Source organism: Ochotona princeps, chromosome 13 (genome assembly GCF_030435755.1).
Source record: "Ochotona princeps isolate mOchPri1 chromosome 13, mOchPri1.hap1, whole genome shotgun sequence".
Lineage (NCBI taxonomy): Eukaryota > Metazoa > Chordata > Mammalia > Lagomorpha > Ochotonidae > Ochotona > Ochotona princeps.
In genome coordinates this window covers 7,122,699-7,408,251 of record NC_080844.1, presented here as the reverse complement: position 1 = coordinate 7,408,251, position 285,553 = coordinate 7,122,699, and the positions used below count along the sequence as shown (strand labels likewise).

Here is a 285,553-nt window from a genome sequence, read left to right as displayed (position 1 = left end):
AAATTGGGTTAGCAGCCGTTTTTTATCCATACCACGCAAGTCGTGTCTTTGCTCTCCAGCTGCCACACACACACACACAGACCTGGATCTGAAGCCGCTTTCAGCAGCACCTGCTGGAGCACCAGTGGGAACCCTAGAATCCCCTCTCCCTCTCTCTCTCTCTCTGCTGAGAAGCTCCTTTAAAACCAAACTGACATTTCTATGTCTGTCCCTCCACCCTTCCCCCTGACAAAGCCTCCATCCACTAATCTCCAGGGCAGGAAGGGACCAGGCAAGCTTCTAATCCATTTACATCACTGCCTCCAGCAGTGCTAATCCAAGCTCTCCTCTCCCCAGCCACCAGGCTCCCTGCAGACACTTCCAGCCCCGCCTCCTCCAGCCTTAGGGCAAGAGGCTGCCTCAGCAAAAAGAGGCTGGCTCCCCCATTTCCACCCTGGGCCCACCCAGTACCCCCTCCAGAACCTGGACCACTGAGCAGGGATGAGGGGGAGACTGTGTTCCTTTTCCAGACAAGAAAACAGCCCAAGTCAAGGCGGTAGGAAGTAGTGCCCAGCAAGCTTGAAGACATATTTGTTTTTGGGCCCAGCACAATGGCTCAGTGGCTAAATTCTCAGCTTGCACACGCCAGAATCCCATAGGGGCACTGGTTTGTGTCCCAGCTGCTCCACTTCCCATCCAGCTCCTTGTTTGTGGTCTGGAAAAACAGTAGAGGATGGCCCAAAGCCTTGGCACCCTGCACTCACATGGGAGACCTAGAGGGGGCTCCTGGCTTCAGATCAACTCAGCTCCAGCTATTGCAGCCATTTGGGGAGTGAACCAGCAGACAGAAGATCTTTCTGTCTCTCCTTTTCTCTTTAAATCTGCATTTCCAATAAAAATAAATAATTTGTTTAAAAATAAGAAGACTTGGTTGTATAAGGTTTTTGTTTTTGTTTTTGTTTTTTTTAAAGCAAGAATTACAGAGAGACAGAGCAATCTTTCATCTCTTGGTTTACTCCTCAAATGGCTGCAATGGCCAGAGCTAAGCCAATGTAAGGCTAAGAGCCCGGTCTCCCAAGTAGTTACAGGGCCCAAGGGCTTGAACCATCTTCCATTGCTTTTCCAGGCCATTAGCAGGAAGTTAGATCAGGAGTGGAGCTGCCAGGACTTGAATCAGCACCCATGTGAAATGTGATATTTGTCCCCTACCTTCCCCAAGAGCCTCTCTCCACTTTCCTTTCTTCCTCCTGGGTTTTTTAAATTTTGCTTGGACCTGTGGGCTGCTCACTGCCATTCTGCCACCACAAGGAAAGGCTATCTAATGCCAGGTTTCATAGGCACAGAGGGAAACGTGTGCTTCTCAGGTTTCTGAATCCCAAGACACAGTGTCAAGCCTACTGGGGTTTTTCTAAGCACTCTAAGACTAGAAAAACCCAAAAATAAAATACTAAATCTGTGGAAGTTTTCCAAACAAGTAAGACTAGAAAAAAATGCATTGAAAGAATGGCTAGATTAAAGCACCATTTCTGTACAGTAATTCAGTGATGGACAGACAATGAGCTCTGGATCCATTGTGGGATGGGAAGGTGAAAAGTGGGCAAAATCTCACACTTTCTACAGGAATTCATTCCAAATGGATCATGGGTTTACTCCATAAAAATACAAATTTTTAAGGACAAATGAGAGAAAACATTGAGGATTCAAGGAGAGGCAACCAAAAATGCTAGCTGTAAAGATCCAACTGATACGCTGCCCCTCATCAAGACTGAACATGTTGGGCCCGGTGGCGTGGCCTAGCGGCTAAAGTCCTCGCCTTGAATACGCCGAGATCCCATATGGGTGCCGGTTCTAATCCCGGCAGCTCCACTTCCCATCCAGTTCCCTGCTTGTAGTCTGGGAAAGCAGTCAAGGACGGCCCAAGGCTTTAGGACCCTGCACCCACGTGGGAGACCGGGAAGAGGTTCCTGGTTCCCGGCTTCAGAGCCACCTGCTCTGCTTTTGATCCAGCTTTCCCTGCTTGCAGCCTGGGAAAGCAGCAGAGGAAGGCCTACGTCCTTGAGTCCCTGCACCCATGTGGGAGAACTGGAGAAGCTCCTAGGGACCGGGCTTCGGATCAGCTCAGCTGTGTTCATTGCAGCCGTTTGGGAAATGAAGCAGCCAATGGAAGATCTTTCTGTCTCTGTCGCTCTGTGTGTGTGTGTCTCCCCTCTCTAACTCTTCCTTTTGAAAAAAAATAGTAAAACAAATCTTTTTAAAAATGTTTTTAATTAAGTCAGAAACATTTCTAATTAAATAAGTTCTACCAACGTTAAAATTAAAAAGTAGCCATTTCCCAATCATTTTTACTCCATTTCACTGTCACCTATGCTCCTGAGTTTATTGAGATGAATTATGCTTGTGTAGAGGAAATATTGTGGGAGGGAGTGAGAGCCCTCATCCCATGTTAGCTGGTGTTCCATGATTTAACCCTGGGAGACTGCAGTTGGGACCATGGGAATGTTTACATCCCTGGAAGGAGCCAAAGTCACAAACCAGAGCTCAGTGTATGATCCTGTAGCTTGTATAGACTTGAGGGAGCAATGGAGAAAACGTAGATGTTGTAGGCTTAATCCAGGAATGTGTCACATACACAGCTCCTACATTGTGAAGAGTGCAAACAAACAAGGGAGCAGGCTTCCAAGTTCAAAAACCAACCTCCAGTTCAGAGAAGTCAACCATGTCATTGACAAGTGAGTGACGCTAAGACGTTCACTTTCATTTTTCACTACTTCTTATTTGTCAGGGCAAGTAAAGGTATCAAGCAGAATGCCAGTTAGAATTTCATTTATTTGCTGTTGGCAAGCCTAAGCCAAGAGTATAGGAGTTCACTGAAAAATCATTGAATGTATTCTGTGAGAACCAGTTGGCTATATTGAACTTGCAATACAGAGTGTTTATATTTTATGCCTTGTAATGGGACAATATACATCCTTCCTGCCAATAAAATTGACAATGAATTCATATGTTTATAATGCTGCACATTCACTTGTTTCGCCCAGAGCTGGCAAACCTGCTTCAAGGCCCTCCTTTCCCCACTTCTCAATTGTTCTTCCCTGGGATCAGGCCAGCCATCTCATTCCAGGCTTCATCACCTCCAATTCTACATCCACCTTGTTCCACTTCTGATACTGAAATACAATCATGGTATGTGTCATGTCAAATTATGAAGGGCTCCGCGGGCACTTCTAAACACAATTCAAGCCATAGAAACCTTTCCTGCCTGGCTCACCCTTTTAACAAACATCTACGCTCACATTCAGATCAAACTCACATTCCCAGAACACGCCACTGGCTTTTGCATCTGCTGTCCTCTGTCTGGGATGTCTTACCTCAACCCCACCCTGCCAATCCCTTGCTTAGGCATCGCTTCTCCCAAGAGCCTTGGCCATCTCCATTTCAGCACTTGCTGCAGCAGCAAGTTATCATGGAGATCCCTCTTTCTGAGCTCAATTTGGAATATTGTTCAGGAAGAGAAGGGTTTCCCCAGCACCTACTGCCCAGATTGGCACCAAGGGATGTCTAGTAAGTGCTTGTTGAATTAAGAAATGAATCAGTTTGATTCAACCATGGCCTATAGCAAATTATAGGACACAGCAGGGAAAACAGACATATCTCAGGCCTGAATTTAGCTGTTGGTTTAAAAAAATCTGCAACAATATGGTGGCACAATGAGTCGATTTACCACCTGTGATGCCAGCATCCCATGTGTTTGAGTTCCTACTGCTCCACTTTCCACTCAGCTCTCTAAGTGCCTGGGAAAGCAGCAGAGGACAACCCAAGTCTTTGAACCCCTGCCACCCACATGGGAGGCCCAGATGGAATTTCAGGCTCCTGGCTTCAGCCCCAGCAGTGGCTATCATGGAGCAGAAGCGATGTAACAAAAAAAAGCTCTTGATATTTGCAGTTAAAAAAAAGGTAAAGTTTAAATTTTGACAAATCAACTGAACTTTTTTCTGTTCTTTAAGCATGTATATGAAACTATTCATACTTTCTAGTTTTCATTATTTCCTGGAAAGCAGCTAGACATGGCTTGAGACTCATTTCTGAAAAAGTAATGACTGCTATCATTTATTGGCCTACCCTGAGGCTCCAAGTAAATGCTGAGGGCTTGACATCTGTGCTCCCATATTCCCTCAACAATGCTATGTTGTGGTCTTGATTGAGCTAAGTCTCAGCAAAGATACACCATGCACTTGATTTTGTACAGATGCTCAATAACTAGCGATTCCAACAAGAAGTATTCCCACTCTATAGCTCCTGCTTCCTCTTCCAAGTACATGTTACTGTTAAAAGGACAAAAACAATATCCAGTAATATTCCAGATAATACTGCACAAAGTCACAAACACCAGGGCTGGCTTCCCTGCTGAATCCTCCTGCCTGAGACCCAGACCCAGCAGTGGATTTACCCTTGACTCAGTTGTAAGAGGAAAGTGAATGACCGCAAGGTGTACCTGTGTCCTTTGCCACAGGCGGCGTCTGAAAGTCCCCGGAGCCGTCTAGGCCTTCATCGGAGGAGAGGAACAGTTTTCCAGTAATAAGCTAGGATCTCTTGCACCTCCGATGTTGCTGCTGCCTTTGTTTACTGTTTGTCACCAAGCACTCCGCTGCCTGGGGACTGAGTCAACAAGGCCCCTGCCCTGCCCTGCCCTGCCCTGCCCTGCCCTGCCCGGCTCGGATCTGCTCCTCAGCCTGTGAGCAGACAGTGACACAGGAGCGGGGGCTGGTAAGAGCAGGATTAGAGCGGCTGGAGGGTGGCCGGGTGGGGAAGGTCGGTGCTGGCGCTCCTGTCTTTTAATCTGCGGATCCAATTAAACGTAAAGCCCTGCCAGGAATGGGGAAAGACAGCTGAACGCTCCTCCACGGCTGTTCCCAGTGGCACGCTTCGGATCTGCGCTGAAGAAGATAGAAAGTCGCCCACCATTGTCTTCAAGAATGCACTTGCCTAGAGGAAGGCTGGTGAAATAATGAAATAGGACTAGCGAGGAAGAGGGGTCCTCACGGTCTCTTGGCTGTCAGAAAGGACCCCGCAGAGACCGGGAACAGCAAGAAATAGATCAGAGCCCAGCCGAGGGAACCCGCAAAGGCACAGATCTTTTGAGGCCCTGGGATCAACAGCAAGGGTCAAAACTGAGAGGTTTTGATGCGTTTTTGCTTGGCCAAATGATAAATTCTGATGCAGCCCAGCGCTGGTAAGTGCTTGACAAGTGAGTGCCACCCTCCTATGCTGGCTGTGGGAGTGTGCAAACTTTCTATGGGGATGTAATTAAAGGTGTAAAGGCACATAGCCCTTTGCAAACCCACCTGCTAGGAAGCAACCCCAGGGACGTTTGCACAAAAGTCCACCCAAGCAGCTGGAAAAGGCTGCCCATTGCAATGGAGGTTTTTTTTACTTTGTTTTTTCAAAATGGGAAAAATGTTGAAAGCCACCAAAGCATCCATCAATAACGACTCGATTAAAAAAAAAATGGTGAGTTCTACACAGTGGGAAAGCAGCTAGGCAGCTGGCCAAAGAAGGCAGGGTGTGTGTGTGTGTGTGTGTGTGTGTGTGTGTGTGTGTGTGTTGGTATTCAGCAATTGACAGGAAAACATTTTGAAAAGCGAAGGTAAGGAAGAGTCTGGTGTGGTTCCTTTTGAGGCAGATCAGATACTTTTTTTCTGTAAGGAATCATTAAGACATATGACAGTGGTTGTTTGGGCAAAGAGAGTTTTGAGCCTTATCAGTTGTTAATGTCTGTTTTTAGTTCTTTTTTATTATCCCCTTCTACTTTTGTGTTACATTACTTAAAAAAAAAAAAAAGTAGGAGGGCCTTATGATACAGGGAATTAGGCTGCTGTTTGGAATGCCATAGTCCATATCATAGTGTTGGGACAAGATGCAACTATGCTCCACCTGGGATGCACTACTTGCTAACACACCTGTGAGGCAGCAGGTGATGTCCCAAGGAGTTCCTATCACCCATACAGAAGAGCAAGACAGAGTTCCAGAGAGAGCAAATGTGAAAAGAAAATTGATTTCCAAATCTCACCCTCAAAGCAAACCTTCCTGCATCCCAACCCAATTACCACATGAACGGTACTCATTATCCATCTACCCAACTGCCCCAGGGTAAGAAGTTACAGTCAGCCACCACCCTCTGAGATCTGCCCCTTAAGGCCTTTGATGTTACCCAAATCGTTTCCCAGGTTAGTTCTGCTCCAGTAGCTGGCCTAACCAAGCCTCCTGTGCACTTGACAATCACAGCTGTCCTCTGAAAACCTAAGGCAGGTGGCATCATTACCTTCCTCAGGATCTTCCTACGGGAGTCCATTGCACTGCACAAACCTGAGGGCCTGATCACAGTTCATGACTTCCTCTGGGATCCCGGCCTGCCCCTCTGCCTCCCCTGGATTGCCTGTACTCCAGGCACAGTGGTAGTTTGACCATTCTTCCAACAGGCCTGCCTCAGGGCCTGTGCACACACTGTAGTACCTTGAAAGCCCTCTCCACAAATCTCCATATACTTGACTTCTTCACTTCCTTCAGGTCTCTGTTCAAGTGTTTCCCTCTTAAAACAGCAGATCTTCACCATTCTGGGTCTCCTAATCTTCCTTCATTTGCATAAGAGCAATGACCGTGTCAGCTATGATAGTAGAGATGTATTTCCTGCTTGTGTTCTGTCTCACCACAGATGAATGGACACTCCTGGAGGGCAGGGATCTTATCCATCTTGCTGACTGCCACGGTCACATACGTGTCTGTTCAACTGACTGTGACAGAAGCAATGAGAAGTGATGGAGACGATCCAGAACGTCTGTGTTGACCCCCAGATGCAGCACAGAACCCTCTAACATCAGAAGTGGACACTTGGCACTTCTGTCCTCTCCAGCCTACAGAAAGGCCACTACAGCTCCAGCCTTCACATCTTTTAATTTTTAAATTTTGTTGTTGGGCCCAATGCAATAACCCAGTGGCTGAAGTCCTCACCTTGCACGCCCAGGATCCCCTATGAGTGCTGATTTGTGTCCCATCTGCCCCAGCTCCCTGCGTGTGACTTGGGAAAGCAGTCAAGGACAACCCAAAGCCTTGGGACCCTGCATCTGTGTGGGAAACTTGGAAGAAGCTCCTGGCTCCTGGCTTCCAATTGGCTCAACTCCAGCAATTGCGGCCACCTTGAGAGTGAACTAGTAGATGGAAGATCTTTTTCTCTGCCTCTCCTTCTCTCTGTATTTCCGACTTTCCAATAAAAATAAATATTTATTTTTAATACTGTTCACATAGTGAGCAGGATACATACTCATATGAGTCTTGTGATTAGGGTAGGAGGGGTCAGGTCTGGAGGAAGGTGCATGGGACACATCACATCAGTGATAGTGTTATGCTGGATTTTGAGATTCCCCAAAAAATCGTTGAGTCTGAAGTCGGTGCTAACGCATAAAGGCAGTGTATTCAGGTTAACCTAGGTCTCCCAGCCAACCCTCCAGTCCAGCAGAGCTGGGCGGGGGAGGAACAGCAAGGCAGAAAAAAAGAGCGAGATTCAACAGCACAGGGTTGTTATACATTTCAGGACAATTCCATATAATTACACAGTCATGATTGGTCAGTTTTAACTATTAACTTTCAAAAAGAGCAAGTTTGCAGGCTTCTATTGGGGGGGTTTGAAGCAAGCAACTTTCAAAAGCTACAAACTGATGAGCAGTGGGTCTTATGTAACACCAGGGACCTCCTTCCTGAGGACCTGCGTGACCTGCCAGGTGTCCTGCCGGGTGTCACATAGACTGTGAGGCCTGGAGTTCACACAGCCCCCAGCCAAGCAAGTAAGGCAGAATCACAAAAGCAGAAAACATCTAGGTACTTCAGTGGCTACAACCTAACAGAGGAGTACCAACAGTTCCTTTCCAAACATGTTCCCAGCCCTGCATCTTCTGGCTTCAAGGAGGTACTGTGACCCAGTCTGACAAGACCCATGTTCAGTCCTGGCACTTGCTAGCTGATACTATGGCCCAGTTTGGCTGGCTCATACCCATTTGGCTCTCATGCATGCCAGTGAGGGCAGCAGCCTAGCCCAGCCGGGCCTGCTCCTAGCCTGGCCCAGCCCCAGTCCCAGCTCTTATACTTATCAGTGGGAGCACCAGTCCAGCAATCTAGTATAGGTATCCTCAAAGTTCCTTTACCAGGCACACTCTCAGCCCCAGGTCTCACATGTGCCAGCAGGTGCTACATCCCAATCTGAGATAGTTTACCACCAGTCTTGGCTTTTGCCATTAGGTGCTATAGCCTGGCTTAGCCCAACCTGCTCCCCAGTCCCAGCTCTCGCCAACAGGTACAAAATCCTAGCCCAGCCTGGCCCACTCTTAGCCCCAGCCCTCATGTGAACAGGTGGGTGTTGGGGTCCAACCCAGCTTGACCCGCATCCTATCGTAGCTCTCACTCATGCCAGTGTGTGCTGTGGACTGACCCTGCCAGCGCACTCCAGACCCAGCTCACACATGTGCCAATCGGTGCTGCATTTCAACCTGGTCTGGCCTTCTCACAGCCCCAGCTCTCGTGCTTCCGAGAAAAAGCTCCGGACTGGCAAGGAACTTCCCCTATCAGGCCTGTTCCCAGACCTGGATCCCATGTATGTTGTCAGGTGCTGCTGCCCAGACTGACACGGCTGCCCCCTGTCCTGGCACCCACTGATGGAGAGGATGGCCTAACCCAACTGGCCTGTATCCATTCTGGCTCTCACGGATGGGTACTATAGCCCAGCCCAGCCTAGCCCAGCCTTGCCCACACCCAAATCTGGCTCTCGTGTGAACTGGTAGGTGCTGCAGCCTAGCCAGGCTTGTCCCACAATCATTCTGGCTTTCATGATTTACCAGTGGGTGCTGGAACCCAGCCCAGTTTGGCCCACCTCAGACCCACCCCATACACATGCTGGTGGGTACTGCTGTCACCTTGCCCTACCTGGTCTGTCCACAGCCCTAGATCTCACACTCACCACTGGGAGCTGCAGACCAGCAGGAGAATCCCTAGAGTTTCCCTACCAGTACTGTTTCTAGTCCCAGGTCTTGTATGTGCTGGCAGGTGCTTTGACCCAGCCTGGCATGGCCCACCAGCAATCTCAGCTCTCACTGGCAGTGTCGTAGCCTAGCTCAGCTGAGCATGGCTCACACCCTATCCTAGAAATCCTTCTTCCTTCTCTCTAACTTTACATTCAGAGTTTGGAAGAGAGAGAGAGAGAGAGAGAGAGAGAGAACAGGCAGTCAAGGAAATCAGTAAGAAGTGATGACTTTTTCAAATTATAATTGTTTCTCTTTTTCCCAAAATGCAGTTTAGTTGTTTCTTTCATTTTGAACACACATTCATGTTACATCAGAAGTACTTCAAAAGTTTGTGAATATGGGAGTAAAAGATAACCATTTTGATGCAAAAAGATGAATACCAAGGATAGTTTTCATATTAAACATTTACCATTAACTTTTTGAAAGGTCCTTGTATGCGGGCATTTCAGCATTTTTCTGTACCAAAATGAAGTTATTTTCAAACTAATTTGCTAGGCTCACTTAAAGATATATATATCCTTAAGTGATATATATATATGTGTGTGTGTGTGTGTGTGTATGTATGCATATAGGATATATATGTGTATATATATGCATATATATATGTTGCAGAGTGAGAGAGATCACACTGGGCCCAAGTGTAGGATATTAGGAGGAGTCTTTTATTATTATCATTTTATGATACAGTTGCATAGGCCTTGGGGTTTCCCCCACACCCACCTCAAGTCCCCACCCCTCCCCCACTGAGTTCCCTATATTATTACTATAGTATAGTACTTCATAAACAGGCATATGTCCATCATTGCAGGCACGGACAATGCAGAGTCCAGCATGCCACTGCCGAGCTATAGTTAACAGTGTCATTGGAAGTCCATCTTTGATCTGGAAGTAGAGATGCATACTACATTGAATCCTCACATCTGGATATGATAGTCTCTATTACACAGTTACTATACATCCCCTTAAATGAAAAGCCACAATACAAAATCAGCCACAGGAAGAAAAAAGAAATTTACAGTGCCATGAAGTTAAATCATATGCTACTGAATGACAAATGTGTCACTGAAGAAATGAAAAAGAAAATCAAGAATCTTCTTGAAGAAAATGATGCTATTGTAAGATCTATGAGTCATTAAAACAATTTAACGGAAAAGAAAATGTTTTGAAGAGGTGGAACTAAAAAAAATGTCAAAATCCTTGAGATACAGTTTCCACTGATCTTTATTTTGAGATGTATCTCTTGTAGGCAACAAATAGAAGGGTTTTGTTTTTTAATCCAGTCTACTAATCTATGATGTTTGACTGATGAGTTTAAGCCATTTACATTCACGGTTAATATGAATGGGTGGTAATTTGGTCCTGTCATTTTAGCAGTGGGTTGCTCATTGATTTAGTCTTCTGTTGTTATTTTCATTGATTTAGCCTTCTGTTGTTATTTTACTGGGATGTTCTTTGCATTTGCCTTTGATTTGGGTGGGTGCTATTCCTCTTCTCTGTCAAGAGAATATCTTTAAGCATCCTTTGCCTGGCAGGTTTGGAAGAAGCATATTCTTATAAATTTTTTTGACTGTGGAAGAATTTTATTTCATTTTCAAAGGCAAAGAAAAGCTTTGCTGGGTATGTTATCCTGGGCCGACAATTTTTGTTTTGTTTTAGATTATGGAATATGTTACTCCATTCTCTTCTGGGCTGTAGAGTTTCCTGTGAGAGGTCTCCTGTGAGTTTAATTGACATTCCTTTATTTGTCAATTGATTTTTTTTTATGTGTACATTTAAGTTTCTTTTCTTTATGTTTGATTGAAGAGAGCTTGACTATCATGTGTCGTGGTGAAGACTGCTTTTGGTCAAGCCTGTTGGGAGTTCTGTGCCCCTCCTGGATGTTGTTTTCCAATTCTTTTTGTAGGTTGGGGAAATTTTCCCGTATTGTTTCTTTAAATACACCTTTAATCCCAGCTTCTCTTTCTACACCTTCTGGGACTTCCATAACTCTTATATTTGGCTTTTTAATAGTGTCTTTCAATTCTTGAGACTTCACCCAGTTTTCACAACTTGGGCTGCCCAGAAACAGGCTCCTTCCTTATGCACCTGCGTCTGCCCATTGCTCATGTGCCGGGTGGATTGTGACCTGCATTCCCGTGTAGCTATTCCTTCCTTAAGAATGTTGCATCCTGGGGGCCTGGCGGTGTGGCCTAGCGGCTAAAGTCCTCGCCCTGAATGCGCCGGGATCCCATATGGGCGCCGGTTCTAATCCTGGCAGCTCCACTTCCCATCCCTGCTTGTGGCCTGGGAAAGCAGTTGAGGACGGCCCAAAGCCTTGGGTTCCTGCACCCTTGTGGGAGACCTGGAGGAGGTTCCGGGTTCCTGGCTTCAGATTGGCGCAGTACCGGCCATTGTGCTCACTTGGGGAGTGAATCATCAGACGGAAGATCTTCCTCTCTGTCTCTCCTCCTCTATGTATATCCGCCTTTCCAATAAAAATAAATAAATCTTTTTTAAAAAAAAAAGAATGTTGCATCTTGAAAGGTTATAGCTCTTCTTTCCATTATTTTCCAATTCTTATCCACCTGCTTCCCTTTCCTACAAAAAGCCCCCAGCTGGGCAGGCTGACCAACTGTGCCAATTTGGAGGTACAAATCACTTCTACAGGATTTTGACAAAGGAAGCAATAAACATACCCTCAGAAATGAAATTTTACCTTTTGGGGAATCTGCTTTTAGGAACAGGATTAAGGAACTGTTAAAAATTCTCTTCCCATTTTACCTTTTTTTTTTTTTAAGATTTATTTATTTTTATTGGAAAGGCAGATTTACAGAGAGAAAGAGAGATAGATCTTCCATCCACTGGTTCACTCTCCGAATGGCAGCAACGGCCAGAGCTGAGCTGATCCAAAGCAAGGGCTCAGGAGCTTCTTCTGGGTCTCCCACACAGGTACAAGGTCCCAAGGCTTTGGGCCATCCTCGACTGCTTTCCCAGGCCACAAGCAGGGAACTGGATGGGAAGTGGAGCCGCCGGGATTAGAACCGGCACCCATATGGGATCCTGGCACGTTCATGGTGAGGACTTTAACTGTTATTTATTGCGCTAGGCCTCTCATTTTATCTTTAAAAGCAATTTTTAAAAAGATTTTATTATTATTGGAAAGCCAGATATACAGAGAGGAGAGACAGAGAGGAAGATCTTCCATCCGATGTTTCACTCCCCAAGTGAGCCGCAACGGGCCGGTGCGCGCTGATCTGATGCCGGGAACCAGGAACCTCTTTCGGGTCTCCCACACGGGTGCAGGGTCCCAAAGCTTTGGGCCATCCTCAACTGCTTTCCCAGGCCACAAGCAGGGAGCTGGATGGGAAGTGGAGCTGCTGGGATTAGAACCGGCGCCCATATGGGATCCTGGGGCATTCAAGGCGAGGACTTTAGCCGCTAGGCTGTGCCACCGGGCCCTAAAAGCAATTTTTTAAAAAGATTCATTTATTTTTATTGGAAAGTCAGAGTAGCAGACACAGAGAGAAATATTTTCCATCCGCTGGTTCACTCCCCAAGTGGCCACAATGGCCAGATCTAAGCCAATACAAAGCCAGGAGTCAGGAGCTTCTTCCAGGTCTCCATTGCAGGGTCCAAGGCTTTAGGCCATCCTCAACTGCTTTCCCAGGCTTTAAGCAGGAAGCTGAATGTGAAGTGAAGCAGCCGGGACATAAGCTGGCACCCATATGGGATCCTGGCATGTGCAAGGCAAGGACTTGAGCCACTAGGCTACCTCACTAAGCCCCTTAAATATTTTTTAATCAACATAATATCACTGTGCATATTTATAGGACATAGTGTAGTATCTCATCTTTTAAAGATTTATTTATTTGTTTGAAAGGTAGAGTGTGTGTGTAAGAAAGTAAGAGAGAGAAAGAGACATCTTCCATCTGTTGATGTACTCCCAAACAGCCTCAACAGTCAGAACTGGCCTAGACTACAAGCTGAGTGTCTGAAATTCCATCCTGGTCTTTCATATTAGGGACTTGAGCCCAAGCACTTGGGTCATCTTTGCTGCTTTCCCAGGCATATTAGTGGAGAGCTGAATTGCAAGTGGAGGAACTGGGTCTCAGACCATTCTCATACGGGATGGGACAGCTTAACCCTTAGAGCTACAATTTTGGCCCTTTACAGTTGCTATTATTGATTACTCCTTTATCTTCCTGTTTTTCTTCTACATTCCTGGCATTCCCTGGAAGACTCATCTTCCTCATCATGACTGTTCAATGCTGATACTCCTCAAGCCTAGCTCTAGGTCCCCTTCTTTTCTCAATTACTACATTAACCTCTCTCCCCAGGGCCTAGGCTAACTCATCCATATCCAAGGCCTTAGGTCATCACTCTCGATGACTCATCTCTTATACAGCAATTTCCAGCTGTGTCTATCAACTTGGCATGGGGGCTGGCACGGTGGCATGGCAGGCTAATTTTCCACCTGCAGCATCAGCATCCCATTTGATTACTGGTTGATATCCCAACTGCTCCACTTCTGATTCAGCTCTCTGCTAATGGTCTGGAAAAGCAGCAGAAGATGGCCCAATGCCTTGGGCCCCTGTGCCCGTGCGGGAGACCTGGAGGAAGCTCTTGGCTTTCAGCTTTGGAAAGGTCCAGCTCTGGCCATTGTGGCCATTTGGGGAATGCATCAGCAGATGGGAGATCTTGCCCTCTGTTTCTCCATGTCTCTCTCTGTAATTCTGATTTCCAAATAAAATTTAAAAACCTTTAAAAGAAAAAAAAATAGTTGATGTTTCTTTCATGCATTCCAGTAACCTTCAGGCCCCTAGTAAACTTTCTCTCATTATCTTTCTATCCCAAGTGATCCAACTCCTCAAAGACTTCTCAGCTGATAGATCAACATTGAAATCTCTTCTTGGCCAGTGCCAGAAGCCTGTGAGATTCCCGTGGTCACCCTTCTTCACTGCTCTGCAAGACCCATAGGCTCGTTCTAAGTGCTCCTCAGGCCACATCACATACTGCATCTGCAACAATGGCCCTAGTCAGCATCTCCACTATTTGCTGTCCGGTTCACTCCTATACTGTACGTGGGCTTCTTCCAACAGGACTTTTTCTACATGTCATTCTGAACACGTCAAGGGCTTCTCACTGTGCTGCAAGAGTCTCAGCATGGCCAGAATGGGCATACGGGGCTTGGTCCCTGTCTCAGCTAGCTATCTGATATGTTATCTCATAGCTTCTTCCTTTCTCTCCCCTTAAAGCCAGCCTTTCTTCTGGTTCCACAACTTGCCCCATTGTAACTCATCACAGGACATTTGGCACACCAAGTCACCTTTGTCAGAAATACTCTGCCTGATCACTGCTCAGGTGGCAAGCAGCTGCTTGGGGACATTTTTCTTTACCTTATTGATTACCAAATCCAATTTAAAAGATTTAGGGGCCTGGAGCAGTAGCCTAGTGGCTAAATCGTTGCCTTGCATGCACCAAGATCCTATACGGGCACTGGTTTGTGTCCACTTCCCATCTAGCTTCCTGTTTGTGGCGCGGGAGAGCAGTAGAGGATGGCCCAAAGCCTTGGCACTCTGTACCTGTGTGGGAGACCCAGAAGACGGTCCTGACTCCTGGCTTTGGATCAGCTCAACTTTGGCTGTTGTGGCCATTTGGGGTGTGAACCAGCAAATGGAAGATCTTTCTTTCTTTCTCTAAGTCTGACTTTCCAATAAAAGTAAATAAATCTTTTTTAAAAAGGAGTTATTTGTTTTGAAAGAGTTATGGGACCATCCATCCACTGGCTCACTCTCCAAATGGCCACAGTAACCAGGTTGAACATCTGAATCAGGAACGTCTTCCTGTTTCCCTGTGTGGGTGTCAGGGGTCCGAGCACTGGACCATCTTCTGTTGCATGCCCAGGCCACTGGCGGGGAGCCTGATTGGAAGTGGATGAGCCAGGAACTGAATCTACACCCACACCCACACTCACGCTGTGGGGGTGTCTGCAAGTGGCTGCTGTTTCCTGAGATACCACAACAGGAGCTCTGTCAATTGGTTTTTAAGTAAGTGGCCTCATCACTTTGCATCATAATGCAGTGGTAAACTCCCCTTTGTTTTCTGCCATTATTTTCATATTACAGTGATTAAGTCTGAAGGCTACCTGGCCTGGCAGAGTAAGGGCATACAATTTAAAAAAAAATATTTACTAGAGAAATAAAGGCTGAGAGGGAAGGAATGAGTGGGCAGAAAATGAATAAATGCATGAAGTTCACACACTGTTCACATTCACTACAAATGGTGACATTAACAGGTCTGGGAAGATGGACTACCTGAATTCGCTTTTTAAAAAATTCATTTATGGGACCGGCGGTGTGGCCTAGCGGCTAAAGTCCTAGCCTTGAAAGCCCCGGGATCCCATATGGGCTCCGGTTCTAATCCCAGCAGCTCCACTTCCCATCCAGCTCCCTGCTTGTGGCCTGGGAAAGCAGTTGAGGACGGCCCAATGCATTGGGACACTGCACCCGTGTGGGAGACCCGGAAGAGGTTCCTGGTTCCCGGCATCGGATCAGTGCGCACCGCCGTTGCGGCTCACTGGGGAGTGAATCATCGGACGGAAGATCTTCCTCTCTGTCTCTCCTCCTCTCTGTATATCTGACTTTGTAATAAAGTGAATAAATCTTAAAAAAAAAATTCATTTCTTTGAATGGCAGAGCAACAGAGAGAGGCAGGCACGTGTATGCACGCACACACGCCCATACCCCCAAGAGAGAGGAGAGAAAGAGATCTTTCGCCCACTGATTGATTCCCCAAGCAGCAGCCAGAGCTGGGCCAGGTTGATGCCAGGAGCCAGGAACTCCATCCTGGTTGGTCCCAGACACCGGTGGTAGGGGCTGTAGTACTTGGGGCTTCTGCGGCTGCCTTTCCAGGCGCATTAGCAGGAAGCTGGGTTGGAAGCAGAGCAGCCACGGCTTGAACTGGCACTCCAACATAAGATGATGGAATCCCAACCAGTGGCTTAATCCACTTGAATTCACTTTTGCAAAACTTTTTCAAAAACGTTCTTATTATGAACATGCCTATTTCTTCTGAAAGCCATGGGGAAATATCCACAGTTATGAAGAACCAAACTGCCCCTCATTGCAGTCTAATGACCGACAATGTGGTGTATTTTTCCAGATTCTTTGCCCTGTAGGCACTGTATGTATATATGAGAAGGGATCATTCCATGTGTACACATTTGCTCCTTTGTCTTAGTGATATATTCTTCATATTTCTTCAAGTTGGTCATAATTGCTTGAACAAATTCTTAAAACGTGTTTTACTGCATACATAAGAGTAATTCACCTTGCACCTATGGTCAGAAAGTTAAGGAACTGTGTCAATTTATCACTTCTGGAGCTGCGCTGGTAAATCAGGAAAGGCAACGAATGTGAGGATGGGGTGTGGGTGCGAGAAAACAGGAGGTGGCTTTTTCCAGCCAGCTAAAAGGACATTGACTTGCCCTCCGGAAGCTGGGCCCCAAAGCAAATGTCCTCAGACTGCGGAGTACTGTAGGTCCAGATGACCAGCTTCCGTGGCTCAGGCGTGTGCCCAGGTGGCAGCACTCGCTCGCCGGCCTAGAAGAGCCGAGGCGCACCTGTCCGGACAGGCCCGAGGCAAGCAACCGCCCCGGTACTGGGTTCAGCTGACGGCCGCGGGGCAGAGGAGCAGAGCCCAGGCCACGCGCCGCCACGTGCCGGGCCTAGGCCCCGCCCAGAGCCCCGCCCATCCAGGAGCCCCGCCCCCGGGGGCCCCGCCTCCAAGCGTCCTCCCCGAGTCCTCCAGGCCCAAGCCCCGCCCCGAGCCCCGCCCCACTGGGAGCTCCACCCCCAGTGGCCCCGCCTCCAGGCGACCTCCCCGAGTCCTCCGGGCCCAGGCCCCGCCCCGAGCCCTGCCCCACCCTGGAACCCCGCCCCTCCGGCGGTCCCTCCTCCAGGCTACCCTCGAGTCCTCTGGGCCCAGGCCCCGCCCCTCCGGCGGCCCCGCCTCCAGGCGACCTCCCCGAGTCCTCCGGGCCCAGGCCCCGCCCCATCTGGGAGCCCCTCACCCCCGAGGAAGCCCCGCCTCCATGCGACCTCCCCGAGTCCTCCGGGCCCCGCCCCCGCAATCCGGGCCCCGGGGCGCCCCGCCCTTCCCAGGACCGCTCCAAGGCGCGGAGGCGGAGCCCTACGCGATGACGTGCGCGGCCGTGCGCGGTGACGGCCCGGCGCGTCCCTGTTCCTCGGCGGAGCGGCCGAGGCCGGACGACGCGGGCCCGGGGAGAGCGGATCCGCGCGAGCTGCGCTGAGGGGCGGACAGAACGGCGGCGGCGAGCGGCGGGCTTCGGCGTGGCGCTTGGCTGCGCTGCCGGGTGAGTGCGGCGACCCCGCCGCCGTGTTTATGTTCCTGTGTCCTGGGCGGGAACAATAGCGGCCCTGGCGGCCCGGGGTGGGGGACGTGAGGGGCCCCGGCGGGTGCCTGCGCGCCCCGCGTCCCCTTCGGGAGGAGAATGGAGCGGGGTGTGTGTGACTGGGTGGGCTGCAAGTTGGCAGGCACTCGGACGAGGACGCTGGGGGCCTGGGCGGCCGGCCCCGGGCTCGGGGGCCGCCTCCTCCCACGCCCGCCCGGCGCCCACGGGGCTGGGGGGGACCGTGTGTTGTCTCTCGGCGAGGTTCCTTTGTGCTCACTCACGTCTCGGGCGAACACGAAGCGGCAGCACCGGAAAACAAAAACCATATATGTATATATATATATATACATATTTATATAAAACCTGTGTATAAATACAGGCTTGGGGGCTGGGGTGGGGAGCCCGGGCCCGTGGCTTGGGCGGCAGGGATCGGCTCGGCTCCGGGCTCCCGTGGTCAGTGTCTCGGGGCGGGGTGTCCCTCGGTGGTGGTAACCCCCCCACCCAGCCACCCACCCTCCCGGTCTCTTTGTCTGGCCCTCGTATGTCCCCGATCCCCTCGGAGGGTTGGTGGAACCATGTCCGGCTTTTTGTTTTTTGACGGTGGCGCGATGAGCATTTTACGTTTTATTTTCCTTTCTCCAAGTTGCCCGTCCTCCGAGCTGGACTGCGAATGTTCTGTATATCGTGTTGACGGCCACTGAGCGCGCTAGACAGTGTCCAGGGGTTGCTATTTTTAACTCCTGAAATCCGGTGGTCTTTGCGGCAGAATTTGGGTCTGTCAGCCCTTTGTGTCTTCAGATAAGCGCCTCACGAGTACCTGCTTGGCAGGGAGGAGGAACTCTGTCCCTTTGCTTCATTCATTCAGCAACTGTTCATGAACAGTACCGGGAGAGGTCCTTTCGTGGAGCAGAGATGCCTTGGTTGGAATGCCATAGGTGCACCTTTAAATAAGAGGACTGTATAAGTGATGTGTGTGGTTTACAGGCTGGGATCATTTTACCCGTTTTCAGCAGTATACCTGAAAGTTTAAGCCTGATGTATGAGGAGGTAGAGTTAGATTTGGTTTAAATATGCAATAACTTTTAGTCTTTTAAAAAAATGTTTTGTCACATCATGGGGCCTCGCAGTCCTTTGTCATTCTACCTCAAGATCGCTGTGCCCAGGTCACCAGGTTACGGGGAGCTCGGGGGGTCGGTGACCTGAGTGAACAGTGCAGCGCGGGCCCGGTTGAAGCGATTGAAGGTAGTCAGCGGAACTTCCTTGAAGGCAGCCCTGTCGTATCTGTCTGTTTCTACTAGCCTGGAAAATAGTGTTCAATAAAAAGACGGAAGGAAAGCGCCTTACAACTTATGGTTGAAGAATCAGAACTTAACTCAGTGTTCTAAGTGTCCTGCAGATTTACTCCCACCAAGCCAAACGATGGGTCTCCTGTACTAGGTTAGCAGCTACCGTGGCTGTTGAGTCACTTGGGTGTCGCTTTTTCCCCTGGTGGCTTTAGGCCACCTTGCTGGAGTGGCTTGCGGTGCTTCCTAAGCAAGGGGGGTGTCTCTGTAGTTGGTATGTGTGTGTTTGCTCACACAGGCAGTGTATTTCAGTGTGGTTCTGAAACAGTTGCATTTATCCTTTTGTATTATCTGAGAAGTTTTTGACTAAGTGGAAGAATAGAAAAAAGGAAACATTTGTAAATGTTTGATGGAAAGCATGTAACATTGGTTCTGGTGTGATGACTCAATAGCTAAATGCTCTTCTTGCAAGCACTGGCATCCCATATGGGCGCTTGTTTCTGTCCTGGCTGCTCCTCTTCCCATCCAGCTCCCAGCTTATGACCTGGAAAAGCAACAGGGATTGACCCCAAGCCTTGGGATCCTGCATCACTATGGGAGATCTGGAAGAGGCTCCTGGGTTTGGATCAGCGCAGCTCCAGCCATTGTGGCTTCTTGGGAAGTGAACCAGTGGATGGGTGACTTTTCTTTCTCTGTCTTCTCTGTGTAAATCTGATCTGCCTTTCCAATAAAAATGAAAAAATCTTTAAAACAGTACATAGCTTCTAATAGCCCTTTGGAACCATTAATTATTAGGAATGTTTAACTCCTGGCTTACACTTCATGACCCATAGGGGTCTGAAGCTCAAAAAAATACGTGTTTATTCAAGTTACTGCTGTCTTCCATTCAATACATTTTACCGTTTGTTTTTTATATGGAATAATTTTTTTTTTTAAAGATTTACTTTTTATTTTTTTATTACAAAGTCAGATACACTGAGAGGAGGAGAGATAGAGAGGAAGTGGAGCTGCCGGGATTAGAACCAGCGGCCATATGGGATCAAGGCAAGGACCTTAGCCACTAGGCCACGCTGCCAGGCCCCTATATGGAATAATTTGAGGTGAACTTACTGTCTGATGTCAGATAGAAGTAAAGAAATAAGAAAATGATCTTTTATTAAGATAAGGAATGAAACTCTTGAAACACCAAGCTTGTGTGCCTTTGTCTAGTTGGCTGCATATCAGATTCTAGTAAGGCTTACTGATGAAGTCCCTTGGCGGAGCCTACAATCAGGCTATGCACAGTAAAAGAGTAGTTTTATTTTTGTCTTAAAGTATGGTGGTTTTTTTTTTTTTTTTTTGGCTTTTAAAAAGTATTTAATTTACATGTCATAAAATTCATCCTTTTTCAGTGCGCATCTCAGTATTTTCTCAGTGTGTTCACAAAGTTTTATAGTGATCACCACTGTTTAATTCTGGAATATTGTTGCCTGCCCAGGAAGAAACTCCATGCCTATTAGCAGCCACTTAGCATTTATATTTTTAAGGGGTAAGATGGTAATGATTCTGTTAAGTAAAAAGACTCCTTCAGTGAGTTTGGACAGAGCACCCTCAGAGTGCCCTGGCAGAATAGGAAGAGTAAATTGTATTAAAATTAATGCAGTTAGGATCTCAGGTATGCTCCTTACCTGCATTACGGAAATGACCTGGCAGTGATCTACAGTGTTTCATGACACAATTGGAATGATTTGTTATTCAGTGACTAGTCACAAGCTATGTGTGGTAATTAGAGTTCGTGTTGGTCTGCTTTGCTACAGGCCCGAGTTTTGACACATTTGAGTCATCTGCATGGTTGGGATGATTTCCTGCACGTGTAGGATAAAATAGTGTCTGGCATTAGGACTCCAGCTCCCTAGAGGTCTCGGGTCAGGTCAGTGGAATGGGTAGTAGTGTGATTCATGTGACGTAAGGAAGACATTCTAATCATGTAACCTTAGATATGAATCATTTTCCTATTTCAGTGAGCTGTGATACTGTTGCCTTAGTCACAGACGCTTTACCTGAATATAGAGAAGCTTTGCATTGTTATGTTAATGGCAGCTGACTGGCACTTGCTATCAGAAACTAGTTGTGATTCAACAGAATTTACTACCTGAAAGTTGACAGGAGTATTGACAGGGAGGGTCTAGCAGTCAGACCTAGGTTCATGGCTCAGTTCGACAGCAGCAACCTGGAGTGTTCAGAAGGCTGTGTGACCTTTTTGGTTCTACAACTGAAGCTGTCAGAATTCCACCCTCCCCCCCAAGATTGTTCCCTAGTTAAGCGATTCTTCAGAAAACATAGGAAGAAGCTGGGATCCAAACTGCAAACAACTTAGGCTTCTAGTAGTTGTCAGAAGCAGAAAGAAAAGCACCGCTGTGGGCCTGCACGATGGCCCAGTGGTTAAATAATCCTCACCTTTCAAGCCCAGGATCCCAGATGAGCACTGCTGGTTCTAATCCCGGCGGCCCCACTTCCCATCCAGCTCCCTGCCTGTGGCCTGGAAAAGCAGCCGAGGACGGCCCAAAGCCTTGGGACCCTGTATCTACATGGGAGACCTGGAAGAGGGAGCTGGATGGGAAGCAGGGCCGCCAGGGTATGAACTGGAGCCCATATAGGATCCTAGCACATGCAAGGGAATGACTCCAGCCACTAAGCTATCTTGTCGGGTCCTACTGTTAGCTTTTAATGGTACTTCGGACTGGACTAAAACTGGCTAATTCCCGAGGAGGTTAAGGCTCCCATACCTTAGAGTGATGGCTGAAATTAACTAGAACCATTGCTGGGTTCCAGTCCCCAATCCCAAAGGTATGGCTAGTTCAGGTCATGTAGCATATTTGGGCCTGTTTTGTTATCATAGGATAGTGAGGTTTTTTTTGTTTTTAATATTTATTTGAAAGGCAGAGATGGAAATTCCAAATGGCCGTAGTGGCCAGGGTTGGACCAGATCAAAGCTAGATGCTTTTTCCAGGTCTCCCACATGAGTGCGGTGGCCCAAGCACTTGGACAGTTTTCTGGTGCTTTCCCAGGTGCATCAGCAGGAAGCTGGATCATAAATGAAACAGCCAAGACTTGAACCAGTGCCCAAATGGGAGGCCTGCACTGCAGATGGTGGCTTAAGCCATTAGTGCCACAGCGCTGACCCCAGGGCTGCGAGTTTTAGATGAAGAACCTGGCACTAGTGTGGGGCCTGCATGGCAGATATAACTGTCATGATCACCTAATTTTATTTTTAACTTTGAAAAAGTGCGAAATGTCAAGTAAATTGAAAACCCATTTGCTGTATGGTGTGCATGCTACAGAGTATACCAATTGTGTTTGCAGCCTTGGGAGCTTTATTTACAGCTGGGTCATCTCATCGCATCCCCATTGACTGAGATGAGCTGTGTTAATACATGGGCCAGTAATCCTCCCTTCCTTAACATTTGGAAAGCAGATATTGAAGAGAAAGTATTTGCCTTGTTCTCTGATACACAGTTTTTATTTTTACAACAGAGAATTGCATACATAAATGTAGGTTTATTTTCCAGATATCCCAAGGAAATGGAGATTCAGCAGCTGAAAATAGCTGTATTCTGTAACACATTTGGCCCTGTGAAGATCACAGATTGGTCAGAGATGTAATGACCACAGCCATTCACTAAGCATTCTCTGGAGACCTCTGGAAAAGTGAGGGGGAACTATCCATTAGTAGCACCAGCAACATTATCTTGTTTTCCTGAGTTTTCTGTGTAGTGTTTCTGTGGTTGTAAGGGTGCTTTTTTCTTTTGGGTTCTTCCTTGAAGACAGTGACTATGAGAGAATAGTGATTTTCTTTAGGCAGTACTTACTGAGAAACCAGACGTTTAGTGATGTGGCAGCTGGTAGTGGTGGAAGGCCATTTTTCCTTCCAGTGACCTGAGTGTAATTTGATGGCAGATACAGATAAATATAAGTACACTACTTCCTTTTTTTTTTTTTTTTTTCAAGATTTGTTTGTTTCTATTGGAAAGTCAGATTTACAGAGAGGAGAGACAGAAAGATTTTTTGTCCGCTGGTTCATTCCCCAAGTGGCTGCAATGGCTGGAGCTGAGCTGATCCGAAGCTAAGATCCAGGAGCTTCTTCCAGGTCTCCCACGCTGATGCAGGGTTCTCAGGCTTTAGGCCGCCCTTGACTGCTTTCCCAGGGCACGAGCAGGGAGCTGGATGGGAAATGGGGCAGCCAGGGCACAAACTGGCACCCATATGGGATCCTGGGTGTGCAAGGTGAGAATTTAGCCACTAGGCTACCAATGCCAGGCCCACTAAGTACACTTGTGTTATAACCTGAGGGAGCAAATACTGTTGTTTCACTGGGAATTGCCATGGGGCATTTGAGGACTTGTTTTGCTCTGTATTTTAGATTGCGTTCACTCAGTACACTGCAGAAACCAAGGTGTTCTGCTTTTTGATTTCTGGTTAAAATTAAAAATATGGTGTAGATTAGTCAAAATCCAAGTCATAAGAAAAAAAAACTTATAGTTAACCTCAAAACCCTTTTAAAATACAGGAAAGGAGTGAAATAAGTATATGTAAAACAGATAGTAGAAAGATACCATTTACATTAATTGGACTGCTCAAACCTTTTGTCTTCAGGCTCTGAAGATGTAAGGCTGCGTCTATGTTGGGTATCTGTCTTTCCTAAAATGTTTGTTTTTGTCTTCTGAAACAGACACAAGCATATGCACATATGTGAACACCACACACACACACACACACACAGATACTGACTGATTAATTGGTTGAGTTTCCATCCTCTGGTTTATTCCCCAGATGCCTGCATCAGCCAGGGCTAGGCTCCACACTGAAGTGTGGAGCCCAGAACTGTATCCAGGTGTCTCACATGGGTGGTAAGGACCCAAGGGCTTGCACATTCATTTTCTGCCTCCCAGGATTTATTATTAACAGGAAGTTGGATTGAAAGTTCAATAGCTAGGGGCCAGCATGGTAGCATTTGAGGATAGTCCCGCACCTCTTAGCAGCAGCCTCCCATATGGGTGCTGAGTCTGTCCCTGCGCTCCACTTCAGATCTGCCTTATCTGCTAATGGCCTGGGAAAGTAGCGGAGGATGGCCCAAGGCCTTGGGACTCCACACCTGCTTGAGAAACCTGAAAGAGGCTCCTGGCTTCTGGCTTCAAATCAACTCAGCTTTGGGCATTGTGGCCATTTGGGGCGTGAGCCAGCAGATGGAAGATTTCTCCCTATGTGTCTCTTCTCACTCTCAAATCTGCCTTCCCAATGAAAATAAATAGATCTTGAAAAAAGAGAGAGAGAGAGGAGAGGGCAATAGTTGGCAGTCCAGTGTAGGATGTGGATGTCCAAGAGAAGGCGCTCATGCACCGAGCTGTGACACCTGCCCCTCGGAGTGCTTTGTGAGGTCTTTGTGTAGAGGAGGACTGTGCAGTTTCCTGGTGCTGAAAGGCCCAGCGCTCGGCACTCAGCCTAGTTCTGGGGCTACTAGGAAGGAAAAACAGCCACACACCTGTTTTGCTTGGCAGGAGACACGCAATATCAAAAACAATGGGAAATTGCTCTTTCTCAAACCCCGTGGCTGGAGTAGCAGCTCGGGGTTTCCTGACTTGCCCTGGAGAGGCTCCGTCTGACTCCCCAACAGTCTCCCAAAGGCAAGATGAAGGAAGGCTGCCGACATTGTGGGTTTCCTGGTGGCTAGACTGGTCTGGTGAGCTGATTTTTATTTTGACAAACTAGTGGGTCATTCATTTTAATTCAGAAATCCTAACCTTTTTTTTTTTTTTTTTTTTAAGTGAAAAGCCTGCTTGGCAAATAGGGTTAAACTTCCTGTGAATCGATCCAAAGATAGTTTGTGTATACAGACATAATATGGATATGTGATCCCTTGTCCAAAACCCTTGGTCCAGATGTATTTCAAAATTAAGGTTTCTTTTTTTAGAGTTGTTGAAACACAATACCCTGTGTTGCATCTGCCATGATCCGGAAGGTCTAGTTGGAGGGGTCAGCATCTCAGCATCACATGTGAATATTGCTCTGTGTATTGAAAGCACAGATGTTGCTATCAGTTGGATGAGTAAAGATAAGTACAAGGCTCGGCAGCATGGCCTAGTGGCTAAGGTGCTCGCCTTGATCCCATATGGCTGCTGGTTCTAATCCCGGCAGCTCCATTTCCTCTCTATCTCTCCTCCTCTCAGTATATCTGACTTTGTAATAAAAATAGAATAAATCTTTGAAAAAAAAAAAAGATAAGTACAGTGCAAATTCTTGTATGTTTTGTCTTAAGTAAGATGGCACTTAGTATAAAAATGTGATTTTTCGCAGCTTTGTGGATTTATGCCTTGCCGGTGAAGGGTCATGTGTTTAAACAGTACCAGGGTGCTTCGGACAATCTGTGGAAAAACAATTAAAAGATAAATATATTTTGATGTGACTTTTTAAAAAAAAAGATTTTATTTATTTTTGTTGGAAAGTCAAATATACAGAGAGGAGGAGAGATAGAGAGGAAGATCTTCAGTCCACTGTTTCACTTCCCAAGTGGCCACAGTGGCTGGAGCTGAGCTGATTCGAAGCTAGGTGCTTCTTCTGCGTCTCCCACATGGGTGCAGGATCCCGAGACCTTGTGCCATCCTCAACTGCTTTCCCAGGCCACAAGCAGAGAGCTGGATGGGAAGCGGAGCTGCCAGGATACGAGCTGGCACCCATATGGGATCCAGGCGCGTGCAAGGCAAAGACTTTAGCCACTGGATTACTGTGCCAAGCTTGGTGTAGCTTTTTTGTTTGTTTGTTTTTCAAGATTTTATGTATTTGAAAGACAGATTTAGAGAGAGGCAAAGAGCTGTGCTGGTTCACTCCCAGATGGCCACAACAGCCATTCAGAAGCTAGCAGCCAGCAGTTTCTTTCACATCTCCCACAGGGGTGGTGGGGACCCCAAGCGCTTGGGCCAGATGTATTAGCAGGAAGCCGATATAGAAGTGCAGCAGGCAGGCCCTGAACCAGCGTCCTTACTGCATCTTATCTTCGTAGTATACTTGCTTCCATTGTACAGTTCCTCTGGATGAATGTATGTATATACATGTTTACTTATTATTGATTGATGTTGTATTTTGTATGATGTATGCCTTATGTGAGAGAGAACTTATGGTATTTGTCCTTTTGGAATTGGCTTATTTCACTGAGCGTAATGCTCTCTAGTTGGGACCTTTTTGTTGCAAATGGTAGCATGTCATTCTTTTTTTTTAATGAGTAGTATTCCATAGTTAATCTATGCAGTTTCTTTTTTATAATTGTCATAAACCACAATTTATTTTATTGTCATAAAAGTATTGTGATACAATCATGTGGTAAACCATCATTGTGATATCAGACATACTATAGTGATCACATAAACCCAGTTGATTTCAGATACCAACCATTGTGCCATCATATTCAGTTTTGATGGCATGAATCGTTATATTGCCATAAAAATATCTTGATGACATAAGGAGCTGATCTGATACCATATGCCTACCATTGTGATGTCATAATGAAATGTAAAATCATACAATCCTTTGTGAGTTCACACATCTACAGTAATGAGGTGCTGATTGATTTTGTGTTTATAAGCAACAACTATACAGTTACAAAAGCATGGTGCTGATATAGTCAATTGGATTGTGATAAACTATGATACAGGAAGCACGATTGTAAAATTCTGATGTCATAGTCAACTGTAAAAGTGTAGAACCAGTTATGACTGATTATGATGATGTAAAATCCTCCATTGAGCTGTCACAATAACCTATTTTGTCATAACTCAGATTGTTCTGTCATAACCAGTTTGATGTTATAAGCCAACAACTGTCATGCCATGAGCTTTTCTAATTATTTTACTCTTTTTTATTAATTTCTTTCATGATACAGTTCCAAAGGCTCTGGGATTTCCCCTGCTCCCCTCCCCCAACTGATTTCCCCTGTCCTATTGCAATAATATAGTTTTTAAGAAGGCAGTCCTAAGTCCATTGTTCTGCTGCTTAAGTGTGTCCTCACACTTCAGGTGTGGAGAATGGCATATTTATCCATTTATCCATGCGTTTTTCCAGCAGGCATTGGGATTGCTTCCATATCTTCGCTATTATAGATTGTGCTGCTGCATATATAATAGGCTTACAGGCCATTTTCTCATATGCAGATTTCATTTCCTTTGGGTATATTTCCAAAAGTGGGATAGCTGGGTCATGTGGTAGATGAATTTTCAGTTCCCTTAGCACTCTGCATACGGCTTATATGTTAGTACACTAGCCCACACTCCCACCAGCAGTGAAGGAGGGTACCTTTCTCCCCCCATTCACGCCAGTAGGTGTTGTTTTTGGAGTTCTGAATGTAGGCCAGTCTCACTGGAGTTAGGTGGAACCTCAGTGTGATTTTTATTTTTATTTCCCCGATAGCTAGGGGGCCTGATAATTTTTGTCCCCATAGGTCTATTAGCCATTTGAATTTGTTCTTTTGAAAAATGTTCATTTCCTTTACCCATTTCTTCACAGGGTTGTTTGTTTTGCTGTCGTTTCGTGTTTTTCTTGCACTGAAATGAACTTGATTTTGCTTTCCATGGAAAATTTGAATTACCTTATGTAATATAGACCCTTTTTTGCTTTTTGAACTATATCTTAGATTATGTTTTAATGTGTCATTCTTCTCTACATGAATTGTATGCTGACTTTTTAAAATAGCTTTGTGGTATCCAGTCTGTTAAGACTGCTATGACAAAATATTCCTGTTTGGCTTAAACGGCATGAATTTGTCACCTTGCTAGACTGAGGAGTTGCAGAGGGTGCTGGGCAGATTGTTCACCTGCTGAGGACTCTCTGGGTTGGCTGCCTTGCTGTGTCCTCGTGCATCCACATCGCCTCCTGGGTTCTTCCGCTTTAAGGAGACTAAACCTGCTGTGAGGACCCTACCCTCTTGACCTCATTGAGAGTAGTTACCTCCTAAGTATCATCATGTTGGAGGCTTAAGCTTACACATTTGGAAGATACAAACATTTGTTCCAAAACCCCATATTACAGGTATTCCGTTTAGTCTGTTAGCTCCTCTTTACATGTACATTTCATGGGAGTTCTTTGTTTTGTCTTTTGCTGTCAAAAGCCAGGGTGTGGTGGATTATCATTTGCATTCAGCATTTCATACTAATACAGAAATGCGTAGAATCAATTTCCAGAGGTGGAATTCATAGGCATGCATTTGTAATTTTGGTGTATTTTGTTGACGTGCAGCTTGTGTAGGCTAGCCAATTCCCTGTTTTTTTCTCTTGTTTTCATCTTTTAAGGCCTGCTTGCATTTTCTTCTCAACTGTCCTTATCCTTGCCTGTGCTTCTGTCAGATTGTTGCTCATTTTTTACAGTATACATTCATTTTTTACATTGTAGGATTTTTTACAGTAGCTCCATATTGGGTTTTTTGGTTTTTTTTTGGGGGGGGGAATATTTATTTTCCTACTTTCTGTTTGCCTTTCTAGAACAGAAAATTACAACCTTTTTTTTTTTTTTGCTATATGTAGCCTGTCCAGTTGCCCAACATCATTTATTAGATAATCTTATTGATTTAAAAATGCCCCCATTAACATTTACTGAATTTCCATTTGTAGTTGGTACCATTTGTGTTCCATTGACCTATTTGCCCGTTTGGAAACCATTCATTCTGTTTTAATTGATGTAGTTTATACAGTTTTCTTACAGATATAATTGTCTTGTTTTTTGGAATGTTTTTTCTTATTTATATCTGATTGATTTTATATGAACTTTTAGAATTAATCTATCCCCCTTTCTGCCAATTCCCTTGCCATTTTCTTTTGGGATTGCCTTAATTTTGTTTTGTTGGAGTAAAGTTTATATACCGTAGGATCCAAAACCATTACATTTACATGTGCAACTCCATGTTAAGTATAGAACATGTCCACCACCAAAAGAATTTTCTCAAATCCTTTCAAATTGTACCCCCCACCCTAGCTTTGATTAATTTCTCTTAAGCATTTTCAGATTCCTATAGGATTTCCTCATATTGATAGGAGGGTTGACAGATTTGTAATGTTAGGTCTTTCTGTCCGAGACTATGAGAAACGTCATCTAGTCATTTGTCAAAGTCTTTATGTTCTTGGGTTTCTAACGGTATTAATTTTTTTTTGCTAGTTTTATGTTCCCTCATTTTTCTCTTATTTTCTTTGCTGCTGGAAATGACTTCTATATCTTCTCATAGCTTCTGTCTTTATTCTTTATGTTGTATTTAAGAAAACCTTGTCCTGTTAGTTTTATGGTTGGATTTTTTTTCAGATACAAATCATGCCAGGCTTTTGTTTCCTGTTTTAACTCCTCCTCCCAACTTTTATAAGTACCTCCTTTTTTTTCTTACATTGGTAGCAATGATTTTAAAAGATTATGTTTTTTCTTAATGATGTGTATTTATTTATTTATTTTGTTGTATTTAAGGATTTATTTTCATCTGCAAAGCAGATTTTGCAGAAAAGGAGAGATAGATGAGGTCTTCATCCGTTGTCATCCTCCATATGGCCGCAGTGGAGCTGAGCTGATCAGAAGCTGGAAGTCAGAAGCTTTTTGCAGATCTTCTATGTGGATGCAGGGTCCCAAGGACCTGGACTATCCTCCATTGCTTTCTCAGGCCATAAGCAGGGAGCTAGATCAGCAGTGGAACAGCTGGGACACAAGCCTGTGCCTATATGGGATGCTCGTGCTACAGGGTGGAGGATTAGCCTGAGTATCTAAAGGCTATATGAATATTGGAGGGACTGTAGGAGTAATAGAGTGATGAAGGAGTTTTTTTCTCTGAAGTAAATGTAGGGACCAGCGTGGTGGCTTAGAAGGCAGTTCCTTCACCTGCAGTGCCGGCATCCCCCAGGGATACCAACTGTAGTTCAAAGGGCTTCACTTTCTATCCAGTTCCCTGCTTATCATCTGAGAAGTGAGCAGAGGATGGCCCAAAGCCTTGGCCCCTACACCCACCTGGGGCACCTGGAGGAAGCTTCTGGCTCCCAGTGGACTGGCCCAACTTTGGCCATGGCTGCCATTTGGGGAATGAACCAGCTATGGAAGATCTGCTGTGTGCTGAGCACCCAGAGGCAATTCCCAGAGACATGTAATGGCCTCCTTTTGGAGAGCATTCAGTCACAGCAGAGATCAGATACATAGAAGTGGGAATGAAATGAATGTGACAGGATAGTGTCGGTCTTAGAAAAGTGACTTTGGCAAAAAAAAAAAAAGTAAGGACTGTTTGAAGAGAATGAAATGATGGAGAGAAAATTTGATTTGGTACAGTTGGGTATGAGTTGGCTCATTCTAGGAGATATCTGACTGAAGATCAGATAGACTTTGTTACTTGATGGAGATCACATAGTTGATTTTCTGACATTTCCCATTTCTCACTCTCCATCGCAAAAGCTGAAGTTGCTTACTTCTCAAGGACCGCTGTGCTGAGTAGGCTAGCAGCAAAATGCTCTGGCAGCTAACACTAGTAGTCGGAGCTTCCCATGAGCAGGCAGCAAGTGTTTCTTTGCCTTACAAGTGTTGAGTTGTTTAAACGTCACACAAGGACCCTGCAGGGTGTGCACCACTGTTTTGATTATCCCTGAAACAGAACAAAGAAATGGGTTGATGAACAAAGGAAAATATGGGGATCCAGCCAGCCAGTGAGTGAGTGAAGTATGTGGCAAGGGTGTGTGGGATACAGCTGGAGAGTGTGGCCTTTGGTGGAGACAGCTGTCAGGAGTGCAGGAGGGCTGTGCGGCCTTGCCAGGAAGTTGGGCTGAGTGTGAAGGCTTACTTTTCATCTTCCCCTGAGGTTGCTGTGTTTTCACTCAAGTAGGAGACTCACATGGCAAGAGGTAAAACGCATATGGGCAATTTGAAAGAGTTTGCCCACAAGTATTGGTCGTTTGAAATCTTGAATTTAAAGTGCTATCAGTTGGTGAGGTTTTGTGATTTTTTTTTTTACCCCACACTGGTATTTAACTTATTAGATGTAGGGATTGATAATGCAGATACTTGGGTTTATTCAGGGCTAGATTTTGCCATGTGAATCAGTCAGAGTTCCTCCAAGAAACCAAATAAAATAGAGAGAGAGGGGGGCAGACAGTGATTGAGGTTTCCAGGAACCTTGAAGCTTTGCAAGTATGACAGGGGTAGCGTTGGCAAGACTAGAGGTTCTGGGGCTAATGCTGCAGTCTTGAGATGGAATTTCATCCTTGGAGAAACCTGGTTTTGCTCTTTAAAGTTTTCTAGCTGATTGGTTAAGGCTCACCCTGTTTATCAAGGATATTTCTCTGTACTTGAAGTCAAGGACTTAAATTTGCCTTGATAATAACACCTTTATTGATGTTTGAGGGTAACTGGGTGCTATAGCCTAGCCAACTTGACACATAAAATTAATCAGCATACCAAGTCAGTGTTAAAAAGGAAAGGAGGTTGGAACTGGCATCATGAAGACCCGTTATCTTTAGTTCACCTCCTTGTCGCTGTGACTTTTTGGAGGCATGGAGAATCAAAAGTCCTGGAGGTCCACTGTACCCTTGCTTGGTTACAAGTCAACCTTAAAGCCCTGACCATTGGTGATTGGTATTTGCTCTCTGATGGGGTGTTTCTGAACTATGGAAGCCCTGTGACCAACGTATACCAAGATGTGTATATATTCTTGTATCCCTTCAGACTGTGACATTAAATCTCAGGTTTTCAGTAGGAAAATCATTTTTAGGACTCAACTGACATTTATTTCAAGAACAACATCAGTGAGGGGATTCACACCCATCTCATGTACTGTTCGGCGAGAGAAGTCCTTTTCCCTACCTGCAACTTCATTTATTCATCTCCAACTTACCAAGAATTTTATAACAGTATAAGATGTCCAAACATATGTTGCTTAATGTCTAGAAATTTTTCTGGTGCTGCATATACAATGTTAAATGAGGAAGTATCTAACATTATTAGATCATTGGCATGTCCCATTACATTGGAATGACTGCTGATATCTGAGGACTTAAGAACTAAGACGTCTAAGCTGTAGTAATCTGAAGATGTCAAAGTTCTTACCGATACCATCTTTGTTTAATAAGGCATAACTATGATACATTAAGATTTGGAAAAATGATTTCTGCTTATTGATCATCAATATACAATTATAAGAAATTATCTGAATAGTTAACTATTTCATTATAATAAATTAGCATGAGTGAATTGAAAAAAAAGGAAAGGAGGGACAAGGGAAATTAGGCCTTTTTAAAGGGACTGCTTGCAGGTTTAATGATGAACCATAAAATCTAACAGGGGTAGGAAAGAGGATAAAGTCAAGATAATAGGAAATGGTTACATCAGTGTGTTGTTGGAAATTTCAGGCAGCATTATTGCCAAGGCAAGGTTAGAATGGCTGAGTGAACGAACTTGAAGGATGGTTAGTACGAAATGTCTGAAAGAGATTTCACGGGTATATTAAATGTTATATAACCTTGAGTGTGGGCTGTGGAGGTAGAATGGCAGAGCTAGTCTGTGGATGGATATAAAGCGGCCAGGGAATTACAGTGGCTAAAGTATTTAAAGACCACTCTGAATGATTGTGGAGTCAGCAAATAGTGGGAATCAGTTACTAATGTCCCGAGTGAATGAGGCCGAGTTGGAGGGAGGATAGAAAGCTTAAGGAAAAGATGGTTTAAATGGCTAAGCCTGCTTGGCCGAACTTCTGAACTGTAGGAGGTCAAGTAAGGGAGTTAGGAAGGATAGTTTGATTTACATTTCCCTGGTACCTCATGTGGAGCTGTCATCCGTGTACTTACTGATCATTTGAGCATCTTCCAAGGAAGATTTTTTTATTCAGCTTTTGCCTGTTCAAAAATTGGATTATTTTCTTGTCATTATTAAGTTCTAAGAGTTTATGTATAATGGATATAAGTCCCATATCAGAAGAATTATTTACACATATTTTGAGGATTGTCTTTTCAGTTTCTTGATGCTATCACTTGGATCAAAAAGGTTTACATTGAAGTAAAGTCCAGTTTATTTAACTTTATAATTGTGCTTTTGATATTTAAGAAACCATTGCATAACTCAAAGTCATAATTATTACTCTTCTGTTTTAAGCTAGGAGTTCTCTAGTCTTAGTTCTTACGTGTAGATTTACAGTCCATTTTTGGTTGGGGTGTGTGTGTGTGTGTGTGTGTGTGTGTAACAGGTCCAACTGTTCATTTGCATATGAATGCAGTTACCAGCCCCATTTATTGAAAATAGTCTTTCTCTGGTATTATAGGTCAAACTTCTGTCTGTCTCTGTAACTCTGCCTTTTGAATAAAAATAAATGTTTAAGTATTCTTCCTCACTAAATTGTCTTTGAGGATTTATTTAAAGGTCAGGATGATTCGTGAACAGAGACTTTCAGCCTCTGGCCCATGCTCCACATGGTCACAGCAGCCCGAGGAGTGGCCAGGCGGAAGCCAGGAGCCGGGAACCCTTTATGGGTCTCCCAGGATCCAAGCATTTGGACCATCATCGGCTACTTTCAGGCCTGTCAGCAGGGAGCTGGAACCTGTGTAGAGCAGCCAGGACTCACCATCATCGGCTACTTTCAGGCCTGTCAGCAGGGAGCTGGAACCTGTGTAGAGCAGCCAGGACTCAAACTGTTGTCACCTGAAATACCAGTCCTGTCTTGGCATTCTCATTTCTAAAAATGTGGTTTTTATCTGGATTCTTTATTCTGTTCCCATTGACCTTAATCTAATCACACTATATTGATTCCTGTAGCTCAGTATTACTTTTTTTGCAAATTATATTTTGGTTAATGTGTGAATGTACTTTTATATAGGTACACACAGATACATAGGTAACGAGTTATGAAACCAAATTATGTTTATGAAAGACCTTACAGGTTTGTTACACTTAATGGCGTATGTTTCCTTCCAGAAGGCAGGGTGGAGGGCCTGTCTGGGTTTCTTTTTCACAACTATGTTAGAATCTTGTTACTCTTTACAGTAACAGAGGAGACTTTCAGCCTCTGATCAGTTTCGCCAACCCCTCCTGCTTCTTTTTAACTGACTTCTACACTAGTCTCAATTTGATTGAGACAAGTAGAAAGAATATTATCCTTTGTATCGCCACAATTGCTACACTAGTGAAGTTGTTGAAAGCACTGTTAAAAAATAGTTTTCACGTATCCTTGGTTGTGACCTAATGTCCTTTTTCTTTCTTTAAAGATTGATTTATTTGGTGGAGGGGGAGGGAAGAGAGACAGAGAGAATATGTACAGAGTGAGATCCTCCATCTGTCAAGGGTTCAGCAAGCTGGAAGCCACAGGTGTCCTACTTGAGTGCAGAGGTCCAAGCTCCTGCCTTCCCAGGAGCGGAGGTGGGGGATGGATTTGAAGTGGAACAGTAGCAGCTTGGACACAAACTGGCACCTATATGGGATGCCAGCATCAAAGGCAATGGCTCAACCTGGTATGCCACAGTGTCAGCCCCTAATTACTTTTTTGGTGACAGGATACTATCCAGGACATCAACTGCCGTGCCTCCTTAGAGTTTTTAACTGTGAATTAGTTTCTTTGATATGCCTACTGTTTGATGCTCTTGAGAATTTTGAGTGATACCTTTCAGGTATTTTATAGGCTGCCACTTTGTTGAAATCTATATGGTGTTATAGAAAGGGGATCACAGAGGCTGATGTGGTGGCTTAGCAAGCTAATCCTCCATCTGTGGTGCTGGTGTCAAGTCCTAGCTGTTTCATTTCCTGTCCCTGCTCATGGCCAGGAAAAGCAGTGGAGGATGGTCCAAGGCCTTGTGCCCCTGCACCCCAACATAGATGTGTAACAGTGTATCAACTGTTACTCTGCAGCCTGAGGACAGCAGCTGGCAGCTTGAGGCGTGTGAATTCTTTATTTCTACTTACAGTCATTTCGGCTTCAGACAAAAACAGTTTTGTTTCTTGCCTCTCGGTTGTTTGCTGTTTGCTTTCTTTTGTTGAGTTATTATACTATTTAGGACTCTCAGTGTGATGTTGGATAGATTGGAAGGGGTTTCCTCTTAGAATATAAACTGGAAGCATTGCCTCTGTTTCCCTTTTCTGTAAAAGATTGTAGAAAATTAAACTCATTTTTCCTGTAAATGTTTGATAGGATTCATCAGCAAAACCACTTGGGCTTGATATGTTCTGTTTTGCAAGGTTAATAATGATTCAGTTTCTTGAATAGAGTTCTATTTAGATTACCAATTTTGTGAAAACTTTAATAGATTATATCTTTTATGGAATTGGCCCATATCATCTTAGTTATCAAATTTGTGGATATTTAGTTCTTCACAGTATTCCTTTTGTCATACTTTTTTTTTTTTTTTTTTAAGATTTTAGTAACTGGTTTCCTATCCATGCTAGTGTTTGGTGTCATTTTTAACTTATCAGAACATTTTCCTATTCAGTTTTATGTGGTAAAAGACCCTTTAATTACATCTGTCCAAATTATTAGGGAGCCCCTGAAAATGATTTGTATCCAAGTAGTTTAGACTTAGGCTTTGTTAAAAACTAGGTGTTTTTCAACACTGCTCTGCCTACTTAAGCAGTTCCAAAATTGAGTATGCAGTATTCTGATTTTCTTCATTTGCTTTTCTGCATTTCTACAGTTACATCATTTATTTGTTTTTGAAGATTTATTTTAAATTTTTTAGTGGAAAGTCAGATCTACAGAGAGGAGAGACAAAGATTTTCTGTCCACTGGTTCATATACCAAGTGGCCGCAACAGCTGGAGCTGAGCCGATCCTCCAGGTTTCCCATGCAGGTGCAGGTCCCAAGCACTTGGGCCATCCTGTACTGCTTTCCCAGGCCACAAGCAGGGAGCTGGATGGGAAGTGGAGCAGCCGGGACACAAACACATACCCATATGAAGCATGCAAGCTGAGGATTCAGCCACCAGGCCATCGTGCTGGGCTCTCATTTATTTTTTAAGTGTTTGGACTTTAACTCTCAGTTTTTCTGTTTCTTAATTAATACTGTGGGCCAGCGTTTTACAAGTAATAGCACATTTAATACTCCTAAAAACCTCTTGATAGATAGTGCCATTCTCTGCTCTCTTCCATTTATGGATGGGGAAACTGGCAGGGTAGAGTTAAGTTGCTTGCCCAGGCTGTTGCTCAGAGTCTGAATGCAGACTGAGCGCCCCACTGCAGCTGTGTGCTGCTCCTCCACTGTACTGGTTAAGGGAGAATGCTGTTTGTGATTCTCCCTTTCCCTACTTGTTAATTAGAGTCTCCTGTATTACTGTAGTGCCTCGGTGTGTGGTATTATAGGTACCAGCTATTTAAGCAGTAGACTTTTGAAATCCCCAACTGAAAGAATTCAGTGCCTTGTATTTCACTGCTTTTAGGTGACTCTTTGCTGAAATTTTCTTTGACCAAGTGACAGATGTTTCTGTGAATGATGATATTGTCAAAAAGATAACCCTTTTAAAAGTATACTGATTCCTTTTAGAGTATGCATTTTTAAAGATTTATTTATTTCAGTTAGAAAGCCAGATTTAGAGAGAGAAAGAGAGACAGAGAAAGATCTTCAATCCACTGATCCACTTCTCAAGTGGCCACAGAGACCAGAGCTGAGCTGATCCAAAGCTAGGAGCCAGGAGTCTCCCTTGGGTCCACCATGCGGGTGCAGGGTCCCAAGGCCTTGGGCCATCCTCAACTGCTTTCCCAGGCCACAAGTAGGGAGCTGGATGGGAAGTGGAGCAGCCGGGACATGAACTGGCACATGGGATCCTGGCACATACAAAGTGAGCACTTTAGCCACTAGGCTGTTATGCCATCCCTAGAGTACGAATTTTGAAATATTTTGTGACATACAAGATTGAATGAGAGTAAAGGAAAACACTTTATAAAGTGTTAAATGTTCAGTTTATTGGTATACGTTGTTACTATTGGCAGTATAGAAGGATAGTCATTTGTGGGAAGAACAGATTTCACTGAAAATTTTGGCCCAACACAGTGGCCTAATTGGCTAATCCTCTCTGTAAGTACCAGGATCCCAGATGGGCACCATTTCATGTTGGTGTGGGAGACCTGGAAGGGGCTCCTTGCTGCTGGTTGACTCAGCTGACTGTTGTGGTCACTTGGAGAGTGAACCAGCAGATAAAATATCTTTTTGTCTCTTCTCTTTCTAAATCTGCCTTCCCAATAAAAATAAATCTTAAAAAAAATTTAGATTTTTGGATCAGAATTCTAACTCAAGTTTTTTGAAAAGTTAGCATGGAACCTACTATCCTGTGAGTATTTCCTATTTATTTTTGTCCTGTTTACTGCCTCCTCTGCCTGAAGTTCCCTGTGTTAAGCACATGGCCTTTTGAAAAGTATATTTAGTGCTGATGAGAGGAAAAGAGCAGCGGGAAATATTTTTTTAAAGTCAGAAGCAAGCACATATAAAATATTGATGCAGAGGATAAATAGGTCAGATGTACCCATAATCCAACTGGTGATATTTTGGTGCAGTTTTTTAATGTACTTTGTGTGTGAAAGTTAGTATCTTTATATTCATGGTTGCACACTTAGAAATGTAGTTAAGGATTTCACCAGTTGTCCTAGTGTGCTTTAGGGAGTGGAGTTGTTGTGTCCGGTCACAGCACGCTAAACACACTAATATTGCGCAGGAGTGATGACTGCTCTGGCTGGATTCCAGGCAAGGCCTAGCATCCTTAGCACAGGGGCGGGGAGTTTGTTTGCCTTTCTTCAGGGTTACAGCTCTCATCTCTCCACTGTCCCCTGTCTGACAGCAGTTTCCTTTTTTTTTTTTTTTTTTTTGTCTACTTCCTAGCTGTTACTGTAAGAGGGTAAATCTAATTTCAGATAATCTACCATGCCAGAAGCAAACTAATTTTTATTTTTGAAGTTCTCTTAAGTATAATCATTTTTTTAAAAAACAGAACTTTATGTAATATATAAAAGGTAATACAAGGCAACCAGGTTTTTGTTGTTGTTGTTGTTGTTGTTGTTGTTGTTTAAGAAAAATCTAAGTAGCTGTACCTCTGGGTTAAAATACATTAGCAGCTTTAGATGGATGTTTTTGTTGTTAACTTGGCAACTGTTTTGTGCTTCCTGTGTGCTAGGCACTTAGTTTAAGATGCAAACATTCCCTTCCTTTTGTAGAGTTTACAGTCTAGTAAAGGTGAGAATTAATTTTAAATATAACTGAGCAATGAAGAACATGATTAAAGTGTTAGGGACGCCTGGTTTAGATTCGAGCTGGAGGAAGTTGTCCTGACCAGGTGGCAGGCTGAGCTCCAGTTTAGACTTGAAGGGTCAGCAGCTCAGTGGTAAGGAGAAGCAGTGGGGGGCGGAGAGCACCCGTGGGGCGCCTGGTGCAGAGGCCCTCAGGAGAGAGCTTTGCATAACCTGCGGACTTGGGTAGGGTGGAGGCTCGGGGCGCTGTACAGGGTAGATTTCTGCAATGAGTGACGGAACGAGTGCCAGAAGTCGTTATTCAGAACTTCACAAGAAATTTCCTTAATTAAATTGAGAAATTATTGTGAAGGCAGTGGAACTTACTGAATGAGGAATGAATTAATGTTCAGGTTTTAAATGTGAAATTTGTTTTGTATGTAGAGATTTTTGATAGAGTATAAAGAATGAATAGTTCATGGAAGATTTGTTAGGAAACTGTCACAGTGGTCTAGGTAGGAGAAGAGAATAGCTTCAAATATGATAATGTGGAAAAGATTTTTAGAAGGAAAATGGTGAGATTAACCTGTTGTGGGTTTGTGAATGTGGATGAGAAGGGGGTGTAAGAATGACTTGTAGGAGCTGGTGTGGAAAACTGAGTAGGAACAGGAAGGAGGACTGGCTTGATTCTGAGATATGCTCAATTTGAAGTGCCTTTTTCATTTTTAAGATTTATTTATTTTTATTGGAAAGTCAGATATACAGAGAGGAGGAGAAAGAGGAAGTCCGTCCACTGGTTCACTCCCCAAGTGGCCGCAACAGCCAGAGCTGAGCCTATCGGAAGCCAGGAGCTTCTTCCCGGTCTCCCATGCGGGTGCCTTTTTAACATTGGAAGGAAATGTGTGTGGAGTTTTGTTTGGGATCAGAAGCCTTAGTATGTTGAGGCGGTGATTAGGGTATAGGTGACAGTAGCCAGAACAAAGAAGTCGTAGCTTTGGCAGAATTATGCCTGTCTCCAGGTAGAGTGTATAGTGAAAGAATACTGTGAAGTGATTTCAGCACATCTGAGACAATAAGTTGTTTAGAAACTTGCTGTGTTCATTTTGTATGGCTGCCTTAATAAATCACCAGTGTTATGGGCATGGTGACCGAAAAGTCTTAATAAGTGTAACTGGGCTGAGGCCAGTGTGTCCTCAGGGCTGTACTCCCTCCTGAGGCCCAGGAATCTATCCCTGCTTCTCCTGGCACCTGGGAGCTGGCAGTACTCCTGACGTGCAGCTGCCCCACTCCACTCGCTGCCTCTGTGATCCTAACACCTCTTCCTTTGATCTGTGAGTGATCTCCGATGTCAAAACATTACCACACACCCAAGATGTACCCAAGGATGGGGATCTAACCGTCTTCAGGGGACGCTTTTTCAACCTGCTGCACCTCCCTGGTGAAAATGCTTCATTTGGGTCAGTAGTTTCAAGAGCTTCTGAAAGATCATTAGACATGTGTTGGAGAAATGTCCCATTGGTAGCTCCACAGAGTCCTGTTGGGTCTTTCTTGAACCCAGTACACACATACGACAAGCTACAGTGCTTGTCGCATGAGGCAAGTCAAACCTGTCAGTTGAAACTTGGACCTAGCCAGGTGAGCCAGGTGTTCTGGCCCCTGGAACTAGTGCTCGCCTTGCCAAAGAAATGAATGTACAACAGTGCCCCTTCTTGCTGTTACACAAAAGTTCTTTGTCATTCAGCTCTTACAGCCCGCTGCCCTTTGTGTGGCTTTGTTGTACCTACCAACCAGATAGGGAGGTGCTAGGGGGTGATCAGAACAGATGAGGTATTTGGTAGGTAAATCATCTGAGACTTTTAAAAAATTGTTAATGATTTTTTGAAAAATTGTTAATGATTTTTTAAAAAATTGTTAATGATTTTTTGAAAGGCAGGAGAAGAGAGTGAGACTTTTCCAGCTGTTGGTTTACTTGCCCAAATGCAAGATTGGTGGGGTGGGCTAGGCCAAGGGAGGAGCCAGGAATTCATCGCTGGTCTCCAGGAGTAACAGGGTCCCAGTGCTTGAACCTTCACCTGCTGTCCAGCGGGACGCTCATTCACAGGAATCAGAGTCTAGAACAGAGTTAGAACTCCAGCCTAAGCACTGTAATGTGGACTGTGGACATCCCAGTGCTAGACACTCACCCTGCAAGACAACTTCTTTTATTTCTTTTATGAAGAGAAGGGAATAGTAAGGATTTAAGTTTGAAGAAAATCGAGAACATTATAAATGAGTGTTGTAGAGTACAGAAAGTAATTGTAACAGAAAAGGGCATTCATTTTACACGTTGATGTTGATCATGCTATGATAATTGTGTTTATCATCTTGTGTTACTTTTCTGTTTACACTAGCAGCAGGAGGGTTTGGAGGAAGCAGATGACTCTTTCTGGGGTTGGTATATTGTGATTCTGGACTCAGGGGATACGGTTTTTAATAGAGTTGTGTAAGAACTCAGAAGGAGAAAAGTAGATGGAGGAAAGTTAGAAAGTTAAGATACTGAAGTTCGTCTGAGGCCAAATGGTGTTCAGTGGATGGTGGTAAAGCAAGCTACCAGGAGGAAAGGCTGTGTTCAGAGTGGGTTGCTCAAACTGTGCTATCTACAAAGGGGTTCAGTTTTAGATAACTTGGCTCAGATAGTGTCCACAGGGATGGGCTACGGCTGTGTGGAGGGATGGGCTATTATAAATGAACATGTCAGCGATGTTAGGAGTGTGAGTATCACTCAGGATGAGAGCAGATTTACAGTAAGGGGGAGAGTTGTAATTGGATGTGGAAGTCCTTAGGCAGTGAGAGGGTGGCCAGAGGCTGGTGGGTGCAGCAGAGCAGCACAGAGGGCTGGGTGTGAGACCTGACAGAGTGTCCCAGAAAGAAAGGGGAGTTACTGAGCACTCATTCCAGGAACTAGAATGCTGGAGTAGGGTTCAGTTGCTTCCTAAGGCAGGCACTATGCATTTAGGTTTTGGGTTTGTACTGTGTCTAAGAAAAGCAGTAGGGAACGAAGAGCCAGAAGTAGGAGCCAGAAAGTATAAGGGAATATATGTTGCTGACTTATCAGTTGCAGACTTTGGCTATTTGGTTTGTAGTTCTTTGAATCTTAGATTTATTATTCCTTGTGCATTTCTTGATGCTGGTGCTATGGGGTAGCAAGTAATGCTGCCATCTGCAATACTGGCATCCTATGTGAACACCAGTTGGAGTCCTGGATGTTCGGTTTCCAATCTATCTGCCTGCTACTGACCTGGTAAAGCGTGCTGGCCCCTGCATCCATGTGGGAGATGTGGAAGAAGATCTTGGCTCCTGGCCTTGGAGCAGCCCATGTCTGCTCACAGGGGGAGCTGGCCAGTGGATGGGAGATCTCTGTCTTCTCTGTCTGTAACTCTGCTGTTAAACTAAATAAATAAATGTTTTTTTTTTTTAAATCCTATTTATCAAAAATGGCATTTGTGAAATGCAGATGTAAATAGTTGATAGGATAGACCAGTATCAGAGTAAAGAAATATCGTGTAATATTTTGACTCTAAATACAGATCCCTTGTGTGACCACAGAAACAAGGATCAGGATTCGTCAACATTTCTAAAAACTCTTAACCTGAATTTCAAAGTCTTGTTCCCAGTTTGTTTCTCCGTGAAGTTTTTTGAAATACTCTCATATAGTTGTCATCTTTGAGAATTGTTATAATTGAGTATGGTCTGGGATAACAGATTGGCTTTTTCTGTATGCACAGATTTTTGTGAGCTGCTTTTGAGTGTACAGGTTCTGGTGCTATTTATAACTCCCTGTTGTCTTTATTCCTGAAGAGCTAACCCTATTTAAGACTTGCCAGATGGGCCATCTGTTGTTTCCCACTAGTCATTAGTTTTTCATCTTGTATTTAACCAGAGCTTTTCTTCTCATTCGTGCCCTGGGAAGTTTCACATCAGGCCACTGTATGGAAGCTGATTGAGTAACTTGGTGGTGGCTGTACTCAGGATATATTTCTAAACTTGCAAGCTGTTTGCCTGCTGGGATCTCATTGATAAACTCTCTTACCCCCTAATGCTGTAAGATTAACCATCTTAATAAAATTTAAAATATATTTTTATAAGCAAGGTGACATGCTTAAATACCTTCAGAAATTTCAAAAATCTACTAAAAATTTCTACATTTCAAATATCTATAGTCTATATGGAGAATGTAATTCTAAAGTCATGCAGTTATATTGATTGACTATGAGGTGGTGTGACTGCACATGTCTCATTCTGTCTTGCTCTCTGCCCCTTGAAATGCAAATACAGTTTTTAAAAAGGAGATGATTATATATTTTTGCAAAGAATTTATTTTACTTGAAAGTTAGGGAAGAATAAAGATCTTCATCCACTGGATCACTTTCCAAATCACCACAACAGCCAGACCTGGGCTGGTCTGAAGCCGGGAGCCAGAAACTTCCCCCTTGTCTTCCATGCGGGTGCAGGATTCCAAGGCCTAGGGCCATTTATCTACTGCTTTTCCAGGCCATCAGCAGGGTGCTGGATGGGAAGTGAAGCAGCCAGGACTTGAACCAATGCCCATATGGGGTCCTGACACCATAAGAAGAGGATTAGTGTGGTGCGCCAGTGCACCAACCTGATTTGTATTTCTTTTTAAAAGGTTTTTATTTATTTTTATTGGAAAGTCAGAATTCCAGAGAGAAGGAGACACAGAGAGAAAGATCTTTCATCTGCTGGTTTACTCACCAAGTAACCACATGGCCAGAGTTGAGCCAGTCCAAAGCCAGGAGCCTAGAGTCTGTTCCGGGTCTCTCACATGGGCACAGGGTTCAAGGCTTTGGACTGTCCTTGACTGCTTTCCCAGGCCACAAGTAGGGAGCTGGATGGGAAAGCCAGGATTAGAACTGGTGCCCATATGGGATCCCGGCCCATGCAAGATGAGGACTCTAGCCACCAGGCCACCACGCTTGGCCCTAGATGGTTATTTTTCAAAAATATATTTACTACTTAAAGTCTCTGCAGAAATTTCTGCAAGTTAGGCAAAAATTGCATGAGAAATCAAGGGACAACTAGAGCAGTTAAAAAAATTTTGATAGGTGGGAAGACAAAGGAGGAATCGCTCAGGACAGTATTGGTGGACAGAGATAGACCTGTTTGACAGTGGAACTGACTAAAAACTCAGAAATAGCTCCACTCAAGTAAGGCTAGCCAGTTAATTTCTTATTATTACTATTATTATCATCATCGTGATGCTACAGTTCCATAGGCCCTGGGATTTCCCTTACTCCATCCCCAAGTTCCCTTCCCTCCCACCACTGAGTTCTCCTGTATTGTTACTATAGTATAGTTCTTCATAAACACTCATATGTCCATCATTGCAGGCATGGATAGTGACAGAGTCCAGCATCCTGTTGTCAAGATACAGTTAACAGTTTCATTGGAAGTCCATCTTTGATCTGGAAGTAGAGATGCACACTACATTGTATCCTCACATCTGGATATGACAGTCTCCACTACACAGTTACTGTATATTCTCTTAAATGAAAAGCCACAAAACAGAATCAACAGGAAGAAAAGAAGAAATTGTAACAACACCATGAAGTTAAATCATATGCTACTGAATGACTAATGTGTCCCTGAAAAATGAAAATCAAGGACCTTGAAGAAAATGATGCTATTGTAAGATCTATGAGTCAATGAAGAATTTAATGAGAAAGAAAGTGTTTTGAAGAGATGAAATTAAATTTAAAAACCCATGCAAATCCACGAGCTATAGTTTCTGCTGACATTTGTTAGTGAGATGTGTCTTTTGTAGGCAACAAATAGATGGGTTTTGTTTTTTTAATCCAGCCTACTAATCTATGATGCTTGATTGATGAGTTTAAGTCATCTATATTCAGAGTTAATATGAATGGGTGGTAATTTGGTCCTGTCATTTTAGCAGTGGGTTGTTCATTGATTTAGTCTTCTGTTGTTATTTTCATTGATTTAGTCTTCTGTTGTTATTTTACTGGGACATTCTTTGCATTTGCCTTTTGTTTGGATGGGTGCTATTCCTCTTCTCTGTCAAGAGAACATCTTTAAGCATCATTCATAGGGCAGGGTTGGAAGAGGCCTATTCTTCTAACTTTACTTGACTGTGGAAGAGTTTTATTTCATTTTCAAAGAAAAAGGAAAACTTTGCTGGGTATGTGATCCTAGGCTGACAATTTTTTCTTTTAGAATCTGGAATATGTCACTCCATTCTCTTCTGGGCTGTAGAGTTTCCTGTGAGAGGTCTCCTGTGAATTTAATTGGCATTCCTTTATATGTCAGTTGATTTTTTCTCACATGCACATCTAGGGATCTTTCCCTTATGTTTGATTGAAGAGAGCTTGACTATCATGTGTTGTGGTGAAGACTGCTTTTGGTCAAGCCTGTTGGGAGTTCTGTGCCCCTCCTGGATGTTGTGTCCCAATTCTTTCTCTAGATTGGGGAAAATTTCCCTTATTATTTCATTAAATACACCTTTAGTCCCAGCTTCTCTTTCTGCACCTTCTGGGACTGCCGTAATTCTTATATTTGGCCTTGTGATAGTGTCTCTTAACTCTTGAATACTTTTTTTTTTTTTTAGCTTACCCAGCTCTGCTCTCAGCTTGGAGGACTTGTTCTGCCAAAGACAGCTGGGCAGTGTCTCCCCAGGTTAGGCTTCAGTAGGTATGCGGTATGTGCAGTTCCAGTGTCTCTCTGTAAAATCTGCTTCGCACCAAAAAATAAATAAATCTTTGCAAAAAAAAAATCATTTTTCTTTGTTGAATTTTCAGAATTTTTTTAATATTCTGAATATAAGACCTTTGTCCAAAAAAAGAGCTTTGTCAGATACAAATGCAACAAAACAAGTATTTTCCCCCAGTGTGTGGATTTTACAGTTTGTTGATCATTTCCTTTGATGTACAACAGTTTGAAGTTCGTCTTTTGTTGTTGTTGTTGTTTTGCTCTTTTAAAAGATTGTTTTATTTGAACGTTAGAGTTAGAGGGATCCATCTGCTGTTTTACTCCCCATTGACTGCAATAGCCAGAGGTGAGCTGTTCTGAAGCCAGGAGCCAGGAGATTCTTACAGGTTTCCCACTTGCGTGCAGGGACCCAAGGTGTTGGGCTGTCCTCTTCTGCTTTCCCAGGACATTGGCAGGGAGCTGGAAGGGAAGAGCAGCCAGGACTCTAACTGGCACCTGGGTGGGATGCCACTACCACAGGCGGAGTACTACCCTGAGAGACTGCTGTGCCAACCCCAGTTCATCTGTATCTTTGTTTTGTGGTATCTCAGGGGCAGGCTTTTCCAGTTGAATTGTCTCAGCACCCGTGCTAACAGTCTGCGGACAGTTGATGTGTGTGAGTTTATTTGTGGACTTAGCAGTGTCTCCCGTTGATCGGCGTGTCTTTCCTTAAGCCAGTGCCGTGCAGTTTTGCTTGCTTTGTGCAGTAAGCTTTGGAACCAGAAAGTGTGATACCATCAGCCTCATCTTTTTGAAGACAGCATTTTGTTTTACTGATGTTCTCCAACTCTTCATTTTAATTGATTTGTTTCAATTCCTTACTTCTTTTTACTGTATTAATTAGTTTTATTGCTCCTTTGTTAACCTAACATTTAACATATTATTTTTTTCCCTTAACTGGCTTGCACAAATATAATCTAACCCCAGCTGGTGCTTTCATAATTTTTTTCTTAATAATTTACTGATTCAATTCAGGCACAGTTTTTGTCCTTTTAAAGATGTTTCACATGGTTTTATAAACATTGATCATTCCAGTGTTTAAATTCCTTGCATCTATCTGCTTTTGTGGCCAGGATTTCCTGATTAAGTCATGGAGCTTGTCCTGTCAGATGTCAGGACATATTATAAAATGGAAGGAATGACAGCATCATGGATAGAAGGCAGCCAGAAGAAGGGAGAGGGTGCCCTCCCTTGCCCCCCCAGCTACTACAGGCCACCTCAGTAAGGTGCTGGAATACTGCAGTACTAAATTGGATATCTTCTTCTCAGTGCAAAAATCAATGTAACTTGAATTTTTAAGATCTTTGCATAACAGCAACAATAAACCTTCACCGAGGTAAAATTCGAGCATATCCGCCATGATTTGGTGAGGAGGATTAATATGCAGAAGGCAGATCGGATGGGCTATGTTGTTTCAAAATATCAGTCAGAAAACTTCCTGAAGGGTGTGATACAGCAATGCACTCGGAGCCAGAAGAAGATAAAGGTCCACGCTGCTCTGGTGGAAAGCCAGTTCCCTCAACAGAGAGTCTATTGCAGGGAAACAGGTTGTTGCAGAGGCTCGCAGTCTGAGGGGCAGGAGGGGACAGCTGTCACCCGTGCTTCATCCACTGCGCCAGTTAGCCAGAGCACTTCTTAAAGGAGGCGTGGGGAGTTGCTGTAGTGGATATATTGGGTTCAGTTGAGTGGGAGGCCAGTTTCCAGGGTTGGCCTGAAACGGGTGGAGCTGTGTTCCTTTGCAAAGCTTGACTCTGCTGTGGCTGGTCAGGTGGTGCTGCTGGCTTTGGCATCAGGCTTGGCGGCTTCAGATTCCTTCCTTGTTTGAGGTCTCGTGATTCTGGCTGTTTCCTTATAGTCAGTTCTTGGAATTCTTAAGCAAGCATTATTTGTTGAGCTTAACACACACTTGGTTAGTTACAAGTTCAGCAAAGAAAATGTGTTCACCCTAGCTATGCTTACAGCATCTGCAGCATAACTTAGGAGGGCCTCATTTGTCAAATGAGCTGTGTAAAAGTACTTCCAAAAAAAGAAAACTGAAAGAGAAACAGAAAGGATGCTCCATTCCAATAGTATTCAGAGAAGCACAAATCGAAACAAAATGAAATGTTATTAGTTTGCATTAAAAATATCAGTTCTGGGCCCAGCGCAGTAGCCTAGCAGCTAAAGTCCTCGCCTTGCACTCACTGAGATCCCATATGGGGACCGGTTCTAATCTTGGCGGCCCCACTTCCCATCCAGCTTCATGCCTGTGGCCTGGGAAAGCAGTCGAGGATGGCCTAAGGCCTTGGGACCCTGAACCTAAGTGGGAGACCCGGAGGAGGCTCCGAGCTCCTGGCTTCGGATCGACTCAGCTCTGGCCGCTGTGGCTGCGTGTGGAGTGAATCAGCAGATGAAAGATCTTCCTCTCTGTCTGTCCTCCTCTTTCTATATCAGACTTTGCAAAAAAGAAAAAAAATTTTTTTTTCAGACAGAAAAGTTTATTTGCAAAGGGAAGGGAGAAGAAGGGGAAGCACCTCCTGAGAGAAAGTCAGGAGATGGGGTGCCTCTCAAAGGAGGGAGGGACAGACACCCTTATTATTATTAGTTTTTAATAAAAATAAATCTTAAAAAAGAAGTTCTGAGAGTTGGTGCTACAGAAACAAATGGTCCACTTGGGAACTAATTTTGTATTACCTAGTAAACTGCATGTGTATTTATCCTGTGATGAGCTCCTAGACACCATAGGAAGTAGAGCAGATGACTTCAGAGTGCCAGCACATGCCAGCACGTGTGTGTGGGAGGCAGCCACCTTCCATAGAGCCCCAGGCGGAAACAACGCGCAGAGCCCTCTGCAGCAGCGGGGGCACTGGGCTCCAGTCAGACAGTGGGCTCCATGGCACGGGGATAGTTTGTGATTTACCAGCTCCAGATAAAGCCCAAGAAGCCAACGGCAGAAGGGTGGGTGTACGTGCTGATTTCTGTTATATGGAGTTCCTTAAGAGGAAAACCTGAACAGTATGACTGGGATCAATGCCTGGTTTATGAAATGACAAAAGCATGCATGGGGATGGTTTCTCGAACTTTAGAGCAGGTGGCTTCCTCTGTAGATGAGGGGGTACTAAAGTGTTTTTGGTTTTTAAGATTTAAATTTTTTTTTTTTTAATGGAAAGACAGGTTTATAAGGAGAAGAAGAGACAGTAAGGGAGAGGTCTTCAGTCTGCTGGTTCACTCCCCAAATGGCTGTAATAGCCAAGGCAGAGCTGATCCAAAGCCAGGAGCTTCTTCTGGGTCTCCCCTGTGGGATACAGAGTGCCAAGGTGTTCAGCTGTTCTCAACTGCTTTCCCAGGCCACAAGCAGGGAGCTGGATGGGAAGTGGAGCAGCTGGGATACAAACCTGTGTCTATCTGGAATGATGGCATTTAGAGGTGGAGGCTTAGCTGGTTGAGCTATCGCGACAGCCTCCTTTCTGTTCTTAATACACTTTTTCCATTATACGTGTCACAAGATGAATTCTCTTTTCATTTTATTAATATTTATTGGTTCGAAAGGCCCAGTGATAAAGGGAGACAGGGAGATTTTCCATATTCTGCTTCACGCTCAGCTGACCCCAGCAGCTCAGGGACTGCATCTAGATCTTTCAGCTGACTGACAGGGCCCCACTGCTTGAACCCTCCTCATTAGGGAGCTGGATGGGAGGCAGAACACGCTACAGCCAGCACTCTGATATGGGGTGCCAGCATTGCAGTCACCAGCTGAACTGGCTGTGCCACAACACTGGCTTGTTTCTACAGCAGTTCATCTGTAACTCTGGAAGAAAGGGTGTTTGTTGTTGTTTGTTTTTAAGAGTTTTATTTATTTTTATTGGAAAGTCAGATATACAGAGGAGGAGAGACAGAATGGAAGATCTTCCATTCACTGATTTTACTCCCCATGTGGCTGCAATGTCCGGAGCTGAACTGATCCGAAGCCAGAAGCCAGCAGCCTCCTCCAGGTCTCCCACACTGGTGCATGATCCCAAGGCTTTGGGCCATCTTCAACAGCCTTCCCAGGCCACAAGCAGGGAGCTGGATGGGAAGTGGGGCTGCCAGGATTAGAAGCAGCTCCCAGATGGGATCCCTGTGCATGCAAGACAAGGACTTTAACCTCTAGGCTATCATGCCAAGCCCTGCTTTCTCCCCCCCCCCCCCCCTTTTAGCCAAAGAAAAAAACTAAGTAATAAGAATGGCTTTAAAAAGAAAGACCTAGATTGGTCAGTATTATGGGGACGTTGTCATGACAGCCAATTCATGCTGCCTGGGAGCCCCACAGCCCTTTAGAGGTCCCCGCCACCTTGTTACCTTACAGGATCCTGGCATTAACAGTACTGAAACTGAGGTTTCATCTTGCTGCTTGCTGTTGTTGCCTGAAAATCTCTCTGTTCTAGGTTGGTTTCCTGTAGTTTGTGCCACTGCTTTATCTATCTTACACTGTTCTTGCTTTCCTGGTGGTTCCAGCTCTCTTCCGTTCTCCTTTCCTCCCGCCTCATGCTGCTTGCTCCCCAGGACCAGAAGCCACTGAACACAGACTCCCTCTGTTTCATGTACCTCTCTCTCCTAGGCTGCAGTTTCCTTGTTGCTTTATTTATAGAGTAGTGCTTACACTTCGTAAGAACAGGGGCATGGTCTTCCCCACTGCGGCCTCCCTTTCAGGTTGTAAGCCAGTAGAACTTTTTTGGCCCTCTGTGCTGCAATGGTTGCGTTTTTGTTTTTTGGTTTTTTTTAAGATTTATTTATTTTTATTTGAAAGGCAGTTTTAGAGAGAACATGTATGCCCGCACTCCGAACTGCTGGATCATTCTCCAGATGGCCATAGCTGCTGGAACTGAGTCAATCTGAAGCCAGAAGCCAGGAGCTTCTTTCTGGGTCTCCCAGGTGGGTGCAGGGTCCCAAGATTTGGGCTGTTCTCTGCTGCCTTCCATAGCCATAAGCAGGGAGTGGAGCAGCTGTAACTAGAGGTATGGCACCCATACCATACCAGTGCCTCAAGGTGAAGGATTAACCTATTAAGCCACTGTGCTGGCCCCACAAAGTGGTTGCTGTTTCTTGGACTGTTATAGTTCTCTAAATTTTCTTTCTTACCTTCATGGCTATTGCTACGTACTTCTTTCTACTCCCCTCCTTCTCTCCCTTCTCCTATTAAAAACAAAACAAAATAAAACAAAACAAACAAAAACTCAGGTGTAGATCTTAGCTAAGGTCTGTAACCTGCCACCATCTTTGTTCTTACCACATTGTATGTAAGATGAAATGTATATGCCGTGTTTTCTGTTTGGGTTCATGTGTCGTTACCCTTCCTGGCACCCATCTGGCTTCCTCTTCACTGCCTATATACCAGGCGGGTAGTGGTCCGGTGGTTTTTTCTGGTACTTCGCTGGAGTCCTTGGCCTGGCATCGCCCGAGGCCTCGGGGACGGGCTGAGACACAGGGCGAGAGGAGCACCCGGGCTTCCATCCTGGCTTCCTTGCAATTGCAGCTTCTTGGCTTGTGACCTTGGACCCTGCACCCATATGGAGACCTAGGAAGAGGTCTGACCTGCTGATTCAGCCTGGCCCAGCCCTGGCTGTTGCAGGCATTTGGGGAGTGAACCAGCAGATGGAAGAGCTGTGTCTCTTTCAAATAAAATAAAAATATGTGAAAAGTAAAAACGTGAAGGTCTCAGGTGGTTCTTCATGTTGTGTAGTGCCGTAAATCCATCCATGCTTGCTTGCTTGCTTGCTCAAGGTGGGCCAGGCTGTTCAGCTTTCCTCGGGGGTGGAAGGTTTGTCTTTGGTCCTCTCCTCCCGCTGTTCTTGCCCTGGACTCTCATCTCGTGACCCTCCTGCCCCTCCCTAATTGGCGACTCTCAGGGAGAAAGGCAGGCAAAGTGGGGTAACATCTACTTTAGGTTGAATTCTTAAAGTATTTCTCATTGCATTTTCATCTTCTCTGACCTTGCTAAACTAGAATATCTTGTTTTTATTGATAAGTGTTCTCTGTTCCTTGGTCTCGGGGATTATTTTTCAGTCGTGTAGAGCACGCAGTTTCCTATGTGAATTAATGGGGAAGAGCACAAATCAAGAACACTTTCTTTCTGTTACCCTTTTTAAATTTTATTGAAGGTACTGTGTCTAAAAGCATTTTTAATTAAGAGCTCTTACTATTCATTCATTCCAGAACCCAAAGTTTTTGAATTAGAGAAATATGTGGGGCCAGCATCATGGTTTAACAGGCTAATCCCCGTCCTTGAAGCACTGGCTTCCCATGCAGGCTCTGGTTTGTGTCCCAGATTCTCCATTCCTGCTCCAGCTCGCTGCTCATGGCCTGGGAAAGCATGGAAGATACTTCAGGTCCTCGGGCCCCTGCACCCACGTGGCAGACGCACATCAAGCCATCATCTGCTAGCTTCTGCCTTGTCCAACCCTGGCTTTTGCACCACTGGCGGAGTGAACCAGTGGATGGGAGAGTCTCTGTCTGTCTCTCCTTCTCTTTAACTCTGCCTTTCAAATAAGTAATAAAACAAATAACTTAAGGGAGTTTTAATCTCTAGTTTTCATGTTTAGCTTTCTGGTAAGTCCTAATTCTACTCAGATATATCGCTACTTTATCCCTCCTCTTTCCCCGATGCCTACTACTTAATTCTTTTTTTTTTTTTAAAGATTTATTCATTTTTTATTACAGCCAGATATACACAGAGGAGGAGAGACAGAGAGGAAGATCTTCCGTCCGATGATTCACTCCCCAAGTGAGCCACAACGGGCCGATGCGCGCCGATCCGAAGCCGGGAACCTGGAACCTCTTCCGGGTCTCCCACGCGGGTGCAGGGTCCCAATGCATTGGGCCGTCCTCAACTGCTTTCCCAGGCCACAAGCAGGGAGCTGGATGGGAAGTGGGGCTGCCAGGATTAGAACCGGCACCCATATGGGATCCCGGGGCTTTCAAGGCGAGGACTTTAGCCGCTAGGCTATGCCTTCGGGCCCACCTACTACTTAATTCTCTACCACATTTTATGGGTTGTAATTTAGCACTCCCAGGAACATGTTGTGTTCATGGAAGAGAATTGGAACCTAGGGCATTTTTCTTACAGTGGTACATGTCTTCTCTCATCCACTAGATGGCGCCTGGATACTGCTTTGTCAGCTCGGTGACCCTAGCCTGCTCTGCCTGGGAATTCCTTTCTGAATATGGCCTGCTTTTCCTTTGTCTGGATGGGCCCTATCTGGATCTGTTGCTCTAATGCGTTACAAGTTTGTGATGGTAGACTTTCTCATGCTTTCTGGTTGTGTGTGCACATCTGAAAAGGAGCTGAAGTTTTTCCTAATCAGAAGTAAAGACAGTACAGTGTTTTTGAGGGTTTTTTTTCCTCCCTATTTCCAAGAACTTTTTGGGATATACTTGAAAAGCGACTTGAGTTTAGTTGCTAACAGTATGTATATAGGTTCCCTCAAACGAACTAGTAACTCATCCTTTTCCTCTGGCATTTAGTCATTTTGAGACTTTTTCCAGGATGTGGTGGGGCCTTAGGCATGTGTTAGGACTATTTGCTTTAGTTCAGTAGTAAGAAGAGTATGTAGTATTTATGTGCTTGAGACTGTGCTAGACAGTAAGGTGAAATACCTGGATAAATAAGCATGAGGTGTTTCTTAGTAGGGCAGTTTCCTGCTGCGTTAATTTTTTTCCCTTAAGTTCTAAGTCAGATAATACTTAGAATGAAATCACTGACGTAGTTATACTTTGTAACCAGTGAGGAGAGTTTTATTTCTTTTATACTCTGTTCTTACACAAACTTTTAAAAAATGATTCAAAATATTTTGTATTTGGTTGTTTTGAGTTAAGTACAATGGAAAAGGAGCTAGAATTGATGAATACTTGTCACATGCCAATTCCTTTTCTTTTCTTTTTTCTTTTTGTTTTGAGGAATTATTTTATTTGAAAGACAGAATGACAGATGGAGCCAGAGAACTACCATTTCCTGATTCATTCCCCAGGGAGGGGACACTGGGGCCACTACGTCAGGCAGAAGCGAGGGTTCTGGGAGTCTCCCTCCTGGTGACAGGGCCCAAGCCCCTGGACCAGCATGTGCAGCCTCCCGGGAGTGCTAACGGGGGTGGGGGAGAAGGCATGACTAGCACCCTGCCGGGGGCTGCTAACACCCTAAGGGACAGCTTAACCTGCTGCGCCCAGTGCTGCTTCCCAAGGAGGGGTTTTTGTAGTTATTAAATGTATTTATTTTACTATTTTATGACATTTTATGATCCCAGTTCCATAGGCTCTGGGATTTCCCTTGACCCCTCTCCAGACTCCTCCCTGATAAATTATTGTAATAGTATAGTCCTTCATAATCAGTCATATGTGTGTCATCCTGCTATTTTCCTTAAATTATCATAATAGTATAGTCCTTAAATTATTGTAATAGTATAGTCCTTAAATTATTGTAATAGTATAGTCCTTCATAATCAGTCATATGTGTGTCATCCTGCTATTTAAGTGTATCCTGACATTGTAGGCATGGACAATGGCAGAGGGTCAGGCATCCTGTTGTGAAAACATATTTGACAGTTGCATTGGAGTCTGTCTTTGACTTGGAAGTGGAGATGCATACTGCATTGTATCCTCACATCTGGATATGATAGTCTCCATTACAGTTACTATACATCCCCTTAAATGAAAAGCCACAAAACAAAATCAACAACAGGAAGAAGAAATAGAAAATTAGCATGAAGTTAAATAATGTGCTACTGAATGACCAATGTGTTGCTGAAGAAATTAAAAAAAAAATCAAAAACCTTCTTGAAGAAAATGATACTACTGTGTGAGCTACGAGTCAGTGAGAAAATAATGAAAAATTTTTTTGAGTGAATTAAAATAAAAATAAAAAATATCCAAATCCCTGAAATGTAGTGTAAACAGAATTGAAAGGGCTATTGATCTTGTACTTTGTGTGAAGGTTGCCTTATAGCAAAGAGAACATATATTTGTCCTTCTGGATTGACTTGTGTCACTGAGCGTAATGGTCATTTGGGACCATTTTGGTTGCAAATGGTAGAATTTCATTCTTTTTAATGTCTGAGTAGTATTCCACGGGGTAGATGTACCACAGTGTTTTTACCCAGTCCTCTTGTAATGGCATCTGGGTTGTTTTCATATCTTTGCTATTGTAGATTATGCTGCTGTAAATATAGGATTAATTTCATAATTCATCAGTGGGTATATACTCACACATCATAATGGTTTGGAAAACATTGGTATATAGGATTGAAAAGTAAAGTTTTTTTTTTTCTTATATTACTAAATTTATTGTAAAGCAGTTTGAATATTTGGAAAGCTCTAATGCAGTTTGATAGCTGGCTTTTAAAAAAAGCCCAACAGCAGTTTTCTATCTTTCCCCCCAAAAACCCTGCTTTCTTACTTAAATTCTCCACACTACCTAATCACCAAATGTTTTATTTTTGTTTTCTAGACTTGAAAATTTAGCTGAGTGATTTGAAGGTATTGAACTAAGAACTGAGGTTACAATTAGACTAAAGAAAAGTCATTATAGACACTGCGGTTCAGTTTCTTCATTTGTGTTAAATTGCTATACACGGGACCCGGCGGCGTGGCCTAGCGGCTAAAGTCCTTGCCTTGAAAGCCCCGGGATCCCATATGGGTGCCGGTTCTAATCCTGGCAGCTCCACTTCCCATCCAGCTCCCTGCTTGTGGCCTGGGAAAGCAGTTGAGGACGGCCCAGTGCATCGGGACACTACACCCGCGTGGGAGACCCGGAAGAGGTTCCAGGTTCCCGGCTTCGGATCGGCGCTCATCGGCCCGTTGCGGCTCACTTGGGGAGTGAATCATCGGACGGAAGATCTTCCTCTCTGTCTCTCCTCCTCTCTGTATATCTGACTTTGTAATAAAAAAAATAAATCTTTAAAAAAATTGCTATACATGTTTTATCTTGCATAACCAAGAAACTTTACAATTCTTGATTGACAAAAACATAGAACACTACATAAATGTTGAATGTGGTGAGAAATGTAGGGAGAAAATCAATGAAAGGTGCCATTATCTGGCCTTACATAATGGCTCATGTTTGAACACTTGGAAATAGCAGGAAAGGACATTTCATGTAAAGGGAACATAGGCATGAAGGCAGAACAGTTTGCTTTGTTCAAGAAATAAAAGTGGTACAATTGGGTGAACTTTGGTCCAGTTTTGGGGGTACAGACAGACATTTCTTTCATCGGTTGTATTTACAGGTTGTGATCATAGAATATAGTTGGATTGAGCACAGGTGGAGAAATTAGTTCAAAAATTATTAAAATATAGACAAAACAACTTGAAGTAAAACAGTATCAACAGAAATAGAAAAAGTTACCTGCCAAGACTTTGGTGTAAAATTGATGTTATTTAGCCAGTGGCTGTATTAACTGATTGAGAAGTGGCTGCGTATCTGCTGTGCGGTTCTCAGAACACAGCTGGGAGTGAAGCGTGTGCTCCTTGCTCCCCCAGGTGTTAGTCCAGTGCATGCTCGTAGGGTGATGGCTTTGTGGGCCTGGAGGACAAGCAGTGTGCCCTGGGAGCCAGGGCACTGATGAGTAAGCTTCACCAGGACAGGTAGGCTGCAGATGGAACAAAACCTCTGTTGGCTTAAAGGTGAGAGATTGTGATACTTAAAAAAATTATTTATTAATGTATTTGAAAGGCAGTGTGGCTCAGACAGGGGAGAGAGAGAGAGAGAGATTGGTCTTCCATCAGTGGTTCACCCCCAACTGGTCCTACAGGCTGGAGCTGGGCCAGTCTTAAGCCAGAAGTGTCTCTGAGTCTTCCTCAGGGGTGCAGGGATCCAAACACTTGGGCCATCCTGCACTGCCTTCTCAGCACATCAGCAGGGAGGTGGACCAGAAGTGGAGCAGCTGGGATTCCAGCCAGTGCCTGTATGGGATGCTAGTGCTACAAGTGGCGCCTTCTCCCACTATGCTGTGATGCTGCCAGCCCCAAAACTGTGGTATTTTTAAATCACTGCATTGTAGCTGGATTCTGGGATTAGGGAGGGAAGGATCTAATAAGAGATGAGGGCCAAATGACCCAGAACCCTGGAATCCTAATGGAGGATTCTGCCTTGAGAACAGAAGAAACTGTGGTTTGATTCTAAGCAAGGCAGACTCTAGATCAAATTTGCGAGTTGTAGGAAGTGCAAGCTGGACCACGCGAGGGCTGACAAGCAGTCATGGCTGTCGTGCTCCCAGGTTCTCTTACAGTACACGGTGTCTACTTTTCTCTTTCTCATCTGCTTTATTGTTCTTTCTATGTATACTGGTTTCTTTGCTTCTCAAGTTAGAAAGGTAATGCTCCGAGTTTCTTTCCTGCTTGCAGTTCCCCTTGAAAGAGTTTAATTGGTACCTTAAGTCAACTGAACTCGTAGTCTGATTAACTGTGGCTAGTGGACAGAGTCATTCCACTCAAGTGTGACTGCTTAGAAGCCCACCTTTCTCTGCCAGTGAGGTGGGTCAGTGAGTTATGGACTGGGCAGATTCTCAGGGAGGAGGCAGTTGCAGAGGATCCCTCTGTCCGCACTGAGAATTGAGGACCAGGGAACCAGGCACGGAGCCACTTTAGATGCAGTAATTCGAGTTTGCGTACTAGGAAGAAAACAGATTTGTGGTAGCTTGAAGCTTGCGTCTCCAGAGTTTTGTGAAAGGTTGACTGCAGGAGGATGAAGCTTCCAGACCAGCTCTGTTTCTGATTTGAGCACTGAGTGAGTGGTGACCATCCCTGAGCTGGCAAGAACACAGGGAAGCCAATTGCATGGCTGGAGAGTCACTGCTGCACAGGGCAGGGCTGGCGGCAGCTTGGTGGCATCTGAATGGAGGTGTCCTCCGGAGCAGGGGAGGAGCTCTGTGGCAGGAAAAGGTTATGACAGTTGACGCTGTGAGAGGGGTCACACTGCTGTGGGAACCTGGAACAAGAGGCCAAGACAGTCCTGAAGAGAACCTCATGGGAGGGTGAGTTTCAGGGGTGGGTAGGCTGCGCTTACAAGAGAGAACTCGGAAAGGAGGAGGTCAGGAAAAATCAGAAAGAGTGATTTTGGAAATCTAAGGAGAGAGTGCTGGAGGCAGGACAGTGGGCAGGCTCAGGTACTCCTGTGCAGAATGAGACAGGGAGCATGTTGACGGCCATGGTGAGTGCATCTAACGGGAGTAGTGAAAACAGAATTGTTGACTGGGGAGCTGAAGAGGTCCGATACAAACAGGATGTGAGCGGTATGGTGGTGACAGGAAGGAAGCAGAGGAGCCAGTAGCTCAGACGGCTCTGAAAGCAGGAAGCAAGCTTGTTAGGAAGGGTGTGTGTGTATTTTGAAAACAGCAGGGTCTTGATTGCACTTGAGCGCTAGGAGGAAGAATGTCATCAGTTCATCAAAATGAGGGACACTTACAGCAGTGTGATGGTGGAGACGAAAGCACAGATCTGTCAGGGAGGGCAGTGGGATGGCATCAGCCCCGTGTGTGCCACTTCGTGTTCTAGCTGCTTCACTGCTGATCCAGGGCCCTGCAGTGCTCCTGGGACAACGGCAGAAGATGGCCCAAGTGCTGGGGCTCCTGCTTCCATGAGGGAGACCGGGTGGCAGGCTTCCGGCCCAGCCCCGGTCGTCGCTGCCGCTTGCGGAGTGAACGTGTACATGGAACAGCTTTCCCTGTCTTGCCCTCATCCTCTGCCTGTTACTCTGCCTGTTGAATGAATAAATAGACGAATATATATTTTTAAAAGACTGTGTGTGGGAAAGCTGGCTTAATGAATGAAAGTTGATATTTCCTCCCTTCTTCTCTTTAGGAAGTGTCTGGAATTATCCATTCAGGAGTGGAGAATTACAAACACCAAAAATGATTTGGTCTGGCCCTGCCAAGGCAGCCCCATGCAGGAGTTGAAATTCAGTAAATCTGTAGCAGGTTCATTTTTAAGTTAATGTTACATGGCCCATAAATGATGTTAGACACACCCAGATGGTCCTTGGGCAAAAGTGGTTCCCCACCTCTAAACTGCAAATAAGGTGGGGTTGAAGATTGACAAGCAGGGGAACAATTTGAAATAGGTATTGTAGAAATTAGAGAGAATGGGTGATGAGGGAATGTTGGGGCTTTTTCCCTGGCTTAGATTGTAGGCATAGAACTTAAGAAAGCAGCACCTGTACGCACCGTTCTGTTCTTCTGTTTGGTAATCTGCTTACAGCCTCAGAAGGAAGAGAACGGTAGTTTAGCCCATGCCGTTCTGTTTCAGGTTGGCATGTCAGGGTCGCGTGGGGCAAGGATGTTGGCATGGCAGTGAACCATGGAATGTAAGATGAAGAAGTAACGCAAGAAAGGGTGCAGGGAGAGAAGTAGGTGCTGACGAAGGCCTGGGGTCCTTCTGTGCGAAGAGTGAGTGAGACTAACTCAGTGTGAGAGACCGTCTGAATAAAACCTGTGTGAAACTAGAGAATGCTGAACAAGTCACTTCTCAAGGCGTGCGGCAGAACGGTGCTGCCGAGAAAGGCAGCAGAGCTATCTAGTGAGAAGAGCAAGTTAGTTTGTAGGAAAGGGAAGTTGGATTTTCATTGCTTTGAGTTTATGTACCTGTGGAGCATTCCTATTAAGATCTTCAAGAGACATGTGAAAACGTAAGAGAGGGGCTAGGGTTAGAAGCGGAATTGATAGCTTTGCATCGAACCCCTGATTTTCCCAAGCAATGTGAAGTGATGAGGTCATGTCAGATACATCTCAGGAGTGGAAAGCAGGACAGTGGAGGAGGGCTGTTGACAAGGTTTGGACAGCTTGTGAAAAGACGAAAGGGAGTGGGGCTGGCGCATTGGTAGAGCACGCTAATCCTCTGCCTGCAAGCACTTTATTATTTATATGCATAGGTACATATTAAATAAAATTTCTGTTTAGCAGATTTAAATACCTGCCCTATAATTCTTCCTCTTCAGAAAGAGAAAGGGTAGGTCACTAACCGCAAATGCGAGGGCAATGTAAAGATAGCGTGGCTGTTCAGTATCCAGGTGGCACTGTGTGTGCGTGAGTGTTCTGGACATTGGGGTACACTGATGAGCCTCAGGGGCTGCTGCTTTCTCCCGGCAGTGGCGAAGGGGATGAATGTGGTGGGCAGTGGGCTGTGTCTGCTGAACACTGCTGCAGAATGAGCTGGCCGCGGGCGTCTGCACGTCGGGGCGAGCAGAGCTCACGGAAGCACTGTATGGTGCAGAAGTCAACTTAGTGAGACAGCTGGTTTTTCCTGCTTCCTCAACTATGCCTAAAGGGGCATTCAGTCACTTCAAACTACAACACAGTGACGTGCTCTAAGGGTTTAAAAAGATCCATGAGTAAAAATGCCAAGAGAATGCGTGGAGCAAACGACAAAGGCAGAGGCCTACAGAAACACAGCACACTAGAAACACTCAGCATGAAAACAAATGGTCTTGATAACACTCAGGCCCCGAGTAATAAGTGCTGTGATTCTCCTGGGCCCAGCCTGGTAGCAGCTAAAGTCCTCGCCTTGCATGACCCGGGATCCCACATGGGCGCCGGTTCTAATCCCGGCAGCTCCACTTCCCATCCAGCTCCCTGCTGTGGCCTAGGAAAGCAGTCGAGGATGGCCTAAAGCCTTGGGACCCTGCACCCGTGTGGGAGACCCCGAAGAGGCTCCAGGCTCCTGGCATCAGATAGGCTCAGTCCCAACCGCTGTAGTCACTTGGGGAGTGAATCGTTGGATGGAAGATCTTCCTGTCTATCTCTCCCCCTCTCTCTATATCTGACTTTACAATAAAAAAAAATTAAGAAATCTTTTAAAAAAGGAAATTGACTGTTATATTGTATCAAATATAGCCAGAACATGGCTACTAATTTTTTTATAAACATATAAGCATTATTTTTAAAGATGTGCTGCCAAAAACCCACTATTCAAACCCTTACCGTCGCCTTCATCTCCCACTGACTCCTAACCTTCTAGAGAGCCACTCATAAGTCCCCAATCCAGCAGCCTGTTGGGTCATTCTTTGAGCCTCTCTTAAGTTTTTTGTTTTGTTTTGTTTTGAATTTATTTATCTGAAAGATTTTATAGTTATGGGGATGAGAGAGAGGTAGGTCGGTCTTCTGTTTGCTGGTTCACTCCTCAAATGACCGCAGTGGCCAGGGCCGAGCTGGTCTAGAGCCAAAAGTTTCCTCCAGATTTTCCACATGGGTGCAGGAGCCCAAGGACTGGGGGCGTCTTCTGCCGCCTTCCCAGGCCATAAGGGAGGCTGCAGTCAAGTGGGGTAGCCAGAACTGAAACTGACGCCCATATGGGATGCCAGTGCCGGCCCTGTTATGTTTATTTTAGTTTCTGGTCGTTGATTTTGCTGCTTCATTGGTAGTAAGGAAGGATTTTTATGGATCAGGCTTTTTCCTGAGGGGACAGCTTGAAAAGATCTAGAGCATAAATTGAAGCTTTTTGTGTGGTTGGTATAAAGTCATGGCTGGATAATTAAGCTTTCCACTAATTTTGCAACTTTAACTTAGCTTTGCTGTATTTGGTTATCATAATCAAAGGGAAATGCTGCTTTTCTCCATCTTGCCAAGCTTTCAGAATCTGAAACAACACAATTTACTCTAAAATTAAGTAAAAATTTTTTCTCTGCTGGGAGCAGATGCAGTTAATTATTGAAAGCTGTTTGTCATAAAACAATTTTCTTCTAGCATCTACCAGTTTTTAAATGTTCTAATCATAATTATATTGCTGGCAAGATAAAATTGCAGTAAATATACATGGAATGAGCATGAATGATTCTTTGTAGTTTACCTCTGGGATAGTTCTCATTAACTATTTCTAGTTTGTGGCTTTGGAGTGTGTCTGGTGATGATTGAATGTGGTTAACATTTTCTTCTAGCAGTTTGAGAAACTTACTAGTGAAAGACTTGAAAAAGTTGTTTTTAGAACATGTCAGGCACTTGAATCTCGCTTTAAAAGACTGAGTTATTTTGTGTGGCCAAATTTTATTTATTTCTCCAAAGTTAGTTTTTGGATGGGTGATGATTTAAACTAACATGTAGTAAATTTTACACATGCGAATTGCGTTCTCTCTTTTCCCGGCTGGAACTGGGCCTGAGTTGAGAGCAGCATAAGGGTTCCAGATCCGGCATGTGGCTGTCTTCCTTCATCACCCTTGTCACAGCTTAGATACAGTTGGCCAGGTCCCAGTGTGCTGCAGGTCTGTCTGTCTGAACTGCAGGCCCTGCGGGGGAGCCAGCTGCTCACTGCTGCACAGTCCCCAGCGTAATACCCAGCTCAGGGATTCTAGTGAATACTCAGCAACTGGAGGGAGCCGGTCAGCCTCTGTGACTCCTGTCTTGGGGTGGTTACGGCTGCCCACCTAACTGTGGGCCCTCTGCTGTTCATGGGCTGCCCACATGATCCTGTTCAGACTTCTGTTGCTGGGCCCCTCTGTTGTGAGTAAAGAGAAGCCCTTCTTTGCCATGGTTCTTGGAGCTGAAAGGGAAATACACTTTTTTATTAACCCCACTTTGGGTTTCAGCAAGGTAAGAAAATGAAACATAGGGTTCAAAAAGTTTGTGAAAGTAAGTATTAAAAGCATTCATGAGTCCAGTATTTTTGCACCAAAATGTTTATCATTTAATTTAATTGAGTTTTCCATATTTTTTGAAGTTCTGGTGTACTGAGTGCTTCCTTCTGCCTTTTGAGGCTTGTTTTTTCCTGCCCTGCTTCTCACCCTTGCAGCCCTTGCAGCCTCCACGTGTGCCTCACGTCAGGAAGTTGCTGTTTTGGAGGTCAGGCTGTCCAGCGACAGTACTTGGGCCTCTCCCGCTTGCCAGGCAGGAATGAGGCCTGCTCACCAGCTTAGGGACCTGGTCTTGCACTAGACACTGTGACTGTTGATTACTAAGGAATCAAAGGTCTGCTCAGTCTGTCACAGCTGCTAAGGCTTCAGTACTCTAGTACTTTCATCCTCACACAAAAGGATGGATTTTAATTTTAAACTGTGGATATCTTTTAAAACATGATTATTTGTGATCATCTGCTTTCAGTTTTTAAGTGAATTAAGAATGTTTTAATAAAGCCATTGGCTTCTGTAAGGCCCCCCAACAGGGAAAACCTTACCATCTGTCTCGAGAGAGTGAGTTTCCCCAATGTCCACCGAAGACGAGACTTGATGCAAAAGCAAGAGGCTTTATTCGATCACCAGCGCGCTGGGGCCGGGGCCAATTCCTCATGCAGGAGGCTGGGCATCGCCCCCGAGTCATGGTATAGCATTCTTTTTAAAGGCTAAACCAAGGCTAAAATCACAAAACCATAAAACCATAAACATAAACAGGGAGGGGGCCATGCAATTTGGGGGGGGGCTAGTTGCAGGTGCCCCTTATCTCTCAGGCTCCCAGGCTGTATCTAAACTTAATCATGAAATATTCCTTCAGCTATTCACTGTTTTCTACTGCAAGCGAAATACGGAAAGCAAAGAAAAAGCAAATTAAATTCTTCTGTCCTTCCAATCCCAAATGTTCCCCTTCACTTCTTGTTTGGGAAGCTGTTTATGCTAATAAGATTTTTAAATGATTATTTAAGTATGACTTGCTAGCCAGTATTAAGTGTTTTTTTTCACTGTTTTTAGTGTTCTTTTAACATGATCTTAGCAGCCTGTGTTAACTACCTACTCAGAGGATAAGGACTTGACTTTGAAGATCAAACAAGTTCATATTATTAATGTGATGTTTTCTTCTGTTTTGCAGCTTCTTGGTGGATATTTGGATGAAGCCATTACATTAATTGCTTGCCATCATGAGCAGAAGCAAGCGTGACAACAATTTTTATAGTGTAGAGATTGGGGATTCTACATTCACTGTCCTGAAGAGGTATCAGAATCTAAAACCAATAGGTTCGGGAGCTCAAGGAATAGTTTGGTAAGTTTTCACTTGTAAAATTAGGCTTTACTCCTGTTTTAATGCCTTGGTAATTCAAACCTTGGTAAATAAACTTGCCTCAGAACATTAAGTTAAAATGATAAAAATTAAGTGAAAGCTATAAACATGGCAACTTATTTTTATTTTTTATAAGCCATAAATATAAACCAGGACTAACCATCCTTAAGTGTAAACTGTGATTAAAGTCTTGGTCATAGAACATACAGAGACAAATAAATGTATCAAGAAAGGATAAGCGGCATGCTTGTTAATTCCATAATACATCCATTCCCATAACTGTTCAAGAAGTCTCACTTCATCATCACTTTCATGCTATAATGAAACTGAAATTTCAGAAATCTTATTACCCTAGGTAATAACATAGCTAATGTCCTCTCTCCAAATGTGTTTCAAAACTCAAATGTATCTTAAATTGATTTTATAAGCTAATTTGTACAAGCGGCTCAGGCTTTGTGTATCAGTATAATGCTTTTTAAGGTGAAATGTAGACCACTCCTGGGGAGACTTCTAATGGTTCTAATGCATTAGGTTAGAAAACAGGTTATTATTTGGGAGAATTAAAGCCACACTGAAGCATAATATCTTTTAAAAAAATATATTTATTTATTTTTATTGGGAAGGAAGATTTACAGAGAGAAGGAGAGACAGAAAGATCTTCTGTCTGTTGGTTCACTCCTTAGATGCTACAACAGCTAGGGTGGGACCAAGCTGATCTGCAACAAAGAGGCTTTTCTGGGTCTCCCACTCAGGTGCAGGGTCCCAAGGTTTTGGGATACTGCTTTCCCAGAGCATAAACAGGGAGATGAATGGGAAGTGGAGTGACCTGGATATGAACCAGGGCCCACGTGGGATCCCTTGCACATGCAAGGGAAGGATTTATCCACTAGGCTACTGCACTGGGCCCATATAAAAGTTTTAGGGTCTACTTTAAAAATCATGAGTGTTTTGGATTTAGCACATCTGCCAGGTTCTTAAAAAATTCTTGTGCATTTGCACCAAGAAATATGCATAGCGCTGTACTTTGCAGCACTGTTCCTTTATGATAGCAAAGATGGAAGCAGCATCAGGTCTATCAACAGAAGAAAAATTTGATTTGGTAGGGATCTAGTATATGTGGAAATAGAACATAATATTTAAAATGAGCTTTAGCTGTGTTTATCAGCAAAGGCTAATCTCAGAAATGTTCAGTTAGACTTAAAAGCAAGCTGTTTATTTTATTTGTGGACGCGCGCACACACACATATGTGCACATTGTTATACCATTTGTATGTAATATAAAATGTGCCAAACAATGCAACATATTTGTGGATACACACATACGAGGAAATGTCAAGGTAGGCACCCAAAAAAGACTGGGGGTATTGCTTGCCTCTGGCAGAGAAAGTGCAGGTTGGCTTTTTAAAGTTTGTATGGTAATTCATATTAGGGTAAAATGTTTAGATCTGTAAGGTTTGTAAAACAAACACTGGTATTACTTCTTTTGTATTCTTGAAACAGTATTAAAAGCTACAAAGTGACAGAGATTTTATGAGCTGTTGGCTGACTGCAGTAGGATTGTAACTAAATACACTGAACCTACCTCAGGTTTGATTTTAGAGACTATTACTATCAGATGGCCTCTTGGTTTAGATCTTACCTCCGTGACTTACTAACCTTGTGACTTCTGGCAAATTTTTGCTTCTAAGACTATTTTCTCACTTAACATACAAACTTCTAAGGATATCTTATTTTAATACTAATAGAGTATTGAAATTTCAACAAGAAATCAAGATGGCAGAATAGAGTAACAGACAAACATTAGCCAATGTGAAGCAGAGTGGGCACATTCCTGGAAATAGGAGAAGACAGAATGACAGCAGAGGGCCACCTAGACACTGATAGACATAGGAAAGCAGCAGACACAATGGTGTGGTGTTGCAGTGACCAGATACCTCAGCGGCATTCAGTAAGTGACAGCAGTGACTGGTGAATGACACCAGCAACAAGGCAGGAAGGGGCGTTCACTGGGAGTCAGAAGATGAACCCAGACAAAGAATTGCCCATCCTGCTGATGTGTTTGATTTGACCAGGAGCAGATTCAGAGCAGAGACAGAGCAGCAGTTCCCAGACAGGTAGTGCAGGAACAGGGTGGATTTCACAGCCTACTCTCCTCTTTAGAGCCAAATGGGATGCCATTTTGTGTAGGGAGGCAAAGGCTATTGGACAGTACTGCACATGCACTGGGCTGGGAGTGAACTAATTTCTGACTCAGTGAACTGCAACAACGTGGATCCTATAGATTCCACCCAAGATAGGTCCGAGTAACCCTCAGACCTGAAGGTGCATATCAAGAACTCTAGTTGTGGTGCCATTTTGTACAGTGTGGAAAAACTTGAAGACTGCAGGGGACAACATTGAGCTGAGCATGCACTGAACTGGATGCAAACTCACTGAGCTCAGTGCATCGCACTGGTCCCATAGGAAAATAATGCTGACTTTGGCGTCATTTGGGTCAAAATAGGTCCGTGTGGCCGTCAGACCTAACAGCCAAACAGGTTCTGGCAAGATCAGCACCACCAACAATCTAGTTATATAGGACACCTGGTATCTCCCTAATCCTGGGACCTGCTCTAACAAGAAGTGGGAGAAAGGTTGTATAGACAACGGTGCAGCCTCAGCACGGTATCACAGAAGCTGGAGCAATAGAGACCTTGGTGGAAATGTAACATAATAACCCAGACCTGAAACTCACTGGAAGGAGTGGCACGAGTAATACAAGCAAAGAGCTGTGTGCCAACCACAATAAGTAAAATCGAATTGTAGACCTGTGGGTGACACAGCTTAGAAACCTGCTCTAAAGAGAAGAATCTGGTAACCAGAAGCACAATGACCAAGAGCAAAAGGGGAGACAAAAGCACAATGAATGTTACTGAAGACTCACCTGAAAGTGAAGCAAATGCCTTTGCCAACTTCAAAGTTAACGGAGGAATACATCAAGATAATGGGAGATACAAATCTCAAAACATTTGTTATAAAGCTTCTTATCAACAGTGAGAATCACATATAATAGGAGTTAAAGAAATTTAAGGAACTTGTCACACAGGAAATGAGTGAAATGAAAGCTGACATATCAGAAATGAAGAATACAGTGGAGTGGATTAAAAGTACAGTAGAGAGTCTCCAAAATAGAATGAAGCAAGCAGAAGAAAGAATTTTAGAATTGGAAGACATTTCCTGTCACCAGGAGGAAACAAAGAAAAGCTGAGAGCAGAGCTGGGTAAGCTATATAAAAAAAAAAAGTATTCAAGAATTGAAAGACACTATTAAGAGGCCTAATATAAGAGTTATGGTATGGCAGTCCCAGAAGGTGCAGAAAGAGAAGCTGGGACTAAAGGTGTATTTAATGAAATAATAAGGGAAAATTTCCCCAATCTAGAGAAAGAATTGGGACACAACATCCAGGAGGGGCACAGAACTCCCAACAGGCTTGATCAAAAGCCATCTTCACCACAACATATGATAGTCAAGCTCTCTTCAATCGAACATAAGGAAAAGATCCCTAGATGTGCATGTGAGAAAAAAACAACTGACATATAAAGGAATGCCAATTAAATTCACAGGAGACCTCTCACAGGAAACTCTACAGCCCAGAAGAGAATGGAGTGACATATTCCAGATTCTAAAAGAAAAAAATTCTCAGCTCAGGATCACATACCCAGCAAAGTTTTCCTTTTTCTTTGAAAATGAAATAAAACTCTTCCACAGTCAAGAAAAGTTAGAATATGCCTCTTCCAAACCTGCCCTATGAATGATGCTTAAAGATGTTCTTTTGACAGAGAAGAGGAGTAGCACCCACCCAAACGAAAGGCAAATGCAAAGAATGTCCCAGCAAAATAACAACAGAAGACTAAATCAATGAACAACCCATTGCTAAAATGACAGGACCAAATTACCACCCATTCGTGTTAACCGTGAATGTAAACGACTTATTCTCATCAATCAAGCATCATAGATTAGTAGACTGGATTAAAAAAACAAAACCATCTATTTGTTGCCTACAGAAGACACATCTCAAAACAAAGGTCAGCGGAAACTATTATGGATTTGCATGTTTTTTTAAATTTAATTTCATTTCTTCAAAGCACTTTGTTATTAAATTCTTCACTGACTCATAGATCTTACAATAGCATCATTTTCTTCAGGAACGTTCCTAGTTTCATTTTTCAGGGATACGTTAGTCATTCAGTAGCATGCTATTTAATTTCATGATGTTGTTATAATTTCTTTTTTTCTTCCTGTTGTTGATTCTGTTTTGTGGCTTTTCATTTAAGGGAATGTATAGTAACTGTGTAATGGAGACTATCATATCCAGTGTCATGTTATTTAACTTCATGGTGTTGTAAATTTCTATTTTTCTTCCTGTTGTTGATTTTGTTTTGTAGCTTTTCATTTTTTTAAAAAAGATTTCTTCTTATTATTATTGGAAAGCCGGATATACAGAGAGGAGGAGAGACAGAGAGGAAGATCTTCCATCTGATGTTTCACTCCCCAAGTGAGCCACAACGGCCGGTGCGCGCCAGTCCGATGCCTGGAACCTGGAACCTCTTCCAGGTCTCCCACACGGGTGCAGGGTCCCAAAGCTTTGGGCCATCCTCGACTGCTTTCCCAGGCCACAAGCAGGGAGCTGGATGGGAAGTGGAGCTGCCGGGATTAGAACCGGCGCCCATATGGGATCCCGGCGCGTTCAAGGCGAGGACTTTAGCTGCTAGGCCACACCGCCAGGCCTGCAGCTTTTCATTTAAGGGAATGTATAGTAACTGTGTAATGGAGACTATCATATCCAGATGTGAGGATACAATGCAGTATGCATCTCTACTTCCACATCAAAGATGGACTTCCAATGAAAGTGTTAACTGTATCTTGATGATAGGATGCTGGACTCTGCCATTGTCCACGCGTGCAATGATGGACATATGACTGTTTATGAAGACCTAATAATATAGTAATAATACAGGGGAACTCAGTGGAGGGGTGGGGAAGGGAACGTGGGGAAGGGAACTTGGGGAGGGTGTAAGGGAAATCCCAGGGCCTATGGAACTGCATCATGAAATGATAATAATTTTAAAATTTCAAAAAGATAAAATTTTAAAATATATGAATGTTTCTGTGTCAGCTTTTATCTTCAGATTAGTGCACCTTGAAAAAAATTATTTAGAATATTGATTTGAAAGGGAGAGTGACACAAAGGGGTGATGGGAGGGGCAGAAAGAGACCTTCTACCCACTGGTCATTCCCTAAATGAAATAAAACACAACAGCCAGGGCTGGGCCAGGCTGAAGCAGAAGCCAGGAGCTGCATCCAGGTCTCTCACGTGGATACAGGGGCCCAAGCAGTAGCGCCATCTGCGTGTGCTTTCCTAGGTGCTCTAGTTAGAGGGAGCTGGTTGGAAGGAAGGCGTTCAGGACTGGACCCAGTGTTCTGATGGTAGAAGCTTGTGCTTCAGGCACAACACTGGCTCCACTCTGTACATTTTGTAGCAGAATCTGTTTTTGAAAATTGCATTAGAAGGATCTTAATTCCTTTTAATAAGCTCCTGTCCTAGGGAATAAATATCTTCAAATTTTGCCTGAAGTAATGATTTCTGTAAAAGGCTAGACAACTGTTAGGTAGGCAACTATTTAATACAAAAATTTTGAAACTGTTGTGTTACTCATACAATCAACTGAAGAAATGAAACTTTGGGGCCTCTGAACACACAAGTATTTATGAATTATGCAGATTTAAGAATTTGAAATCTGGTTTCCTTGGACATAAAATGGTGGAATCTACTTGTATACCTTTGAACCTTCAGAGTTTAAAATATTTCTTGGGCCCAGCGGCGTGGCCTAGCAGCTAAAGTCCTCGCCTTGAAAGCCCCGGGATCCCATATGGGCACCGGTTCTAATCCCGGCAGCTCCACTTCCCATCCAGCTCCCTGCTTGTGGCCTGGGAAAGCAGTTGAGGACGGCCCAAAGCTTTGGGACACTGCACCCGCGTGGGAGACCCGGAAGAGGTTCCAGGTTCCCGGCATCGGATTGGCGTGCATCGGCCCGTTGCGGCTCACTTGGGGAGTGAATCATCGGACGGAAGATCTTCCTCTCTGTCTCTCCTCCTCTCTGTATATCTGGCTGTAATAAAATGAATAAAATCTTAAAAAAAAAATATTTCTTCTATTATGCAGATAAAGAATAAACATGAATTGAATAGGCAAAGATAAAATATCTAATTGTTGCATGACCCATAGTTGCTCTTTTTTGGTGTTTTTTTTTTTTAATTTGAGCAAGACATGTCAATGTGGCATTTTAAAGTAAAGATTATTCATGTATTTTGGTTTGTTTATGCATTTATGTATATGGCAGTAGTTTCCCGGGTATGGAATGTATAGATCTGTTCATTTATGCACTTTCAGTTTCTTGTTATACACTGTATTTGGTATAGTGAGAGAGTCACGAAACAAACTCTCAGTAAGATGAGAACATATCATTTATCAGTAATTAACTGGTTTTACAAAGATTACATAAATAGGAACAGTTCTTTGTTGGTTCAGGGAAAAGCATGGTTTTGGGCCCGGTGACGTGGCCTAGTGGCTAAAGTGCTCGCCTTGGATGCACCGGGATCCCATATGGGCGCCGGTTCTAATCCCGGCAGCTCCACTTCCCATCCAGCTCCCTGCTTGTGGCCTGGGAAAGCAGGAGAGGACAGTCCCAATCCCAATGCATTGGGACCCTGCACCCGTGTGGGAGACCTGGAAGAGGTTCCAGGTTTCCGGCATCGGATCGGCGCGCACCAGCCGTTGGGGTCACTTGGGGAGTGAATCATCGGACAGAAGATCTTCCTCTCTGTCTCTCCTTCTCTCTGTATATCTGACTTTGTAATAAAAATAAATAAATCTTTAAAAAAAAAAGAAAAGCATGGTTTCATGTCTTAATCTTCAGTTCTTGTCTTTGCTTTTAATTCTGGCTAACTTAAGCAAATTACTCAACTAGTGGTCCTGTGTTAGCACTGGTCAGTCTCAGTGATGGTGAAGATCTTGCAGTCATGAAATGCAGTAATTTAAAGACATTTTGCCTTATGTGTGCTTCATATTCTCTGACCTGTTTACATGTAGGATACCATTTGGTCATTGTTTCAGGGTAGAAGAAGATAAGACTACTAAGTATGCTGTCCTATGTCCCAGTTATAAAGCAGTTTCAGAGATCATGAAATCTACCATTCATGTTTATAATAAATACTTTGAAAAAAAAAATACTTTGACTTTTAGTTGCTACTCCAAAATGCATTTTAAGGACTTCACATTTCATGAATTATAAAATATTTTATTCATACCTGTGTATATACCATCCTCTTTCTGTATTCATTGTCTTATGTCCCAAGAATATAGGTCATATGTTTAGATATGAAGTTTCAGTCAGCATTTTTAGTAGAGTTCATGACCATGTTTATGTTGCTTTTCCTTGGTGTAAATGCAGGGTGAAAGATTCATTTGTACTTTGCAGTGGATCTGAGTACTCACTCAGTATTTGTGCTCTGGGTGCTCACTACATGTTAGGTGGATCTTGAGGGACACAGAGTAAACGAGCAGGGTTTGTCTTCATGGTGTTACCGTTTTCAGAAATCGTTGCTGTACATTGTTGGCATGAGCTGTAACAGCACAGTGTCACATAGATTGGAAAGCAGTCTGTCTTGGGGGAGAAAATGAAGAATCTGCATGAAGTGTTTATTCAGTGTTGACAGATCTGAAGTTTGTTGTTCTGTTTTGGGTTTCTTATTACAGTGCAGCTTATGATGCCATTCTTGAAAGAAATGTTGCCATCAAGAAGCTGAGCCGGCCGTTTCAGAATCAAACCCATGCTAAGAGAGCTTACAGAGAGTTGGTTCTTATGAAATGTGTTAATCACAAAAATGTAAGTGAACATTTTACATTAAGTTCAGGTGATATCGAGATGATTCATGGCTATCAGACCATTTAAATAACGAGACTTCAGATTATTCTTCTGGATTGAAACATTGTTTAAAGGGTATTTAATATATCTACAATGTGTACTTTTTTTCTTTATTAAAATGATATTAAAAGATAGTTCTGAAATTTAGGTTGTACAATTTTCTGACGCTAATCTAAAGGAAGAGTTTTAAAGAGGTAAGTTTTAGAAATTATTTTATTGGAGCTGGATTCATCTAGTTTGTATTTTTTTTAAGATTTATTTATAGATTTGGAAAGCAGAGTTAGAAAGAGAGAACTGTCTGCTGGTTCACTCTCCTAATGGGTGCAGTGGTTGGAACTGGGCCTGTGTGAAGCCAGGAACCAAGAGCTTGTTCCAGGTCTTCCTTGGGGGAACAGGAGCCTAAGGCCTTGGGCATTTCTTTACCACTCATTAGCAGGGAACTGGATAGGAAGTGGAGCAGCAGGTACTCGGACTGACATCGGTGTGGGATGCTAGTCCCGCAGGCGGTGGCTTTACCCGTATGTCACAGCACCAGCCCCTCGTTTGTGTTCTTCATGAGGCTGACATTTCAGAAATACTGTAGCCTTGTGAATGGAGATGGAATTGTTCCCCTGTTAGTTCGATATTGGGACTTTGTTTAATCATATTAAACGTGAACTTCAGTTCACTTTTTCTTGATGGCAGGAGAACAGTGTAGGTAAAGCAGTAGAACAGGTGTTTTTAAATGTTTGAAGCGAATTGTGAAGACATTTCTAAATAAATTTTCTAGTGATTATAACGACTTAACATATCATTTTTGTTAATTTTCAGGACAGGCTTTTTTTTTTAAGCTTACATTTAAGTATGTGTATACTTTGCAGTTATGTTAATGGCATGATTTCTGAAGATGTAGGGAAAATAAACTGAGAGTCAATTATGCCAGGGACAGTTGTGTCAAGTATAAAACAAAAAGATTCTGGCAGGAGGCATTTATGGTGTTTGTCCCAAGTAATTTATAAAATATGGTGCTTTCTGATATTAGCCTCTGTGTAATGGTTACTGACGTTGACATGAAGGGGGAGAAATCCGTAAAATTAACCTGTAAGGTCTGAACCAGAGGAGGGTGAGCTTAAAATGTTGTTTGGAAGTTAGAAACAAAGCATTAAATAGCAAACAAGCATAAAGGGTTTAGAAGTTAATTGTCAAATAATAGTGACTGCACATCTCCAGGAGATTTCTATGAACTTTAATAAACTGGGAAGACTTTGGGGAAGAATAAGCCTAAAGATGCAGTAAATTGTTCACAATAAAGAGAATTCCCAGAAAGGAAGGGTAGCACGCACACGGCCCAGAGACAGGCCAGTGTTAGTGGAGTCCATTCTTGTTCCAGGTAGGAGCCAGGTACACTGCTTATCAGCATTTTGCCGGTGCAGCGTCTTTGCTGCTGCCATAGCCATGGACCCATGCTGTAGTGACATTGCTGTGGTTTTTCCTTAGGGTTTTACCTCCCCAGCATGGTTGACTACAAATAAAAATGGTTACATGGATGAAGTGGAGCCTGTGCGTAACATGGCTGGCACAAATCATGTAGGCAGTACTCCTGACTCTTGGAAGAGGCTGGGTGCTAAGAGCATTTGTTCAGTGAATGAAAGAAACTGTGTATGAGGAAACTAGGAATGTTCGTTACCTGAATTTTTTTTTCCTACTTAATGGGGGGATTTTTCTAGAATAGATTGCCTTTTGAACAGTTCAGCATCTGCCTAGGTCATTGCTTCATTGGCCTAAACATCACCTGTTTTTCCTACCATCTTTAGCAGTGGTTTGGGGTTTGCTTTTTGAGCCTGGTGGCTTCTCTCAGGGCGCACACGGTCCTGTGTCTGATGGAGTCCTCTGTCCATAACTGAGGCTTGCTGCCTCCTCAACTGTGGGCATTCGAATCTTCTTTGCAAATCTGTTTGACTCATATTGCCTAAGCAGGGGATTCCTTGTCATAGGACTGCTAACTGGTCATAGTTAAATAACCAGGTTTTAAATAACCAGGCTTTATTATTATCTTTTAATTTTGGAGAATTAATTTATGGCACTTATTTCTTCCTATTGAGCTCAGAGTGAACTGTCATGGCTCTCCCAGAGATCAGTTTGTAGTGAGAGCTCTCCTGACTTGCAGAGAGCCATCGCCTCACATTGTCCTCACACGGCCCTTCCCGGCCGAGTGCTTGTAGACAGAGAAAGATCTCTCTTAGAAGGCTGCTCAGCCCATTTTGAGAGCCTGCTCCCATAAACTCATCCAGGCCTAATGATCTTTCAAAGGCCCCATTTCTAGATATCATTATGGTATGGGAAGTGGGACTTCAGTGTAGGAATCTAGGGGAGAGAATCATTTAGTCTGCAATACTAGAGTTTGGGAAATTATGGCCTGGGTAGTCTAGATGGCATATTAGAATCTCAGCTTGTGTAGTAGCCATAGGCAGTGGGAAATTTAGGCTGACAGTACGATGAACAACATATTTGGAGTGTTTGTTAGCTGTAGACACTGACAGAGAAGTTAAAAAATAAAAGCTAAACCTTCTGTAATGAAAGAGGGGCACGGTGGCTAGATGAGGGATTTAGAAGGAGTCAGTTATTTGTGAGACCCCCGTGTAGAGTAGCACTGTATATCTGACCCTCAGAAGCTAAGTAAAGGCTTCTAATACCTATTTTGGAATTATCCACATGGATATTTGGAGGAAAAGATGTAGATGATATCACATGGGAAAATGACGCAGATGTAGCAGGATTACAGACAGTGGTGGCAAAGAATATGCCTGTGAGTGACCCGGTGGAATAGACGTGGGACACATGGACAAGGGTGGCCTGCCGTGGGCCAGGGCCGGAATGTGCTGGGGAACTAGTTTCTCTGCCTGTGGTTTCGTTTTCCACAATTGCCAGTCCCCAGTTAACTGTGCTCCAAACATAGTGAGTGGAAAATTCCAGAAACAACTAATTCACATGTACTGTGATGAACTCGCTTCACACAGTCCTGCTGTGTCCTACTCTAGATATGCATCATTCCTTTGTCTAGCATAACCATGTCATATGCCTACCTCGTAGTCATTAAGTAGCCATTTCAGTTGTGAGTTCCACTGTCAGGTATTGCATTGTTTGGTGCCTGACCGCTGTGTCACTGTGCTGTGTCACAAGGCCCGTCTCATCTGACCACATAGGCACTGTGTTATTTCACATCACAAAAAGAAAGATCAGGTGGCACAGCAAGTTAAGCCACCACCTGCAGTGCTGGCATTTCCTGTGAGCACTGGTTCCAGTCCTGACTGCTCCACATCCTGTCTAGTTCCCTTATGTTACTGGAAAAGCAGTGGAGAATGGCCCAAATGCTTAGATTCCAGCCGCTTCTGGGGCAGATCTGGATGGAGTTTCGGCTCCTGGCCCAGGCCCAGGTTTGTGGCAGTTAGGGCTTGAACCAGTGACAGGAAGTTCTCCCTCTCCCTATCATTGTCTCACATGTGCATTCTTTCTCTGTATCTCTTTGTCACTCCACTTTTCAAATAAAGTGCATAAGATCTTCAAGAAGGATAAGTATTATACAATAAATATTTTGAGAGCCACATTCACATAACTTACTGTACTTCACTTAATTAATTCCACTGTTCCATCTTAATAGTTACTGTTAGCCTCTTACAGTGTCTAATTTAGAGATTAAGCTTTGTGACATGTAGAGAAAGACATAGCTTCCGGCACCAGCAGCAGGAGGGAGGATTCGTGTGCCGCATTACCACACTGGCCCCGTAAATCTGCAGCGTTGTTAACATTTACTGAAAGTTATAGAGAGTGTGTAATGTAAGTGCTTGCTAATTGCATGTTCATAAATGTAATCTGTTGTGTGAGATTCTTCTGTTGGGGGGCTGGCATAGCTGTGTAGCAAGGTAATCCTCTGCCTGAATTGCCAACATCCCATATGGGCACCAGTTTATCCTGGCAGCTCTATTTTCAATCCAGCTCTCTACTTGTGGCCTGGGAAAACAACAGAGGATAATATAAGGCCTTGCGACCCTAGACTCATGTAGGAGACCCCAGAGGAACCTCCTGGCTCCTGGCTTCAGATTGGCTCAGCTCCAGAAATTGCAATGATTTGGGGCTTGAACCAGTGAGTGAAGATGTCTCTCCCTCCCTCTCTCCTTGTCTCTAAATCTGCCTTTCAAATTAAAATATATCTTTAAATGAAAAAGAGTCCTCTGTCCATAGCTGAGGCATGCTGCCTCCTCATTTGTGGGCATTCAAATCTTCTTCGCAAATCTGTTTGACTCATATTGCCTAAGCAGGGGATTCCTTGTCATAGGACTGCTAACTGGTCATAGTTAAATAACTAGTTTTTAAATAACCAGGCTTCATTATTATTATCTTTTAATTTTTGGAGAATTAATTTATGGCACTTATTTCCATCTGTTGACAAGGTTTTTTAAAGAGTGTTTTGAGAACGGTTTTAGGTTCACAGAAACACTGATGGGAAGATAGAGTCCCCATTACGCTGTGCTCCCCAACACGCACAGGATCTCCCAGGCCGCCAGAGTGGTACATTTGTTAGAATTGATCCGCACTGACGCATCATCATCCAGAGTCTATACTTGTGTTATGGTTTATTTGTTTTGTTTTGTGAAAGATTGATTTCATTTTCATTTGAAAGAGTTACAGAGAAAGGAGGAGACATAGAAAGTGAGGTCTTCCACCCCTGATACACCCCGTACTGCGGCAGCGGATGGAGCCAGAAGCTTCTTCCAGCTGTAGGGGCACCAGTGCTTTGAGCTGTTTTCTGCTGCTTTCCCAGGCCATTCCCAGGGAGCTGGGCCCAGAGTGGAGCAGCTGTGCCTTGTACCAGTTTCCGTGTGGGCTGCTGGTGTGAGCAGCCGCAGTCTCCCCACATGTCGCAGCGCCAGCCGCTCATGCTCTCACCTTCAGAGTGCTCTCTCCCCACCTCTTCCTTCCCCAGCCGTGTAGGTTTTAGTGTGTAAAATAAAAGAGGGGGTGAGTGTTGTGGTGCAGCAAGTTCAACTGCCACCTGGGATAGCGTATCTCATTGCAGAGTGCCAGGTTTGAACCCTGGCCAATCTGCTACCGTGCTTCTGATCTAGTTGCCTGCTAATTTGCACCTTGGGAAGCAATAGATGACGGCCCAAGTACCTGAGTGCCTGCCCCTCATGTGGGAGACCTGGATGGAGTGAAGGGCTCTCTGCCTTTCTAATAAATAAGAAGTAAATAGGTGGTTAAAAAAAGAAGAGATTTAAACTAAGGGTGTTTTCTGTTTAAAAAAAAATTCATGTATTTGCAGTTGTGAAATGAAAATAATAGGAGGCAGTTTCTGATGTTTCTATTTGCTTTTAACACAGATAATTGGCCTTTTGAATGTTTTCACACCACAGAAATCTCTAGAAGAATTCCAAGATGTGTAAGTGTGGCAATTACAGCTGTATTATGTTAGTACGTATTCTTAGATTGTTGCTGTACTCTTTAGCTGTCATCTTTTTCCACCCATGAAGTTACATAGTCATGGAGCTCATGGATGCAAATCTTTGCCAAGTGATTCAGATGGAACTAGATCACGAAAGAATGTCCTACCTTCTCTATCAGATGCTGTGTGGAATCAAGCACCTTCACTCCGCTGGAATCATTCACCGGGTTAGTAGAAAAAGCTCTCATCATTTGTTGAAATCATTGAGGTGAAATTCATGTAGCAGAGTGAACCGTTTTGAAGTTTACAGATCAGCCTTGGTACGTTTGCAGTGCTGTGTGCTACCTGTATCTAATTCGGTGCTATTTTCACCCCTGGAAGAAAAGTTCACTTCCACCTTTTATTTGGAGAGTCTAATCCATCTTTCTGTTAGAGTAATTATTGGAAAGGAAAAGGTTACCTACTGTTTTGTTTCCTAAATGTATTTTATTTTTCAATTACCTTCTGCTTTCTTTTGTGTCCATTGATTTTTTTTTTTTGTGGTAGTAGTATACCATTTTTCTTCTCTCATTTTCTTTCTCAGTTTTCTTAGCTGCGTAATCTTGGGGATTACATGTAACTTCAAAAACTTAGAGCAATCTGGTTTGACTTATTGTTGCCTTAGCTTCATATGCCAAACTCTACTTGGTAGTCTAGTCTGTCTCTCCCGTTTTACATGATTGCTGTCATAGGTTATGTTTTTGTAAACTATGTGCTAGTTATAATTTATAATTAGTGTTTCATGCATTTGAATTAATTCATATCAGAAAAAAATAGAAGCTAAAAATATAAAGTATGGTAATAGTGGCTTCTGTAATTACCAGATAGTTACTGTAGCAGTACTTTTAGCTCATTGTATGCTTTGAGTTGCTGTCTGCTGCCCTTCCGCTTCTGCCTGAATCACTGTTGTCGCCTTTGGGGACAGTTGTGCTAAAGTGGCCTCCTTTGGCTTTATCTCAGACTGTCCCAATTTGTCCTTGACGTTGGAAGGATAGTTGGAGGGATTTCACCCTTCGGCTTAGCAGGGTTTTCCCCTGGCACTGTAAGTGTATCACTCTATCACCCGTCAGACTCTGTTTTCTGGTGAGAAAGCATCTGTTAAGTTTGGTGAAATCTCTTGTAACTAGCAAGTTACTTCTCTCTGTTTTTGAGGTTCTTTTATTTCTTGTCTTTTACTGATTTGATTGTAATATGCCTTAGTGTAGATGATTTTTGTGTGTATCCTGCCTAGAATTCTTTGAGCAAATTAAATGTGTAAATTTGTTTCTTTCATCAAATTTAGAAAATTGTAAGTCATTTTTTCCCTACCTCCTCCCCCTTTTCTTTTGCAGTTCTCCTTATCCAGGGTTAGTATGCTTGATCGTGTGTAGGGTATTGTTTGTAAAGTTAACGCTTTCTCTTAGGTAGCATTGAATTACTCATTTCCATTACAGTATTTTAAACAATGCCCTCTGTCTAGCCCAGGGTCCCACACAGAAAATATGGCTACTGTCTTCAAGAGCCTGGCCCTGCCTGAAAGAGGGGTGGGGAAAGACTGTATAAAATGGACACCTATTCCTAGTTTTTCCCCAGCCTTTTAGATAGTGATACCTTAATGGTTACATGTACAGTTCACTGCTATCAGATACATCGCTAATATTTTGAAACTGTCACCACCATCAATCCCCAGACCCCTTTTCATGTTGTAAAACTGAAATTCTTAGACCTCTGAAACAGTAGCTCCCACTACTCCCTCCCCCTAATTTCTGGGAACCGTCTCATAGAAATAGAGTCACACACAGTTTGCCTTTTTGTGGCTGACTTATTAACCAAGTGAGCACAGGTTTATGCATTTTGCAGTGTATACATTAGAAATGATGCATAAACCATATTTTGTTTCTCCTTTTCTCTGACAGTGGATACTTGATTGCCTTTCACATTTTAGCTGTTGTGGATAGTCTGCTGTGGTGAGGGTTTATAAGTCTATCCTGTCTGTGTTTCTAGTCATAAAATCGAATGATTAGCAGAGTTGTGCTTCTTACCTGAGAGGACTTCTGAAAGCTCGTGGAGGATGGAATGGATCCACTGTAGTAGAGTGGATCAAGACATCACTGTCTTGGGCCCGGTGCAATAGCCTAGTGGTTAAAGTCCTCGCCTTACACACGCCGGAATGCCGTATGGTTGTCGGTTGTCGGTTCTAATCCTGGCGGCCCTGCTTCCCATCCAGCTCCCTGTCTGTGGCCTGGGAAAGCAGTTGAGGATGGCACAAAGCCTTGGGACCCTGCACCCGCATGGGAGACCCGGAAGAGCTCCTAGCTCCTGGCTTCGGATCGGCGGGTACCAGCCGTTGTGGTCACTTGGGGAGTGAACCATTGGATGCAAGATCTTCCTCTCTGTCTCTCCTCCTCTCTGTACATCTGACTTTCCAACAAAAAATAAATAAATCTTAAAAAAAAAGACATCACTGTCTCATATTAGAGAATTAGTTTGAGTTCTGGCTGTTCTGCTTCTGACCTAACTCCCTGCACATGTACGTAGTAAAGCATTGGATGATGGTTGAGTACTTGGGTCCCTGCCACCCGCATGGGAAATCTGGCTCCAGGCTTTGGCCAGGTCAGTCCCCCCGCTGGCCATTGCAGTCATTTGAGGAGTGAACAAGCATTTGGACAATCCCTTCTCTCTTTTTCCTCCCTCAGTCCTCTCCCCCCTTCTCTCTTTCTCCGTCATTCTGCATTTCAGATAAGTACTTTTTAAAAAAAATTATTTATTTTTACTTGAAAGACAGATTTGTAGGTAGAGGGAGAGAAAGAGAGCTTTCATCCACGAATTCACTCCCCAAATGGCCAGACAGCCAGAGCTGAGCTGATCCAAAGCCTCTTCCAGGTCTCCCATGTGGGTACAGGGACCCAAAGACTTGGGCTGTCCTCCACTGCTTTCCCAAGCCACAAGCAGAGAGCTGGATGGGAGGTGGGGAAGCCAAGACATGAACTGGTGCCCATATGGATCCTGGCATCACAGTGCAGAGGATTATCCGGCTATGCCACTACACCAGCCCCCTAACGGAGCTGTAAGCAGCATAGTGTGAATTTCTTTAATTGGGAGAGTTACAGCTCTTTTTTTTTTTTTAAAGGGAATTTTTTTTATTATTTATTATTTTTACTTCATTAATTACATTGTATTATGTGACACAGTTACATAGGTACTTGGGTTCTCCCCACCCCTCCCCAAACCCTCCCACCATGGTGGATTCCTCCACCTTGTTGCATAACCACAGCTCAAGTTCAGTTGAGATTCCCCCATTGCAAGCGTATACCAAACATAGAGTCCAGTATCTTATTGTCCAGTCAAGTTCAACGGCTTCTTAGGTATACCCTCTCTGGTCTGAAGACAGAGCCAGCAGAGTATCATCCCAGTCAATTGAAAGCTCCAACATACCATCAGCAAAAATTTACATCATTATGGAATTAATTGACATAGTAATGAGTAACCAATATGTTGAAAGTAAATGCGAGTTCCCAGCCACCTTCTGTGACCACCTCACCTACACTTCAATTTTAGTTTATACACAACATATAACATTCATAACATAACATGTTATACATAACATCATATCATCTTAAATCAAGGCAAACATGTGGTATTTAACCTTTTGGGATTGGCTCATTTCCCTTAGCATTAGAGTTACAGCTCTTTTATCCTTGTGATCCATTACTCAGAATCTGTTCGAGGTAAAGCTGATAAAGGTCTGGATTTTGTTTGCTTTGAAAATTATTTGGTTTTAGTGATGTCCAATCTGTCAAACACAAACTTTCCAAATTAATGAGAATACAGGCCAGGTAGACCAGAAAGGAAAAACGGTAGATGATAGAAAACAGAAAGAACAGCAGGAAGTTGATATCCACTCTTAGGGATGGTTTGGAGGCCACAGTTGGTGACCTGTCTGCTGTGCTGGTCTGAGATGGTTCAGTTAGTAAAATAAGCTGACCTTTTGTCTTTTAGGGTTTCAGAGCAAGTCAGGGTTAGGTGAGTTTCTGTGTGGTCACTCAAAAGCCCTCCTTGAATGCACAGCACTGCAGTGTTCTGATGGCTGCTGATCGCTGCGTCAGGGAGAGAAAGCTTAGGGTGGAGGGCGTGGACGGTGGGTACACTGGCTCTCCTGCTCCTGAGCCTAGAAGCCACACACGTTTCTGCTTGGGGCCCATCGGCAGAACCAGCTACTAGAACTTGCCTAATTTTGAAGGAGTTGAGAAATGGGGAGCAGCAGATGGGAACAGTTGGGAACATTTGGCTTTCACACATTGCTGCCGTCTGTAGGCAGACATTCCTCTCTGCATTCTGTACCTCATGAGGAGAGGTGAGGCAGAGTCCTGTTTCATCAAGCCTTTAGTCCTGAGTGATGCACAGTAGGGGCACATCAGGTCTGGACATTGCTGCTTTTGATCCAGGAACATAGGAAATCGATTTCAGAGTGACCACGAATGGGCCACTCCATACTGCTCTCCTACACACCCTAGATCGGATGGTCGGTAGGATGGATCAGTGTAACCCCCACAACTCCCATTTGAAACCTTAACCCTGTGCTCAGTGATGATTTGTGAGTGCTCTGGGATTGCACTGGCAGTCCCTGTGGGACAGAGATGGAACCTGATGAGGCCCTCAGCCGGTCTCCCGGAGAGGGTCCTCTGCTGTGCCTCTGGTCTCCCCATTCTCGTTGGATGCCTGTGGAGTCAGTTTTGGGAATGTGGACTGCTGGAGGGCTGCTCAGTTTTCTCAGCCTCCTTCTGGTTTCTCAAAGACCCTCAACCTTGCCTCTGCTAATATTTTTGGCCAAATAATTCTTTGGAGGGCCTGCCCTGATCATTGTGAAGTATTCATCAGCATTCTTGGCTTCAATCCATTAAATGCCAGTAGCACCCCAGTCACAACGACCAAAAATGCTTCCTGACAGTCCCTAACATTAAGAGGAAGGCAAAATTGCTGCAAGTTGAGAGCTGCTTTTTAAAGTATAGAATATCACAGACGTAACTTTTTTGGTAATATAGCTAGCTTTTCTCAGAAGCTTTAGAAGCAGCTTATGTTTTTATTAGACTTACTTTCTTTATTGGAAAGGTAGATCAGATTTATGGAAAGGAGAAACAGAGATCTTTTGTCTGCTGGCTCACTCCCCAAATGGCTACAATGGCCAGAGCTGAGCCAGTCTGAAGCCAGGAGCCTCTTCCAGTGCAGGTGCAGGGTCCCAAGGACTTGAGCCATCCTCTACTGCTTTCCCAGGCCGTTAGCAGGGAGCTGAGTAGGAAGTGGAGCAGCCAGGACGTGAACTGATCCTTAGAAGATCTCAGCACTTGCAAGGTGAGGATTTAGCCAGTGAGCCATTGCGCTGAGCCCTAGAATTATTTTCAGAGTACATTTGCTAACTTATAGTCCCTCTAGTTTTGAACTTAAAAAGGACCTTGTTTTGAGTCTTAAGCTTTTAAGTTTTAAGCTTGAGTCTTAGGCCATCATAAGCTTTCAGGCTTTTGTTGTCAGCCTGGGACAGTTTTATCAATTTCAAGATTTTATAGATCTTTTTCACATTCCAATGGCTAGAATTGCTGTATGAAAAAGTATGCATAGAAAGAAACTCAAGTGTTAATCATGGTTTTAAAACATTTGTTGTGTGAAACAATGAAATGTGAGAGAATATGAAGCTTACCAGACTGAAGGCCCTGAGTGTTTGAGCGTGACTCTTGCAGATTATTGTGCTTTTCACAAGAAAGACATGTCTCTTTCTGAGGTGCTGCTTCACGCGGGGCAGACTTGAATTGGACCCAGGCCTGGAGCAATATTTCATGTTCATAGAATAACAGTAATGAAAGTTTTATCTTATTGTTACCAAGCTTACTGATATCTTTGTGTGTTTCTTTCATAAAACCATAGAGTCACATATTTCTAACCCTGTTTATGAGTGCATCAGAATATGTTAAAAAAAAAAAAACAACCGAGGAAAGTACTCAAGAATTCAGCTAAAAAATGTAATTAAAAGTGTTTGGTTTTGTGCAGGAAAAGTTTGTAACTTCTTTATAATCCACCTTTTCTGTGAACTTGAAGGCCCCCTCATATATGCTGTGTGGGATGTAGACTTAGAGGTATTCTTTGTCTTTCAGCCCGGCTTTGTTTCCTGTTGTGACAGGCGTGTATGTGTACTGCTCATCAGTCCATGTAGTGCGTTGTATTCATGCGTGCACATACACCTGCTGGATTTTTTGGTTCTTGATGGAATTCCTAAGGGCTAATGGCAAAGTCTGTTGAATATGAGTGTCTAGGATACTGCGTGCATGTATAACGGGCATTGCACAGAATTACTTCTGGTTGGGGTTAGGTGAGAAATAGATCATGCTCACATTATTTAGGAGTGCCATTTGTAAGTGAATTATGGATTAGTTACACTAAGATAGCAGTGTCCTATTTCTACAAGCAGGCAGAAGTTTTATGAGCAGATCTTTATCATTTTAGATGAGAACTGACGGATAGAAAGACTGATGAGGAACTATTTGGGACCTTTAAAACTGCCAGTCTGAAAGGTCAGATAACATTTGCAGGATTGAAGGCATGGCCTATTGGGGATTTGTAATATCTATATAAAACTTGTTACTTTAAAATGAGATTGTAAAAATACATAATTTAGTATATAAATGAATAGAAATACTTACGACTCCTCATAATGGTTCTTAAATAAGTTTTAAGAGGTCTTTTCTATTCTTTGATGAAAACATTGTAGCTGTTATAATTTCTTACAAAGAAGACATCACTAATTTTTTCTAATAACTATATTCACAAATAAAGTACTCCTTAGAACTGATGTATTGGCTTTGCCGTTTCATTAGGAGGCTGTGCATTACTGGTACCAGTTAGGAAAATGATTACGTAAATTGTTTTATAAATGACAGGATAACTTAAGATAATTATGAACCGAAAAGTCTTTGTGTAAAACATAGTGATTGTTTCTTATTTTTGTTTCTTGAAGGACTTAAAGCCCAGTAATATAGTAGTAAAATCAGACTGCACTTTGAAAATTCTTGACTTTGGCCTGGCCAGGACTGCAGGAACAAGTTTCATGATGACGCCTTATGTGGTGACTCGCTACTACAGAGCGCCTGAGGTCATCCTAGGCATGGGCTACAAAGAAAACGGTCAGCAAACTGTTTCTGTTGTAAATTTTCTTTTGATTTCGTTTCTTTTGTTCCTCAGATGTTTATACTGAAATGCATATAGTTAAATGTGTATCATTATTTGAAACATGTATCAACAGTTTGAAAGCAATTATCAGTGTTGCAAATATTTGGAAAAATGTGAGGGCCCTGTTTATTTAAATCCAGACTTATACCATCAGTACTGCCATTGGAGCAAGGATTCATTGCCATAGCTTCTGAAACAGAATCTGTGTCCTTTGCTTGCCTACAGCTTGGACCTGACTGTTGACTCCTGCATAGAGGAGGTATGCAGTGTCCCGATGGCTTACCCTTGGCAGCAGTCCCTGTGCACTAATGACGTGTGCCCACATTTCTAGTTGCCATACAGTCAAGGCCTTAAGGAAATGGCAGCATATGTGCTTATCCAGTTAGTGTATTGACCTTAGAGTTTTGGAAAACTATTTGGTACATATGTAGTGAATGTGAGCGATTTTTATATGTAGGGAAAGCAATTTCCTTGAGTCTAGGAGATAAGTAAGTCTATGTGCAATTTTATTAAAATAATCGATGACTTTTAAATGTAGTAACTTATCGAAAACGCTCCCTAAAATCAGATCTAGACTTTTTTTTTTTTTAGGAAGGAAACCTGAACAGCAATTCACTGATACAAAAAAAAAACGTACTAAGCCAATCCTTTTTTTTTTTTTTTTAAGATTTATTTATTTATAAAGTCAGATTTACAGAGTGAAGGGGAAACAGAAAGTTCCCCCTTTTGCTGCTTCATTCCTCCAAGTGGCCTCAACAGCCAGAGCTGAGCTGATCCAAAGCCAGGAGCCAAAAACTTCCTGTGGGTCCTCTCACACGGGAGTGGAGGGTCCCAAGACTTTGAGCCATCCTTGCCTGCTTTCCCAGGCCACAAGCAGGGAGCTGGAAGGGAAGTGGAGCAGCTGGGATACGAACCGTCGCTCATATGGCATCCCGGCACGCGCAAGGCCAGGACTTTAGCCACTAGGCTATCATGCCAGGCCCTGAGCCGATCTTTAAAATTGTTTTATTTTTCATAAAAGATACTACTGAATTTAGGATTATAGTTTAATTCTGTTTTCTAAGCTAATTAAAATTGGTTATTTCAGACATTTTCTACCAGTTCTTTTGAAGTAAACTTGCTGTTCTATTTCCTATTCTTTGCCTAATGTTTATAGAGGTTTTATTATTTTTTGTGTGTGGGGACTTCAGGTGATTAATATGAAGCTTGCTTTTGCATTTGTTGTGCAACTATTGATTATCTGTGTAATGTCAGTATCCTGTAAATGTGGTCTTGGGGTAGCTTCCCACTGAAGGATGTCAGAAGCAGTTGACACACATTTCCTCTCCCAGATGAGAAAACCAGAGATCATGTTAGTGCTGTCCTAACCCCCAGCAAACTCATCATAGCCTCATTAGTCAGTAGAACTAAATGTCTACACTTCCTCCTGTCCGTGACATGTCGCAGCCACACTCAGCTGTTTCAGTAACCTCCTTTTATCTGTCCTTTTTGTAAGCTACCTCAGCATTTTGGAGGAATGTGCAATAAGAGGTTATACTTTAACTGTCAGCAGACAAAGCAGTTTGTCCCTTTAAGGCAATTTTTTTTTTTGCGTGAATCAGTCGCCTTAATGATTGTCATGGTCTTCACTGGCCCTTCTAATACCTTCTCTTGGTCAGTTTTCAAGATTTTTTTTTTTGAAGATTTACTTATAATGGAAAGGCAGATTTACAGAGAGAAGGAAAGACAGAAAGATCTCCCATCTGCTGGTAGACGCCCCACATGGCCTCAACAGTTGGAGCTGAGCCAAGCGAAAGCCAGGACCAGGATGCCCCTCTAGGACTCCCACGTGGATGCAGGGTCCCATCCTCCACTGCTTTTCCAGGTTATAAGCAGGGAACTAGATGGAAGTAGAGCAGCTGGGACACAAACTCTTGCCCATGTGGTTTGCCAACACTTGGAGGTAGACCATTAGCCAATTGAGCCATCACCCCAGCCCTAAGATCTTTTTGTTTTCTAGATTTTAAATATGTTAATAAAAGTTACTAACATGGCTGTGTCCTGGCTATTAAAGTTTGCCATTGTCTTTAAAATATAATGGGAAAGATTTACTCTAATGGATTTTTGCCCAAGAAGAAAACCCCAGGGGAAGAAAAATGTCATTCCCTGATTGACTGGTTTATGAATATTAATTTTTCCTTCAAGCTTCTATCCTTGGTAGCTGAGTCATACTATACATATGAAAAGATTTATATACCTTTTAATAGAAAATTTTTGGGAAACTTTAGTCCCACAGGATAAGACTCCTCAGTGAACTGGCAGTTTCATTCTAAGAATGTATGAGGAAGTACAGATTTCTAATTGCCCGAGCCCTCCAGTATGGTAAGCGGTTTCTCCCTCGAACATCTATGCCTACTGCTTCCCTCTTCAGCTCGCTAAGAATTCGGGCTTTCAAACTAAAACCAAACACCCATTTCTAAGACTTACTGTTTAAATTGTCACCATCCCACCAACCCCGTTAAACTAGAAGCATCTACTCCTTTTTTATCAGATATTTCAGCCAACGATGTGCTGCATGTTTTACTACATAGGTGGAGATTCCCATGTTATGTTTCCATGAGAGTCTAGCAGACTCTTTAGCATTGAGAAGGACTCCGGGTCAGGCAGATTGAGGGTCATTGTGTCTGCCCAGAGACTTGAAATCCTGTGAAGGTGTCCTGCTGTAGACAGCCAAGATGCAACTCCTTATATCAAAGCAACTGTAGGTGAGAAACAGAGCACACTGGCCTGACTAGGATTCCTTAGGATTTAGATAGTTCATTCGCTGTGCACTCGTTCCTTTGGGATAGTCAAGTGAATATACCATGTTTTTTGTGCTGCCAAGAAAAGAATTGTCTTTTAATTCAGAATAAACATAGCGCTTCTTGTGTTCTCATTAAATAAATTTATGAAATCCAGTTGGAAATTTTCTGAAGACCTTCAGATAAACTACTTATTCATAGAGGCATTCCTTCTGTTAAGTATTTTAATCTGCTAAATTGTTTCTGCTTATGCTTCTTTCTTTTATTTAACTTAAAGAGAGAGTATAATGCACAGTTGAACTTTAAAAACACTGTATTTAATTTTTGTACTTTTACTACCTTGTGTACATAATTATCTTTATAAGGCTTGTGTTTGGTTCTGTTTGATAAATTCTTAATCACAAAATGTCAGGGTAATTTTTTGTGTATGTAATTACTGTGCATATCTCTCACTTTAAAATTTGACAATGTAGTTAAAAGGCCACATTTTTTTCTTTTATGAACCAAAGGCTTTTGAAAAATATTTCATTTTATATTATTCCATTAGCTAAAGGTAAAATCATGTTTTTCTTTTTGTGGTGTGTTGCAGTTTGTATATAATGCAGTCATATTATGCTTCTTTGATTTTAATGACCTTTTGCTTTGCTTTTCCTTCTTTTGTGCTGCAAACATATAGTGGATTTATGGTCTGTGGGGTGCATTATGGGAGAAATGGTTTGCCACAAAATCCTCTTTCCAGGAAGGGACTGTATCCTTGTGCTGCTGCAGCGTTTAGTTAGCTGCTGAACTTCCTGCTAACGGAAACGATGCAGGACATTCATACATACCGTTGTTTTTGAAAAGACATAAAAAGTTTGTGGCTGTTATAGTTCCAAAAATTGCTGATAAGAAACTAAAATGTTTGTAGGCTGCATCTGGCAGTAGGACATACAGTCTCTGCTGGTAGTCAGAGCACATTCACTGTCACTCATTTTTATTTTATACTGCTTTCTATAGTTTGAAATTATACATGGTGTGCGTGATTTTTTTTAATGTTTTATTTATTTTTTTATTTTAATCAGAATCTTTATGTTAATGTCATTGCATTTTGTTTTCAGTTGACATTTGGTCAGTTGGGTGCATCATGGGAGAAATGATCAAAGGTGGTGTTTTGTTCCCAGGTACAGATCGTATCCTTATCTTTGGCCTAAAATGTAGTTTCTAAAGGTCAAAATGTATGACAGCTTGGTCAGGTATAATGCATTTGTCTCTCCCTAATATAAGTATTGTTAAATTACTCTTTCAAAATACCACCTGCTATTTGGCCTAAACTTTCCTTTCCCTCATTTTGTTTCACATGTTAATACTGAAACCTGCTCAAGTGTAATTATCCACAGTCACTTGCTGGCTTTGAGTTGATTTACTGAGCTAAATAAAAAAATCATGGCTTGCATTAAAATTTCTAATTATAGTGTAGACATACCTACAAATTGATATGAATTTTGGAATTATCTGTTGCTTTTGGCCATTTTTTTAGTTTTGTCCCCACATCCTCCTTTTTGTTATGTGTGTGTCTGTGTGTCTGTGTGTGTTTTATTGTTGTATCATAACTGAACATACTGAATCTTTCATTTGAGAATTTCAGCAGTGATAGTTTTATATGGTGATGTTTGGATTCGGAGTCATGCTTTTTTGTCCAACTGACAGCTTTTGATGTTTACATCAACAGTGACAGCTATTACAGTTTTGGTAACTGGTGACAGAATTGCTTAGAGAGAAGAATGGCAAAGGCCACGGCAGGCTGCAGAGCAAGGAATGTGAGGACTAGGAAGAAGGAAAACAGGGATTCCCAGCGTGAGAGTTGATTGAAATAGCGAATCTGCGTTCATGTCCGCTAAGTAAAGAATGGTGGAGGAAAGTGCCACTTTTATCCAAGCCACAAGTTTTATTGCCACTAGTTATTTTCTCTTACTGTAGAAAACTCAGAAAAGCAGAGAAATGATTCTTACTCTGTAGAAAGTACATTCAGACTTTCTGATAATTTTGAAGAAAATGCCAGTTGATGAGTTAGAATTATGTACAGTTTACATGTAGGGTTCCAGTGCAGAGTGATGGTCATTAATTCTGTGAGTTGTTTATAATGATGTTTACAGTTTGTCAGTTGAAGCCTCTATTTTTGTGGTAAAATCAGTATTTGTATACACGCAGACACACACATCGTAAATAGACATACTCATTGACCATTTCTGTCCACCTGCAGTCATTGTCTTTGGAAGGTGGCTGTGAGATAGAAAATTTATAACGGCCACATTCTTTCTGAAATGCTTTGATTTTCCATTTTCTTGATATATTAATGAGTGTAACTAACATGTCAAACATTAGCTACAGAATATTTTTCTTAGCTACTTGATATTAGATATTGATCAGTGGAATAAAGTTATTGAACAGCTTGGAACACCGTGTCCTGAATTCATGAAGAAACTCCAGCCAACAGTAAGGACTTATGTTGAAAACAGACCTAAATATGCCGGATATAGCTTTGAGAAACTCTTCCCTGATGTGCTTTTCCCAGCTGACTCGGAACACAACAAACTTAAAGGTATTTTTCACAAATGTATAATCCCATTATGTGGTGTGTGTGTGTGTGTGTGTGTGTATGTGTGTATGTATTCCTGTTCATATGGGACATAACCAGGGTTCTCTGTGGATGGTAGAATGAAGTGAAGCTTTAGCTTTTTTATCTTTAACTTTCTAATTTTTAATCCTATGTATGAATGATTCGGTAGTAAAATCTGTTCTTTAAGATATAAACCTTTTAAAAAAAGATCACCTCAGGTTTCTGAAATGTGTTGATAAATTGCAAGGCTTTATGAGCACAGCGTGCAGTACCATCATTGTTTTTACAGCCAGTCAGGCAAGGGATTTGCTATCCAAAATGCTGGTGATCGACGCGTCCAAGAGGATCTCGGTAGATGAAGCTCTGCAGCACCCATACATCAACGTCTGGTATGATCCTTCGGAAGCAGAAGCCGTAAGTGCTTGCTTACTGTCTAAAGAAGAGCTGCACTGTTAGAATTAAGTTACGCTTGGAGGAGACTTGTTAATTTGAAGTGTGTTACTATGGTGTGTTCTGTTTTCACAAGAACAGTGCCTTAAACCAATGACTGTATCCAAGCACCTCCTACACGAAATAAAGTCACCTTGATATGTGATGAAAGGGGCAGGGGAGCTAGCATGTTGATTGCCCCAGGGGACATCTTGTCTTAGAAATAAGTTTGCTTATCCAAAGCCTGGAAGAAGTCTATGATACAGTTGTGTGACATTGTCGCGAACTGGATTAGGAGATAAGCTGCTTCTCCTTGCAGTGAAGTCTTCCCGTGTGTCTGTATAAGAAGGTTGTTGGGGATTGATCCGTGTAGGTCTTACCATGCATTTTTATAAGCTTTCCACCTGATCATCTAAATAATTGCAGTGTATTGATTCCCAATCAAGTAAGTGTCTCAATTATTGTTGCCTTGTTTTCCAGCCACCACCAAAGATACCTGACAAGCAGTTAGATGAAAGGGAACACACAATAGAAGAGTGGAAAGGTAACCTTTATAGATTCTTAGAAAACTGAAAGAGCTTCTGGATTTTTTAGGGTGGTTTGTTCACTACATTAGGGAAATTACTGATTTTTGCATTACTCATAACTGATGTTTATTTGGTAATATGATACTTAATATTTTTATAAAGGTGGAAGATACTTTCCCTTCTCGACTTAATTTTTCAGCTCTCCTACCTGGAACACCAATACAGTCTCTTGGGTTTTTCCATAGACTGTAAATATGCAAATGCACTTGGTGTATTCCTTCCCTCCTCTCTTAGCGTTTGTAAGTTGCAGATTGTTGTATGCTATGTATATTTTGCATACTTGCCTTATTTTAGTAATTCTGGGGTTTTTCTTAAAATTTATTGTTACTATGTTGGAAAGGCAGATATACAGAGAGGAGATAGAAAGATCTTCCATCTGCTTTTTCACTCCTGAAGTAGCTGCAGTGGCCAGAGCTGAGCCTTTCTGAAGCCAGGAGCCAGGAACTTCTTCCTGGTCTCCCATGTGGGTGCAGGGTCCCAAGGGCTTGGGCCAGCCTCGACTGCTTTCCCAGACCACAAGCAGGGAGCTGGATGTTAAAGTGGAGCAGCTGGGATACAAACTGGCACCCATGTGGGATCCTTGCACATGCAAGGCGAGGATTTAGTCACTAGGCTATTGCATCTGGCCTGTAATTCTGTATCTTCAAGGTGTCTCTGAGTTCATGTGACTGCCCTCTTTGTACTCTGATGTATCACAGCTTCTGTGTCCAGCTGCCTTCTGAACGGCATTCTGTATGTCCAGCCATTGCTTTTATAGCAACTGTATGCTATTCTTGTACCTATGAGAATATGCCTGAAGGATGCTTTAAAGGAGATGTGCTGTGCAAAAGGATATTTTTGTTATTTCTAAGTTAGTCTCCACAAAAATTATGGTTGTGTCATATAGCTAAGTATCTTTTGCTCTCCCTCTAATTTCAGCAGAATGCCAACAGATTAAGTAATTAGAAGTATAGTAACTTTGTTCTGTTTTATGGATGTAATTGCCTATTAATAATACTTTGGAAGTCATGGAAATGTTAATCCAGGTGAATTTTAGATCCTCATGTACTGTGTTTATGTTGTCATTTGGTGTTTCAACTGCTTTTGTAACTATGCGCTTTTGGGTAAATCACCGTTTTTAATTTGTCTTCAGTGAGGGCAGTAGACCTGTTATTAAGACATGGCTATTGGAATACTGGGAAAGCAGAAGGGACTGGGGATTAGAGACCTGGATGGGTAATGAATCTGTACATGGATTTTTGGAAAAAAAAGTATTTGGTTCTCCTTGAGAAAAAGCAGACACTTGTGTTTCCTGATGGGCCTTTGGGAGCTTCAGGGTTGACAAAGACAAGAGAATTGGGGAGAGCCTGCTGCGTTTGAATCTGTGTAGGGATGTAGTTCTGGGCCAGAATAGAATCCAAAGATTAGCCTGATATTTTATGTTCCATTAACTTTGTGACAGACATGGTGTTTTATAGAATTATAACAGGAAACAGTACTGATTGTACTGCAGTATTACTTACGAGTTGTAACCAGTTTCAGAGAGAAGTGGTGGTAAATGATATTTTAAATGACGGAAGTGTAGTTTCATTTATAAAGGATGTTTTTGGGGTTTTTTGATTACTTTAAAAATGTTTACCTTTATTCTGCATCTTTTTCTTCCAACCCAAAGTATATTTCACTAGTTGTCTAGAAACTGCATTTTTCAAGATTTGCTTAACAGTTTTAGCTCCCAAGTAGGAAACACAATAATCTATTGTCAAAGATGCTAACAACAGATTTTTTTTCTAGTTAATATTTGTTTGGTTCTTCTGTCTGAATCTCTTTTCATGAAGAGGTTCTGTTTTTCTTTTTAAAAAGCTATTTTTTATGGGATGTTTATTATTTTTTTTAATAAAAGTATCTATTTTCTTTTCTATCAAGACTTTTTAATTTTTCTACTTTGAGCCTAAGATCGTAGTAGCAAGCAGATTTTAATTCATTCTCACAGTTACCAACCAAATCATAAGCAGAATATAGGGCAGGAGGTGTACCCCCAGCAGGCAGCACCCCATGTCTCCATGAGACCAGTCCTCAGTGTGGCCTGCCTGCTCTCCGCAAGCAACAAGGAACCAACAAGCGCAAAACCACTTAAGATTTCTTGTTGTGCCAGACTATTTACTCAGACAGCTGAGGTGTTTTACCTACCTGTGCTTTTTCTTAATGAATATATTTATGTTCCATTCTGAGAGGAGAAGCTTTCAATACACTGTTTCAATTCTTTTAAAAAGATACCTGGTTGAGCACTTACTATGTGCTTACAGCAGAATGCAAGGTCTGAGGACCTAAAAATTGGGAACTGAGTAAGCTTTTGTAATGTAACTTGCTAGGTGATGTGCCATAGTCAGGATACTGGCAGAGTCAAAACAATAAAGCTTGTAGCATAGCTCTGTCTTTTAACCAACTTAAGAAGCATTAAAGCAGATTTTGAGTTTCCTTCATGTAATTTGCAGTTGCGAATCTTGAGGTTCTTGCTAACACCTGTCACTCTTAGATGGAGACTTTACAGAGCCTCTGCCATTGGCAGGACACTGCTTGAAATACTCAGTGTGTACAAAGAATGACTTAAAAGCTCCCGTGAGATTGGCTGTCAGGCGTTAAAAAGTTCTTTTTTCTCTATTTCTTTTTCAGAATTGATATACAAGGAAGTGATGGATTTGGAAGAAAGAACCAAGAATGGAGTTATACGAGGGCAGCCCTCTCCTTTAGGTTGGTTACAATATAAAATTGGCTGATTACCAGGGCCTGGAACTTGTAGTCTAGCCTATTTACTACCATTATTATTGTTGTTCAAATGTTCATAAATCTAAAGAATAAATTTAGCTGGTTGCATTTGAAAGCATTGGGACAGACTGATTACTCTTCCCCCCTTGGAGCCACAGTTGCAGTGCAACAAGGGCATCCCATGTGCGTTCTGGTTCCAGTCCCATTTGCTCCACTTGTGATCTAGCTCCCTGCTAACTGCTTCTAGGAAAGCAGTACAAGGTGACTCAAGTGCTTGGGCCCCTGCACCCACTGGGGAGACTGGGATGAAACTCCTGGCTTCGGCCTGGCCATTGTAGCTGTTTGGGGGATGAACTGGTATATGGCAGTGTGTGTGTGTGTGTTTCTTTCCCCTTCTCTCTGCTCTCTCCTCTCCTCTCTCTTCTCTCTTTCAAATAAGTATAAGGTATAAGTAAATATTTTTTTAAGAAGTAATTTCACTAGTTCCCTTGATATCATTGTATCATTTTAACTGGTAGGTTTTTTTTTTTTTTGGTGTTTTTTTGTTTGGTTTTTTGTTTTGTTTGGTTTTGTTTTTTTTAAGATGTATTTATTTAATTTGAAAGAGTTACTTTCAGAGAGAGCCAGAGCTCTTCCCTGTGCTGGTTCACTCTCCATGTGACCACAACAGCTGGTGCTGGGCCAGGCGGCAGGACCTTCTGGGTCTCCCAAGAGGATGACGGGAGTCCAGATACTTGGGCCATTTTCTGCTGATTTTGCAGACCATTAGCAGAGAGCTGGATCAGAAGTGGAGCAGCAAAGACATAAACTGGCACCCATATGGGATGCTGGCGTTGCAGATGGTATCCATCCACTGTACCACATTGTCAGCCCCCTTTTAAGAGTGTTTTCTTTGGATAAAAGAAACTGACCTATAAGATTTGGTATACACAACACCAAGTTGCAGGTTTTCTTTCATTTATATTTTTTAATTTGTTGGCCTGAACCAATAGTGTTAAAAGCATTACTGAAAATACTCATTTTCTAAGAAGAAAGCTGGTTTTCAAGATTTAAAAGCATTTCCTCTTAAGCTGATCTTTTATTTGAGTGTATGTGAAAGTGTGAAGAATTGAGAGGCTGGCAGGTCATACATATGTAACAGATCCTGGTGATGTATGTACTTCATTTCATTCATCTCTGCAATTCCAGGGGAGGAATTACTCACATTTTACAGACTAGGGAATTAAAGTTCACAAAATGGAACATAAAACCATAAATCTGTAGTAAGGTCTATAGACAAACTATTACAATAACTTCCAAGTGGGTGGTTGTTCCAGCGTCCCAATTGTCTCTGAATTCTCTGGCTACAGAGCTTGGGACAGTTTAATGAAGATGTGAAATTTGAGCTGAAGCCTGAAGGCTGAATGTCATTTCAAAAGATAGGTCTTCATCAAAAGAGTGATGCCAACAAGGTGACTATGGAGGTGCCTGAGTGCTTGTACCCACACAGAAGGATCAAAGCAGAAACAGAGGGCTGGCCTGCAGGGATGATGTGGCAGAGACCTGTGGAACACGGCCATGCAGCTCTGTGACACTGATGAATGCCTTGCCGCCCAGTCCCCGAGTGGCCCACATGTGCTGGTGGGCACCCTTCCCCTGCTACCATAGCGGTATACTCACCTGCATGCACTTGTTATGGCAGTGCTCCCCACCTGTAGCCAAGTGGCATTGTGCCAGGGCAGCTGGGAAACCCGTTCTACTTGAGAGAGCAGCCTCCTGGTGGTGGGGCACTTCTGTAGATCCTGCGTCACAGCATCACCCACAGGAGTGATCAACATTTGTTACACCCAGGGAAGCTGCACAGGCACTCTGCTGCTGCATCTGCTTGGACTCAAAGTCACTGTTACATGGTTGGCTGACATCCTACGACACAACTCCAGGGAAAGCCCTTCAGTATCCAAGCGACCTTTGATAGAGGTAATTGGCTTTGTGTGTCGATATAGGGACACAGAGGCACGAAAAAACAAGGTACCATGATTCTAGCAACAGAATACAATAGCTCTAGCAGCAGACCCCAAAGAAAAGGAAATCAATGAATCACCTAAAACATTCAAAGTAGGGTGAGCATTTGGTCAGTAATTTGAAGTACTGTTTAGAACATGAACATCCTATATCATAGTGTCTGGATTTGACATCAGTGTGTGAAGATCCTGAAGCACCTCACTGATGCCTACTTCAAGAAGCAGCAGCTGCGGAAGCCGCAGCACCAGGAGGCCAAGATCTTTGACACGGAGTAGGAGAAATACAAAATCACAGAGCAGCAGCAAAGTCGCTCAGAAAGCTGTGATTTCAGGCCTGGTGCAGTAGCTTAGCGGTTAAAATCCTCACCTTGAATGTGCCAGGATCCCATGTGGGCACCAGTTCCAATCCTGGCAGCTCCACTTCCCATCCAACTCCCTGCTTGTGGCCTGGGAAAGCAGTTGAGGATGGCCCAAAGCTTTGGGACCCTGCACCCACACGGGAGACCCAGAAGAGGTTCCTGACTCCTGGCTTCGGATCGGCATAGCTCTGGCCGTTGCGGTCACTTGGGGAGTGAATCATCAGATGGAAGATCTTCCTCTCTGTCTCTCCTCCATTCTGTATATCTGACTTTGTGATAAAAGTAAAATAAATCTTAAAAAAAGAAACTACTAGGAGAAAACATAAGATAAACAACACCTCAAGATCCCAGTATAAGTAGTGGGTCTTGGATAAAATCTCAAAAACACAGGTAAAAGTAAAGGAAAACTGAACAAAATTAAATCAAAATGAGAAACTTCTGCACAGCAAAGGTAACAGCAGAGTACAGAAACAACTGAATAATGGGAGAACATATTTGCAAAGTGTTCATCTGGATGCTTCATGTTAACTTATTTGAAATGCTCACATAAGAGGAACACAAGTTTTTTAAAAATCCAGTTTTACAAGAATAACTGGTCTAAACAGACACAGCTGGTCAGTATATGGAACAATACTGAACGTAACTAATATTCAGGGAAATGTACGTGAAAACCACAGTAGAATGGCTGTTATCAGAAAGATCAAACAGCTGCCGGCAAGAATGAAAAGAAAGGGGAACTCCTGAATGTATTGGAGGATGTACGGTTTAGTATAACCATATGGGAAGCAGCATCTAGAGTTCTCAGAGATTCTAGAAAGCTACTGTGTGTTCTAGCTACCCTGCCGTGAGCATGTGTGTGCACATGCACGCAGAGGAAATGCAGTCAGCAGGTCAGATGCCTGCACCGCATACTTACCTATTCAGGGCAGCCAAACGGGATTGACAAAGATGTCCGTGCAAGGATGGATGGATGAAGGTGTAATGCACGCACAGTGTAGTATCTGCACATCAAGGAAAGTTGAGTCCTATCATTTGAAGTAACATGGATAAATGTGGAAAACATGGTTTTAAGTGTTAGTAAGCTAGGTACAAAAAGATAAATAGTGCTTGTTCTCACACGTATGTGGGAGCCAGACGAATTTCTGGTCATAGAAGTGGAAAGTAGAATAGTTACTAGAGGCTAGGAAGTGTAGGAAGATGAACTTGGATAAGTGGGGATGGAATATAGTTCCATAGGAAGAGTGACTACGATTCATGTAAGTGTGTGTTTCATAAGGAGCTCACAGGAGTGGGGAGCTCACCCTCACAAAGAGATGATGGGTGTTCAGGGAGGTGGAAATGCGCCAGCATCCTCATTTGGTCATTGTGCATTGTATACTTGTACAAGATTGTCATGTTGTAACCCATACATTTTTTAAAAAGATTATTTATTATTGGAAAGTCAGGTTTACAGAGAGAAGGAGATACAGAGGAAAAGATTTTCTATCCCCTGGTTCACTCCCCAAGTGGCCACAGTGGCCGTAGCTGAACCTATCTAAAATCAGGAGCCAGGAGCTGCTTCTGTGTCTCCCATGAGAGTACAGGGTCCCAAGGCTTTGAGCTGTTTTCATTGCTTCCCCAGGCCACAAGCAGGGAGCTGGAAGGGAAGTGGAGTAGCCAGGACATGAACCAGTGCCTATATGAGATTCCAATGCATGCAAGGTGAGAACCCCAGTCACCAGGCCACTGTGCTGGGCCCATAACCCATACATTTGTAAAATTATTGTGCTCAACTTTTTGAAAAGACTTATTTTTGTTTGAAAGGCAGAATGATAAAAAGATGTTTGAACCCCCAGTTCACTCCTTCAATGGCTGCAGTGTCCAGGTTGTTCCAGGCCTACACCCAGTCCCTGAAATTCCATCAGGGGCACCCAGATGCATGACAGAAACCCAAGTACTTGAACCATCATCTACTGCTTTTCCAGGCACATTATTAGGGCGCTGGATTGGAAGCAGAGCAGCTGGATTCAAGCTGGTTCCTCTCTATGGGATCATAGTGTTATAAACTATAGCACAACAGCCCCAGGAAAGTACTTCTTGATTTAAAAAATTTTTTTAACCATTTTAATCTTTCTTACAACACTTACCATCTTGTCTATATGCAGAATATATTTTCAGATTGATTTTTTTTGTACTGTAAAGTTGGTTAAATGTTTTTGTAATGTTCTGTGACTTTTTTTTGGCTGCTAAATCAGGAATGCTATCTTTGAAATTATAGAACTTATTTCAGCTTTAACAGCTTCTGTCATTTCTGGAAAAGCCTTTTTCTCTACACTTTACTTACAGCTGCATAGTAGTAGCATAATTAAATTATGCATGGTGGAAGCTCACATGAGATTTCAAAAGTCTGCTATTTGGGGCAACTTTCTATTTTAGCATCCCATCCTGGCGAGTGGCAGGTGACTAAGGGTCACATGTTAGTAAATGTAATAATCCCATGAAGTAGGTTGAACAGTTGTATTTGTTCCTAATTTATAACTGGATAATTTGGATCTTAGTGCTTATGACAGCAAAATAAGTTAGTGCAAAAATCAAGACTTGATTTCTGGACATTTTCTGGATTTTCAGTAACACTTTGGAAATAGTAAATTAAGTTATTCTAAAAATATTTAGCTCTTGGGAAACAGACATTGTGGCATAGAGGTTTAAGCTGCCACTTGGGGTACCTGCATCTCATAGCAAAGTGCTGGTCTAAGTCTGGCACCCCTATTTCTAGTGCAGCTGAGCTGTGCCCCACATGGGAGACCTGTATTGAATTCTGTTTTGGCTTGTCCTGGCCCAGCCCTTGCTTTTCAGACACTTAGGGAGTACATCTCAGACGGAATACCATTCATTTCTTCATTTATTATCTATCTGCATTTCAAGTAGATGAAAATAAATATCTTAAAAATAATTCAGCTTGTGATTATCTACAGAAATAAGGAAGTCCTTAATAAAGTGAGTCATAGTGCTGTTTTCATTTAATTATAAAATATTTACCTCTAGTTAGTGGTTGGTTTCCTATCCTTACTTTGGCTTGGCTAATATTGAAATGAGTGTTCCGGGAAGGGCATTTTGTCCCCATGAGTTAAGCTGTCCCTTGGGATGCCCTCATCCCATCGTTGTAGTGCCTAGTGTGAATGGTTTGTCTCTTGCGCTGCCTTCCTCTTTCCTGCTTGCATCTCAGCGCAAGCTTTCACGAGACCCCTTGGATTAAGTGTTTTCTCACTCATCATCAGACAGTAAAAGGAGAATCTCAAAACACTGAGATGCTGATTTGGGGGAATGGTGTTTTCAGTTTGTTTGTAGTTTCACTGGCTGGTGAACCTCAGTCTTAGATATTCTGCTGGTATTGTTTGGATACCAATTGTTTTATTCCATAAATGTGCTTTTGAGAGCTATGTATAACTTGATTTGCATTTGGAATCGTCCCTTACGCAGGCTAGAATATGAGTTGCTTTTCACATAGTTCCTACCCCCAACACGTGAGGCAATCCTGCCTCCTCTTCTTCTTTAGACTAATTTATTTGTATGGAAAGGCAGATTTGCAAAGAGAAGAGACGGAGAGAAAGATCTTCCATTCACTCGTTCGCTTCCCAGCTGACTGCAATAGCCGGAGCTGAGCTGATCTGAAGCCAGGAGCTTCTTCTGGGTCTCCCACACGGGTGGCAGGGTCCTAACACTTTGGGCTGTCCTCGACTGCTTTCCCAGGCCACAAGCAGGGAGCTAGAAGAAAAGTGACAGAACCAGGGTACGAACTGGTGCCCATACGGGATCCTGGCATGGTCAAGGCGAGGACTTTAGCCACTAGGCTACTGCACTAGCCCAGTCCCCTTGAGGTGATTCTCTGAATAGGTCAAGTATTCCTATGTTTTTAAAATTTGAGAAGTTCCTGTTCAGTAATTCTTTGATTAAATAGAAAAGTTTTCCATTTTTAGCTATTTAGTGTGTCTGCATTGGTATGATTCCAAGGTTTATTAGAAATGAGATGGCCTGAGTTTACCCAGCTAGGCTGCTTGGGTGACCTGGAGAAGTCACGTAACCTCAGGTTAACAGTAGCAGCTAAACTGAGGTCCCTCCCTGTTAAAGTGATTTAATTCTTTGTTTTGACTTTTGCTTTAAAGCAAATGTATCAAAATATTGCTTGGACTTTTTGTCTTTAGTAAGAAATCAGCAATTTTTAAAAAGATTTGTTATTTGGAAGGCAGAGAATCAGAAAAATGGAGTGACAAGGAGAGCTCTGCCTTCTACTGGTTCACTCCCCAAATGGCTGCAACAGCCAGGGCTGGTCTAGGTTACAACCAGGAGCCAGGGTCTGGTCTCCCACATAAGCATTAGGGACCCCGCTACTGGGGCTGTCCCAGGAAACTGGATCAGAGTAGAGCAGGAGGCACCCGAAGCAGAGCTTCGACACAGGCTACTGGCATTACAGATGGCAGCTTTACCTGCTGGGCCACAAGGCCAGCCCTCTGGGACTTCTTAGCCTTGATTTCATTTCAGTGACATGATTCATTGAGGTCTTTTCCAGCAACACATATACCGTTTTTCTTGTATTGTCAGCATTATTCACACGCATGCTGAAGTCCATTCATGGATCTTGTTATAGAATCCTTTTTTAAAATTTTGTTTTATTTATTTGAAAGGCAAAGGTAGAGAATAACAGAGATCTCTCATGCGCTAGTTCACTCCTCATATGACCACAGTGGCCAGGGCTCGGGCCAAGCCAAAGCCGCAGGAACCTCGAGCTCGATGTAGGTCTCCCACATGGGTGGCAGGGACCCAAGCACTTGGCCATTTTTGGGCTTTCCCAGGCGCATTAACAGGGAACTGGAAGATCACAGCTGGGACCCAAGCCGATGCCCATGTGGGATGCTTGCATTGCTGGTGGTGACATCTGTGTCGTCGTGCTGGAGCCAGCTCTCACGTAGTGGAAGGAACAGAGCTCAACCTCTAGAGTCCTGTCTGGACATTTACAGAATTCCCACCCCGTAACCTGTAGTCAATGTTTCTGAGTTTCCATTGTGTTGAATATGACTTGTGGTGATGTTTAGTGAGTATTCTGAACCCACGGACGTGGTAACAGTGCCAGCACCTCGGGTTGCAACTCTCTCTGCAACTGATTTGCTGTTTTGTTTCTCATAGCACAGGTGCAGCAGTGACCAGTGGCTGTCAGCATCCATCATCGTCGTCGTCTGTCAACGATGTGTCTTCAATGTCAACAGACCCGACTTTGGCCTCGGATACAGACAGCAGTCTGGACGCCCCGGCCGGGCCTCTGGGCTGCTGCAGATGACTGCTTGGGCCTTGGGGGGTGGGAAGGGAGGGTCGTCGGCTAGTCATTCATAGAACTACTTTGAAAACAATTCAGTGGTCTTATTTTTGAGTGATTTTTTTTTTCAAAAAATGTAGAATTCATTTTGTAGTAAAGTAGTTTATTTTTTTTTATTTCAAGTGATGTAATTTAAAACCTAAGTTGTTTCAAAACAGGAACAAAACTGTATTGTTATTTTTTGCTGTAATTAACTGTATAATGTAAACCTAATTATTTTATCATGGTTTAAATTTTTTGCATATTTGCTTTATCTTATGCTGCTGATTTTTTTACTGAATTTGTAAGATTTTGTTTATCAAAGCAATTATTATGTGGTGACTTGCCTATATCATGAATTATTTAAGATTTTTATAGTTTTTTTATTAGAATTTATTTCAGATGTTTTGTTCATGATACTATCCTTCAGGGTTATGTGCTTATCAATGAAATAACCCCAGAGGAGTGAGGGAAAATAACCTGTAGCCAGTTCTATTCAGGAATAACTACTGTAAATGATGAACGTGTTGAGAGACCTCCAATATTTGCTATTTGCCAATCCTCATTGAGTTACAACAACTGGTAGGCAGCCCTACCAAAGTTTTGGCAAAAACCCTATGATCCAAATGGCAGAATAACCCAGAGCATGTCTTTGAAGGTGCCAGGTGTCTGCCACCAATACCTTATCTCCCTACCATACCCGGCAAAAGTCAAGAGAATATGGTGTACTCTGCAAATCTGTGGCATGCTCAAAACTTATCACTTAAAATCAAGAGGATACTTCATGAATAATATATTTCAATGCAAATAAACAGATGGTTCACTTCTACAAGCTATGAGCCTGTTTTTGTATACACCGAGTTAGAGCTCAGGCTGCGGATTCCAGCAATGGTCTAGAGTCTAGTCTTGCTTTTCCTGCAGCCTCGGGCCCTTGGACCTTTCTGGTTTCCTGTGACATGAAGTGTCAGTTGAGCACCAATTCTCATGGTGTTTCTAGCCATTTGGTTCTACCTGTAGCATAATCACATTTAAACGAGCTGTCAGGAGGTTCCAAAGCCTACTTAGCTTTGCGTAGGTGATGTATCAAATGAGCAATATACCGTTCATCTGAAAATAGTAGCACACAGCCATATATAGGATAGCATTTTCCAAGGACTGTTTGTTCACACTGAGCAGAGCAGGCGTAAGTGGTGGATCTTGTCTGAGTCTTTGGTTTTTTTAATACCTGATTTTTGCTGTAACACGCAGTGTGGATGTTGGGTAGTGTAAGAATGGTGCTGCTCCTGACAAGTGTATGTTAACTGTTTACATTTTATATCTGCAGAATTATTTCTCTATAACTGAATTTTTCTGAAGTAAAATGTCATTGACGTTCCATTATTTCTGAAATACTCTGTAATGGCACCAGGCATCTTTTATTGTCTCTGGAACAAGAGGGATTTCCTGTGATGAGCAGGGAAGTGCATCCCGAAGTGAATGGCAAGGTTCTAGGCAGAAAGCACATTGGAGTTCATGACCAACAGGAGCACGAACAGGTGCAAGCTCAGCCTGTGGTGTCTGAAAGTTTCTCTGGTGTTTTATTTGTATATGTAGTACAGAATTCCTCCTGAGCAAGTTATTTTTAGGTCACTGTTAATGTGCAATATTTAAGATTAAAACACGCTAGCCTGTTATACACTTTGAAGTAGATGATTTGATGATGCAGAGTCGTGACTTCTGCCTCACAATCTTTTCAGCAGCCCCTTTTGTGCTCAGACAACACGGTGCAGTGATTTCATTAGGCACATTAGAATTTTGAGACTGGAACACCTCTTGAGTTACAGGAACACAGATTGGAGTCATGATTGTAGCAGAAATTTGAACATGAGTGTATTCTTAATTTGACAGTTACTTCACTTTATTTCGTGTCAGATAGATAATGTCACTATCGCACTTTAACAGCCCGTATGCTTGGAGAAGATTCCCTTAGTTTGTGTTTCGGTGCCGGTAAGCCTTTTCTGTCCATGCAAGGACAGGCGTTGGGACTGTATCATATGTGGTAAATGCCAGCTCCCGCTTGCCAGCCATTGTGTTTCATTGAAATTCAAAGAAAATGAAATCATAATCACTTAATGTAAGTTAAAATACTTAAATTATATCCTAAAAAGTGCAAAGTCTGTTTATTAAATGTTGTACATCCTAGCTTTTTTTTAAATTCCATTGCCTAAATACAGCTTTCCTCCTAAATCCATGAAGTTGAATGAATATGCATTGAAATTTATTTTAGAATATTCAAAGCATGTTAAATTTTTTCAAAGGAAATGACAGCTATTCTGTCAAGCAGTACTTGTGTCAAACCACCTTTCTTAAAATTTCTGTTTTGCGTTTTATACACTTAACATACCCGTTTTCTTACCATCAGAAAGTCATTTTGACCAAGATTCTATTCAACTTTGTAGGTTAAAAAAGAGACACTAGTTCTTTGTACATACGTCTGCCTGGTTGCTGGTCTTACCTTTCAACATACACAGACCGTTTGCTAAGAGAGCGTGTTGTTTGGATTGCTTCATTGTAAGATACACACGTAGAGCATCTCAACCCTTTCGTGCTGTTTGCTGAAGGCTTTCCACTTCTTACACACCTGTAGCTGCTGAGTGTTCCCACTGTGCGGTGCTTCGGAGTTGGTCAAGGCACAGCGTGTTCACGCTAGACTTCCTAAGAAACGCTCACCTCTCGAGAAGGCTGCCACACAACCCTGGTCATGGAGAAGCGTGCGTCAAGCAGCAGTCTTTCCTGTTAGCCTTTTTGTTGTTGTGTTCTGTGCTGATCCTGCTGTGTGGTCTAAGAAGGAGGAGAGGGCAGCAGTGTCTGATGGCGTGAGCAGCAGCAGCAGGCCACTGCAGCGGGCTCAGGTGGCAGTCAAGACTTGGTTTGATGCTCTTGGCCAGTAGCCACTAGACAAATGAAGACTTAACTTTTCAGTGTTGCCTAGGTGTTCAGTTGCACAACGTTTTGAGGTGAAAAGAGTGTTTGCAGCATTAGTGGTGTAGTTTGTGAGCAGTGTTTGTTAGTCACGCCCTAGCTGTGGAGTGGGTGCGTGGAACCCCACGCCCCTGAGAAGCTTCTGGTCCCACGCATGGCCGTCCTGTCCCGCGCAGCCCTCTGCAGCACTTCCTCTCCATTTCCTGTTGCGTTTGAGTCGCGCACTGTGTTTCTGCTACTCTCCCTTAGGCTTTTCCTGAGTCCAAGGAAACAAATTACTCCTTAATAGCAAGAAAGGTGAAGGGGGGTAAGATTGAAAAACTCATCAGGAAGACAAAAGTCCTAATTAATTTCAAACTAACTGCCCTTGGTTAAGTGCTCTTAAGGAGAGTCTAGTAAGAGTAACACTTTCTTTCCATTTCTGCTTTCGATTCTCTTCGTTACAGAAACTTGTGAGAAATCTTACCTGTGGATTAGTTTTGCACAATGTTCTAGTCTCACAAAGACTTACAAATTTAAACTCGGTTTTTATTGAACTACCTCACACTAATTTTCTATGCTTTCCCAAGGAAGTGGTTGCCCTCACTGTTAGATCTTTACTGAGTGAGAACTCTAGATGTGCGTGAGCTTCCTCAGAGCCAGCGTTGAATCCCACCTAGTGAAGTGTGTCAGACTACATGCCCTGCGTCAGTAGGAGACACTCGCGTGTTTAACCTGTCACTGTGTATCCTGGAAAACTGTGTTAGCTGTGCTTGTTGACTTTATCAGTGTCTGTTTTTGTAAGTAGAAACCTGCTCGTGATATCAGTCCATTCTTTACATTTTACAAAAGGAGTAAATCTTAGTAAATTTTACGAAGAAATAAATTACTTTTGTAGGCCCAATATTTGGTATATTTTTGAGAAGCTGTTAATCTTTTAGCTGAACGATGATGAAGTTAACTGAAGTAGCTGTCTTCCTGGACTGTGCCATCTAGTTTCTCATTCTGCTATATCCTGTGGCAAAGGTTTTCCACCCTGGAAGCCGGAGGAGGAAAACCCACATTGGCTTCCTCCCCTTCCCCCTCTGTGCTGCCGCCCGGCCTCGTCCCTCCCCTCCCCTCCCCGTGCCCTGTGCTGCCCTCCCTCTAGCCAGCGCACAGTGGGGCACTCTGTAGGGAATGCTGAGGTCATTATTGTGGTTTTCAGTCGTTCATGCCCTGGTCAATGAGCAGGCACCACTGGAATGTAAACAATGTTACCTAGTATGTCCATTGGTTATAATATTTTAAATAAAAAAGAAAAAAGTGGTATGAAAGTGGTGAAATTAAGAGTTTTTTTCATTGAAAAAAAATACAAACTCGTGAGGTTGTTTTTACGTTTTTAACATTTTCTGATGATTTGAGAGAAAAGGGGTATTAATAGGGCAGGCGGTTTTGCACACATTATAAAGAGCTTAACCTATAGCCTTGATTTTCTGGTTGATCTAAGTCTTGTGTTTGTGGTATTAGCTGGAGAAATTATGTAAAAAACAAACTTTTTTTCAACGCGCATAACCAAATGAGAACAGCCCATCATAGCCACTCAAAGAAGTATTTAAACTGGGATCTGTTGCCACTTCCTCTTTGCCCAGGTTTGGTGGGCTGCTCCGGGGAGGGGGGTGCAGGCCATCCAGGGCCCTCTGTAATACCACTCCATGTTGCTCCACAACGTCCCCTGTGTCTCCCCCATACCTTCCCAAGGGAGAGGACGGAGCTGGGGTGGCCAGTGGGGGGAGCACCACCTCTTCCCTGCTTACAGCCACATGATCAGCAGGTGCGGCTGCTGACTGGGCTGTGGGTCATTAAGTCACAGCCCGGTGTGAAGCCGGGCAGCAGCAGATAGCATGCTATTGAGCTAAAACTTTTCAAAGATTTTAAAATGTACCCAGTTATAATAAAAATAATTTGTTCTTGTTCACTTAGGTCTGCTCTGTTTAGTACTTTTCCTTAAAAGTCCTGTAACTGAAGACTGATGTAAAAGCTTTAATTATTACAGGTTACACACCAGTTTGTCTTTGGGCTTCATTGGAAACTAAAAGACACTTCAGGTGTGCTTTGTAAATGTTAGGTTTGTGTCTAACATGTGTTTCCTTTAGTTTCATCAGTTAATGGGCGTGGATATAGTGGAGACCGTTGAAGCCGTGAGTGATGGCACAGAGAAAAAGTGGGTGGCGGGCTACTAGTGTTGTGTTAGAGGGACAAGGCCTGTGCAGAAGGACCGTCAGAAGAGACTGGCAGGAGCAAGCAAGCAGGGGTTCACTGAGGATCCATCTTCTGAGCCTTTGTGAGGAAGGGTACTTATAGGGTCAGGATAGAGGGCAGAGGCAGTGCCTTTCAAAGCAAGACCATGGGCCTGGGCCTGGACCTGGGCAGGGCAACCGGGCTGCAAGGTTGAGAGTGGAAGACGCGTTGGTGTGGTCGCAGGAGCTCATGGGAGCCTGTGTGGAGAGCAGTGATGCGACAGGTCCTACCTTAAGGAGGACCACCCCCAGCTGGAGCCCATGGAGTTTGCCTGGAGCCGTGGAGAAGGGTGAGTGGAAGCCGCAGGGTCGGGGATGAGCGCGTGGTGGGCTTGGTACCAAGAGGATGCCACCAGGCACACTGCCTCAGGGTAATTCTTGGGGCTTGTTCCCATGAGGCTGCTCAGGGAAGATGCTCCGTGTGCATGCCAGCTCGCCTATCACCGTCCCACGGAAGATGTATCAGCTGTGGTACCCTCGCCACTTACTGTGTCAGAGGGAGGGGAGCTGCCATTGGCTTGCTGTGCCCTCCCAACTTGGGTCTGCGCCGTGGGCTTGCACAGGCCTTGAACCAGCCATCTCTATTGCTGGTGGGGAGGGATTAGAGATGTCATTGTTTGTAACACACGTGAGCCCTTAAGGATTCGGGCCCGTGGGGAGCCGTGGTTGACTGTGTAAGGCTTGAGTGGATGCTGAAGCCATCAGTGAAATGTGGCAGGAAATTCAAAGAATGAATCCTGAGGGTGCCTTTCAGAGAGGGGTGGGCAGAGGGATCAGACCAAATTAAAGGCAAAAAATCATCTGCCTTGAGACAGGCCTGGGAGCCAGGGGAGGCTACCAGGGCCTGGGCCTGAATCAGGCCAAGCTCGAGATGGGGAGCTGCAGGCAATCCTCCACCTGCCTGAGCCTGGCCACCTCATCGGCCAGTGTGCCGAGGGACATGTGTCCTTTTGTGAAAGGCATTGATGCAATTGCTGATTGTGGGCTCAATCTGGAAGCTGTCATTCTCGGACCTGGAGTTAGTGCCATCCCCTGGAATGCCAGACTTCATGTTGGCAAAACACCTCTGAATCAGGATCCAGTCTCTTGCTGAGATTTAGAGCAGTTAAATTGATCTTGGTTTGGTTGTGTTTCTTGAGCCATTTTCATCATGTCTTGCCCATGCCGGCTGAACCGTCCCCACGGCATATCCTTGGCAGGTGCCTTCCCGTGCTGTTGCATCCGTGCGAGCCTGATGGAGTAGGACCAGTTGTGTCTGGGTGCAGCTCCCAGCGCTGCTCCTGGGGCCAGCTTCCTGTTGGGGTGGACCTGGGAGGCAGCAGAGGGTGGCCCAAGTCCTTGGGCCCAAGTCTCTGTCACCCTCCTGGGAAGTCTGGATGGAGTTCTAGGCTCTTGGCTTAGGCTTGGCTAGCCCCAGCTGTTGTGGCCATTCAAGAAGTGAACCAGCAGATGGAAGACCCCTGTATATCTGTTCGTTTTTGTTTCTCTCACTCTCAAGTTCTGTCTTTTAGATAAATAATAAAGGAATATTTTTCTTGAAAGTCCTTACTCCCTAAGGTGCAGGGGGAGACCATCCATCCACTAAGATCTCCGTGATCACTGTCCTTCCATGCACCCTCTGCATACATGCCACTCACTGGGAACATTTATTGACGCCCTGCTGTGTACCAGAGATGTGACACACAGAGATGTGTTTGCCTCATTCTGGAATCCCCTGGATGAAGGGCCCATCTTGAAGTCACCCTCATGAAGTGAGCATCCAAAACCAGTAGGGCTGGCTGAGCCAGTGACTGCCCCTTGGCAGCAGCATGGCCTTCATGCTGGTCAGGCAGCTGGGTGGGGTGGAGGCCGATAGAGCCTCAGAGGGTTGCCCTGAGCCAGCATGCTCGCCCCTGCTGTGCAGGGTCTCATGAACACAGTGAACACCAAGCACTCCGGACCAGGACATACCTGTCCTCAACGAGACATTGTGCTGTGGCACTTCTAAAAGACCTGACCGCTGTCCCTCTCCTCTCTTGGAATGGCAACCATGTCTTTAGACAGATACCCAGAAGACACTGTTAAGGCCCAAATGTTACCCCCACCAGCCCAGCCTAAGCTGTACTAAAGAGATTTTGGCATCAGGAACTGCTTCCAACCCCCACACAAAGTGTGGCAAAAACCACATCTTCTCTGACCCCGGCAGCCCCCCGCTTCCTCCTCCATCTCATCTCCAGCCGCTGCTCTCTAGTGGCACATTTCACCTGGACACAGTAACAGCTCCCTGACTAGTCTCCCCACATTCACTTTTGCCCCTACCCCACACCCACACCCACAAAAGCTGCCCACTGTCCAGCCAGAGCCAATTTGAAGCTCTTCGTTAGTGTGGAGAGAGCGTCTCCTCTCCCTCCCAGGGTAGCCGCACTCACAGCACTTTTCTGTTGAGATCTGCTGGTGAGCCTGCCTGGAAGCACTGTTGAGGAGGCTGCACGTGGAGGAACCTGGCTCATCTAGCTACCTCATGGTCCGTCTTACTCCACAGGCCCAGAGTCCCGTAGATGCCCTGACTTTGGGGCTCATCCCTTTACTGCCACCTAGCTCCTGGCCTCCCACCCCTCTTGGCTTCCCCATCTGCCTCATCCCTCATGCAGCCTTCCCTTTGGCTACACATGGCCTTCCCATGTCACTGCTTTACTCAGAGGGTGCCTGTTTGTATCACAAAACCCAGTCCAGCTGTTGCCCCCTTGTCCAGCTGACCTGAACGTCTGTTACAGCACTGCACACCCTGGGTGATCCATGCCTTAAGCATCCGTCCAGCAGCTCTCTAGTGTGGACTTGTGGCCAAGAATGGGGCTCGAAGACCAACCTGCCTGGGTTGGAACCCCAACTCCCCCACTACCTTATGCCTGGCCAGGGCTGGAAATTTCTCTGCCTCCATGTCAACTGAAAAACATAGTATTATCACCAACTCCCCTAAGGAGTAAATGAGAAGCAGGTCAGTTGGTTAGAATTCACACAAAGTTTGTGCCTTGAGGTTACCTGAATTTAAAAAAAAAGATTTTTATTTATTTCTACTTTAAAAAGTTAGGGAAAAACAGATTTTCCATCTTCTGGTTCTCTCCCCAGATGGCCACAGTGGCCAGACCTGAGCCCATTCAAAGCCAGAAGCTAGAAGCTTCTTCAAGGTGCCTCACATGGGTGCTGGGTTCCAAGCACTTGGGGCCATCTTCCGCTGCTTTCTCAAGCCATAAGATGAGAGCTAGATCTAAAGTGAAGCAGCTTGGACGCTAACTGCCACTGCAGCTCTACCCATGACGCTGGCCCATCAGTGGGATTTAAAAAAAATCTTTATTTTTATTGCAAAGTCAGATATATAGAGAGGATAGGAAAATCTTCCATCTGATGATTCACTCCCCAAGCGGCTGCAACAGCCGGAGCTGCACCTATCCGAAGCCAGGTCTCCCACGTGGGTGCAACATCCCAAGGCTTTGGGCCATCCTGCACTGCTTTTCTGGGCCACAAGCAGAGAGTAAACAGGGCTGCTGGAATTAGAACTGGTGCTCATATGGAATCCCAGCACGTTCAAGGCCAGGACTTTAGCCACTAGGTCACCGTGTTGGTGAACTAAGTCCTTGTCTGTTTATGTGCATAGTGAATGAGTTGCATAATATATGATTTTGTCGCAGCAGCACAAACTTAAGACCACAGGTCTAAGTACGGGTTTAGTACATCTCCCCGGGGAAGAGCAGATGCAGGTGGAGCTTTTTGAGCCAGGGCAGAATGCCTGCCGGTCAGTGGTCCAGGGTGTGTCACCGAAGTCAAGAGGATGGACCGTGCCAGAGTGATAGGGACAGAAGTGAACTTAGCAATCATGTCCATTTTCACTTGCTGATCCTAGTTTGTCCAGCAGGGGGCGGCCATGGCTTGGGAGATGCCATTTCCCATCAAGGGCTCTGCAGGAAGCGTGCCGGCCTCAGAGGCTGACAGAGCTGACCCACTTGCCTGTCATCGCACAAAGCCCCCTATGCTTTTTGCTCCCCTTGGCAGCCGGTGGCGTTTTCTCGGCACAGATGCGGGTCTCCCACTCACCCTCTCCAAACTTGTTGCCCTACACGTTGAGAGCGGGTGAGACTGATGACTAGCAGAAAGTGTCTCTCTCGGTCTTTATATCCTTGAGAGGGAGGGTGGCATCCAGTGTCCTGACCGTGGCAGGGAGCAGCAGAGGCAGGTGGTGCCGCTGAGGGCCTGGGCACCACCATAGAGTTGCTGGTTGGGCTCACAGGGGCAAGGACTGAGCAGAAAAAGGACAATGGCAGTGACATTGTTGTGCTCGGAGGCCAGCCCCCCATCTGCCTATCACGCACAGCCACAGGTCTGGCCTGGCACCGTGCTCTGTGTGTGGGAAGAACCTGGAGGTTAGCAGGTAACAGCGGAAGGGATAGGGTCAGCCTTTGCTCACGTGGACCCGGGGCCAGCTCTCATGCGGAGACTCAGGGAGCTGGAGGAGGGGGCAGGGAGTGGCCTTGAGCCAAAAAAGAACCTGTGTAAATCCAGCTGCAATGCTAGCCGCGCACATTCCTATATCCCACTTCTCAAAGTACCCTGCAAGGGGTGCCCTACACATGGAGAAAAAACAGAGGGCCTAGTCACTGGCACAGAAGGGCAGCTTGGTTCTAATACTGGCTCCTTGGTTGTGTGTACCCTGGGAGGCGGGAAGGCAGCCCAAGTGCTTGGACCCCAGCCACCTCCATAGGAGACCTAGGTGGTTAGGGTCCTCGCTCAGCAGTGTGCGAAATTCAGGGACTGGACCAGTGGAAACTGTGTCTCCCTGGCTTCCAGTGAATTTTGATAATGGATAAATCACATGACATCATGTTTTCCTTTCAGAGCAAATTTAATAAAAGAAACTTGCTGGTGGCTACCTGTTTTCTGGGTGCCACCCCTGGGGGAGGGACCAAACAGTATTCTTGGCACAGCCCCCCTCTTGACATGTAGTAGGCCCTGCCTTGGATAAGCGCCCCCCCCCCAAGTCCTGCATGGAATGGAGGGGGTGGACCGCGACTCTGGCTCTCTCCAGCCAGCCCAGAGTGGGTAGGGCTGCCGACAGGTGGCCTCCGAGCTGTGGATGTGCGTTCACTGTCCCTCCTGCTGCTTCGGGGAGAGGGTGCCAGGGGCAGCCACGGTCAGGCTGCCCAGGGTAGAGAAGAACTCCTCCATCTCGTGCTGCAGCAGCTGGTTGCGCCGCTCGGCGTCCTCACGGGCCCGCTCCGAGTTCCTCAGCTTGATCTCTAACATGCTGTACCTTTTCTTCTCCTGGTCCAGCTCCTCCTCCAAGCGCGACATCTGCTTCCTCAAGTCAGCGCTGCCTTCTTCAATCCTGAAAGGTCACGATGACACACCATCATGTGTGGTCTGCTAGCTTCTCCAAGCTGGCCCCGCAGAATCTCTGGGCAAGCAGCTATTACATGGGGTGCCCGCTGGAGCCCCTCTCTGACACCCCAACTTGAGAACATGGTCCTGCCAAATAGCATGGGCTCCTGCAGGTGGCACAGTGCAGGGGAACCTGGCTCGGTGGTTCCAGTCACTGCCCATACCACCCAGAAACCCACACAGCCTCTCCAGCCCAGCTCAGATGCTCCCCCTTGGTGACACTTCCTGGGGCCCACAGTGCAGGTCCCACCCGTGCCCCTTGTCCAATAGCACACACCCCCACGGGAGTATCCACTGTGGAAAGGCTGACACATCCATCTGTCTGCCAGGCCAGATGCCAAGACCACCAGCTCCTTCCATCTCAGGGGACCCCGGACATGGGCACTGAGGGCCCAGCCTGGCAGAGTGCGAGCCCCAGGACGCCAGACCCAGACTGCACCGAGCCCAGGCAGCTTCTTCTGAAATGGGTCACCACGGACCAGGAGGACCCTGTGCATAGCACATGGCACCCAGTCCAGAGGCATGGGGACCCACAGTAGTGTCTGTCATCTGGACCTCGACCGGGCCTATGGGTATTCTTTTGGGAACACAAAGGCGACTCCCTGGCAGGGCACAGAGGAGGCAGAGCAGGGAGCAGGTCCCACTGTACCTGCTGGCCTCGCCAGGGCTCCAGATGTGATGCCAGAGCAGAAGCATGGGATGGGGGCTAACCCCGACATCCTTCTTGGCTCACAGCCTCCTTATCTGAGTCCCTGCTCCAACCAGGGGACAGGGGAGCTGGGCCACCTGTTGCCACCCTGCCGGTGAGGTCACTACAGAACAGCAGCTGCCACCCATCTCCTCTGGGAGCCACAGCTCCCACAAGCACCCAAGGCGCCTGAGCATTCTGGATGTGTCAAGTCAACTCCCACCAGCTGGGTGAGTTCACGCGTGCCTGTGCGCTGGGGGGACTAGCTGTCGAGGCCTTGGCCGCTGGGGGCCGCTTCTCCCCTGGGCATCCTCCAGGGAGGTGGGTAAATGGCAGGCTCAGCTCCCCAGCCAGGATTCTCCTATACTGTGTGTTTTGTTTGCGAGCGAACCTGTAGCAGCCACCACATTCCCCCACATCTCCCTAGGGAACCTGCACAACCACCTCTGGCCCGGGCATTCTCCAGGGGTCTGTCTCACCACTGTACCCCTGGGGTCTCCGTTCTCTGCCCAGCTCGATCTGAGGAAGGCACTTCCAAGGGTTCATGGAAAATGGAATTTAAAGAGACGTATTCAGTACAGCAACAGGAAATCCGTGCTTTGTTTTGTCACCCCGAATTTTCTGAAGGTTTTGAGGACTCTTCAAGTCCTGGCTCAGGGAACACCTGCTGTAACCTAATTCATGACAGGTACATCTCCCCTCCCAGTCCCTCTCCGATCTCAGCAGACCCCACGCATGACACCTGCACATTCCTGGCACCTGTGGAAACCCCAGACTCTGGCACTAGGGGGCAGGAGCAGGGATGACTTCTGCCACTGTGCCTTCAGACGCCCCAAAAGCCTGATGAAGGCCCTGTGAGCAGGTGGGGCCTGGGGTCCCAGCTCAGCCAGCTGATGGGGCCCAAGATACCTAGGTCTTCCATAGTGCAAGCCACCACCTGCGGCCTTGGTTGGAAACCTCAGCCCCTCATGTGCGGGCCTAGTGCAGGGCTACAGGACTGTGTGTTGGGGCAGAGCCTGGGACCTAGCTCCCTGCTAACTGAAGACCACATTCAAGAGCGCTTCAAGAAGAAAGCAAGTTAAGAGGATTCTGGTACAAAGACATTCGGCAACTCATGCGCGTGGTCCTCAACCAAGCCGTGAAAATGTGTGATTTAACAAAACTGCGCATGGATTTCAAGAATTCTTTGCACCAAAATAAACTCTTATAAATAAATACAGAAAAAAAAAACCTTATGTGAGTGGAGTGATGCAGCCTTGTGTGGCTGTGGCCTTGGTGGCCAGTCCTGGCCTGCTGGGTACTGGCTCAGTGCCCCCAGCAGGCTCGCTGGGGACATGTGAGTTCACCTAGTGGGTGGGAGTTCTATGTGAAACAGAGCTAACGATCTCCCTCGTGCTGGCTCACTCCTCCCATGCTCACAAGGGGTAGGGCTGTGCCAGGCTGGAACAAGGAGGCAGGGGCTCTCTGCGTGGCAGGGACCCCAGGATTTGTATGACGCTCTGCTGCCTCTCCATGTGTGCACCTGCAGGAACCAGTGGCACAGCAAGGACTTGCACTGACAGGGGCTGTGGGCATCCCAAGAGGCACCTGGCTGCTGGGATGGCACCTTCCAACTCATGGGGCTTTCCCAGCAGCAGGGGCCACACTCCACCCGCTTGCAGGACAGTTAGACCAGGCCCTCCCGTTACCTTTGCAGGCTGGTCTCATACTCCGTCTTCTGCCGGCACAGCTCTGCCCGGAGCTCTGACACCAGATCCTGGAGAGCCTGGCAGCGGCGGGCATGCTCCTGGGAGGAGGGGCTGCCTGCATCGCTCAGCTCACTGCTAGGGACCCTGCCCATGCCCACCTGGCCCAGGTCCAGGGACCCACGCTCGTCGCTGCTGCTAGGCAGCGAGGAGGGCTCGACGGCCCACTCAGTGTGCAAGGAGCTGCAGGTGGATGAGTCGCTGGCCCTGCAGGCTGTGCAGCTGCTGAGTGAGGCCTCACGGGAGGTCGAGGCGGTGGACCAGTTAGTGCTGGCCAAGCTGGCAGTGCCAGGCAGGAGGCCAGAGGGCGCAGGCACGTTGTCATAAGTGGACAGTCTCTGCGCAGAGCCCGTGTCCTTGAGCCGGTCTCCTGAAGAGGCACGGCGGTGGCCGCGCAGAGAGGACAGCCCGTTCCGGAGCCAGTTCCCGCCCGAGGAGATGATGGGTACCTCCGGGGAACCCCCCTGCCGGAAGGAAGCCTTCCAACCAGGCAGCGTCTGCCCCCGGCCTGCCAGGGATGTTCTAGAGAGGGCGGCAGCTGCAGGCCCGTCCAGCGAGGAGGTCCTGTGTGCTGGCGGGCTTGGGCCACCGGGCTCCCCATGGCTGTCCCTCGGGGCCTCCTCGGAGTCCCACCCCACCGTGCACTGCGAGCCTCCACGCGGCGAGGCGGGCCCTGCCGGGGCCTTGGCGGTAAAGAGCTGGCTGTGCTTGCGGATGAGGACGGTCATCAGGTGCTGGACCAGGGACGTGCCTGCCAGAGAGAGGGGCAGGCATCATGGTGAGTGGGCCCAGCGCAGAGCCACCAAAGTGCCAGGGAGAAGTGGGGTAGGGTGGTGGCAGCTTTTGGCCTTCACCCAACCCAACCCACCCAACGCAGCCGCCAAGCCCAGGCATGGAGCCTGCGAGGCCAGAAGCCTGTACCACACCCGCTCTGTCGGCTGGCCTTGTGCAGCAAAGGGAAGCGTGCCCTGTGCACAGCAGGGTGAGCAGGTGGCAGTCTGGAGCCGGAAACCAAAGCCTTCTTACCTGGCCCACGTCACCCCCTGCCCACTCTGCAAGGCATGGGCCCTGTGGGTCAGGGCCACAGGCAGGCACACACAGAACCCAGAGCCAGGGCACCCCCCCCCAAGACAGTCTCCAAACCTTGGGGCTCCTGTGGGGCAGGGAGGGGCCAGCAGCAGTGGTGGGCAGTGTAGGGGGCACCCTGGTATCTACCTGGTGTCCTTGCTGCCTTTTGGAAGCCACAGTCACAGATCAGGATCGGAAAAAGCAGGTGGAGCGCCCGAGTAGGCCGGGCCCTTCCCTCCCCTCCCGCGCGAGGCAACTGGGAATCCTGGGAAGACGTGAGTCTTTCTCAGGCCAGAAAGCATAGGCAAAGAAGCCGGAGGTCAGCAAAGCAGGCTCGGCCTACCTGTGCTCCAAGGCCTTTGGGTAGGCTGGCAGGTGGGGACTTGGTTCTCTTAGTGAAAGGGGAAGCTGGCAAAAAGGCAGAGCCAAAGCACAGGGAGGCATACTGCGACTGTGGCAGAAGCAGAGCAGGGCCACCCGCCTCTGTCACGGTCATGCCCCATGTCCTGTGAAGCAGAGACCTCGCCATGGTAGCCCTCGGTTTGCCCAGGGCATGTGGCCCCTGCTGGAGTATGAGATCGTGTGAGCCTGGTTCCTGGGATTCCCCGCTCGGAGCTTCACTGACTGCCTCCCCGTGCCAGCACCCCAGCACCCACACCTGTGTGCACAGGACCCCTGGCCTTGCTGCTGCACACTTGTGGGGCACAGGCTGGGAGTGCGGCTGGCGGTGGAAGCCCTCGAGTAGAGGAATCTGCAGCTGTTACTGCTGGGTGGGTCATATTCTGCAATCTAGCACAGAAATTCCCCTGGGTCTGACACCCAGAACCCTAGAAAACCACTTAATTGTCAAAGTCCAGGAAAGACACTGTGTGAGTCTGAGAGCATGGTACGGCCCCACTTCTCCTGCACAGACACCGCTGGCCCTTCTAACTGTCCCCTAGAGACCTGCGGGGTGCCACCAGCCCTGGGGAAAAGTTCCTGGGCCTCCTAGAGCTGCAGCCCCTGGGGCTGGGGCAGGGGAGGGCTTAGAGGCACCTGCCAAGCCCCCTGGGGCGACAGGGCCTGGCCTGGGCCCAGTGAGCCCACTCTTACCTTCCATGATGGTCACTGGGTCCTCCACCCGTGGCCGCAGGATGTTGGGTCCAAAGACGGTCGCCAGGTTCTGGACACTCATCTTGTTGACGTCAGAGTGGGCCTGCACTTCGTCCAGAAACCTGCGGAGAAGCAGGGGAGCATGGGCAGCCCGGCTCCCACAGCCGCCCCGCCACCCTAGGGTTTCCATGCAGCCCTGCCTGATGAAAACAGAGTTTCTCCTGGAAAGGGCACAAAGTGGCCATCAGAGAAGCCAAGACCACAGGGAAGGAAAAGGATGCAACCTTCAGGGCAGAGGCCGGCCCAGATCCTGAGGCCTGGGATGGTCGTGGCTAAGGGGCAGCCACCTGGGCAGACAGGGCAGCAGAGGTCCCTGGGGAGACAGGGCAGTGGAGGTCCCTGGAGAGACAGAGGTGTGTCCCTTCTGGGGTGATCCATCAGGGCCAGCTCCTACAGGACTGCCAGCTCCAAGCCAGAGAGGGAGGCTGTGAGGGCGTGGCCTGTGCAGGGTAGGAAGCCCCGCCCCCTCCATCCCCCTGCTGGGCGCTTACCTGCAGATGTATCTGAGCAGGTTGTAATTGGCCTGGGGAAGGTTGCTCACTTGTTTAGCCAGCTCCAGAGTCCCCTTGGGGATAAGGATAAGTTAGGATTTCAAACCCCAGCAACTGGTAAAACGGGGTTTTGGGGGAAGAGAGTCCCCCTCAAGCTTCCTGCTAGGAGGGGGTGGCCTCCAGGGGCTGGGATGAGGGCTGAACATCTGCAGGGCCACGGAGGAATGTCCCCCGCTCAACTCACTTATCACGGCACAAATATTTGCCAGATAATACCCTTGGTCTCCTACACGGCCCTGCAGGGCCCCAGCACCTGCAGGACTCGGGGAGGAGGGGAGACCAGGCCCCCTGCCTCTGTTCCCACTGTCCTGGGAGCTGTTTGTCTGGAGTTCTTTTGGGAAGAAGGCAGGGCTGACATGCAGAAAAGGTTTCCTTGATCCTGAGTCTCAGGGCAGCCAAGAGTGGGCTGATTGCCCCACGCAGGAGACAGCCATGGACCAGGACCACCCACAGCAAGGCGGCCCCTGACAGCCACTGCCTGCCACCTGCTCCTCGGTGGTTTGGGGTTCTGTTTTTCAGATTTGTCTTTATCTTATGTGTTGGAGAGGCAGAGGGAGGGAGGGAGCAGGAGGGGGGCAAGAGGGAATCTTCCATGCATGAATTTACTCCCTATATGACTGTGATGGCCAGGGCTGAATCGGGCAGAAGCCGAGAGCTCCATCTAGGTCTCCTGGCTGCGGCATAACCCACTACACTGCAACGATGGGTCCAGATGTGACCTGCTTGAGATAGGACATGCTCTGCCCAGAGACTGAGGCCTGGACAGCGGATGGGGGATATTTACAAAAACAGCTGCATGCTATGGCTGGATACAATCACCCAGACACACACGGGGTGTGGGGAAGGAGGGTGCTCCAGCACCCACCCAGGACAGCATGCCCCAGACCCCTTGTCCCCCTAGCATGGGACACTCTGTCTCCTTCCTCCCTTTCCCCACCCTCATTTTCACTCTCACACACACAGCAGGCTTCAGGTCAGGAGCCTCATGCTACAAAAACATCAGGAAAACAAGGAGTGGGTGGCCTGACTTGATGTGCCTTCTACCCGGCCAGCCCCCTCCCAGGCTGGGCCCCCGAGCCACTAACCTCCCCCTCATCCTTGGTGAGCAGCTGGGCGCAGCTGAGGAAGTCCTCGTACCTGGCGAAGGGGACCACGGGTTCGGGGAGCTCCCGGAGGTAGAGCTTCAGCAGGGAGGCCACCGTGTGCACGTCCGTGGTGCTGGGGAGGACAGGGACAGGAGGCGGGTGTGTGAGCTCCTACAGGGAGCCCACCATGTGTACACCCGTGGTTCTTGGGGGTAGGGTGGGGAGAGGCCATGTGAGCTCCAGCAGCAACCAGCACACCCCTGCCCTTGTCTGCTGGGTTGCTCACCACCCTCACAATCGTCTCTGTTCATCTCCTCCCCACCAGCTTCCTGCATGTCCATTCCCACGCCTCAGCGCCCGGCTTCCCACCGGCTGACTCGGACTGGCTGTGGAGGGCAGTGGTCTGGCTCCTGCTCTCTCTCTCTCTCTCTCTCCCTGGGTCCTGCATGTGCACCCTGTAAACTTGCATCCCAAGTCTCAGAAAATCACCTGCTCCTCACGGACTGTGGATCTAGAGCCTGGACCCAGGGCTGGCATGTGGCCTCGTGGTTAAGGCGCCGCTGGCAACGCTCCCATGCCCCACTCAAGTCCTAACTCTGAGACCCAGTGCAGCTTCCTGCTCATGGGCACCAGTGCTGACTCAAGTAATCGGGTTCCTGCTACTCACGCGGGAGACCTTGGCTGAGGTCCCTGTGGCAGCCCAGCCCTGACCACTGCCAATTTGGAGACTGAATCAGGGCGTGAGAGTCCTCCTTCTCTGTGCCTCTTTGCCTTTCAAGATTTATTGATCTGGGGCCCAGCGGTGTGGCCTAGCGGCTGGAGTCCTCGCCTTGAAAGCCCCGGGATCCCATATGGACGCCGGTTCTAATCCCGGCAGCTCCACTTCCCATCCAGCTCCCTGCTTGTGGCCTGGGAAAGCAGTTGAGGATGGCCCAATGCATTGGGACCCTGCACCCGCATGGGAGACCCGGAAGAGGTTCCTGGTTCCCAGCTTCGATCGGCACAGCACCGGCCGTTGCGGCTCACTTGGGGAGTGAATCATCGGATGGAAGCTCTTCCTCTCTGTCTCTCTTCCTCTCTGTATATCTGACTTTGCAATAAATAAATAAATCTTTTTTAAAAAAAAAAGATTTATTGATCTGAAAGGCAGAGTGTTAGAAGAGGAAGAAACAGAGACCTCCATCCACTGGTTCACTCCCCCACAGAGCTGTAATGGCCAGGGCTGGGCCAGGCCAAAACCAGGAGCTCCATCTTGGGTTCCCAAATGAGTGTGACGATGACTTAAGGGTTAAGCGCTAGGGCCCTCTTCCATTGCCCCAAGCATATCAGCAGGGGACCAGAGGGGCAGTGGAGCAGCTGGGACTGTAGTATGGAAACCAGTGCTCCAATGCAGAAAGCCAGTATTTTTTTTTAAAGATTTATTCATTTTATTACAGCCAGATATACAGAGAGGAGGAGAGACAGAGAGGAAGATCCTCCGTCCGATGATTCACTCCCCAAGTGAGCCGCAACGGGCCGGTGTGCGCCGATCCGAAGCCGGGAACCTGGAACCCCCTCCGGGTCTCCCACGCGGGTGCAGGGTCCCAATGCATTGGGCCATCCCCAACTGCCTTCCCAGGCCACAAGCAGGGAGCTGGATGGGAAGCGGAGCTGCCGGAACCAGAACCGGCGCCCATGTGGGATCCCGGGGCTCTCAAGGCGAGGACTCCAGCCGCTAGGCCACGCCGCCGGGCCCAGAAAGCCAGTATTATAGGCGGCCTAGGCCATGGTGCCACAGGGCTGGTCCCTCTTAGCTTATTAAATATGTAACATTTAAGTGTTGGAACTGTATTTCCGTCTCGGGAGACACACAAAAAGTGAGGCCAGGACACTGTAGCTGGACCACTATGGTGTCACCCAGCCTGGCTGAATCCCATCCTGGGCTCCCTGAAGCCCCTCCCTGCCTCCTCAGGCCTGGGGGGTGCTGGGACTGCCCTACCCCTGCTACATGCTCTCCCCACCACTGCCCTCCCCGGGGTCTCCTTCACTGCTACACCTTGCACGGGCACAATCCCTCTGGATGTCTGACCCAGGCCAGGTGCCCCTAGGCTTCAATGACACCTGCTACGTGGGTGACAGCAGTGGGCACGCAGGGCTCCCAGGTGTGCTGGGCCTCTGCAGAGCCAAGAGTATGAAGAGAGGTCAGCTCTCAGGGACCCTCCTCGCTGCAGGGGTGGGAGGAGGTACTGCAGCGCCAGGTATGGTAACCTCTCCCCCTGCCAGCTGCAGCTCTGCAGCTCAGCCGTGCCCAGCCAGTCCTCCTTCCCTGGTCACTGCAGAGGCCGCTGTCGGCTTCCACTAGGCACCTTAACTCAGCTAGGAGCTGCACGCCCTCCACCTGCGCCCGCCTCACCATCTCTGCGCCCACAGGCCAGCCCAGCTCCTGCTGCCCATCCCTCACCCCTTCTTTGTGCTAGAGTCTATTTGCTACACCCGCCCCACCCCACACACATCCTCACACTCCGCTCTCCTGCCCTTGGCCCCCAGCTGCAACCACCTGCCTCAGTGGTCTTCCCGGGAGCCAGGGGGACACCTTGCTCTGAGCCTTCCCATGACCGCAGAGAGCTCTTGCTGACAGGTGCTCCCACACCAGGGGACGGGGGAGGGAGGACCCTGCCATCCCCTGTGTCCCGCTGGGATCCCTCCTGTCGGCCAGGGCCCAGGACCGGCTCCCGGAATACCTCCACAGTGCCTTTGCACTGTCGCCCCTCCCTACCTCCACCCCAAAGTGCTTCCTCTGCAAAGGGTGGGCGCTGGGTGAAGGGGAGCCTGAGGGTCCAGCACAGTAAGATCCTTGCACACACTCCAGCCACAAGGGCATGGTGCTCGGGGCTCAGGGCAGCCTGGTGCAAGGAGCGGGCTGGAATGTCAGGGAGTGAAGGGGGTGGAGGGCTCTGGTTGGGTGGGGCTCGTTGTAAGGGTGCAGCTTAGGACCTGGGGCTGGCTGGGTGGAAGCTGAGGGGATGAGGAGGGAGGTGAGGAGGGGGCTTTGTGCTTAGCCTCCTCAGCATCCGGCAGGCCAGAAGGGTGCCAAGCAGAAGTCCCCAGACTGGCCCCTCTGTGAGCTGGTGCGTAGGGATGGGAGAGAGCCTGGGACCCCCCATGACAGCTGCAGAACCAGAGGAACCGCCCCCTCCACCATCCCCCACCCCCGCCAGAGAACACAGAACAGAGCTAGACAGGTGTGCTGGGCAGACAGGTAAGGCCTGACAGTGGTTCAGGAAGGAGCCCCTGAGAGGAGGTGGGGCAGAGCCTGGGGGAGGGGCAGAAGGAAGGTCAGGAATGCTGGACACAGCCCGGGCGGGGCTCCTGTGGCGCAGCGGCCAGCCTCTCTTTCTTTTGCAGGAGCCAGGATCAAGGCCCCTATGGAAAGGGGCTCAAGTGAATGTAAACAGCAAGCATCCATCCTGGGATGAGACCCAGGCCTGCCGGGTCGCACCTGCTGCTCCTGCTGCTGCCACCTCCACCCCCACCTCCCCAGGTGCTCACCTGTCAAAGAGCGGCTTCTGGCCACAGTCAAAGGAGTCCTGTAGGTCCCGCACCAGGTTGGCCTGGCCCGGCATACGGAAGAGGCCCTCTTCTGAAAGCCCTCGCTCCCGGATGAAGTCCACGCATTGCTCCACCAGCAAGGGTGCCAGGCGGGGGCCATACTTGCGCTCATGGTGGACCGTGTCCTCCAGGCGTTGTCCGAAGATCCCTGGGCACAAAAAGGGGCTGCCAGGCACGCCCACGGCCTCCCGAGCTCAGGACCCGGTGGAGGGCGCTGGGGACGAGGGAGAGCAGCAGGTATGGTCAGGACAGAAGGGCAGCTCTCTGGGCCCTTGGGGACATGGAGCAGGAGGGAGCTGCTGGCCTGTGGCCTGAGCTGACCCAGGGAACTGGTCCAAGCCCTCGGGCAGCATGCATTTTTTGCATTTTGTCCATTGTTTTCTATTGCAAACTACTAACAGTGGGCTGAGCAGGCAGGCTCTAGCAGTCTACCCCTACCACAGATCGCACAGCTCCCGGGACAAATCACAGGCCTCTACAAGTGTGGGGCACAGACCTAGGCCACAGCATCAGCCACAGTCAGATGCCACCTCACCCCTCATCAGGACGGCTAGTGCCAAGCAGAGAGAGAGACACAGCAGGGCTGGCAAGCACAGAAGACCTTGGGAGCCTCATGACAGGAGTGAGGGATGCAGAGGTTGCTCAGCACGCCTGCGCGCACACACACACACACACAGCCAGAGTTGTGGTGCAGCGGGTCACGCCTCTACCTGCAATACCAGTATCCTATATCATTGCAGTAACTGCTGGAGTCCCAGCTGCACCACTTCTGATCCAGCTTCATCAGCAAGTAATGGCCCACATGCTAGGACCCCTGCACCCATGGGGAAGACCCACACAGAGTTCCAGGTCTTGGCTCCAGCCCAACCCAGCCCTGACCATTGAGGCCATTTGGTGAGTGCACCAGCAGATGAAAGACCTCCTTCTAACTCTGGCTTTCAAATAAACAGAACACATTAAAAAAAAATGGTGAATGCATTTTCTATTTTTCTACACCACCAAAATAACCAGATGTCATTTTTTTTCTGTGGCTGATGTGGCACATGACTGGACTGGACTCCTTACAGTTAGCTGTTAAGAAGACATTCTAACAATTGAGAAATGACAGGACATCATGGGAACCAAAAGGCAGCAGATCTAGAATGCACAAGGCATGACTCCACCCGTGTTGGAGTTGGGGAGCCAGCAGGCACCGTGGGCCGGGCACACGGCTGCTATGGCACCACACTGGAGTTAGGGAACCGGCAGGTGCCATGAGCCAGGGACACGGCTGCCATGGCACCACTGAAGGCTCCTGCAATGCTGGCAGTGCTGCTTCCAGCCTTGGCATTCTCCCCAGCCTGCTTACCTTGACTTTGGTGGCTTATAGTAGGTGTACCTATGGTATAGTACCACTCACCCAAACTAACGAGCAAGGATTAAAAAAGTCAGGGGGGAAAAATCCCAGCATTCCTGTGGGTTAAAATAGATGTGAGAGAAGACAGAGGAACTTGTGACTAAGCACACTTATGCCAATGAAATACACCACCGGGCTATGAGGTTCCTGGCAACCCAGGTAAAGAGGGAAAGTGATTTCAACTCACAGACACTGCATCCCATGGCAGGCTAATGAGGGAAACGGATTCCTCCCAACCCCAAGCTCCAGGCCCCTGGCTCTATCCAAATCTACTAGCCACAGCCCTCCCTGGCTGCACAGCTGTGTGGCTGCGCCAGGGGCATGATACCCAACTCCATTCCATCCACGCATGGGATGGCACAGCAGCCAGTGCAGGGCTAGGAGGCACAGCCCCCAACCCCAACCCCAGTTCCATACTGTCCCGAGAGCCCATGTCCGGGTCCCTAACACGGAGCCCAACACATGGCAGGGCTCTGCGAATGCCACTCCTCGTGCTACCCTGCCCTGCCTGAACACAAGTGGACAGACCCAGGAGAGGAAGGCTCCTCCTTTCTAGAAAACCCGCCCATGGTGGGTGTGCCTGGTGGATGCCACGAATGTCACATGTGTGTAATCACATGTGTACACATGTGTGCATGAAGGGAGCCTTGTGGGCAGGAGGCCAGGAAACTGCAGCCACAACAGGTAACCCCTACACAGCTGGATAATTTAGGGACCACCATCACCATCAGACTTTGCAGGACAGCAAACTGAGATGCAGCGGGTGCGGGGGGTTGGGGGATTGAAGACCTATGGCTGAGTCCAACCCAGCACGTGGCAGGGTCAAGGTTCAGCCCCAGGTAGACCGGCTCCAGGAGTATTCTGGGCCACCTGCAGGGGGCCTCCCCCGCCCACCTCCTTGGATTTTCTCACCAGCAGTGCCCCTTCTCCCTCCTTTCCTCCCTCCCAGGAGGCTGTCATTAGACCCCGGGCAGCTATAGCAGGAGCTGTGACACTGACCATGGTGAGGGACCCAGGTACCCATGGACCCAGGGCTCAATGCTGCCCCGCCCCCTTCTCTCCTGTCTGCTGGGGCACCCCAGGCGTGACCCTTCCTGCGGGTCCAGGAGTGACCTGGGTTGGAGACCCTGCTTGCTCCCACTCCACTCAGGGCTCTGTCACACCTGACATCTGGCCACACGTGCCCCCACGTGCTTGTATAGCTCACGTGGATTGGCTGGCGTGGACGCTGTGCTCAGCCAGTGGAGCCACCACTGGGCATGCTCACGAGTGCCCAGTTCAAGGGCCAGTGATTCCGCACACTTCTAACCCGACTCCCCGTCAATGCACTGGGGGGAAGGCAGCAAGAGAATGGCTTAGGTACTGGGGGCCCTGCCACCCTTGTGAGGCTCTGGACATGTTTCTGCCGTCAGGTCCCGTCTCAGCTGATGTGAGCATCTGGGAAGTGAACCCGTGGATGGACAACTTCTGTCACTCTGGCTTTGAGATAAATATTTTTGGGGGGAGTGGATCAAATCACTGTGGCAAAGGATGTTAAGCCACTGCCTGCGACTGTTGTACCAGCTCCATTTTCAATCCAGCTAATGCGAAAATGGACCCTGCCACCCACCTGGGAGACCTGGATGGGATTCCCGGGTTCCTAACCTCAGTCTGACCCAGCCATGGGACCATTGTGGCCATGTGGGGAGTGACCACTGGAAGGAATTGGTGTGTTAAGTCACCTCCTGGGATCCCTCTGCTTCCTGTCCTTGTACCACCCTCCCTCCCACCCCCTGCTCCATCCTGGCTTCCTCCAGCAGCCCCTGGGGTGCAGACCCCAGGCCAAGCCCATTTGTCCACATAACCCCTGGCCCAAGGCAGTTCGTCCAACTCCAGCCCCCAACACAGGGATGAGCAAGCCAGGGCCCTTGATCCTTCCAAACAGAAGGGACTTGGAAGAGGAGGTAGGGGAGGGGACACAGCCAGGAAGGATGCCTGGAGAGGTAGGAGTGAGGAATCCTGGCAAGGCCTGCTGGCGCCAGGTGAGCACAGTACTGCCTGGGCGGGCACCCCTCAGCATCTCCTCTGTGTGGGGGAGGGGGCCGGACACAGGCAAGCGGGCAGCGGCAAGAGGTTCAAAGGCCACAGAGATTAGGAGGCTTGCCCTGGCTCCAGGGGTGGCCCCTGCTCCCAGCCCCTCCCACCCAGGGCGCCGCCCACCCTCTGCCTTTGCCAGGCTCTCTCTCTCTCTCTCCAGCGCAGCCTGGCAGGGCCTGGCCCTGCGTGCTCAACTCCCTCATCCCTCCTGGCACGTCTCAAGGGGAAGCTTTGCCAAGAACCCGTTCCAGGAGGGAAACCCAGCCAGTCAGCCAGCCAGCCAGCCAGCCGGCCAGCACCCAATGCCGTTTGCACGGCACAGGCTCGGCCACCCCCAGGAGACCAGGCAGGTTCTCCCACCTGCCTTGCTTGCCTTACTGGTGAACCTGCCAGGGCTGGGCAGGCCTCCCCTGACAGCTGCTGGCTCCCACGCCCCCTCTCCAGGGAATCCCGGGCTGGGTAGTCGGCTGGCTCATGTTCTGCGTGACTTGGGGCACACGGGCCCTTGCCCTGTCTGCCCCCTCGGTTTCTGCCACTCACAGAGTTGTGAGCACACACAGGCGTGCCTCCCAGCCAGGCGCCGCAGGGACCTGGCTTCCGCAGGCTGGCCTAGGAGAGAGCTGGGTCAGCCGGCCGCCCAGCAGGAGAGGGAGGAGGCGGGGTTCCCGCTTGGAGCCTCTCTGGCTAGCACTGGCCGCCTCACTCTGGCCAGGGTCAGCGGGGGGCTGTGGAGAGTGGGGAGCAATCCGGGAGCTCTGCAGAGAGGAAGGGGCTTCGGTCACTGCAGGCTTCCTGCCCCCATTCCACCGGGGCTGTCAGTGAAGAAACCTCACGGTGGTTGGCCATGGCTCCTGTGTTGCAAACTCAAATCCCACCTGTGCCTCCAGGAGAGGCTGATTTCTTCCTGGGGGAGTCCTGCGCTGTCCCCGGCACCCCCGCCTGCACACACCACCGGCTAACATAACCTCCTCCCGCCGCTGGAGTGGAGGTGGGAAGGAAGTCCTTGCAACACTGCAAGTTTCCTTTTTCCTCCGAGAAGGACCCTCTCAGCAAGTCAAAGGAGGGAGTGGCGGACCTCAGCCTTCTCCATCCAGCACGCACAGCGCCCCCCACAATTCCCGTGAGACCAGGGCCAGCAGCACTCGCGAGCCCTCCACTTTCCCCCACTTCCCACCAGAGACGCTGCTGTCCTCCCCCTACAGGGGGGCGCTGGCATCCCGACCCGCCCCTACCTGGGGTGGCAGGCAAGCAGCAGGAGGGTAGGCGGCAGGCGCGGCACCGGCACCGGGAGAAGGCTTGCGCGGCCGGCATCAGGCCCATGGCGCGCCCGGGCGCGGTGGCGCTGCTGCGGCTGGAATGCCCGGCACGCGCGCAGGTAGCGTCTTGCCCGCCGCCCGCCCGTCGCCCGCCCTCCGAGGCCAGCGCCGCCCCGGGGCCGGGACCCTGCAGTGACAGGGGGGCAGGGCGTCGGCCAGACCCACCCTTTCTCCCTCCCCTCCTTGGGGGCACCGCACCAGAGGCCAACAAGCACAGGAGACCTGCTGCGCTCCAGCAGAGTACCCAGAGACTCAAGTACACCGGGTCCGCACCAAGATCCCCCAACTCAGCCCTTGGCCAGGGTGGCAGGTGTGCCGGGCAGGGCAAGCAGGCAGGTTGGGTAACCGGGTCTGAGTCACTCAGCCGTCCGCCAGCCCGGGCTGGCGGCGTGGGGTAGGTGGGTGTGCTGGGCTGCCAGGGGCCAGTCGGCTAGTGTGAGGACCAGTGGTGTGTACCTGCTGTGGGGACACTCCCGCTCTGCACAGGACACAGATGCGGCTCACAGAAGTTCCGTGATTTGCCCAAGGTCAGACAGCTCCCAAGTACACCTCGTGGGCATTCTTTGCAGAGTTTCTGTTTTTCTCTGGAACCTCACACTTACCCCAGGGGAGTGAGGATGAGAACCCGGGGCCGGACACACACCACGAGGGCAGGTGGACAGAAAAGCACAAGTTGGGGCTGGTGGGGCTGGTGCTGCAGCACAGCGGGCTACATCGGTGTCTGCTGTTGGAGTGCAAGTTCAAGTCCTGGCTGCTTGCTTCCGACCCAGCAACGGGTGGGAAGGCAGCGGAGGACAGAAAGCCTGTGTTTTGCCACCCACGTGGGAGACTCTGATGAAGCCCTGGCTGTTCATTTGGGGAAGGAAAGCAGTGGCCGGAACTCACTGTCTCCCCCTGTGTCACGCTTTCACATAAATATTTTTTAAGTGAGGCTCTACCACACCAGCCATGGCAAGAGAGAGGACAGTAGTCTTGGGTTAGGGACTGTCTGTAGACAGAATTCTGTAATGGGGGTGCGCCATGGGTCTTAGCAGGTGGTGGGAGGTGGCACCTATATCAAGCTGGGAGTGTGGGCAGGACACGGTCACACTGACTGCTCCCACTAAGGAAAGCCTGGCTGAGGATGCAGCAGGTAAGACACTCGCCACAGGTTCTGGAAACCTCCAGAGCCGTGTTCAGCTTGACAGTATGTTCACGACTGGAAGTGGATGCCAAGACAGTCAAGGCAGAGCTGTGGGTCCAGGCTTGCGACAAGAGCAGTTCAGCAACTGTGACTGCAATGAGTCCTCACTCCCCAGGCCCTGAGCTCCCATACAGTCCCTTTGTGTTCTCACGCCTGCAGAATTTGTTTCCTGTGGGGTGTAACTGGCTAAATAACACCCCTTCCCTCCCACAGGTGTCTGGGTCCTAATCCCCCATGAACTGACACCTGTGTGTACACATGACAAAGTTGAGGATGGAAGATGGGAATAGTGGGTCACGGGGGTGGGACTAGATGGTCACAAGGGTCACTCCTGAGAAGATGCAAGAGGGAGACTGACCCACAAACTATGGAAGACAGTCACATCCAGGGGACCCTGGGGAAATGAGGTACAGCTCCACCAGAACCCCCAGAGAACACATGACATGAACCCTTGGAAACCCCCAGCTCTGACTCCAGAACAGAGAGGGAGTAACTGCATGTTGTCAGCCTCTCAATCTGTGAAATTTGTTATAGCATTGGCCAGCGCTGTGGCGTTGTGGTTAAGCCACTGCCTATGAAACCAACCTTCCATATGAGCCCAGGTTCAAGTCTCAGCTGCTCCACTTTCAATCTAGCTTCCTGCTAATGTGCCTGGGAAGGCAGTGGAGGATGACCCAAATCCCTGGGAGATCTGCACACACACAGGAGACCCAGAAGAAGCTCCTGGCTCCTGGTTCTGACCTGGCCTTTGTGGTCATTTGGGGGACGTACCAGCAGAATGGAAGATCTCTTCTAATTTTTTTTTTAAAAAAAGATCAGGGTCTGTGGGCTCAGAGAACAAGCAGCTCCCTGACGGGCAGGCAGGACTTGCTCAGATGGGCAGGCGGGCTGTACCTTGCACCTGTTCTCTGCTCTCTGAGGCTCCATCCCCCTACCTGTGTAGGTTCCTGAGTTACACCTGCTATGCTTTGGAGCAGCAGACCTACCAGCCCCAGGCTCCCTGGAGGCCCTGTCCAGCCCCCTTGGGGGTTGCTCCTTAGCCATGAGGCCCGCTGGTGACAGGTACACAGAAGCAGGCCCAGGGAGCTGAGATCCTCCTTCATTATCCTCCTAAGCCCCCAGTGAGCACCTGTCCTCCCCCGCGAGCAACCCGGGCATGGGACAGGAGACTCTTCTGCTCAGGTGGCCCTTAGCTCTCAGCTGTGAGTGCCACGGGGGCACCTCTGCCTTCAGGTTCCACACCCCAGCCCCTCCGGCGAGCCAGCTCAGAACTGGCAGCCCAGGTGGGCTGAGAGATGGCTGGCCTTGCTCCTGGCCTCACTATATGCTGCGAGGCACGCTGCAGGACCTCCCTGCGCCATCCAGAGACCACGCAAAAAGTGCAGCCCAGGGCAAGCATGAGCTCCATCCTTCCCTCTTCTGGAACCTACCAGTGATCAGTGATGGGAACCACAGGATGTCCCAGGCTGAGCTCCAGCCTCAATGGGGCTGCAACAGGTCCTTGGCCACCACTGGCCTCTGCCGAGTCAGCAGAGCCTGCTCACGCCATCCCCTCCCAACAGCGCTGATCTCACCGGCCTGGGGGTGGGAGGTGGGGCCTGCCAGGGGCAGCCAGCCCAGCTCAGCACCCACCTGCCCCTCTGGCCATAGGCAAGCGGACTCTGTGAACTGCACTTAGCAGCAATTGAAGCCTGCCAGCACAGCACAGCCACTGTGAGCTGGCAAACAAGCACGTAAAGTCTGACCTCAGGGTGAAGCAGCGAGGTGGTTAACACTTGGTGCCCTGGGCCTGGCAGCTCCTGTCGGGGAGGGGAGGAGGTCCTTGCTCTGGTGAGCACCTGGGGTGGGTGTGGGGAACAGAATCCAGAAGCCTTTAGGAGAAAGGAGTCCTGGGGTGCCAGGCGCAACTGTTGCACCTGGCAGAGGCCAGACTTACCCTGGAAGAGCTTCTCCTCCACCCGGGTGCCTGAGCTGCTGTCCCTCCCTGCTAGCCCAGTGACCAGAAGCCCAGCCCAGGTCAGTGGTGCTCCTAACAGTCTCCCTCCTGGTGAGGGCTCTGTCTATCCGACGCTCCCAGCCAGGCTGCCCTGCAGAGCCAGAGGCCCACTGTGGCTGCACCACCTGGCCAGCCGGGCCCAGGGCCAGGGACCTGGCACTCTTCAGCCCATGGTACCTCCTGGGCTTCCACTGCAGGATGTCGCTCCAGCCAGCAAGGACCACGGATGGGCCTGCTCTGTGCCCTTCTAAGTTCTAGAGACCCTCTCAGGAGCCGCGAGAGTCGGAGGGCAGACTCAAGAGACCAAGGGGAGCCACGCAGCCAGGTAGGGGCCGGCTCAGGCAGTGTGGGGGCGCCAGCCCCTCCTGGGTGCAGGGCGGTCCCTCTGGGTGGGGCTCTCTTCCCCAGCAACCCAGTTCTGAGTCTGTGGCGGTTGGGGGGAACCCTGGCCCCACACTGCTGGCTCCAAAATGCCAAATCAACCACAACTCCTGCATCCAGCTGCCCACCTGGCATCTCCACCAGCACAGGTCCAACATAAACACACTAGAAACAAGCTTCACAAGCCATCCCGCATGCCACACACACACACCAGTTCCTCCTCCCTGGCTCATAAGCTTATCCTTGCAGTCAGCCAGACATCCTGAAGGTGACCTCACACCCACACCTACACCTAGGAGAACTCACTGCCCTGCCCTGCAGCTCCTCTGCCTGGGTCACTGCCAGCAGTGGTCCCCGGCTCAGTACCCTGCAAAGCCCCTCTGCCACCTTCCCACACGTCCACATGTCGACACACACACACCACACATCCTGCTTCTGCAAGGCCTCAGAGAATACAGCCCTGGTCTGGCACATGGCCCAGGGCGCCCTCCTGGCTCTTCGGCTGCCAGCTCTCAGCTCCGCCTTTGAACCAGTATGTGCCACTATGTGTCCAGCGAAAAACCAAAAAGCATCAGTGAGGATGTGGAAGGAGCGCTGTGGGCGGGGTTCAAGAGTGATGCGGCCACCACCCAGACAGGGCTGACGGTGCCTCAGAAAGCCAAACACGGGGCGGGCAGCAGGTGCAGTGGCCGACAATGTCATGTGCGGACGTCCACAGCCCACACTGAAGCACCTCGGTTCAAGTCATGGCTCCACTTCCCACCCAGTTTCTGCTGGTATACAGCCTGGGAGGTGCCCAGCTATCCACAGGGAGTCCCAGATGGAGTGTTGGGTTCCTGGATTCAGCCTGGCTCCATCCTTGCCACTGTGGGTTATTTTGGGGGAGCAGACCAATGGATGGAAGATCTAGCTCTGACGCAGCAAAGCTGCTTCTGGCTGTGTGCCCCAAAGAATGAAAAACAGGGACACCCCAAACAGATCTGCTCAACAGCAGAGAGGTGGACGCTTCAGTCGAGTGGGTAGGTAAGGCAAGGGAGATGTACTTCCAAACAGAAGGGAGTTTGAACGTGGACCATCTTACGCCAGGCCCATGAGGACAGATCTCATCTGATGCCACTGCCGGCAGGTGCCTAGTGCAGTCCAGTTTAGAGACCGACAGTAGAACAGTCACTTGGTAGCCGCCCAGGTGAGAGGGAGGTGGGGAGCAGGGGTGAGGAACTGCTGCTGGGAGCAGGGACATAGCTTCCATTTGGGGAGATGAGAGAGCGAGTGGACTGGAGACAGCGCTGGCAGCTACACCTGTCAGTGAGTGGACTTAGTATCCCAGGCTACAGGCTTAATGGGCACATTCTACATGATGGATGTGTGTATATGTGTGTGTATATGTGTGCGTGTGTTTAACCACAATCAAAACACACAAGTCTTCAAGAATTACCGAAAATGTACATTATGGAAAAAAAAAAAACCACCACCACTATGCATAGGGCTTAAAAGGCTTTTTGTCCCGAAAGTAAACCTGACTTGGAGCTCCACTTCTCTGTGAGTTGTCTGAAGTGCCCTCAGAGAAAGTGTATAAAAACAAGTTCAAAGACACACCCGCCCTACTAACTGAGCTGACAGCTGCTTCCTGGGGGTACCCAGCTCGGCACCTCTGACAACCAACACTGGTCTCCCTAAGGGTGTTCCCCACCCAACCCAGCAGCAGCCACCCCCACACTGAATGTGGAGAAGCAGGCCTGGCAGAGAGTTTCCCCACGCTTGCTGGCCTTTGAGAGCCACCGTCCTCCTTCGCTCTCCCCACTGGCTGCCCGGGAGCCGAGGGCACGCCTCCTCATGTGTCCAGTCACTGCTTCCTGAGTGAGCACTCTCAGCAGGGGTGGGGAATCACTCGCATAGATTCAGCATCCCTGCCCAGTGCACAGTTGTCAAATGAAAATCAAGCCTGCCGTGTGTTTCCTTGAGTTGCCTGTCTGTGACATAGCCAGACTGGGTGGTTTTGTGGCTCTGCCAGCATGCTGCCATGCCCTTACATCCGCTTTAGAGGGAGGGCTAGGCATGTGGCCTCCACTGTCCTCCATCTGAATTCCCCAGCCAATGCTGCACAGATGGCAAGAGGCCTAAGCCATACAAAAAAAAAAAGACACAGAGAGGGCAGGCAGTGTGCCCCAGGATGCTCAGCAAGCAGATGGCACAACCAGAGGGCACTGTGGCCTCTGCTCACCCTGCCCCACCCACATGGTCACTGCACCTGGCTTTGCTAAGCACCTTGACCAGGCCCGTGTGTGCTGGGATGCCGGGGTTGTCACCTAGCCCTTGCTAGGTGAGCTAGAGAGCTGGCAAAGTGGGGCTGTCAGGTACACCCTCCTGGTCCTGTCCTCGCCGAACTGGGTGCCAAGGTCCGGAGGCGACTGTACCTCAGTGAGATCTCTAAGTTCTGCCAAACTTAGGCACTTTTTCTCTTAAAATATTTCTTCTTGTCTAAAAGGCAGGGAGAGGAGGAGACACAGAGTCTTCCATCCAATGGTTCATTGCCCAAATGGCCACAACAGCCGAAGCTGGGCCTGTCCAAAGCCAGGAGTCAGGAGTTGCAACTGGGTCTCCCACGTGGGTGCAGGGGCCCAAGTACTTGGCCCATCCTCTACTTTAGAAAGAAGGGAAGATGAGTGTCCCTCCCAGTCCTGTTTATGATCTTGGGGGCGTGAAGTGGCCCCCCTCATTCACCCTCCACCCTCCCTGTCAGGTATAAGGGTGTCCGTGGAGCTCTTTGACGATGCCTGTAAAAAGGGAAGCCAGGTCCGCTGCTATTCCTTTGGCACTGCTTTTTGTAGCTTTTACATGGGTACCCTTCTGGGTTTCAGCAAGTGTTCCTCTGACTCAGCTCTGAGATGACCGTGGAGTTGTATCCTTCTATTCTGTCGATGCTTTACACCTGCCAAGTCGCAGGTATCAGCTACCCCTTGCAGGGGGCCCCCTCTCCTCTCTGCTCAGCTCAGGGACCTCAGCCAGTGCTGGGCTTCCTCCCTCTCCCCCACTCCCCAGTTCTTCTCAGCTCCCTCCATGATGGCTCCTCCACTATTCCCTGGCATTTTTCCTTCACGTTCTTTGATTGTCATTTGCTTGAAAGGCAGATCAGACAGACAGATATCTCATCAGCTGGTTCACTGATCTGATGCCTGCAGCAGCCAGGCCAAAGGCAGGAGCCAGAAGCTCCACCCAGATCTCTCATGAGGGTGGCAGGGGGCCAAGCATTGGGGCCGTCTTCCACTGCCTCCCAGGGAGTTGGATCAGAAGCGGGGGAGCAGGGCCTTGAACCGATGCTCTGATACCTGATGCGGGCTTACAACACTTGCCCTGCTCCCTGATTTTTTACTTGCGGACTACTAGGGGCTGGGCCTGTGCTTGCTGGATGGTGCCCGTCAAGGTCAAGGTTTCCAAAACCCATATGCACTGCTGGCTTCTCTGCAGCTCATCTCTCTCAGTCCCCACCTGGAGCTGGCTGCCGGCTTGACAGGTGCAGCTCAGCACCCTGCAGCACCCCGCAGCACCCCGCAGTACTCCGCAGCATCTCAACTCAAGCACCTGTCTTCCTTCCAAACAGTTGCGTGGCTTGTGGTCTTGCCAATCCATCATTCTAGGTGCTGGGATCAACCCCCGGGCACATCCCTGGATTTCTCTCATCCACCCTCCTGTCCCCGCCCCTGCCACCCATCTCAGCAGAACTCTCCGGGCCCTTAGCCCACCTGCTCTCAACAGGGCAGGCACGGGCTGCCTCTCTTCTGTTCCAAACCCTGGACCTCCCTACCTCTATCTCCCTTGCCCTGTACCCACTCTGCCCTGGGTACCCTGGCCTCGCTAGTACCTGTCATTTACTCTCCGTCTCCTCTGCCCAGAGCCACCAAACTGGGACCCCATGGCTTCCCCCAAAAACTCACACAGCTCCCGTGCGACTGCCTCGGGACTTGGCACTCTGAAGAACTTGGTACTATGAAGAACTTGGCACTATGAAGCCAGGACCTGGCCTGTCCTGCTCACCACTGTCTCCTCCCAGCCCACAGACTGGCAGGTCCAGGTGGGGCTGGCTCTGGACAGCCCCCCAGCTGAGCAGGTCTGTCCTACAGCAGGCACGCTGCCCATGGGAGCCAAGACTGACCGGCTGAGCCAGGGACCCAGGCTGAAAGCGGCTTTGCCAAGAAAGCCTCAGGGGCTGATGGAGCCCCTGGCTGCCTTCCCCACAAGGGGCACCTGCCTGGGCATGCCAGGTGTGGCTCACTCTGGGATTCCTGTTTCTCCTCCGGAGTTGTGGGAATAGGGAGAAAGGCACGCTTGGGGATGCTGCCTGTTTCATGGTGGCAAGTAGCACAGCAGAGAAGTGGGTTAAAGGCTGGGGCCTGGGGCAGGTCTGAGTGTGAGCCTGAGGGTCCACCTGTCCCCCATCCTGAGTGCAAGCCAGAGAACTATGTGGGCCAGAGATGCGGGCAGCTCGGGGCTGTCCCTGGACAGATCACCCCAGACACTGGGATCAAGCCCAACCTTGGATGTTTTCTGTTCCCAACCCACAGCAGGCCAAGCACCCGACCTCTTTGGCATTTCACTTCCCTTCCCTTCCTCAGGTGTTTTCTCCCTGTTGTTGATCATTTCGCCTGGTGAAATCTGCACACATCCAGGGAAACGCTCATAGCACGAATGTGCCGGTTGACATGTCGCTGCAATCCGCATACCTGTGTAACTACTACCCGAGCTGGCTGGGAGAACATTCCAGAGCCTTCTGGCCCTCCTCCACCCCATCCTCACTTCCCCCATGCTCCCCCACACCCAGATATCCAGCACGAAGTCTGAGGCATTCACCTCTTCGCATTTCCTTACATTTTGGCTGCCTAACCATGAGCTCATTCTGCCCTGTGTCTCATTGTTACATACAGGGAATCGTGAAGCGTGGTTATTTTTGCTTGTTTGTTTGGCTTCTTTCCTTGCACACCATTTATAAAGTTCTCATGCTTATTGTGGAGTGTGGCTGCCTGCACTGGGTGTCTGCTTGGGGGTGCTGAATTTCCACCCTAAGAATGAACCAATAGCTGTTGACCCACAGCACCATCCCTGGGTTAGGACCCGGCCCTGGCAGTCTCTGACTCACTGGTTTGCAGGAGCCTGGGGGACAAGGATGGGGGGGGCGGATGTGTGGAGACACAGGGGACCTGAGGCTGGTATTGCACATTAGCTAAGTTTCTCCCTGCAACTCCAGAATCCCACAAGGGTCCTAGCTGCTTCGCTTCCAGTCCGGCTCCCTTGAGATGGCTCAAGTCTATGGAATCCTGTCCCCATGGGGAATCCAGAAGAAGCCACTGGCTCTCGGCTTCTGACCAGCCAAGCTCTGGCCACTGTGGCCATTTGGAGAGTGAACCAGCTGATGAAAGATACCTCTCTCTTTCCTCTCCCTTCTCTGTCTTTCCTCCTCTCTGTAAGTGTGGCTCTCCAACTGAAGTAAATAAATCTTGAGAAAGAGAACAGAACACAAGGGGACTGGGGCCAGTGTTGTGACCTAGCAAGTTAAGCCTCCGCTGGCTATGATAGCATCCTACATGAGTGCTGGTTCGAGTCCTGGCTGGCTCCACTTCTAATCCAGCTCCCTGCTTACGATCTGGGAAGGCAGGGAAAGCTGGCCCAAGTTCTTGGCCCTTGCACCTACACGGGAGACCAAGAAACTTCAGGCTGCTATTTTGGCCTTGCCCAGCTCCAGCCACTGCAATCATCTGAGGAATGAACCAGTGGATAGAAGATCCTCTCTCTAATCTGCCTTTCAAATAAAATTCTAAAAATAAACAAATAAATAAAAAGAAAGAAGAAAATGCAAGGGGACTTCAAACTGTTGGTGGAAACACGGAATGAAAAGGGAGGTTAATTTTGGTACCCAACATTTTTAAAATGCATCCATAGTTTGTGATAATATATGCTTCCCCTGCCTACCTCTGCAGTCCGTTCATGTACCCTTTTAAGCAACAGCTACATTCCTCAACATTCTCCAAAAACAGCAATGTTTTTGAAGCTTATTAAAAAAAATCCTGGGCCTGGGGCAATAGCATAGTGGTTAAAGTCCTTGCCTTGAACATACCAGGATTCCATATAGCCACCAGTTCTAATCCTGGTGGCCCTGCTTCCCATCCAGCTCCCTGCTTGTGGCCTGGAAAAGCAGTAGAGGACGGCCCAAAGCTTTGGGACCCTGCACTCATGTGGGAGACCTGGAAGAAGTTCCTGGCTCCTGGCTTCAGATTGGCTCAGCTCCAGCCGTTGCAGCCACTGGGGAGTGAACCACTGGATGGAAGATCTTCCTCTCTATCTCTCCTCCTCTCTGTATCTGACTTTCCAATAAAAACAAATAAACCTTTTTTAAAAAATCCTCCTGTACCCCAGGATCACTAGGACACACACCCAGCTCCGTGGACATCAGTTTGACTGCTCTCGCTGGACCCACTGGCACCACAGTTAGACTGCAAGCATTTCTGGGCAGGCCCTGGTCCTCCAAGGCCCTCACATCTGGACTGCTAGCCCAACCTGCTACTCTCCTGTGTGCCAGGAAGATCATGGCTGCCCATGTGAGGCCCACTTAGGACACCCAGAAGAAACTCTTCTGCCTGGAAGACTTGGTGGCCGTGGCCAGGCGTGGGCGAGAGAAGAGCTGGGCCAAGGTGCAGTCGAATGTGAGGGTCTGCTCCTATCTGAGCATTTAGGGCCCTGCCAACCCAACAGCTCTCTACCCTCCACCCCTCAGCGTGCTGATCCCATCATGTAAAGCTCTGTGCCCTGAAACGGTACACAGCTGGGAGCCACACTTCCCATCCAGCGCACCCCACAGGCAACACCTGGCTGCCACACTTCTGCAGCCAATCCCTTCCACTGCCATGCCAGCCATTGTACCGTTACCCTGGTCCCGAGATTGTCCCAGTCTGCACCACCCCCCATCCTGGACCACGTCCACACACAGCAGCCCTACCCAGCCAGGCCCCGGGCTGCCCTGCTGCCGGGAGCGCCCCCTCCTGGCACTCCACAGAACTCACAGTGAACAAGGAAATCCCCACCAGAACACCTCTCTGCTCAGGGCCTCCCACCACCTCACACCGCTGTGTCTACTTCCCCAGCTCCACAGACCTTCCGGATCTGCCTGGGTTCCCACGGCGCATGCCTACCTTGGGGCCTCTGCATTTGCCACACCTTCAGCTTGTGTGCTCTTCCCAGCATGCCCCCAACTGTGTGGGTCAGTGCGGCAGGTCTTTCCATAGCTACACGTCCCTCGTCAGTCCTCCTCTCTCGTGCTTTGGTACATGCCTCACTGGCGCACAATGCCTGCTTCTATCTCCCACAGACAGCAGAGGTGAGGGCAAGTAAAGACCTGGCTCGCTGAACCCCTCTGGCCGAGTTAGAACCTGGTCCGGGTCAGACACTTAACGGAAAACGATTCCACAACACAGCGGGCAGTGAGTCCTTGGTACTCGCTACACTCAGGCCAGACACAGGAAGCGAGTTTTGTGGGGGAAGGGAGGGTCAGGCAGGGGTCTCTGTGCAGCTGCACCAAGGTCTGGCAGTGCAGGCAGAAGCAGACATAGGCACCTGCCATGAACCCGTCTCTCTTCTAGCCTTACGCCCTTGTGCCCAAAAGCCACAAGACTCTTGCCAGGGCATGCCTGGTGCAGCAGTGGATAGATGGGCAGCTGGCTCCCTTGAGCGCCAGCCTGCCGCACAAGGGTCAGTACCCAGAAAGCAAGTCCCAAGTGAGAGGGACCTCGCTTGGGCTGCAGGGTCGGGGGAGCTGATTACCTGGAGACAAGGGTTCTAGAGGGTGGGCATGCGAGTTACGGGCAGTACCTCCGCCAAGCGGGGCCCAGATGACCCGGCGGATGGCCTGCACCCAGTCCTCCATGTCCCGCTGGGAGCTGGCCATGAGCAGCAGTGCCTCAGGGTTGGCCGGCACCTTCTCCCGCTCGCGGGCGCCACCTGCAAGACAGCGAGACACAGGCTTACCTGGGGGTCCCTGCACCAGACATGGGCTCCCACCTCTCCCCTCTCCCCGCTACACACACGTGTTGCCAGCCTGTCAGTCCCCTGACGCTAGTTAGTGTCGCGTCTAGCACCAGCCCTAGCCCCTGGCTCTGGTTCGTGGCCTGCCTTGCTAACACCTTTGGGACCCTCTTCCAGGTTTTTCTTTCCCCTCCTTTAATCTTAGTGTTGTGTCAGAGCAGAAACTCTAGAATGTGCTGGAGCACTGTTGGAGGAAAACACTGCCCTGACTCCAGGCCGACCTCGGAGAAGCGCAGTACCGAACAGCAACCTTACCGTGTTGGGTCTAAGACTTGATCTTAGCCAAAAGGCCAAGAAGCGATATGTTGGGTTTTACATCAGCCTCACCTGTCTGCAGTGCGGTTTACTATCACCATGGGCTGTCCCAGTCCTCTTGCCACATGCACAATTTGACATGCAGAGAAGCAGACACCCGAATGCCTACAGAAGCCTGGAACCTCGACCCAGGCCTCCCAAGTGGGTAGCAGGACCCAGGCAGCCATCACCTGCTGCCTCCCATGAGCAGCAACTTGGGATCAGGAGCAGGAGCTAGGACTGAGCCCAGGGACGCCCACAGGGGACATGGCGGCTCGCTTACTCCTCCTTCCCCCTCCTCCCATCATCTCATGTGCTTTTAACTTTGGTTCTCGCCTGCTCTGCCTGAAAGCAGGACTGGATCTTCTGTGTTTATCAACATCCTAGTCTGGCCACCCAGCCAGGCTGGGGAGCTCAGCGCTCCCCAGTTCTCCTCCTGACTCCCCATCCACAGCCAGAATGGAAGCACTCAGATCTCTCTCCATCTATGACACCCCAAGAGGTTGTTCAGATTCTCCTGTATAACTGAACGTATCTTTGGGGGGTGCTCCTAAAACCATGTGCAATGAGTGCCAAGGAATATTTAAGGACAATTCTGTCCTGGGGCTAGGCTGAAACACAGAGCCGGGGATTCCATCCGGGTCTCACACAGGAGTGGCAGGGCCCCCAAGTATATGAGCCATCGGCTGCTGGAACGGAGGCAGAAGAGGAACTCCAACTGAAGGACGCCATTACAGGAGGTGGGTCTCCAAGGTGACAGCCCAACCTTTTGTGCTGAGCTCCCATCCCAACCCCGTTACTACTGTCTCAGTGGGCGAGTGCTGTAACCTGCCCCCAACGTACTCCTGGGGAAGCACCCCCGCCCGACACAGTGTGTCTTCACAATGTTTTACTTCAAACCACTTTCTCATGGTCCTGTACAGTTCTTCTTTGACCCGTGGGTTATTCAGAGAGTGTTTCAAAATCTGAAGGATTTCCCCAGAAAAGCTTCCTATTGCTGATTTCCACTTTAATTCCATTGTGTCTAGAGAAGACATGTTGAGTGCCTTCATCCCTTTAAATGTACTAAAACTTGGTTGGACCCCACACATGCTCTTTTTTTTAAACATTTATTTATTCATTTATTTTTAAATTTTTGATGATGATTACATGGTTGATCGGGATGGGAAGGACCGAGAATTAGGGAAAAATGGGTGAAAACATGGTTTCCAAATTTTCTATTTCTTCTTGTTGTTTCAGGGGGAAGGGGCAAGATAAAGGGGGAAACCATACCCAGCTTCCCAAATGTCCCAGTACCAAGGGATGGGGAACCGCCGCTTGGTAGCAACCCAGGTCCCAATGTGGTGCACGTTCCAAGGGTTCTACCCAAGTGGTTCGGACAGTTCTGAAATGCTGTTGATTTCAAGGATGAGCCAAGGATGATGCAACCGTCCCAATGTCCATTGGCTGATATGGTCAACCTCAGGTCTCCATTCACCCAGACTTTTGCTGTTCTTGTTTGGCTGGGGTAGTTGTCCGATGTGCTCTGTTCTTCTTCTTGCCGAGGTACCAAATGGGCTGCCATATTCTCTATCTACGTCAGAGTTTGCATCCATTGCTCCGCCTTTTTCGTGGAGGAAAAAACAGTCTTCCTGGTGGGCCCAAGGACCCAAGCCAGGCGACCTGAGTCCCACCAGATCCCCTGCCCTCAGGGCTCTTGAATCTGTCACCCACCTTATAGGTGGGCACAGGGACCCAGGCCAGATCACCCGTGTCCCGCCAGATCCCACACTTCCGGGGCTCATGAACCCAGCATCCCCTTTGTGGCCACATCCGCTCTTGACCTCAGTAGCCATTCTGTAGGCACTGGGAAATGTGGTGCCTACCATGATGGGGTGGCTTTTTCCAGTCAGTAGTGTCAGGAGGCTGTATTCTTCTGCCATTTCTTCTGACTCTGTGTGTGTTTTAAAATATGTATTTATTTATATTGGAGAGAAAGAGAGGTAGAAAGATTTTCCATCTGCTGATTCACTCGCCAAGTCACCACAATGGCTGGAGCTGAGCCAATCCGAAGCCAGGAGCCAGGAGCTTCTTCCGGGTCTCCCACGTGGGTACAGGGTCCCAAGGCTTTGGGCCATCCTCTACTGCATTCCCAGGCCACAAGCAGGGAGCTGGATGGGAAGTGGAGCAGCCGGGATTAGAACCGACGCCATCTGGGATCCTGGCGCGTTCAAGGTGAGGACTTTAACGGCTATGCTATCATGCTGGGCCCTGTTTGTTTTGTTTTGTTTTGAAATCATACAATTCTACCTCCTTAGATGGCCTATTAGGAAAAATCTGTGTTTGGGGGGGGGGGGGGGGCGGACCCATGTGGTAGCTCAACAGGCTAATCCTCTGCCTGCAGAAGCTAATCCTATCCTATATGGGTGCCAATTCTAGTCCCAGCTACTCCACTTCCAATCCAGCTCCTTACTTGTGGGCTGGGAAAGCAGCGAAGCATGTCTCAGCGTGTCTCAAGTCTTTGGGCCTCTGCACCCACGTGGGAGACCAGGCTGCTGGCTTCAGGTCAGTTCAGCTCTGGCCATTGCAGTCATTCAGGGAATGAAGCAGTAGATGGAAGATCTCTCTGTCTCTCCTCTCTGGAAATCTGACTTTGCAATAAAAATAAATCAATCTAAAAAAAAAAAAAAAGAATATCCATGTCTTCTTTCCTAACCATTTTGTTTGTTTGTTTGTTTGTTTGCTATGGTTGTCATACATATTACTGTTAGATGCTGCTATCCATCCCAAAGGGGTTAGCATCCTTGGCCAGACTGAATGGACAAGAAAACTGCATCTAGAGCCTGGCACGGTACCCTAGTGGCCAGGATCTCATATGGGTGCCGGTTCTAATCCCGGCTGCTCCACTTCCCTTCTAGCTCCGTGCTTGTGGCCTGGGAAAGCAATCGTGGATGGCCTGAGGTTTTGGGACCTTGTACCCATGTGAGAGACCCAGAGGAAGCTCCTGGCTCCGGATTGGCTCAGCTCTGGTCGTTGTGGCCACTTGGGGGGTGGGTTAGCAGATGGAGGATCTTTCTCTCTGTATCTCCTATCTGCCCTTCCAATGGAAATGAATACATCTTTAAAAAAATAAGAATGAAAAGAAAAGAAAACTGCATCTATTTAAGCCATGCAGTTGCAGACGCCGGCTCCCAGGTGGTGGCTCTTCTCTCCTGCTGGAAGGCCTTCCTCTGGTGTTCCTCACAGTGGGCGGTGGTTGGTAAGTCCCTCCAGCGAGTGCGTTGCTTCACCTTCCTTTTGGAAAGATATTCTTGTAGGGTAAAGACTCCGGGGCTTGGGATCAGCGCTGTGGCAGTGTAAGTTAAGCCTTTAACTGCAGCACCAGAATCCCATGTGGGTGCCAGTTCAAGTCCCAGCTGCTCTACCTCTGATCCAGGTTCCTGCTAATGCCCTGAGGAGGCAGGAGAGAATGACCCAGGTACTTGGACCTCTGTACCTATGTGGGGGACCCAGAAGGAGCTCCTGCTTTGGTCTGGCCCAGCTCTGGCCATGTGGCCATTTGGGGAATGAGTCAGAGGATGGGAGATCTCTCTTTCTCTAACTCTGCATTTCAAATAAGAATAAATAAATCTTTAAAAATAACCTGCAGGCTGGACCTGCTTTTGTTCTGTTACTGTGGGGATGGAGCCCAGCAGCCCTCTCACTGACAACCTGCGGTCCCCCTGGTTTTCCCATTCGTCCAGCACCTTCTCGGCCTCCGTGTGTCCGAGTTTATGTCTGAGGACGATTCGCAGCATGGCTCTCCATGTTGACTGAGCATCATTGCAGATCTCAACTTCTCAGTTTTCACTAATTTTGGAACATTTGGGGTCACCGTTTCTTCAATTTATCTTTTCTTCCTCCTCTTGGCGAGGCCTGTGACTTACATTTTGCGCACGTTGAGGTTACTCCACATACTCTCAGTGGCTCTATTTCTGGCTAACTTCTCCTTTTTTTGTGTGTTTCATTTTGGGGTTAGAAGATCATGGCCACGCAGTGACACCTAACCCCCCAGAAATCCGGCATGAGGTTAGGTTACCAGGACAAAAGAGAATCCAGACAGCAGAACGGATCTGAGTTGGGAATTGGCTGCCTCACACAGCGAGCGTCTCATGGCTGAACCAGGTCTACCAACAGCCTCACACAGTGTCTAAAGGAGAAGAGGAGGGACCGGCCCTGGGCTGCCAGTCAGGGAGGCTGGGTGTGTGGCACACAGTGGGAGATGGGCAACGCCCGTGCTGCCTACGTGCCAGATGCTGGTGGTAACCTCTCCCTGCCTCCCAGGAGAGATCCACCGAATGGTCTCTGATCATGGCCAAATGTTCCCTGAGAGGGGCAGGGCAAAACTACTCCTTGTTGGGAAGCTCTGGTAAGGAACACCCCGAGCCTGCTGATCTAAATGCATGCACATGGTGTACCATGCCCAAATCCCACCGCCACCTCTTCCATCAGACTGGCTCCTTGCTGCATTTGCCAGCAAGATATAGGTGTCAGTTTACGTCCCGGCTGCTCCACTTTCCATCCAGCTCTTTGCTAGTGTACCTGGGAATGCAGCAGAGGATAAGCCCAAGTGCTTGGGCCCTTGCACCCTTGTGAGACACCTGGAAGAAGCTCCTGGCTACTGGCTTCATATTGGCTCAGCTGTGGCCATTGTGACCATTTGGGTAATGAACCAGTGGATGGAAGATCTCTGCCTCTCTCTCTCTCTTGCTGTAATTCTGCCTTTCAAATAAAAATAAATTCTTTTTCAAAGAGGGCAGTGGCAATGAGCTAATGAGTGTCCAAGTCAGCCAAGTTCACGCAGCAACCTCCCAGGAGGCCTTGCCGTCTCTTCCTGTGACCTCGTAACTGCCTGAGGTTCCCTGTGCTGCCCACTGCTCCTCAGACATGCTGGCCCTGTTTCCACTGTTCTGTATTTGCTACTGCTGGGACCAAGCTGCTCTCACAGTGCCAGCACAGCTTTCCCCTGACCTGCCCCAGGTCGTCCCTCGGATGCCAACTTCCTGTGGGATCACTGCCCCTTAGCCACCCTATTTAAATGTCACCAGGATGCACTCCTTCCTCCCCCGCGTGCCCCGTGTTCCCACCCAGCCACAATCAAACCCACTGAGTACTGCCAGTCTTCACCAGACACACAGATTCAGTCCACGCACTCTACTTCACGCACACCTGCACACAGAGGCAGCCAACACAGTCTGGCATGGGGAGGGCACACACAGAAGCTGTGCCAGATGGAAGAGTCTTAGCAGCAGCAGCATGAGATGACGGGCACAAACTAAGTGCCTGCTGCAACTAGTACATAGATCAGCTCTGAATTGATGAGCCCACCTGGCTCAAAGGACCTTAAGGGTAGTGGGGATGCTGTCCCTTGCTGCTGAGGGAAGGAGCCTACAGCCTGGTGGTGTTTAGAATCAATGTCCAAGATGGGCCCGGCGGCATGGCCTAGCAGCTAAAGTCCTCGCCTTGAAAGCCCCGGGATCCCATATGGGCCTCGGTTCTAATCCCGGCAGCTCCACTTCCTATCCAGCTCCCTGCTTGTGGCCTGGGAAAGCAGTTAAGGACGGCCCAATGCATTGGGACACTGCACCCGCGTGGGAGACCCGGAAGAGGTTCCTGGTTCCCGGCTTCGGATCGGCGCACACCTGCCCGTTGCGGCTCACTTGGGGAGTGAATCATCGGACGGAAGATCTTCCTCTCTGTCTCTCCTCCTCTGTGTATATCTGGCTGTAATAAAATGAATAAATCTTAAAAAAAAAAAAAGAATCATGTCCAAGCTGTCACTGAACCCGGGTTGTGTGCACTAGGGACCCAGGACCACAGGGAAGCTGCCTCCCGCCCTGACTCCATACTGGACATGAGCTCACAGCTGCTCCAGGCCCCAAGTGGCAGTGTGCCTGCTGAGAGCCTAGCCTAGCCCCGCCCCGCCCCGCCCCGCCAAGTTTCCTGGGAAAGCTTGCTTCCCTCTTCAGCCCAAGCTTAAGGACTTCCATCAGTGGTTAAAGCCCTCTCTCCACGGATCAAAGGGCTCTGCGGGAGCAGGGAGAGCTCCAAAGTACAGCAGAGCCTGGCACGGACCAGAGAAAGAACTGGCTCTCAACTTTTCCCTATGAGAACTGTTATGGTAAGGAGCGGGGAGAGAAAGCCAATAGCAGCAAACAGTATGTCAATTGCCATTTCTGGGTAATCTGCGCCGCGGTGTTTAGGTGACAAGGTCGTGGCCTTGGAGGAATTAACCATTGGGGGGGTCATTTCTAGAAAACTATAGGGAGGCACCTCGGAACATCAACACAGACACAGCCTGGGTTCCAGAAATCTTACTTCTAGAAGTCAGCCCAGAGGACCTAAAATCACTTGCATGCTCACTGTGGCACCACACACAGGAGCCAAGATACACAATCCACCCGTGTGGTCACGCACATATGGATACATTGAGAAGATGTGGACCCACATGGTGGAAAATCACTTGCTTGTTCACTGTGGCACGCACAGGAGCCAAGATACACAACCCATCCATGTGTCCACGCACAGACGGACGCATTGAGAAGGCGTGGAGCCCCACACTGGACTCTGCCACAAAAGGAGAAGAAAGCACGCTAGGGTGTATGCTGCGCCAAGGACAAACATGGGAGCCACGATATTAAGTGAAACAGATCAGGCACACACAGATCAATCCTGCAAGGTCATTTGTGCCAGAAGACCAAATAAATAAATAAATAAATAAATAAATAAAACACAGAAGTGGAGAGCAGGAAGGTGGTCACCAGAGCTGTGGGGACCTGGGGAATGGGGAGACTGTGGACTACAGGATACGTAGGTAGGAGGCACTGTTTGGAGCCAGGACGCCTGCTCCAAGGAGGAACAGTGTGAGATGCGCCCAGAAGAGCCATGTCACACACAGACAGGAACTAGAATGAGAGCAACAAGAAATGACAACGGATGGTTTGGGAGGTTTCCCGGGATAGCAGCGCTCTGACTGTGGCCATGACGGCGACTGCACCACTCCAATTGCAGCAAGAACTACTGTGCTGGACTCCTGAATGGGTAGACCATACTACTGGCCAATTACACCTCAGCTAGGCAGTTCAAAATATAAATAGGTAGAGGGTCCGGTGCTGTGGCACAATAAGATAAGCCGCAACTGGCAATGCCTCATGGGTGCCAGTTCAAATCCAAGCTCCTCTACTTCCAATCCAGCTCCCTGTTACTGCACCAGAGAGAGCAGTGGTTCCTGTGACCTTGGGTCCCTGTCTCCCTTTGGGGGAGATCAGGATGGAGTGCTAGCTTCCCAGCTTTGGCCTGGTCCAGCCCAAGCCACTGCAGCCATCTGGGGAATGATAATGGATGATCTGGCAGATGGAAGATTCCTTCCTCTTTCTGTCTTCCAAACAAATGCATCTGTTCTTTATGAAGCAAGAATATACAGCTAAAAATAATTGCATCTTCATCGAAAAGGAGATTCAGATTTTTTTTTTTAAAGATTTATTCATTTTATTACAGCCAGATATACATAGAGGAGGAGAGACAGAGAGGAAGATCTTCCATCCGATGATTCACTCCCCAAGTGAGCCGCAACGGGCCGGTGCGCGCTGATCCGAAGCCAGGAACCAGGAACCTCTTCCGGGTCTCCCACGCTGGTGCAGTGTCCCAATGCATTGGGCCGTCCTCGACTGCTTTCCCAGGCCACAAGCAGGGAGCTGGATAGGAAGTGGAGCTGCCGGGACTAGAACCGGCGCCCATATGGGATCCCGGGGCTTTCAAGGCGAGGACTTTAGCTGCTAGGCCATGCCGCCGGGCCCAGGAGATTCAGATTTAAGTGAGCTTTCTCATGTGCCAGTGGCTGCACCGGAACTCAAACCAGCCCAGCTAACTCCACAGCCCAGGACACAGCTGCCTTCCAGGTCTTCCAGATGGCCTCACTAGGACATAGCCCACTGTCTACTTGTAAAAGACGCATAAACATGGCAGTGGCACCCAGTGTCCTTGCCACTGCCACCCCACAGGCTCTCCAGGGCAGCAGGAACCCCAGGAAGAACCCATGTGCTGGGGACACGGACATCCAGTGTGGCACAGACTACTGAGGGAAAGACCACATGAGCAGCACAGCCAAGTGTTGAGCATTTCAGTGCCCATCTTGCCAAAGAAACAGGTGCAACTACTTTCAATGCTTCTTCCCAACAGAGCCAAACTTCAATCATTCATCTCAAAACGTCATCAGCGAATGATTAGTGAGCTATTTCCAACATATTTGAGCCAAGCACATTTGGCACAATTCTGCCTGCCCAGCCACATGTCACATGCACACAGTTCCCAGGATGGCTAGATACAACTTTTCAACGGCATAGACTGGAGTGGTTGTGGTGGACATATTTTCTGCCCATCACCCTCTCAGACAGGGCAGACTTGCACCGTCAGCCCTCTGGGGCCTGTTTCCCAGTGTACCAGCCCTGGGCCAGAAGCCAGCCAGAGGGTACCCTCTCTGGCCCCGGGCCAGAAGCCATCCAGGGGCACCCTCTCCAGTTCCGGGCCAGAAGCCAGCTGGGGGTGCCCTGTCTGACTGGCACAGGCTGAACCAGCCTGCCGTTACATAGCCTGCCACAGAACATCACTGCTCACCCAAATGTCAGTCACCCTCCTCCCAGAGCCTGCTGGTGGCTCTGGCTGCCCACTCACCCCTGGGTACGTGTTTGCTCCTCTTGAGATGCCTGGCAAGGCAGAAGGGCATGGCGTGGGATGCTTGGGTATGCTGAGCACTGGGGCGCTCCGGACAAAGTGGCAGCTGCCTGTGGCCTCTGGGCGTGAGCCTTTTCTGCCTCCCGGGGAACTTCTGCTTTTCTCAGTGTCCTAGGATGGGACTGTCCCGGGGTGGAGGGTGGGAAGAAGGGGACCTGCTGAAATCCCCCCACCTCCCACAGGTACTTCCAGCAGCAGGGGTGGGGACAGCCTGGGAATCATCCCACAGGGCATCCCACAGCCCATAGCCCGGAGGGCAAGTGCCCTGAGCTTGGCTGGCTAGCCAGGTCCAGTCTGCAGGGGTGACGGCCGTTGGGGTGATGAAAGCGCCCAATTTAAGTCTCGGCCTCTCCGCTTCCCAGTCAACTTCCTGCTAATGTGCCTGGGAAAGCAGCAGAAGATGGCCCACATGCCCGGATCCCTGCACCTGTGTGGAATCCTGGATGGAGTTCCTGGCTTCTGGCTCTGGTCTGGCCCAGTCCTGGCCGTTATGGCCGTTTGGGGAGTGAACTGACTTACGAAGATGCTCTCTGTCTCTGAACCCCATCTTTCAAATAAATAAAGCGTTAAAAATGAAAGTCCTGTTGTTTTCTTATCTGAGAGACAGAGAGAATACGCCAGCAAGATGGGTAGAGTTGCCATCTTCTGCTTCACTCCCCAAACGCCAGGAGCCAGGAGCTCCACTCCTGAAGTCCTTACTGCTCTTACCCAGGTCCGTGTTAGCAGGAAGCCGGAGTCAGAGCCGTGCATGTGGGTGTGTTGACTGATAGCTTGACCACCAGGCTGAATCCTGGCCCCTTCAACCAGGATGTGAACTTGGCTGTCTTGGATTCTTTCTGTGACATGAGCTGCCACCCCTCAGGTGTCTTCCTCTCTACTGGGGCAAAGGAGCCGGAAGTCAGCTTCCTTGCCCAGCCTGACCTCAGCACTGACACGGTGTCGGGAAGTCACATCCCCTGCTGGACCTCTGAGGGGCTGGGGCGAGGTGGCAGTGCAGAGCTCCGGTTAGTTACATAGCAAGAGCCCTACACTTGCATTGACAGCACCTACCCACCTCCCTCATTGGTCTGTCCATCCAGCTGGGCACCCACCCATACATCTACACCTACCTACCCACTGCCTATCCACCAACCTGTCCATCTTCTCCATTTGTCTATCCATTCACCCATCCCCCCACACTTACATTCATCTGTCTGTCCAGTTGTTCGTCATTCCATCCATGCATCTTATCCAGCCACCCTATCCATCCACTCTCCCATCCGTATTTACATTCATCCACCCATTCATGGGCCCATCACCTGTTCATCCATCCAGAAGTACATACATCCACCCACCCACACTTGTATTCCTCTGCTTGTCCACCTGTCCCACCACCCACCTGTCCACCCACTAATCTTTTCAAAAGGGAAAACAACCAGCTCACGGCAAAGGGTATTTAAGAGATCACTGTTCATGAAAAAGAAAACCCAACCACAATGGGATCCTGGGCCTGGAAGTTTCTCTAGAGTAACTTTGGTCCCTAGCGGCCGCCTGTGCTCCTCGACTCTCCATGCAGCTCCTCGGCTCAGGTACTCCGAAGGCAGCTCTCCAGCTGACACAGGTCTCAGCTCGGATGTCAGTCAGAGACAAACTTCTCTGGGGTGAGAACCTCCATCAAGGAACCCCACTCTTATCTCCATCCCTGCCACACACTCCTTCCTGAGCATTCCCACGCTACTGCATATCACAGGAAAGCAGCTTGTTGGTTTGCCGGCATCTTAGGCACATGGGTGGCAGGAACTCCACTTCTCACACTGTCACCGCTGCCTCCCAGACTCAGCATCCGCAGGAAGCTGGCCTCGGGAGCCGCAGCTGGCCACTGGACTCAGGCACTCTAATATGGGACAGGGGCATCCCAGCTAGCATCTGTCTTTATAATATTTATTTATTTATTATTTGAAAAGCAGATTTCTTTTTAAATCGCAAAGTGAGATATACAGAGAGGAGGAGAGACAGAAAGGAGGATCTTCCTTCCGATGATTCACTCCCCAAGTGATTGGTACTGCACCGATCTGAAGCCAGGATCCAGGAATTTCCTCCAGGTCTCCCATGCAGGTGTAGGGTCCCAAGGCTTTGGGCTGTCGTCGACTGTTCTCCCAGGCTACACGCTGGGAGCTGGATGGGAAGCAGAGCTGCCAGGATTAGAACCAGTACTCACATGGGGTCCCGGAGCTTTCAAGGCAAGTACTTCAGCTGCTAGGCCACCGCACCAGGCCCAAAAAGCAGATTTTAAAGATTGAAGGAGAAACAGAAAGAAAGATCTTCTATCTGTTGGTTCACTCCCCAAATGACTGCAGCAGCTGGAGCTGAACTGATCCAAAGCCAGGAGCCAGGAGCTTCTTCTGGGTCTCCCGCATGGATTCAAGGGGGCCAAGGACTTCGGCCATCCTCCACTGCTTTCTCAGGTCATAAGAAAGGAGTTAAATAGGAAGTGTAGCAGCTGGGACATGAATCACACCCCTACGGGATGCTGGTGTTTGAAGGCGGAGGATTAGCCTGTTGAGTCATGGCACTGGTCCCCCAGTCAGCATCTTAACTTTTAGCACCTGCTCCTAGAACAGCCAGGGCTGTGTGCTCACTGCATCCGGGCACCAGACGCTGGCACACTTCAGCTCAATATGGAGGGACAACAATGACACCCACTTTACTGACACACAAAGGGAGGTTGGCTCATTTCTCTGGGGTTACGTGACTACTCAAGGCAGAGTTAGGAAAAATCTCTTGCTAACTGATTGAGTGGAGGATCCAGGTTCCTGGACAGGTGGGCTGCAGGAGAGGTGTCCCCAGCTCTACGTCTGCATGGCAGCCTCGGAATTGGCCTAATGGTCCTCACCTCCTGGGACTCCCAGCCTTGTACAGCCACCCCTTTGCTCATCTACTTGCTCTCAGTGGAAGAACCATGGCAAATGGTGACAGGACTCTGAGCATAGGCCACAGAGACACGGGGGCTTCCTCCTGCAGCCCCTCTCACACGCTCACACTCCCTGGCTCCAGGGGAAGGAGGTCGGGACGGTGTGAAGTGTGAGCTGCCCTGCAGGGAGATTCACATGGCAGGAAGGCAGACACGCCTTTGGACAACAGGTGGCCCAGTTCTATGGCTTAGGGACAGCACCATGGCATGTAGGCCAAGGCTCCACCTGTGGCACGTGCATCCCATATGGGTGCCAGTTCATGACCCGGCTGCTCCACTTCCCATTCAGCAACTTGCAGATGGCCTGGGAAAGTAGCGGAGGATTGTCCAAAGCCTTAGGCCCCTGCACCCAAGAGGAAAAATGGAAGAAGCTCCCGACTTCAGACTGGCCCAGTTCTGGCTGTTGTAGCTATTTGGGGAGTGAACCAGCAGATTGCAATATTTCTCTTTCTGTAACTCTCACTTTCAAATAACTCTTTTAAAAGGGGGGGGGGGCCATGGTGCCTGACCCCACCGGCTCCCCCTCACCCAGAGCCACACGACTGAACTTCCATCCTGTCTTCCTTTGGTGGGGCCCTGGGAAGAGACCACGAATGCAGGCAGCTCTTGGAAGAGCCTGAGAGGCCCTGGGGCACAGGAGCCACGGCCACAGCGCTAAGTGTGGGAGCAATCTGCTTAGTGGGAAATCACAAAGTCAGCCTCAGGCAGAAGCACAGCCCAATCTGGGTGCTGGCTGGCCTAGCAGGTAGGCGGGAGCTGACCAGGAGCCCTCACACCCTGTCCATCAATGATAGCTGCAGTTCCTACTGTCTGCATAAATGCCAGCTCCCTCCCAAAGACAGAGACAGACACACACATGCACACACACACACACACACACACACACACACCCCACTGCACCCCTAGGGCTGCCTGCAGTGGGTCTGGAGCTCGGTCCTGCTTTGGCACTGGGGAGGAGAGGCTGGTCCTTCCCCTGTGTTGGCCACAGCAGGCAGGACCCAGTAGGGCCCTCTGCAGTGACCCCAAAGCCAGACCTCCCCCACCGCCTCCAGGGGCAGCACAAGCAGTGTGGAGCCCCTGCCAGCCCCTGCGCTGCCAGCCAGGGCGCTGGTTGAGAGGTCTTTCATCTCTGGGCCAACCACGAAGGGTCCACACCAAGGTCCTCACTAGCCTGCCCTCCCCTGGAATCCTGCAGCAGGTGCACTGGCAACCCCTGGAATGTACACATTAGTTCCAGGGATGGGTGGTGAGCTGGGAAACAGAGTGTGAGAAACTCCCAACGACTGCTTAGCACACAGTCAGGGCTGTGGCAGACTCCACAGGCCACTCCAAGGCCACCGAGACCCACAGGGAAGTCCCTCAATGCCAAGAAGGACTCCACCGAGAGATCCCGTCCCATCGCTGTGCTGAGGGATCTTGTCTTTGGTCACCAAGCAGAGACAACGAGCCATGAAGGATGAAAGGGGCAGAAGGGGAGTGGGACATGTCCTCACCAGCATTGCTGGGTCCCAGTATCGCTGAGCCCACAGCCACCTTGCCCTTGGGATTGCTAGGTCGGTGAGAAGCGAATGTGGCCTCGGCTGGCGGCTGGCCAGGTGAGCTGTCCCGTTTCCTGCAGCTGCCAGTGCGGGGACGTCTGCAGTCAGGCTGGGTGAGCACCATGAGGCAGTACTTTAAAGTCACTGTACCTGCTACATAGCCCCAGGGCAGCCGGGGGCGGGGTGGGGAGAGGTTTGGCACAGACTGGGGGTACAAGGAGCAAGCTTGGAAGGCACTCCATGTGGAGCAAGTGTCTTTGTTTAAGTAGGAGACAGCATCTCCATTAAGCAAGAGTAGGCGGATCCCCTCCTGCCCCCACCCTCCCCCGACAGGGGAGCCCATGGCCAAAGCTCTAGCTGGTGGTCAGACTCTGGCCAGCAGCATTCTCATCAATGCCAAGAGCAACCCACAGGTGCATGGAAAAGGTCATGATAAGCGAAATTTAAAAATAAACTCATTTTGCCACAGAAATTCCTCAAATCCAACACTTTTGAAAAAGACACTTCCTGTCACCTTCAGAAAGGCTCCTCAGACGGGCAGGTCCGCTGTGGATCAATTATAACTTCACATTTGTCTAGCAACTGGTGTTGTGGTGTGGCAAGTTAAGCCTTCACCTGTGGTACCAACATCTCATATGGGCGCTGGTTCGAGTCCCAGCTGTTCCACTTCCAATTCAGTTCCCTGTTATTGTGCCTGGAAAAGCAGCAGACAGTCCAAGGGCTTGGGCCCCTGCAGAAGCAGCTGCAGTCTGGCCCAGCTTTGGCCATTGCAACCATTCGGGGAGTAAATCAGCAGATGCAAAAGCTCTCTCTCCCTTTAAGTCTTCCTTTCAAACAAACAAAAACGCCTTTAAAAAAACCACATTTTTTTTTTTTCTGGAAGCACCTGCTAGTATAACTTGAGAAAGAACAATCCAGTCTGAGAACTGCAGAGCAGGGCAAGGTGGTCTCCTGGGAGTTGTTAGTCTCTTTCAGATTACCTGTCAATATTTGTGCAAAAGTCAATGAACCGAAAAGCCACAGCAGGTAATAAAACGATTCGGGGAGTTGGTAAGGTGGACCCAAGGCCGACATGCAGGCGTCGCAGCCTTGCCCGGAGTCAGCAGGAAGAAAAATGCATGCTGGACACAGCAGTGGGAAAAGCCAATGTGAACACGGATTCAGTTGACAAGTGTAACATGAAACACGGTATGGAAGACGCTTTTTTTTTTTTAAACTAGGCAAGTTGATCCTAAAATTCATAAACGAAATGACAACTGTATTTAAAGAAGTGAAGTCCAACCAGCTCTTCTAACTATTAAAATGGGAATAGAGGTCCAGCAACTAGAACAACAGATGGACTCAAAACATGGCTTACCATGCTAACCCTCCATCTGCAGTGCCAGCAAGCCATAGGGACACCAGTTCATACCCTGGTTGTTCCCCTTCCCATCCAGCTCCCTGCTAATGGCCTGGGACAACAGTAGAGGATGGCCCAGAGCCTTGAGACCCTGCACCTGCATGGGACACCCAGAAGAAGCTCCTGGTTCTTAGCTTTGGATTGGCTCAATTCTGCTAAATTGCGGCCATTTAAGGAGTAAGCCAGTGGGTGGAAGAGCTCCCTCTATGTCTCTCCTCTGTAAATTTGCCCCTCATGTAAAAATCAATCTTAAAAATGTCATTAACAAAGGGTTTGAAACATAATGAAGGAATTATTTCAGATGGCTGAATGCAAGATGGACTATTTTAATAGATGGGATAGGGTCAACTGGATAGCTACATAGAGAAAAGTTGGATTTTTTAAAAAGGGTTTATCTACTTATTGATTTGAAAGGTGGAGCCACCTACAAGAAGAGGGCATTACACCTTCCTTCTGTTAGTTCATTCTCCAATGGCTGCAACAGCCGGGCCTGGACCAAGCAAAGCCAGGAGCCAGGAACAGCACTCCAATTTCTCATGTGGCTAGCAGAAACTCAAGACTCGGATCATCCTCCACTACTTTCCAGGTGCACCAACAGGGAGCCCCAACGGTGGAAGCAGGGGAGCCTGAGGCTCAATCAGATGGCAGCTTAACCTCCTGCGGCACAATGCTGGTCCCCCAGGTTGTTCTTGATAGCACACTGAACAACAGAATTAAAATTTACAATGCAAACAGACAGATGAATCAACCTACGGTACACTGTTCCAAGCTGGGGGTGTGGGGCTGGCTGAAAGATTTCATACTTACGAATTATTTCTGGACTTTTCTGTGGATTAATTCCAGCCTTCAGGTGACTACAGCTAACGGGACTCCCAAAAGTGAAACTGCATTGGGGGGGCAGGACAGAACAAGAGTACACACTGGAAAGCAGCTCTGCAGGCCTGGTTTCAGAGGACCAGGCAAAAAGAATCAGGGACCTGGGCTGGCTAGGGGCAGCTCCTCTCTCAGGAGTCAGCGGAGGGAGCTGGGGTCTCCTGGGGCAGGCCCTGGGGAAGGGAGGTCTGTCCCGCTCAGAAGGGACGACTCCCTGGGAATGCACGTTTGGGTTTTCAGGGACTCTCAGTGTGATCTTGCCCCGGGCAGCACCCGTGGGAAAGTTGGGACCCTCATTTGCAGAAGTGAAAAAGACCCTAGGACCAGCTGGGGAATGCCCAGCGCCTGCCGTGGTAGCTGTGAGGGGAGGAGATGGGTCGCTTACGGAAGGTCAGTGGGGTCGTCTCCTCCCGCCAGGGGAGAGCTGGTACCCTGGCCTCTCCTAGACTCAGTGCCTGTCCCAGTTTGCTGTACCCTTCCCTCCCAGTCCCCCTTCAGAGATGAGGGGTGTGAGCACTTGGATTTTGCCATCTTCCCATCTCACCTGCTGATCCAGGCATCTTGCCTGCCTCTCTGTCCTCCACCTGGACACCTGCTTGACTCCTACCCACTCCTCAACACTGAGCTCCAATATCCCTGCTTCTCTTCCCTCGTCTCCCCCAAATGCCCTCCCTCCCACCATTTCCCTTGCACAAATATTGATGGAAGGTGGACCACGTGCCCAGCCAGCTCCCTGCCATGCAGCTGTGGACACACAAAGCACTAGGGAGATTAACCTGGTCCCAGGGCAGCTACTGTTACCATGACGACCAGGTCACCAGTGCCACACTGATAAGGTGTCAGCCTTCCGCTAAGCCACCAGCTGCCTGCAGATCTAAGGAAACAGCAGGCTGTTGGCTAGTCATAGGCTCCATCGATCCCAGGATGAGCTAGTGGGAGGCACTGAGGAGAGTGGGTAATCTGCCCAAGGCCAGGGGATTAGGGGCATCCAGGTCCCCCTCACATCTCTGGCACAGAAGGGAGTCCTGGGCTGCCTTTGTGAACATCGGGTTAGCTGGCACCACTGAGGATGAACCCCCCCCCTTCCACCTCCACTCCCATGACCCTCTTCATCAGAGGGAATCAGAGGGACGTTGTAGAGAGCTGGCCTCGGTGTTGTGTCCCACCCGTGAAATATGTGTCAGGGCTGCCAGCCTCGGGACAGCGAGACAGCAGGTATCCAGGGCTCCAGTTCAACCCCTGGCAAAGGGTGAGCTGGGCCGGAAGTGTCCCCTGCTCTCTCTCCGGAGGGCTAGACCTGAGCAAGCTGGGCTGGGTGAGCTGCAGGTATGGAGTGATCCTGCCTTTAGGATTCTACTATGCACCTGGCATTGTGATGGGCACACAGGTGCAGGCGTGAGGAAGACGGACAAGGCCCTACCCTTTGGGCACTCACCCCCAGAAGGAAAGGACAAGGTGAGCCTGGGGAGGGTCGCTGTGGGGAGGCCAGGAAAGGCCAGGTGAGGGTGGACAGATCAGGACAAGACAGCTGGCTTCCAGCCCAGACCTGGAGGGTAAAGGGAGAAGTACCAAGGCCTGCAGCTGGGCAGAGTCCTGGGGCTACATGTGAGGGGCACTGGAAGTGGATCAGGGATACTGGCAGGTGTCCAGCGGAGGGGTGGAGGTCCTGAGGAGCCCCCAGGGAGTTTGGATCCCACCTGACACCTCCGGATTAATCATAGACACTATAGGACTCATGCAGAGATCAGAGGGTAAAGGTGGGGAGGGTGGAAAGCGATGGGGGAGGGGCCTGGGCTGGCAGGTGTCTAGGGGAGGAGCCATCCCAAGTCCCAGCCCCTGTCTTTTTTATCTGCAGGTAGGCTTCTGCCTTAGTGCTGCTTGGGGCCTGCATGCTGCTTTTTAATAATTAATTAATCATATTATTCCATTCGAAAGGCTCTGGGATTTCTCCTCCTCCCACTGATTTCCCTTATATATTACAATAATACAGTCCTTCAGAAAACAGTCATAAGTCCATCACTGTAGGTATAGACAGTGACAGAGTCCAGCATTCTATTGTCAAGATATAGTTAACAGTATCATTGGAAGTCCAGCTTTGATTTGGAAGTAGAGATGCTACTTCCTTTAGCTAACTATACATACACTATATGTACTGATCTTGTATTTTACATATAGGTTGCTTTATATCAGGGTACCACTTCTGCTTGCCGCTTACTATCTAATGCACACTTGAGCCCCTGCACCCATGTGGGAGACGCCACAGAGTTCAGGGATCCGGCCCCGACCCCACCAAGGGAACGGAGTTCTCCCTGCCTTTCAAATAATAAATACTTTTTAAAAAGAAAAGAAATGGTTCGTGTGCGACTCACTCAGTAACTCCCCCCCACACACCATCCCCCTCAGGTTCCCACTGCTCTCTTCAGTCCTCACCTTTGGCCCTTGGCTATGAAAAGCAGATATGGGGTCCCCTCACAGCCCCCCACCTCAGCCTGAGGCCAGGGGAGCAGAAGTGAGCACTGAGCCTGAGGCTGAGTCCAGGAGGGCCCCTTAACCTGAGGGAGTCAAGCAGGTCCCCAGGTGGCCACTGCCATGGCCCCTCAGGCCAGGTGTTTGAGGGTCATTACCCCAGGCTGCCTGGACAACAGCCTGTGCGGGGAAGACCAGAAGTCAACCACAAACGCTTCCTCCACTCTGGAGGCTGGGGTCCTGGGCTGGGGTCCTGCCCAGAGCTGCCCCCCACCATGGAGATGGAAATTATTCACGCCAAACCTAGTGGCCCCAACAAGTAAAGCTGGGGGTGGAGGAAGGGGATTATGGCCTTCTCCAGAACTCTCTGGGTAAATGTGGATAGAGAGGAATCTCCTAGGGTCCAGAATTTTTGCCTTCCCAACCCCCAGAGACCAAGTCTAGCCCCTTGCACTCCCAGCCCAGGGTGGAGAGGGAGTGGGCCAGGAGGGGGCTTGATAGGAACAGTCTAGTTATAAGTGTTTATTTACTCCCATCTGCATCTATACTGCTCCATCAATACATACTTAAATGGGTATAGATAAAAATGAATCTATGGGAGATATGAGTAGTAATATTATCAATAATCTTAATTATATCCTTAATATTACTACACTTTTATCTGAGATTGATGACCCAGAAATAGCTATAATAATAGATCTTTTATGTAAGCATGTCATAAAAAACAAGTTATGGTAAAAATGATAAAAGAAGAAGAAAATGTGTCTTGATAAATATGTAAAAAAACATGTTTCTCAGAACTAAGAGAAAGCAAGTGTTGATAGATAACATGTAATAACCAATCAAAAAGTTGTTAACAACCGCTTGCTTGACCCACTAAATTGCATATAAACCCATGCCTTGGTCCCAGTCACAGAAGCCAGTAGGCTCCCACAAGACCGGAGCCAAAGGCCCAGCAGGTTCCTAATAGGCCGGAACCAAAGCCCAGCAGACTTCCAAGGAACAGAAGTCAAGGGCACTCTCGGTGGCTTCCCCCGTCCTGTTTTGGTGTGTGAACGCTTGAATAAATGCTTGATTGCAAGCATCCATTCTCCCGACTCGTGGCGTTTGTTCAAGTAACCAGGCTTGGTGTTTGTGACAGGGCTGCCTGGAGGAGGTGGTCTCCAGATGCAGCCAAGGGCCTGTGAAGAAGTTTTGGTGGCTGGCAGGAAGAGCTGTCTGAAGAAACTGAGTTCCAGGGGAAAAGAGGCTTGCCGAGGGCCCAGAGATGCATGGTGCCAGGGGCTGTGGGCAACCAGCTAACAGGGCACACCCCCACCCAACTCTGCATGGTCCCAGCATCGGCTGGGCATGCAGACTTTCTCTGAGCCACCAAGCCTGCCCTGGGAGACAGACAGATGTGGTATTTGGCCTAGAGCTCAGGAGGCTGCTGAGACACACATCCAGATAGGAGTGCCCAGGCTCGTGTCCTTATTCCAGCTTCCTGTGAACCCAGCGCCCACCTGCAAAGCAGCAGGTGCCGGCTCGAGCGTCTGGGTCCCCACCACCCATGTAGCAAACCTGGCTTCCATCTGGCCCAGCTGCAGTTCCTGGGGGCATTTGAGGAATGAAAGTTCTTTCTCCGTCTCTGCTTCTCCAATAAGCAAATAAAGAACTTGGGCTGGCACAGTGGCTTAATAGGCTAAGCCTTCACGTATGGTGCTAAGATCCCACAACAGTGCCAGCTTGGTTCATGTCCTGGCTACTCCACTTCTGATCCAGCTTCCTGCTTATGGACTGGGAAAGCAGTAGAAGGCGGCTCTAGTCCTTGGACTCCTGCAGCCACGTGGGAGACCAAGAAGAAGCCATTTGGAAAGTAAATCAGTGAATGGAAGATCTCTCTCTTTCTCTCCAACTCTCTGTAAAATCTTTCAAATAAAGATAAATAAATCCTTTAAATTTTTTTTAATTAAAAAAATAATAATAAATTTCCAGGCTGGCATCAGGGAATAGCACATTAAGCCATTGCCTACAGCGCAGGGATCACACATGGGTACAGGTTCAAGTCTCCACTGCTCTGTCTCAGAGCCAGCTCCCTGCTGGGAAAGCAGCAGATGATTCTCCCACGTGCTTGGGGGTTCCTGCACCCACATGGGAGACCCAGATGAAGGTCCTGACTCCTGGACATGGCCTGGCCCTGTCCTGACCATGGAAGCCGCTAGGAGATTGACACACCGGATATAAGATTCTCAGTTTCTCTTCCTAACTACCTTTCAAATAAAGACAATAAATAAATCTTAAAAAAAAAAAAAACACAAACTACAGACAGTTTGTATCTACAAAATAAGACTAATTGTATTGGACACGCAAGAAATCGCCTTAGTTTCTCACTGAGACAGGGAGGCAAAAGCAGCAGGTGAGCCACTGGACCTGCCTCTCATAGGCTCAGGCTCACCTCTAACCTATTACATGCTCGCTGTAACACCTTAGCATCCTAAACGAGGCACCTGCCACATATACCACCAGCTGCCGCAACAGGCAACACCCGGCTGCTTAGGAAGCTAAAAGAGGGGATAGCTGTTTCCCAGGAAATCTCAACTAACCTCCATAAAAACCACAAATATCCCTACCCCTTCCCTTTCACTAAAGGACCCGGGTAATGTGAATCACAGCAGAGCATTAGCTCAGCTCCTCAGTGCATTAGACAACAGCCTGTGTTGTGATGCAGCGAGTTAAGCCACTGTCTGCGACTGCTGGTATCCCATGGGAGTGCCACTGTATGTCCTGGCTGCCCCACTTCCGACCCAGCTCCCTGCTAATAATGCCTTAGAAAAGCAGGGGAAGGTATCTCGAGTGCTTGGGCCCCTGTACCCATATGGGAGACCTGGATGGAGTTCCAGGCTCTTGATTTCATTGTGAACCAAATCTGGCCAATTGCAACCCCTTGCGGAATGAACCAGTGGATGGGAGATCTCTACCTTTGAAATGAATATATATTTCAAAAGATCATACCCACATGATTTTCCTTAACTGTCTCTTTCCTGGACACATCAGGCATAGTCACTGGGATCTCATGCCGCAACCTAGCACAACTCCAGGGGGCAGCACCCAATCATGAGGTAAGTCTAAACCTTCAAGGCAACCATTCTCATGTGAGCCTAAATGAATGGTCCCCTTGGGAGGCAAACATTCACCTTGTAGCTTAGGAGAATGGCTTGGAGTTACCTGCCAGATACTCTCACACCCCAGCCTAAAGATCACCTAGAGAAAGGTTGGATTTCTCCATCATCTACAGCGGGAAGTTGTTCAGAGTTCCCCAGCAAAGAGGGCCTGGACTGAGAGCCGTGCCTCATCCATCTCCCAGGGTTGCCCCACAGGTGAGCAGACCGTGAGCTTGCGTTTGTACCTGGGAGCTGGGATTTGGCACAGACCTTGGTCCCAGAGCTCTCGGTCTCAGCCACTCAAACCTCCAGTTACCTCCGTGCAGACACACAATAGCTGTCGGGCTCAGGGTGCTGGCCTGTCCCTCCCAAGTACACAGGGGACTCAGCACATCTGGCCAAGCCACAGCTCCCTCCTCTGGCCACCTTCTCCACCCAAACTCTAGGTGCCACTGAGCCCCACCTGTCCCAAAAAGGATGCTAAATACAGATGCCTGATGCTACCAGGTCCCCCAATCTCCCTGGTTTCCCTCCCTGAGCTTTACCCACCGGACCAAGGATCAGCAGACGATTCCAACCTCCAGGCTCATTCATGGAGGTCACCTGGTGCAATGTTGACACCTGGGTGGCCAGCGCCGAGTCTAGGGGGCTCCCTTAGGGGATTTCCAGGTCTGGGGCAGGAAGTAACAACCAGTTGAATGTGCGTAGCCCCCAAGCCAAGAAGCCCAGTTGGGCATTACAAACACTCCCTGAAAAGCACGGCATTGCTGACCAATCAGGCACTTGGACGTGAGCTCAACAGTGAGATGCCAACCAGGCCTTTATAGCCTGGCCAGATGCAGGAGGAGCTGTCCCTGGCCACGGCCCCCTCGTTCCTGGCACACTGTAGAGGGAAGCAGTTCTAGAGCTGTATAGGTCTGCTGCTGGCTCTCCTGTGGGGAGATTCAACTTCCCCTTTCCTTCATCCTCAACCCTTGGTGCCAAGGACCTAGGTACCAGGGATGGGAAGCTACACAGGACAGGGAGCCCGCTACCAGCAGTCACACTTTGCAGAGGCCAGGGTTTGGCGAGCTCTCACTCCAGTTTTGCACACATTTCTTCTAACAGATACAGCTCACGGATAGCACAGTCCACAGCAGGGTTTGGTCTAGAAGGATTGGGCATCAGGAAGCGATGGCGGACAGCAGAGATGCAAGGAATGCCATAACTCAAAGAGATGGACTGTTTGGCTCACGGTATGCAAAGCATCACCCAGAAAGCTCAGCTGGGGGCTGGCGTTGTAGTTGCTGCCTGAGACTTTGGCATTCCAGGACGCCAGGTTTGAGTACCTGCTGTTCCATTTCTGATTCAGTTCCTTGCTAACGTACCTGGGAAAGTAGCAGAGGATGGCCCAGTTTGTAGGCACCTGCACCCACATGGGAGACCCAGAAGAAACTGCAGGCTTCAGACCACCCAGCTCCGGTTACAAAGGCCAATCGGAGAGTAAACCCGTGGAGGGAAGATCTCTGTCTACTCTCTGTAACTTTGCCTTTCGTATAGATAAATTCATCTTTGTAAACAAACTCAGCTGCCAAGCTAGCATGCAAGTCTTCCTCCTCGTCCGGGCGCCTTTCCAACCAGACTGGGTCCCACAACACAGCAGCTCCTCCTAAGCATGGCAGGAAGTACTGAGGATGCCAAAGAGACAAGAGCCCACATGGGGCACTTCCAGCCTCCTGCAGAGGCGTGTGCCAGCTAAAGAAACCACAGAAGCATTGCTCTTGAACCTCACTGTAAGATCAGGGAGAGAGGCCCTCTTGGGGCCAGGCCCACTCTGGAGGCGCTGGCGTGAAGCCTAGGGCCGGGGCCTGAGAGGTCTCCTTTGGGCAGGTTGTGGCAAAGGCTGGAGGCCAAGGATGGGAAGCCACAGGACTCCCCAAACAGAGCAACACTCAGCCTGGGTTACAACCAGACCACACCACACCACACCACACCTGCATGGGGTCCAAGAGAGCCCAGGCAGGCAGCTGGGGGAGGAGGCAGGGCCTCGAGGTTCAAGGGTGGCTGATGAGTATGTCATCTATTAGCATGTAAAAGATCCAATGGGGGCCCAGTGTAACAGCCTAGTGGCTAAAGTCCTCACCTTGCATGCACTAGGATCCTCTATGGGCGCTGCTTCATGTCCTGGTGGCCCTGCTTCCCATCCAGCTCCCTGCTTGTGGCCTGGGAAAGCAGTAGAGGACAGCCCAAGGCCTTGGGACCCTGCACCCATGTGGGAGATCTTGGGGAGGCTCCTGGCTCCTGTCTTTAGATCGGCTCAGCTCCAGCCATTGTGGCCATTTGGAGAGTGAATCCGCAAACAGGATCTTCCTCTCTGTCTCTCCTCCTGCGTATCTGACTTTCCAATAAAAGTCTCAAAAAAAAAAAATGATCCAATGGGCAGCACAGATCCTTGCTGCTACCCTCAGCTTGGCTCTTCGCAGGGACCACAACACTTGATACTAGTAGAGACGCCTATTCTGCTCACATCTCGCAAGCAGGTGCCCCTGAGCCAGGGCCTGCAAGTGCTGCCAAGGTGGGCAGGAGAAGCACTCTCGGCAAAGCCACTGCCATCTGTCTAAGAAACACCTGTGAATACAGCGAGCCAGGCAGGCCAGAGCCTCTGCTTCCACATGCTGACCCCCGACCCCCGCAGACTCCCTGCTCTGTCGCTAAGCATGTCCCAGGGGAGGCTGAGGTGAGGGCCGAGGACAGGATGAGGATGGAGACCTTGGCCTGGGGGTGGGAGCTGGTGGGAGGGTGATGGGGCTGGCAAGTTCAGGTCCCCATTGCTGCACCTCCCATTCCCGAGTCTCAGCTGGGAGCACACAGGACAGGGAGGGTACCCAGCATGCTGTCTGTGGGCCGGATCCCCCCCAGGGCAGAGGCCAAGCATGGGTGCGGGGCACAGCGGGGCTTTGTCCCTGGGCTGCACCCGGCGACGACTATGCAGACGGCCTGTGAATGGCACCCTTGTGGTATTTTAAGAGGAGGCTACAAATAGCAGGAAGGCAGGATAGGCCTTGGAGCCAAGTTCATGAACACTGCAGCACAAGGGTGGCCTGGTCTCAGAGTGTGAACCAGGACAATGGGGCCTCACAGGAGGCAGGGCAGGATGTGGGGTCACCCCAGCCTCTTTCTCTCCCAACCTCTCCAGATACCCCCCCAACCCCAGCTCAATCCTTGCCGTGGCCTCTCAGGACTCTCCTGGAATAGGGGCAATTCCCCAGCCCTTGGATAAATGGGAAGGGATCTATGTCTGCCTTGGCAATGCACCTGCTCCTCTGCCAGCCGGTGGAAGAAGAGGTGCAGAAAGCAAGATCCCCTTGAATGTTCATCAGAAATCATTTGACTGGGCAGCTAGAGAAACCTCCAGGACCACCCCACCCAGCTGTCTCAGAGGTGTGGGGAGGGAGTGATTTCTACCCTACCTGGCAGTCCTCAAACTCATCCTGACCTTGAATGTGTCTTGCATGCATATTTTCCAATGAGCTTCCAGCCGGCTCGGCCTGAGCCTGCCATTATTGCCATTAAGATTGGGCATTAAGAGGCTGTGCAGTCAGGGGGCTAACCCACCTCGGCCCAGCCCTGGGCTGGGGCTCCTCTAGGGTTTTGGTGGGGAGTGGGAAGGAGAGGCCCAGCCTGCTCCTCAGGTGGCAGGGGGGCAAGGGAGAGAGGCGGATGACTGTGTATATGGCAGCGGGCCTGGCTCGGCTCCAGTGGAAGGTGCCGTGATGTGCAGAGGTCGCTGCATATGGTGGCTGTGACAATGACAATGACAGGGACTCCCCTCCTGCACCAACATAGGAAGCAGCAGGCTCCTAGTGGCACAGCCTGGCAGCTCTGGGCCTGTGCCAGCTGCTGAGGAAGTTGGCACCTTCCCAGAGCCTGCATGGGAACACCATGGAGCCCCAAAGCCCTGCCACTGCTAGGGGGCTCTGCTGGATCCCAGGCAGCAGCTTCTAAGCCCCCTCAGAACTTGGTTCTGGTATGGCCGCTGGTTCTAATCCCGGCAGCTCCACTTCCTCTCTATCTCTCCTCCTCTCAGTATATCTGACTTTGTAATAAAAATAAAATAAATCTTTAAAAAAAAAAAAAAAAAGAACTTGGTTCTGGTGAGCAGACTGAACCCCCACCATGCGCAGGGCTCCGTAGGAGGCAGGGGTCTAGGGAAATGGGGCTGGGGGAGATGGGGAGTGGCTGCTGAGGACCCATGCAACCCCTGCAGCTCCTGCACAGCAGTGCCCACGGAGACCTCTAGTCACAGAAATCTGAGCCAAGTCAGGGCGGGCACTCTGGCCACTGTTGATGCCAAGCCCCTGCAGGAGGAGGCGGCTCCAAGGACTGGTGTGTCCTGGCCCCAGGAGGGCCCTGGCAAGGGCAAGCTCCATGCCCAACCCACTGACCCTCAGACAGGAAGATGGCCTAGCTGAAGCTACAAGTGAGGGGCTGCCAGTTAGTAGCCAAGCTTTGACCCCTTCCAACAAGGGGACACTGCCACTCTGTCCATCCGCTTCCAGGTTCACAAGCACAGGGCACTGAGCAGCTCTTCTGGGCCCCCTCTGGGGCCAGGTGGCCTGGGAGGTCACCCCAGCCCCCAGTGGCCTCGGGCAGGAAGCTCTGCTTCTCCACTTACTTATCTAAGGAAAACAGAGGACAGAACCCACTAGAGGCTTATCCTGGGCACTAAATAACTTTTTTAAAAAAGATTTACTTATTTTTATTGCAAAGTCAGATATACAGAGAGGAGGAGAGACAGAGAGGAAGATCTGTCTGATGATTCACTCCCCAAGTGATCGCAACAGCCAGAGCTGAGCTGACCTGAAGCCAGGACCCAGGAGTTTCTTATGGGTCTCCCACATGGGTGCAGGGTCCCAATAATTTGGCAAATCCCAAATCATTGGGACTGCTTTCCCAGGCCACAAGCAGGGAGCTGGCTATGAAGTGGGGCTGCTGGGATTAGAACTGGCACCCATATGGGATCCCGGGACATTCAAGGCGAGGACTTCAGCTGCTAGGTCACTGCACCGGGCCCCACTAAATGACTTTTACCCAGGGCTTCACACCCAGGAAGCGTTACATGTGTTCTGCTTTCACACTTGATCTTAGCCCAAAGGCTGAGAACGATCTCTGTGTGCTTTTAAAGCACCCTGACCGCCTCATTTTTCACAGTCTTACACTAAGCCTAGGCCGGATCATCATTCCCATTATCAGGTATTGTCTGTGTGAGAGCAGCCTCATGTGCTTAAGACTGTTGTACTTGTTTGAAAGAGTGACAGGGAGAGGGGAACAGGCAGAGGGAGAGAGATCTTCCACCTGCTGGTTTTCTCCCCCACATACCCACCAAGAGTCGCAACAAATTCAGGCAAAAGGCTGGAATCAGGAACTCCGTTTGGGTCTCCCAGCAGGTGGGTGGCAGGAGCCCAAGGCCTGCGATCACCACCTGCTGCCTCTTGGGCACAACGGACAGGAAGCCGGACAGGAAGTGTGGAGTAGCTAGGACGCAGACAAAGGCTTAGGCACTCCATATGGGCAGTTGCAAAACTCTCCATACAGTGACCAACTCAATCCCTCCCTTACAACACAACCTGATGTGGTGGTTGGTATCTCAGTGTAGACAAAGCTGTTCTCTCGCTGGCTCAGAGACATAGTTTGTCCCTGAGGTTGTAGATAACAGAGCCAGAATTCAAAGCCAGGTCCTGTCACACTGCCAAGTTAGTGGAGGCCCTAACATGTCACACTCCCTCCTGGAGTTCAGGCCCTAGGACACCCTTAATCATCCTCCAAGTCATCACTTGGCATCCAGCTAGCTAAGAGGGACCAGACCCTATCAAGAGAAAACCTGAATACTTGCTTACATGCCTGGGTATGAATCATCTCAAAAAATCCCAAACCTACAGGGTCTTCCTATTTTGATCATCCTGTAATTCTCTGGAAAAGTCCCTTCTGTGTGGCACTGACAATATCTGGCCTAGCTCTGAGCTCACTCTGCAAGTAAAACCTTGTTTCCGCACCCTCTATCACAGATGGTCAACAATACTTTAACAGTGGGGCAAAAGCAAATGAAGGAGCCCGGCGTGGTAGCCTAGAGGCTAAAGTCCTCGCCTTGCATGCACCGGGATCCCATACGGGTGCCGGTTCATGTCTCTGCTGCTTTACTGCTAATCCAGCTCCCTGCTTGTGGCCTGGGAAAGCAGTAGAGGATGACCCAAAGCCTTGAGACCCTGCACCCATGTGGGAGGGAGACCCGGAAGAAACTCCTGATTCCTGTCTTCGGATCGGCTCAGCTCTGACTGTTGCATTCACTTGGGGAGTGAATCGGTGGATGGAAGATCTTTCCTCTCTGTCTCTCCTTCTCTCTGTAAATCTCCCTTTCCAGTAAAAATAAATAAATCCTTAAAAAAAGAAAAAAAAAAAAAGCAGAATCGAAGGAAGATTCAACAACACTGGCAATTACAGCACCCAGCTCTCAGTGGTGGAATTGGTAGACACTCAACAAGGAATCCGAAAACTTGCACAGTGTGGGTGGGTATGTAGACCTGACACGCATGCCCGGGACTCCCCGCAGCGGCAGAGGACACCCATCTCAGGCGCATCTGGGACACATTACAGGACAGAAGGGACACTAGACCACAGCGAACCTTCTGAATGTTAAGGGCTGGTGAAAAACAAAGCATCAAAGCACGTTAACTGACGAAGGAGGAATGAAACTGGAATCAATTAAAAAAAAAAAAAAAGGAAATTTGGGACATTCCCAAACGTGGAAATTAGCTCACTGCTAAATAACCAAAAAAAGAAACCACAACAGAAACTGACAAGAATAACTTGAGAACCAAAGTGGCGACAAAAACACAGCCGGGGAGCCGGGAGGGATGAGGGAAGGCTGAGTCAGGCGGGAGCTCACAGCTGCACGGATCGCAGAGGAATAACCCGCCACTAAGGAACCAGAGCAAACCAAACCTAAACCAAACGGACAGGGAAAGATTGTTACAATTAGGGTAGCAATAAAGCTGAGCCAGGCAGCAGCGAACATCAACAAAAGTTTGATTCTTTGAGAAGTTCACATTTGACAAACTTTAGACCAAGAAGGAAAAGACGGGCCAGGTGCGGTAGCCTCATGGCTCAAGTTCTCGCCTTGCATGCATCGAGATCTCATACGAGCACCGGTTCTAATCCCAACAGCCCCCATTTCCCATCCAGCCCTCTACTTGTGCCCTGGGAAAGGAGTAGAGGATGGCCAAAGCCTTGGGACCCTGCACCTGCCTGAGAGACCCAGAAGAAGCCCCTGGCTACTAGCTTTGGATCGGCTCAGTTCTGGCTGTTGTGGCCACTTGGAGTCAGTAGGCGGAAGACCTTTCTCTCTGTCTCTCCTCCTCTTTGTATATCTGACTTTCCAATAAAAATAAAATAAAACCTTTAAAGAAAAAAAAAGAATAAATTAAGACTCAGGTGACTAAAATCAGGAGAAACGTCCAGAATGAAGACGATTCTCAGAGAGCAATGCCGGCAACTGAATGCCAACGCAGTAGGGGCTCGAAGTGAAGCAGGTGAATTCCTGGGAAGACATACACTACCAAAGTGGATTCAAAAACAGAAAATCAAAATAAACTGCTCACTAGCAAAAAGATCGAATTATGAACCATTCTTAAAAACAGGGCTTCATTTGGTAAGTTTTATAGAACACTTACAGCGTTAATGCCAAATGGTCATCAAGTATTCCCAAAAAACACCAGCAATGGACAAGCTCCCAGGCCGCAGCTCACAGCCAGCATTGCTCTACCAGAAACCACAAGCCAACATCCCTTACCGATACATGGAAAAGGCCACACAAAATCACCTGAGCGGATACAGTGTCTCTTCAGGCTCAGGCCATGCGAGTGTACTAGGTAGTCACAGACAGGAAGGAAGCAGGGGTGCTGGACCACAAAAGGCCACGGCTATGTGAGGCGGTTTATCAAGTTGCCTGGGGCTGCAGGACCAGGAGGGCAGGGGAAAAAGAATGCTGCCAGACCTGGGCATCCTCATCCCATGCCCTAGAGGGACGAAATCTAATTACTAAGTGCAATTGTGGCCAATAAAGCTGAGCGTGTCTAGATGATTAGATGTCTGGGAGAGAAGCCCAGCAAAGCACCCAGATCCCCATGGGGTGTGCCAGTTACCTAACCAGGTAGGGGTCCCTTCCTTTGGCTGCTCCCTGGGCTGGTCCCAGGATCTCTGAAACCTTCCTGAGGTTCCCCAGACAAACCTGCACATCCATTTCTTGCCCCATCTCTCTGGAAGTGAGGACTTGGAAGCTCTGAGAACCTGGCTACCTGCAGGGCCAAGGTCAGAGACACCAGGCTTCCCCGGACCCATGTACTGGGGGGGCCCTGCCATCCCCATCCTGGGGCCAGCCAGCAGGGTTCATCTTAGCTGTGTGCTGGTTAAACAGACCTGCTCATAAAGGCCCCTGACCCATCCCTGCAGTCTCACGCAGCTCCTGCCACCGATTTTTCACCTCCACACCTGACTCCTGTTAGCCCCATCCCCTCATCCTCACCACCTGCTGAATTTGTCTCCAGGCAGACGGGATAAGGCACTGGGCCTGGTGACAGGAGCCCAGAATGGTGCCCAATATCCTCAGAGAACTCCGGGAGGTTCAAGCTGCACCTCAAAAATCACATGGGGTAACCCACTCTGCAAGCGGAGGAGCTAGGACTGTCCCTGAGCTTCCTGCAAACGCCCTGAGACCAGCACGCCTGGCCCTATCTACGGATGGGAAAACAGAGGATGGAAGAGGTTGAGATGGCAGCCTAGCTAGGAAACGGAACCAAACCCTCTACCTAGGACTGGGTCCTATTTTTAGGAGAAAAAAATAAATAATAATTTGAAAGACAGACACTCTGGGGGAGGAGGGCGGTCTTCCACCCATAGGTTAGTTCCCTTTCAAATGCCACAACAGCCAAGGCTGGGAGAGCTTGATGCCAGGAGCCTGGAACTGCCATCCGGGTCACCTGCACAGAGGGCAGGCACCCATCTGCTACTGCCTTCCCAGACACATGAGCAGGGAGCTGGACCAGAAAAAGAGGAGCCAGGACTCGAACTGGTACTCCAATGTGTGATCCCAAAATGGCAGCGTAGCCCACTGTGCCACAACACCCTCTCACAAGAATCTACGGGGCTGCTTCCCGGGATGCTTGAATGGGGGTGAGGTGACAAGGAGACATGCCGCTCAGCCACAGAGTGGGACTCGGGCCAACGCTGAGCCACCCGCAGGAGGTGCTTGGGCTCCAGCCCCCTGAAGGATAAGGCTCTACCACCCAACAAGACCGGCATGTCCACATGCACACCTGTCCCAGCCACACCACATGACACACAAACATTACCATGTTGCCGGGCTCCCACCAGCCTTCCCAACAGCTAGCGAAACCCAGGACCTGTCACTGTCTTAATTAAGAGCGCTTCCGGCTGACCTGCTGAGGGCTCAGATTCTGAAAAAAGACAAAAGTGCCCCAATATGCCCATGTGTTGCAGTATTTAGAGGAGGGGTACACAAAGGCAACTGAATGATGGCAGGCCTGCGCTGCGATGTGAATTCCCCGGCCCCCTCCCCAGTTCCCCTGTGTGCTGGCTGCAGAAGGTGATGCAGCCAGGAGGGCTCTGCCCAAAGCAGCGGCAGCGACACGCACCTGAGTCTCTTTATCTTTATTCCAGATACTTGTTCCCAAAGAGATGAGAATGCAAAGCAGACGCGTGCACAGGGCGCCCTGCCGAGAGCAGGGTACACATACAGAGTCCCATCACTCAGGATTGCCTTGGAGCAGAAGCAGGAGGAGCTCAGAGCCCACGTCAGAAGCCAGGGCCCACCAAGCCCCCACCAGCCCCCTTTATGAGACAGGGGCTAATGCTGATGCCCTAACTGAATATGCGATCAGGGTAGGATTTGGGGTGTTTCAGGCTTACTGGGAGGTTCTTTTCTTTTTATGATTTATTTCATTTTTGGAGCTGGCTTAAGGGGTCAACTGAATGATGCCCTGCCTCCGGCATCCCCTGGGTACCAGTTCATGTTCCAACTGTTCCACTTCCCACCTAGCTCCCTGCTTATGCTTAGGTAAGCAGTAGAGGATGGTGCAAAACCTTGGGACCCTGCACCCACGAGGGAGACTCAGAAGAAGCTCCAGGGTACTGCCTTCAGATCAGCTCAGCTCCAATCACTGTGGCCATTTGGGGAGTGAACTAGTGGATGGAAGACCTTTCTCTGTCTCTTTGTAAATGTGTCTTACCAACATAAATAAATAACTCTTGAAAAAAAGAGAGAGATGCACTATTCATGGTGGCACCTCCTACTGGAGTTTAACTTCCACAAGGGTATTACTGTGTCTCCCCCTTTGTCATCCCAGATGAGTCACATCCCGGGAAAGTGGCTGGATTGACACGAGGCTGCCATGCAGGCATGGTCGGCAGAAACTATGGGTCCGGATCACCTTCTGCTGCCTGATCTTCCCACCGTGGTCCCCTCATCTGGTCTAAGTGCCCCTAGTTTGGAGGCTTGACAGGACCAAGTCTGCCCAAGCAGCAAGCAAGAACACACAGAAATCACCAGCCCTCATTAGACACCCAGGTCTCGGCTGCCCCAGGTCTTCCCAACTGCTGGAATCGTGGGGTGTTTCTGCTTGGAGAGGAAGTTGCGGACCACACTGGGGGTCACTGCCAACCGGTGTCACTGTTCTGGGAGCCACTGGGCACTTGGAAGCAGGGAGGGGGGTGACCCAGGAAGTCGCCTGGAGCCACTGTGAACAGGTGTCACTGTCCCAGGAGCCTTTGGGCATCCGGACATGGGGGAGGGGTGACCCAGGCAGTCACTGGCTGCTGCTGGAGAGCCCACCCAGTGGTAGAGTCCCTGTGGAAAGACCTATTAGGAAACTGCTGCAGAGCCCAGGGCCAGAATGCTGGCATGGGACAGCGAGACTCGGGGATGCACGGAAACCTGACTCACGGAACGTGGTGAGGGCAGACAGGAGTGAAAGGATGGAAGCGGGAGCTGGAACTTAGGCCGGGGAGCTCTGGGTGATCCCTAGCCAGGGGCCATCTACCAGGGCTGCAGGAAGGCCTGCTGAGCTTGCCAGTCGGAGGGCTGAGGACAGAGAACAGAAGCAAGCTCGGGGGCGGGTCAACTTGTGCAGGAACCCTGGACAGACTCAGTGACAGAACTGTCCTGAGAGCTGCAGCTCTCTGACAGCCTGGAAGCCCCTTTGCCACTTTATCAGCTGGGCCGACCCTACGGAATCCTTGGCAGTCCCATGCTGGGCAAGGTATTCCAGCAGGTGTTAGCCGGCCCATGGCGCCCCAGCAGCCTGCCGACCTGCACTCCTCTCAGCCTGCAGTGTTGCCAGGCTGTGAGTCCCTTGGAGTCAAGTCTGTATCCTCCCTGAAAGTCCCTGCTCCCAGAGCCCCGCATGGGGCTCAGCATGGTCTGGGGACCCAGCACAGGACCATCCACTGAATGACTCTGGGCCAGTTTAGCAGCTGGGGAGACTTCAAACACAACGGAAACTTTCAGAAGGTAGGCTCAGAGGAACTTCCACAGCAGAACCCTTAACGTGAGGGAAGCCACGCCTCTTTCCCTCTGAGAGAGTGGGAAGGGCTCATCCCTCCGTCTATCTTTCACAAGCTCAGACAAGGTTCCCACGCAAATCCACTAGCCCCTGAATCTTGGCCATTAGATGCCCAACAACTGCATACCTAGTGGAGTCTGCACTATCCATCAGTAGGGAGCTGCTGATGACTGAATAGGCTGGATTTGCCCACATGTGCTGTCCCTGTCCCTGGGTGACAGGGACAGCTGGGTCCAGCGAGCCAGGGCCATGCTGCTCTCTCTGCTGTCCACAGATCCTAGCATGGCGCCTGGTCACAGAGGCACTGAAGCTGCCCATTGGGATGGCAGACCCAAACCAGCCACGGCACTCGAGAGAATAAGGTGAAGTGGACGCATGGACTCAGAAGGTTCCAGGCACAGGCCACCAGCCCCAGGGCTCAGCTACTCTCAGCCTGGGAGCAGAGAGACCCAGGCTGTTTCCAGGGGATGTCAGGCTAAGCCACTGGGCCTTTTCTGTCATAGTGCGGGCCTTGTATGTTTAGCAGAGGTGACACAGGCGGGATGCTGGATTGGGCAGCAGACTTGGGAAGGGCCAGGACGAACCTGTGGTGAGCAGTGCAGGTGACATGATACAGGAATGCATGGGCAGGTGTGGTGGCCAGGTGAGGGGAGGAGCCATCAGGGGCAGATAGAAGGCAGGACTTGGACAGTATTAGCACATGGCCTTGATGGTAGCAAAAAGGGGGCGGGGCAGGAAGGGAAAAACAGGTCCAAGAGACCAGATGGGACAAGGACAACCTTAAGCTTCCCAGAAGGCAGGCATGGGTGGGAGGTGGGCTCCAGCATCCCAAAAGGTGGGGATGGGTGGGAGGCAGGTTTCAGCATCCCAGAAGGCAGGCATGGTGGGAGGTGGGTTCCAGCATCCCAAAAGGTAGGCATGGGTGGGAGATGGGCTTCAGCATCCTAGAAGGCGGGCATGGGTGGGGGATGGGCTTCAGCATCCCAAAGGTGGGGAAGGGTGGGAGGTGGGTTCCAGCATCCCAGAAGACAGGCATGGTGGGAAGTGGGCTCTAGCATCCCAGACAGTGGACATGCATCGGAGGCGGGCTCACAGGTGCTCAAGGGCCAGGACCAAGCACCTGGCCCAGCCCAGGTGGCCTCCTGCAGAGAAGAGGCTGATGAAGAGACAGACAGAGCGGAGTGGGAGAAGAGTATTTCCAGGGTGCTGGAACAGGGGAGTGGGAGGGGCGGGGCCTGTGGAGCACACAGGGGAAAGGGACTGATGTTTAAAGACAGAATTATTTGAAAGGCAGAGCAACAGAGAGGGAGCTACAGAGAGAGCAATCTCGCGCTTGCTGGTTTACTCCCCTAAACGGTTGCAACAGCCCGGTCAAGGCCTGGTCAAAGCCAGAAGCCAAGAAACTCCATCCTGGTCTCTCAAGTGAGGGCATGGGCCCGAGTACCACTACTTCTACTGTCTTCCAGGTGAATGAGCAAGGAACCAGATGGAACTTGAACTGGCAGTCTAATACGGGATCCTGGTGTTGCAGCAGCTCAACCATGTGCCACAATGCCAGCCCCCATTTGGTTTTTAAAAAGAAAAAAAAAAATCCTCATAACACAAGGCACTGCGGGGAGCAGGAAGGAGGGTGTGGGTGTCAGGGAGGGAGAGAAGAGGACATGAAGTGGGGCAAGGTGAGAGATACAGAGGGGTCCATGCCTGAGACCAGCTGTTGGGGTGCAGAGCCAGGACACCCAGAGGCCTTGGAGGGCCAAGTGGTAGCAAGTATGCCTCAGAGTCTTGGAGGCCCTCCAGTCCGCCCTTGCCCTCTTCTGGCCTTGAACTAAGGCTGCCTCAATGCTAAACTACAGGACAATCCCTTCCCTCACAGCCCGCTTTTGGACAACAATACAAAGGCAGACAATGAAACACACAGAGCTCCGAACATGGAACTATCTGCAAACATGGCCATGAATGATGCCATCAGACTGGGGTGCCCACAGAGAACAGAGGCCCTCAGCTTTTTCACAGGGGAGGGGAGTGGGACCTCGTTCCTCGAACCCCTTCTTGCTGCTTTGGCAGCAGCTAGAACCCACCACTGCTCCCCTGGTCCCACACAGGATGCCGAGTGCAACTCTGACATCATAGCTTCGCCTTCCCCGACAAGGGCCCACTGCCCCCCAACCCTGGCCCACCACGCCTGCCTCTGGCTTCCCAGCCTAAACATGAGAGCCAGGTTGTGGGTTATACAGGCAGGATGACCCCATGTGCTAACTCCTGATGCATTTTCCCTCTCCATGAAATCGCAAATGATGGGAGCTTTTCTACTCCACCAAGGACAACACCGTTGCAAAATGTTTGAATCAGAAAACACCCAAGAATGGAATCAACAAGAGTGGATGTCAATGACTGACCTTTTCTAATGGCGCACACACATTTCTAGTCTAGACAGACAGACGGTTCCATGGGAAGCATGCACACGGGCCCCTGGGAACAGCTACTGCGTGTCATAGCATTGGTGACAACTTAGGGATTGTCCATTCTGAGTCTTGTCCAAAGACACTAGTGCTTCCAAATGCTCCTGGAAATATGGAGTTCAAATGCAAGGTCATTTTGCTGCCTTCCCCTCCCCACTCCCACAGTGAATCTCACACCCAATTTCCTTTTTTTTTTTTTTAAATAAAGATTTTATTTTGGGGGCCCGGCTTGATAGTCTAGTGGGTACAGTCCTCACCTTGCATGCTCCGGGATCCCGTATGGGCCCCACTTCCCATCCAGCTGCTTGTGGCCTGGGAAAGCAATCAAGGATGGCCCAAAGCCTTGGGACCCTGCACCCGCATGGGAGACCCAGAAGAAGCTCCTGGCTCCTGGCTTCGGATCAGCTCAGCACCAGCAGTTGAGGTCACTTAAGGAGTGAATCATCGGACAGAAGATCTTCCTCTCTCTCTATCCTCCTCTCTGTATATCTGACTTTAAAATAAAAATAAATAAATCTTAAGGAAAAAAAAAGATTTGGGGGCCAGTAACGTGGAACACCCAGTTAAGCCTCCCATATGGATGTTGGTTTGAGTCATGGCTGCCCCACTTCCGATCCAGCTCCCTGCTTGTGGCCTGGGAAAGCAACAGCGCACGGTGCAAGTGTTTCAGCCCCTGTGCCAGTGTGGAAGACCGGAATAAGCTCCTGGCTCCTGGCTTTGGATGGGTTCAGCTGTAGCTGTTGCAGACATTTGGGGAATGAACCAGCAGACAGAGGCCTCTCTGTCTCCCCCTTTCTTTGCCTTTCCAATAAAAATAAATGATTTTTTAAACGAGCGATTTATTATATTATTATTATTATTATTATTATTATTATTATCAGAAATTCAGAGAGCCACAGAATGGAGTCCCAGAGAGAGATCTTCCATCACTGGTTCACTCCCAGCTAGGACTGGGCCAGGCTGAAGCCAGGAGCCCAGAGCTAGGTCTCCCACGTCGGGGGCAGGGGTCCAAGCACTTGAGTCACCACCTGCTTCTTTCCCAAGCACATTATCAGCAGGCAGCTGCACTGGGAGCAGAGTGCAACAGCAGGGATTCTGTGCTCTGTAATGGGATGCCAGCACTCTCACAGGAGCCAGCCCTGAGCTCAGTCTTCCCCTAAGAAGCCTTGTCCATGAACTCTGGGAAGATCCCCCCTCCCCTTCACCTACAGATTCCAAACCCTTTGTATCAAAATAGACTTTTCTCCTAACTCCCCATTTCCTGAAAGTTTCAAAGTACCCTCGTGTATGACTTGTGCTGCAGGTTTTAGAACTTTTCCTTGCCCTCCAGCGGGCCTAGGAGGGGCACGAGCAGCCAAGGTCTGCAATGAAACACTCCCGAATGTGACAGTCTCCTCCTCACTGCACCGCTGACCTTCTCCCAGGACGCCTGCCGGCTGGATTCTCACACAGGCACAAGTCTGAGACTCCCCCATGACTGCCCCTCCCAGCCTAGCTCCAGTGCACCACTGGGCTCTCACCCCAGACCCGGCCAGCTTTCACTCGAGTTCATGTTCAAAGGGCCAGAGATCCCATCCAGGCTTCCGGGCTGCCAGGTGAAAAGACCAGGGAACACTCCCCAACCAGTATAGGTGCACCCAGTAGAGGGCTGGGGATTCCACAGCATGCCAGGAGGGCTGGGGGTAGGGCACGGAGGGGAGGGAGGCCGTCCACAGCATGCCAGGAGACTAAGCTTATGGGCAGGAGGACAGGTCCCTGGGCTCCTGGCCAAGACCTTGCAAAGATGCACTTGTGTTTCTGGGACAAAGGTTACACTCCCTGCCTTGTTTACAGCCCAGGGGGTGGTCAGCAAAGACCAAAGCCGCTTACCAGCAGGCCTGGCCTCCCCGTACCATCCCTCCTCCTTCATCTGTGAACTAGGGGGCGGGGAGGGGGAAGGAGAGCCCCTCCCCCATCTCTGAAGCCCACTGTCACCCTGGCTACTGCAGCTACAGGCTGCCTCTCAGCCCTGGCAGCCAAGCATGAAACCCCCACGTGCAAGGTTTTCTCTCTTTAAAACGAACAGCATGATGCTGGGAAAGTGAGAACCCTACAGCCCGTGATGGTGGCTGCAGAGGCTGGGACACAGGTACCACCTTCAGGCCAGAGGGCCCAGCACCTTGTGGCTCAGCCTCATCGAGTGTCCAGGAGATACAGATGGCAAGCTCCCTAGACTCCTCTGGGAACCAAACCTGGGCCCGCGGGAATCCTTCCAGCTGCATGGCTAAGCGCATCCTTTCATTATCTACATCCAGAAGACACTTGGGAGATAAGGTGCACCTGGGACAGCCGGCCAGGCTTCCCAGACCCACCGGGCCTTGGCAATCACCGGCAACTCAAAGGTTTAGAAGCCCCAGGTCTCCAGAGCCTTCTCCCCCACCCCCAGCAGGTCAGCTTGGGGCACGGAAGTCTGTGGAGTCAGAGGGGGCTAGGCGGAGGGCTAGGGGCGGGCGAGAACGGAACACGCGCGCGCGTGCGCGCGGGCCCCTGGCTCTGCGGCTCGGTGCAGTGTGTCACGGGTTAAAGCCACCCGGGCCCGGAGGGAGGCCGGACCTCAGGCAGTCGCCAACGTCCCCGGCCGCGGCGTGCTTCTGGGCTTTGGGCCCTCTCCAAGCCTACTGCATTCCACAGCAGCTCGGCTCGCAGGTCCCGCCGCGAGTTTTGGAGAAGTCTGAGTCAGACAGGGCGCGTCCGTCCAAGTTTGTGACAGAGGCGGGAGAGGAGAATGAATGGGGCCCTTCCGGACGGTTAAGCCGCGGAGGCGGCGCGGGCAAGGGGCTCCTCCGCCCCGTCCCCAACCACCCATCCTTCCTAGTCCGCTCCGGGGCCCTGCAGGGCGGACACTCCTCTCGCCAGCTCCACGCGCGCCTGGAGTTGGCGAGGACACCGCCCCCTCCAAAAGTTGGCAACGCAACCAGAAACAGCCCACACACCTGAGCCCTTCGCAAGCTGTCGCGGGTGCAGCGACCCCCGGAACAAGTAGCGGGCAAGTCCGCGCGGTGCGGCTGGCAAACTCCCCCGCGGCGGCTGCAGGGCGCCGGGCGAGCGCGCCCGAGCCGCGGCGCACGTGCGCACCCAACAGTTTACCTTTGGGCGCGCGCAGGTGTCCCCGCCAGTCCTTGCAGCAGCACAGCCCCATGGCAGCCGCGCGCGTAGCTTCGTGGCCGGCAGCCCGGGGTCCCCGCCGGGCGGGCAGTGCCCAGCCAGGCGCGGGGCAGCCTCCGCTCTCCCGGACACTCACGCTGCACCGCGGCCTCCGGGCAGACCCTGCTAATCAATAGGAGAACGCGCAGATCGCGCCGCCTGCGCGCTTTGATCTCGGCGCGCTGGGGCGGCCCCGCGCCGGCTCCCTGCCCTCCCGGGCTCCCTCCCCGCGGCCCGTTACTCCCGGGGTGCCCGGCCGCGCGGCCGCCGGGGCGTCGCCAGGGGGCGCGGCGCGGGCCGCAGCTGCTTCCTCCTCGATCCTCCCTCCACCACCACCCAGGGTTGGAAGTTGGGGCGCTGGGGTGGCCCCACTCGTTTCCTGTGCTACCCTGAGCCGCTCGGGGTCAGGGAAAGAGGATGTTAGTGGGGTTAGTCCCAAAACCCGCTTGGGACCCTGGGGAGGGCGAATGACTTGTCGCCCACCTGGAAAGGGAGGACAGTAATGTTATGTCCGATGTGGGCCGGTACGCCTTAAGGGCTGGGTCGTAGTCGGGCTCCCTGCCTCAGCTTCCCCATCTGCACTGCATTCGGCTAGAATGCATTGGCTCCTCCTGGGGCTTCCCTGGACAGAAGTAGCACAGCTGATGAGTGTTCCTAAGGGTTCTCGAAGTTGTGCTTGGTGAATGCCATCAAGTGTTGATAAGTAGCTGGGCAAAGGGGGATGGGTGGGGGAGGCGGTGTTGAGCACCGCAGCTCAGGAAGGTAGCAGGAGGGCTGAATTATAAAATCTGAACATGTTCCCCTCCCCCATCCAGTTCTTTGTCCGCCCCTCCCCAGCAAGGAAGGCCTGCCCACTTCGCCAGGTGCACCTGTATATAGATGACTGTTCATCACCACCTTGCTTGTCCATCCAAAAGGGGGAGGATCTAATAGCAGGAATTCTCCTAAGCAGGTTTGATAGAAAAGGGGGGGGGGACTGGCTGAGTTTGTGGGGCCAGCGCAGGGCTGTTTGCTGTGTGCCCTACTCTGTCCTGCCTGCGATGCTAGCATCCCATATGTGCACCAGTTTGAATCCCAGATGTTCGGTTCCCCATCCAGCACCCTACTCTTGCACCTGGGAAAGCACTAGAAGATGGCCCAAGTGCTTGGGGCCAGAGACTGACCCAGCTTGGACCCCTGCGGCCATTGGGAGGCTGAACAGCAGATGAAAGATCTCTCTCTCTGTGCCTCTACCTTTCAAATAAAAATAGCTAAATCTTAAAGGAAATGTGAAGGCGGAAAAGAGGAAAGTAAGTGTGACTCTGTCAGGGAGAGGGGTGTGTGTGGGAGAGTGGGTTGGGGCAGGTATCAGGAGACGCAGGCTTTCAGCACCCATATGGGTGTATTCTTGTCTAATTCTAGTGAGCAATCGAATGTTCAAATGTTTGGACGCGCCTGGCGCAGCAGGGTCTTCATGCAAGGTTGTTTCCCAGGATCCATTCTCAGTCCCAAACAGGACTGTGGGCAACCTGCAATGACCTTATGATAACTTTAGCTTGACTGGGATTATTTTTTTTATAAAGATTCCGTTATTTTAGAGTTATATTTATTTTGTTGAGAGACAGGGAGAGATCTTCCATCCACTGGCTCACACACACAGCCCTCACCTCGGACAGCTGTAATGACCAGGGCTGGCCCAGGCCAAAGCCAGGAGTTCCCTCTGCATCTCCTGTGTGGGCGCAGGGGCCCAAGCACTTGGGAGTTCCACTGTTTCCCCAGACACTAGGCAGGGAGCTGGATCCCAAGTGGAGCCTCCGGATCATGAACCAGCACCCATCTGGTGCCAGCCCTTTGTGGATTTTCTCCCTTGCTTCCCACCCACCTGTCATGGTTGAGCAGAGGTGGCATAGAGGGGTTCGCAGCTGTGTGAAAGGTGAAGACTGCCTGGGACTCCTTGGGGCGGGAAAAGGGTTAGGGAAGCCCAGCCCAGGTTCCCAGGAAAGGAGCGTTCTTTCAGAGGGGAGATGAACAACAGCAGGGCAGCTGTTTGCCTCTTTCTCCTTCCAGTGTCCAGAAAGACTGGGGTGAGTCTGGCTGGGGAAGAGCCCAGGGTTGTTCAGCAGACCTGGCAAAGAAGATGCTTCCACTTCCTGATGGGTGGGAGGATGGATGACAGAAAAGAGTGGCCGAGAAAAGCTGTGGTGTGCGCTGCTGCTGTGGGCAGGAGCACCCTGGCAAGGCAGGGCTGAATGAGGCCCCAGGAATTCCAGGCTGGAGCTGAGCCTCTTTCAGGGAGAGTGTCTGCCGCAGCCAGCCCTCCCCCAGGGCGGGAGGAGGAGAGGGGTGGTCCAACAGCCAAGTCCTACGTTTGGAAAGCGAGATTTAAAAGAAAAAGAAAACATCGGCGGCGCGGGCCGTTGTGGGCACTTGTTTATCTTTCCGGGAGGAAGTAGCCAGGCAGGATCATTTCAAACGAGCCTATTATAGAAGGTCAGCGTTCCCATTGAAGCATTCGAATATATTTTGGGATCTTCCAGTGGCTTTAAATGTCGACTCCCAGGACGACAGACAAATGGGAAGGCAAGAGCTTCCGGGGCGAGCCTGCCTGTGGTCAGGCACATTTTCATTCCGGGGCAGGGGGATATGTTGGTTGTCGTTTTGCAGTGTTTCAGCAGTGGGTCTCATTCCCCAAGAGGAAGGAAGATGCTGGTGCCGAGGTGCTTCTGGGAGCTGGGCCACTTGCAAATGTTAGGACCTCGGTGAATCACAGGGCAGCCCTGTGGACACGTGCCATTGGGCTTCACTTAGAAAGAAATAAGTCCAGGGACTTAAGGATCAGTGAGGTGAAAGCAGATGGGAGGAGTGGATGGGTGAAGGAGTGAGTGGCCGTGTAGATGGGTGCACAGGGAGTAGATGGAAGGATCTAGGGGTAGGTTGGAAGCCTGGGTGAGATGAATGGGTAGATGAAAAGAAGGAAGCAAGTCCCCCACCTTCAAATGCTGGCATTCCATCTGAAAACCAATTCATGTCAGAGCTGGTCCATTTCTGATCTAGCTCCTTTCTTGTGGCCTAAGAGGGCAGTGGAGAATGGCTTAAGTCCTTGGGCCCCTGCACCCACATGCGAGGCCCAGAAGGGGCTCCTAGCTTCAGATCAGTTCAGCTCTGGCCATTGTAGCCACTTGGGAAATGAACCAGCAGGTAGAAGAGCTTTCTCTCTCTCCTTCCCTCTGTAAATCTGTCTTTCTAATAAAAATAAAAGTAAATATTTTTTAAAAGAAACAAGGAAGGATGATTGGATGAATGGCTGACCACACAGATGTAAGGATGGGAGGATGGATGCAGGGTTGGGTAAATGGCTGTGAGATGAAGGGACTAGGCAGGGAGTTGGGTAGGGTAACATGAGCTGGGAGATGTCCCTTTAAGTTCTGTCTCTAACTACCTCCTTGTGTGTCAGTCCAGCGTGCCCACTTTCCTATGATGCACCTGCATCTCACCCAGGACTGGGAAGGAGAAGATGCCATGATGAACACATGGAAGCTAAACTCCATGTGGAGATGCCGTGAAGCTCCCAAAAAGCCTCACACACACACTAAGCCCCTCACAAATTCTGCCTGTTCAGTTGGGGCAGCCAGCTGTGCCCCATAGAAAGGGGCTGGGTGGCTGTGGGAAATGGCCTTTTTTCGTCTCCTTCACTTTGGTCTCTTCTCTTGCCTTCTCCCAGGTACTGTCTCCTTATGGGTGACTTTCTGGCCTTCTCCTGGGGAGCCAGATCCCTCGTGGGGTTACCTGCACTCACACCCATTCTGCCTTTTTAAATAAAGTTTGCTCTCATTCATACGCATTGCTTATGCTTCTGCTTTGGATTCTTATATCACTTGAGGGCAGTAACTTGGGAATAAAATCCCTAAAATACTCCTATAACAACTGGATTGACAGATGGACAAATGAACAAATGAATAAATATATATATTCATTCATATATGGATGGATGCATGCATGCATGGGTATATGGAATGGTGGACTGATGGGTGGATAGTTGGATAGTTGGACAAATGAGTGGTTGGATGGGGTGGATGGGTGGTTGAATAGATGGGTGGGTGGATGAATGGTGGGTGGGTGGGTGGATGGGTGGATGAATGGATGGTGGGTGGATGGATGGGTGGGTGGATGGATGGGTGGATGAATGGATGGTGGGTGGGTGGATGGATGGATGGACATGTGGATAAGCCAACTGATGTTGGGTGTAAAAAGATGAGTGAAAGGCAGGTGGTTGGATAAGTAGATGGCGAGAGGACTTTTCCAATGTCCACAGCCTCCTTTAAGAGTCTGACTTGTAATCTCACAGCATGAGCTCAGCTCTGGGTAGCTCAGGATAAAGGTACAAAGCGGGACCTTACCTTCTTAGTCACCGGCTGGCCTAGGGGAGCTAGAGCCTCCTCCCTTCACTTATGACTCATCTGTGTACAGGCAACGAAAGATCACAACTGAACACCTGATAAGACAGTCCAGGGACTGAGTGCTGGGAGACACCAGGAGGGTGTCCTTGGATCTGGATGCAGATGGAGACCCAGCCTGCTGAGAGTGGACAGGGGACTTCTGCAGAGAATGGGTCTTGGAGATCAGACAAGGGCAGGGAATCCAGCAACCTGCGGTAGGAGGTTGGTGTGGAACTGATGCTCCCATGGGCAGCAGGGCTACCCCCTTTAAAGGGCACCTTCCTTATTCTGGAGTAGGGATGAGCACGGGCTTTAGGATGGGAGCAAGCCACAGAACAATAGGCACAAGCCAGGTGGGAGACACAGAGCCCAGACACCACAGATGAGAGGGGACACAGAGTTAAGGCCTGGCAATGTGTTAGCAGGTGCCTCAGCAAACCGACCTCCTGGTTCTCAGGATTTCCACTGGCCGAAGTGGCAGGAATAACCCTGGGGCCAGCTCTTGACATCAGTCCCCGAAATGCTGGCAGTGGGAACTGTGTGATTATACTGAGAGTGTTGTGAAAAGAGCCACAGGTCAGCAAGCGCATGGAGGCAGGCTGCTTAGCAGAGTGGGCATTCCAGGTGATGCTGAGAGGAGAAGAGCTGCACCTGCAGCTTCGTCTGCAGAATGGCGAGTGGAAAAGAAACCTGCACCGTGTTTTATTCTTGCTAGACCTCAGAAGTACTTCCTCACACAACAGCAGATCACTGATGCCTATGGATTAATACACAGAATATGGCTCAAGAACATGGGCCCCCCGCCACCCGAGAGAGAGACCCAGACGGAATTGCAGGCCCCTGGCTTCAGCCTCACCTAGCCCTGGCTCTTGCGACCATTTGGGAAATGAACCAGCCAATAGAAGTCATCTATCTCTCTCTCTTTCAAATAACTAAATCTTTAAAAAAGAAAAAGAAAACAACCAGTCTCTGTGTGGTGCTGGTGCGGTCAGGTGAGAGGGCTCCCTGGAACTCACCATCCTTGGCTTTTCAGAGCAACATGTGTCTCCTGCCGGCCCTGGTGCCTAGAGGAGTGAGCTTGTTGAAGAGGGAAGCCGTGGAGACAGCCTGTAGAAGGTCTCTTGTTGGCACCAGCAGCCGGCAGGCATTATCTTGTTTTGGTTTGTTTGGCAACAGTCCCAGCAAGGGGGTGCTTCAGCATGCTTGTTTTCCAGGATGCACACCTGCCCAGGTGATGTGCGGTCGTAGCTGAGGGAGCTTGAACCTGTCTGATTGCCGCCTATTACCTCCTTTAAGACCCCCTGAGCAGTGGGGCTCCCTGGGTCTCCCTCGCTTTCTCCCCCCTCCTACTCTTGTTCGTTCTAATCCTCACTTGGGAGGCAGAGCATGAGAGAGCGTGCGCGTGCACACACACACACACGACTCACTAACATACTGCTACAGCTGGAATGGGCTTCACTACTGAACACAATTTTTTCATGAGAATCTGAGGTCCAGAAGGGCCAGGCCCACCCCATCTCAAACACCATGTGACAGATGGGGGCTATTCCCCAGCCCACTCCAGATTTTACTCTGGAGCAGACACATCTACAGAGGTAAGCACAGAGATGGAGTGTTACCCCTGGCCTCTCCTAATGTCTCTTGCAATCTCCTGCACTTGAACCACTGCAGTGCCGTGCCGACCAGCTTTCACACATCACTGGGCAGATACTGGGTGGAACACATCAAGCAGGCCGTCCCTAGTACTTGTAGCATTGCAGAGTTCTTTTTTAAGTAAATGTCTCCCAGGTGCAGGCAGTTGCCTAGCCTACCTTATACCTGGGCGAGGGCTACACTGCTGGGAGAAAAGGTGGTAGGCGTTCTGGGCCTGGTTACTGCCAAGTTTGCGTTAACTCTACCAGTATGCTAGCATTAGTCGCTTATTTTTTATTTAAAAATTTTTTTTTTAAAAAAAGGATATGTGGAGAAGGCAGGGAACCCTGGGTCAGGGCACGCCACCCTGGCCCTGAAGTCAGGGTACTGCAGATTGCCCAGGGAAGGGGTCTGGGAGTGTATTGGAGTAGGAGTGACTGAAGGTACGCTCGAGAGGGGAAGGATGACTTCTGGGAGCTCTCATGGACTGGACCACTGAACTCATAGGTAGGTGGGGTGGGGAGCTGAGACAGAGAGGTTTAGGGCATGGAAACTAGGGGGCATTTGTGGGTGAGGCCAAGGAAACTTGTGCTGGGTTACTAGCTCTGCCTACTAGTGCATTTATGTAACAGCTAGGGCTGGGGTAAAATGCATGGCTTGGCTAGGCTGCAGTACCTTCCCGAGAGTATCAGAACAAGGGATGGGCCACATCAGGCTGGGCTAGAGTACCCACCAGAATGCAAGGGAACAGGATCTGGGGGTACTATACTATCCTGTAGGGAAATTGTGGGCTCACCTCTGTGGGGCTGCAGCACCCACCAGAATGTGAAAGACTGGATCTGGGGGCAAATTCTGTAGGGGAATTGTGGGCTTGCCTCTGTGGAACTACAGCATGCACCAGTTTACATGGAGAACTGGGTGTGGTGGTGGGCTGAGCCAGGCTGGACCACAGAATTCACCTGTCAGAAAACTACCTGACACTCATGGGAGCTGGGGATGGGAGGAGGCTGGGCTGGGCCAGCTGCGGCACCTGATGGCACATGCAAAGGCCAGGACTGAGGGCAGACCATGTTGAGAAGGGCTGTTACACCTGCTGGCATATGTGTGATCTGAGGCTGGGAGCAGGCCTGTAGGGGAACTTGGGAAACTCCCACACTAGGGTGCAGCTCCTGCTGGGGAGCATAAGACCCAAAGGTATAGGTACGCCAGGCCAGGCAAGTCTGCAGTACTCCTCAGTGTTTGTGTGAGCTGGGTTTGGGGACAGGCCGGGATATGCCAGACCCTAGCATTCAGTAGTACACACAAGTGTCAGGACAGGGTATGGACCTGGCCTGGCTGGGCTAGGCTGCAACATCCATCAGCAAGAGCTGAAACTGTGGGCAGGCCGTGACAGGCTGTGTTGAAGCACCTGCCAGCATATTTAAGACCTTGCACTGGCCACAGGTCTGGTGGGGGGAACTCTGGGAACTCTCCTGCTAGGCTGCAGCTCCCACTAGTGAGTGCAAGAGCCAGGGCTGTCAGTGGACTGGGCTGAGCCAGGCTGTAGCACCTGCTATTGAATAGCAAGACTAGAGGTGGGCCATCTCAGGCTAGGCTTCAGCACCCACGTGCAAACCCCATGGCTGGGAACGCACAGGGCTGGGGAACCTGCAGGACTCCCCTGCTAGGCTGCTGCTTCCATAGGGAGTGTAAGAGTTGGGAGTAGGGGCAGGCCAGGCTGGGCTAGGCCACAGCACCAGCTGGCAAGTGCCAGGCCTGGATGAAAATCATGTCTGGCTGGACCACAATACCCCTGGAAGGTGCAAAATCCAGGGCTGGGAACATTCTTGGCAGAGGAACTGTGGGCACTCCCCTGGTGTGTGGGCCAGGCTGGACAAGGTGGCAGCCCCTTTGGCATATGAAAAGGCTGATTCTAGGGCAAGTCAGGCTGAGCTAAGCCCATAAATGTGCACAAAAGCTTGATGGAATGCTGGCTGGGCCAAGCTAGGCCACAGCAGAGGCTGGCATTTGCAAAAGCCAGGGCTGGGGGCAGGTCTGTTGAAGGTTAGTGGGGGCCACCCCAACTAGGTCATGGCACCTGCTAGTATAAATGAGGACCAGGCCTGTGACAGACTAGCTTGCCGGGCTAGAATGGAACTCATTAGGCAGCCATATTTACCAGTACGTGTGTTGGCTGGTGCAGTATGGTGCAGTATGGTGCGGTGGTTGGGTTGAGCTTGACCCAGGCTGGTGCACACAAGAGTCAAGTCTGAGGTCTCAGGGGTGAGGTTTCTTGGGGGATTCTCCATCTAGAATGCTGGACTCAGACCCAGACCGCAGGGAAAATTACAGGATGTGTGATCCAACCTTTGAGTACATGTATTGAGACTGAGAGTCCTTGGTTGCTAATGCCCGTGAAGTGGGCAGCATGCCCAGGTACAAACTGGACATGACAGCAGGCTCATCTAGGCCAACAGGGGATGTCAACTGCCTTGTCAGATCATGGAAGGCAGAACAGGTTGGACAATTCTCCTGGCCAGAGGACGGCCCAAAGCCTTGGGATGACCCACATGGGAGACCCACAAGAAGCTCCTTGCTCCTGGCTTCAGATCAGCTCAACCCCAGCTGTTGTGGCTACTTGGGGAGTGAACCAGCAGATGGAAGAGCTTTCTCTCTCTCTCTCTCTTTCCTCTTTGTAAATTTACCTTTCTAATAAAAATAAATATTAAAGAAAAAAAAGGATAGTGTGTGATCTATGTTCCCCCACCAGGGCTGCCTGGCTGGAAATGAGCTTCAGGCCAGATAATGGGGCGTGGCTAAGTCACAGACAAGTGGCCAGCCAGATCTGGTCTCCAGACTGCAGCACGTGTAAGTATCTCCAAAGAACCCTAGGGCATTTGGGAAATTACTTCTCTTTCACTTGAGAATCACTTGGCGCTTGGCTTAGAAAAACAAGGGATGAGGATTTGGCCCAAGATGCCTGGACAGCAGCCTGGGCAGACGTGTGGGGGCGGGCGGGGGGGGTGCACAGCTGTGACAAGTGTCTGGGTGGCTTCATCTTGCTGTCTGCAGGCATAGCCTGGTGCTTGGCAATGCCTACTCTTCCAGAAGGGGGGCTGGAGGGGGGCAGGACTCCAGAGGTGCCTCACTAGCCAGGTCTCCCAGCTCCGGGGGTCAAGGGGGCCTTCAGCTACAGCTGAAGGACGGGAAAGTGTCTGTAGCCCCAAATTCCCACGGAGAAAGACAAGAGGGGAATCTTTGGAGAGGAATTCCTGGCCTGCATTTTTCTTGCTGTTTATGTGGCCTGAAGCCATTGAACTTGGCTGGGCTGCCCAGAGAGGACTTTAGGGAGCCCTTTGTCCTCTCCCTGAAGGCTCCCCCACCGCTGCCCCCACCTGCTCTCTTACACTTGTTTTTTTTTTTTCCCTCTCCTCCCCTCCCCCAACCTCCAGGCCTTTCCTCTATGCCCATATAAAGGCTGGGCCAAATTTACTGGGGAGTGGGGCAGATTGATGAGGAATGGGAGGGAGGATCTTAGCTGCCCAAGGGAGAGGGGCAGACAGGCTGTGATAAGGTAATAACATATGCTAAGTACCTACTGTGTTAGTTCTAGAACCTCTTCTATTTGCCACAGACTCCCGAATCTCTGCAGGAACCCCATAGTCACCCCCCCCATTTTCCAGATGGGGAAAACTGAGGCACTGGGCAGGTTTAAGTGACTTTCCTGGTGAAAACCACAACGAGCAAGTGGCAGAGGCTCTGCGGTTGCAGCCAGCTTTGCTCTGCACAGAGCGTGTATAAGTGTGTTGGTTCCAGGGCTGCCGTGGCTGCGGCTGGAAAGCTGCAGGGTGGGACCCAGGTCGCCAAGCAAGTCTTTGCAGTGTGCCAGGTCCAGGGTGGCATCTGTCCTGTGTGAGGACGTTCCGCTGGCAGTGGCAGCCCCAAGATGGGTGTGGCAGGCTCACTTCACAAATGAGAAGACGCTGTGTGTATCCAGGATCCCAAACGCTGAATGAGAAGGGGCAGGACAGGGAGGGGTGTGGGGAGGACTGCAGCCCTGGCCCTCGGCGGAGTCCTCCTCTTGGCCCTCAGCAGGAAGGGGCAGGGCGGTTCCCAAGGCCCACAGCAGCCTGTGAGGACACTGGTCACTCCTGCCTGCACCCACTGGCTAGTTTCTCATGTGGGACCTTGGTTCTGAAGCTGGTGCGTGAAAATAGAGTCTGGTGATTGGTAAGGCATGGGTGAGGTGCTGCCGAGGGACAGCCAGGCCCATCACTCAAGCACCTGCTATGCCACCCACTGCCTTGCTGCACACACCATCTAATGGGGAGACCAGCCACTGCCATCTCCGTAAACCTTCCGCTCTTGTGCCAGGGATGTGAGTGTGCACTGTGATGCCAACCAAACAGCTTGGCACATGTCCAGAGTCTGGTAATGTTCCCTTTCTTAGCCGAGCCATAGCCATGGAGTTTGGGCGCTGAAGAGCCACTCCATCCTGAAGGAGGCAGGTGGGCAGGCAGTGGGCCGCACAGGAGTCCCCGTGCTCTCCTGCCACCTAGTGTTAGAAGGAGACTGATGCATGACAGCCGGTCTAAAAGGCTCCAATCCATTTGCCTCCAGATGCCTGGTTAGGCTGCTGAGCCAAAGCTGGCTGTGGCTGTGCATGCAAAACACAGACACTTGGATGGGCAAGGTGCCCTCTCTGTTCCCTGGGGTTTGGAAGCTGGGGCGGGGATGTTTTGTCTTCCAAGAATAACTGGGCACGCTGCTCTGTGAGGTGGGGCCCTAAGGTGACCTGGTTGCTCCAGGACAATGGGCATAGCATGGGCCCCTCCGAAGCTGATCTTTTATATAAAAATTATTTTTCATTTTAAGGTGGAGGGTTTGAGACAAAGATGGAGAGAAACTGCTTATCTGCTGCTTCTATTCCACAGATGGCCCCTATGGCCAGATCCACCAGAGCCAGGAACTGCATTCTGGCTCCCCTGAGAGTGGCAGGAACCAAGTACTGCAGCCATCCTCTGCTGCTTCCCAAGCACATCAGCAGGACCCTAGATCAGAAGTGCATTGTGGCTGGAATTTGACCCGATCCAGGGTACTGCGGGATGCTGGCTTTGCAAATGGCAGCTTAGCCTGCGGAGCCACAACACCAGCCTGCCAAAAGCTGGCCTTGACGTGGCAGAGAAATGGCAGCCATAGAGAAGATGAGGGGGTTGTTAGAACTTTCCAGGTCCTCAGGCACATGATCCTTGTGCTTGCCACCTCCTCCTTTCCACTCCAACCCCCCCCAACACTATTTCCAGGGATGAGCTGGTTGTACAAGGCAAACCCAGTTCTAACACTACACCACCCCTGTACCAGGCACTGAGCACCAGGTGCACTATCCAACCCCCAAGGCCTCAGCAGCTGCCAGCTTGCAGCCAGGCCACCCCCGGGCCAGCCAACAGACGGCCAAGCTGAGCTCCAAATCCCAGGCCTACACACTGGGGGCGCTCCACCAGAACAGACACGCTGCCCGGCACTGCCTGCTGGAGGAAGGATCCCCAGCTCGAGAGACCCTAGCTTAGGCATGGACCTAGGACATGTCAAGCTATCTGTGTATTACCCAGCCTGGATTCAATCTTCTGCCTCCCCCTGGAACCTGGGGTTCTCTCTTCCCCAGTTGGTCCTTGGATTTCTCCCCTTCCCCCAGACTTCCTGGTCCATCAGCACTTGTCCTCTAGAAGCCCAAACTATATGCAATCTTCACCAAACCACACACACAAAATAATAATAATAATAATAATGAAAAATAATAGAACCCATCACCCAGGCCACAGAAGGTCCCGTCACTGCATACTAACCCAGGGCCTCAGGGCAGCGGTGGCTGGCGGCAGCAGCCCCCTAGTCTGGCATTTGCATATCCAAGGCAGCCACTTAAGTGGCCCTTCACAGGACAAAGACCAGCTTCTTTCCCTGGGAAAGCAAGACTGCTTTCTGCATTCCGTCTGCTCTAGCTTCAAAGGTGTGCTAGGGGTTGACGGGGTGGGAGAGAGTTGGAGGGGGAGGGAACTTGGTGGCCGGGGCATTCTCTGCTTCCCACAGTCACTTCTGGGATCTCCCCTCACTGTACCCTCCGCCCTGAAGCCCCCTTCTCAGCACAGAGCTGCGGCACGACCCCCTCCAGTCTTGCTAAGTTTCCGCTGTCCCTGCACCTGTCAGCTCTGCCCCTCTCAAGAACTGGCAGGAAAGGCCTGGCTCTCCCACACTGCTGGAATTCTCCTTTCCTCAACCAGCTGCGAAGGGTCTCCTGGCTGGGTCTCCTGGCTGTTGTGGGGGCACCTGTTCCAGGCCAGGCTCTACGCTGTCCTTGGAAGGCCATGGCAACAGGCACCATCCAGTGAGGCTGGGGAGGTGAACCTCTGAGGCCGTCCGCAGGTCTGCACACAGCTCTCCCATGGGCAGCAGCCCGGGAAGAGGGATGCCGGCTGCTGAGTGCAGAACACCCCGACAGGGTTGCAAGGCAGGGAGGGGGTGCAGGAGACAGCCCTCCCCCACTCCTGCCAGGTGATGAGAGCGGGCTGGGGAGACAGAGGGAGTGTCCACAGTGGCCTGCCCTGGGGTCCTCCTGCCAAGGGCCAGGGGCGAGGCCACGGTCTTTCTGAACTCCCTGGCAGTGTATTCTGGTGGCTTTCTACCTTGGAAGCCCAAGGAACCCTTTGCCTCTCTCCAATTTCTGGAAGCTTCCACGCTTCTTAGCTTCCCTTGCTGGTGGATACACATCGTCCCAGGTCCCACCTGTGCTTGCTGCCTGCTCTGTGTGTGTGTCCTATTCTAAGGCATGGGGCTTAGGGTCCACCCTAACCCAAACAGCACCACACCCTGAGGTTCCTGCTGAACTTGAATACTGGAGGGGACTATTCAGCCCAGGACCACACCCTTGTTCCCCGGTCTGGCACTGTCGCCTCCAGCTCTCATTTGCTGGACAGCCCCCCACAGCCCTGGCTTGGGAAGGCAACTGGCTTACATGAGAAGTGAAGTTGGATCGTGTCACCTGTGGCCAGAAGGGCCTGTCTAGAAAGTGGCTTTCCTGAAGGACAACAGGGCTGCAGTTTGCCGGTGCTAGAAGCTCATGCTGTGAGGAGATGGGTGCGGCTCTGTAACAGGTGCACCCAGGGGCTGGCACTGTGGGGTACCATGTCGAGCTGCCGCTTGTGGCACCAGCATCCCATAGGGTCACTGATTCAAACCCTGCTGGCTCCACTTCCCATCCAGCCTCCTGGGAAACAACAGGATGGCCCCAGGTCCTCGGGACCCTAAACCTGGGTGGGAGACCTTCAAGAAGCCCTTAGCTTTGGTCTGGCCCAGTTCTGGCTGTTGTAGCCATTTGGGGAGTGAAACAGGGTGGAGCCGACCACCTTTAAAGGTGACTGCACGTGGCAAACAACTGGGGATGAGAGAAGACACGGCAATTACCCAGCAACCACCGCTGCTCAGGCACCTTCACCTTTGAAAGCTTTTTTTTTTAAGATTTATTTTGTTTTGATATGGAAATAATAGTCTTACCCACTTTCCTATAGCCCCTGAACCTTTTTACCCTAATTAACTGTGTAAAGATTGTCAAAAATATAATAAAAAATGAAAAAAAAAAGGTTTATTTTGTTTTGGAAAGGCACATCAGATTTATGGAGAGGAGAGACAGAAAGATCTTCCATCCACTGGTTCACTTCCCAAGTGTTTGCCACAGAGAGCTGAGCTGATCTGAAGCCAGGAGCCAGGAGCCTCTTCCAGGTCTCCCACATGGGTGCAGGATCCCAAGGCTTTGGGCTGTCATTGACTGCTCTCCCAGGCCTTAAGTTGGATGAGAAGTGGAGCAGGCGGGACACGAACCAGGCCCATGTGGGATCCCAGTGCATACCTAGAAGCAGTTCCTGGCTCCCAGCTTCGGACTAGCTCACCCACTTCCAGCGAGTGGAAGATCTTTTTCTCTGTCTCTCCTTCACTCTGTAAATCTGACTTTTCAATAAAATAAATAAATCTAAAACAGATCATGAGCCCAACAAAATCAATTTGTGGGCCACAATCCCCCAGGGCCCTCGGACACTGGAGCCTGTCCTGCCACCCTCCCCCTGGCCCCAACTCGGCACTTCTCATGCTTTTGAATGGCTGCTTCCTGGGTCCCTGGCTGGATGCGCCAAGGGCCTGGTTGGGGAGAGCCAGCTCTGGTCTCCAAGCGCACCAATGCTGCTCCCTCTTTCAGGAGCCCCTCATCCATGCCGGGCACCGGGAGCCTGGATGCAGTCTTGCTCCAAGGCAATCAAGATCTCCCACGCACAGCAATCACGGAGACCCCTGCGCCGGCATCTCCAGCGAGCTCCCCGGCCGGGGGTGGGGGATTGGTGGGGTGGGCACCATGGGTAGGAACTTTCTGGAAGCCTCTGTACGTGGACAGGGTTTCCCAGAGGTGTCCTGGGTCATCCCACCCCCACCTGCTAAATCCCCAGCCACATTCCTCCCCGCATCCTCATTTATGGAGGGATTTAGTCTCGCTGAGATCAGGCGCAAAGAATTTTATCTGCATCTTTGTTCTGAGCTGGCCCCTGGGCTGGCCTCCTCCCGCAGCCACCTCCCTCTGTCTGGCACTTGGTCGCTGCGGTGGGGGGTCCCCATCCTTCTGGCTGTGGGGCCCCGTTCCCGCCCCTGTTTGATTGCTTGCTAAGAAGTGAGCTTGTGGCTAGACCCTGTGTGAGAGGGATGGGGGTGGTCCGAGGGCGTGTGTGTGTGTGTGTGTGTGTGTGTGTGTGTGCGCGCGCGCGCCTGTGCGCGCGCGGGCAAAGAAGAGGGCAGGCGGGTGGCTGAGCCCCTCATGCAGGGGTCTGCAGAGCCAGGAAATATGAAATAAACATTGCACGCTCGCCACATTCTCAGTTGACAGCTCAGTGCATTTTTCAGGTGAACTTCCAGGAAACTCAAGGGTCCAGGCACCAGGCAAGAAATGCACCAGGGAATGTCTAAAAAGTCACAAAATTCACAAACATGAAAACTGCACTTCTAAAGGGTAAGCAAGTGGACCCTTTGCTTTAAATGTCAGAGGCTTTTGACCTGAGAAGGAGTTCATGGAGGCTGAAGAAGAACACATTGCCTGCAAAGGTCACGAACACATTTTTTTTTAAAGATTTGTTTTACTTTTTGGGCCCGGCACCGTGGCCTAGCGCCGGGATCCCATATGGGCCCTGGTTCTAGTCCCAGCAGCTCCACTTCCCATCCAGCTCCCTGCTTGTGACCTGGGAAAGCAGTTGGGGATGGCCCAAAGCCTTGGGACCCTGCAGCCACTTGGGAAACCAGGAAGAAGCTCCTGGCTCCTGGCTTCAGATTGACTCAGCTCCAGCTGTGGCAGCCACTTGGGGAGTAAATCAGCAGGTGGAAAAATCTTTCCCTCTGTCTCTCCGCCTCTCTGAAAATCTGATTTTCCAATAAAAAGTAAAACAAATCTTTATTTATTTTTTTTTAAAGATTCATTTATTATTATTGGAAAGGCAGATATACAGAGAGGAGGAGAGACAGAGAGGAAGATCTTCCATCCGATGTTTCACTCCCCAAGTGAGCCGCAACGGCCGGTGCTGTGCCGATCTGAAGCCGGGAACCAGGAACCTCTTCCAGGTCTCCCACCTCCCAAGCGGGTGCAGGGTCCCAAGGCTTCGGGCCATGCTAGACTGCTTTCCCAGACCTCAAGCAGGGAGCTGCATGGGAAATGGAGCAGCTGGGACATGAACCTGTGCCCAAATGGGATCCTGGGCATGCAAGGAAAGGATGTTAGGCCACTAGGCTACCACACTGGGCCCATCAGCACATTCTTTAACGAGTTAATTCTTGGATTGTGGCCTAGGAAACCAAGCTGCATCCCAACTCCCTCCACCTGGCTGCTCTGCTTCTGATCTAGCTCCTTGCTCAAAGGACTGGGCAAGCAGCAGAGGACGGCCCAGGTGCTTGGGACCCCTGCCACCCAGACGGGATTTTAGGCTCCTGCATTCAGTGTAGACAAGTCCCAGTGACAATGTGGAGCATGAACCAATGGATGGCAGGGCTTTCTCTCAGTCACTCTCCTTCTCAAACAAATACTAAGAAGGGAGGTGGGGTGGAATTCAGAAGGCTTCCCGGAGTAACTGATCCTTGAACTTGGCCTTGAAGGGGACTTGGGCTGCCCCCATGCGGCTGAGTCCAGCTCGTCCTAGCAGCGCCCTGGGTTTAGCCTCGGGACCTCCATGCCAGGCCCCTGTCCCAGGTCTGTCCTCCTGTCCCTGTCAACTCCCGGTGCCTAGAGGTCCCTCCTGACCTGCCACCCCCTCGCCTTCTTGTTCTTTCCATTTATGCTCGCAACTTTCCCTGACGGAGGTGTCTCAGCGTTCCTCTCCGCCTCTGACCACCAACGCCCGAGGCTGACACACGGCCCAGGCACATGACCCTGACTGACCCTGCTAGCCAATTCAGATGCACTTCCTTTCCACTGGACACCCCCAGTCCAGCACTGCACCAAAGGGCCTCCCTTGCAGTGCTGCTCCTTCAGGCCAGGCGATGTGCTTCTGGCTTAAGTCAGATGTGCACTCTGCCAGCGAGGACCCTGGTCCCACTGAAGAGCCACAATCGCCAGATACAACAGATCGACAACCAGTGGAGGACGGTCCAAAACCTTGGGACCCTGCACTTGTGTGGGAGACCTGAATGGAGTTCCTGGCTCCTGGCTTTGCCCCTGACCCAGCCCTGGCTCTTGTGGTCTTTTTGGGAGTGAACCAATAGATGGAAGACATCTCTCTCTTTTATTCATTCATTCATTCATTCATTCATTCATTCAATAAGACCCGATCGTCCCCGATGAGAATATCCGAATTTAAGTCCTGACTCCAGCTTCCTGCAGATGTGTGCTCAGGAGGCGGAAGTTATCCCACCAACATGGGAGACCCGGCTGGAGATCTCTGTTTCTGGCTTTGCCCAGCCAAGCCCTGGCTGTTGTGGGTTTCTGCAGAGTGACTCTGCAGCCACAGTGCACGGTGTTAGGGAGCTGAGGCAGCCATTGGTGGGACGCTGAAGGTGCATTCTGATTGCCTGTGGGGTTCACTTGATGGGGACCAGGGCCTGCGTCTGAGAATGGAGGCACGCGTCCCACAGCCTTCTGCAGAGGGAGCTCCCAGGGAAGGCACCTTGTCTTTTTTTTTTTTTTTCCCCAGAGTGAATGTTGGGTACTGTGGCTATGAGATCACTGGGGGCACACATGTGCCCCACATTGGAGTGCCTGGATTCAAGTTCAAACACCACCTCTTGTTTTCCTTTATGTATTTATGTGTTTATTCATTCATGTATCTACCTATTTGAAATGCCTGCTACAGTTAGGGCTGGGCCAGGCTGAGGTCCAGAAACTCCATCTCCATCCCACAAGGGTGGTGGTCCTTCGGCCATGGTCCACCACCCCCCAGGCACATTAGCAGAAATGCTGGAGTCCTGGGGAAGGTGCTCCAAGTGGTGGCTGAGCTCACTGCACCACAATGCCCGCGCCCCCCCCCCCCCCACCAGTTGAACTTCTGATTCCTACTGGCGAGCACATAGGGAGGCAGAGGCAGTGGTGAGGCCCCCTGGACTCAAATACTCGACTGAGATATGGACTCCTGGCCATCGTGTGGGCATTTGGAGGTGGACCAACACGATGCAACATTTGTTTTTCAAAAACGAGAGAGAATGAAATAGGGTGACTTCTAAAACTATTAAGTTTTTCTTTTAAGACTATTTTTTTTTTTTATTGGAAAGTCAGATATACAGAGAGGAGAAGAGATAGAGAAGAAGATCTTCCGTCCACAATGGCCGGAGCTGAGCTGATCTGAAGCCAGGAGCCAGGAGCTTCCTCCGGGTCTCCTACACGGGTGCAGGGTCTCAAGGCTTTGGGCTGTCCTCGACTGCCTTCCCAGGCCACAGGCAGGGAGCTGGATGAGAAGCAGGTTTTCTGGGAATAGAACCAGGGCCCATATGGGATCCTGGCACATGCAAGGTGAGGATTTTAGCCGTTAGGCTACTGCTCTGGGCCCAAATATAATGTATTTTTAAGAATTATTTTCTTGGGACATAGTGGATTTAGCTCTTGTTTGCAATCTGGCATCCCTTGAGGGTGCTGGTTCAAGTCCCAGCTGCTCCACTTCCCATCCAGGTCCCTGTTGACAGCTGGGGAAAAGCAGTGGAAGATGGCTCAAGTCCTTGGACCCCTGTACCCATTTGGGAGACCTGGGGAAGGACCTCCTGGCTCCTGGCTTTGGACCAGCCAGCTTTGGTCACTGTGGCCATTTGAGGAGTGAATCAGTGGACAGAAGCGCTCTCTCTCTCTCTCTCTCTCTCTCTCTTCCTCCGTCTCAACTCTGCCTTTCAAGTAAATAAATCTTTTAAAAAATTCCTTCCCTGGCTTTCCACTGTCAGTGTGGCAATATCAGTGTTGCTCAGGACCCCTTCGAAATGCAGTTCTCAGGGCCACTATGGTGGCACTGCAGGCTAATCTTCCCTGTGGTGCTGGCATCCCATATAGGCACTGGTTTGTGGCTGCTCTACTTCCTGCTCATGGCCTGTTAAAGCAGCAGAAGATGGCTCAAGCCTTGGATCCTGCACCTACGTGGGAGACCCGATGGACATTTGCAACCACACACATGGCTCACACTCTGAGTCTCTCTGATGAGAGCCATTCTACATCTGGGACTTGATTTGGGCTGAAGGGATCAGCTGCCGGCTCCTATTCAAAGACATCTTTTCCAAGGCCACCACGGGGAGCTCCCCACACTTGCTGCTGTGTTTGAGGGATGAGGGAAGAAGCGAATTGCAGACAGGAGGGGCAGACAGGCCAAGCTGGGAGGCAGGAGTGAATCCTCCAGATCTTGGGAATCACGGCCGTGGACACGGGGCAGTGGGTTGTGAATGTCTCAGCTTTTTTTTTTTTTTTACCTCCGCTCATTTCCCAGCATGTGGCACTCCACAGAAGACGCTGGGGTCATGGGAACTGAGTAAGGTCAGGCCGAGATGCAGGCTGGCTGGTACCAGGTGCTGAGATAGGCCTCTATCAGCATCTCTCCCTTTGGGCTGCGGCTAACGCCATTAGGGATGCTCCGGGCATGTTGGATACACGTATCCACAGGCTTCTGCAGAGTAATCTGTTCGCTGGCGCCCTTTCAAGGTCACGCCTTCGCCAGGGCCGACAGCAGCACTCCTTCTATCTGTGTGAGCTACAGCTGGACAAGCTCAGGACACTGCAAGTTCAGTGCCCAAGGTTAGGACTGAAGATAATGGGAGATCCCAGCTCCCACCGGGCTTGGCAACCTTGCCGCCTGCCCCTGTCCACTCACAGATCCCCTGTGCCCTGGCTACCCTGTGGCTCTTGTGCCCAACTTCCGCCCCCCCTCCCTGCCCCCTGCCTTGGCTTCTGTCACCTGCCACTGGGAGACCCTGAGAGGTATGCCCAGACATTAGAAAGACTTAGGGCTCTGGTCTGAGTTCTGTTGTCAACTCATTTGCTTCCCTTGGGTACCATTCAGCTGATAGCACATTGGTCAGTGGTACCAACCTCACTGAAGCATGTTGGCCAGTTCAGATGCCTTATTTTTCAAACGGGTTACTCGTCTCAGAGTTAGAAGAATAGCAAGAGGGAGAGACAGAAAGATTGAGCGGGGGTGGGGGGGGGCATTCCCATCTGCTGACTCACTGTCCCAGATGCCTGCATCAGCCAGAACAGGCCAGGCTGCAGTCAAGAGCCAGGAACTGGGCCCGGCGGCGTGACCTAGCGGTTAAAGTCCTCGCCTTGAACGTGCTGGGATCCCATGTGGGTGCCAGTTCTAATCCCAGCAGCTCCACTTCCCATCCAGCTCCTTGCTTGTGGCCTGGGAAAGCAGTTGGGGACGGCCCAAAGCCTTGGGACCCTGCACCCGTGTGGGAGACCCGGAAGAGGTTCCTGGTTCCGGGCTTCGGATCGGCATAGCACCGGCCGTTGTGGTCACTCGGGGAATGAATCATTGGACAGAAGATCTTCCTCTCTGTCTCTCCTCCTCTCTGTATATCTGACTTTGTAATAAAAAAAAAATATATAAATCTTAAAAAAAAAAAAGAACCAGGAACTCCACCTATGTCTCCCGTGAGGGTGGCAGGCACCACCCAGCACAGCCACCACTACTGCTTCTCAGGGCCCACATTAGCGGGAAGCTGGGATCCGGAGCTGCAGCTGGGACTACTGTCCAGGCATTCTGGGATGTGGGTGTCCTTGCCAGAAGCTCAACTGTTGGACCAGACACCTACACTTTACTCTTTATTGATGATCAAACTCCCCACCAGACATAAGCATCTCAGGGGAACCAGCCTGGGTCTCAGCAGGAGGCCAAAGCCGACCTCTTCACTGCCTGCTTCAGGTTTGGAGGAAGGACTAAGCTAAGCCTGGCCAGTGACTGGATGTCCACATCGTCCAGAAGTACCTGGGGTTCCGAGGCCCACAAGTTCAAGTTTGAAGGGCTGGGAGGAACAGGTCGGCCTGCCACCACCATGGCCAAAGGGAAGACTTCCCAAGCGTGCAGCCTTGAGTCCCAGGCCCTGCCCCAAGGCCTGACACCTGCAGGCCTAACCAGGCTGCCGACCTCAGAGCTCAAAGTGATGGCTGGCCCAAAGAGGCTCCTCCACTCACTGACAAGCTGCTCTGCCTGGCAGGCTCCCAGGGGGCTCATCTGTGAAATGGGGAGCAAAGGTTAGCCCTAGATGTTCCCTGAGGGTAGACAAGGCAGCGCTCAACCTGAATCCTTAGAGATGACATGTGTTCAGCCTGCTGGCAACCATGTGCTTACTGATCTAGCGCTGCTCCCAGACACCTGCTGGTCTACCTCTGCTCCAAACACCTGCTGGTCTACCTCTGCTCCAGACACCTGCTGGTCTACCTCTGCTCCAAACACCTGCTGGTCTACCTCTGCTCCAAACACCTGCTGGTCTACCTCTGTACCTATTTACCTGCTGGTCTCCCTCTGCTCCATGCTCTTTCTGGTTTCATTCATCGTAAAGAAATCACCTTAACTGTCTCTCTGAGCCTTCAGCTTCCAGGCATGGAGTCCCAAGCCCTGCTGTGAGCAGGTGAGGGCTCCTCTTTCCTGTGACAGGAAATAAAGGAAAAATTTGGTCCCTCCACTTGCACTCACTGGGGGCTGGCATTCCGTGTCCTGCCTGGAGTGTCTATTGGGGTCGGAATGATGCTGCCTGGGGTCAGCATCCCTGGTGGCATCGCAAGTACCCTGGTGGCCCTGCGATGTGTCCTTCATGGGGCACTGCCAGCAGACAGCGCTTCCCTCTTCCATCATTGAGGCAGGTGAGGAAGGGCAGCACAAACGGTGGGCATTACCCCCATCCTCCTCTCAAGATGGTCAGGATGATTGATACTCAAACACCAGCCAGTCTTCCCTGCTCCCACCCCACCCTTTCTCTCTCCTCTTCTCTTCCTGCCCCACTAAGGGTTCCAAGCCCCTTGCTTATCTGTGCACAAGAAGTCCCCTCCCCCTACAGCCTGCTCAGCCATCAGTGTGAGTGGCTTGAGAGGATGTGAAGCAGCTACTCCCACCACCTGTTCATGGATGACTGTGTGTCCCATCTTCCATATTGACTGTGGGGATAAAGAGGCACGGACCTCACAGCCTCAGGATACGGAAGGCAGCCCACGGTATGGATGTCCCACGTGTCCCAGTTCTCCGGTTGTCCGTGTCCTGTTCTGTGTCTGGGCTTACACGGGCTCAGATGTCAGATTGACAGGTTTAGGGTGGTCTGTAGGGGAAGGTGGTGCAATAGGCAGTCCCCTCCACTAGGTGGCACCCACGGCAACATTTTTTTCCCCATCTTGGCAAACTTCATTCCATCGAAGGGTACAAATAGACGGCGGCACAAGACGCATGAATTTGAGCATACACAGGTCCTTCTCGGAGCTCGGGTCCCTCAGGGTTTGTGCTAGGTGTGTATGTCGGGGGAGGTGTGAGGGAACCAGGCACGTGGCCTATATTCTGCTCACTTTTCTAGAGCATCGGCAGGGAGCTGGATCAGGCAGCCGGGACTGTTGCATTACCATCTGGGGTAATAGTGTCCCAGTTCAGGATGCTCTAGTGGTTACTGAGTAACTCCTTTGGCCTCCTGTGACTGAATGTTGCTGTTTTTTTTTTTTTAAAGATTTGTTTTGTTTTTATTGGAAAGTCAGATATACAGAGAGGAGGAGAGACAGAAAGGAAGATCTTCTATCTGATGTTTCACTCCCCAAGTGGCCACAATCCCTGGAGCTGCACCAATCCGAAGCCAGGAGCCAAGACTTTCTTCATGTCTCCCACGCGGGTTCAGGTCCCCAAGGCATTGGGCCGTTCTCAACTGCTTTCCCAGACCACAAGCAGGGAGCTGGATGGGAAGTGGGGCTGTCGGGATGGGAAGTGGGGCTGTCGGGATTAGAAGTGGTGCGTGCAAGGCGAGGACTTTAACTGCTAGGTTACCACACCTAGCCTGCTGTGGTGTAAGGTAGGGATCCATCCAACTTTATTGTTAGTGTTATTATTTATTTTCTGCCTCAATTAGGCCCACAGCTGGGGTCAAAAACTGCTCTAATTGGAGGCCAGCATTGTGGCATAGCAGAGTTTAGCCACTGCCTGCAGCACTGGCATTTCATATGGGCACTATTTGAGTGCAGGCTGCTCTGCTTGCTATCCAGCTCGCTGCTAAGGCACTTGGGACAGAAGCAGAAGATGGCCCAAGTGCTTGGGGCCATATATCCATGTGGGGCACCCGGGAAAGCTTCCGGCTCCTGGCTATGGTCTGACCCAGCCCTGGCTGTTGTGGACAGCAGATGGAAGATCTGTCTTTCCTCTCTATTTCTTTGACTCTACCTTTCAAATAAATATAAATCTTAGGAAAAAAAAAAGAAGAAGAAGAAGAAGAAAGAGAAAAAGCAGGCTCTAGTGAAAAGCCCATTGTCTTAACGGCTAGGTCTGCCTCCCTGGGCTGCCACCGCCTCACAGGCCAGGAGGGGAGGGGAGCTTCCCCAGCCACAGCCGGAGCCAGGCATGAGCCTCCAGTGCTTTGGCTGGGCTGGTAGGAAGCTTCCAGAATCCAGAGCCCCGGGAGGGAGAGGGAGCTGGAGAGTGGGGGGAGGGCTTTGGGCAGCACGGTGTTGTGCTGGGTGTCCAGTGCTCTGTAGAGCTGACCACTGTCTGTCCAGCTCTCCTTGGGCAGCCTCGGCAGGTATCGGTCTCAGCCCCCAGGCCCTCGGGAGTGGCTTGGGGAGCAGAAACTGACAGCGCTGGGAACCTGCAGGAAACTGGCGCTTAGCCAAGCCAAGGGGTGCTGTGGCTTTTTGGGGGAAGGAGTTTTCTTTCTTCCTGGAGCTCCCCAGCAGGTGGGGAAGATGCTAGAATCTGCATCTGTTCTTAGGGGGTGTGGCGATTGTCGCTGTCACCCCCATAAGGAGGCATTCAGAAGTGGTTGGGTCTTGAGGGCTCTGGTTTTGTAAGGTTAATGGGTTATGAGGGCGGGTCTGTCTCCTAGAGCTGTCCCTCTCACCAGGTGAGCCCTGCAGGTCTGCACAGTCCCCTGGACAAGCGGCCCACAAAGTTGGGCACCCCTGAACCAATGACTAGGTTATATGCTACATCTCCTCCAGAGTCACAGAAGGCATGGAGCATGCCCGGGATGACACCAGCCCCGACCCTGGGTACCGCCCCCCAGACTAAAGCCAAAAGCCAGGAGCTCCATTCCGGTCTCTCACATGGGTGTTAGGGACCCAGGTACTTGGGACACCTTCTGTTGCCTTTCCGGGCACATTAGCAGGGAGCTGCACTGGAAGTGGAGCCAGCCCACAGCAGGCGTTGTAGCATTATGGGTGGAGCCTCCACCTGCCATGCCAGCACCCCATATGGGCACCAGCACATGTCCTAGCTGATCTACTTCTGATTCACTTCTGATCTCTGCCACCCAGTTCTCATCTCTTAGCTTTCTCTCTTTCTCTTTCTTTCTCTATCTTCCCCCACCCAACCCCCATCTCTCTTTCTTTCTCTCTTGGGCCTGGTGTGGTAGCCTAGTGGGTAAATCCTCACCTTGCAGGCGCCAGGATCCCATGGGTGCTGGTTCTAATCCCAGCTGCTCCACTTCCCTTCCAACCTCCTGCTTATGGCCTGGGAAAGCAGTTAAAGACGGCTCAAGGCCTTGGGACCCTGCACCTACATGGGAGACTGGGAAGAAGCTCCTGGCTCCTGGCTAAGGATCAGCTCAGCTCTGGCTGTTGCAGCCCCTTGAGGACTGAACCAGTGGATGGAAGATCTTTCCCTCTTCCCTTCTCTCTGCAAATCTGACTTTCCAATTAAAAAAAAAAATCTCTCCCTGTCTCTCTCTCTCTTTCTGTCTTTCTCTCTATGTAACTGTGGCTTTCAAATAAATAAATACATCTTGAAAAAAAAAACATGAAAAGAAGTGGAGCAGCCTGGACTTGAACCAGCGCTCATATGGGACGCCAGCATCACAGGCCGCCTCTTAGTCTGTTGCTCCACAACACTGGCCCCTGGCCTGCATTCCTTCTTGCAAGAAGCCAAATGTCTATTTTCCACTCTGTACCAAGGGATTGTCCTCTCCTGACCCGTCTGTTTCCACGTTCAGATGAGGGTTTCCAGCACACAGTGGACATGAGGGAGCACCTGAATGAAATCACAGGGGCCTGATTTTCACATGTGGAGAGGGCGTCCCTGCTTCATCTTCAGCCTGTGCCTTCTGCAATTTCCACTGAAACACAGGGCAAGGTGGACCTGCCCCTGCCCCTGCCCACAGCCTGGATTCACTCTCTCCTGCTCCCAGCAGGCAGCCTGGCTCGCTGGACCGAGCCTGTGCTGAGCTGTGCGGCAGCAATTAGCTGTCCATTCTGAGAAAGCCCTGCCACACGTGAATCCTGGCCACTACTTCACAGAGGGACCCAGCCTGCCCAGGCCCTGCCCGCTCACCCCTACACTCCTTTCCTTCTTTCCCTTCTTTGTTCCATCCACCAGCCTTTGCAGCTGTCCCCAAAGGTCTTTGCTGTTGGCAGGGAGTTGGGGCTGTGTGCCAGGCAAACCGAAAATGCCAGCGGCCCCTTCAGGGAGTAACTCTAGTGGCTGGCTGGCTGGCTGGCTGGCTGGCAGAAACTGGAGGCTGTGGGTACACACTAAGGCCTCCCCATTCCTGGGTGACAACTGCCAAGGCCCAGGAGCCCCCAGTAGACTGAGCAATCATGGCTGCCCACACCACAGTGCCCCTGGCCAGCACTCTTTGCTGGCAGGCTCCCTGCCCTGTGCCCTGCCCCATGCTTTCAGGGGAGCCAATAAGCTGCCCAGATCCTGGCCCAGGCTCTGCTTCTGGGTGCAAGCAAGCTGAATCCCACCTGTCTGGCATGAGATGTGGAGCCTGGCTTCTCCTGGGTCAGGCACTTATTATTATTCTTATTTTTTAACTTGGCTTTGGAACTGCTAACAGGATCCCAGTTCTTCGGGCGTAGTGATCCTTCCTTCCACCACATCTTCATGCTGTTTTGGGCACCATGACTGGCCTGTTTCAACACCCCGAGTCAGAACTGGCCATTGTCCCAGGGCTTGGGAGCCCTTCCAGGTGGCGTTTCATAAGATGGCCACACTGACTACTTTCTCTTTTGGGGGGTTACTGTGGATGTTTTACAAAGATTCACATTCTCCTCTAAACCCAAAGTGATTCCCCACCTCCCAGTTGGCTGCATCTGTCCTTCCTGGGGGGTGCAGGGCAGTGACAGACCCCTCTCAGCCACAACAGGTCCCTTCCCCCTCCAATCCCCTACCCAGCACTGTGAGCTCGGTCCTACCTGTGGGGCTGATCTCAAACAGGTGCTTGCCTGGATCTTCAGGGCCAGGAAGCAATTCGGTCACCTGGGTCCCTTGTAGGGAGATAGATCCCTGAAAGAGACAGACACAGAGGGTGTGAGATGGCTGTGGCAGGGCTCTGTCCTCCAGAGTGCAGAAGGCCGGCTCCCTGGTGTAGTGTGTGTGTGTGTGTGGGGGGGGGGGGCCAAGTTAGGCACATGCAGTGGGATGAGCACCCCTCACATGAGGAGCGTGACTGTCCAGCTCAAGGCAAGGAAGGAAGTCCCGCCAATGCCGGGCTGTCCATCTGCCTTCCTTCCAGCCAGGGGAACGTGGGGCACTACAGAGCACGAATGTGTGAGTTTAGCTCTGCCACATCCCCACTGGGGACAGGTTTCAGCTCGTATACACTGAGTGAGCGGCCACCCACGAGGTGCCAGCCCAGACAGTGACACTCAGGGGTACAGGCATCCCTCAGAACCAGGGTGGAAGAGACCTCTGCCCTACTCCCCAGGGCCCAGAGCACACAGGACACAAGGACACTCAAGTGTCCTCTAGGAACCACCGCTGAATGTGCATGTAGCCCACGCAAACCTATTGTCCACTAGAAATCAGTCATCCCCAGGCTGCTGGCACTGCTGGATACAACGTAAAAGGCAGCAAGTCCCACAGGAAACAATGACAGGAAATATTGGCCATGTCCCAAACATGGCAACGCTTTTCCTAACTCACTGTCATTGGCAGGTGGGTGGATCCTGAAGATTCACAGCATATAGATACAGACCAACTGTATACATCACAGCAGGCGGGCTGTGACCACTGTATACATCAGAGAAGATGGGGTGTGACTACTGTATACATCACAGGAGGTTTCCTGAGTGCTTATTCTAACCTGTGTACAGTGCTCTCCCATGTTAGTTCCTGGAGTCTAACAACATCACCGCATATTTCCTCTCCCCTGTGGGACATCTCCCAGCAATCTCACCATTTGCTGCACTCATGCTGCCCTATGTGCCGTGTGGGGTTTTTTGGACCTCCCACATTTCCAGTCAATGGGATTCGGGGAGCACAAGGCCCTCAGCATGGCCCGTGTCAGAGGAGCTGTCCCTGAGAGCACCGTCTGCTCCACTACCAGTCAGGGCCCTTGAGACTGGGTTGCAGTAAATGCCCTGCTTTCTGCTTCTTCCTCTGAGTGCATCTTTTTGGTGTAGGTATCTTAGGTGGGCGCACCTCCCACGCCTGCTGCACAACAAGGCCCACCACATGAAGCCTGTTTTAAACTCCAGCTCAAGTTGGTGGTGTGGGCTCAGGCCCCGATTCTGCTACGGTTGCTTAACCTGGCAGCATCCCATTTCGTTGTAACAGAAGAACAGCAGTGTCTCGTGATGCTTTTACGAGCTTGGTAAGAAAAAGTGCTCAAAAGACCAGTGTTGCGTCACAGTGGCTGAAGCTGCTGCCTGCCATGCCAGTAACCCACGGTTCATGTTCCAGCTGCTCCTCTTCTGATTCTGCTCCCTGCTGATGTGCTTGGGAAGCATCAGAAGATGGAGCAAGTACTTGGGCACCTGCACCTACACGGGAGACCCAGACGAAGCTTTTGGCTCCTGGCTTTGGGCTGGTGAAGCCCTGGCTATTGCGGTCACTTGTAGTTGAACCAGCAGATAGAAAATCTCTCTCTTTCTCTATGTAACTGTGATTTTCAAACAAATAAATCCTTTTCTCATCTTTTTTTAAAAAATATTTAGTTATTTTTATTACAGAGGCAGATTTACAGAGAGACTGAGAGAAAGATGTTCCGTCCACTGGTTCATTCCCCAAATGGCTGCAATGTCCAGTGCTGAGTTAATCTGAAGCCAGGAGCCAGGAGCTTCCTCTGCATATCCCATGTGAGTGCAGGGTGCAGGGGCCCAAGGCTTTGGGCCATCCTCTATTGCTTTCCTAGCAGGAAGCTGGATTGTAAGTGGAGCAGTTGGGAAACAACTTGCAGACAAAGGATTAGCATGTGGAGCCATTTTGTGGGCACCCAAGTAAATAATTTTATTTTTAAAAGAATTAATCATTGGGACATTGTGAGACCAGGGACACAGTGGAGTTACACTTTCCACTTAGCCCATCTTGGTGATGACTGCACATCAGGCCCCGACCCCGCGCATGCTCCCACGAGTGTTCCCCCTCTTGTCTGCTCCAGGAGGCACCTCCCACGGGGCGGGCGGGGCTCAGCCTTTTCCATGGCAGCAAGGCCGGGTGGCGTGTTTACCTTCGGGCGCTGGCTTTCCAGACCCGCCAGCCACGAGACAGAACCAGCTGGTAATTATTGTAAGTGAATTAGCAGTTGTTTTCTTGCTGGGGAACTTGGAGTTCCCGGCAGTGAACTGGGCCTGCAGCTCCTAGAGGGGGGGTGGGGGTGGGCCAGAGGCACTCCTGGCTATGGCGATGAGGAGAAGTCTCTAATCACGGGTATTTGGCTTCCGCTCTGGTCTCCATGTCTGTTTTCCCTACAACGGGAGTAATCACATTGATGGCGACATGGCTTTGGACTCTGGGTAAAAGGAAAGGCAGCGCTGGCTCCTGCTGGCTCTCCGCCTTGCTGGATTTCATCCAGAGGCCATGTGGGGAACGTGAGATGAAGCCCACGCAGGTGAGAGGTGAAGCAATTGTGCCCGGGAGCCCAGAGCTAGCCAAGGGCCAGCCGGGATGTGGGCTCTGGAAATGGATGCTGGAGCCCCATTCTGCACCCTGGGTTTGCCCACACGAGCAATGGCAGCCATCAGCTGACCCTATGGGTCAGTCACCACTTTGGAGTTAACTCTCACCGCCCAGGTGAATTCCAGTGTGGCCCTCATCAGAGCAGAGGGTTCTCGGGTGCCTCGGATGCCTGGGTTCCTCTGCCTACCGCAGCTCAAGATGGTGGCTTTGCTTCTGTGGGCTCCACACTGGGGTGAGGGCTGAGTGTGGAGCAGCGACTGGTGTGTGTATACATTGGCTGTCCCATTCCTGGCATGACTCCGGCAAACACTGTGATGAAAGTGGCAGTGTGAGGTGCCCAGTTGGCTGAGACAATTGGGGCGGGTCTCACCCATGGATGTAGGCATCTTCAACTGCCCCCTAGGGTAGCCACCCACACTGGTGCAGAGTTCCCAGGCTATGGGCCGTCCTCTACTGCTTTCCCAGGCCACAAGCATGGAGCTGGGTGGGAAGTGGAACAACCAGGACACGAACCAGCACATTTATGGGATCCTGGACTTGCAGGGTCAGGATTAGCCAGTTGAGTCATTGTACCGGGCCCTCTCTCTCTTTTTCTTTCTCCCTCTCTCTGTCACCCTACTTTTCAAATAAATAAGATACATCTTTTTAAAAAAATAAGCTTTTAAACCATATAGTACTATTAAATGTTGTTATATTGGCCAAGCTGTTTAATAACACAGCAGTCTTCCTTTATCCAAAGCTTTTGCTCTTTGTAATTTCAGTTTCCTGTGAAACTGTGGCATGAAAACATGAAATGGAAAATTCCAGAAATTAACAGTCCATCTGCTTTCCTTTGTATGCTTTATGAGCAGCATGATGAAAATCCCATGCTTTCTGTCCTACCTGGGCTTCAACCAGCCCTGCACACAGAGGAGCCACGCCGTGGGCACTCCCAGCCCATGAGCCCCTCCACGGCTGTCTCGGCAACCACACTAGCAGGCATCACCTCACATCACAGTGCTTACGAACCGTCCCAGAAACCTTTATTTTATTAATGACGTCCCCCAAATGCGAACTTTAGCTAAAATCATTCTAGCTGATTATTATAATTCTTACTGTGCCTACTTTACACATCAGACTTTGTTCCCCAAGATGTATGCCTGCATAAGAAAAAAAACCCATAGCAGATCAGATACATGCGTCTGGTGGGGGGTCTGGCGACACATTCCCCACACACCAAGGGCAGGTGTTGTGATCACTCCCTTGTTCCTCTGGGTGGATATCAGGAGATATAGGGCACAAGTGCTCAGGCCACCTACTTGCCATATAGGCCCTTGAGGACATGGGCTGATGGGAGGGACGCTGTTCTGCTGTGATGGGTCCAAGTACCAAGCAGGGTGCTGTAGGAGATTTGGTTCTGGCCTCTAGCTGTGACCTATTGGATTTGAGCCTGCCAAGAACCCCAGTAAAAGCACTCACGGAGTCAGGTCACCTTCTCTGGGTGGCCTCCGCAGCTGCCTGCACCGGGAGTGGGCCCATGGCCTCGCTGGAAGGCCCAGGGTTCCATGCGGTGGTGTGGGGTTGGGGTGTCAGGGGAGAAACTGTGATGCGCCTCACTGCTGTGTCCGGCCGTGGTAGCCGGTGGCTACACCCAGTGCTGCCATTGAGGTAGATGTGGCCAGAAGCTCGCCGGCCATCAGAGGCAGGTGGCTCCAGACCTCCCTGCACCTGCATGGACGCTGCTGTGGATTTCAACCTTGCCTCGCTGCTCACCTTGCCCTCAGCATTTCCGAGCCTGCTTGCCAGGCCTGGAACAATCTGCAGCTCCCTCAGAACTAGCTGCTCTGGGCAGGGGCTGTCTGGACCCTGCCCCTCATGTCAGGAGGTGTTGGTGGGGACACCCCACACCCCGTTCCCCGGGTTACAGCTCCAGGCTGGAGGCTGCTCTTCCGTGCCTGCAGTTGCTCCTGCCATGGTTTGCGGGCTGGACAATGTTTCTGGGCGCCTTCCCCCTCAGTGACTGTCCTAGCCTAGGGGTCGCTGGTCATGGGGCAGAGAGCACTTAGAAATTCCTGAAATGAAAAAGCATTTCAGAAGGCTGAGCATTTAGCCTGGTGGGTAAGATGGCTTTATCTCACATTGACACAGCTGGTTGTGACCGCCGGCTCTGATTTTTGCTTCTGGCTTCCTGCCTACACAGACTGGGAGGCAGTGGCACTGGCTCAAGTGACTACTGGCTTCTGGTTGTCTGGTGGGAGCCCTGGAGTGAGTGCTTGGTTGCCAGCTTCGGTCCTGGCCCAGCCCTGACCAACGCAGGCATTTGGGATGTGAAGTCGTGAATGGCTCCTCCTCTCTCTCCAGTAAATAAAAAGTTAAAAAAAAAATAATTGAAATGTATGCACTTTTTTCCCATAGGCATTTTCCATGTATTTCCCCATTTTTTTTTTCCATGGAGAGTGAAACATCATACTTTGTACCCCGTATGCCCAGCTCCTGCCTGGAGTGGCCTGGTTCGGTCGTTTTTATGAGAACCTGGCAAGGCTCTGAGGTACACGGTGCCTGTGTGGGGGAGGCCACAGTGCTGTTGAGTTGAGAAACAGTAAGGCTGGGAGGTGTGAGGGTAGTTTGATAAACTGACCTGCCCTGGCCTGACTGTGCCCAGTGCACTTGCTGGGCACCTGCTCCAGTTGCTAAGGACGCACAACCCATCTGCATCCTTTCCAAAGGCTGTGATCCATTCAGAAAATGTCCCCACCATCACTGGCAGCCCTGGCTGGGCAGCAGTCCCACAGCAGTCCCACAGCAGCCCATCAGAGCGGGCTCCATTATGCTGATAAACTGTCCTGCAGTATTCTACCAGTGCATTAAGGACCTAGAATGCCCAGAGCATCAAGAAAAGCAATTTATGCTTTTTCTCACAGTGAACAGAACTTGCTTCTTGGCCATCTCTGTGTCATCAGGTTCATTTTTCTGCCTAGTAATTGACAAGACTCTTCTAGCCATTACTGAAAATTATCTGGGCCTGACTGAAAGCAGGATTGATCTGTTGCAAATGGCAAGACACATGGGCCCTGAGAGCTAATATCTGCACTGACTTCAATGAGCAGCCCCACACAGAAGCTCCTGACATTTGCGCAAATGACCAGAGATGACGCAGGTAGCTCAGAAGTAGATTTCAAGTAACTCTCTCCCTGACAGCAGTGAGCTCAGGGTGAGTGCTGAAGAACTCAGGGGGTGGGGGCAGTGGTGCAGCCAATTAGGCCACCACTTGCAAGGCAGGCATCCTATATCTGAGGTTCTGGTTCTCATCTCGGCTGCTCCGCTTCCAACCCAGTGCCCTGCTAATGCACCTGGGAAGGCAGCAGAGGATGGCCTCTGCTTGGGCCTCTGCCATTCACATCGGAGATCAGAGGGAGTTCCCAGTTCCTGTCTTTGAACTGAATGAGACCAGCCATTGAAGCTATTTGGGGAGTGAACCAGCAGGTGGAAGTTCCTCTACCAGTCTGCCTTTTAAATAAATAAATGCATTTATATGGATTTATAAATAATGCAATAAAAAGGATCACTGTGGGGGCATTTGTCACTTCACTTTATTCTCCCTGGAGGCGTCACCACAGTCACTTGCTCTCCTTTCCCACTGAAGTGCAGAAGAGCGCCCAGCACTTGTTGCTCTCAGAGGTTCCCAGGTAGGGCCCTTGCTTCCGCTCCCAGCTCCCTTGATTCAGTCTTCTAACTCGGCTTCCTTCCACCGAATCTTTGTATAGTCCTCTCCATTCAAAAGCAAATGATTAATTTTTTTAGCTGAAGGGCAGGCTTTACAGCTCATCTTAGCAGTGCTCCATTCACCTGAATCTCAAAGCTCATACCTTCCTTTGCTGTCAATTCGCCAGGTACGCTGTTGGCATGTTAATGTCATCAAAAGCAAGGCAGAGAATGAAAAGATTATAAAATTGCATCCTGGGGCCACATTGATTTTGTTTTGGGGGACTTGGATGCTTGGTGCTGTGCCTCCAGCTATAGGCTGCAGCCTAGGTTGCCTTGTACCTAGACAAGTGCTACACAGCTGGGAGAAAAGCAGCCAACAGCTGGTGGGCATCCTGGACCTGGTTAATGGCAAATTTGTGCTAACTATATCAGTGTGCCAGCATAGTTGCATTTTATTTCATTTCGCTTCTTGCATTTTATTAAGATATGTGGGGGATTTTGGAGCCATGGATCCCCAGCCTGGCTCTGGCTGGCCTGCACAAGTGCCATTTGGCACCAGGTGCCCCATGTGCTCCTGCGCGCAGGGACTGTGGATTGAAACACGGAAAGGGGTAAAGTGATGTGTGGGGTGGAGGACTGTTGAGGAAATATGTTGCAGGTGATGAATCATTTCTGAGGGACTTGCATCGACAAGGCTGACCATGGAATGCATGTTAGAACTGGGCCTCCTTAGTAGCTCAGACAGAGCAGTGGACAGCATACCCAGATGCACATGGAGGATCTGGGTCTGCAAAGGCTATTTGGTACCATAGCAGTGAATGGAGGGCAGAACAAATTGGTCAACTGCTCCAGCCTGGCATTGACAGCAAATATGTGGGTGAATGGAGACTCTAAGGTGGACTGTGTAAACCAATTGACCTTGGAAGGATTTCTTGATCCTTGGATATGCCAGATCAACAGCATTGCAGAACTATCAAAACCACTTGAGCAGAACCCTTGGAGCATACTCCACATCAGGGACCCTGGGATCCACATTGGGTGGGCATTCCCCATCCTTGGGTACTGGGGCGGTTGGGGAGGATGGGGCTACAACTTCTCTCCTAATCTCCCTTCCCCCAGATATGGGAAGAAGAAAAAGAAACAGTGGAAACAATGGTCTCACCCACTTTCCCCTAACCCTCGATACTTCCCACCCTAACCAACTATGTAAACATCATCAAAAATAAAACGAAACAGTATTAGAAAAAAAAAAAGAGTGATGCCGCTTGTGACGTTGACATCACGTATCAGAGCACAGATGTTCTGCGTCTTATGTGGTCTCTCCCTGACGCAGCTGGGAAAGCAGTGGAGGCTGGCCTGAGCGCTTCAGCCCCTGCCTCCCACATGTGAGACAAAGGATGAAGTTCCTGACCCCACTCCAGCTGATCAGCCATTTGGGGATCATAATTCTCTCTCTCTCTCTCTCTCTCTCTCTCTCTCTCTCTCTCTCTCTCTCTCACTGCATGTCTCCGTATCCATCTGTGGTCTTCCCAAGCATTCTGGTAGTAGGACGGTAGGTCCTCAGAACTGCCTGCACAGCTTCTGTCTCATCCTATTGGTCAGACTCAAGAGGAGGGGAGACAGACTCCATGTGTCAGGAGAAGGTGTGCGTGTAGAGGAAGGGGCAGCAGTGGGCAGCCCCACCTTTGGAGAACTTCCAGCACATACTGCTGGGAGAAGGAAAAATTAACACAGAGCACTGAGAACAGAGCCTGGCTTGGGACACACAGGAGTTAGTTTTTATTTTTATCCAAGCTGTCACTCCAAGCCACGAGGGATGGTCAGTGCCAGTTGCCTGCATTCGACCCCCCAGATGGACTGGCCAAATATCCGTTGGGTCCAATTCCACACAGGTGTGACTATGCTTATGTGTAAAAACAAAACAAAACAAACACAACACAGGAAGAGCTGGGGTTCAAAGGATGAGATACCTGAATTATCTCAGTGCAGGTGCCTGGTTGGCCACCTGCGGGTCCTTCCACAGATGGGTACGGAGGGGGCTGAACCCCAGGCACTGTGATTCTTTCCTCTACGCTGCAGTCCTGCAGACCACCTACTGAGCATCAGTTTTTCCACCTGTACAATGGAGATTAGTTGTACCTGCCCTTGACAGAGAGCTATGAGACTCAGAACATCATGGCTGTTTATTTAGCAAGTATTTGCCAGGCTTCTGCGATGTGTCAGGCATTGTTTCAGACACTGACACACAGAGATAAACAAAACAGACAAAATCCCAACCCTGATGAGCTTACCTTCCAATGGAGGAAGGCAACCCCCAGGCACCTACACACACAGTAAAATATTTTCTCCCAAGGCTCTGACGTGGGGCACTCCTGCATTCAGTCTCATTATTTCTTAATAGAGTAACACGTATTCCTAAGCATCCACGGTATGTCAGGCACCTTGCTAGGGGACGGGAAGAGAAAAGTGGGAAGACAGACAACCCCCCAAAGATGGTCACAGCCTAGAAAGGAATAGACATTTCGGTAAGGAAGCGTTCCAGAGAGCAATAGCAATGGCAGAGTAATTGCAGCAACTGCCTCCAGCTGGTTTGAGAAACAGCTTACACAAGCAACCTGCTGGATGTACAAAGCCTCCAGGCGAAGGTAGGCTGTTGGGTGGGCAGCCCTGGGGGGCTGTGTGCACAAGAGACAGCGCCTCAGTCACACCCAGAACCCTGAATGCAGAGCTCTGCCCGGTGAATGCCACCACAAGGGTTCACAGGCAGACAGGCAGCGACACCACAGACGGCTGCTCACCGCAGAGGGGTCTGTCTCCTGGTGCTCCCACAGGGGACCCTTCTGCTGTGGCCTGATGCCAGTCAACCCTCTACCCTCATCCAAAAATGGGGACGGCCCAGGCACTTCTGTCTCTAGCTCCAGACACCTCTGTCTCTATGTACGTGACATGCGCTTGGCTGTGCTTGTCTGAGAAACAGCAGCCCTAGGAAAATGGCATTGGTGGGACTGGAATCTACTCTGTGGCCTTCCTCCCTTTTAAACATGTCCGGTTTCCGTCTGTCGGTGTTAGTGTTCACTCCCAGAAGTGCACCTGCTTTCCCAGCACTTTCCCCTCCTCCGATTCCCAAGCTTTCACTCTAAATGTTAAATCAGTTCTCCAGGACTTCTTACAGCCTGGTGTCCCAGCACTCATTATCCAGGGAGGAAAACAAAAATAGCACTGAAACAGCAGCAACGTGGCCTGCTCTCACAGTGTTGTTTACATCTTCCTTGCTATCACCTGCAGGTGCACCAGCCAGCAGGGGGTGGGGGGGAGGGTTCCTACTCTCTGCCTCACCCTCAGTGGCCAAGGGCTCCATCTGCCCCCTTGCCCCAGCCCAGCGGGGGCTTTCCTGGTCTCATCTGCTTGTTTATACCATCCCCTGCTCCTGTTTTGTGCCGTGGGACAATCACTTCCCTGTAGGAGCTCTGATCTCCAACAAATCACCCCCTTTGCCACCCTGAATAAGGACCCTTGGTGTCCAACCTGCAGGTCCCACTGCTGCCCAGCTCTGTACCTCAGGAACTAGGGCTCCTCCTCAGGTGTGGGCGGCCAGACACATGGTCCACCAGGCCTCCTGTGGCATCCTTGAGTTTTACTCACACTCATACCCCTCTTCCTGGCACCTCCACGGTGCCAATGGAGCAGAGAGAGCCTGTGCCACCTTTCGCCTGGCTATGCGAAGAATGCATGGCAGTGGCCCGGTCACATTCTGGTTTTGACTTGATCTTTTCCAGTGTCATTTACATTTTAAAACAAATCTAGGCTCCAGTGCCATGACAGAGTAGGCTAAGCCTCGGCCTGTGGCACCGGCATCTCATATGGGCACCAGTTCATGTCCTGGCTGCTCCACTTCCCTTCTAGCTCCCTGCCTGCAGCCTGGGAAAGCAGTGGAGGATGGCCCAAGGCCTTGGGACCCTGAAGAAGCTCCTGGCTCCTGGCTTAGGATCAGTTCAGCTGCAGCCATTGTGGCTATGTGAACCAGTGAATGGAAGATGTTTCTCTCTGTCTCTCCCTACCTCTGCCCCTCTTTAACTCTGACTTTCAAGTAAAAATAGATACATCTTTCAAAACTAACCTAAAACATGGGCTTAAATGAGCACATACTTAATTTCAGCACTGTGAGCAGATTAAACAACACCAAGCATGTGTTTTTAGCACCTTGCTCTGAAAGCCTTCTGCAGGGAGCACTAAAATCAACACTTTGTTCATTCCACCTATTGTAGAAGTTAGACTGATGCCTGCATGTGGCTTCGGCAGTCAGATGGTCCTCCTCCTCCTCTACTACTGCCTCAATCTTTTTATTTTTTTTAAGATGTAATTACTTTTATTGAAAAGTCAGATTTACAGAGAGAAGGAGAGATGGAGAGAAAGATCTTCCATTCGCTGGTTCATTTCGAAGCTAGGAGCTTCTTCCAGGTCTCCCTTGTGGGTGCAGGATCCCAAGGCTTAGGGCCATTCTCGACTGCTTTCCCAGGCCACAGGCAGGGAGCTGGATGGGAAGCGGAGCAGCTGGGACACGAACAGGTGCCTGTACAGCATCCCAGTGCGTGTAAAGCGAGAACTTCAGCCACTCAGGCTACTGCGTCAGGCCTACTGCCTCACTCTTTCTCCTTGCTTACGTGAGGATCTTTCTTTAAAAATATTTGTTGATAAGTAGTATGTTTATGTCATGAATTCCTGATTTTTAGAAAGGGTTATTTATTTGCTTAAAGGAGCAGCAGAGATGGAAAGGAGAGGCAGGTTCCACCCTCTCTCTGGCTCACTCCCCAGATGGCTGCAACAGCGAGGCCTGGGCCAGGCTATAGCAAAGGGCCTGGAGGATGTCATCCCTGGGTGGCAAGGTGCCAAGCCCTTGGCCATCTTCTGCTGTTTTCCCAGGGGTGTTAGCAGGGAACTGGGTTGGAACTAGAGCAGCTGGGACTCAAACAAGCACCCCAATATAGGATCATGGTGTCACAAGTGGTGGTTTAAAGTGCTGTGCCACAGCGCTGATCCTAATTCCTGATTCTATTTTACTCTCAAGTTTTTTAACCTGCTTAGGTTTTTTGTTTTTTGGGTTTTTTTTTTTTTAAAGATTAATTTATTTGAGAGTCAGAGTTACAGACAGAGAGGGAGACACATGAGAGAGAGAGATTCCATCTCCTGGTTCACTCCCCAGATTGCCTCAATGGCCAGGGCAGGTCCAAAGCCAGGAACCAGGGGTTTCATTTGGATCTACCATATTCATTACAGGGACCCACATACTTGGACCAACTCCCGCTGCTTTCCCCAGGCCATCAGCAGCAGAGAGCTGGCTCAAAAATAGAGCAGCTAGTACCAGAACTGGCACCCATAGGGGAAGCTGGCATTGCCAGTGGGGGCTTAACCCACTGTACCATAACCAGCCCTTAACCAGCATTGTAACTACCAGGCCAAATGCCTGCCCCTCTACTGCTAATTGTTTTATAAATTTTCTTCTTTTTCTTTCTTTCTTTTCTTCTTCTTCTTCTTTTTAGAGACTCATTCATTTTTGTTGGAAAGGAAGATTTACAGAGACATCCACTGAGTCACTCTCCAAGTGGTCGCAACGGTCGGAGCTGAGCCGATCCTTAGCCAGGAGTCAGAAGCCTCTTTGAGGTCTTCCATGTGAGTGCAGGGTCCCAAGGCTTTGGGCCGTCCTCTGTTGCTTTCCCAGGCTACAAGCACGGAGCTGGATGGGAAGTGGAGGAGCCAGGACATTAACCAGTGCCCATATGGGATGCTGGTGCGTGCAAGGGGAGAATTTAGTCAACAGGCAACTGTGCTGGACCTGCTTTTTAAATTGTCAAGTGGTATCTCTGCTTTGAGGTCCTCTTTGGTTTTCATTATTTAAAAAATGATTGATTTATTTATATTACAAAGTCAGATATACAGAGAGGAGGAGAGAGAGGGGAAGATCTTTCGTCCGATGATTCACTCCCCAAGTGAGTCGCAACGGCTGGTGCTGTGCCGATCTGGAGCCAGGAGCCAGGAACTTCCTCCAGGTCTCCCACGGGGGGTGCAGGATCCCAAAGGCTTTGGGCCATCCTTGATTGCTTTTTTTTTTTTTTTTAAAGATTTATTTATTCCATTACAAAGTCAGATATAGAGAGCGGAGGAAAGACAGAGAGGAAGATCTTCTGTCCAATGATTCACTCTCCAAGTGAGCCGCAACGGAGCGGTGTGCGCCGATCCGATGTCGGGAACCAGGAACCTCTTCCGGGTCTCCCACGCGGGTGCAGGGTCCCAAAGCTTTGGGCCGTCCTCGACTGCTTTCCCAGGCCACAAGCAGGGAGCTGGATGGGAAGTGGAGCTGCCGGGATTAGAATCGGCGGCCATATGGGATCCCGGGGCCTTCAAGGTGAGGACTTTAGCCGCTAGGCCACGCTGCCGGGCCCTGGTCCTCATTTTTAAAAACATCCACTCAGTCCTTCTCATCCCAGAACCTTTGGCAAGTGCTGCTTTACAAAGTGGATGAATTGCTGTGGTCTCCTTCACACTGGCTGAGAAGTCAGCCTGGGGCCGGCTCAGCCTGGCCTCCTGTGCCGCTGGTTCCCTGACTGCCTGAAGCCGTCGTCTCTCCAACTGTGTGAGGCTGTTGCCCCCAATTCTCCTTTCCCTCGAGGCCTGCAGGTGCCTCCAGAGCATCCATGCTGTCTCGTGGAGTTCTGGCCCATGAGGAACCAGAGGCAATGTATTGTTCTTTTCTTTTTTTAAGGTGTATTCGTTTGAGAGGCAGAATTATGCAGAGAGAAAGGAAAGGAAAAATCTTCCATTTGCTGGTTCACTCCCCAAATGGCTGCAATGGCTAGAGCTGAGCCGGTCGCAGGCCGGGGCTCTAAGGGTTTCTCCCACCTGGGTGGGGACCAACCTCTGCTGCTTTCCCAGACACATCAGCAGGGAGCTGGGTCGGAAGTGGAGCAATCGGAACTTGAACCGGCTGGCACCCAGATGGTCTGCCGGCACCAGAAGTGGAGCCTCTACCCCTCCAAGGTTTCTCAATCTGTCACCCTTCACTGGAAACCTGGATTTGGGTTTGGTTTTCTCATTCTGCAGGAAGGTAGCAGGTATGCGTGCCTGGAGCTCTCGGTCTTCCTTACTTGCATTCTATCATTTAATGTTGTTTTATTATTATCAAATTCCTTTTTGTTTTCCCCTTTGGTGCTATCATCAGCTACCCTGACTGTATGGTTTCATTTTGAAATTAAAAAAAAAATTTAGGAGAAAACAAGGCTCTTTTGCTGCTTTGTTTTATATTTATCCCCAGCAGTCTGTGGGTTCCTGAGCAACCCACTTCCTCAGCAGCTTGTCACCCCTATTATTATTATGGGCTGTATCTTTTTCTTCCCTTCTGATCTTTTCACTTTCAGTCCTGCTCTGTTGGACGCTGCTCCATCTGTTTCTTTCTGTTCACATGTACTTGTTTATCTTCATTGTGTGTTTCAGCCCTTCTGCTGATTCCTGTCTTTAATTGTATCTCTTCCTTTGAAAGACAGACACAGATCTGCCATCCTTGGGCTCATTCCCCAAATGACTGCAAGAGCCAGCGCTGGGCCAGGCTGAAGTGTAGAGCTCCAAACCCAATCTGAGTTTCCATGCTGGCAGGGACCCCAGCCCTTGACCCCAGGGTGTGCAGTAGCAGGAAGCTGCAAGTGGAGGGGGATCTTGAACCCAGACACTATGATAGAAACCATGTGCATTCCAAGGTATATTTTTTTAAAAGATTTATTTGTTTTTATTGAAAAGGTAGATGTGCAGAGAGAAGGAGAGACACATAGAGGAAGCTCTTCCATTTGCTGGCTCTCTCCCCAAGTGACTGCCTCAGCTGGAGCTGAGCTCTCCAAAGCCAGGAGTTAGGAGCCTCCTCGAGGTCTCCCATGCAGATGCAGGGTCCCAAGGCTTTGGGTCATCCTCGCTGCTTTGCTAGGTCACAAGCAGGGAGCTGGATGGGAAGTGGAGCAGCTGGACTTGAACTGGCGTGCTTATGGAATAGGTTGAGGCTTAGTCTGCTATACCATGGCGCCACCCCCATTTCCCAGGTGGTGTTAGGCAACAAGCCAAACACCTGTCACTCCTTTGGTTTTCATAGACTTTCTTTTAAGAAACAGGTATTCTAATTGCCAGAGTCTGCCTACTCTTGCCATCCTGTTGCCTGCTTATTTATCTTTCTCTCATTTTCCCTCCCACTTTCTGGATTATTGTATTTAATCTGTTACATTTTCCATGTTGCAATTTGGAAATGACGCTCTGCCTGTCTATCCCATCCTGCTTGCACATGAAGCAAGCCAAGAAACCCGTAGGCAAAGGACCGAGAAAGCCAGACTCGAGTGAGTCCCCAGGCAGGGGAGAGGAGATGGGCTGTTGAGCCAGGCGTCCAGCACAGTTCTCAGGTCTCCAGTGGAGGCTCCAGGCACGATGGTGGCAAGAAGACCCGGGGTCCCCTTTAGGGAACCCAAAGGCTGTGTACGCTGGGAGCACTGGGGCCAGGGATCGGGTAGAGCTGTGGCTTAAGGGCAGACTCTCTTTGCCTTGTCTTTGCATCTGAGCTCATGCAAACCACCTGCTCCTTCTCCAACTGGACTGTCCTTCGTGGCTTTATTCTCTGTCAGATCATGACCCTCCTGCTTGAAGGAGGAGGCGGGGGAGAGGTGAAGGCTTTGGAGAGAGCCCCAGGGGCTGGGGGGACTGGAGGGAAGAGGGTGATTCAGGGTGAGGCAGGCCTTGCACTGAGAGCTCTGGGAAGCATTGGGGAGGACGGGCTGACCTCTCCCTGACACTCCCATCAGCTGTGGCAGCCACCTGACAGGAAGGGCGCTTTGTCACTGTAGACAACAAGCAGGGCACAGGTTTCCAGGAACCAGATCCTGGGAATTAGTCCATTACATGTAGCTCATGCAATTACACAGAAATGCGTGGGGCTCTTTTGTGGCGGCATAGAGGGAGCGAGCTGAGAATGACTGGACCAACAGTCCCCCTTGAGAGCGGGGCTCAGGAGAGGGGGCTGCATTCAGAAATTAGACTTTGTTGGGGAGAGGGCTTTAGCAAGGGGAGTGAAAGTTATAAGGTGCCATGAGACTTTTGGAGTGTTAGCCAGGCCTGGGTGGCCACAGCAGCCCTGGGCAGAAGCTGGCACCTGCTGGGAGGAGCTGGCTACTTTCACAGACCCAATGTGCAGCCTGATGGTGAATGTCCTGGTGCCTGGTCCATCCAGGTGGCTTACTTGGGGTACTAACGCCCCTACTTTATTGGCTGTTTCCACCAAAAGCTGTTTGAGGCCTGGGAAGAGTGTCAAAGGAGGGAGACAGATGTGCAGGTCAGGAAAGGGTGGGGGCAGAAATGCCTTGTGGCACCAGCTGATGGGGATGCCCGTGGCAGGTCGCTCCTTCCATCACAGGTGCAGCCTGGGTGACCTCAGGGTCATTAGCACCTGCCTTCAGGCACCTGGCCAAGGATGGGCCGAACTCCAAAATGCTGGGGATCCTGGCAGCTTCTGGTCACAGTCATTGGAGTGACTGGCCAGCCAGGAAAACCGACATACTGCGGAAGGGTCATGGCAGAGGTTGGGAGGGAAAATGGTGGTGCCCAGCCTAGAGGAGGACTCTAAGACAGGGCTGTGGGGTGGGGGCAATGGCAGGTGGCAACATAGGGAGAGTAGGAAGGTTATGGGGCAACACGTGGGCTCAGATCTAAGTGCCCAGATGCCGGGGTTTGTCCTCGGTTATGCCAATGTTCCCCAGTTCGGTCCTTCTGCAGGCAGCTCTTGGAAGTTGGAGTTGAGCAGCCATGCACACTTCCCATGGGTGTTTTGACGACTCCTCGTGTTCTCATTTTATAAACGAGAAGGTCTAAAGCCAGATAACAGCTCAGCGACTGCAAGGGACTGCACGGCTGGCGCTGCAGCCAACGCTGTGATGTGGGACTTCCGGGGTCCTGCTGGCTCCCCGCTGAGACCCTCTATAGCAAATAAGATGTTTTCTGCCACTTTCCATTCTCCCAGGTCCCTCTCTGGGAGGCCAGACAAGCTCAGAGCCTCCCCCTTCTCCTGGAAAGCTACCCTACCCTTGCCCCAGATCTTCCTTTGGGGCTACCTTCGCCTTTTGCTTGTGTTGCTGTTCGTGTGAAAGTTGATTTTTCTGTTGCATTTTATGGTTTTAACCTGGATATATTTTGTTTTATTTATTTATTTGAGAGGAAGAAAGAGAGATAGAGGGAGGGAGAGAGAAGCCCCTAGCTGCTGATACACTCCCCAAATGCCTACAGTGGCTGGGGCTGGGTCAGTCTGAAGCCAAGAGCCAAACACATCTCATCTCCCCTGTGGGTGGCAGGGGTCCAAGCACACTGGGGCCATCGCCTCTGCCTCCCCGTGCCTGCACCTGTGGGGCGCTGGAATCACAGCTGCAGCTTGAGCTCAGGCAGCACAACTGAGCTCTATGTCCTGACAGATGTCTGATTTGCTAGGCCAAACATCTGCCTCACAAATAGATTTAATGAAGGTGAACTTGATGTCACTGCCATAAATGAAGGCCAGACATACTCTGCACATCAGAGGTGACCTTTAGAATAAATACAGGAGGTATTGGGACTGGCATGGTGATAGAGTGGATTGCTCTTCCACCTGCAGCACCATTATGCCACATGGGGCAGTTCCAGCCCTGTTGCTCCACGTCCTATACAGTTTCCTACTGCTAGTGTGGGAAAGCAGCAGGGGACGGCTCCAGACCTTGAGCCCCTGCAGTCATGTGGGAGACCTGGAAGGAGCTCCTGGTTCGTGGCTTTGGATTAGCTCAGTTCTGGCCATTGCCACCATTTAGGGATTGAGCCAGCAATCGGCTTTCTCCTGTGTAGGCCCCATCTCCCAAGGGTTAACTCCACAGTTTAGCTTGTTTCTAAAGGGTAACAGGATGGGCAATCTTGGCCTGATACATTTAGCCCCTGGCTTGACTGCAAGTTACTCTTCCCTGCTTCCTCTTTGTTAAGATGCCCCCAGGGGAGCTTAGGAGTTGCTTGAGCATTGGGATAATAACTGGGAGGAACTAGGAAGACTATAAAAGATGCAGGCTGACCCCAAATAACCGGCATTCTGTTTACAAGAGTGACCCACTGTGTGTTGTCTTGTGTTGTCTTGTGTGTTATCTTTTTGTAACCCTAGTCCCTCCGCTCGGCTCGGGGTACGCTGCGACGCGGGCGTTGCCGACACTCCTGCCCTGTCTCACCCCGTGCATTATTTTAAAGAGAGGAAAGTGATTGGCCACCCTCATTCTGCACAGCGGCTGTACTCTGGCTGACCTGGGAGAATGGAAAGTGGCAGAAAAGGGCCATTTCTTCGCCTGAACTTGACATCAGCCCCAGGCTGGCTCCCAGGTGCCTCCTGACGACCCCCCCACCCCAGAGGCCCTCTCTCTGCCCCCACATCGTGAGGGCTACAGACGCCCCCACACCGAGGCACTGAGGCTCTTGACACTGAATGAGGGAGGGGGTCTGACAGCTCCTTCTGACTTGGTGTCGTGCCAGGGCATTCTGGGAGAGCATCATTTTGGATTCCTCTCATGGTTCCCCCTGATGAGACATGGCCCCGTCTCCACGTGCAAGGAAGAACAAGGCCCCGCCTTCACGTGCACAAATTTACTTCCAGCAGCCCCACGGACGGCAAAACCCATGGCCATGCCAACCCCATTATGCACAGTGTAGCATTTGTGTGTAAGGCATGCATATACACCTTATACACTGGACCACCTCTACATGACTTCTTTCACTTCATACAGTATAAATGCCGGGGAGATGGTTGTTAATGTTGCATTGTTTGCGAGATGAGCAGTATTATACAGTAAAAAACAATATATGTTCAATATTTGATGCTATTTGTTTCTTTTAAAATGGTTTCCACCTGTGGTGAGCTGAACCCGAGCATGCAGAGCCCATGGACAGGAAGCGTTCAGGGTTCTGGGTTGCTCAAGTCCACGCTCCTTGCGTGAGCAGCATGTAGTGCCCCAGGTCACGCATGTGCGCGGTCCAGACATGGCCAGGACACACCTGTTGCTCTGAGGGAGTGGATGTGTGCAGCTGGCATGAGAGGGCAGGTGGTGGAAGCATGTTGGGGGGTGTGCTGATGGGAGACAGGGTGCCAGACACAGGGCTTTCGCAGGGAGTGGGTCTCGCCGCTGGGTAACATTACAAAAGGAGTGGGTGCACCTGTGTCCTTTTTGGGAGCACAGAAGCTGTGGGTGTGTCAAGCCAGCTGTTGGGCCAGGACCAGGGGTCCAAGCATCATCCCCATGGAGTCAGTGGGTCAGGCAGTGGAGTGGGGAGTGATTCAGAAGGGAGAGTCTCTCTGTGTCTCCCCATCCTGGGAACAGGTTACCCAGAGTTATGGCCCCAGAATAACACCCTCCCCCACCTGTCAGGACCACGGGACATGTGCCTCTCACCTGAGGCTTGGTCTCATCTTTGTCCTTGTAGTAGAAAAGCTGGTCCCCACGCAGCACAAACCAGCGTTGCTGCCAGTTCTTCATGATACTCCTCTGCTTCTTCAGCCAGCCAGCCTTCAGCACAGGGCCCGGCTTGTGGGGGCAAGGTGGCCGCCCAGGGCTCCGGCTCTGCTCCCCCATCACCAGACTTTTGGAGCGGGCTGCAAGCCAAGAAGACATCCACATGGTGAGTGAGAAGCTTGGCACATCTGTGGTCAGTTCCTGATGCTTAATACCCTGTCCTGGCATCCAGCTGCCCTGTTGCCTGGCCTGGGAGCCAAGGCCAGCAGCACTGAGCCTGCAGGGCCGAATTTCCCTTGGGTTCAATAGAGCATGTGCTGGAGCAATGCAGTAGCAGCTGCCTGAGGTCTCCCTATGGCAGATGTATGGCCTATGGCAGGTGTACGGCCTATGGCAGGTGCATGGCCTACGGCAGGTGTACGGACTATGGCAGGTGTACGGCCTATGGCAGGTGCATGGCCTACGGCAGGTGTACGGCCTATGGCAGGTGCATGGCCTATGGCAGGTGTATGGTGCACGGCAGGTGTACGGCGTATAGCAGGTGCATGGCCTATGGCAGGTGCACGGCCTATGGCAGGTGTACATCCTATGGCAGGTGCACGACTAGCCTGCTTAGTTACCTTCTGGTCCTCCCTGGGTTCCTAGGTTCTCATTTTTACAGGTTGGCTCATCCGTGCATGTATCTAATCATGAATATAAGCATGCATATATGCATCTATCTATGCATTCCCCCCTCCATCCATGTGTCCAACCACCTGCACACATGCCTCCACCCTGCATCCAGGCATCCATCCAGTCTTACCATCACTCACCCACGCATCCATCCACTCGTTCTCCCATCCATTCATTTGACAACCCATTCATATATGCATTCAGCCATTATTATTGAGTGCCTGTTCTGTGACAGGGACTGTTCCAATAACTGGTGATAAAGCGGTGAAATAAAAGCCACACAGACATGTGCCTCCTCCTGGAGCTTGCATTCTAGCAGGGCTTCTGTTACGTGGGCCCCACGATATCTGGCCTCTCTCACAACCCCAGAGTTCCACATCCTAATCCTTCAGGTGCCTGTCTCCCCACTGCGGCTCCTCCTCCCCTTCTTATCCAGGTCCCTCCACCAACCAGCCCTGACATCACATCCCTCCCTTCAATTAGTCTCCAAATCAGATGTCACTTTCCCTGCTTTCTTCTTCCTTTCTGTTCCCCTTACTGAATCATTGCAGATACACACGCCCCTTGTTGGTCTACCTCCTGACTCTTACCTCCAAAACACATATGCGGCTGCCAGTGTGTCTGGGATGGAAGGGTTCTGTGGGGATGACTTTGTCTACGTGGACAGCACATGCTGTTACCTCCACTTTCCACATGTGCAAACAGGCTGGCAGGGGCGGAGACAACCGTCTGAGGCCCCACCACACAGCCAGGTGGCACTGCCTGCTTTTCTTGAATCTCACTTTACTTGACTTTCACGTCTGCTCACTGAATCCCTTCCTGAAACCACTTTAGTTTCCAAACGTGGGTTTTATCATCGTTTACTCCTTTCCCCCAGCGTGGCGACAGTATTTCCTATGCATGCAGCAGACCCCACCTCCGAGCTGGCAGTTCAGCGTCCTTTCCTAACGCAGCTCCAGGCAACAGAACCATGCAGCTCCAGCCAGGTTTCTGGGGGAACACGAGTGCACACACACGAATGTGTGAATGTGGACATGCAAATGTGTGCCTCATTGGCTATCTGGGGACCTTATCCAGGTGGTCAGCCCCCGGAGAAGGGACCACCAAGGAGGTTTGGGGAGGGGAGCCTGCAGACTCAGGAGGAGCCCTGGAGGCCTGGGGTCCTCTTGGGAAAGGATGGTGCTGTCAGTCCAGTGAGGAGAGGCAGGGATGGCAGGCAGCGTGTCCCTGAGGCCTGCTGGCCATGGTGTGCACAGGGTGAGGGACTGGGGGCAGGGCAGTGATGCATCCAGGTGGAACACACTGGGTGCTCCTTATCTGAGATGTATTCACTAGGAAGTCAGAGATGGCCTTGAGTGTGACAGAGAGTGGAGCTTGAGAGAGGAGGCTGTGGGCCTGGGTGTGCATGCAGGAGGAGCTTAGGAAGTGTGCACTGAATAATTACAACGGGAAGAACAGTTGCGTGCTGACACCTGCGCAATGCCCCCACCCTGATGCTGTGTGGGAATTACTCTGTTTTGCTCCTGACAAGTGATGCTACTTTCATCTTACAGATGTGCAAGCTGAGGTCTGCAGAGGCGGGGCCAGCTTCTGAGACCACGCTGCTGGCAGGTGGTACTGCTGGTTTATGAGTGTGAGTTTATCTGAGGTTCAGGGCTTGTTCACTGAGCCTCATTAGAACATAGGCACCCAGGAGACCTCCCGGGGGCCTGAAAAGAGGGGGTGCTGGGAGGAGAACCCTGAGCCACGTGGCATAGAGAGCATGAAGAGGAGCACCCAGAGAGATGGGAGAACAACCAGGGTGACACCATCATAGAAGATCCCAATGGGGCCAACCAAAGGGGCTAATGCTTGCTAGGGGAAGGGATGCGGCGATGGCCATGGCACACTGTAAGAGCTGCTTCGTGGAGACAGAACTGAGGTGAGTGGTGATGGTGGAATCAGTGCAGCCAGTGGACACAGAGAACTCTTCCTGGATAGGAAGGCCTTGGGATGGGGACATGGAATGGAGGGACGACCCCTCCCATATGAAGACTGAGAGACCCATGGGTGTTTAAACGCAATTTGCCTTGTGGGAGTGGAAGTAAAGGTCAGGTGGGGAGACGGGTCAAAGAGGGAGCTTCCCAGAGATGCCAGCACTTGGAGCCTGAACACAGGCAGGTGAAGCAGCCGGGACAGCAAGACTCTGTCGTGGGCTGTGGCAGGAGGCAAGGAGGCCTGGGTGGGTGTGGGCAGGGATCCCACACCTCCCCTGCCCCAGGGAGCTGTCTGTGCCAGGTGCTGACTGCAGCCCGCACTCCCTCCGTATTGCTGCCACCTGGACTGCACCTGGGTCAGAACGTGTGGCTGAACCCGAATAAGGCATCGTGAGCTTTCCCAGTCACCAGGTGTCAGCGGGTCAACTCTCATTGCAGTCGCTCTGGTCCAGCCTTCTTGGAAAAGCTGGACAAGAGGGAGAATGTGGACCTGGTGTGGTAGCCTAGAGGCTAAAGTCCTTGTGTTGCATGCACTAGGATCCCATATGGGCACCGGTTCTAATCCCAGCGTCCCTGCTTCCCATCCAGCTCCCTGCTTGTGGCCTGGAAAAGCAGTAGAAGACAGTCCAAAGCCTTGAGACATTGCACCTGCATGGGAGATCTCGGGGAGGGTCCTGGCTCCTGGCTTTTGGATCGGCGCAGCTCCAGCCGTTGTGGCCACTTGGGGAGTGAATCAGCAGACAGAAAATCTTCCTCTCTGTCTCTCCTCCTCTCTCTATAGCTGACTTTCCAATAAGTAAATCTAAAAAAAAAAAAAAAGAGGGAGCACACATTCCTCCCTGGACCTGGAATGAGTGGACAGGGCTGGGGTGGGGCTGCGTGGCATGAATCATTTCACTCCCTCCCGAGTCACCAGTGGCTCAGAGGAGAGGAATGGCTGACGCCGCCATCCTGGCATGGCTGAGCCAGGATTCAAAGCCAGGTCATGGTCTCCAGGGACACTGCGATTCTTCCCAGGGCAGAGCTGAGCAATGGTGGCCAGCTCCTGAGTACTTCAGACCAGAGGCAAAGCAGGAGGAAACGTCTCATAGGCCAGGTCTTACAGGGACGGGATGACTTTGTCCCTCGCCACCCACCCCCCCCGGGGCTAAGGACTGAGTGGGATGGGATCACACGTCACTCAAACACAAGAGGTCCAAAGCTGGAGCACAGGCTAAGGGTATTCAAGGACCAGGGATGGGCACAGGGGCTGTTCAGCCAAGGAGTTGCCATGGCAACACCGGCGGTGGGGCAGGGCCAGCAGCCCCAGCACCGGGCACTGTCTCCTGCCCTTTTTCCATGGCAGTTAGGGGAGGCTCGGGGGTCTATCGTCTGTCAGTACTGGGAGGGAACACAAGAGAAAAGGACGGTGTGTGCAGAGGAGCACGCGCGTGTGATCAGGAGAGGTGCGTAACGGTGTGAGCTCGGCGGCAGCTGTAGGGAGTTGTGTATCCTGTCCCAAAGGGGAGGGGAGCTCAGGGAGTGTTTATAGGCCTGGTCATCACAGGTTATTGAGGTTGCGATTCGTCAACAAGTCGTTATATGGGGGCAACTGGACTGCATGTATTAAAATAAAAAACGTGTGCATTCTGTACTCCCTGCAGTTCTGCTTCTCGCCTCTGTCCTCCGGAGACAAACATAAGCACACGGGACTTCACAGCCAAGGACCATCTATCTCAGGGTGAACTTGAATTCCAATGATTGATACTGGAAATGCAATTCCCTCCTACCCAATCATTTTTTCTTAATTAAAAATGTATTGATTTATTATAACGGCAGATTTACAGAGAGTGAGAGAAAAACAAAGAGAGATCTTTTAACTGCTGGTTCATTCCCTCAAATGGCCTCAATGCTGGCAGCTGGGGTGGTCTGAAGCCAGGAGCTTCGTCTGGGTCTTCCATGTGGTTGCAGGTGTCTAAGTACCTGTGCCATTCTCCCCTGCCTTTCCAGGTGCATTAGCAGAGAACTGGATGAGAAGTGGAGCAGCTAGGATTCAAACCAGCATCACAGGGCATGCTAGTGGCACAGGTAGCAGCTTTACCCACACTGCCACAGCATTGGCCCTTCTCCCAAAGTTTTAAAAAAGTGTGGTGGAGGCAGGTGGGGAACATGGATGTTTGTCCTTGTGGCTTGAGATGCTGGTTGGGACTCCCACATCTCAGTTGCCTGGGTTTGATTCCTGGTCCCAATTTCCTGCTAATGTGCACCCCTTGAAGCAGATGTGATGGCTCAGGTAGCTGAGTCCCTGCCAGCCACGTGGGAACTCCAACTGATATCTCAGCTCTTTCCTCCTAGCCTCCACTGGTGCCCACTGGGGGTACCCCGGGAGTCAACCAGTGGCCAGGGTTTCTCTCTCTCTCTCAAATAAATAACACATAATTAAAAATAAAAATAAGCATGCAAAAAGCGCAAAGGTCTAGCAGTGGGAAAAGAGTTGACTACTTTGCACTGCATCCCCGTTACAAGAGTGTTATAGAAATGTACAAGAATGTAAATGACATTGAAATGTGTAGGTTATGTAGGCGCATGGGACCCAGAAGTATGTTGTATTTGGTTTTTGGTTTTCATATTTTGGAATACTGACCCATAGATAATGAAATATCATGGGGACAAGGCCTAAATTCAAACATGAAATCCAGATTTGTGTTTCACATCTATCTTATGCGCAAGGCCTGAAGGCAACTTTATTTGGTATTTTTAAATCATTTTGCACAACCAGCAAAGTTTCACAGCATGGAATTTTCCACTCGTGCTGGCATTGTGTTGGCAGCCACTCACAAAGTTTCAGACTTTGGAACAGTGCAGACTTCTTGATGAGCAATACTCAACCTTGTAAGTGACCATGGCCAGCTCCCCTTGGAATCCAACCCCTTAGAAAGTGGCACCTTCACTTCCTGCCCTACTACCTTTTGGAACCCACTGCAGCCAGGCCCCCCAATCTCTGTGCCACCCAAAACACCCTCATTGCTCCCTCTGAGGGCCAGGCCAGCCCTCTCGCTCCTTAAAGCACCCAGTGCCTGACCCCACTTACCCCTCCTTCTTTCTGGCTACTTCCTGCCCTTTTGCTACTGCAGTGACCACTGTAGTCTCGGTTTCTTCCCTTTCTCCAGCTGAGTGCCTGAGGCAGGTCCCTTCTCATGACTGAAACACCAGCAGTGCCCTGGGCAGCTCCAGCCTGGACTCGAGACCATGAGTCACGCTGCTGTTTAGACGCCTCCAACATCATAAGTCCAAAGCTGAACTCTGGGTCTTTCCCTGCCCTGGAGCCTGCTCCTCCCTTGGTGTCCCCTAGCTTGGCCAGGGCAGCTCTGGTCATTCTGAGTCACCACTGCAGCCTCCCTGCTCTGCCATCGCCCAGTGCAGCCCCGTGCCCACAGGTCAGGTCAGGGAGAAGCTTCAAAGATGACAGTAGACCAAATTGCTGCACGTGAAGCCTGAAGCATGCCCAAGATCACGCACAGTAGAAGAGCCATCCCCACAGCTCCCAAGACTGGGGACCCATTCTTGGCCCTACCCTGGCCTCTGCTGCTCCTGGCCACACCTGTGCCTGATGCCTAGCTCGGCACACGACACCTGCAAGGATTCTTCTCTGGTCTTCTCTTTACTCGAATACCATTTCCTGCCCTTCCTGACCATCCTTTAAAAGTATGTATATATCCCTCTTCTCTCTTGCTATGTCCCATTTCCTGTTGTAATTTTTATTTAAGTGCTGTTACTACTGGAAGTGGAAGGAAGCAAGCTGCGGAACAACAAACAGCACAGTTGCTGATACCGAGGGAAGATGAGCACAGCTCCAAGCCACAGCCAAGGTGGGTGTTTTCATTGAATGCCAGTGTTGGCACAGTGGCAGGTCTGGGAAGGGGGTCTCGCCGAGCTGGAGCTGTGAGTGTGGTCAGGAGACACTGCGTGGGGCTGAGACGTGGTACATTTCCCATGGGGAAGAAGTTCGTGCATGGCTCACGGATGACAAGGAAGGTGTGGCTAGTGCAGATGACGAAGAAGGGATTTTAAATGAACAGCTTTTTGGAAAGCAGCCAGACCCCTGGTTGATGTAAAACAGCAGTGAAGGTGAGTCCTAACGGGATGGATGTTCATGATGGTTATCTGGGAGGACCATGCCAGGATCCCAGCCACAATCACAGGGAAGAAAGATGGCCGCTGTCTGCAGGGGCCCCAGGTGAGGGACCCAGCCAATCAGGACAGAAGGGAGCAAGCCCACTCTGTGGCACCCCAGTTGGGGCGGGAGGGAAGGGGGTTGGCTGCAAGCGGCCACACCTGTTTACTCTGCAGGGACAGCTGGTTTAACTCCTGTCTGTCTCCTCAGTTCCTCTCATGCTGAGTGACCAGGCTGCTGGCACCCCAAGTGGATCTCTTACCCTCAGCAGATCACATACACCCTCAGAGGATCTCTCTCTGCCTCCCCCAGCAGATCATGCAGACCCTCAGTGGATTATTCATATCCCCCACCAATCTCTTACACCCCAGCAGGTCACTTACAGCCTGGTTGGATCATTCACACCCTAGGGGGGGCTCTCAGAGGGCAAACAGATCACACACACCCCGTTCCCCCCAGTGGATCTCTCATAGCCTTAGTGGGTTACTCACACCATCATTGGATTGCCCACATCTCTGGGGGAGGTCTTTGAGATCACCACCAGATCACTCACACTCCCCACCGGATTTCTCAGATGCTCCAACAACACAGCCACAGGAGCACCTGGCAGATGCTGGTTGGCACACAGATATTATTCAGAGAATGCGGCCGTGATACCTTCACAGGTGCGTCACATTAAGAGTTTAGCCCAAATTTTCCTAGGTCTCTTTCCCCTCTGCTTGCTCCCCCACCCGTTCCTGCCAATCTTGGGTACTCTTTTCTGTGGCTTACCCTCAGGAACTGGTTTCTCAGCCTGTTTGAGAAGTCTGTTCTAGGGCTGCTGGAGCCTGTCTGGGCAGTCCTGGGAGAACTGAGAGTATCAAGGAGATTATCTTCTTAGGACAGCTTCTGACCAAAGACTCCTGAGTGTGTGGACTTGCAAACCCTGGAAACCTGCTTCGTGCTGAGTGAAGAGATGTGCTAAGGGGCAGGCACTGGAGTGCAGGAAGTTAAGTCACTATGCGCATTGCCAGCATCCTGTATCAAGAAAAGTGGCTTCAGTCTTGGATGCTCTGCTTTCCTTCCAGCTCCCTGCTGATGCGCTTGGGAAGCAGCACAAGAGGCGCACATTGTTGAGCCTCTTCATCCACATGGGAGACCTGGATGGAGCTTCTGGTTCCTGGAGTCAGTCTGGCCCAGCCCCAGCCTTTGTGGCCATTTGGGAGAGTAAACTAGTGGATGGTTTTGCTCTTGCTTTTACCAATTCTTCAGCACTCTGATGTTCAAATTTACAATTGAATCTTCAAAGAAGATTCACTTCACACTTGGGGTGCTCTTCTGCTCAGACCCTTCTCTGTGGAGCCATGTCCCTGACTCCCAGCTTTCTGCCCTCCTGCTTCCCACCTCTCATTACCCTTCCTGCCCCATGGAAGGCACTCCACCCCTCTTTCATAAATTACTGTAGCTGAATCCTCCTCTGAGGGTCTACTTTGGAAACTCCCCACTGAATATACACCAGATTGGGTTTACACCTGCCTGGGCAGCAGCCATAGAGGACTCGCGTGGGTACATGCGAGATGTCCTGCAGCAGGGTCCACGGGGTGGTCGTGCACCTGCAGCTATACATGTGGAGCAGTGAGCAGTGGAGACTACGGGAGCTGGAACACAATTGATTGACACAAGTTGATGGGGTTTGAAAGCTGGTCTGAGCAAACACAGTGAAGCAGAGCTCAGCTGAATTGATGGCCAGGGTGAGCATTGAGGCCAAAAGATTGATGTGGAGCGGGGAGGTGAGGTAATGGACCGGGCCCTCTTAAGGGGCAAGGATGAGATGGCTTCAGTAAGTTAATAATGCAATGTACAGCCAGAAGAGGAGACCTCCAGCGGGGTCCCCACGCTACCCTGGGAAAACTGCCCCGATTTTGCCCTGATTTATCACCTCTTGGCTCCTGAGTGCCTTTTATTTATTTATTGTTAAACTTGTTACTTAGGGCTTTGTTCTCTCAAGGTCCTCCCTAGGTGCCCCTCCTGGGGGCTCCAGACAGCTTGAGGGGCAGTCCTAATGGGTCTTGCTCCAGGACCTGGAGGACTCCAGACAGGTTGGGGCACAGCTGTCACTGCCCAACCCGGCCCCAGCCACCACCTCCATGAATGGAAACAGTGATGTTTAAAAGAGCAGGGAGGTAGCCCAGGAAGCTTGAAAATTGTTCATAGTAACTGTTTTCATGATTTCAAAAAAATCTAAATTCAGGATCACATTCTTTCAAATTAATCCTTAAAGAAAAAATGCTTATCTACTTGAAAGCCAGAAAAACAGAGGTAGAAAAAGAGAGGGAAAGAGAGAGAGAGAGAAATTGTCCATTTACTAGCTCACTCAGCACATGCTCACAGCAGCCAGGGCTCAGCCAGAATGAAGCCAGAAGCTCAGAACTCCACTTGGGTGGGAAGTAGGGACCCAAGCACTTGGGCCATTATCTGCTGCCTCTCAGGTGCGTTAGCAGGCAGTCAGACAAAAACAGAGCAGTCAGGACTCGAACAGGTTTTCTTATATGGCATGAGGGTGTCCCACGTGGGGGCTTAAGTCTGTGTCACAGCAGCTCCCTCCCTAATTTTTAAAGATTTGCTTGCTTGTTTATTTGAAAGGCAAAGTTACACAGAAAGGAAGAGACAGAGAGAGCTGTCCGCTGATTCTTTCCCCAAATGGCCAAAATGGCCAGGTGTGGGCCAGGCCAGAGCCAGAGCCAGAAGCCAGGAGCTTCATCTAGGTCTCTGATACAAGTGACCATCTTCACTTGCTTTCACAGGTGCGCTAACAGGGTGCAGGATCCCAAGCGGAGCTGCCAGGACTTGAACTGGTTCTTGAACTGGTCCTCACATGTTGTTCTTACTGTCTGCTCCTGAGGCTTCCTTCTGGATTAGCTGGGCTGGTCTTTGACAGGGGTGTGGGGAGGGCTTGGAGACACCTGGATTGTCTGTTCTTCATTTGTATGTGGGTCTCACACCCCAGATCCAGCCTTCATTTACCTGTTCCTCAGGGTTATGCAGCCTCTCTCCTGCCCACCTGCTGTGGGAGCCCCTGGGGGCGTGGAAGTGACAGGATGTACTCCTACCCTGGCAGAACTAAGGGAGGACAGACACCAAAACACCAGGCCTCACTGTCATCACGGACACAGGGGTCGAAGGGAGGGAGCGTGAAGGAGTGGTGAGGAGGTGGAGTGGGGGGCACAGTGTTGTGAGTGAGGGTGCTGGGGGGAGGGAGAGGAACAGAAAGGCACAGAGGGGAAGCCTGATTTCCTCCCAGGTTAACACCCTGCCTCTCACTGGACTCACATGCCCATCCGAGGAGAGCCCACAGCCGGAGACCCACCAGAGAGACCTCCGAGACACAGCAGGCAGGCTCTGAGGTCCCCAACCTTGTGTCCCAGACTGGCTCCCCCTTGCTGTGGCTGTGTCCCTTTCTCGGGACTTGGGGTAAGGGGTGGTGGTAGGGCTGGGACGTCAGCTTCGCCCCCTCCTTGGCCATCAGTGAAGTGGGTGCTCAGCTTGCTTAGCCTTCCTCCCACACGGCTCAGTTCCGCCTCTCCCAAACCAAGCACCAGGCCCCGCTGCAATGCTGCACCTCTCCCTGTTTACCAACCTGATGAACCCTCATGCACTGCTTTTTTTTTTTACGATTCATTAATTTATTTCAAAGTCGCAGAGATGAAGAGAGACGGACACAGATGCACATGCAGGGATCCTCTCCTCTGGTTCACCTTCCTAGACTCCCACAAGGGCTGACCCCAGGAGTCAGGTCTCCCACGTGGTTGGTGGCCATTGTCGTTGCCTCCCAGGGTCTGCACTGGCAGCAAGCTGGAGCCTACACGAGGCTGTCTTCTTATTGGGTTAACTGCTCACTCCATGACTCACCCTTGGAGCACCATCATGGTCACCTCTTAGGGCAGGAAAACCTTTTTGTAGGTTCCCATGCATCTCTGGGCTGTCCTGACTGGTGGTCAAGTCTGGGGGTGGGGGCAGCGAGTCCCCAGCATGCAGTCCAGACCCTCTCAACAAGCATTTCTTGAATGAAAGATCATGGGACAGAAGAAGACAGGTCAAACCCCAGTGGGGTGGACCTTGTGGTGTAGCATGCTAAGTAACAGCTTGGGGCACCTGCATTCCACATGGCAGTGTCAATGTGCCTAGATAGGCAGTACAGGATGGCCCAAGGACTTGGGCTCTGTTTCTCAAGTGGGGGACTCGGATGGAGTTCTGGGCTTCTGTCTTTGCTGTTGTGGGGATTTTACGGATGTGAACAGACAGAGGAAGAGGGAAAGACAGCGACTGTCCCATCCATTGGCTCACTCCCCAAGTGGCTGCCATAGCCAGAGCTGCGTTGGTCCAAAGCTGGGAGCTAAGGAGCTTCTTCCGGATCTGCAGGGGCCCAAGGACCTAGACCATCCTCCGCTTCTTTCCTAAGTGTGTTAGCAGGAGCTGAGTTGGAAGTGGAGAAAGCCAGGACTCAAACTGGCACCCATAGGAGATGATGAAGCCACAGGTAAAGGCTTAGCCTTCTATGTCACAGCACCGACATAAATTTTATCTTAAGTAAGTAACTGAATAAATAAAGTGTCAGAGGCCTCATGTTTTGGCATGCGGTGTAGGATCGATTTCCCTGCCCATGGCCTGTTTCCACACCAAACAGTGACTAAGCTGAAGGGCTCCAGGTGACGCCATGGTTGATGTCAGGGGAGTGGCAAAAAGAACACTCAAGAGGGGAGTCACACTTCTCCTTCTCTTCCCCATGCAGTGCTGGCTGTGCAGAGGCCACAAGAGCCCAGAGGAGGGACACAGGGCTTGGAGTCTTAAGGTCCAGGATTCACTTACAAAATGAGCCAGACCCAGCCACTTCCCATACTGCGGGGGACATGAACTGCATGATCCAAGGTGCTTTGTGAATGGTGTTTAGCACCGCTTCTTGGCACGGTGGGCTGAGCCCCCTGGGCAGCCTCTATTCCCTTCTTCTGGTCCTCCCTGCCTTTGCTGCCTTCTCTCCTGTTCAGCCTGGTGGGAGAGCTGATGCCATGCAAAGCCAAGTGTATGTTTCATGTTTGTGTCCACCTATTTTTGAGCCATTAGCGTGGCTCGTCCCACTTCTACCCTGGTTAGGTCATCCTGCAGGTTGCAGATGACATGGGCAGAATCAGAGATGGTCCCTGTAACTGCCAGGGTCAGGGAGATCAAGGCAGCTTCTCAGCCCGGCTCTGATGCAGCTTGGGCCATTTTCAGACAGTAAGGTCATGGCCAGGGTTCCTGCTGCCCAGGGCCACCAGGCCAGTCGGAGCTCCTCCAAGCTGCCATCTGGCAGCACGCTGTATCCTGAGCAGCTAAGAAGTCTGTGAGCCTGGGGTCCTTACGTATGTCGGCCTTCCTCCAGGGGGCAAGGGAGCTGGGTTCTCCCATCATCGGCACGGGGTGGTGAGAAGGCTGGAGACCAGGATGTCCCTTTGCTGCTTCGTCTCTGGGCGGCTGGACAAGGCTGGGGTAGCTGTTCTCAGATTGGGTTTTTCAGTCTCTCCAGTCCTTACAAACTGTTGGGGACACTAGCAGGTGCCTCTCCTGTCCCTGAGGAAGAGTGCCCGGAGGCAGACTGTCTGGAAATAGTAATTCTGCCTGAATCTCCCCCACACTTTCTGCAGGGAGGTGTTCCATGGAAAGCACTCCCACTATACAGCTGCATGTCCACTCTCCCTGACCTCAGGGTCACCTCCTGCTCCAACCCTGTAGCCCTCTACCCACACTGTAGCTTGCCACATTGTTCTCCTGTGCTAATGTGGCATGTGCCCAGTTGTCCCCCGTGGCATCACCTTGTCCCCCACTGCCTCCCAGTATGGCAGCCACCCTGGAAGCCCACAGCTTGGCTGCACCCAGGCCTCTGGGCCAGAGCCTGAGGAACTTTCTCTGCTAGATACTACTTTCCTCTCTGCATGCTTGGATCAGCCTGCTGCTGCCAGGTAATATGAAAGCCCCCACACGTGTCGTCCAGAACCTGAAGGTTGGATCCCGGCACCCCCACTTTCAGGTTGAGGAACATTTCCCTATGGGCAAGTCCCCACAGACTCAGTTTCCCCTCTGAAAATCAGGGCCACAGCGGTCTCTCTCTCGATGCTAAACTCTGAGGTGGTGCAACAAGGATTCAGGATGGAGGAATGAACATGCCACCATGAAGCATAAGATGTGAGATCTGTTGGGGCACAAGGGAGGCAACAGATCAAGGAACAGGGCTGTAAAGAGATGGATATGTCAGTTATATAGCCCTGGGGTGGACATGGAAACACTGGCCTGGCCTAACACATTACAAACTAGACGGACTGTAAGACACTTTGCTGCAGAGAGTGCCCAGTATTGACCTGGAGGCCTGCCAGGCAGACACAGAGGCAGGAGAAGGCACAGCAACGTCCCCTCACAAGCTATTCCTGCTCTACAGTATGGCTAAGTCCAGCATACATCTGCAGTGGGCACTGCTATTGCTACCTGTGCTAATGGCGAGGGAGGAGGTGCGTACATGGCACAGTGTTTAAGATGCTTGCTGAAGGGCCCAGGGTGGTAGCCTAGTGGCTAAAGTCCTCGCCTTGAACATGCCAGGAACCCATAAATGTGCTGGTTCTAATCCCAGCGGCCCCACTTCCCATCCAGCTCCCTGCTTGTGGCCTGGGAAAGCAGTCGAGGACAGCCAAGGCCTTGGGACCCTGCACCCGTGTGGGAGACCTGAAGGAAGCTCCTGGCTCCTGACTTTGGATCAGCTCAGCTCCAGCCATTGTGGTCACTTGGGGAGTGAATCATCGGGCAGAAGATCTTCCTCTCTGTCTCTTCTCCTCTGTATATCTGACTTTGCAATTAAAAAAATTAAAAGATGCTTGTTGAGATGCCCGCATTCCACATCAGAGTACCTGGGTTTGAGTCCTGACTCTGGATTGCAACGCTAGCTTCCTGTGAAAGTGCACAGGGGAACACAGTAGCATCACGCTGCTCAGAACTGGGTGTCATTTGAAATCTGTATATTGTTTCTTTTTTTTTTTCTGTTCAATAATTTTGTACTGCTGTTAACTGTGGCTGGAAATTATGAGCCAATAAAACCAATTAAAAACTACATATATGAGTGCAGAGTGGTGGTTAGAAAAAAATTATATGTATGCACACTCATACCTATATATACACACATGTACGTGTGTATATTTACACTCTCTGTCACACACATATCTATGTGACATGTATTAGAGTTACAGAGAGATCTTCCAGCTGCTGGCTCACTCCCTAGGAGACCACAATAGCTGGAGCTGGAGCAGTCCAAAGCCATGAGCTAGGAGCTTCTTCCAGGTCTTCCATGTGGGTGCAGGGTTCCAAGGCTTTGGGCCAACTTCTGCAGCTCGTAGCTATTTCCAGGTCATAAATAGAGAACTGAATTGGAAGTGGAACATCCAGCACATGAACTGGTGCCCATATGGGATGCTGGCACAGCAGGAGTGGTTTTACTTGTTATACTGCAAGCTTAATAAAAACAATTTTTAAAAATCCTAGAATAAACAATAGTGAAAGAAAAAAAAATCCAATGACAACGTGCTTTGAGGCTGCTACTGTTCAAAGATCCCAAATCAGAATTTTTAATTTTCTCCTATCAGGTTCTTGGAGCTTGTCTTGGGCCAGTTTTACTTGTGAGTAAACTTCTAGAAAGTACAGACAGGTCAGAGTTTGGTCTCTGTCTGGGATGTAGGCCTGGCCAAGGTGGACAATGTCCAGGACTGGCATCTCAGTCGTTGGGGAGGGTAGAAGCTATTTGCAGTGGTGTTAGGGCCTGATCTGGAAGTAAGGGGACTTCTGAGTGACTCCCTGTGGCCCTCCTTCTCCTACCCACTTTCCAGTCTAACCACCTCCAAGATTAACCTCCTTGGCATAATACCTTGGGCCCCTGTGCCAGCCCTTGCTCCTGCTTCTGGTGCTCAGGAAGGGCCAGATGCTGTTAACCCCTCCTGAGGTCACTGTCTCTTTTAGGGAAAGCCTGGGCAGGAGGCAGCATAACGTTACTCTGGGTGTAGCTGGGGTAGCTGTGACGTTTAGAACTCGGCCATCAGGAAGAGGCTTGTGAGTTCCAGAAGCTTCTCTTGGGCCACCGAATACCCTAGTCTCAGCCAGTATGAGGTCAGGTGACTTCTGGGCTGCAGTGATCCTACAAGCCCTGGGGCAAATCCCGGCAGTCCCCTCTCCTTTGACTTTCATCATCCACTCCCTGCAGGCAACTGCTTTCCGCCTTTGCAGCTCTCTCCTTTTGTCTGGACCTCCTGCATGTGCCATCATGCCTGGTGTTATTCCCTTTGAAGCCCTATCTATGGATTCCTCATTAGGAAGGAAGATTCTGTTCCTTTCACTTCCCTGCTGCCAACACATTCTCCCAGAGTTATCTTTGCAGTGTCTGATCAATTAGTGTTCAATTACCGTATAAGTGCTGCTCCCATTTGAGCTGAACACTTTTTCCTTTTGTGCATTGTTTTTTGTTTTCTTGGAGTTCATAAATGCCTTGCTTTTCCATGTGCTTGATTTTCTAATAGGCATCAATAATTCAATCTTAAACATTCCACACCAGTTGTCTAAATCTAAGACTCAGGTGTTCAGACATAGTGCAACCCTTCTTAAAAATATCATCCCATCTTATTACTCCAAGAATCCAGGGGCTGGCATTGTGGCACGCTGCCCGCAATGCTGCTGCTTGTACTGGAGCACCAGTTTGCGATCTAGCTGCTCTATTTCCAGTCAAGCTCCTACGAATGGGCCTGGGAAAGCAGCAGAAGATGGCCCAAGTCTTTAGGCCCCTGCCACTCACACAAGAGACCTGGATGGAGTCCCTGGTTCCTGGCTGCTACCTGGCTGAACCCCATAACGTTACAGCTAGTCACAGAGTGAAGCAGTGGATGGAATATCTGCTTCCCTCTCTGTCACTCTGCCTCCCAAATAAGCACATCTTTGCAAAAAAAAAAAAATTTTCATTTGTACTTAACATGTCTATATTTTTCCTTGTCATTATTCCCCAAATAACACTGTGTAACAACCATTTTACATGGTGTTCGCATTGTATTATGTGTTATAAGTAATCTAGAAATGATCCAAAGTATATGGGGTGATGTGCATGGGCAATATGCAAATAGCATGCTGTTTTGCTGAAAGGACTTGAACAAGTGTACACTCTGGTATCCACAGGGGGCCTAGACCAGTGTGCCATTGACACTGAAGCACAGCTGTACTTCAGCCTAGATGTGAGTCCCTCCCCCGCCCTAACCTGCCCCCACCACCGTATTGGCCAACGTCTGCAATCCATCACACTTCCCAGTCCCTGATACTCCCTGATAACAAAGACAGTCCAGCCAGACAGCTCTGCCCGTCAGTCTAATGATTTCCTCCTAAAGGGCCTCCTGGATAGGAAAATCAAATTTATTTTTGAAATATTCCAAATAAAGGCAGAAACTCTAAGAGAAAATGTTGAGTGGTCGGTGACATAAAAATGAAAATTGTAGGGCCCAGCGGCGTGGTCTAGTGGCTAAAGTCCTTGCCTTGAACGTGCCGGGATCCCACATGGGCACTGGTTCTAATTCCCAGCAGCCCTACTTCCCATCCAGCTCCCTGCTTGTGGCCTGGAAAAGCAGTCAAGGACGGCCCAAAGCTTTGGGACCCTGTACCCACATGGGAGACCTGAAAGAAGTTCCTGGTTCCAGGCTTCGGATCGGCACAGCACCGGCCGTTGTGGTCACTTGGGGAGTAAATCATTGGGCGGAAGATCTTCCTCTCTGTCTCTCTTCCTCTCTGTATATCTGACTTTGTAATAAAAAATAAATAACTCTTAAAAAAATGAAAATTGTAGGTGTATTTTTTTGGGGGGGAAAGAATATCCTATAACATAAAAGGAAGATATTGGGGGACCGTGTAAGTTGGTCAAGGGAGTGGCTGGCTTTCCCCAGAACCTGGGCCAGCGAAGGCCGACAACACGGTAGCCCCTCAGGTTGCTGTTGCTGCCACTCCCAAACTATTCACTCATTCACTAATTCATTCATTCAAATGGGAATCTATGAGGGTACTTCGAGGAGCTCAAGGAAAATGGAGTTAAGGGATGAATTTATTCTGGTGCAAAAAATCCTTGAAACTCATGCATACGAGGGGTCCTCCAAAGTTTGCGGGAACAGATATTTTGGGAAAAAAATCTACATGGATTTTCAAAAACATTTTTTCCTCCCACAAAACCAAACTGGCTTTTAAATTCTGTTGTTTCACTAACCTTTTGAAGTACCCTTCTAATGATGTGGAAACGTGGACATGTAGAAATGGTCCCTGTCTCCTTGGAACACACAGTCTAGGGCTGGCAACAGTCACCAAGTAATGCCACTGGGGGTGTCCGAGGACCAACAGAAGGAAGGAAGGCATGGAACACAGGGCAGCCCTGACGGCTGACACCTGAGCTGAGGGCTGAGTGGGAGTGGCAGCGTGTGTGAAGAGGTGTCGCATGCCTCTGCAGTGTGTATGCACAAGTGTATGTGAAAGCGTGTCTGTCTGAGTGTGAATGTGTGTGACAGTGTGTGTCTGAATGTGTGTGAGTATATGTGAGTGTGTATACATGTGTGAGTGTATGAGCATTGTGTATTTGTGTAAGTGTGAGTATGAGTGTGTATATGTGCATGTATGTGTGTATATCAGTGTGTGGCTGTGAATGTATGGGTGTGTGTGTATGTGTGCGTGATTGTGTACAATTGTATGTGTGTGAGCATCTTTGTCTCTGTGTATGCATGTGCATGTGTGTACACTGTGTGTGTATGTGTGTCTATGAATGCGTGGGAGTGTGTGACTGTGACCCTCCAGAAGCAAAAAGGCGTATAAAGGCTCTTGGAATGCAGAAGAAACAGGAAGACCTCGTGGTTGAAGCTCGGAGAGTGACAGGAAGTCAGAGTTTCGGCAGGATCTGGGCTATGAGGCTCCTAGGCCAGCAAGACTTTCAGATTTTAATGTGAAGAAACATCTCCCTGAGTGGCTTGGGATTCAGGAGCTGGAGGCAGGTGTGATGCTGGATCCACATTTGAAAAGGTGGCTGTGGCTCTGGCATAGAAACTGGGCAGGGTGCTCTCCTACCATGGTCCGGTGGTGGGGGCGGGGTGGGGCAGGCAGCATGACAAGGTCTAGCAACATCAGCAGAATCAAGAGCACTTAGAGAGGCATCCTAGTGCCTGTGGAAAAGGTGAGTGCCACTGCGATGAGCCCTGGCACTGGGCAGTGCTGGTGGGCACAGAAGTCAGACAAGATGGGGCGAGGCGTGCAGACCTCTAAAGAAAGAAGCCCTGTGAACGGAGAGCATCGGGATCAAGGACAGGATTGTGTTTTGAGTTATTTTGTCTCGAAGGCAGAGTGACAACTGATGCACATACACAGAGTGGGTGGGTGAGGGCTAGAGAGAAAGCTAGAGGGAGAGAGAGAGAGAGAAGATAACAAATGCTGGCAATAGACCAAGATGCAGAAGTTGAAAGCAGAGCTGGGAACTTGGTCTCAGTGGCAGTAAGCCATCACCATTGCTTCCCAGGGTTTACAATAACAGGAAGCTGGAGCCAGAGTTGAAGACAGATGTCGGACCCAGGAACTCTGACGTGGCACTTGGAATAGGCTGCTGTAGGATTCAGTTCTCACTGCAGGCTGAAGTTGGGGATGAGTCAGATCCAGTTGCTACCCTTCGGAGAGCCTGGTCTGAAGCAGCCAGGTGCCTGGGCCAATGATGTGATCAGAGGAGGCAGAGAATGCTCTCATGGGCACCAGGGCCCTGCCCAGGCTTCACAGCCCCTGCTCACCCTGCCAAACCACCTGCCCATTCCTGGCAAAAGAAACAGTTACTCTTATCTAGTCACAGAATACACCAGGTGTGTGTGTCTCACACTTCTGTATATATGGCAATTTCATGGAGATGTCTCAAATTTATCCCATTCCAGGGAACTTGGCAGGTGCAGCAGCATGTCTCTTCCGTCTCCACCTGGCATGGATGTAACTATGGCTTGGTACAGAAAGAGCTTGGCCAGCATCAAGAGCTGAGCAGGGTGGGGAGACAAACTCACTGGCTTCCAAACCTACCAGGTTACATTTCGCTAGATGGCATCTGAACAACTCTGAGCGGACAAAAGCAGGCTGGAATCACTTCCAGGAGAAAGGCCAGCTTGAACGCATTCAAACTAGTAATAGGAGGGTACTTTCACATACCCAAGGAAAAATGGAACTAAAAGATGCCTATTTTGGTGCAAAAATTTTGAAATCCCTGTGCAGTTTTTTTCCATAAGACTCATCTCCCGTAATTTTTTTTAGAAGACCTACTGTACAGTACGATTTGAGCCAGTCTACACCATTTTGCTGAAATCAGTTTGGAGCAACTGGGTGATACTCTAAAACATTGTGACACGCTGTCTGAATTACTGGCTTGTTCTGACCCGTGTCAAGCTAGTTTAGGCACTCCTAACCTTCTACTGTTAGATTCGCCGATCACCAGGGAAAGAATAAATAAGAAGAATTTAGATGGCCTTTATTTCAAGGAACCATGGTCACGGGCTTCCCTCCTCTGTGCAGCAGAAAGACAGACATGAAGGAGAGGGCTACAGAGGAAGAAGAGACAGGAAGAGACATGAAGTGGCCTTTTAAACTCCCCTGACACAGGGGTCGCCTCGGCCCCTCATTGGTGCAACGGTGGTTTCACAGCCTGAGAGACCTGCCAGAAATCGGCTGTCTGTTCTGGGTTGGATTGGAAGCAAACTTCACCCTCCTCCGGTAACTGTGGCAACCACCATCTACACCTTTGTGTGTGTGTCTCAGGATGTGTTGGTAACATTTGCCTATGACTTCATATATTCAGCGAAGGTAGGATCATGAGCCCAACTTAGTTTTTGCTATAGTTTGACTGAAGCACACTTGAAATGGAGGCTTAATCTCTTCATGGGACGACACTGAGGATTAGGTCCTGAGAGCCCCACCTTTAGGAAAAGGTGGGTTGTAATAGAATGAATTTGTGGCCTCCTGGGAGAGAGGGACAATCTATCTCTCACATAAACCCTCCATGCTGCCCACCCCTCTCTTCCTCTCGCCAGAAGCCTAGCAGGTACAGGCACCAATCACTTAAATGTCCAGAACTGTCATCCCAACAAACCTCCTTTCCTTGTAAGAATTCTGTGTAAGGGTGGGAAACCTTTTCTGTTGTTTTTGCTAAGGGCCGCGTCATTGGCCAGCCACATAAAGTTTTCAACTCAAAAAATGAGCCTGCTGTCAAAGTTGCCTGAATGATTTTGCTGACCTAATGTAGCCAGCCATTGCCCAGACAGCTGCACAGGCAGGAAACTGGTAGCCAGTTCTTCCCTGGAAGTTGTCTCGATTCCTGCTCTGTTGGAAGAGGACACCAGGATGGGAACCTAGGTCACTCACCAGGGGCTTGCCTGGATGGAAACAGCCAGAAAGGTATCAGCCGGTGACACCCTGGAAAGGTGACCGCTATCAGCCCCTGCGTCCCCATCCCATAGAGAGGCTGCCGAGTCTACTGACTAGGTCTGGTTTTAGTTACCTGGTCTTCTCCATGGGATCCGGTACACCTGCATGCTATAAAGCAGCCTGGAGGCGTGTCTGCGATAGGCACAGCCCGCAGCAGGCCACACAGCACACTAGCTGGGTAGTGTGAGTCTGTGCCTTTGCAGACATGGCCAACTCTGAAAACACCCACATACTTAGCCCAGTTCCTGAAACACCTGCACTGGGGATGAATGCGGATGGATCTTTCAGTCTCTATCTCTTCAAAGATATCCCCACCAAAGGAAAGTTAGCCCTTAATAGACCACAGGCCAATCTGCTGCCTTGTCCTGGTTCTGGCCTCTTCCTGCTCCCAGCTTCAGCCTGGCGGGTCCCATGTGCCACTGCTCCTGCCCCCACTCAGGGCACCTGCGTGTGGTGATCCGTCTCCCCGCCCCCACCCTGGTCTGGACCTCAGTCTTCTCCCCTCCCTCCCCATCCTGCCCTGACCTGCTCGGCTCCCTGTTAAGCTTCAGCTCACACCTCCAGAACCACTGACTTGACCTGCGTCAGGCAGCTCCAACTGTAATTCATGCCGCTAGCCTGTCTCTTGTCATGGTTTACGAGCGTACATTTTTTTTTGTGGGTAACTGATCATTTTATTAACGTCTGGGAAAACAGCACTATCAACTTCATCTTGTTCTGCGACCAGACAGATGGTATCATCCAGTAGAGAGTTTTCACCATGGCACCTGGCGCTATAATGACAGCTGAGGCTGGGGGACTAGCTGCCAGGGGCCTGCCCTGGGCACAGCAGCCTGTTCACCCACATGCCAGGCCTCTGCTCGCCGCATGCCACGAGCCCCTTCCGGTAAGAACAACCAGAAATATCTTCAGACAGCATCAAATCACGCTGGAGGGCAAGGAAGAGTTCATCCCTGTTTTTGAACCCTCTTCTTTTAAATGCCTATGAGCCCCTCTGTGGAAACACGCCTCTTCTTAGCAGAAATAACGACGCAACGTATGATAGGAGCTAGAAAGGTGACTTAAGTCTCCCTGCAACAGCTTTAAAAAAATCATCTTAATCATCTATTGAGTTTAACCTAATACACTCCAAAAATGTATAATGGATATGTCACTATTACGTATCAGATATTTTACAACATTTTCTTTTCTTTCAGTTCTATATCAATGAAATCTGATGCGCAATTTTTCTCAGTCTGAACTCAGTAGCATGCCAGTAGCCTCACAGGCCAGTGTGCCAGCTGGTGACACAAGCGCCTGAGGGTGCAACTAGATCTGGCCTGGCCCACCTCTGGGGTCACCACCAGACGGTGCCTCATTCTTTTTCAGAGCCATGCAGGGTCCTCCTTTGCCCACTGGAGACGCCAGGTTACAGTAGCTCCCCCAGAGCACACCACAGAGAGGTCCAAATGACTGGTGAATGCACTGGAAGGCAGGTCCCACTCAGCAGGAGGTGACTGCCAGGGCCCCTCAGCAGGAGGTGTGCCAACGAGGTGGTTCCCACAGGAATCTAGAAGGTTCCAGCTGCAAACACCTGCTGAGCCACACACTGTTTCCCACCCTCCCTCACGACCCCACCTCATTCGCAAGACTCACAAGAGAAGATGCAGCCCTCCCAAACACCGACCACCTGAAAATGCACCTGCAATTCCCCCTGAGATCCCTGGGCTGCTCTGAAAGGCCTCCTGGCTTTGGCCCCTGAGTGGCTGTCTAGGAAGATGTTGTGGCTTGCCCTGTGGAGCGGCGGCGGCGATCTGGTGCTGCTGGGACAAAGGCGGAGGATCACAGCCCTGGCCTCTCCTCGCTGCTGCTTCCAGGTCTCTGAAACAGCTCCTGTATCTGCCTCCTCCTGGCCCCAGGCTCTGGGGTTTCCTGAGCCTTCTCCTGGCGCAAATGCCTGACGCCCTCCCCCCTCCCCCTCCCCCCCTCCAACCTGTCTGCGGAACCGCTCCCTGCACACTGCCCAAGATGAGGGAATAAGAAGACCTAGGACCGGCTGCCTCCTGGCGCCACGCCATTGCCCTCCTGCCCCCCAGCCCCACCAAGGTCCGCATCCCGTGCTGGACACGGGGCTAATCCGCGCTGCCACCTGATGGCCTGGAACAACCCCGAGGCTCTGGAAAACTTGCTGGGCGAGTCTAAGCCTGCGGCTCTCCCCGCGGATGCCCCCCTCCTCCCACCGTCCCCCCTCCCCCCGACTGTTAGCCAGCCACCGCCCTTTGGCGGTGCCCAGAGCAGCACACTGCCCCCTCCCCGAGCCCTGGGTCTCCCTGGGAAGGGCTCCCCAGTCACGAGGCTGCTCGCTCACCCTCCAGTGGGCGCTGGTCCCGGCACGCCAGCCCCAGGGAACACCCGGCAGCACGGCTCCGCTGCGCGCCCCAGCAAGTGAGCGAGAGAGAGTGCGCGCGGCTGCCAAGGGGGCACGTGTGAAGCCCGCCGAAACCCCGAAAAGTTGGACTTACCCCTCCGGGCCTGCCGGATCTTTGGGCTCAGCATGTTCCCGCAGCCGCCCGGCTGGGCCCGCGGGGCCAATCATGCTGTCATCCACTCGCCTTTTCTCTTCCTTTCGCCCAGACGCCCCTCCTGAACTCCCCCGCGCACGGCTCCTCTCTTGGATCTGGACGGACAGCTTGCCTTGGACTACATACAGCCTCGATGCATTATTTATCCATCCCAGAATTAATTCCTATCTGAGCGGACCATTAAAGCCGCGGTCATCACTGCCGATCAATCACTGGGCCAGGGCGGGGCTGGTCGGCAGCCGCTCCGCCCAGCAAGGAGCGCACGCTGCACGGTCCATTCCGCACAGAGCTGGGAGCCCTGGGGCGGGACTCGAGAGGGAGCGGTCCTGGCGGAGTACTCGGCGGGGCTTGGGTCGTATTCTGCGCCGGCTGGGCTTGTTTCGAAGCCTGCGAGCCGGCCTGGAGAGCTTTGTGGGTCAGAGACCCCTGGCCCTACGCCTTGCCAAGTCTCCAAAGGGAAAGCACTCCTGAGGCGAAGGTGACGGAGACGCCCTGGGCTCAGCCAGATGCGACCTGCCTGTGAACTCCATAGTGTTGAAAGACAGGTGTCTTAGAAGGAGCCAGCAGGCTCTTCATCCTCAGGGGACAGGTCCAGTGGAAAATGCCCGTTAGGGATATTAACTATTCATGCCTCCTTAGGAAGAAGATGCGCTAAGTGCTACTCTGAAGGCATTGCCTTTAGCAGGCTGTGCACAGTAGGAGCTCAGAAACTATTCTCTCAATTAGAGAGTGAAATTCTGCTAATTACTCTGATCTGTTCAATTAGTGTTAATTAATTAACATGATTCTCAGGGGGGCATAACCTGGGGCTTTTTGAGGGTCTAGCATTAAGCCCTTAAAAGTCACCCAACCTACAACGACTATCACGAGTTACAGAGAGAGACACAGAGAGACGAGGTCTAACATCTGCTGGTTCACTCCCCAGAATGATTGGAATGAGTCTGAAGTCTGCAGCCAAAAGCTTCCTCTGGGTCTCCCATGTGGGTGGTAGGAATCAAGCACTTGGGCCACCCTCCGTTGCTTTCCCAGGAACACTGGCAGGGAGCTGGATTGGAAGTGGAGCAGCCAGGACTCGAACAGGTGCCCATATGAGACCAGGGTGTGGCAGGCAGTGGCTTGACCAGCTATGCCCCAATAGGTGTCACTTGGGAAGCCTACTGTGTGTTGGGCACCTGAGGTTTCTGCTCTCTGGTCAATATCTCACTGAATGCGTCAACTTCCAAAGTTGGTGCAATGACTCTCCGGATGGGAACAGGAGGCACAGCGCGGCTGAATCACTCCCCCTCCGTTGCATGTCACCAGGCGTCAGGGCTGTGTCTGAGCCCAGGGCCCTGTCTATAGTTTCTTAAGAGATTCCAGTTCTGACCGCTCCATGCTAACAGTCCTTGGCCCAGAGCTTGTGGCAAGCTCACACCTCCTGGCTGGTGATTAACCCGAGTGACCTCTTAGGCAACCGAGTGATCCCTCTCCCTGGGGTTTGGGGTTGTTTGGGGCTGCATCCCATGGGGTCCTCTTGACTTGAGCAATAACCTCCCTGCTGTGAGTGGCCTCCTTCCAGCCCTTAACGGTCCTCAGAGTGGTCCATAAGCACTGGTTCCCAAATGTGCAGAGATATGCAATCAGCCCCGCTGGGGTTGGGGAGGGGCCCTGGCAGTCAGGCAGGAGAGGGGTGGGGAGGATTGAGAGTGAGGGGCAAGGAGGACGACTCACCAGGATGTGGTGAGTTGCGTGGCCAGGGACACCAAGGCAAAGATTAGTCAGCCGTTGGGGCTCTCGGCTACCAGCCACAGGGATGAATGGGTCCCATGATTTAACAGCCAAGTCCTGGCATACCTTCCTCTCTGACCCATCTCTTAACTGCTGCTCCACATGAGCCCTGGCTCCTGGATGCCCTGTCCAAGTGCATTCCCCTTGTCCCCAGAATGGCCCTGCCCACAAATGACCAGCCACTTGTCACGCAAGGAGCACTCTCCCCACTTTCCCAGGAGACTGCCGACTGCACCAGCAGAGAGGGTCACCAGCATGCCCCTCCTGCTCCCCCGGCCTGATGTGTGCCCCTTTGGGGGCCCCTCCTGCGCTGCCAGCCCTGCGCCCCAGGCTGCTGAAGGTCAAGACAGCTCCAAAGAACACCACCGAGTAATGTTCCTTTGGGGCCAGGTAGGAGCCCTGGGTCCAGCTGGGACAGAGATACCCAGGACTGGGAGTTGGCTGAGCTGTGGGCATTCTCACATGCACAAAGCAGGGCCACGGGGTGAGTCCCACGGCCGGGATGGCATCTTGAGCAATCGGAGCACCATTGAGAAACGCAGCTGGGGAACACTTTCTCCAGCGCTGGGTCTCAGCCTGGGTCGGCTCAGGCTTGTTTGTGTTAACAAATCACATCCGGGGCTCTTTTCCTGTGCAGCTGTTTCCCGGGATAACATGAAGTCACTCGGCTCCCTGGCCTGCTTGCTGGCGATCAGAGTTGGAATAGAACGAAACCACAAGCTCTGGGATCAGACCCAGAAGTCAAGCTGGGGAGAGACATGCAGCAGCTAATCCGGGGTTTGCATTGAGGCAGGGTGGGGGACTGGGGTGGGCAACATGAGCGTTTCTCTCATGCCATGCTTCTATACTGCATGGGTCCTAGAAATCCGTGATCATGTCCTGCATGGGCTCTTATTTAAAAAAAATAGCCAAGAAGGAGGATGGGAGGAACAGGTGAGCTGCTGAGACAGGTGGCTCCTGCCCACTTCCCTGAAACTTCCCCAGTTGTGGTACTGGGTCTGCCTTTACCGGTGTCCCGCCTCAGCTCATGCTGTATTTCCTAAGGCTGTTCTGGAGCCAGGTGCGGAGAGGGAGAGAGAAGGAACCTGCAGGGCACACCTGCTGGTGAGACGGTCAGCCCTGGGGTGCCTTGGGGATGGAGCTCTGGGTTAACCACATGGGCAGGTCATCAGGCATTGTGCAAGCTTAGAGACTAAGATACCTGCCTCCCCCCATGGGTTGGACAGCTCCAGCTCCTGGCATCCCCCCCCCCAGCAGACCCTCCCAGGGCAGTAGTGATGGTTCAGGAAGTTAGGACCCTGGAACCCACCAGGGAGACTTGGAGGATCTCTGTCCCTCACTCCCTCCTCAGCTCAGCTATAGCCACTGCAGGCAATAGGAGAGTGGGCCGCATGGGAGCATTTCTCTCTCTTTCTCTCTTCTTCTGGTTCTCTGCTTCTCAAAAAAATAATAATATTAAAAATGAAAAGGCCCTCCAGGGATCCAGTGTGCAGCTGCTGCTTTGGGAGACCCTGACACATTTCTGGGCTCAGAGCCTCCAGAGACCGGCTTGGCTGCTGCCACCCAAGGGAGACTTCTCAGCGAGAGGCACACCTGCCAATCCATCTGGGGCTCAGAAAGAACCTCAGCCCCTGCCTAGGCGTGTGAAGCGGGGAGACACCATTTCACAGAGCCCCAGCCTGTGCACTGCGCAAAGTGTCCAGGAGAGGGTGCAGGGGAACTGGGTTTGGCTTCTTCGGGCAGAGCCAGGCTTCCTAATATAGAGGGGTGCGTAGCGAACCTGCTTTTTCTCTAATTTGTACAAAGCTGCAGTGGAGACGCTAGAGCTTCACCTCTCTGTTCAGAAGCTGCAGGGAGGGCTGGAGCAAGCTTTTCTGCAGGTAAAGGGAAACACATTATCAACTATTTGGCTGTTGTGCTAGACCCACCTGCCTGCCTGCCATGGTCACGGACCAGTGTCCCCTGCTGGCCTACTGCTCCTGCTGCCAGCATGCCACCACTGCCCAGGTCCCAAGGATGTCTCCCAAGATCTCCAGGAGTGCTCCCTCCCTCATTCCTCAGCTTCTCCTTCTGCAGCTCTCAGTAGCTTCAGAGCTGACTGATACATTTTCGAGGACTACGTAAGCTACTTGTTTAATGAAGACCTCATTTGTCATATCAGGCAGGGGGCAGGGCTGGCATTTGTGGTGTTGGGGTTCAGCTGCCGCTGCCTGCTATAGGCCTCCTGCATTGGAGCAACCATCCAGCGTCCCGCCTTGGGAAGACCGTCCAAGAAGGCCCAAGAACCACCCACGAGGGAGACCCAGATGGAATTCCTGGGTCCTGGGTTTTGGCCTGATCCAGCCTCAGCTGTTGGAGTCATTTGGTGAGTGAATCAGTGAATCAACCTCTCTAACAAATTAGGAAAAAAAATTTTTTTTAAAGAAACATTAGCAACAACACAAGAAAAAGATGAGGTAGTCCATCTGATCTTATGGTTAAGACCCTTGTTAACATATCTGTGTCCCGGGACCAGTGTTATGCCTCAACAGGCTAATCCTCCACCTTCCAACACCACCATCCCATATGGGCACAGGGTTGTGTCCCGGCTGCCCCACTGACCATCCAGCTCCCTGCTTGTGGCCTGGGACAGCAGTCAAGGATGGCCCAAAGCCTTGGGTCCCTGCATATCCATGTGGGAGACCTGGAAGAGGCTCCTGGCTTCAGATTGGCTCAGCTCTGGCCGTTGTGGTCTTTTGGGAAGTAAACCAGCACATGGAAGGTCTTTCTCTCTGTCTTTTTATCTCTCTGCAACTCTGCCTTCCTAATATAAATAAATAATTCTTTTAAAAAAAATTCTATGTCCCATGTGCGTGTGATTGGATTTGAGCCTTTTCCTGATAATTCACTCATTGCAAGACAGCAGTAATGTGGTCTGATCTCTGACACTCATATGGAAAAGACCTGGATTGAGTGCCCAGGTTCCTCCTGGTGATGACTCTGGCCTAGCCCTGGTCAGTGCAGGCATCTGGGGGTTAAAACAAACTATAGAAGCTATCTCTCTCTCGTTCTCTCTTCACTTACCCCTTCCTCTCTCTCTTTCTCTCTCTCACACACACACACAAATAATAATAAAATAAAAATAAATGATATAAACTTACAATCAAGTCAATCATATTTGAAACGAAGGCGATAGGCCTAACACAGTGAAACCGGGTAGGCTACCACTTGCAATGCTGGCATGCCGTAACATAGCACCAGTTGGAGTTCTGGCTGCTCTGCTTACTATCCAGCTCCCTGCCAACATGCCTGGAAAGCAACAGGAGATGGGCCGAGTACTTGCGCTCTTGTCATCTGTGTGGGAGACCAGGATGGAGTGCCAGGCTCCTGGCGTCATCCCAGCGCAGCCCCTAGTCACCACAGCCTTCGGGGGAACCAATCAGTGGATGGACAGTCTCTACCTCTTAGTCTCTATTACTCTGCCTTCCAAATAGAACAAAACAGATCTTCAAAACATAAGTAAATCAAAAAAGGCAACATCTATTCCTGACTCATCCCTCCCTAATCATTTCACTTCACCTTAGGCTCAAGGTCACTGACCTCAGTTCCGGGATGTAGCCAACATCACCTTTCGGGCTGTCACAGTCCCGCCTGTCCCTGCCGCATGTCGTGTGACATCACACTGGTGGTTTGCAGTTGACCGTGGTGGGAGTGTTCACACCAAGGAAATGGGAATTGCTGTGGGTCTGGGCTTCTGCATGCTTTTCTCTCTGGGAGCCAGCTGTTGGGCATTTGCCGGCCCCTCCCCACCTCATTCACACTGTCTCGGTCACTGCTGACTCGGTGTTCTGGGCAGGGAGTTCTCGCTCTCCCCAACCCTGCCTTCCCCATCTTCCTGGAATGCACCCCTCCACACACCCCCACCCCCGTCCCTGCCAAATGCCCCGCCTCTGTGTAGTTCATCTTGGTTGTATCTTGGCCACTGTGCAAAAGCAGAAGTTACGTGGTCACTTCTAAGTCTCCGGCCTCCGACCCGCTCCTCCCCTTCTCTGGTGAACTGAGATGGGGCTGCCCTGGAAGTCCCCTGGAGCAGACAGGGGAGGCCCCTGCGGGTTGAGCCCTCTCCGTGAACTTGGACACAGGAACCTGAGAGGCAGCAGTCCAGGTGCTCTGTGCTTAGCAGTCACACAGTACACTAGCTTTGTCCCCAGGGCAGGTGACTCTCCCTCCTGGACATGCTGGCACTCTCTCCCTGCCTCAGTGAGCAGGCCCCACTGTCTGCCTGTGTCCCTGGCTTCAGTTCTTGCTGCCGTGGGCCCAAAGTGTGTCTCTTCCCTTTGGCTCGTGACCTTCACCAGACACTCATTTCTTCCTTTATTTATTTGAAAACGAAAAAGAGAGAATGAAAGAGAGTGAGAGAGAGCAAGAAAGATCTTCTGTCCTTTGGTTTTCTCACTAAATGACTGCAGCAGCCAGACGGCCTGTGGATTAAGGTCACGTATGTGGGTGGGAGGGATCCAGCCACGTGAGCCATCGCTGATGCCCCGCCAGCACCCCCGCCCCTCTCCACGGGTATCAGCAGGAAGCGGGAAGTGAGAGCAGAGCTGGGAAGAATCCAGACACTCAGCATGGGACGCAGGAGGCACCCCAAGACTGCTTAACCCCTGCGCCAAATGCCAGCACCTCACCTCAGCTTTTCATTTCAACTTTTTTTAATGGAATATTTTCTCACTCAATAGCCTAGGCCCCCATCAGCAGTCTGGAACCCCGATTCCCACGTCTGTGTGATCTTTACTGGGTTCCTGGGCAGAAGGACAAGGATGCAGAATCCAGAATTCAGCATTTGGGACCCATCTGGGCATAACCAGGTCAGAGCAAGAGGCTTTGCTTGGAAAACCGCGGGTGCATGACCTGTGTGCTCAGGGTGTGTGTGCCAGAGCCCTGTGGCGCTGGTCTGGAGGAGGGGTGGTCTGGCAACACCGAGGAGGGCTTAGATACCATAATCATGAGCTTTCATTCCAGGGTCCATCTGACAGTCACAGCTGATGTACGTGCTGAGTAAAGGAGTGCGTGGTGTCCCAGTCCACATCTGGGGATAGATGCCGAGAGTTTTATTAGACTAACACCTGAGCAGGAGAGGGAGGGGAGGTGCTGGGGCAGGCAGCCGAGCATCACAACACCGCACAAGCCTATCAGTACCCCTGCTGGTCCCTGGCAGCCCCATTGAAGGACCTGGCTTAGGGCAGCAAGGGGTCAGGCCTGGGTACTGCGGCCTTGCACAGTTCATTGGCTGGGGGCCTGTCCAAGAGAACCTGACCTCAGCTGCCACCATGTTGCATAATTCTTGGCCAGAGAACCTTGTCCAGAGGAGCTTGACCTTGGCTGCCACCATCTTGCTCAGTCCCTGGCTGAGGTCCACCCAAGAAGAATGCGAAGTTGGCTGAGAAGCTGGGACTCACCCTAAAAGAGTGGACATCTGGAGGCGGCCCGCTGACCCCGTGCTCCTGCAACTGGGCACCGTGTCCTTTCTTGGTGGGATTTGAAGTAGCTTGGGCTTCTAGCCTGGGTGCGGGACAGCCCTCTGATCTCACGCAGAATCTCTGCTCACCCAGGAACCTCTGCCCCACACACGCAGCTATCTGGATTCTGCATGGAGTCATGTGTGTCTGAGAAAGGATCTGTTTAGTCTCAAAGCCTTGCAGTGGATTTCTCAGTAGGGAAGCTTGTATCAGGCCCTGCGTGGGGCTCATGGTGGCACGGGCCCAGCTTAGGGCTCATGGTGGCACGGGTCCAGCGTGGGACTCATAATGGCACAGGCCCAGTGTGGGGCTCATGGTGGCACGGGCCCAGTTTGGGGCTCATGGTGGCACGGGCCCAGTTTGGGGCTCATGGTGGCACAGGCCCAGTGTGGGGCTCATGGTGGCACGGGCCCAGTTTGGGGCTCATGGTGGCACAGGCCCTGCATGGGGCTCATAGTGGCACAGGCCCAGCATGGGGCTCATGGTGGCACGGGCCCAGCTTGGAGCTCATGGTGGCATGGGGCCAGCGTGGGACTCATAGTGGCACAGGCCCAGCATGGGGCTCATGGTGGCACGGGCCCAGCTTGGGGCTCATGGTGGCATGGGGCCAGCATGGGACTCATAGTGGCACAGGCCCAGTGTGGGGCTCATGGTGGCACGGGCCCAGCATGGGGTTCACTGGCCCAGGCCCTGCATGAGGCTGCTGATGTGTTTCTGGGAATGTGACACACTGGGGTTCCAAGGGCTGTCCCCTTCCTCAGAAGCAGGGCTGGGGAGTAGGAGAGGAAGGGTGCATGCCAACATCCCATTGGCAACTCCTGTCCTCCCAGGGACCAGTGAGGAAGTGGGTCTTAAATGCCTTCCCTCCCTGCAACCTCCAGCAAGGAGCAGGATTCAGCAAGCGATAAATCACGCTTTCTGTTAATATGTACAGTTGAGAAACAGGGCTTCTCCCTCGTGAGAACACCTGCTGGGTGTGGAAAAGCAGGGCTGGGAACAGATGGAAAACATGCAAACTTCCCAGGCCCCTTCCCTCTACCAGGCACCTCCTCCCCAGGGCCAGTTCCTCCCCACTCTTCCCACCCCAGGGGCCCAGCCCCTCCTGGTGCTGGTGTCTGCTGATCTCACTTCCTCTCCTTATGCACCTGACACTCCCCTCCCTCCCCATCCTCCCAGCTTCTTCCTTTTCTCCAAGGTACCACCCTCTACCTCCTCTGTCCAGCCTGATGGGACTGACCCCTCCCCCAGCGTGATGGGACTGACCCTTCCCTGCTCAGACGCACTCCCTGTCTCCGTCTGGGGAAGCTGTCAGGAACAATCTGCTCTGTCCCTCACAGGCACTCGGATGCAGCTGTGTGACAGGGGCTCAGCATGTCACATGTCCCAGCCTGGGCTTCCAATGTCTTGGATGGAATGGGTTCTATGGTTTGTGGCATGGACAAAGCTCCCAAGTACCGAAGGTGTCCTCCAGCATGGGGAGGCATCCTAAACGTGCTCTGCCTTCCAGCAGAAGTTCATTTTCCATTTGAGAGACAGAGTGGGTGGGCCAGATGGTGAAAGACACACACACACACACACACACACACACACACACACAGAGTGGGCTCTCTGCTTAATTCTCCAAAGACCTTCAACGGTGGGGCTGATGCAGGCTGAAGCTGGGAGCCTGGAAACTCCATCTGGGTCTCCCACATGAACCATCACCTTATCATACAGATACAGGATCTGTATCCGGAGGACGCTGCAACCAGGATTAGAACCTGGGCCCGGATGTATGACATGGGTGTCCCAACCAGAAGCATAGCTGCCAGATCTCTCTCGCCCACCGTTGCCTCTGGCTTTGAGGCGCGTAGAGCTGTTGTCATTCCTGCCCAACCCCCAGGTCTGAGTCTCCCACTCCAGGGCTCTGGGCACCTGCCACCAGTTCCCTTTGCCCACGTGTGCTGCTCTGGGAGCTTCTGGGTGATCTGCAGCCCACAGATTCCAGCGGAGGTCCAGGTCACACGTCTTCGCCCGAGCCCTCACGTTCCTCCTGTGATCTGCACTGATGGCATTGCCTCCCACCTGCCCACCCTGCTGCCAGAGGTAGGTTCTTCTCCATTTCCCCAGTCACCAGCCTAGTCACTGGGTATCATAGACTGAAAGCCTCAGCCCGCCTGCCCCTCCAGTGTCCGGTGCCCCCATGGGCTGCGGGACAGGTGTTGTGGCCTGCAGGCTTGCGAGTTATCCCTGTCCACCCACACGGTGCCTCTGGGGGAGCCCTCCAACCTCTGACCCTTGCTCCCGCCTTTCCAATCTTTATTTCATCCTCATGTTTCGACCGTTGCATGGCTCGTGCACACGTAATACCTTCCTTCAACTTGTCCTCAGTGGCTTCTCCTGTGGCGGCCCTGCCCATCCCAGACATGCTTCTATTGGACTACTTCATATTCATCATTACAATATAGTCTATGTGGCCACTCCCACCACCATGGGGCAGAAACCATTTGCTTGATGGTCACAGATGAACTTTCATTTGTCCCCCAAAACCCAGATTAAAATATAATCAATCCATTGGTACTGTGACATAGCAAACTAGGCTTCTGCTTGCAGTACCACTATCCCATTTGGACACCAGTTCAAGTCCTGCTTACTCTACTTCCAATCCAGCTCCCAGCTAATGGCCTGAAAAAAAAAAACAGTAGAATTACTACTCAGCTTGCTTAGGTCCTTGCACCCATGTGGCAGACCCAGAAGAAACTCCTAGTTCCTGGCTTTGGATCAGCTCAGCTCCATCTGGTTGGGACCATTTGGGGAGAGAGCCAGCAGATGGGAGGATTTCTCTCCTTCTCTCTGTAACTCTGCCTTTCAAATAAAAATACAATCTTTTTTAAAAAGGTAGTTTTTGTTGTTGTTGTTGTTAAAGAAACATACTCCTGTCTGTGAACTGTTAAGACAATAGCAGCCTAATCTAATGATGCATTTGGAGGTGGGGTTTTAGAGTGACTGAGTTTAAAGGCACATACAGTGCCTCCTGGATTCCATGGGTCTGTGGCTTTTGAAGAAGGAGAGAGGAGACCTGAGCTAGGATGCTTGCTCTGTTACATCACGGGAGGCCCTGAGCCGTGTGATGCTTCCACTAGACAGAAGAATTTTGCCCAATCCAAAAATTCCCAGCCTTCAAGACCATAAGCCGGATAAGTCTTCCATCCTTATGAACAGCTCAGCCTGCAGTGTTCCATGAGAGCAACAGGAAAACGGGCTGAGACAGCAGTCTAGCAGGAACACAAAGTCCACTTGTCTCACACCAACCAGAGAATTCTGCATGGATCACAGCACCTCATTGCATCAGCTGCTTCTCTTACTTTCTAGATCGTTAGTGGAGCCAAAGAGTTGGCACTGACATTGAACCCAAGCTGCCAGCTGCTTCATTCTGCACAGAGAGATACCTGTTATTCGTGGGCCAGAGGGTAGCCAACGAGATGGGAGAGGAGGAGGAGGAGGAGGCCCCAGAAGGACCTTTAGCAAAAAGAGGCAGGGGAGGGGCCTGAGTGTGGTGGAGTTCAGCATGAGTGAGCTTTCTGGGAATTTCCTCGAGCCTCCAAGTGGGGATTAACTTCTACCCAGTCATCCTGCATCCCCGGATTTCCTCCTTCCTGGTCTTGGCAGAGCCACGGCTGCATCATGGGAGAGCGGATACATCCTTTCAGCTTTCCTATTCCTCCCTAACTTCCCACCCAATTCCCCCAGTTTTCACGGGTTGGCGGGTCACTCCATCAGATTCTAATGAGTGGGGGAGACGGTGGCGAGGAGGACATTACTTATGGGCTCTGAAAAATGGGAAGGCTTATTATTAGTATTTTTTAGGATTCACTTATTTTTAGTTGAAATACAGAGATTACAGAGAGAGAAGGAGAAGACAGACAGAGAGATGTTTCACCTGTTGGTTCATTCCCCAAATGACTGCTACAGCTGAAACTGGGCTGGTTTGCCAGGAGCTTCTTCTGTGTCTCCCACGCGGGTGCAGAAACCCAAGCACCTGGGCCAACCTCCGCTGCCTTCCCGGGTCACTCTCAGGAAGCTCCACGGGAAGTGGAACAGTGAGATATGGGATGCCAGCAGCACAGGCTGAGGCTTAGCATACCTCACCATGATGTCAGCCCCGGTTTATGATGTTAGCAAGAGTAGATTCATTGTTAAGTGGAACAGCATGTCAATCTGAGCAGACTGAAAAGTGATGGGTGAATTCTAAGCCCAGCCATGTCAGAGGCTACAAATTCCTCAGATATCCTGATTTAAAAACAAAACAAAACAACAATAACAATAAAAAAAAACAAGCAAGCAAATCCACAGTGAAAACTGCCACACAGAATCTAGAAAACACATCTTAACGCAGATATCAGAGGAATGATGCCGGTGAAGACAGCAGATGAAGGAAATACATAAGGTCGATTCCCCATGAGGACATCAGATACACTGGCAGCACACTGCTTGGGGCTCTGGAAGGGAACCCAGAGCCTGCATCCAGCAGACACACGTTTCATCAGGCAAATCCCGCGGAAGTCTTCCTAAGAGCCGCGGGCCTGGCGTGTCTCCAAGTGCCTCTCCCACCCTCCAGCCCAGCAGCCTGAGGACTCAGGAAGCAAGAAGGGAAGCTGTGGCTGTTGTCCTTGGCTACCTGGTGGACCCCTGCGGGCTCATCTCAGAGGCTCACCTGGTGGCAGCTTCGCAGAAGCCAAATGCTACAGCAGATACGTGGGGCGGAGGGTGGGGGAGAGAGATGCTCATTCAAAACATTTAGAGGAAAGTATCGTAGTCACTGCTGCCCCAGGGTCCCCAAAACAAACTAAACAAAATCATCCAAAGCTGTAAAAATAAAGGTTAAGGAATGTGATTTTTTTAATATTAAGGATATTTGAAAAGCTGCAGCATATATTGTATCTATATATATAAGATTTATTTATTTTAATTGGAAAGGCAGATCTTACAAAGGGGATGAAGGATAAGGAGAATATCTTCCATCTGTTGGTTCACTCCGCAAATGGCTGCTATGGCCAGAGCTAGACTGGTCCAAAGCCAGGGTCGCCCATGCAGGTACAGCATCCCAAGGACTTGGATCAACCTGCACTGCTTTTCCCAGAAGCAGGGAGCTGGATGGGAAGTGGAGCAGCTGGGACACAAGTCAGTGTTCCTATGGGATGCCAGTGCTTGGAGGTGGAGGATTAGCCAGCTGAGCTAACACATCGGCCCATACGGCATATATTCATGCACACACCAAGGATACGCCCATCCTCCAGAAAAGGCCCAAGTTTCCACATTCAGTTGGTTTTTGGGATCTACCTTAACAGAATGTGAAAGCTGGGGCATAGTCCTGAGCTGTGGGGCTGAGTCACATGACAAAGACTTCATAAAATTATTTTTTTCAGAAAAGTCACTGAACAGGTAAAGAACAGAAGCTGCAACAAGCTGTAACAATAATCCTGGATAAGAGAGAAAAATCTGATTTCTAGAGTTGAGACAGTATAATACAACACGTCTGGTTTTTAATGAAACATTAAGCGCGCCAAGAAGTAAACAGGAAAAGCAACCAACAGAACAGCCTCTAGGGGGCGCTTGCATGCTGGACTTTCTAGATGAGATTTTAAATAAGCCGCTTGAAATATGTCCCATGAGCTCAAGGAAACCGTATCCCAAGAATCCAAGAGAATGGTGTCTGGTCAAATCCAGAACATCAGTAAACGGAGAGAAATGATAAAGAGGAACCGAACCAAAATGTAAATGTTGGAAAACGCATTAACTGAACTGAAAATGCCAGCACAGGAACTAAGAAACGGATTTGAGCTGGCAGAAGAAAGGGTTAGTAGCTCTGAAGAGCTAACTCAACATCCAGTTTAAGGAACCAAAAAAACAAGACCATTTTTAAAGACTTTATTTTTATTTGAAAGTGTTAAAGAGAGAAGGAGAGACAGAGAGGAACCCTCTACCTGCTGCTCCATGTGACAGCTCCATTCTGTGGCCAGCAGCCAGGAGCCAGGAGAATGATAAATTCAAAGTCCATTTTCGAAAGAAAAGCAAAAGAAAACTCAACCAAGAATTCAACAAACTACCCTTCAAAAACAAGGAAGCAATCAGAACACTATAGATACAAATTGAAACAGCTAATTGCTCACAGATTTGTCTTGCAAAATGTTAAAGTGAGGACCAGGCACGATAGCACGCGCCGGGACCCCATATGGGCGCCGGTTCTAATCCCGGCAGCCCTGCTTCCCATCCGGCTCCCTGCTTGTGCCCTGGGAAAGCAGTTGTGGACCGCACACGACCTTGGGACCCTGCTCCCATGTGGAGACCTGGAAGAGCTCCTGGCTGCTGGCTTTGGAGCAGCTCAGTTCCGGCCCGTTGCGGTCACTTGGGGAGTGAGTCATTGGACGGAAGATCTTTGATGTCTCTCCTCCTCTCTATATATCTGCGTTTCCAATAAAAATAAATAATTTTTTTAAAAGAATACAATTTAAAAGACAATTGGATCCAACAGTAAATATATGTAGAAAGACCACCGACGTATAGAGTGGTCACTGGTAATTAAGAACGTGTGGGGGAGCAGTGACACACAGCAAAGTTTTGGAGTGGTCAATTGGCACGGTGGTCTAGATACTACTTGGGATGCCTCTATCAGAGTGCCTGGGGTGAGTTCTCACTCCACCCTTAATTCCAGCTTCCTGTTGATGCAGCACATGAGTCGAGTAGTTGGGTCCTAGATACCCACAGAGCAGAAACAGGTTGCATTCTGGGTTCCTGGCTTCAGTCTGGCCCAGTGTTGGCTGGTGTAGGCTTTTAGGGGAGTGAAGCAGTGAATGGAAGATCTCTCTTTGTCTATCTGCCTGCCTGCCTCAGTTTTGCTGCCTTTCACACAAAATTAAAATAAAAGATGAAAAGTTTCCATAGAAGAATCAGTATCAAGCTGAAAGGAATCTAAACTAGATTGTTACAAAACAACCCAAAAATATACAGTAAAAGGAAAAACAAAAGGTCCTAAGAAGAAGGCAATAATTGAGTCACACATATAAGGTATGTCGCACTTAGGAAAAGAAAGGCAGAGGTAAATTGTTCCATGTCAGTAATGACCTTAAATGTGAAAGGATTAAAACATCCCATGAAAAGGCAGGATCAGGCAGGGTGGATTTGGAAAACCACGTGATCCAACAACACAGTCGCTCCTTGCCTTGCAACTGCATTACGCCCCCAGTAAATCCATTGTATGTTGAAAAAAGGCAATGAAGACACACGGCCTACCAAGCACACAGCTTTGCTTAGCCTACCTCACCCATGCTTGGAACATTACATCTGCCTGCAAGTGGGAAAATATAGAACATAAAGCCTTGAGTATCTTATGTCGTTTATTGGCAACTATAGTAAAAGTGAATGACAGATTCGTTGGGTGAGTTAGCTTTTGCATCAAAATGAACTTGTTAAATTGTAAACCAAACCCTTGCAAGTTGGGGACAATCTGTATGCAATGTAAGGAGACCTACTTTGGGTTTGAAAGACACTAATGTACTGACAGTGAAAGGATGGGAGAAGGTACTGCTTGTAACAAGCAGCCTAGAGACTTAGAGTAACTCAATTAAAACCAGGCAAAATAGAGTTCAAAACGAAAATTGTTACAAGAGAGAAACAGCAATATGCAATGATTCCATCAGGATGAAACAGCAACTGTAAGTATATATTTATCCAATATCGGAGCCCCCAAGTCCACAAAGCAAAAACAAGTAGGGAAGCGCAAGCTACGACCCTAAGGATTGGAAGCTTCAGTAAACCATTTTCAATAATGGAGTCGGTAGACAGGGGTCACCAGGAAACAGAAGATCCACACAACAGTATACACCAACCAGACATAACAGGTGTCGACAGCGCACTGTGCAACAACAGTGCCCGAGGACCACACTCCAGCTGGACCTAACAGACATCGACAGAACACTCCCAACAGTGCCCGAGGACCACACTCCAGCTGGACCTAACAGACATCCACGGAATGCTCCCAACAATGCCCGAGGACCACACTCCAGCTGGACCTAACAGACATCCACGGAACGCTCCCAACAGTGCCCAAGGACCACACTCCAGCTGGACCTAACAGACATCCACGGAACGCTCCCAACAGTGCCCAAGGACCACACTCCAGCTGGACCTAACAGACATCCACGGAACGCTCCCAACAGTGCCCGAGGACCACACTCCAGCTGGACCTAGAGCTAGCAAATCAAGAACGAAGTAACTAGATTGATGGGATACAAGATCAATATACCAAAATCAATTGTTGGTTTATAATGAGCCATCTGAAAATGGTTTCTGAAAACAATTGCATTTTCTCCACAGCATACTAATATATGAGTAAGATATGTGAGAACAAACCTTATAAAATGGCAAAAATGCATATTCTGAAATTTACAAAACATTGTTTAAATAAATTAAAGAGCATCCAAATAAACAGAAAAAACACCTGTCGCCTATAGGGGAGACCTGGACTGACCGGCTTCTGGCTTTGGTATTAGCTCTGGTCAATGTGGACATCTGAGGAATGAAGTAGATATTGGGAATTCTCTCTCTCTCTCGGTCCTACCTGTATGCTTCCAACATAAGTAACATATATTAATAATTTAAAAATGAATGGAAAATTTGGGAAGGCAACAGAGTAGGATCTCTGGAGGTAAAATAAATACAATGATTGAACATTAATGTACTCGAAGATAAACTGGCGGGCTCAGCGTGGCAGCCTAGTGGCTAAAGTCCTTGACTTGAACACGCCGGGGTCCCATATGGGCTCTGGTTCTAATCCCAACAGCCCTGTTTCCCATCCAGCTCCCTGTTTGAGGCCTGGGAAAGCAGTCGAGGACGGCCCAAAGCCTTGGGACCCTGGACCTGTGTGGGAGACCCGGAGGAAGCTCTTGGCTCCTGGCTTCGGATCTGCTTAGCACCAGGCATTGCAGCCACTTGGGGAGTGAATCAGTGGATGGAAGATCTTCCTCTCTCTCTCTCTCTTCCTCTCTGTATATCTCATCTTCCAATAAAAATACATAAATCTTTAAAATGGCAAACTAGATACATCTGAATGAGAAGTTTGGAAGAATGCAGCAGAGAGAAACAAAGGGGAGAAAAATGCGAGATTTAGACATTTATTAAAAAGACCTAGCAAAGGGCCCGGCGGCATGGCCTAGCGGCTAAAGTCCTCGCCTTGAACGCCCCGGGATCCCATATGGCCGCCGGTTCTGATCCCGGCAGCTCCACTTCCCATTCAGCTCCCTGCTTGTGGCCTGGGAAAGTAGTTGAGGACGGCCCAATGCATTGGGACCCTGCACCCGCGTGGGAGACCTGGAGGAGGTTCCTGGTTCCCGGCTTCGGATCGGCGCGCACCGGCCATTGTGGCTCACTTGGGGAGTGAATCATTGGACGAAAGATCTTCCTCTCTGTCTCTCCTCCTCTCTGTATGTCTGACTTTGTAATAAAATAAATAAAATATTAAAAAAAAAAGACCTAGCAAAAATGTAATTTGTTTTACTAAAGGGGACAGTTGGAAGAAGTAGTAAGACATCTAATAATTTTCCAGGATCGAGGGAAGACAACAACTTTCAAATGCAAGAAACCCAACCAATTCTTAGTGGGATTTAAACAAATCCCAACCCAGGCACTTTGCAGTTTAACTGAAGACCACTACAGAGGGATGGATAACCTTAGAAACAACCAGAAGGGAAGAACAGAGAAGAGCACACGTGGGGAAAATTCTACAAAGGATCCCATTTCAATCAACAACCCCCTTTTAAACAGCAACATTTAAAACGAAACAGAGGAACAATAACTTCAAAGGGAGAAGAGAGAATAGGTCCACCTAGATGCTTTCTAGACATGATGGTGAAACAAAGTCTTCAAACAAGAGTTGTGAGGCCCGAGGACCACGGCCAACACACTTTCCAATACTGCAAGGAAGGAAGGAAGGAAGATGGCCCAGCAGAAAGAGTGCCGAGTCAAGAGTGATCTTGAGACAACCATGGTGCCAGGAGAGGAAACGGCTCCCAGGCATGCCCGTCCTGATTCCCGGAGTCAGACACCATGTCACCTTTGCAGAAGACATGAAATCAACCACATCTGTCCCTCTGTGTCTGAAGGATGCTTGGTCCAGGGCCTCCTGAGACAGGGTCTGGAGCTGGGTTAGAAGTGGAGCAGCCAAGACTTCAGCTGGCACCCACAGGGGATGCTGATGTCACAGGCAGTGGCTTACTCCATCGTGCCCCAATTCTGACCTTTTGACTCCGCTTCCGAGCCCTGCTGCAGGGGGTTGCCACAGTCTCTAAGAGCCCAGGAAGTCACCAAGCTGGTGCCCTAATACGCTGATGGGACCCTGGCCAGGCTGAAGTGCCTGGAGGTGTGTGGGTTCAGAAGGGGTCAGATGCAGACCGTGAGGATAAATATGAGTGTGATTTATTCCTTCTTCTAAACAAAACTGCCACCTCTCTGTCTTCTACCCTTCAGAGTGTGCAGCAGTAAGCCATTCACATACAGTTTTTTGGAATAGGAACCGGATGTGGGGAATTCAGTGTGTAACTGAAGAATTGTTACAATTTGAATTATGTAGAAAGCTGAGGATCTATTATGAGACTATAGTATGAAACCCACAACATTTCAAAAATCTGAAAATTTGGGATGCCTACATGACGTCCAAGTGGAGAAAATTCCACCCCAAGAAACTCTGCTTCATGCACAAAATCATTCAAAATTTTTTATAGAATTATCCCTAAACTGACTACATAAAAGACGTGAATGAGTTGTTTATTTTCAGATTTGGGTCTATTCATAAGATATCTCGTTACAGCTAAGTAAATATCCCCCAAATCCACAAACACTCCAAAATCGGATCCCAAGCCTTTTAGATTAGGCATACTCAACCTCTGTCCTCACGTGGCCAGAGTGGACCGCAGTGCCCAGTTTAGAGGATCCCCCCAAATATGGTAACAATGTAGAAAATAAGGACAAAATATAAGGCCATAATGAAGAAATGCTTGATTTTTTAAAAAAGATTTGTTATTATTATTTTTTAAATTAGGAAGTCAGTTATACAGAAAGGAAGAAAGACAGAGAGGAAGATCTTCTGTCCATTGATTCACTCCCCAAATGGCTGCAATGGCTGGTGCTGAGCTGATCCGAAGCCAGAAGCCAGGAGCTTCCTCCGGGTCTCCAAGGCTTTGGGCCGTCCTTGACTGCTTTCCCAGGCCACAAGCAGGGAGCTGGATGGGAAACAGGGCTGTTGGGATTAGAACTGGCACTCATATGTAAGGCAAGGACTTTAGCTGCTAGGCTACTGTGCTGGGCCTGGGAAATGCTTGATTATTATTTTTTTTTTTAAAAAAGACTTATTTATTTGAAAAGCAGAGTTACTGAGAGGCTAAAAGAAACATAGATCGATCTTCCATCTTCTGGCTCAATCCTCAAATGGCTACAACAGGCCAAAGCCAGGAGCCTGGAACTCCATCCAGGTCTCCCACATGAGTGGCAGACCTCAGGCCATCTTCTGCTACTTTCCTAGACACATTGGCAGGGGGCTGGATTGGAAGCAGAGTAACTGTGTGTTCACATGGGATGCAAGTGCTGCAGATGGTAACTTAACTTGCTACACTACAACACCAGGCCCCAAATATCTGTCTTTAAAAAGTAACTGACTAGAGAAGCAGGCATTATATACTGATTCCACATGCCATGGAAGAATCTTCAGATGCTCAGGGTGTGCAGGCCTGGCATGGATGCGCATGCGCAAGAACTCTTGTACTGGGCTCTCAGGGAGACGTAGTCGGAAGCACTGTGAGATGCCTACCATCCTCATGAGCTGGCTCCCTGGGCATCCTGTCCTTCACTCTGCTGCTAGGTCCCCCATCTCAGGGGAGGCCCCACAGCTGTGACTGACAGTGGGCACCCTTCCCTGAGGCCCACTGAGTAGCAGCCTCAGAGCAGTTGTGGGTTTGGATGCTGACCTCAAGGTGAAACTCCGCTTTAAAGGTCTGTCCACAGGCAAAAGATGGCTCCTTTCTCTACACCCAACATACCTCCCTCACCCAATCTCCCCCTTTTCCAGCACCGCCTTTGGGCTTGTTCCTCTCCCCACCCCAGAATCCAGCTCACATCCTGCAGGGCACCTGAGTCACCCGGCTAAGATGACTGTCAGGGAGGCTGAGGTTCGAGCTGGAGGGTTGGACTGCTCTGGGCTGGGAACAATCAAGACCCCAATCCACATGAAAGGGCCAACGTGGCAGTGCAGTGAGTTAAGCCACTGCCTATCACTGAGATTCCGTATGTGAGCGAGTTCAGGCTGCTCCACTTCCACCCAGCTCCGATAATGAACCTGGGAAGGCAGCAGATGACGGCCCAATGACTTGGGCCCTCCTAGAGTTCCTGGTTCCCAGCTTCAGCTTGGCCCAGCCTGGCTACTGGGGACATCTGAGGCATGAACCAACAGATGAAAGATCTCTCTCTCTCTCTCTCTCTCTCTCTCTCTCTCTCTCTCTCTGCTGCATCAAACAGCGGAAGCTGTGGGAATGCACAATGAGATCTGGCCGTGGTTCCTGGTTCATTCACTCTTAACCTCGGTAACGTTGACCAACTCCTTGAACATTTCAGACTGCTTCTCCATGCATCAAACTTGAGATAGTAATTCCTGACTGACCCATTCCAGCCAGGAAAAAGACTGGAAGGTTGGGGATGGGAAAATTCTTGGCACACTGCTGTATACCACACAAGGTCAAGGGGAAGAAGTCACTGCATGGGGTACATACTTCATGGCTCACCATGAGCAGGAACTGGCTGGCTCCACCAGTCTCCCACCACCCCGCCAACTCTGGGAGGAGCCTGCCTGGCTCCTTTCTTCCCCAAGACTTTGGCCTGAGGAAGCTATATTCTCATGGCTTGAATGCAATTGTATGTTTTCACTGACCAACATAATTCGTGAATTGTACTGCTGGTCACAATGGGCTGCCCCGGGGGCCTTTCAGTGGCTTTGAGTCATGCGATCCGGGCAACACTCCTGCGCCTCCTCCACACTGCTGCTCTGTGTCTACTTCGTATGTGTCACCAGGCGGGCTTTAGGCGTGGACAGGAGGGGGCACTGAAGGGCAGGGCTCACCAGGCAGGCTCTAGGCACGGACGGGATGGGGCACTGAAGGTCAGGGGGTAACTTTAAAGTATATGAGCACGACACATTGCCCTCGGCAAATTATAGGCGTGCTGCTACCTTTACCAAGATTCTTGAACAGGTCAGAAGAGCCATTAGGTCAGAGTTCTTTAGAATCTGTAGCAGCAGTGAGTGATGGGAGGCCCTATGGGGGCAGGGGCTGTGCTGGCCCTCTGTCAGCAGGTGGGTTTTTCCACACCCATCAGGCGCACGCAGCTCCCTAAAAGAGGTGGCTCCTCACAGAGTGTGCCTTCATAACTCGTGCCAGGGGCCACCCCTGCTGACATGGCCCAGTCACCTCTGGGGACGGACTAGTTCTTGCCTCACCTTCCTAACAGGGACTTGTCATTTTCCTGCGTTCAGCCAGTCTGCCCTGGACAGCTCAGAGCTGGCCTTGGACGTGGGCGTTGCTCTTTGCTGCCCCCAGCTGGTCAGCCTGTGCTTGTCAGGGCAGCCTGAGCTCTGCATGGGAATCGGGAGGTAGGGTGACATGCGGTGGTTCGGCAGGCTGCGGTCTTTGAGAGAGAACAGTAACTTCTGTATGGTTCTGTCGCTCCAGCAACCTTGCTCACAAGCTACGGAATGAATGTGGGGACTGGGAGCATCTGTGGAGAGAGGCTGTAGTATGAGGGCTCTCTAAGCAACACCTGGTGGAAGTAAGAGACAGACCACCATGCCCTGAGGTCACCTGGGTCATCAAGGGACACCTCGATGCCTGCATAACCCTTTCAGGCAAAGCAGCGACCCAGAGCCTGGCATTGTGGCATAGTGGGTTAAGCCACTGCCTATGATGCCTGCACTCTGTATCAGAAAGCCAGTTGGTGTCTGGTTGCCCCACTCCAATCCAGCTCCCTGCTAATGCACCCGGGAAAGCAGTGGGTGATGGCCTGTCTCCTGCGTAGGAGACATGGATGGAGTTCCAGGTTCTTGTCACCTGCCTCCTGGCCTGGGCTGGCCATTGTGGTCCAGCAGATGGAAGGTCTCTCTCTGTGTCAATCTGCTTTTCAAATAAAGTAAATATTCAAAAAAGAAAGCCCTTTTAAAATGGGTTGTGGGGGGAAGGAAACTAGCATCATCCTGCAGCTCCTCCGGGGACGGTCTAGGGGTAGACACGGAAGCCATGTCCGTGTCCACGGGGAGGCTATTCTCGGGTCACTGAGTCACACGTGCTCTTAAGAGGAAGTCAAATCGGTCTGCACATGCCACTTCCTGAGGTTCCCAGTGGCCACAGCGCAGATGAAATACAACTTCATCTCGGGGCATGTGGGTGCAGTTCCTCTTCTGGAACAGGCCTCTACGGTCACTTCTGGCTTGCAACCCCAGCTCAGCCTGGGAGGAGCGTGGCTGGCTGGCTGGAGCTGGCATGAATCAGTGAATGTGTCTCCAGCTTCTTTTTCCTCTCCCTAGCCTGGACACAGGAGCACTGCGAGAAAACACACTCTGGATACCATTTGTCAAAACGCAGGCGTTCAACTCTGACTTTCCACATTTCAGGCCTCATTGTCAGAGTTCAAGTTCCCCCTGCCTCTGAACAGCCCATGGCACTTCCCCTCCTTGAGTCTGTTCTCCCATTGGAAAGGTGGGAATTGGGCTAGGCACCTTCCTGGGGATCTCACTAGGTCCACAAGGCTATGACTGGGTCAGCAGGAATAATTACATGGAGCCAACCGGTTAGGGAACAGGTGGCTTGGAGGATGCAATGTCATCAAGTTCAACCTAAAGTGCAGCTTTAGCTTCCCTGAAAGCAGTCACGGAGCTGCACACCAATGCCCAGGTGACCAAGTCCGGGGCACGGCGGGTGGCATCTTATGGCTGTGCTGGTGGTGATGCTGTGCCTTCTTCGGGCTCTAGTGGCAGAGGACTTCGGGAAGGAGTCATGTCAGGGGGCCCAGGAAGTTACAGAAGGTATGTGGCATTTGTGGCTCCTGAGGGGTGAATTTAGATCTTCTAACCTGCCTTTGGCAGCTTCATGAACTTGGTCTGGTCACTGGCCTGGGCTTCCTCATTTCTTTCCTTTTTTCAGTGTATAGATTTTATTTTTGATACTTTTTACATATTTGATTAGGGTGCAAAGGGTCAAGGGCTTTAGGAAAGTCGGTGAGACCATTGCTTCCACATTCTTTTTTTCTTCCTGTATCTGGGGAGAGATAAGAGGAGAAGCCATACCCAGCCTCCCAACCATCCCAGGGTCCCCATTGTGGGGCATGCTCCAAGGGTCCTGCTCAAGTGGTTTTGATAGTTCAGTAGTTCTGTATTGTTGCCAATCTTGCCACTCCAATAATGATGAAATCTCTCCAGAATCCACTGGCTGACATAATCCACCTTAGAGTCTCCATGTGTCCAGGTATTCACTGCCAACTTTTGGCAGGGGTAGTTCATTGATTCATTTTGTCCTCCACCCTCTGTAATGGTACCAGGTATTCTCTGTAGGCTCCAGTGTACTGCCATATCCTCCATGTGCATCTGGATATGCTGTCCACTGCTCCATCTAAGCCACTGAGGCCCAGCTCTGACACAGGCACTCCACGGTCAGGCCATGGAAGCTGCAATTTACCCCATGGTTGGGGTTCTGAGTCCAGAGGTTCAGTTGGGGGGATTCCCAAAGAAACTTCATCTGAAGTGATCCCAGATCTGATTCTTGTGTGTGCCTGTCAACTCAGGGTCTGGCACAGTCCGTCGCCCAAATCGGCCCACATGCACGCTGTTAGTTGCAATTCCTGGATCAGCTGTCTCCAGCTCTGTCTTCTACACAAACTAGTGGGTGTTGCAGTCCAGCCTGATCCTGCCCACTGCACACTAAGCCCCCACATGAACCAGTGGGATATGAGCCTAGTTCAACCCAACTAGCCCCACTATCCAGCCCACACATTTGCTGTAGGGTGCCACTCTCTGTCTAGCCATGCCTGTCCCAGTGCTGGTTCTCATGCTACCAGTTGGAGTGGCAACCCAAGAGGGTTTCCCTACTGGCCCACTCCCACTCCCGGATCTTGCACTCTTCAGGTGGTTCTGCAGTTTAGCTTGACAGTTTCCCCCCCGTGCCAGTATCTGCTAGCTGGTGCTGTGGCAAAGCCCAACCAACCCTGACCCACTCTGGCTTATGCATATACCAATAGGTACAGTCCGCCCAGCCTGGCTTGTTCCTGATTCAGCTTACATGTAGACCAACAGGTATTGTAGCCCTGCCCAACCTGGTCTGCCCCCAGTCCTAGCTCTCATGCTCACCAGTGGGAATAGTGGCCCAGGAGTGGATCTCCCTGCAGCCACCCTATCCCCCCATGGATTCACCCGGGTCTCACGTGTGCTGACTGGGTGCTGTGGCCCAGTCTGGCATGATCCGCCTCAGCTCGGCATTTGCCAGTTGGTGCTGTAGCCTGGCCTGGCTCGACTTGCCCCCAGTTCCAGCTCATACTGGTGGGGACTACAGCCTAGCCAGACCAGCCATCCCCCAGTCCTGGCCCTAGTGTGAACTGGCTGGTATTGTGGCCCAACCTGGCATGACTTACACACTATTCTATCTCTCGGATTTGCCAGGGGTGTGATATGAACTGGCCTAGTCTGGCTTGCCCCAGACCTAAGCCAAAGGTAAGCCCATGGGTACCATAACCTGGTTTGGGCTGGGCTGCTCCCTTTCTTGGTTCTTGCACTCACCTGCAGGGACTGTGGTCCCAACAGAGGAATTGCCAAGCTCCTCCATCAGAACCTCTCCCAATACCAGATCTCATGCACACCAGTGGGTCCATGAGCCAGCCCTACTTAATCCACCTCCTGTCCTAGCTGGAGCAGTGGCCTTTCCTGACCGGCTCTCACCCATTCTGGTTCTTTTTGTTGGGTTGCTACACCCTAGCCAATCCTGGCCCATTCTCAGACACAGCTCACGCATGGCTCAGCAGGGGCAGAGATCTAGCCTAGCCCATCCTGCACCCATCTTGGTGCTCATGAGCTCCAGCGGGTTCTGGAGTCTAGCCCAGTCTTGCATGCCCCAGACCCCATCCATACCTGTGCTGAGGGAGACTGCATTCATATCCAGACCAGACCACACCCCCCACTTACCCCTAGGCTCATCAGTGGGATCCACAACCCAGCCAAGGTGTTCCCTTAGCTCTCCAACCAGGCCTGATCCCAGCCACTGATCTCACCCGTACCAGTGGTTGCTCTGACCCAGCTTGACATAGTCCCTCCTCTATCTTTGCCTTTTCCTTCAGATGCTGCAGCCAGCCAGCCCCCAGTTCCTACTTTCGCTGATGGGTGTTGAAACCTGGCCCTGCTCAGTCTGCTCTCATCCCTGGCTTATGCAAACCAGTTGGTGTGGCAGCCTAGCCCAGCATGACTTGCACGCCATCCTGGTTTCTGCACTTGCTAGTGGGTTATGGTTTGCTTGGCCAAGCCCAGTCCACCCCCTTCCAAAACCAACTCACACACTTGCTGACAGATGGAATTACCGTGCCCAGCCGGCCCAACACCCAGGCCTGGACCACGTGCTCATCAATGGGAGCTGTGACCTGCTAGGGGAATTTCCCAGATTTTCCTGCTCGGGCCACACCCAGACCCAGATCTCACGCATGCCAGTGGGTGCTTAGCCCTTATCCAACATGGCCTGCTCCATCCATCCCAGCCTTTGTATGAGCTGGTGTGGCCTGGCCTGCACCACACCTTGTTTTAGGGTGTTCATGTGGGTGTTGCAGCCTGGAGCTGCCCTGCTTGCCCCCAGCCACAATACCAGTGAGCATTGGTGAGTTCCATGGTCACGGCTAGCTCAGCCCATCACCATTCGAACTCTCAAACTAACCAGTGGGACTTGTAGTTCCATAGGGTTGGGCCCACATATCCCCCACAGAATCTACCCCAAGACCTGATTCTCTTGCATGCTGTTGATGTCATGGCCGAGTCTAATGTGACCCATCCCCTGATCCAACAGTCACTGTGAGGTACTGGGATCTAGCCCTGTCAGACAGGCCCCCAGCCATAGCTTGCATGTGTGCTGGTGTGTGGTGGTCAGCCATGTTCCATGCTAACAAGCCCAAGCCAGGACTTCTATGTGGGCTGGTGCATCAGTCTGACCCAAAAATATCTTCAGGTCTCTCCCTTCCAGACCACCAGGTTTCAGTCCCCTCGCTTACCTGCTAGTACAGTGGCCCTGTTGTTGGGTGTCCCTCAAGATTCATTCTTTACCTACAGATACTGTGGCCTTATCCGTGGATGTCTCTAGGCAGTAATTCCATATCCCCAAGACCCCAGAGTTCTCAGTGGACAGAGCATGGTCACTGTGGACAGAGGAGATTCTCGGACCTCAGTCTTGGACAAGCCTAGGACCCTCCCCCTGCCTAGCAGCAGTGGATGGGGAGCTAGGATCCCCAGCAGGAAGCCCAGACCGGCACGGGTACCTCCAGCCACAGTGACATGGCTGGGAGACCTGGACACCCGTGGTGCTGCTCAGACTTACCTGGACTCTGCCCTGGCTTCCTCTTTTCTAAAACAAGGACACCACTGGCCTCCTAGGACTGTGAGGTCATAGAGGAAGTCACCAGTAATGAACTCTTTTTCCTATTGCTTTCCTCCACAAGAGGGGGGGGGATAGTTGTGATATTAAAAGCACATTTTTGGGGACAGGTGGGTTCTTAGAAGTGCCTTGGTTCAACCTGCTCTGGCTTGGATATGACTACTACCCCCTTGTCTGTCTGAGGGGCTGGGTGCAGCTAAGGGAGATGGTGCAGGAAGGCAAGGTGGGCTGGGTTGGAATCCAGGTCTGTGTGTCTGTAGGACTTGCAACCTAAGCATGACGTACACCTGCCTCATTACGCTCTAGGCTGCCACTCAGAAGCTGGCTTCAAAGATGCACAGTTGACATTTGCAAGGGCTCAAGCTAAGGGCCAAACTTTCTAGAACGGCCGATTTCCTCATGCATTTTGAAGTGGGTCCTGGCTTTCTTTTCAAGACATAGACGCCAGCAGGAGGTAGACCAGATGGAGCAGAGCCTCCTCCCAGCACCCACTCTCATACCTTTCCTCTGGCTGGGGCCAAACTTGGGGAAGGGAAGATCTGAGCTTGCCTCATCTCCAGGGCTAGAAGGGAGCAGTGTTTTCTGCATACTCAGCCTCCCCAGTACTGTACATGTCTGTGTGTGCATGGGACACAACCCTGCAACACGGAGACTCCCCCGAGGCTGAGCTCAAGCCAGGAAATCTAGCCCGACAGACGTCTGAGCAAATACATCTGCTGACTCCCATAGATTTACAGGAGGCCATGGCTCTGAACTGGGCACTGGCAGACCAGGCTAAACATCAAAATGGGGTGGAGGGGTCAGAGGGAGTGGTATGGTGGCCCAACAGGCTAATCTTCCACCTGCAAGTGACGGCATATCATATAGGTACTGGTTCATGTCCCAGTTGCTTCCCTTCCTATCCAGCTCCCTGCCTGTGGCCTGGGAAAGCAGTTGAGGTCCTTGGAATCCTGCACCTATGTGGGACACCCAGAAGAAGCTCCTGGCTCTTGGCTCCTGGCTTCAGTTTGGCTCAGTTCCAGCAGTTGTGGCTACTTGGGGAGTGAACCAGTAGCTTGAAGATCTTTCTCTCTGTCTTTCCTTCTCTGTAAATCTCTCTTTCAAGTGAAAATAAATGAATCTTTAAAAAAAAAATCAAAACTGAATGAGCACACTGAACTTCCCTATCTCCAGGCTGAAGCTAAGCAGTTATGTGACCTCCTAAACGTCAGGACTACTGAATATCAGTGACAATCCCCCAGCAGGCCGCTTACCATGGCAGGATCATGAAATCCATCTGCTCTCACTCTTTTTTAAAGATTTATTTATTTTTATTGCAACGTCAGATTTACAGAGAAAAGGAGAGACAGAGAGAAAAATCTTCCATCTGCTGGTTCACCACTCAAATGGCCACAATGGCTGGAGCTGAGCTGAGCTGATCCGAAGCCAGGAGCCAGGAGCTTCATCCAGTTCTCCCACGTGGGCACAGGGTCCCAAGGCTTTGGGTCATCCTCTGCTGCTTTCCCAGGTCACAAGCAGAGAGCTGGATGGGAAGTGGGGCCACCTGGATATGAGCTGGTGCCCATATATGATCCCAGCAGATGCAAGGCGAGGACTTTAGTTGCTAGGCTACCGTGCTGGGCCCTGCTGTCACTTTTTAAAGAAAGACAACCACAGGCAGGAACCCAATGTTGACCAACTGTTACTTTTCTCTTCCTCCTTTTTTTTTCTGTCCTCACCTTACAAGGAAAGCCACGTTGAAATGACTAGTCTGGTTTCTGTTTCTGCTTTCTTCCCTGAATTCCCTGAACTGTTTAGCCACAAAACCAATCTCCTATGCTCAACTCATTGGAATGCTCACTCATGTTATGGAACAAAGTGTTGTCCAGTTTTAGAACCACAAAGGAAGCCAGGCGAGATCTTGAAATGGTTTTCCATTTTGCCCTTTGATGCTTTTTTTTGAGAGATGCATTGCAAACAAAACAAAAAACGACCAGATTCCCAAACTGCACACCCCTGTCTACATCTGTAAGAGACAAGGAGGCCCTCAGTCCCATTTTCGTCCTTGCGAAGGGGGGTGGGGATGTCCCTTGCACCTGCCAGTCCCCTCTCAGACAGGTGATGGGGGAGCCTGACTCATAGGCCCAAAGGCAAGAACAGTGCTTCTTGCTCAGCTCCTTGTGTTTAAAAAGAGGATTCGCTATTTAATTGAAAGGCAGTTACAGAGAAGGAAAGAGAGAGACTTCCACCTGGGTCAGGCTGAAGCCAGGAGCTTCTTCCAGGTCTCCCATGTGGGTGCAGGTTTCCAAGGGTTTGGGCTGTCTACTACTGCCTTCCCAGGCCATACATAAGCAGAGAGCTGGATGGGAAGTGGAGCAGCCAGGATAGGAAGTGGCATCCATATGGGGTCTCAGAGCATGCAAGGCAAGGACTTTAGCCACTAGGCTGCTGCACTGGGCCCATTTGTGTTACTTCTGATCCTGCTCCCTGCCTCACATGCCTGGGAAAAGTAATTGGATCCCTGCATCAATACGGGAGACCTGGAAGAAGCTCCTGGCTCCTGGCTTCGGATTAGCTCAGCTCTGGCCTTTGCGGCTACCCGGGTAGTGAACCAGCAGATGGAAGATTTTTCTGTCTCTCCTTCACTCTGTAAATGTGACTTTCTAAGAAAAATGAATAAATCTTTTTTAAAAAAAGTGAAGCAACTGGCACTTGAACCAGCACCACAGGAAGTTTAGCCAGTTCTCTGTTTCATCCTTCACCCTCTCCCACCCCTAAATTGGATCCAGTGATTGCAAGACATTTACCCCCATTCCAGGAGCCTACTAAGGAGAAGACACAGAGTGTTGGGTTTGAATCCTGGACTCTCAGAAGGGGCTGGTGTTGTGTCACAGTGGGCTAAGCTGCATCCTGAGGCTCCTACATCCCATAATCCCATATGCTAGATCCTATTTGAGTCCTGGCTGCCAATGTGCCTGGGAAGTCAAGGAAAGATGGCCCAAGTGCTTGGGCTCATGCCACACATGTGGGGAAACCGAGGCTTCTGGCTTCCACTTGGACCAGGCCTGGCTGTTGCGGCCACTTGGAGAGTGAGCCAGTGGATGGACGCTCTGTCTCTTCCTCATTTCCTGCCACTCTGGTTTTCAAGTAAATAAATAAATCTTAAAAACAACAACAACAACAAAAACCCTCTTCTCAAGATCTCATCAGGACTACTGATACTGCTCAGGCTCTGAAAACTATGCCCCAGAGGGTCCCTTGGTGGCACCTTCTGAACTCATGGTCCATCCTCTAAGAATCTGCTTTAAAGCAAAAGATAGGATCCCAGTGCATGGGCAGGGGAAGGAAATCCAAAGAAGGTGGGCCAATGGCTACACCTGTAGATTTGGGCTGATATCTGGCCTCTTTGTCTTCTTGGCACTGGGGGCAGATGAATCAAGCTTTAGGGATTTCAGGAGTGCCTGGCCAGCCACCTCTCTATTCAAGATGACCCTGCCTCCCCAGCTGTGTACCTGCACAGCCTCAGGAGCATCCCCAACGGGTCCAGGAGCACACAGTGGAGGGGCCAGAGCTCACCCTTAGTGCAATGGGCACAACTACAATCCCAGCAGTTGCCATCTGATGAGCAGGCCTGGGGATTCTGGGTCACTCATTGCTAGGGGAGCAGGGGTTCCCAGGGAGAGTTGGTTACTTCCTGTTTTGAGAAGATTGTGAGGTTCAGAGGTGGGAGAACATGTGCTTCATCAGTGGCTGGCATGGCGGCACCCGCCTGCTGGCTCGAGCAATACAGGTGGGTCCTGTGCATGGCTGTGCCGGGCTGCAGGCACATGTGTCCATCATGCGGCACCAGAGCAAAGAGCTGAATGCGTTCTGTGGGCTCCATCTCTTTGCTGCTGAGGCCCAGGAGTTGCTTTCAAAGCACTGGGTTCCTCCTGGCCAGTCTGCCCAGCACCATCAAAGGAGAAGGTCCTTGTGGAAGTCACTGAGCTGTGGCCTCAGCAATCTATGGCCAAAGTGCGTGCACAGCCACAATGATTTCATCACAAAAACATATTTGCAGCCCTGCCCATCGCCTTGTGGTAGGTAGCCTTGTGGGATCACCTTCTGGGATGTGTGTATAGGATGGGGGGCAATGGTGTCTCGCAGTGAGGACACAGGTCCCACCTTCCCACCCCTCCCCCAAGAGACGTACGTAACCTTTGACTGACCACGGTGACAAAAGAAGGGTCAGCTTCCTTATGTGTAAGGCACACCGCGACCTGAGTGTCCATCCCTGGGAGATTATGTCTTAGGGACTGATGAGTCCGTGGCATTGTCCATGACAGCCACAGTGCAGAGATCCGCTGCCGTGACTTCTGACTCGCAGCTGCTGTCACGCGGCCCTCACTTCCACTCCGCTGCCAACATCCTCCCGTAGGATCCATTCCCTCCCCAGTGGGGAGCTGCCCCGTGACCCGCCTCTGTGGAACATACAGCCTGGCCTTCTTGCATTGATTCAGGCAGTCTTGGAGCTAAAGTGGTGCTGGCCAAGGCAGTCGGGCCTGCACCACACTCCCATCCCTCCCTCTCTGCCCAGGCCTGCCTCCTACCCTGGCCATGGGCATCCACCTCAATAAATGGCTCCCGGTTGATCTTCCTGTCAGTCTATGTCCCAGGGGATGCAGTCTCCATCACAGAAAGGCCAGTAGGCTCCTGGTGACTGATGGAAGGTGGACGTCATCTGGCTTTAGAGGTGGCTGACAAATGATACACACATTACAATTGCATATGTGGGCCTGGCACAATGGCTCCATTGGCTAGTCTTCCATGTCCAAGCACCAGGATCCCATATGGACACCCACTCATGCTCTGGCTGCTCCACTTCCCACTCAGCTCCCTGCTTGTGACCTGGGAAAGCAGTAGAAGATGGTCCAAAGCCTTGGGACGCTGCACCTGTGTGGGTGACCTGGAATAAGCCCCTGGCTCCTGGCTTCAGCTGGGCTCAGCTTCGGCCACTGTGGCAAGTTGGGGAGTGAAGCAGCTGATGAAAGATCTTCCTCTCTGTACATCTATCTTTCCAATAATAAATAATAAAGCTTTAAAAAAGAAAACACAATTGTGTTTCTGTTCATACAGAAAACAATAAAGATACAGAGGGGGTGCTTTGTGTGGTGGCTAAAATGCCAGGTGAGACACCCGTATGCTCTACCAAAAGGCTGGGGTTGGAGTCCCAGCACCACTGAATGCATAACCAGGATGACAGTGGTTTTGTTCAGGTAACTGAGTCCCTGCTGCTCATGGGCAGGTCTGGCCTGAACTGCTGGCTCCCACAGCTGGCCTGGTCCATGGGCAGGTCTGGCCTGAACTGCTGGCTCCCACAGCTGGCCTGGTCCATGGGCAGGTCTGGCCTGAACTGCTGGCTCCCACAGCTGGCCTGGTCCATGGGCAGGTCTGGCCTGAACTGCTGGCTCCTACAGCTGGCCTGGTCCATGGGCAGGTCTGGCCTGAACTGCTGGCTCCCACAGCTGGCCTGGTCCATGGGCAGGTCTGGCCTGAACTGCTGGCTCCTGAAGCTGGCCTGGTCCAACCCTGGCTGTTTTAGACAACTGTGATGTAAACCAGTGGATGAAAGATTTCTCTCTTTTCCTCTGTCTTTGTATCTCTCTCTGCCTTTCAGATAGGATAAATACATCAAAATAAAAATTAGAGCACTTCAACAATGGCAGGCAAAAATGAAATTATAAATATGTTGACTTTATGGGCATAAAACTGTTTGAAATTCATGTGTATTTTTTTTCATAATACACATTTTCCGTGATGGTTTGGAGAATGCCTTGTGGGCTTGGATTTTAACATTTATTCACACCAAAGCAAAGTCACCTTTCTCATTCCAATCTCCAAGTGTGAGTCCAAGGTCTTTCGATGAAACAGCTGTTTTCTCCTCAGACAAGGCAGAGGAATTTGAGCCATTTTAATCCTGTTTTATACTCCATCCAGGTCTCCCACATGGGTGGCAGGGGTACATGTTCATAGATCATCTTCTGTTGCTTTCCTAGGCGCATCGGCAGGGAGCTGGATTGGAAGTGGAGCAGCCAGAGCTCAAACCTGTGCTCATGTGGGGTGCTGCCATCACAGGTAGCAGCTTAACCCACTGTGCTGCAATACTAGCACTGAAGAACATATATTTTATTCATATTATAGTCTATGGCTTAGTGCTCCACTAAACAGAGAGTTCAACAATTAGGAAGTAGGAAGATAACAGCCCAGCAGGAAAGGGCTGTGGACAATGGTCAGGTGACAGGATGACCGATATCTTGAACTTCTCTGAGAGAGCCCTGGTGGTCTGCTCCCGTATGTGGACCACAAGGAGAAGGCCTCTGTCCCCACAGAGCTGGGGAGCCTCAGCCAGCCTGCAGCGGGGGACCGGACGGTGCTGCGGTGTGCCCCTTTCACAACCAGCCTCGGGGTGAGGTCACTCATCCCAGATGGACAGGAAAACGAATCATTGGCGGAAGCTGCTGCTCTCAGAAGGGAAAGCCGCTAACCCAGCTGGCTCTGGTTCCGTGGCCGCGGCCTGGCCCGGTCCTGGCGGGCAGGTCTGGCTGAGCGACCATCCGTCCAGAAGTTCCCCAAGGTGTCTGCACAGCTACCTCTTTGGCACGGACTCTTCAGTTATTTGTAAGGATGTAGGGATTTCTTTGGAAAGCAAAGTGGTAGAAAGAGGAAGATCTTCTATCCACTTTTTTATTCCCTACAATGGCCACCGCAGCTGGGATGGGGACCGGCTGCGGCCGGGTGCTGGGAGCTCCATCTGGGTCTCCCATGACGATGGTAAGTGACCCAAGCACTTAACCTATCACTGCTGCCTCCCAGGTCAAATGAAAAAAAAAAGTGTATTTACTTATTTACTTATTTTAAAGGATATCAACACTTAGAGAGGGAAAAGAAAGGGAGATCTTATTCCCCAAATGTTCCAACAGCCAGGATTGGCCCAGGCTACACTGAAACTCTATATGGGCACAGGACTCCAAACAACTGGGTCATCTTTTGCTGTTTTCCTGGGCATGTGAGCAGGGAGCTGCATCAGAAGTGGAGCAGCCTGGATTTGAACCTGTACTCTGAAACGGGATGCTGGTGTTGCAGGTGAGGGGTTAACTCTCTTTCTCACAACACACCTGCCCCACGTACAGACTCTCCACTATCCCACAGGGCTGGCAGCTCAGAGCCCAGGAAAGCAAGAGTGCCGAACTGCACACCTCCAAACTCCCCCTGCCCAGGTCCTCGGCCCCAGTCACTCCGAGTGCGGCTGTGCCTGGAGACATAGTCTTTCATGATGCTTATCCCAGTATCCCAAGTGACCCATGTCCTTCAAGGAAAGCAGGACCTTCCCACCCACCCCCGCCCACACACAGAGGGACAACTGCGTGAAGCTACAGGGAGAAGCAAGCCAGGGACAGGGGCCTTGGCAGGCCAGTCCCCACCTGACATCCTACCCCCACCCGGAAGCAGGAGGAAGCAGAGCTTGGGGCGGCAGTGCAGGCTCACTGGGGCCCTGTCCTCCTTCCTCCTCACTGGATGAGAGCAGCCTGGCAGCCACAGTTAGCCCTCAGCAGGTCTCAGAGCACAGGCTTCTGGGGGACCCCCATGCAGCCAAACCCCGTGTCTCGTGTCTAGGCCCATCTCTTGTCTGCACTCCACCTCTGCTATGAGGCCTATACTTTCCTGGCCCCCAGTTCTGCATCCTCTACGCACTCATTTCTTCAGACGCATGTTCTTCCATCAGTGGCACATCTGCCCTCCCAGACACTGGGCCTTAACTTGCCTCCTTCTGCCTTTACCTGCCACATCCAGTCAGCCACCAAGCCCCGTGAATTTCACCTTCTTATGTTCAGACTTCCCCGCCACTGTTTTGGCCTCGCTTCTACCTGGCCCTCTCCTGGGACTTCCAATGGCCTCCTGGCCTATAGGTCCCCCTACTCTGGCCTCTCCCTGCTCTGCCCATCCACTACTGCTAGGGGCTCAGAACAGCTTCCAACATTCCACAGGCTTCCACTAACAAAAGATGGTTGTGTGACAGGTTTTGTCATGTACCTTGTGTGTTTGCATTAGGTAGGCCACAAGGGAATTCTCGGGAGATCTGGCAGGGGAGGGAAGGGCAGCTAAGCCAGAATGGAACTGCTCAGATATAACAACCCAAGCTTTCACCTTAACAAGCCAGAAAAACCAGAAACCAAATCTAAAGCCAGCAGAACGGGAAGTCTTGGAACGCTGCCACTCGGGAGATGTGGATGGCTCCTGTCTGGTTTGGCCCAGTCCTGGCTGTTGCAGCTTGTGGGGGAGTGAAGCAGTGGATGGAAGATCTTTCTCACTCTCTTGTCTCTCTCTCCCTGCTCTAAATTGCCTTTCAAATAAAATACCAACAAATCTTTTAAAAATTACAATGGTAAGGCTATTAAACATCAATGAATCATGTACTGAGAAAGGGTAAATTGTATCCAATGTGACTTAAACATCAATATGATAACGACAAGTGCTATGAAGAAAAACAACAGGCATTTAGCCTCATGGATAAGATGGCCACAGCCCATGCCAACTGCAGCTCCTGGCTCCAGCTGCCTTGCCCATGCAGAGGGGGCAGCAGTGGTGCCGGGAACTGGGCTCCCTGACATCCTTGCGGGAGACCAGGACTGCATTCTCTGGCCATCTGAGGAATGAACCAGTGAATGGAAGGTCTCTTGCTTGCTGTAATTCTTTCAAAGAAGTTGTAGGCATGTGGTAGTGCAGTTCCCTGATGCTGGTGAGTGGCTGGGCCAGTGGCAGGTGTGAGTGGAGTGTGATGTACCTTCAATGACCTCGCTGAATTCAGGGCTCTCCCATCTGCTGGGTCGTTGAGTCACACCCATTGCAAGCTCCTTCCCCTGACCCATCTCCTAGGTGCCCTCCCCAGGGACTACCTGTCCCACAGCCACCCAGCATTGGTGGCACTCCACCCTTTCTCTGATGCCACCAGGTGGTGCAGGAACACTTGGGGAGGTGAGGGTTGGATTAAAAGTCAGAAGCGGGGAGTTCATGAACCAGGTGGCTGTGTGGGCAGATAGGGCAAAGGCCTGGCGGGCAGGCTGGTGTGGCCAGTGCCCAGAGCTGAGTGGCACTGGGGCCCAGTGAGGGGAGGTCACAGCCAGAGATGATGGTCTGGGCTGGGGCGGCGGTAGGGAGAGGCATGGGACTCCACGGGACACCTCCAGCAAGTGACAGATGTTACTGAGAAGAGACAGCAGGGCCAAGGGCAGTGAAACCTACAGGCAAGAGCTGACCTCACACCCCACGGCAGAGATACAACCCAACTTTTTCAATGTGACATCCACCTACCCTTCCTCTCTTACTACCTCTTCCCTCCTAACAGTTCTGTCCAGAGTCTCTATGTCTTGCTTCCCTGCTCAGGTTCCCCCAAGGTCCCCTGGCCTCCTGACATCAGGGAGCATTCCCTGGAGGGAGACTTCACCCCTGGACAGGTCAAATCCTCCATTTTCTGAGATGTTCCGGGCATTGCCAGTCCATTCTTATCATGTTGTCAAAAGGTAGATAGGCATGGTGAAGCGGGTTAAACTGCTGCTTGAAAGACCAGCATCCTATACAAGTACAAGCATGAGTCCCGGCTGCTTCACTTCCCATCCAACTCCCTGCTAAGGCTCTTAGAAAAGCAGGGGAGGACGGCCCAAGCGCTTGGACCCCTGCACTTATGTGGGAGAGCTGGATGGAATTCAAGGCTGCTGGGTTAGGCCTGGCTTAATCCTAGATGTTGAGATCATTTGGGGAGTGAACCAGTGGATGGAAGATGTCTTCCTCTAACTTTGTCTTTCAGATAAACAAAACGCATTTTAAAAAGCAGTCAACAAGTTTGAGATCAGCTCCTCATGTACAACTTAACGGAATTGACCAAGCATTCTGGTGTGTGTGACATCACAGATGAACCTTGCCGAAAACATCGTATTTGCATGATGCCCAGAATAGGACAGAAAGACAGAACACAGATGGGTGGCTGCCAGGCACTGGGTGGAGACATGGGTATGTGTGAGGAAAGTACTTCGTGGGCCGACAGATGTGGCTGCACAACCCTGTGAAGGTACGAATTCCCTGTGCCTCTTTCTCTTCAACACGGTCCTTTTATGTCACCCGCATCACACCTTCATCCGAACACTGATTCAATCTGGTTCTTAGAATTCAGCCATCTGGTGTCAGACTTCCTTGGTCCTTCTGCAAAGAATTGTGCCTTCCTCCTCTTGAGTTGTTTCACGGTGGCTGGAACCTTCCACAAAAGCAGGGACACTGCCTTTCTCATTGTTTGCTGCTGCATCCCAGCTCAGAGAAAATATCTGTGATTTTTAACCCCAAAACAGAGCAAAAAGCTGCCTCTCATCCCTGGCTTTCAGGTTTGGAAAAGGAGAGCCAAAGAGCGTATGGTGTGAGACGCGTCCACAGCATAAGCCCAACCCAGAGGGTCAGACATCCAGGTGTCCTGGCTCCCAGCCCAACCAGATTTTTGTGTGCACGGAAATCCACTCCCCATCCTCACAAACACCCACCCAGACCCCAGCAAAGGGTGGCTGCTTGGTCTGGCCTGAGCCCTTCTGAACTCAGCTCTCTGCCTCTGACCCTGGCTGCACGCTACATCCATCTGAGACTTCAAACCATTGGCAGGCACTCAGGGTCCACTCTGACCAGTGAAACCCATGGCGGAGGAGCCTGGGAGAGCGCTCAAAGCTCTTGCAGCCATAGCAGCAGCCGTGGTGCCAGGCTGGGCACTGTGGCTGCACATCTGCCACATCCGTGATTTCAGTCTTTGCCAGCTGTGGAGGTCACAGGTCCCAACCAGGCATGGTTTGATTGGCTCTCTCACCTTCATAGCCTGCTCAGCCAGCACCTGCACAGCTAGCTCAGACAGCTGACACCTGGACAGCCAGCCCAGTGAGCCGGTACCTGCACAACTGACCCAGGCAACTCACACCCGCACAGCTGACCCAGCCATCAGCACCTGCACAGCCAGCTCATCCAGCTGACATCTGGACAGCCAGTCCAGTGAGCCGGCACCTGTACAACTGACCCAGCCAGCTGACACCCGCACAGCTGACCCAGCCATCAGCACCTGCACAGCTGGCCCAGCCAGCTGACATCTAAATAGCTAGCCCAGCCAGCTGACATCTGGACAGCTGACTAGCCAGTCAGCACCTGCATGGCTGACCCAGCCAGCCTCACCTGCCTGTGGCCCACACAGATAGCCATTGTCCTTTATCCAAGTTTCATCCCAGGCCCTTTTCCTTGCAGCTGCTGACATCCAGAGCTACCCCAGGCTGTACAGCTGCCCCCGAAGAGACTTGCCCAGCTTCCCCTGTGGTCTGTGGGAGACAGGATATCCTCCCAAACTCCCCAGTCCCCTCAGAGGTGCCCACCATGCCTCCCAGTCCCCTCAGAGGAGCCCCCTGCATCTCAACCATCATGTTGTGCCAAAAAGCACTGTCAGCAAGCAGCCCGCCATGGGGGCCACTGGCCCACGGCAAGGGTCAGCAGCCCAGGAGCTGAGAGAGTGCAGGACCCCAGACATCACAAAGGGCTCTCAGCTCACACAACGCCAAGGCGGCTTCTCTGGTGGCCTTGGGTGAGCCCCTCCTCCTATCGCTAGCCCTGAAGCGAGGAGTCAGGAGCAGAGGTGAGCCCTCCCCCACACCGAGCAGGACGCAATTCTTACTGAAGTATCTGGCTGCAAACGTCCTCCTGCGGCTGGCAGCGGTGGGCAGCATCCTGGAGCAGGTGGCAGGCGGCACGGATCACTCCCGCAGCCTTGACGTAGAGAGCCGGCCTCAGCCTGGGCTCACGCACCTGCTCCTGTTTTCCAGTCCTGGGCGATCCACATCTACAGAAAAGAAGCAGCATTCGCGTGTGCTTCATCTGACACTCGTTGGGACTACAAACTGGAGGACGCAGTAGTTCCTGTGAGGCAATGGACCCAGCCACCCTTGAATGGCCTGGCCCGGAGGAGGAGGAGGGAGGTCCTGGTCCCCTGGGTTTCAGTTCCTCAAATCTGTGAAATGGGAACAATCACGCCGTCTCTCAGAGCTGGCAGAGGACTGGGGAGGCAGTGCAGAAGTAGAAGCTTCATAAATAACCCCTTCCTCGCCGCCCACCCCGCCACTACCGTCATGGCAGACTGCACTTCTTCAGTTCAGCTGGGAGCCTGAAACAGGCATGCAAACATGGCAGAGACGGCAAAAGTGCATGGCACTCCTGCTAGTGGGGGCGGAGGATACGGGCTCCACTCTCAGGTCAGAAAGTGTGGCTTCCCCATTTCAGCTCCAGCGGCTGGCTGAGGGGAACTCAGCTCCGACTTGGCGCCATTCCCATCCGCAGCCATCGACCAGGACACTGGGTCCTGAGTCAGCCCAGGCTGCAGGGGCCGCCGTCGGCATCCCTGGGGTGGGCTCACACACATCCGGAAGGCACAGACGCAGCCCCAGGGAGGGCGAGCTCCAGAACATTCTTCCTGACTCCCCGCAGATCTCTTGGCTCTGTTGCCCTGAGCTAGTACAGCTTGTGAGGCAGGCACAGTCAGCACTCTTCCTAACCCCAGGCTCTGAGGATGGTTAGGGCTGTCTCAGCACAGAGTAAGGGGTAGGGGGTGAAGGGCAGGACCTGGGGCTGCATCAGCTCACGCCTTAGGGGAGCTCCTGGACAGCACACGGGAGGCGAGGCTGGGCCTCTGGGGAACGGTCCAGGACAGCTGCGTGCGAGGTCCTGGGCAAGCGCTGGAGGGAAGACAGCGCAGGAGCAAGGGGCAGCCGCGAGCCAGACGAGGGGCCATTTGTGGGGTGGACCAGGGTGGAGGATGTGGCTCTGATTCTCCTCTCTGTAACTCTGCCTTTCCAATAAAAAGATACATCTTTAAAAATAATAATAATAAAAAAAAGGACATGGGGCCCAGCGCAGTAGTCTAGTGGCTAAAGTCCTCACCTTGCCATGTGCTGGGATCCCATATGGGTGCCGGTTCATGTCCTGGCTGCTCCACTTCCCATCCAGCTCCCTGCTTGTGGCCTGGGAAAGCAATGACAGCCCAAAGCCTTGGGACCCTGCACCTGCGTGGGAGACCCAGAAGAAGCTCCTGGCTCCTGGCTTCAGATGGGCGCAACTTCAGCCAATGCAGCCACAAGGAGAGTGAACCAGAGGATGGAAAAATCTTTTTGTCTCTCCTTCTCTCTGTAAATCTGCCTTTCCAATAAAACCAAGTAAATCTTAAAAATAAATAAATAAATAAATAAATAAATAAATTAATTAATTTACTGGCTCCTTAAGGAAAACAAAGCCCCCTTTTTATATGTGAAGCAGAGAGACAGAGAGATCTTCCATCTGCTCGTTCAGGCCCTACATGCCACCAGCAGCCAGGACTGGGCCCATGGGAGTTAGTGAGACTGCAAATTCCATCTGGGTCTTCCTCCAGGGTGGCAGGAACCCAAGTGCTGAAGCCGTCACAAACGTGTCGCCATGGCACCTCAGCAAAGGAAGACGGAATTGGGAAGGGTCACCCTGATTTGGGGTGCAGGTGTGCCAACTGTTGGCTGGCCCTCCAGGACGTCCTGGAGTGCGCTTCAGCCGTGGCTGGATGCAGCAGTTTGATCCTATGGGTTTGTTCTCTGAGTCTCCCGGTCTGTTTCTGGGGCGTCCACTTCAGATCCAATAACATGCCCTTCTCTAAAATGCCGAAAGGGGCTTCAGGAGCCTACAGGTCTCTCTCTTCCTGCAGCCCTGCCCTAGCCTCAGGGCCACCTACCCAATCCCAACCAATGAGATGCTCTGGTTGGCCACAGCCGCTGGCTGTCATTCCATGGGGTGGGCGGATGGCGGGGGTTGCATGGGATGGTATAAGAGAGAGCCAGGGAGCACACCGTCCAGGGTGAGAGGCCTTGGGCTCAAGAAGAAGGGTCATGGGGGTTGGGAGCATGGGGAGCCCACTTCCAGGGGAGCCCAGGCCCAGCTGCTGAGACGCCAGGGAGGCCGCAGCGTTCCTCAGTCAGTCAGCCCACCAGCCAGCACCCGGAGGGGGGACCCTCAGGACCACCGTGAGTGAGGGGGACTGGGAGGGCCATGGGTGCGCCCAGGGGTTGGCCGCCTGCGCGGAAGGCAGGGTCGCGGGGAGCGGCCTGTGTGTGCTCACCGGCCTGGGGCGCCTTCCTCGGCCTCCCAGCCTCCTGTCCTCTCCTCGCCCGCCATGCCACAGGGGAGCGGGCCAGGCCGGGGCGCCCAGGGGCTCCCCTTTGCCCGCCTGCGCGGAAGGCAGGGTCGCGGGGAGCGGCCTGTGCGTGCTCACCGGCCTGAGGCGCCTTCTTCCGCGCCTTCCTCGGCCTCCCAGCCTCCTGTCCTCTCCTCGCCCGCCATGCCACAGGGGAGCAGGCCAGGCCGGGGCGCCCAGGCGCGCGGGCTGAGCATCCTCGGGGCCTCCTCCAGGCGGCGGCTCTTCAGGCGCTCCGGGCCCGGAGGCCTGTGCCGGGAGGCCTGTGCCGGGAAGGGCCGGGCGGGACGCGCCGCCGTTGGCGCGGGCGCAGTGCGGCCCCTGCCGGGCACCCGGCGAAGCTCTCGCAGTTGCACCAGCCGCCTCCCTCCCTCGTGCGCAGCCTCGGGGTGCCCAAGCCTGGGCGCGCCCCACCCTCCCCTGGGCCACGTGCTGTGGGGCTCCTGGGGGCTTTCTGGTCCTTCTCTTTGGTGTCTTTTTGGGGTGCCCAGGAAGCCCGAGCCTCGGAAGCAGCCCTCGACGTTAGAAGGGTTCTGAACCACTTCCCAAGGCTCCTCCCCTGCCTCCCCACCCCAGGTCTCCCCACTTCACAGATGTGGTAAACTGAGGCCAGAAAGCTTCGGAGTTTTTCCTCCATGGCTTCGGGGTGGCAGCACTGCCACTGGGTAAACAGGGCACAGGAAGGAAGCAGGGGGCAGCCCTCCCTAACCTGGCCTCCCTGTGGGGCCTAGCCGAGGAGGAACAGGGACAAAGCCCCCTTCTCTCTGCCTGGACCCTCCTTGCACTCACCTGAGCTCGGCACGGCCTCTGCACTCTGGTTCCTGCTGAGCGAGGCAGCCGTAGTTGCCCCAGGACTGGCAGGCAGCCTGGGAGAGCATGACTGGGCATCTGGGCAGTGATGTCACGGGCCCTGATCACTAGGGTGACCTGCTGCCTGCCTGCCACCACTTACAGGCCCCCGGGAGTAGGGCAGGGGGTGGGAGGAGAAGGTGGCATACGGTCCACTCCTGGGGGTGGGACAGGGCTCAGGAGACCCAGGTGGAGAGGTGGAGGTGGGGCTGCCCTTGGTCCCCATCGTCCCATCGCCACTGGGACTGCGCTGGAAACTGAGTTCCAGGCCTCCAGGAGGGGTCACTGGCCAGAAATGAGCTTTATCCATATGCTCGGGCCACCACAGGGGTTCACAGAGGCCATCTGGACAGAGGGGAGATCTCCCGTCTCAGCCCCAGGCTTTCTTCCATCACCAGCAGCATAGGTGAGCATCAGGCCTCAGACCCACCTCCCAGCACCTTCGGGGGGAATAAGCATGCGTTGTTATCCATTCACACGACGGGTGCCAGCCCCCAGTTGTCCTTCCATGCTTAGTGAGTGTGGGGCAGCAGCCAGATAGTGGCCAAGCCCTGCGTGCCTCCTAGGGTCCTCCCAGGTGTAAGGAACCCACAACCCTATTCAGGACCTGGAAACTGTCCCCAGTTGTTTGCATAAAATAAGCAGCGCAAGTTGGAGCTGGGGAAGGGGGGAAGCCAAGACGGCCACCAAGGTTACCGGGCTGGATCTGGCCAACAAGTCGTTGGGCCTCAGCAGCCACGCTATTTGATTTAGAGGGAGGGTGTTTTTTATTTAGTGCATAGCAAAGTCGTCTTGTTTTCGTAGTCATTACAAGCATGGGCAAGGTAGAAACGGTTTTACGTGTCAATTCTTGGACGCACGGATTGTTTCCATGTTCTTTTTTTGAGAAATACTTCTTACTACAGAGGAGTAGAATATTTGAATGCATCTCTATGGGGATCCAAAAATTCCGGCTGTAGTTGGCAGTCGTGGCCACTAGATGGCGCGCCGAGCACATGGCTGCCGGGTTGGGTTCTGGCTTGGGGTCCCAGCAGGCCCTGGCTGGGAGCGGCTTGGGGTCACGGGCTCGCGCAGAGGGGTTCTGTTCGCTTCAGAAGATGTAGCGAAGTTGCCTGGGTTAGCTTCTACTTCTGTGCGGTTCAGGGCTGGGCCCGAGGGGAGGCCTACAGGTGCACCTTTGAAGCCACTGCGCAGCCTGCTAGGATTGGTCTGAGCCAGGACCCAGAGCCCACCCAACAGCCCAGGCTCTGCTCCACTCTCAACTCCCTGTGTGCCAGGTGGATCTGGGTAGAGAGAGGGCGTGCAG

The 285,553-nt window shown here is 50.1% G+C and overlaps 2 protein-coding genes across 14 annotated transcripts; one reads left to right on the top strand and one right to left on the bottom strand.

Moving 5' to 3' along the window:
* The first annotated feature begins 17,236 nt into the window (after window positions 1–17,236).
* On the top strand, window positions 17,237–101,659 carry MAPK8 (mitogen-activated protein kinase 8). Of its 5 annotated transcripts, none has more exons than XM_058671082.1 (12): window positions 17,237–17,397; window positions 62,363–62,533; window positions 70,347–70,476; window positions 75,873–75,931; window positions 76,023–76,161; window positions 82,956–83,121; window positions 87,045–87,116; window positions 88,343–88,525; window positions 88,833–88,957; window positions 89,453–89,516; window positions 92,209–92,286; window positions 99,826–101,659. In XM_058671082.1, the coding sequence occupies exons 2-12, from the start codon at window positions 62,412–62,414 to the stop codon at window positions 99,969–99,971; spliced, it is 1,284 nt and encodes a 427-aa protein (XP_058527065.1). In that variant the 5' UTR covers window positions 17,237–17,397; window positions 62,363–62,411; the 3' UTR covers window positions 99,972–101,659. The 5 variants fall into 5 exon arrangements, 4 of the variants coding, with proteins under 4 accessions (XP_058527065.1, XP_058527066.1, XP_058527068.1 ...); XM_058671083.1 differs by lacking the exon at window positions 87,045–87,116 and adding an exon at window positions 86,624–86,695; XM_058671085.1 differs by lacking the exon at window positions 87,045–87,116 and adding an exon at window positions 86,624–86,695 and having other exon boundaries at window positions 99,821–101,659.
* An 8,481-nt stretch (window positions 101,660–110,140) lies between these two features.
* Window positions 110,141–283,561, bottom strand: ARHGAP22 (Rho GTPase activating protein 22). Of its 9 annotated transcripts, XM_058671124.1 has the most exons (11): window positions 283,477–283,561; window positions 280,867–281,031; window positions 220,296–220,495; window positions 201,444–201,534; window positions 136,646–136,822; window positions 120,432–120,639; window positions 116,904–117,036; window positions 115,759–115,832; window positions 115,208–115,329; window positions 112,991–113,798; window positions 110,141–110,561 (listed from the first exon to the last, which is right to left on the bottom strand). In XM_058671124.1, the coding sequence occupies exons 2-11, from the start codon at window positions 280,916–280,918 to the stop codon at window positions 110,318–110,320; spliced, it is 2,109 nt and encodes a 702-aa protein (XP_058527107.1). In that variant the 5' UTR covers window positions 280,919–281,031; window positions 283,477–283,561; the 3' UTR covers window positions 110,141–110,317. The 9 variants fall into 9 exon arrangements, with proteins under 9 accessions (XP_058527107.1, XP_058527106.1, XP_012781854.3 ...); XM_058671123.1 differs by lacking the exon at window positions 283,477–283,561 and having other exon boundaries at window positions 280,867–281,575; XM_012926400.3 differs by lacking the exon at window positions 283,477–283,561 and having other exon boundaries at window positions 136,694–136,822; window positions 280,867–281,575.
* Window positions 283,562–285,553: the final 1,992 nt, after the last annotated feature.

What these genes read in the sequence shown, in the direction of transcription:
- ARHGAP22 (XM_058671124.1), bottom strand. Translation starts at nt 280,918, where the DNA reads ATGCTGCCCACCGCTGCCAGCCGCAGGAGGACGTTTGCAGCCAGATAC. An exon ending in GTTTGAGATCAGCCCCACAG is followed by an intron (nt 136,823 to 201,443) that starts GTAGGACCGAGC and finishes GCTGTCTTGCAG; the next exon opens with GTGGCGCCCGCGAGCGGGAG. An exon ending in TATGAGACCAGCCTGCAAAG is followed by an intron (nt 110,562 to 112,990) that starts GTAACGGGAGGG and finishes GTGACCTTTCAG; the next exon opens with GATTGAAGAAGGCAGCGCTG.
- MAPK8 (XM_058671082.1), top strand. Translation starts at nt 62,412, where the DNA reads ATGAGCAGAAGCAAGCGTGACAACAATTTTTATAGTGTAGAGATTGGG. An exon ending in CCGCTGGAATCATTCACCGG is followed by an intron (nt 76,162 to 82,955) that starts GTTAGTAGAAAA and finishes TGTTTCTTGAAG; the next exon opens with GACTTAAAGCCCAGTAATAT. An exon ending in TTTGTTCCCAGGTACAGATC is followed by an intron (nt 87,117 to 88,342) that starts GTATCCTTATCT and finishes ACTTGATATTAG; the next exon opens with ATATTGATCAGTGGAATAAA.